Below are 233,336 nucleotides of genomic sequence, written 5' to 3' on the forward strand. Positions count from 1 at the left end.
GAATCATAAAACTATATTCTTCAAAAGGGCCCTTAGATGCTATCCCTTCCAATCTCTTTGACTTCATGTTGAGAAATTGATACCGAAAGAGGATAAATGGCATGTCCAAAGCACAGAATTAGACAGGGAACAAGGAACAGCACCCTGGTCTCATTTCTCCTTGCCACCCTCTCTTAGATATTTATAATGCCTTCTCAACTGGTCTCACCATGCCCACTTTCACCTTTTACCAGTCTGTGTTGCCTAAAGCTACTGAAGATTTGACGATGTCAATCTCTGTTCAAAAGCCTTCTATTTTTTTTCTCAGTGCCTGCAAAATAAAACACCAAACTTTTGCATCCAAAGCCAAACTGCAAAATAATCTTGTCAAACAGAATAACTTATTGCCAGTCCCTCATCTTTATTTAGCAAAACTTCATTCACCTCCAAAATCTGTTCTAAATAGCAACTACCCCATGAAGAACTTCCTTATCCCCCTAAATTATGTTCCTCTTTGAGATTACTTTCCCATCAAAGAAATAGGGGTAATAATACCAAACACATAGACTTGTGCTAAGAATTAAATTACAAATGTAGAACTCCTGGCAGAGTTTTGGTCATGTAGCAGACTCTTAATATCTCTTGCACTCTCTTTTTCTTTTTAGACATATTCTTTGAACCCTCATAATTGTGTAACGGTTTCTTACTCACACCTTGTATTTTGCATTTTATGAAGTTTAATGTGTGTTTGACTTAATCCTCTGGCTACATAGTAGAAATTTCAAGGATCATAAAGTACTTAGGGCTGGGGCAGGCCTCATTCTTTTTCATATCGCCAGGCCCTAACTCTCTGACAGGCACTAACTCGGTATTTAATAAATACTTGAAGAATTAACTTGAACTGATTAAATCCACAGCCTAGGCTGCTTTCTCAGCATCTAGTCCCGAACCACTGAGCATTGCTGGAGAAAACGTTATACAGTGGAGGAGTTCAGGAGCACCAAACAGCCAGTCCCTAACACAGCCCTGATAGCTTTCTGTCTGCCCTCAGGCAATACTCCTTCTCTTTCATTATAATAGATCTTTAATCCCTCTCAGCTCTCCTCAAACTTCCTGCTTCTCTATCTTCTCTCTCACTTTATCCATCACCTGTGAAAGATGGCCTGCCCTCCTATTTCACAACAAAAATAGAAACTCAGTTTCCTGCAACCTCCTTCACTGATTTATTCATATTCCCCTACCAACACTTCCTCAATCCTCATTCTTATTCCACTTTTGCTCTCCCAATGAACTAGTTCTTCTATGTAAGTCTAATTCCTCAACTCGATCTCTACACTTGCCCACTTACTCCATTATACATTTCCTGCTAATGATCTCTCTTCCTCTTCTCCACTGACTCCTGACTAACAACACTTGAGCATACTTTTAGCTGTCTCCAACCTTACAAAAATCATCCCTTGATGTTAATAATTTCTATGATACCAAAACATTGTGCTGTTTTCTTTCTTGAGTCACCTACATTTATTACTCCTTTTCTCTCATGTACCCCACAGCCTATCTTTGGAGTCTACTTTTTGCCACTACCACTCAAATGAAAATGTACTGGCAGGGAGTACCAATGGTTTCTTCATTGCTAGATCTGACAGATTCTCTCTCCTCCATGGCACACTCATAACCCCCCATCACTCTACCACCATCTTCATGGCCTCCTCTTTCTCAGCCTATTTCTTAAGTGTCAGTGTTCCTCAGATTGCCAGCTCTCTTTCCCTTCTTTTTAAGTGATCCCATCATCTCCCATTACTCCGAGGATTTTCTATATAATAATGACTCTAATAGCTGTAATTCTGTATCTGATCTCTCTTCCCACCTCCAGACCTGCATCTTGACCCAGCCACAGCATCTCAAACTCACAGCATGCCTACCAATGAAGTCTATATTCTCCACTTTCCTCCTTACAGCTCATCTTCGTTCCTTTCTCAGGGATAAACACTACCATCAACCCAGTGGTCCAATGCAAACTCCTTTCCATCACCCTTTTTCTTAGCACACTAAATGACTCACCACATTGTATTAATTGTATCTTACTACTAAATCTCAAACCTCGTGCAATCCTTTTCATTCCCATAGCTACAGCTTTATTTCAAAATTTCATTCTATTTTTGTTTATATTACTATTTGTACCAGTTTGCTAGGGATGCCATAAAAAATACCAGACAGGATGGCTTAAATGATGGATATTTATTTTCTCACAGTTCTGGAGGCTAGAAATTCAAGATCAAGGTGTCAGTAGGGTTGGTTTCACCTGAGGCTTCTTTTCTTGGCACACAGATGGCAACCTTCTTGCTGTGTCCTTTCCTGGTCTTTCCTCTGTGTGCATACATGCCCCTGGTATCTCTTTATATGTCTAAATTTTTTCTCTTCTTATAAGGACATCAATCAAGATGAATTAGGGTCCCCCATAACAGCCTTATTTTAACTTGATCAACTCTTTAAAGATACCATTTCCAAATACAGTCACATTCTGAGGTACTAGGGGGTTAGAACTTCAATGTATAAATTAGGGTGGCACAAAATGCAGCACATAACACTGTGATGACTTTGTATTACTGTCCTAGGGTTGCTATTAAGCAATATAAACTGGGTAGCTTAGAATAACAGAAGTTCATTGTCTCACAGTTCTGGAGACTAGAAGTTTGATAACAAGGCATCTTATAGTTGGAATCATACAATATATAGCCTTTTCAGATTGGCTTCTTTCACTTAGTAATAGGCATTTAAGGTTCCTCAATGGCTTTCATGGCTTGATAGAGTGTTTCTTTTTAGCCTGAATAATATTCCTTTGTCTGGCCATACCACACTTTATTTATCCATTCACCCACTGAAAGATATCTTGTTTGCTTTCAAGCTTTAGCAATTAAGAATAAAGTTAAATTAAGAAGAAATCTGCATATATATACATATACATAAATGTGTGTGTGTGTGTGTGTGCGCGCGCACGCAGATTTTTGTGTGAATATAAGTTTGCAACTCCTTCGGGTAAATACCAAAGAGTGAGATTGCTGCATCATATGGTAAGAGTGTGTTTAGTTTTGTAAGAATCCACCAAACTATCTTTCAAAGTGGCTATACCATTTTGCATTCCCATAAGCAACATTTGAGAGTTCCTGTTGCTCCACATTCTCACCAGCATTTGGTATTATTGTCAGTGCTACAGATTTTGGCTGTTCTAATAGGTATGTAGTGGTGTCCTGTTTTTCCAATTGCTTTTCTTTGATGACATATGATGATCAGCATCTTTTCACATGTTTATTGGCCATCTGTATATCTTCTTTGGTAAAGTCTTTGACCCATTTTTTAATCAGTTTTTTTATTTTCTTATTGTTGAGTTTTAAGAGTTCTTTTTACATTTTGGATAACAGTTGTTTATCACGTGTGGCTTTTGCAACTATTTTCACCCAGTCTGTAGCTTATTTTCTTCTTCTCTTGACACTCTCTTTTTCTGAGCAAAAGTTTTTAATTTTATTGAAGCCTAGCTTATCAATTATGTCTTTCATAAAGTGTCTTTGGTGTTGCATCTAATAAATCATGAGTGATTATATTTTCAGAGTCATCAAAAATATTTCAAGAAAATATTTCCAAAAATAATTTCAGATTGAAAGACTGAGAAAAAGATGTGTGTTGGTAAATTTCAAAACAAAACTTTGCCTGCGCATTTCAGAAACTTAGTCCTTGCATCTCTTTCACTTATTCTTCCTGTCTTAATAAGTTCCTATGCAAGTTTTATAATCATGGAAAATATTAATATTTCACATCTTGGATATTTGTAGAGTAAGGAGAGGCAGGGAAATTATATGTAATGGCGCTAGGCTCTCATTTTCTTTCTGCAGAACACATTTATCTTTAGGAAATATAATTATTCTCCTTTATATTAGTTCTTTCCTTAACAAAAATTAATAACCCTATAATCCAAAATCTCTTTCTTTGCCTTAGATAAGAAAGCATGAGGAGTCAAATAGTCTTCTGATTTTTAGTCAGTTGTATAAAAAGGTGAAAGGATGTCATTTTAATAGGTCAAATCACATTAAAACAAGCTCTCAGCTACTGCACATATTCTTTGTATAGAAATACATTGTTCTTGATACATTAGTCTAATGAATGGATAGTTTCCAAAACTCTTATGAATTCTAATTGTTCAATGTAGGATCTCTTGACATACTTATAAACATTCATTAAAAAATAGTGACTAATGACAAGTTTTTTCTTCCCAAATTTTAATATTTTTAAAAAAATTATTGCCACACTTTTGAGGATAGTGATAGTGGACAAACTTGTTTTATATGGGAATGTAAAAAAAAAAAAGCTTCTAACATTTATTATTAAAAATAGTATTTGCTGAAAAATGTATTGAAGATGCCCTTTATCAGATTAAGGAAATTAAATTCTATTACTAATTTGCTAACAGTCTTTATTATAAATGGGCACTCAATTTTATCAAAGGCTTTTTCTTCATCTGTTGAATATGACCATATGTTTTATCCTTTAATCAGTTAATGTTGTAGGTTATATATTTTATTAAATTCTGTGTCTGGGGTTATTTCCCTGTGGTTAACATTTACCTCAACTCTTCTGGTTTCTCTTTGCCTAATATATATTGCATTTTAGCTTTTTCATGCCCTAAATTTTTAGATGTGTTCCTTGTAGATAGAATATTCAACAGTAATGTATTAAATGACCCCTGGAAGCCAAATTCTTGCTTAAGCATTGGGGATACAATAGAGAATAAGAGATAATAAATTCCCTGACCTTGTGGAATATACATTGACATGGGAGAAATAAAATAAATATGTACACAAGTAATAAATAGCTACATAATTACATATTGTGGTCAATACTATGATGTATAGAAACAGAGTGCTAGGATAGAGTATAATGGATGCATACTACTTTAAATAGTATGGGTAGGGAAGACAGCTAAGAGAAGGCTTAAGCTAAAAACTGAAGGATGAGAAGGAGCCAACCATGTGAGGAGGAAGGAAATCAAACATACTGGAAAGGAAAATGCACACGTACATCCCGTGCCAGTATGAACTTAGCATGCTCTAGGAATCTGTTGAACAGTACTCTACTTTGAACAGTGTGAGCAAGGGATTGGAGGGTCCTAGGAGGCTATTAGAAAGAGAAAAAAAGGAGAGAAGATATAGAGCATTTAATAAAGATTTCATGTTAAAGTACAATAGGGAAATAGTGAAAGTTTTTACAGAAGGGTACACCATTTTTAACTGGTGTTCCTAAAAGTTCACATGATTTTCATGTAGAAAATAGATCTACTACTGGTGGAGAGATAGGGAAAGGAAATGCAGGTACCAGATAGGTTGCTATTGCAGTGAGTAATGCTGGTCGCTTGGATTTAGTTTGGGACAGTAGAAAAATTTGTAACACATTTTGGATGTAAAACTAATAGAACCTGCAGGTGTTATGAATACATGTGGTGAAAGACCAGAAAGAGCGGGACATGTTTTTCATGGTCAGGTCTCATAGTGGCATTTTTAACTGATATGAGAGAGATATGTGGTTGTGGAGAGAGTAGAATGTTTGTTTTGGGGTGTATCCATGTGTGACCTCTGGGGAATGGTTGTGGAAATAAAGAGATCAATTTTAGACACATTATCATTGAGATGCTTTTGAGACATCCAAGTGAAAATGTCAAGTTAACAGTTATATATACATGTCTTCAACTTATAGGAAATTTATAGAGTTATAAATTTGAGAATTGCCATCATATAGAATCATGGTTAAAGTGTGGTTTTTAATATATCTGCCTGAGTTTATCTGGTTTCACAATTTACTAGCTATGCAACCATGGAAAGTTGTTTAACTTTTCTGTATTTCAGATTTTTCATCTATAAAATGACAGTGATGACATTAGCATCTACCTTGGGTAAATAAGTTAATACATGTAAAGAATTCAGAAAAATATTCTGCTTGCATTGAGCCTAAGTAAATGTTAGCTGCTATAATCATCATCATCATCATCATCGACATCATCATCATCATCACCATTATTATCATTATCTCTATGGGTTATTTTTCTGGGATAAATTTTTCTTTTTAGTTAATGACTTTCTAAAAATAAAATTTAAAGGGAAGGCAAACATTATAGGATAAACTATTATAGAAGAACTACTTTTGGAAGCAGGATATTTTATAACCTTCAATCAGAATGCCAAATCAATAACTTATACCACCCTCCATATAAGAGCCATCCTTGAACCTAGCCCACCCAGTGCCAAGTGGTGCTAAGATGTTTGCAGACTGACTAACACTAAAATATATTAATAACGGTCTAGATTTTTAAATTTTATATTCCCTAGAGTGTTCTAGAAATTTACAGAACACCTCTGGCTCACTGACATGTTAAAATGCTTTCTTGCCAAATTTCCAAGATTGTGTGTATTTCAAGTTGTTCTATTATACTTGCCAAAAAGACTTTTTCTCCATTTCCAGTACAAACTTACAATTTAAAATACACACACAAAAAAGAGCAATTCATTACATTTTTTGACTGCTGAATTAGTCATAATCCTTGTTTGATTCAAACTACTGAGGTGTTTTTTTCTCTATCAGCTAGCTGTCCTGGACTATGCATAATATCTCAGATGTATAAATGTTTATGCGATTGACAGAATTATCAAATTGAAAGAAAAGATGAGACCCTATAGTTGAACCACAGTCACTGAACTCTTCATGCTGGTAATAAATATTTTGGTGCTCTCTAGTGGTGGAAGGAGATAGGCTGGAAGACTTGAAGGTGCACTTGGATTAGCAGTAGTGACAGTAATTTTTTAAAATGTGCAACTAATTGTGGATTTCAAAACATGACCAAGGGAACATTTCATGTAAAAGATGAAATTCATCATATGTGAACCTTGCCCCTTCTACCCAGAAAATACTTGGAGGAGAAACACTATATTTCTTTAATAGTAGAATGCCTCGATTTATTTATTTATTATTTTAATTTTATTTTTTTAGTTTCAAGTATACAGTACATTGGTTAGAAATTTATATAGTTTATGAAATGATCCCCTTAATTGCTCTTTCTCTCCCTCAGCCCTCCACTTAGCCATTACATTAATGCTAACTGCCTTCCCTATGCCCTGCTCCCCATCCCTGTGACCATCTACCAACTACTAATTTGCACTTCTTTAACTCTTCTCTCCATTTTCCCAGCTCCCCAACTCCCCTCTCCTCAGGCCATCCCTGGATTGTCCTCTATATTCAGAACACCTCAATTTAAATAGAAATGCAATGTGTGTTGTTGAGGTTTCTTATCTTTTGACCATTTTATTTTTAACAGGAGTGGAATTCTTTGTTTTCTTCCCCTAATGACAGTAAGAAGTATATTTCAATAACAGCTGCCAGGGACTAGGGTATGCTCATGCGAATAAAAGAAAAGTGGTCCTAAATGCAAATTATGTATTCACACATATTTATAAATTTTCATTTGAGATGTTTTTGTAATTGCTTCCTATCTTCTCATCATACCTCTGGCTTTTGCTCCCTGTAATCAATTCTAACTCTCAGATCTCTGATTAAGTCCTTGACTCACAAAAGCTTCCTCTTTTTTTTTTTTATTTCCTCGTCATTATTTACCTTTTTTTATGGTAATTTGTATCTCCATAGATTGTAAATTCTGGAAGACCCAACTGTGCCTGATCATCCCTGCCACTTTCATAACACCCAGCACAGTGCCTGGCATGTAGTGGGCATTTGGAAATACTTGAGAAAATTCATGAACATCCTGACCTGCTGTTTTAGAGTCTCATAATAATGATAGATTATATTCATAAGTCTTCATCCAATGCATTCCCCAGCTCAGTCCTAAAAGCTAGTTAGGAGGGAGTTTGGACCTCTTGAGAGCTATTGTCTCCTTGAGAACCAGGTGCCATACAAAAATGAACTGATTTCACACTATTTCCTTCCTTTGAAGGGACCAGCATGATCTTATAGTCATCGTATTCCTCCTTGGGATACCCTAAGGGGAAAGAGAAAAATCACTCAGCTAAGTTTCCAAATCACTTTACCAAGTTAAAAGTGTGTGTGTGTGTGTGTGTGTGTGTGTGTGTGTGTGTGTGTGTGTGTAATCAAAGGCAAGAAGGAGAAAAACTCACCTATGTGTGGTTCACTAGAAGGACACCAGGTTCTGGAATCTAGAGAACTGAGGTAGATTCTATATAACCAACTTACCACATGGCCTAAAGCAAAGTAATGGCCCATTCATTCATAGGTCCCATATCTTATTTATCAAATAGAAGAACCATCAAACAAAGAATCAAATGAGACAACAGATGTGAAGTGACTGCAGACCTTGCTAAGGGCTGAAGGGCTTTTTTTTTTTTCAAGCATCTGGCTTTTAGAAGAATTATGATTTAGCTCTGAGGAGAATATTTGAATTCAGTCACTTATTTAACAAATATTTTGTTGAGCATCTATTACGTGTGAGGCATTCTTCTAGGAAATGAAAATAAATAAAATCATGAACAAATCAAACACAGCTTTGCCTTCATAGAACCTGTATTTTAGTGAACGAGAACATGTAAACTAATAACATGTAATTATACAAACATAACGAGTTTAGTGTTGTGAAGAAAAACAAAGCAGGATAGTAAATGATGGAGGTATAAATTTATTAGGTGGCCAGGTAAATGCTCTCTGCAGAGATGACATTTAAATTAAGACCTGAGTGAAGTGAGAGAGTGGGCTATGTGAATATCTGGGGGAGGAACAACCGAGGAAAAGGCATCGGTAGGTTAAACAAAGGATTCGAGGTAGGAAAATGCTCGGATGGGCTCAAGGAATAGCAAGAACGTCACCGTAACTGAAATGAGTTAGTAAAAGAGAGTGAACAAGGAAATAAGATATAGAGAAATAGCCAAAAGTCATATCACGTAATGACTAATGTATGAGCCATTAAGCGATGTTTTTAAATAACTTTTTTACAATAGCTTTAGAGTTATAAAAATGATGCAAAAATAGATGAATAGTTTCCCTGTACATCTTACATGTAAATTAGTGTGGTGCATTTGTCACAACTAATGTCCTGATATTAATGAGTTATTTCTAACTAAAGTCCATACTTTATTCATATTTCCTTAGTTTTATAGCAATACCATGTTACATTTAGTCTTTGTGTGTCCTTAAGCTCCTCTTGGGCCCGAAGATTTTCTTAGAATTTTCCTGTTTTTGATGATTTTAAGAGTTTTGAGAAGTACTGGTCAGATATTTTATAGAAAGTTCCTCAGTTTGGGTTTCTTATGGTTAGACTGGGGTTATGGAGTCTTGAGAGCAAGAACACAGAGTTAAAGTGCCTCTCTCATTACATCATAACAGGAGTATGTGTTATTAACATGTCTTACAGCTAGTTCTGCTAACCTTAGTCACTTGACTAAGGTGTGTGTGTTACATGCCATTGAGTTGGCTCTGACTCTTGTCCGCCCTATGAAAGAGCGTTGTTCACAATCTCCTGTTCTCAACACCTCTGCTCAGCTCCCACAGATTCATGCCTATGGCTTTTATGGAGTCAATCCATCTCATATTTGGTCTTTCTCTTTTCCTGGCTAAGATAATGTTTGCCAAATTTCTGTAAAATTATTTTTCTCCCATTTATATACTTTATCCTTTAAAAGGGCACTGATATCAGCAACTCACACTTAAGGGGTGGCGAGTTATGCTCTAGCTCCTTGAGGAAAAAATAGCTACAGAGCTTATTTGAAGCTCCTCTGAAACAAACAAACAAACAAAAAACACTTCTGCACAGATGTCTATTTTTATTTATTTATTTATTTATTTATTCAATCATGTATTTATATCAGTGTGGACTCATGGATACTGGTTTTATATCTTTGGATTATAATCCAATACTACATTATTTATTTGTTGCTCTGCTTGTTCCAAGTGTAGCCATTGGGACCTGTTTCAGTAGTTTCTGTGTCTCTTTGACATTGCCCAACATTTTGTTTATTTGAGCCATTGACAAACTTTGATACCTATTCTAACCATAGTGAAAGCCATTAGAGAGTTTTGGGAAGGAGACAAGACTCCATTTTTCATTTTATAAGTACTCTTGTGGCTACAATGTAGAAAATAAACTATACTTTGGGAGCTTATAAAATGGCTTTTACTCTAGTGTGGGCGAAAGATGATGGTGACTTGGAAAAAGGGTACAACATTGGAAATGAAAATGGGAAAATTTGGTATCTAATTTGTAGGTTGAACTTACGGTATTTCCTGATGGATTGGATTTGAAAGGGATTCCAAGGTGTCTCCAAGGTCTTTATTCTGAATAATTGAGTAACTTGTAATGTTGTTTACTCTTACTGTGAATACTGGAGAAAGAGCAGTTTGGAAACTCTTAATAATGCATGAAACATATATAACACAACCATGCTAAATAAAACTCTACTTAAAAGAGCAGTTGCCTAGAAAACCTTGTTTTGACTGGTTTTCATGAGGGAAATCAGCAGCATGATTCAAACACAGGCTCCTGGGCCAAGAGAGGCAGATGGTAGCTGTTTCTCAGACTAGGACTAGACGGGAAGAGTTTCCATTTTTCTTCTGAATGTAGTTTCTAGTATCTTAGTTTATAAATATTTCTCTCAGTTTGTGAATCTGGGGTTGTTTTGTCTGCCTACATTCAATTCTCATAGCCCTGGATGAAGTTATTTTTTTTTTTTGGTGGAGAGGGAATCGGAGCGCTCACCCTGAAATGCAAATCAAAGCAGACCTTTAAAAGATAAAATCACTCCTTCCAAAGAGTGAGAATATTCAAAATGAGATTTAATTTTGAGAGACTTGGGTTTTGGATTAATATATTATATAAATTTCTAAAAGAGTTTATGATCAATTCTTTCAACCAACAGATTTTGCTGTGGATCTGTTATGTGCTAACTATGCTGTGTATAAACGAAAGAGTTGAGGCTTTCCAATCGCTCAGGGGATTAGAGATACTGTGCACAAGGAATCAAGCCTAGGGTCAATGGAACATATTATTATACTACGTATCATGTACTTCTACCCCTTCGGCTGGTTGCTGCTTTCTCCATCTAGAAGATACTTCCCTCCCTTCTCTCCATTATACAACCCAGCTTGTTCAAGATGCTCCTCCAACGCCATCCCCTCCAAGGAACCCTCCCTTTTCTCCTCAATCCTCATTCCTAAGCACTTGATCGGTTTATATTCCAACCAGCAATATTTTCCAAACTTCATTACTTATATCATTATCAACTATATAATTTCATTATATTAACATACTATGTATTTACTTAATTCAATTTTATCTTATGCAATAATACTTGTAAAATCAAATCAAGACTTCATGGTGCTCATTGTCTTATTTAATATATGAAAATAAATACATATTGTTAATATAAAAGCAGCACAATCAAAAATTATTTCTCATACCACCAGTGGAATATATACTGTGCTTTGGGAACCGTGGGATTTATTATGATAAATTGTTAATAGATTGCTTTAAATAGTCCCAAATTCTCTACCCTCCCTCTAGCCATACTCTTTACTATACACCTTTGTCATGCTCTCCTACCATAGAAGGGTGCAAATCCCTGTTCTTGGTCTTAGCCATGTGACTCGCTTTGGCTAATGGAATGTTAGACAGAGTAAATGATCACAAGCCAGGACTTAGGTGCTTTATGTGAGGTATCAAGGATGCAAAATTTAGGGGAGCACTGTCACTCTCAGGATTGTGTCTCAGACTCTGAAGTTTTAAAAAAGCTGTTAGACTTCTCTCTTGCATTTTTTCCTCCCAAGGCAATGAAAAGAACATAACAACTGGTCCCAGGAGAAATATGAAAGACATGTGAAGCAGAGCTGCCCTGCCTAGAGGCCTGAGTCAAGCCCAGCTTAAGACAGAGCCCCAAGCCAACTAACAGAAGCATAAGCAAACCACTCAAGATCAGCCAAACCCTCATCCAACTCCCAGCAGATCCACTGACCCATGTACTATAATAGTAAATAATTTCCGTCTTTGTAATACATAAGCATTCAATCAATGCGCACTTCAGTAATTATTACTAGTTGTGTTACCTAAGTTTCCTAGCCTCTCTCAGTCTGACACAGAAAGGGATACAATAATAACTACCAACTACCTCTCAGGGTTGAACAAGATTGTGTATGCGGTGTCTCTTTCCATCTTGGGTCACTGCCAGAACATTTGATATTACCGTACTTAAGACAGCATCTAACCACAGTATTCAAAGTAAAGGAGATGCTTCTTTAATGATTCATGAGTGTTGTTGTTCAACTTCTTTTACATATTGTTTGCTACTAGAACTGCCATGAATAATATGATAATAGTTTTCATTTTTGGAGACATTAAACATTAAACATTGTACATGCATTATGTCATTTAACATTGAAAACTTTATGAAGTAGACATAACCTCACTTTACAAAAGGAAAAACTGAGACTCATAGCTGCAATAAAATTTCATAAGGTAACACATCTAGCAAATATCAGCCCAATTTAAGGGTTTTTCCTTCTTTGGTAGTAATCTGCCTACTAAATACCACTTGTAATTTCTCTACCTCAATATACAATCATTTTTCTATTTCTGTGCTCTTTTGTCATATACATATTTTTCTTATACTTGGCATAATGTAATTTAGTATTCCACTATTCATCTATTATTATTAATATTCTTAATAAAAATTGTTATTAATTATTATTCTTTGATGAAAAATGGAAACCTTTGAATGGCTTTTCCCTGTTTTCAGATATTATTAATGTCTCCAATTTCTTTGTACTCATGGGTAATACTAAAATAAGCATATTTATGCTTATAGTATTTTACTTCCTTTGAAATATTTTCTTTGGGAAACATTATCAGACACAAGATTAGTCACCCTAATTATGTAAAATGTTTTATTGTTTTAATAGTTATTGACAAATTTTTATTGGATTTATCAATTTTCTCTGTGATCAATGGTGCATACACACATTTTCCCACAATTTTGTGGCATTAAATATCACTATTTTTAGCTGTTACATTAATAGATGTAAAAAACACTGCTCTGTTCTTAATTTGCATTTCTTTGATAATGAATCAAGTTGAAATACACTGATATCTACCCATTTTATGTAAATATTGCTTCAAAAATATAATTTTTATATACACGGATATTTTTTAAAAGCTATTTGTTGATTGAATAAACAGTACTAGATTATATATTTCATGGTTGCATATTATTTTCCTAGAACAAGAATACTAATCTGTGAGTTGTTTATTCACATAATTTTAAAAACCTGTGATTTTTTATTTTACTTCAAGCTGGACCTATCTCCCATGAAGCTCTTTATGGATACTGTATGACAGCTTCAAAGGTGTTATGAAAGCAATTAACTACCTTATAACTTATAATAATAGCAATCCTTTCCTAAAACCTTGGATTTAAATGTTAATTAAGCAATTAGAGGCACAGGGGACAATCGCCAGATGATGCCTCCTCCTAGGGTTTAGTCAGCAGACAAAAGTGATGAATTCTATTAAGATTGTGTTCAAATTAAAAAAATGAAAAATCTTGAGCAGCCTAAAATGAAAACCAAAACAACAAAAGCAATCTGAGAAATAAGATATTGTTTTGTTATGGGAGACTCTTTTTCATTTTTATGGGAATGTTGTCAAGTGCTATTAATAAAACATAAAGGAGAACCCCTCGTGAAAGCTTTTTCTTTGTGAATCATTTTTGAACTGCTGATTTGAGCAAATTCTTCAAAATGGAGCACCGTATTAAAACCAAATCCATGAGATACATATGGAAAGACCAGCTCTTAGCATATGCTTGGATTTTATGGATGAATGGTTCATTTGAATGTGCCCCATCTATTCATGAATTTTCCCATCTTCGTAAAATCCAAACTAGATCGCCCAGTTCAAAATCCTCTTTTGCTGCAATTGATCATCTTCCCCTTCATCTAGTCACCCTATTAACACCCTCCCTCTAAGCCTAACCTGAGATAGGGCCCTGATACAATGATGTTATTATGCAGATACCTCATTACCAGGTTTAATAATAAAATCTTTGGTTGGAGAGGTGAAGGCTGTAATAAAACTTCCTATATAAAACTTTAATACAAACTTGTAAAAGGTACGATCTTTTGCAATTAACTAATATTTAAATTCATGTTTTTAGTAAGGTAATTCATCCACCCCAACCCCCCACCGCCCCCCCCAAATTTTTTTTGATATTATCTCTAAGAGATTGAGAATTATTAAATAGAGGTCACTGAGGTTCTTCCATTTTCTCTATGAGTTTTACCCTTTTTTCTTCTTCCTTCCCCTCTCCTAACACCAACACACCGCTCTTTAGGGATGTAGGTTGGCGGGAGTGAGGGATGGCGTGGTCTTTTCTTTCTTTCTTCGTTAGTTTTCTGTTTCGTCTTTGACACTGCAGGCCGTCATGCCGTTCCTTCTTCCTTCCTTCCTTCCTTCCTTCCTTCCTTCCTTTCTTTCTTCTTTCTTTTCTAGATCAAATAAGCTAGACTGCCTCTACTAAACTGGACTGTTGCTAAGGCTATGAATCTCTCTTGTAACCTAGCTTCTGTTGGACTCCTTGTACTGCAGCTCACCAAAAAGTTAATGTCTTTCTGCACCAAAAATTTGAACATGATGAAGTTTTGCATTTCCAAAGGTGAGGAGCATGATATTCACTATGTGCAAATGAGTATGATAGTGATGGGGTAGGGTGCCTAAAGCTGCCCATTGTAGTTATAAAATCAACTCCACTAGACTAGAACAGGATATAACAGAAATAAATAGGATAAAATGTCACAGTGTATCCCATGTAGTTAGAGTAGGTGTTGTACTGTTATTTTTTTTATTTATATATCTTAAGTAAAAAAAAAGTTTATTTATATATCCCAAGTTGTGTATTTTTCAATACTGCAATTTTCATGTACAATATCAATGAACATTTGTTAAATATCATATAAGAGACACTGTGTTAGACACTAGGCACACGAAGAGAATAAGAAATGGGTTTGCTTGTTGAATGGGTTAGTCAATGGTAGGACTCACCAAATTCTATGAGAAGTATATGGGCTCTGGATGCACTTGAAGTGAGAAAAGGGGGGAAAGAAAAGGATTTTTTAATAGTAATGAATGATGATAATGATAGACAATACTTACAGCGCTTGTTGTGAGCTAGACCCTATCCTAAGGACTTCACATGTATTAACCCCTGTAGTCCCCCCAAATATCCTATGAGGTTGAATTATTCTGCTTTATAGGTAATAAAAGTGAGATGTGAAGAGATGAAATGATATGCTCAAGCTAATAAGAAACAGAGCAGAGATTGAAGCCTAGCAGTCTAGCTTGAATTTACTCTTAATCACTATCTCATCCCACCTCTCACCACAAAGGACAAAGGAGAGAGGGTAGGGAGGTAGTTTTCCAAATGTTCTCTCTCCTCTTCTATCACCACCCCCCCCCCAACTGAGGCAGAAATCATTCCACATTCCTCTAGAGGGGTAGACCAGAGAATTTAGCTTCTTTGGTCATTAACCTTACACAGAACCTTAATATCTGCTTCAACTTATGAATAATGAGGGAGAAAGAGTGAGAAGCAAGTTCTAAAAGCTTCACTTATTCTCTGACTTCCCCTAGGAAGATGGTAACTACTCCATTTCTCACTGCTCTTTTCGTTGCTGATTTCATCGGATATCTGCATCTCTATCATGTCACTGTGTTTTTAAATTGGTTTTCTAGCTGAAAACTTTCAAAGACAAAAAAAAAAAAATCAGCCATCATCCATTTTGTATTTTCTTTCCCTTCCCTGGAAACTTGCCTTCAAAATGCTAATGTTTGGAAAAAGTATTCAGAGAAAATGAGGAACAATGAAAATCCTACATACATGCACCGAGAAAATGAAGTGTGATTTTGAGAGAATTGAGTGTTATGACCTGGGATCATTTCACTGGGATAGGGGCCCAGGCTTCTAAATCTATGGACCAATCATTGCCTTCTTCTATTCTCCATTTCCTATACAGGTTTTCCTGAAAATTTGGCTCATAAATCAAACAGCTGAAACATTAATTATTTTAGACCTCTAGTGTTAGTTGTTAAATATACCTGACCCTAAGGATTACCACAACACTAACCCTCTCTGGTTAGTACCGGGCATGTGAGTAGGCGAGTCACAATTTCTTGTGTTCTGTGACTTGATGGAAATTGAAAATTCAGCTCTCTAGCCCACACACACCTAGGCTATAAAAATCTCTAACTTGGCAGACCTAGTTTTCTCTGTCTCTATCAACACTCTGCTGTGTCTGCTGACACCTCCTCTACTCCCCCCTTCCAGGAGCAATCTCTCAATTTCTGAGTCAGTACTGGGTTGAGTAAGAGGAAAGTGGGGAAAGTGACTAATAATGATTAAATTTGAACATCTACACTGTGTCAAGTGGTGTGTTAGGCATGATCAATAAGGTAAATATTACTAGCTTTATTTTTATGGATAAAAAAAGTAAAGCAAGAAATAGTTAATAAGTATCAGAGGCTGATAGCACTGAGAATTAAGCCATCCCTAAGTGCTCATATACACCGATTTACCCAAAGACAGTCCAAGGCTACACTTATTATCTCAAAATTATTCTTAATAATCCCTTTCTTCACCCTCAAATGTTATATGATCACCCCAGTCATCATTGTTTTAACTGGGATTCTGTGGCCTCAGCAATTCTTCTGGATAGTCATGTTCATGTACTCCATTTTACCTCACATCTGTAGCCTCATTTGCTTCCAGTCAGGTAGGAAATCTGGTACAAAAATGATATTGGGCCTAGATGCTCCTGTAGACACTAAATTGTGGTTTTCCTTAATACTGGATTAGGCCAGATTTCAAACCTAAATTTTGAATAGGTTGTCCCTCCACAGCTTTTGCCATTAGCTTGTCTAGTATTCAAACCTTCTTTGACTTAGAGACCTGCCTTTAACTAGTGAGGGTTCTGGTAGTACTAATTAAGATTCTGAACTAAGCCTAGAGAGAGGGACAAAAATTAGCTCCTGAATATTTTGGAGAACATTTCCCATAGGCACAAGACAAGATCCATGATATTTTTGGCTGCAGTCTGCTTGGCATCAGTGTCTACGTTTGGATTTCTTAAAATGGGGGTAGGGGCAAAGATGGAGATATAACAGCACCACTGGAGGAAAAAGACTCCTTGAGGATCAATAGAGTGATGCAGGGGTTTATGGCTCCCACAACACTAATGAGATCATGGGTACCCTTAAAATAATAGCAATATCTAAGCAAGGTGCAATAGACTCACACTATGCTCTGCTGGCCAAATAATCCCAGGAAACTCTTTTCTCAAAGAGAAGAAGATCTCCCTGGTTGTTAAGATGATCAAGCACATGACATATGAGGAATTCTTTCATTGAAGCAACAATTATGTATTGCTATGTTCTAGGCACTGGACCAGTACTGGGAATTCCGAGGTCTCTGCCCTGTAGAGCATAGAGTCTACTGAGAGACACAGACACTTATTTAGTAGTTGCAGAGATATAAAATTACTGACCATAAGAAAACAATGAAGGAGATGTACAGTGTGTTTTTAATAGAGTGTAATCGGGGGTTCTATGAATCATGCCTGAGACTAATTCTCTAAGGAAGTGACCGTTGGGCTAATCTCTGAAGGGTGAATTAACAGTTAACTGGGTAAAGGATGAGGGAAAACTCCAGGTTGGGAAAAGGGCATGTACTCAGGTCTTGAATAAGGAAGGAGAAGCCCATTAGGGAACTGAAAGAAAAGCGGAGCCCAAAAAAGTTGTATGTTTAGTCTAAAGAGCAGATTACAATGGTGGTATGAGAGCAGGTAAAGGTGGGCAGGGTGAGAGCTTTCCAGATAACCTGTCCTACCTATAGAAAGATGGACGCTACAGGAAGATATTTTAATTTCAAAGAGGAAAGGACTTCCTAAGTTAATGTTTTGAAAGCGGTGAGTTTTTGTTTAATCGTAGGTGAGATCACAAAGAACTTGGATAGAATTTTGTAGAGATGATAAAAGGATGTTGGTCCTACTGAATATTTAAGTACATCTTATTAAGAAAGTTTTGTGAATCACTCACTTTCAATTAAAAAACAACAACAACAAAGAAAACTAGTCAGCAGAGTACAAACATGTAATGAAAGGATGCCATTAATGATTCCCCAAAGACAAACTAAAGTCTAGGAGACTTCTTTCTGATGAGATAATTGTGAGAGTTTCAGAAATTTCAGTCCTGGCTAGAGTTGAAAATTCCTAGGAATGCAGCATTTACCTTTTAAGAAGGCTGTTTTCATCTTTGCTTACACCACCCTCTCCGCCATCCCCCTCAAAAAAAGATGTCAAAATGTGGGAAATTCTGGCTCATTATTGCTGATTGTGTGTGATTTTTTAGTGTCAATAACCTGCATGCAGCTGAAGTGTGATGAGAAAGTAAGAATATGAGCAGATAGAGCTGATTGTTCCCCACAAGATTGTAAACTTTGATTCAACTATTGAGTAAAGCTACATTAAAAAATGTAGCTTGTCAAAGGGAGTTTAAAAGATAGCTGTTTTATAAACCCATCCTTTCTTTCTAATCCTTTTGATTATGTGTTTTTGAATGATCTGGAATTTCTAGAATTTTCTTTGTATATGGTACAATGTACAGAGTCATCCTTAATAGACTGCCTGCTTAGCCATTTCTGTATAAGAGAGTGCATTCTCTTGCAAGAACAATAATAATAGCAAAGAACATTCTTTATAATAAAACACAGCAGTGGGATTTTTTTTATCATAAACTGGAATTGATATAAAATAACCAGTGGTTATCAACCATTATAAAGAATCTTCTCTTCTAATGTATGTGTGCTTTAGTTAACCTCATGCAAAAGCCCTATGTGCCTTTTATAGAATCCCATAAACATTTCTTCAAGCCAGACATTGAGTTTTATAGAAATATAATACTTTCTAATTGCCTCCTAGCCACACACATCTGAAATACACAGACACAGAGACATATAAACATACACACACAGAATAGCCTGAGGACATACCCTGTTTGTAATATACTTATTCATCGATAACCCAACCACCTCAAAATTATTATGAGATAATTTTTCCTTGACTCTCATGTCATAGAAAACATAAGTTTAAATTTCGTTGAGAGACAAAGAAAATGCTGCTGTCCCTTTCCATGACAATGTTTTTCCTCTACATATTTTTTTCTATATTCTTTTTATTGGGAGAACTCCTTTAAAAGTCTCAGATACCTTGGAATTCTCTAGCCTTTCTTCGTAAACATGCCATAACATCAAAAATTCCCTCCAGTGACTCGGCTATTTCCTATGAGTCAGCATTTGCTTCAAGCTCCACATAGAAGACAAACTCTCATTTAATCAGAAAATCTTTGTAAAAACTGTCTTGTATTTCCGGCTCTGAAGTAGGTACTGAAGATACTATGCTGAATAAAAATTTTGCTCTTTTCAGATAGTTTACAGTAAGGAGAGCCTGAGACAACTAATAATTAAATGATACACAGTGGCCAATGTTAATAGAAGTACCAGGGATTCTTAATCCTTTTCAGGTATGAACCCTTTGAGAACATGATGGTCTCTATTATGGTCTCTATCTGTCACTATATAACAAATATTTGCCTGAATGCTTAGCAGTTTAAAACAACATTTATTATTTCATACAATTACTAAAGATCAAGAATCTGAAAGTAGCTTAGCTAGATGGTTTTCAATCAGGGTCTTTCATGAAGTTGCAGCCAAGTTGCTGCTGTCAGCTGAAAGCTTTGGTGGGACTGGAGGATTTGCTTCCAATAAGGCTTACTTTACATGGCTGTTGGAAAGATGCCTCAGAGAGTTCCCTATAGGCTGTATCAGAAAAACTCAACTCAGCCATTTTGGCCTCTTCGTAGAACTAATCACAACATGGCAGTTGGCTTTCCTCAGAGCCATGTGATCTTTGAAAGAGACAGAGAAGAAAGCCATGATGCTTTTTGATGTAGCATCAGAAGTGACATACCATCACTTATGCCTTATTTCAGTCGTATAGACCGACCTTGATAAAATGTGGAAGAAGACTACACAAGGGCATAAATACCAAGAGGCAGGGATATTTGGGGGCCATCTTTAGGGTTGACTACCACATTTTTCATTGACCTCTTTCCAGAAAAATGTACCACAGATCCTGGGATAACAAATGCTGTACTAATAGAGGGCCAAATATATTACTGTGCTGGAGAAGCCAGAAAGATTTTACAAAAGAGATGAGTTTAATCACAGCCTTCCAGAGAGTAAAAATTTGATCAATGGGTATGGTAGACAGGCGGATATTCCAGGCAGGTTAAACAAGAAAAGCACACCTACATGAAAAAAGTCACCCTGTATCTAGAGGCCTAATACGACTAAAGAGTAGGAAGAATGATATAAGCCTAGTCAGATCACAGAAGACTTTAAAAGCCGTGCCAACTAAAGTGACTTTCAATGTTCACTGTAGAGAATGTGTGAAGTCATGCAAGGACCCGATTTAGAAAACCCAAGTCGTATTTTAGAGAGATTTTTCTGGCCATAATGTGGAGATAGAAGGCAGAGAGATCAGTCGAGAGGCTATTACATTGGTATGAAAACAAGACATGATAATGATACGAGCTGTGACATGAACAACGGGAATGGAAAGGAGAAATCATTTCATAGGGTTTTTTGGGAAGTAAAATGTATAGGAATTGGCAACCAGTTGATGTGGGGAATGAAAGAAAATAAGACATAAATAAAACTTCATGAACTTTTACTTCGGACAACAGAGAAAAGAGAAGTGCTAGCTGGGTAGGCGATAAAGCATAAATACGAGTTTGAGATATCTGATGAGTATTTTCTAGTGCACGTTCCCTGGAAAACAACTCCTGTGAAAAATTCAAAAACTAAGTTACCATGGAAAAGTAGGTATAGAAAATACAGTGGATCTATGCCTTTGGAGATTTAAAATACACACCAATGATATTAAAGATCAAAGACTTTTTGTTTTCTTTTTTAACAAAGAGACCCATATATTTTTCAAGGCAATGTTTCCCAAACATATTTAACAATAGAGTCTTCCTTTAGTTCAAACTCTATTGACATACTGCAAATCTAGCATTCTGGGTAATAATTTACACTTTATAACAACTTACAGTCTGTACAACTCATCACTAAATATTCAACAATAACAAAAAAATGTCAAAATGACACTGCAATGGTAGTTAAGAATTTTTTTTTTTGCTTCAAATTAATCATAATAAAATCTTCAGGTACCAATTTTTATTTGAATTTACAAAGAAAATTAAATTGATTTTTATTATTTTAGCTATTTTGGTATTTGCAGTTCTCTGGATCAGAACTGATATACAATAATATTTTTTAAACCATGGGGAAAAAATATGTCTTAGCTAAAAAAATTTTCAAGTTTTTAGACTGATAGAATAGTTATCCATGGCCATATAACAAATGTTTGTCCCTAAAACACTGCCCCATGTGAAGGTTCCAAAATTTAAAAAAGCATTATGGCCCCTGGCCCCTGTGATAAGTAGGGTTTCAGCCAATGTTTTTCAAGTGAATGCTGCTTGCGAGAACCTGACAACAGGCTGACATCACAGGTCTTCACTGGATTATGAATCTCCTTCTGTAAACTGAGAATTTCTAGCAAAGCTGATTGCAAAGCTGGAAATCCGCAATGGTTCCTGAAGCTAAACAGAAGATTTTTTTTACTCATAAATAAATGCAGACACTGAAAGTTACCAAAGGGAAAATGATTTGCTTCTAACATGTAGTGGTTTTTAAGTTTCAAGGTTCAGATTATTACTCCAAAGAGCCCAACATGTTACCTGGAGAACGGATAGTATAGAACAGATCTGGAGGAAGGTTCAAACTGGGTGAATCCTAATTCTGCTCTTTATTTCTATGGAACTGGACAAGCTGTGTAAACTTGTTTTGCTTGTTTTCTTGTCTGTAAAATGGAGGGAATAATGCCCAGCTCTAGAGTGTTGTGAAAATTAGAGGGACAACTCATATAAATCTTCAATTAATATGAGCTATTGTTATTATCAGCAAAAAAGGCAGCTTTCACATATAACCTGCAACGCCCTAATCAACAATTATAGATTTCAGAGTAGTAATAAAATAATGACAATACCTTAGATATGAATAGTGTTTTAGAGGATGTGAGTGCATCCGTGCCTCTAAACCCATTTAATAATAAAGCATATTTCTCAACAAAATTGTGTTACTGAAGCTATGTCCAGCCACTGGTGGGAAATGGATAAGCATAGTGAGCCAGGCAAACTCAGGACCGACAGCCATTAGTGAGAAATAACAGATGGTGTCTCATTTTTTGCTATAGGCAAAGAGCCAAATGACATGACTAAATAGAAAGACAGCCCCATAGGACTGCATTTGGACTCCTACTGAGCATGGAGCCTGAAAGGCAGGGACATTTTTAATAACCTTTCTTTGACAAGCTTAAAGCCATTTAATGTCTAAACCTGTCATACATATCCAGCCAGGAGAATAGATCTCCAGAGAAAACTCTACAGCACACGGTCTCACCTCCCTCTGAAAAAATAAAAATTGCACACACACATAAAAAAATTATACAGCAAGGTCACCAAATATGAACTTTCCATTTAAATAAAAACAGGCATTGCCCCTCAATGGCAACCTTCTAGACCTGCTCCCCATTCTTCTTTGGATAAAAAGTTGAGTTTCTGTCCAGACATTATTTTAATAAAATAGAGGACTCATGCCTGCTTTAGGTGAAATTTTAGTTTAGTCTAATTAGAAGGAAATGCATTATAAATTATTATGTGTTGAAAGCCTGCACTGAAAAAAAAAAAGAGAGAGAGAAAAGAAAATGAACTCATAATTCTTTATATATTAGGTTTCACTTTTTCATCAATCCAAGTGAAACAGCAAGTGATTGCTTCTTTTTTAACAGCTTTGGAAGTAAATGGAAAAAAAAAAACTAGCAATCAACATGATTAAAAATCTTTATTATTTTGTCTATTGTTATAGTATTCAGCAGCAGTGCACCAGTGATTCTGCAAAATAACATCCACTGCAGCAAATTTATCTAATAAATTGTATTTGTTTTCCAACGAGTCAGCTAGTAAGAACATTAGTGTGGACATGATTTGATTTTCCCTGGAGTCCACGGCTTCATCTTGCCCCAGCTGTTTCATTTTCTTCTCATCACCAAATCATTTTATTACAACTCTCCATGCCTTACTTTCCTATAGCCTTATATGACTACGAGCACATCAAGTATACCTTTATGCTGAGTAGTAGGTTTAAGGTTTACATTTAAATTCTACATTAAATGTACATTTTTCAAGAGGAGGGAGGCTGATAGAAAAAATAATTTGAAAAATATCATTTACCATTATTTAACCATATTATGTGAAACTAATTTACTTGGGCTGTGATGGGAAAAAATCGCTTTAGTAAAAACAGTCATAATAATAGCTGTTTAGTCCTACAGATCAATGGAATTAATCTAAAATATAGTTGTACTCATTGCTGTTTCTAGAAAGACCCAATGTGACTTACATATTTTTTCTTTTAAATCTCATGCCAAGAACATTCTTTCAAACTTGAAATAAATGCTTATTTGTAAATTCAATAACTCTGTAAACTCCATGAAAGAGGCATTTTTTCCTGTTTACTATTTTTCCTGTACCCATGTATGGTAGGTGTTCAATGACTATTTGCTGAATATTCAATGTAATTAGCAGCAAAAGTTAACAGTAAAAGGAGTGTAAAAGCACAGCGAAACAATTGAAGCAAGATGAAATACATGTTATCTTGGCCGTGCATACCAGAATGAGTTTGCAGTTGAAAAATGTGGGTCCCAATGATGAACCAGATATTCATTCTCCTGATATCACTCCTTTCTGCTGTAACATGCTTGATGCTTGTGTGCACATTGCTGCTTCCAGTGCAGGGAGCATAATATATTTTCAGAAAAATGAGTACTGAGCAAATGTGTGTATTGCTTTTGTAGTCAGAAATATAGCCTTTTTTTTTTTTTAAGTTCATTCACCTTGTGACTCTTGAAAAAACATTTGTTTAAGAGTTTGCAACCAAACTGGGATACATACACCTGACTAATTTGTCTGTACATGAAAACAAATATCACAACATTAACTTAAAACAAGCTGTTCTAGTAAGATCCAACACATCCTATTTCAAAGATTTGAAGACATTCATGGCCCCTGAATGCTAAAAGCCTGGAAGGTTGTCCTCTCCATATCAACTTTCTGAGTTAACTACTCAGCATGCAGTATTACTTTATTTAAAATAACATACCAAACAATAAGCCTACAAATAAAGCTCCTTTTTTGTCTTTTTTCTGAGGTTCAAAATCCTAATTATTCGCTAAGTTTCCTTCAATCCTTTATGTCAAAATATACTTCTCCTTATGGACCCCATAGTCTTTAAATATATTGCTTATCATGGTTTAACCTAAATTACAGTAATGATTTTTCTTCCACATTTTAAGTTCCTTGGAGGCAGGCAAGGCCTATATGTATTCATCTCTGTTTTCTTGGGTTAGCACAATGCCTAGTCACAGTGCGTTAATAAAAATTGGCTTATGGAGTGTCAAACAAGAACCAGTCCATGTTTTTTCTAGTTTATGGAGGGACTCAAAGACTAGGATATGTACAGCATGCTCCTCCAGCATCTGCTTAAAATATGTCAGGCTTATAGGTCAATTTTCCTCACAATTTCCTCTCTGACCATAATATTGCTATACTGATAATTATATACATATATCAAATCATCACAATGTACACTTTAAATATCTTATTATTTTATTTGTCAATTATTTCTCGGTAGAGCTAGAAAAAAAAGTAAAAGCATGCTATTTTTAAAAGGAAAAACGCAGGCTTTATTCATAAAATATATTGTATGATAGTATTTATCTTCTGACTTTTGCCTGATGATGTTCTTCTGATGAAGGAACATCATCTTATAAACCTGGATTAAAGCTAAAGTGATACATGAACAATAATGTAAAAATATAGTTACAATAAGATGTCAAGTATATGCATGTTATTTTACAATTACAGATATGCCATCTCTATTATTCAGCATAACCCTTTAAACTTCTTTCACTTAATTAAGTAAATATCTGAAGCCTCACTCTGCCAGATACTATACTAAGTGGTGGAGATACAAGAATGAAGCAGAAAGAAAAATGTTTGACCTCACAGAGTTTATGACTCAGTTGGGGAAACAGAGGAGATATAGATTAATTAATAAAAACTCATAAAACAGCAAATTGTTAGAATTTTAGAATGCTAAAGCAGTACATTTAAGTGTTTGATGACAGAACTAAAGATATTTATACTTATTTTTTAATGAAAGAACCCTTATGGAGAATAGTTCTTTTCTGTTACCATTTAGATTACCTAAGCTCAGTTTTAAATTGTTCTGGCATAATAGGTCCCTCCCCTTATGTCTTTCATGAGTTTATGTTATAAAGTAGAGAATCCAAGCTTGTATTAGTGATAACATAATGTGCGTAAAGCACTTAGCATAGTTCCTGGAATACAGTAAATGTTGTCCTTGGTGGTCTTCTACGTGCCAACCATTCTTCTAGGTACATTAATAATGTAATTTTCTTTAATCCTTACAACCACCCAATAAGGTGGATGTTATCATTATCCTTTCCATTTTAAAGATTAGGACACTGATTCAAAAAGTTCAAGTAACTTGTCTAAGATCACCAAGAGTCTAGTAGTGCAGCCAAGATCTAAATCTTGGTCAGCCTAAATCCAAAGGACATGCCTGCTTTTCTTATTGCACTCTGCTACCCCCATGATCTACTTAGCACTTAATACAGCCAAGATCTTCCTAGATATTCGCTTTCTTTCTGTCTGGATGTTTCAAGGGGCGATGGACCCTATCATCATATTTACCATGCTTTCCTTTTCTGCATATCTCCCTTCTTGATACCCTCCAAACTTGCTGTTCTCTCTCTAGCTCTACTGCATTTCTTCCAATCCTCCTAGTACACACCTCCATTTCCATTTTTATTGCTTATAGCTGGTAACTATCCCCCTTTTGATGTTAACTATGAAACCACTTTGTTACAACTAATGTTAGGACACAGAGTTTGGTGATCAGAGTACTATAGGAACCTAGAAGAATAACATAGAGGTTAATAGGATAATTTTTTATTTCAGATCAATGTAAATTCAAATTTCAGCCCTAGTACCTTGTGCATTTACCTAAAATTCTCCTGCTTTAGTCTCTTTACCTGAAAAAAGATGATAATATAGTTATCATGAGAATTAAATTAGGGAAAGCCTCTAAGTGCTTGCTACATGACTGGTACATAGCTAAAAGCCCAATAAGTGGTATTCCTGGTAAATATCATTATTCAGATATTTTTAATGAAATATCATGATAATCTTCTTAATAGTAAAACATATGAAATGAAAATAACAATACACTCACAATGTGTATAAAAATTACAAGTTTGCTGAATATTTAAATGTATAATTACAGATTTCTTATACTAAATTATTATAACTCTGAACTTGGCTTAGACTCCCTCTACCCCCTCAACTTTTCTCAAATTGATAGTCAGTAATAGTTCACAAGACTTTTTTCAAGGCTATAGGGAGGAGATTGGAGAATAGTGTAGCTAGCCTTCTATGGCCTCCAATGATCTTCAATTCCTCATACTCACACCTTTATATAGTTCTCTTCCACACAGAATCAGGGCTGGTGTGTGTGTGATCAACATCATATAACAGGTGTCAGGGCAAGTGACTTTCAAGGCTAGTTTGTAGTATATTCCTTAGTTTCTTAGAATTCTCATTCTGCAACCATGCTGTGAGGATATTTAAGCAGTCTTGTGGAGATTCTTGCAAGGATAGAAAGCAAAATCAGGACTAACTTGCCAAGCATTGAATAATCCAGCTTGGAAGTGTACCCTCCAACTATCAAACCTTCAGATTCTGCAGCCCTGGCCGATACATGACCATAATCTCATGACAGACCCTTAGCCAGAAATGATCAACTAAACTGCTTCTGAATACACTACACACAGAAATTGCAAGTTAAATAAATGTCTATTATTACTTTAAGGCATTTACCTTAAAGTGAAGTGTTATTCCATCATAGATAACCAACACAGACAAGGGGAATTATGCCAGCCATAGACTCTTACTTTGGTCTTTGTGTACTTTAATGCTTTCTACTGGTAGAACCTCCATTTCCTGGAGTCTCTTTGACCTCTTTCTTAGTCAAGGATATTCAGGTATCTTAGTCTCTCTCTCTGAAAATAGAATATTTCTAATTAATATCATCACCAGGTTCTGTTGGATCTTGCCTTTCATACTTCTATGTCACATTGATTCTTAGCACTTTTCTTTGTTTTTATACTGATTTAAGAGGATTAAACTTTTAATATCATATTATTTTCACTATCAAGCCTTTCTTGGGCCATTTTTTGCATGGAACATATATCCCACCAGCCATCATTTTTGTTGGTGAGAGTGGCTCTTACAAACACATTGAACTAGATGAAGAAGGGGAATATGTTTTATTACTCCAGAGCTTTCATGCATTTGATTTGTGGTTATTTTTCCACTCCTTAGGGTCCTGAGTTCTCTAGCATATGTCAGGCAGGCTCTGTTCTTATTTATTGGTGTTAATTATTTTCTGTTTATTTGTTTTGGATCATATCAATAATCTTTTTAAATTGGATTGTATAGCAATTTTTCACAGACTTCTTGCATGGATAAGGTGTTCAAAGGCTGAAAGTTCCTGGAAAGGCCAATTAAGATGCCCTAGGAGTTCTTAAATCCCTAAATTTTATCTGATTAATGATAAGTAGTCAGAAAAAAAAAGACAGGAGACAAATTATGAGTCCTATGTAACTCTAAGTAGTTGTTAAACCTCTCTCAGCTTCAATTCCTCATGAATAAAATAATACCTACCATGCAAGTTCGTAATGAGGACAAAATTTAAAGTTAGCTGTGGATGTTTCACAAATAGCAGCAATTATTAAAGGGGCTCTTCCAGTGACTCAAAATGCACATTTCCCTCATAATTATCCCTCCACATATGGTTTACCTTTTATTCATTTTTGAGTGATTAACATCTTTTAAAAATTATGAAGGTGACTGTTTCAATTAAATGGTTAGGAATCCCAGGTAATGCACCTGTGGTGGTTCTAATTTGAGGTCTGTATGAATTACTAAAGGTTATTTACAGGTTATCACACATCTCAAAGGGTCTATAAAACAATGTAACATATCCTTCAGCTGAATGCTCTACATTTGTTAAAATCAGTTGAGCTTGTGTTATGTAGTTTGACTTTCTAGTTTTAAGTCCCATTTTGGCCACTTACAAACTTTAAGATAAATTGCTTAACCTCACTGAACCACATTTATGTGTGTGTGTGTGTGTGTGTGTGTGAGAGAGAGAGAGAGAGAGAGAGAGAGAAATGAAGATAATAGTATCTGCTTCATAGGGTTTTAATGAGATTTGATATGGTAATACATATTGAATACTCAGCACATTTTAGCACAAAGAAAATCTCAATAAATCTTAACCACTAAAGTCCAGAGATGCATTGCTGTGCAGACAGTGGGATCTTATGTCACGTTAACAATTATCTGGCTCAATTTTTCATAAGTAAAAAGCCTAAGTTCCCCTTTTTCTTTTCTCATTATATGAATACCACCCAAATATATTCCTGTACAGCATAGGGGTTTGAAATATATTTAAAGTACAACTTACGAAATGATATTGAGTCTATTCTATTTATAGCCCATATTGAAGTATATCTCAAACTAAAGGAAATCTATTACTCTGTCAGACTATCCTCTTGAAAGAAGCTAAAGCCAGATAGTTAATTAGATATAATTCAAGTTTTTTCAATGTTTTTTCTCTATTAAAAATGTTCTCTTGTCAAATAGCTTAAGATAATGCATGTCTTCACTTTTGATGACATTGTGCTCTGGAAGTTTGTTCCAGATGGTCTCTGGAATTGATTTATTACAATATATATTTCAAAGCATTTCTGTTGATAGCTCCTGTGTTGAGTGAGAGCTCCTGTGTTGAGTAAGAAAAAAACCTATCCTAAGGTTTTTTTCTTAAGAGTCATCTGCTATCATTGAGCCAGGTTCCATCAGAGAAATCCTGGTGTGATCAATCGGTACAGCACAAAGTTTCCAAGGATATGTTATGTATCTTGTCTAGAATGCTGTTTGTAACATTCACCAATCCTCTCTTGTATAAAACTGTAACTAAACTGATATCTTCCAATCCATGGCAAATTAACTATTTGCTATGGCTTTCATGAGTGAACATATGATTATATAATTATCATTGCTTATCTTCAATTTCATAAGCAGAACTTTGTAAAACCAATGGAAGAGTGAAAAGACCATGAAGTAAATGTTTTTATACTTTCATTTCATAATTTATGACTAGACTTTATATTTGGGACCAGAAAAAGGGGATAGGAAAAGATATTATCTTAGAAAAATTCAAATAAAACAAAACAAAAAATATAAGCCTACTACCCACAAAACCTGCATAACCCCTGTTGGCTTTTTTAAAAATAAAAATAATACATGCACATAACAGAATTTCTGAATATATATATATATATATATATGCACTCTTATGTGTATATGTGTGCATATGCATGTATATATACACATTATGTATGCATGTATGTATGTATTTTATATATTTTAGAAGCATAAACTATTATGCTCTTAAGTACATGTATTTTATTTTATATACCTTGGATCAAAACTCAGATGCCTACAGAAGACTGGTAGTTACTCAAGAGAGATATAAAATAAAACAAATTTGTAGGGAGCTGTAGTTTACAGGGCACTAGTTTATACCAATTGGTAAAACTAAACTGCTAATATTAGTCCAGGTTCAAATATTTTGTCCCTCACCCAAAGATTTTATAATTCTTCAAAAAGATTTTGATTATTGAATTTTTACAAGGGAGGATAGTTTAGGAGCTACTTTCCCTGGGTACAAGGAATTATAAAACTGATAACAATAATAGCTAATATAAGAGATTATTAACTCTATTTCAGTTACTGCGCTAATAGTTTCTTGCTTAATCTTTATAGCTACCTTATGAAACAGATATTATAGTTTTCTCATTTTAAAAATTAGGAAACTCAGAGCTAAACCACTTACCCAAAATCTGACGATCAAGACTGGAGTTTAAAGCCAGGTTCATCCAACTACAAAATACAAGCTCTTAAAAAAATTGCTGTAAGAGCTGAACTCTCAAGACTCAGCAGATACCTCTCTCACTTTCCTACTCTGAGCCTGCACAGGCAATATGTAATATTTATATAGAGTACTTAAATAGATATTTTATGATTCTCATAAGTCTCACAATATGAGGGGAATGATGGTCTGATTCAGAAATGAATTTGAAAGATATTTATATATTTTATCAAATGTTTTAACAAGAATTAATAAAAGTTAAGAATATTTTTCTCTTCAAAATTGAATCCATATCTTTAAGATAATTTGGTTTTATAAAAAATATCAATAGTTTAGACAACAGAGTAACAACATTTTGGTTGATCAGATTTTCTTTCTACTCTGTTTTTCTAAGAAGTTAGCTATTCAATCTGTCAGTTGCCCTCTTTCGGAGATATGATTTAAAAAAAAAATACGTTCATAAAGTGTACAAGTCATTTCCTTCTGTATCTAAGGCACTTTAACTGGGAGTCAATGTTCAGATTGATAACTTTCAGCCCTATAAAATTTCCATCATCAAAGATTCAATGATACCCCCACACTTACTAAGGCAACACTCAATAAAAAAGAAAATCCACCTAATAAAAACACTTCATAACCTGAAACGTGTAACTATTCTATTGGAAATTTAATAAAGGATGAGTAATAATAAGGACAATCTCTGGAGATGAATAGGCAAAGAAAGCCGTGGATATGGAACCCAAATCAAACTCAACAGTGGAGAATCAATACTGGGTAAGATGGAATGTTCATTGCCTTGACCAGAAACATTGTGCAGGAAAAATCATCACTGTTATGAGAGAAGTATAACCCTGGGAGAAAATTTTCCAAGGTCTTATGCCAAGGTCTATATTGTTACTATTGTTTTTATATAAATATATATTCTGTAAAATAGACCTAGTATGATTTGATATGAAGACCTGATTCATTAGCAATATTCAATAAATAACAGCTGTGACAGAAACCTTCCCAGAGCATCTGATCATGAGGCATATTTTACTTGCAGCATTGGCTCTAAACAGAAGTGTCAAGTTATTAGTTTTGAGATTTTATAGACTGGTTTTAGTAGATTCAATATAGCCAAGGAATATAAGTTGATATTAGAACACCTTAATGGAATTTTCCACTGAAGCTTAACTGAGGATAATCCCGGAAACTACATTTAATATAATTCATATGTACGAGGGTGTATGTATAAAGTTGTCACAGAAAAAGCAAGAACACCTGGCTAAAAATTTGTTTATTTATTCATTCAAAGGATGGATATTGAGTGACAACTATGTGCCAGATTGAGACAAATGGGAAACAAGACAGACAGGTATCTTTGCTCGTAGTGATAATTTTCTATTGGAAGGAGTTAAGTGATCTACAACTAAAGAAACAAATGAATAAGACAATTTTTGACCATGGTTAAGTTATATGAAAAAATTAAATATAATAATTCCCCAGCTTCCTTACTGTGGAAGAAACAGTAATTCCCATAGTAAGCCAGTCTTTCATTTTCTTCTGGAAGTCTTTCCTAGGGAACCAAAGTTAGGACTTGCTTCCATAGGCCTTCTAGTGCTTTGATAAGCACTTGATTTTCAGTTTGTGCTAAGATAGAAGAAGAAGGCTCTAGTTAAATCTGTTAGTTCAAATTAAACTCAATATTTCTGAATTTTTAAAGGAAAAGAGCATAGATTAAATCTTAAAACTGGTAAATGTTTATAACTTTAATGGTAGAAGATATAAATTTTGTTTTTGTTAAATACTTTTTTTAATTGTGAGAGGAATCACTTTATAAAACTCATGGTTAAGTTTCTCCTCAATCTACCTAATTTTGGTGGAATTGATCAACTGATAGTAGTTCAGACTAAGATGTCAAAAATTCTATTTGAAAAAGGCTGTTGTAGTCCTTGTATGAGGTAAGAACTCTCAGTTGTCCTCACATGCCAGGAAAAATTCATTGCTCTTTCCAAAGGGGGGAAAAATGTATATATATATTGAATGTTTGGATTACAGATAGAGATTGGGCCTTATTTACTACTTATTAGCAGCTACGGTCAGAGTTCAATGGACCCATGTGCATCTATGCTGCTGGATAGGCAAACTGAGTGTTTGTTCCCCATTTCTCCCCTGCATGCTACAGTACTGTCATTTATTCTAACTCAGAAACTAGCCAGAGTTATGTTTTCAACTGGACTAAGACAAAAGACAGACTCCTTGTAGATCTCAAATCTAAGATTATTTTCCAACTGAGCTTTATCAGAATGCTACATTAAGTGACATCAAGCACTGGGCAAATTAATTAAAAACTTTCCTATGGGACTTCTTGGGTCATGAGCAAGACAATAGCCAGTTATTCTTGACTTCTTGGTGATCATATTGTCAAAAATTTCATTTTAAGTCCTAGACTGAGAAGTAAAGAGTAGAGTTTTTTTTTTTTATTTTCCATCTGTTAATCCAGTAGTTTTATAAACATCTGTCAACCCAAGCCTTAAAATTATAAAATGGACAGAAATAGAGTAGCAGTGTTCAAGATAAATATTCACTCTTAACAAGATATTTGCATGAATTCTTGACCAAGTTGGGCAAAGATAGTTAGTTATAGAACTGTCAGGTAGTCTACTTAAACACAAGGAAACTCATAAAAAGCCAGTACAGAAATAGCTAGGATTTCATCACTTCTTGATAAAAGCAATGTTCTATTGAATTCTCATTATTTTTCATTCTATTCTCCCTTTAAAAGAGATATTGAGTTTCCATTTTTTAAGTGGGTATATCAAGGTAGAAACAGTACCTGTTTACCAATGGTATATACATGATCAACCAAGTATATTTTATCAACTGCAAACAAATGCTAAAGTCCTTTAAAACATGAGTAATTTTGGTCTAAGAATCAAAGTTAGATATACCATTTGTTAACTGTTTTAAAATATTTGATGGATAAATAGATGATAGATAGGTAGGTAGGTAAATGACAGATGATAGATGATAGATTAGATAGATAGATGATAGATAGATAGATAGATAGATAGATAGATAGATAGATAGATAGACAGATAGAGTCTAAGTGAGGCTACACTCAAGCCTTATCTTGCCAAGTTAAATTCCTTCAACCCCATGCAGAAATTGATGTGTTGGAGGCCAAGGATAGTGACGTAGATCTGAGTAAGAAAGGGAGACTAACGAAAATCAGGTTTAAACTTATCTAGACAGTAGACTTCGCCACTCACTGTGTGACTGATTCCATAGTTTACAATGGTTTGTACACTGCGATCTGGCTGAGAATCATGATCTATTTCATTGGTTGACCCATTTGAATCCCAACTCAACTATAAACACCTTAAAAGCAAGGATCAATTTTACTACTTCTACCAAATACAAAGCTTGCCAAGGGTAAAATTTCAATGAAAGTATGTGGAATAAATTAATTATTTGTCAGTTTGATTTCCATCTAGGTTGATGGCATCAAGAGCCCTAACCAAGCACTTCTCAAACAAATGTGCATATATTTACCTGAGGAATTCGTTTAAATTCAGATTTCTTTTTTTGAGAAGATCTAGGGTGAGGCTTGAGATTCTATTCTTCTAATAAACCCCCAAGTGATTTCAATGCTGCTGTTCTTTAGGCCACACTTTCGAAAACCAGAGTCTAACTCACTCCCGACAGTCTTAATTCTTATTTCTGTGAGAAAGTGTTGCATACTATTTAAAACCGTGAATTGGAGCCAGACACATAAGCTCAAATTCTATTACTAATTGAGTAAATAGAGAAAAATTATTTATCTTTCTGTGCCTTACTTTCTTTATATATAAAATTTGCTAATAGTGTCAATATTTTATATGGGTATCATGATATATAAATGAAATAATGTATAAAAATATTTAGCAAAGTACCTGGCATATGGCAAGCATTCATTCAGTAAATGATAGTTATGCATTCTCATGATTTTCCCCTCATCTATGCCTATGATTTTATATTTAAAAAAATTCTTTGTAGGCTAAGTGAGATTAAACATCAAGCCTGATTTTGCTGAGTTTGAATTCCCCAACTCCCTGCAGAAATTGATAGCAAAAAAAGGAAGCCCAGGGTTGTGAGGTAGATCTGAGTGAGAAGGCAAGAGTGAATAAAAAAGAGATAGAGACCATAGACAGATAGTAATGTCGTATTGTCAAGTTAATTACTAAAAAGGCAGAGTTTTTATAGAAAGAAAGAAAGAAAGAAAGAGAGAGAGAGAGAGAGAGAGAGAGAGAGAGAGAGAGAGAGAAAGAAAGAAGAAAGAAAGAAAGAAAGAAAGAAAGAAAGAAAGAAAGAAAGAAAGAAAGAAAGAAAGAAAGAAAGAAAGAAAGAACAGAGAGAAAGAGAGAAAGAGAGAAAGAGAGAAAGAGAGAAAGAGAAAGAAAGAAAGAAGGAAAAACTAAAGAAGAACATATAGAGAACCAATCTGTTTTATGGGAAAATGGAATGGGCACAAAATATTAAAACGGTATTCAAAGTGCTTCTATATGCCATATTTTAGGTTAGGTTGCCCATAAGAAATACCTTGAGATTCATGATTAGTGGTTTAGTACAGAAGTGTTCTAAGGAAAACCAGTGTGAGCGTAAGAAGCTAAGGAAAGAGAGAAAGCCAAAAGGGAGCTGGCTCTCAAGCAGTCTCACAGAAGGAAAATTCAGCTGGACCTTCTGGGAATTCCTGGAGTGTAAATTCACCTCAAAGTTGTGCTGGTTTGAGGGGAGAGAGCTAGAGCTTTATTCATTGCTTTCAGGCTACCCCAGAGAAATGGAAGAGACATAAATTTAAATCCCCACACACTTCTATTCCCCGAAGTGCTGGTAGAGCAAGGCCCCAGTGCCTAAAAGCAATCTTCCAATAAAGAACCACAGGACTTAAAGGTTCGAAGCCAAATCATACAGAAAAAAAAAAATGATAGATGCCAGATTACTAGATATTAAATATAAGGAAAACTTTATTGTTTACACCTTCCTAGGACAACTGCTAACAATAGTGTAGTTATTTATCTCTGTGATTTTTTCAATGCCAGTGACTTCTTATTTTAAGACATTAAACAGACATGGAAATGTTTCCTGCAAGTCAGGATGATTTTTCAACATGAGTTCTTGTTTTGTCTTATTTTTTAAAAAATCATTTCAGTAGCAGAACCACAGAAAGTAAGCAAGATGAGGGATGTGTTAGTAAGCACTCACATATGCATATAAAAATTGGGATAAAAAATAGTATATATCACATACAGAAATCGGGATAAAGATTATTATAGCCAAGTTGCTTAAAACATAGTATCGTAGACCAGAGAGGAGACTGTACAGAGATGATATGCTTCAGCGAAACAAAGTATTGCACCAAAAATACAGTTGACCTATATGACTTTAAAAATTATTTGCCTCTTTTGTTTGCATTCCCACTTTCTGAAATGAATAAACTGTCTTGAAAAATATACAGCTGAATCAGTGACATAAAGAATGATGTCCAAAATAGCTGTGCAAATTTAAATTTCATAACTTGACAGGCTGAAACTTAAAGGTTGACCACAAAAAGAAGTGTCTTAGGGTAAAAATAAACTGAAATGTTCTGTTATTTCAAACTCTCAAATCTAGTCCCATATTTCACATTGCACGCAAACTGAATCTGAGGTGAAAAACTAAAAATATGAATATATATATTTGTACTTGTTACCAAAAATACTGATATTGGAAGAAATGGAGGAATTGCCTTTTTCCAAAGACAAGAAATATAAAATATTTTTCCATGAAATTTCGACAGCAACTTTAGATTAACTCTTAAGTAACTGAAGCTTAAGAGACCAACGAACACAAGTATGTGTATATATGTGTATGCATGTATGTGTGTATGTGTATGTGTATATATATATACATATTTGGTGTATATATATATTTTAAAAATCATATTTCTCAAGTAAAAGATTTCATATATAGTAAGATGAAAATAATCGTTATAATAAAAATCTGGCAAAAATAATTGCTACTTATTTAGGGTCCTTTCAAATACTTTAGAAGCAAAAAGTATTTCAAAAGAACCACAAAAACTATAAAATATTGAGAAGAAACTTAAATGAAAATGTCTAATACCTGTGAAAAATAAATAACATAAATGAAAAAAGTAAATAGATAACATAAATGACATAAAAATTCCTGAGTAAAATGAGGAAGATACAGTTTTTCCAGATGAGAAGACTAAAAAATATATATATAGATATCAGTCCCAAATTAATTAAATGTAAATTCAACAAACTCCAATGAGAAAGCCATTTTAGATTAAATTTTATATAATTCTAGAGTTCACCTGAAGTAGAAAATGTGATAGAATAATTAAGAAATTCTTGGTAAAAATAATACAAAGACTACAAAAAAATTATTTCAAATTAGTGAGGAAAATATACACTACTTAATAAGTAGTGTTGAGATAGATAGTAGGATTTCCATTTGTACCCACTAAAGGCAAAAATAAATTTCAGATGAAATAAAGATCAACTTTAAATGAATTAAATATAAACAAAAATATGTATATGAAACATGAGAACAAAAAACTATAAAATTTTAAAAGAAAACAAAGGAATATAGTTTTACAATTAAGGTAGAGGCAGCTTTCCTAAGTAGCAAATTAGAGACTGTATAGAAAAAGCAGAATTGGTTTTTAAACACTTAAAACATCATTATGATGAAGATGGTATAAAAATGGTTAATTAAGGATCAATTTAGAAAGTATTTTAAATATTTTCAATATGTAAAATGCTAACATCTCAAATATATAAGGAGGCTAAAAGTCTGTAAGATAAATATAGGTATAAAACAAACAGATATGTAAGAAAGAAATACCAATGGTCAATTACCATATAATAAATACTCAACGATACTCATAAGCAGGGAAATACATTTTTAAATGATAAGTTACCATGTAAGATAAGAACATGTTTATATGTAATTTGGTAGGGAAAATCAAAGGCTTTTTAGTTTAATATCTAAATAGATAATATATTCACATGGGTCAAAAAGCACAAGCACAAAATACTATATAATAAATTCTTCCCACCCAGTTCCCTGCCAGTGGCTTACCTCTTACAGGCAATTAATTTCATTCATCTTCTGTGTAGTTTTACAAAAATGTTTAATACATTTACAAGCAAATACACAATGCTTTGCACTTTAATTTTTACACAATCACAAAAATTTCTATGTCATTCTTTTTTATGGCTTTATAGCAGCAGTCCCCAAACTTTTTGGCACCATGGACCGGTTCTCCTAAGAGAATCTAATGCCTGATGATCTGAGGTGGAGCTGAGGTAGTGACGCTAGCACTGGGGAGAGGCTGCAAACTCAGATAAAGCGTTGCTCACCCCCTGCTGTGCAGCCCCTGGTTCCTAACAGGCCACAGACTGGTACTGGTCCGCGGTCCGGGGGTTGGAGACCCCTGTTTTATAGTATTTCATTGTGTAGATGTGACATAATGAATATATAGGTTGATTACATTTCTACAATTAAAAAAAAAATACACTATACATAAGTTTTACCACGTAAGTGTGAATATATCTGCAGGATAAATTCCTAGGAGTAGAATGCTGGTTAAATTATATTTGTGCATTTGTAAATGAGTATATCTTTTGAGGAGGAAATTTAGAGAGAGCTTTAAATGTCTTGGGACCAACGACCAAGAATCAGTCCTGCAGAAGTATTTTTAGCATTAAAATGATGCCTCTAAAAAGATGCATGTTGCAGTATTTTAATGGCAATAAGCTGGAACTCTAAATGTTCTTTCTATGGGAATGATTATATATATAATGGTCTACTCATATGACTAAATAAAGTGCAGCTATTAGAATGACTTAGGTTTATATGAACAAAAATGAAAAAATATTCAAGATACATGTAATTAAGTGAAAAAAGCGAGTGACCAAACAGTATGTATAAGATGATTTATGTTAAAAACAAAGAAACAAACTATTGCTTCTGTCTGAAAGAATACACATCAAATCATTAAAAGTGATCATCTGAAAAATGAAGAGAAACTGGATATAGGCGATAGGGGTGATGTGAAAGGGAATTTCACTGTTTTTACTGTATATCTAAATTTATAATATTTTACAAATTAAAAAAATGAGAATATGAAGGTCACCACCTGAGTTGTGAAAGGCAGGGACATAGGTGCACTCACTATGAAAAAGTCAGCCTCTAAAATCTCTTGCCTACCTCACTCTGAGATCCTAAGGCGGAGACTGCAGATTGCAACACATAAAAAGGTGTGTCAACAGGGATGACCGTCAAGTATAGCACAAGCAGAAACGTAGAGTGCTTTTGCTGGTACACACAGTATTCCCATTATAAAAGTGCCTTTTTTAGTTAAAAGTAATAAATCTCATTTTAAAATAAAAAACAAAGCATAGCCACAATCTTTTCAATTTTTAAGTGATAAAAAGTGATAACTTCGGCAAAATATATAAAACGTATTTTATACAAAAAGGAAAATGTGGAACTAATAGAAATAAATCATGTTTTATAAGTTATTTGCAACTGATTGCTTTATATGGATCTACCATATGAGCCTATACTTACACCTTATAAACATGAAAAATAACTAAACCAGCAGGAGGGATTTTTTTCCCTCAATAAAAGAACCATATGTCAGGTAAAAGGAAAATAATCATATCCACAAACGTTGTTTCTGAACCTCTGTTCCTGCTTAATAACAGTTCATGGCTGAACCATATCATCAATTTTACATGATGACTTAGAGTACTCTTTATTTATGATGTGAATCAGTAGGACAGCTAAGTAGAGAGACTTTCTGTTACTGACTCAATCATCTACATATAGAAATATTCCTAGTGAAAAGTTAGGTACAGCCCATGATAAATACCAGGTGTCTATGCCCTTACTCCATCATTCCTGTAAAGTTGGCAAAAGTTAATCAGCAAAGACTGATCCCCAAGGCAGTCAGAATCCTTAACTCATTACCTTGGTCAGCAGTCCTTATCAATCAAATAGAATAATCACCAATCCAGCTTAAAGTCAGGCAATTCAGTTTTCCAGTTGAATCTTTCTTTGTTAAAATGCTTGTTGTAGGCAAGGATATTTGCTTTTGCTGTTAATTTTGATAGTTTAATATTCTTGATAATTGTGGTAGTTTATGAGGATAATGAATCAAATTCAATTGAAAATTACTTTCATTGTAATTCACGTGATTTTTGTCTTTACACCTAATGTACTAAGAGTTAAATGAAATATTAAGAATTTAATGAGTCTCTCAGTACATTTTTTAGTACTCTACATTGAAAACACACATATTAAGTTAATTTTTTTCGTTTAAAAATATTTCTGATTTATACTTTCAAAGCCAGAAAGATCAGTTTCTTTCTCACTATATTAAAACTAGTTATTAGTCAGATTATCTGCTTTCCAAGGCTCTTGAAGGTAAAACGTCATTTGCAAACACTTCAGTACAAAAAGCAGAGTTTAATAGGAGGTTTCAGCTTCTTCTGGCTTTCATAATTTCAGACCCGGGCTGTATGTCCCTTTTTTTTCCTCCTTTTTTCTTTGTTCTTCTCATAGAATTTGTGCTTGCTTTTCCTTTTATTTTCAGTAGTTCTAGATAGTAAGAAAATTTTTTGATAAAGATTTTAAGGCATTCTATTTATATAATAAGTATATTAATAAGTAGAATTTTAAGAAAAGGAATAAATTTAAAAAGTAAAATCTTATTTAACATAAAACTAGACACTTAGTAATACTATATAACTTAGAGTCCTGGTTATATTTCCACAGTGAAAACTAATTATTTATTAAATTCTGTTAGCCCTTTTAGTTTTAAGCTTCATAGTTATGAATAGATAAAATTACTTTTTACAACCTTCTGTAACAAGCAACTCTAAATTTTATAATTTTGCATTTCAGTGTTGGAATTTAGAGCAATTTAAGTCTCAAATTATACAATGAAAGTGTTTATCTTATGCATTTGCTCATTTCTTAGCATAATCAGAGCCTTACATAGTAGAAATTATGATAAGGTGCTGACCGACTAAATGAAGAACTAAATGAATGAATGACAAAATGAATAAGGAAGACTTGGTTCTTTTGATAAATAAGAACTATGTATCAAAGCAGACATTGACCATCATTTAATATAAAGGATGATTAAGTACAGCATATTATGCACTGATTTGTCAAATATATTGTGCATACTTACTGCACATGTTTATAATGAAGTCATACCTTTCATTCTGTGTTGCCATCACAGATACTCAGCAGTTTAGAGAATCCTAACTGTTTTATTAGTGAAGTAAATACTAATAAAGTTAATTATAAATAAATCTTAAGAAGAGGTTACTGCATTTCCTTGATTTAGAGTCACACATTTGGCATGTTTAATGTGGTGGTGAACCTTTCAATAAATGGCTTCATGTAGTTCAGGAAATAGAATAGTTGTAGAACCTGTCTCTCATAATACTTGACATACTCTTCTTTAGCCACCTCTTTATTCTAGAAACGTGAAGATGTAGCCAGAAGTATGTGTAAGTAACACTCACACTCAACACCAAATCATAGTGATAAATGGTCTGCATGGCTTCACCAAAGAGCTGTTTGAGTAGTTGAAATATGAAAAGAATTGACAGATGGCATATATCACTAGAAATTTGGGACTAAAAAGTTTTCTCAAATTTTACACTCCGTATTACTCATATGTACTCAGTAGAAATATATCATCTCTCACATAATCATTGCTCTTTCCTAGGAAAATAGACATATTGACAAAAAGATGACTCAAAAGCAGAATATGTATAGAATGGACAAAAAAATCTTGTTAATATCTTTAAAAATTAAGATGTATAGGCAAAAAAATCTATTACGTTGGATATATTTTAATAAGCACTCGTTTCACTTTAAGTATTATTATCTACCTTGCTAAAATGGCTTGGTAATTTTTTTCAGATTGATAGGTACATTAGGAGCACAGTTAAAGCAATGCTATAGAAATTCTCTGCTATTAATTTAGAAAAATTTTTTAAAAGGTAAAACTTAAAAGATGATATATCAATCTACAAAAATGTGTTTCAGATGGAATATTTACCATATTAAAATAAACAACATAGCAGTTTTATTTTAATTAATAAATGCATATACTCACTAAGGAACTGGAAAATCAATCATTACTTCTGCAGAAGGCCTAGGGATATATGAATTGGTCAATTATTATTGAGTAGCATATTTATTATTATAATTATCAAAGTCATTATAGAACTCGTCATCATAAAAGTTCTATTGCTAAGCTCTGGTCTAGAGAGTTGAGACAAAATCAGTTTTGAGAACTGGAAAGTATTTTTTCTGGTCATAGTCTTATCTATAAATAATTTAAGATTTTCCTTTTAATCTCCTCCATATTTCAATGCCAGAGGCAGTCAATAAGTAATGTCTCCTATACGTTTCTGACAGATGTGACATGCGATTATTTTCCTGTTTCTTTAGGGCACGTCATGCTTTCTGCTCACCATGGTACCATGCCACTAACTCTCCAGATTTCATCACCCTTTTACAAACATTTTACTATGACTAAAAATCTAATTTTTCAACTTCGTTGATGTAAAGTAATTACCTTTCATCATTACGTGCTGCCAAAGAACAGGAACCTGAATTAGATAAGGCTTATTGATATTGGATGCCTCTACCATGAGAACAAAAATATATATATATATATTAGCATATTTAGTGCTTTTTTCCTCAATAAGTCAATATGAAGTTTTTCTGCCAAGGCTTGAAAAATCTTTCTGGTTTTATGAATTCTCTCTTTCCAAATGCCTCTTCGTTCTCGTTATTTCATGCCTTTTTTCTTCTTAACTCCTATTTCCTTTCTTCCATCCTCACTTCTATCCTCACAGTGAATCACTGCAATATTTTTTCTTTACTGAGATCAAGGCTGTGTACCTGCGTTTTCACATGTAAGTTCTCCAATACCTTTTACTTCCACGCGTTCTTGTCTATGACTATTCTCTCGCCTCCCTGATGATGAAATCTTAGATGAAAGATTTATGCTCCAAAGTGACTTTTCCATTCATTGTCTTTGAATTCTGTCCACTCTTGTTCTTTCCCTAATGTCTTAAATATCTAATTCCTTCCTGGTTCCTCTTTATATCAGATAGGATTATATGGTCACAAACAACAGAGATTGTCCCTGGCCAACCCGTGAATTTCTCGCAGACTTACAGAATAGTTGGGGGAGGGGGAAGACGAAAGGGCCAGAAACCAGGGAAACTCTAAGGATCCAGCCAATAAGCACAATCTGTCAGAACAGCATGATTAAGGTGAATTGATTCCAATCACATTTTTTCATATTTTGGTCTAAGAAAGAGCGTAGCACCTTAATGAGAGGCCCCACTGAGCTATATACAAAGAAGAAGTGCAATTTTCCTAAAGCAAAAGCAGGTTGCTGTTACTTGAAGAGGCAGAGGTACTGCATGCCAGAAACAGAAACTACAAATCTCCTTTATACTCCCCCATCAAATATGCACAAAATCATTTTAAATCCACACACCCCCTAAAATACTATCACTTGCCTCTTACAGTTATTGTTCTGTAATAATACATATCATTCATTGAGCATTTATTATACACAAACACTATTCTAAATATTTTACTTGCACTATGTTATGTATCCTTACAAGGACTGTTAGTGGGTACTATTATAATTCTCATCTTATTCAGATGAAGGAACTAAGTTTTTTGCTTGATAGCCAGCCTGCATCTGCCTGGTTCTAAATACTGGGTCCTGAGCAGATACATTGTAATATTGCTATTTACAATGAGTTTTTCAAGCCAGTCAATAGTGTGTAATCTGTTTTCTATGGTTTTGTTGCATTAATACATTCTCTTTAATTTTGTGAAAACTATTTCCTGTTCCTCACAAGCCCTGAGAAACAACTAGGTCTCCAGGTGTCAAAGACTTTCTTACAGTCAAATCTGAGGCAGTTTCTGTTCCTCTCAATGTTCTGTGTCCAGATGACACTGTCTTCTTAAAATATTTTTTTCAGTTTTCATAACATCATGCCCCTTTTGTCATCCAAGCATCTTTCTGTACATAAACTCATAAAATCTTTCTTCCTCTTTTGCATCTTAACACTAAGTGACCCTCTTGGCATATGAGATATAAGTGTGGAAGACAAAAAGTCCAAGGCCAAGTACAGCGCTTTTATGCCAACTTTCTTAAGAGGGCTAGTCAAGTTTTACGGCCATCATTTCTTAGTGTTCTTTTTATTAAATGCTTGATATTTATTTCTAACTCTTTAAATTCGAATTTCATTTTGTAACTGTCTGCAGAACATTAGCCTTTCAAACATATATAAAATGTATCTTAATTGGCTGTTTTTTGGAATACCTGTTTTTTTTTTATTAGCACCATTAGGCTGCTATATCCTGTCAACTATTTAACTTATTTCAGAATTTTGCCTAGATCATTAAAATTACCTTTTAAATGATAAAATAATGATTATTTATTTAGTCCTATATTTTCCCCAGTCACTCTGATTTCCAGGACCAAATAAGTCTAAACAGCATACTCTATTCTGCTAACTTCGCTAGTGAATCCTTACCATGAAGTAGAGGTTAAAAGAGATCGTAGCAGTCATAAACCCAGTATCTGGTATCCCTTTCTGAGTCATGAACATCCACCCCTGGACCAATAAAAACTTATCATCTTGTATCTCTGCTAAGGAATGGGGTGCCATGTAGTTGTCATAAATGTATAAACTTGTCCAAATTATTTAACTTTCTATTCCTCAGTTTCTTTATCTGAAAAATGAGGAGGAGGATGGCACTTCATAGCACTATGAAGAAAGAAAGAAAGAATCAAATAAATGAACAAGTAATATGAAACAGTGATAAGTGCTATGATGAGAAAATAAGACAGACTTATGTAATAGAGAAAATAGAGTGTGTAAAGGGTAGGTGGTAAGGGCTAGCTCATATTCCTCCAAGTGGCACAGAAAAATGCCATGAAATATTTTGTCAAGTATCTTGCCCAAATCACAAGTTTGTCTATGGCATTTCTAAGAATGTTAGCCTAGTAAACGTCACATAAATGAAATAATTTTTGTTTTTATGACTTGTTCTCAGTGAATCTTTGCTGGCTGCTGCTGATTACTTTGTGTTTTGCAAGTGCTCGCCAAATTATCTGTTGAGTGATTGGTTATGAATTTCAAAGTAGAAAGCATAGTACTCATTTCTATGTTCTACCTATGCTCAGATTATATAGAAATCTCTGGAAAGCTACTTCTTTAAGTTTGATTTATTTTTCCATTGTGACTCTGTTATAGAAATAAAAATATTCTGATACTTGTTTAAATGGTAAGGAATATTTTATTCAAGACTATCGTAATAGGGGTATTGCAATAGAGGAGATTAGGCTAAACTCCGAATACAGCAAAGACAGCTAGGGATTTATTGTCAATTAGCAGAGTGAGTGGACAGTGGATAGAAAATTACTAAGAGAAGACATCGAGTAAAAGGGGATTCTTGCTAAACAAGCCTTATGAGATTCTTGCTAAAGGCAGGCCAATGACTTAGACTCAAATGTGAGGGATGAAGAATTTGATCAGTTATCAAGGGTCATCAAATATCAAGGGTGGCAAGATGACTTAGCAGGATTATTTGGTAAAACTGGGCTGAGCAGGCCAAAGACAGTACTGGACAGGGGCCAAAACTGAGGTTTGGTTGAAAAGAGAATCAGAAACGTCTAAATGAAATTTAGTCAAGGGGACAGTCTTTGTCAACCTGAAGTCATCCATTTTTGTCATGAAATTCTCTCTAACATGGTATGGGTTTGAAATTAAAAACAAAAAGGAACCAAAAATAGTGATGACTTGCTATGAACTGAATGAATGGCAATATTTTCAGTGATTTTTTTTTAAACCCTTAGCGATTTCTGATCTTGGGTTAAAGCTTAGCAATATCCCTCTTTTGGAATAGACTGAAGAAATGATTATGAGGATGAGCACTCAAATAATATCCAGTCTTCACAATGTTTTGAGTGCCCATTTTTGGAAGTTATTCAATAACTGTTATTGCTTAAATTATTTACTATGCATAATTATATCTCTAAGAAGGCATTGTAAAGCAAATATTTTTACCCACATCAAAATTTCAGAATAGAATATTTAAAGCGCAAACATTTCTATTTATTCATTTTAATGCAAAATAGGACATTTGAGTGATTTTATACTCTTTTATTTACTTTTTCTAATCTTAACAATGTATATCTTTATGTATTTATTCAGAGTTAGGACATCAAAAAACGTATATATCTATTTGATAACTAATGGACAATGTTAACCAATATATTATCTGTTAAGGCATGCCAGAAGTTTGCAAATTCTAGTTACAGAAAGGTCACAATCATTTCTGTCTTTCTATCAATCTTTTCTGACCCAAAAGAATGTATGAAAAGAATGTGATTTGGCACCTCCATCTCAAAGTTACAGACAAATCATTTTTAATTAATAGATTTAATTATAAACAAAGTATGTAATCCCTTCTAACATTTTAAAAAGAAAAACAACTTCTAGCAAATACATAAATAATAAATAAATAATCAAAATTTTGTCAATTACATATAATTGTTTATAGTAACATACATACACTTGTTTTATCAGTTAGCCAATTGTCCTTTCTCTGGTTTCTCTTGTCTTTGTGGCTTCTCCTGTTATGATATATATTAGTAGTCCAGAGAAAAAAACGTATCTGATTGATGCTCAGTTGTTCTCAAAGAAGACATAAATCAGTCCTATAGAGTCTGCAGATCCACATTTAAAATTCATCATTCAATGTCCTGTTGATAAGTATAAAATTAATGTGTCTAGTCACCTTGGCAGTGGTTACCAAATTAATTATATAGTGGCTATATTAAAGTATTTCTCAGCTGAATTTATAAAGATTATTTATATATTTTAAATGTCTGGCATATTGTATACAAAAAAATTGTATATGCTTACCTGTTTAATTCAACAAAAGTGCGAATAAGAAAGTGAAAATCAGAGCTTATGTTACTGTTTAGAAATAATAATCATTAAATTCAGCTGAACTGCCAGATACTTTTCTATGCATACATCTGTGCATATCTATATCTGTTGATACATATATCTATATCCACATCTATATAGATATATAGAGTTAGATAAATAGAAAGTAAGCAAGTAGATAAATAGACAAAAATAATGTACAAAAATTGAATTTAACAGAAAAAAAGTGGTTTATATGAGTGCAGGAGATTGACCTTCTTGGAGAGAAGTGAGACTATGGAGGCTGTTCTTTGGGAAGTGGAATTACATAATTATTGTCAGAGAGGGTACTCAATGCAAAGAGAAAAAGACGCTATTGGCTTCTCGTAATCCATCATTCTCCTGCTAGGGATTCTCATGGGCTAAACCTGTGGGTTAGGAGGCCTAGGAAATACAGTTTATCGAGATTAGCCCTCTGACTTAGAGAGTAAAGCGAGGACAGGGTAAGAAGCAGACCTGGAAGTCAACAGGCAAATTACCAGTGCCACTCTTTTTAAGCATAGACTTGGAAGCCAACAAAGCACCAGATAAAAAAGAAAAAAATTATGAAAAAGAAGAAAGAGTTGGAGATTTTGTTAAACCATATTATAATTTAGGATAGCATTGCTTGGCTTTTTATTGCAAAAGGTGAAGAAATTATCTTTTCTACTTTCTCCCTCCTCCTTTCTCTTCATCTCCCATTTTTTATCAGTGATGTATTTGTTACTTGGCCAAGATTTATAATATGCATTATACTTGACACACACACATACACAAATGTGATAGATTCAATACTTGCCACCAATCTTCCCCCTTATTTGTGCCCTTTAATTTTTTCTCATAATTATTTGAATTTCAGTTTTAAATATTTCTTTATAATCGTTTCATATATGCAACATTTCTAGAGTTTCTGTTTGAGATCTTGCCTCCTTGAGAATGACTGTTGTCATAATATTAAAAAGGAATATGGGTGAATATATAATTCAGGACAGATTTCATGGTCATTGCTCCACTCTCCTCTGGAAGTGGGCGTTGCACTCATTTTTATAAAGGCTCCTCAAGTTATCTTTTGAGTTACAGAATCTCATATGTAAGTAGGTTATTTTTATTTTTTAAGCTAAATTTCCTAAGTTTGCTCATGATTAAGAATTTCTGTGCGCTACCTTTTTTTTTTTTGAGAAAAATACAAAGGGTCGTATAATAGTCATACATCACACTTTTTTCACTCTTTCAGAGCACTATTTATGTTGCTTATTTTCCTTGTGGTATGCAATCTTGCTATGCGAAAATTTGAAGCTAACCCAATCTTTTTCTTATCGTTGATTTAGTTTTTCCACCTGGCCCTCTTAAAATTCCTTCTTTGATTCTCTCAGTGCAGTAACTTAATCAGAACATATTACTTGATTGTTTGCTATTGATTTTTCCTTAAATGTGGTATGCCTTTTCATTCTTTAGGTTTATTTTATATTTTTTTATTTAAGATTTTTTCTGTTATATTTTTGAATATTTTTATTCATCTCACTTTCGAGGAATTGTCTACTCCAAGGATATCAAATGCCTGAATAACCTTGGATGTGTGATTTAACCTGCCAGAACTTCCACTTCTTTATTAATAACATGGGGAAAATGCTATTTATTTTGTAGTGTTATTGTGGTGATTGAGATAATATAAGTAAAAAGCCTAACAAAGTATCTGACAAATTGTAGTTGCTCAATAAATGTTAATCTCTTTCCCTCAGGCCCTCGGACCCCATGCCCATCACTCTAATGCTTTGTTCATTTAACTAGAAACTGCTATTTCTATTAGAAGTATTGCCATTCTTTAAGAAAAAAAAAAGTGATATGTGAATGTATGAGTGAGTCTCAGTAAGTTGTAAAGAATATTCATTTTTAATTTCAGTTCTAAAAATAACCATGCTTTCTTTTCCTATTTTTTCCCTCCCCATTAAAATTAAAGATAAATCTATACTGTCTTTTACACTGTTCCTAAAATATACACTCCAAGTCTCCTTCTTTTTTTTAACCTAACTCTATCTTACTATAACATAATAATATTCCGATAGCCAATATTCCTTGTGACTTCATTTATCTCCTCCATCACCAAGTAAGAAACACTTATTTCCTTGGAAAGAGAGAAGATATAACTTAGAACAATGATATCAAGTAGGATCCTAAAGACATTTTTCAAAACTTTTACTGTGGTGGTTTTACTGTTTTCGGATTCTTAAAACATAGCTCTGTACATTAAGAGTGCATGTCTGGAGGACTCAGACCAAAGGATTATACGATAAACTACAAAATGAGAGAAGGTTATGTGATAACATCTGACAAGTCTTTTCATAGAAAAGAGATTAAAATTATTTTCTGGTATAGCATAGAAATTCGAAGAGGATTTGGAAGATAGAGTAAGAGAGTTCAGATGTGAGTGTTAGCTGGGGAATGGATTGCCTAAACTGCTGTTTGATGAATAAAGGATGTGACTTCTCATGACATCAATACTGCCAGTGGCAGCTGAGGTATGGACATATTCATCAGGAAGTGACCATGAAGTTCATCATCCACTGCTCATGCCAAAAGAACAGATAAGTTATACCAGTAGAAGAGTGCCCACAGGATGCCAGATGACATAAAAAGCCCTCCTGAGCTGAGATTACCTATAGAATACAGAAACGGCAGGGAGAGTATTAACCCAAAGAAGACTGAGATTTCAAACACAAGGCATTTTATTATCTTAAACTGGAAAAATCAAATGTTCTGTTACCAGCAGAAATTACAGTTTGGGAACTAAGTTCAGTAGGAAAAGAAAATTGTAACGCTCAACAGTGATGATGTAATGTGAAATTTTAAACTAGCTACTCTACCAGGACATTGACTCAAGCAATAAAAGCTTCATAATTTCCACCAAAACTCTTATTTGAAAAGTGGTAAAATAATAGTAACCCACCTGACAGAGTTGTTATGAAGACTGGATGCATTAGTATATGCGGAAAAAAAAATCCTTAAAAAGTATTAGCTATTTTATTATAATTACTAATTATGTCCAAGATCATGTTGATTGTGACACAGCAACTTTCTTTGTACATCCAGGTCATTGCAGAGGGCAGCATGCATCAACAACATTTACCCATTTGAGAATCTAATGATCCTTCCAATAAAAATTAATATATGAACACCAAATTTTGCATGTAATTTCAGGAGTTCAAAAATAACTCAGCCCCTAAAGATTGGTAGACACAATGCCGAAAGCCCCTGGTTTTGACATTTGGAATAAGTGTCTTCTACTAGAACACTAAACTTTCAAGGAGCTTGATTTTTTTTCTCATTTCTGATAGAAAAAGTAAATTTGTCCCTTCAAAATATTTTCTTGGAGAATGTAAAGACAATCGACAGACACTAACACCAAATGACACCGCTGTTGGCATTATCTGACAAAGATTTTAAAGGAAATATATTGATGATTTAACAAGCAATTATAAACACATCTGAAACAAAAAAGGAAAGTTTCAGTAAAGAAATAAAAGACAAAGAAAACCCAAGTGGAAACTTTTGAATTGAAGAACATAATAACACATAAAAAAAAAAAAATCAATGGAAAGATTCAAAAGAAGTCTGGAGAAGACAGAGGCAAGAATCGGTGAACTCAATGATAAAACAGTAGACATTACCCAATATGAACAAACAAGAGAAAATAGAGTAAGGACAAAAATATGAACAGAAACTTAGTGACTTGTTGGACTAAAACAAATATTTAACATCATGTCATTGGACTCTAGGAAAGAGGAAAGATTGAGGCTGAAAAATATCCTAATAAATAATGGCTGACTTTTTCCATATTTGGCAAAAGATATAAGCCTATTGATTCAAGAAGCTGATTACATCCTAAATGGGGTAAACCAAAAGAAATTTACACCAAGATATACCATAATCAAACTTGAAAACTCTAACCAAACAAACAAAAATCTTAAAGCAGAAAGAGAGAAATAACATTTTACCTGTAGGGCAAAAACTATTCAAGAACTAGATTTGTCATGGATGCCAGAAGAAAATAAAACATTTTCGAATGCTGAATTAAAAAGATATATCAGCTTTAAATTCTTTATCTGGCTATATTATCATTCAGGAGTGAAGGGAAAATCAAGGCCTTCTAAGATGAAGGAAAATTAAGAGAATGTGACACCAATAGATTACCCGAAAAGATTGACTAAAACAAGTTTTTGAATATTCATGATCTTTATTGTTTTCATTAAAGAAAGACAGTTATTTTTCTTATCCAAATTATATGAGAACATAGAAGCATAGAGCAATGATAGAATTTATCTGAGGTTGTCCAGAGATAAGTGTTATTGATAAAGATCAGTAGTAAAAAGAAAGCCATTTAACAAGATTTTAAATTTATTTCCCCCTCTTTTCTCCTCAGTTACAGTTTAGTTTACCCACAATAAAAAAAATACCAGTTTTTTAAATCTTATTTAACTGTTAAATGGAATTATGTCTTTTAATCATAATATTATAAGTATATACTATTCCATTCACAGAACCAAACTATAAAAATGGGTATAATACCTTTAATGAATTGCAGAAACCATATTCTTCAAATATCTTGCCTAGTCTATAATGACAAATGGTGAAATAATTTTGACTCTACTGGGGCCAATTTGCTGGTGCCGTGCAGAATGTCCGGTGCTTCCAACTGCAATTAGAAAATGGTGCCTGCTCTAGATTGTCTTGGTTACTATAGAAATTCCATATGCAACCCATGCCTGCTGACTAGTGAACTAGATCATGTATCTTCTATAAATTGCTCTTGTTAGTCACTTGTAATTTATTTTATGTTTTCAACAATTTCAAACCAGCAGTGTCAGCAACATATGTTTTTACAATTATTAGAAAAACAGACCAGAGAATGTGTGCTTCCAACCTCATCCCCACTCTTGGCTATTAATGTTTATGTAAACTACTGAATATTTTTGAAAATCATTAGCTTGTGAACATGATTTTTTAGAAACACAAAATAGAAAATATACTCCCTTTCTGCCAAGAATATTTATTACAAAATTATGAGATCTCTTTATCTCTTAGAAGAGACTATAAAATAATTTATAATCTGCATTATTTTTTCTATTCTTCATTTCGATAATTTATTAGTGACATATTATTTGACATTTGATCTTAACATTTATCGTGTATTAAAATTCAGTTAATATTCTTAAGGTACCTAGTGTCTTAGATTAGCAAAGATTTTATCCATTTTGTCCAAGGGTGCATCTATATTCAGTGAAAGCTAACAGTGTGCTCGCTATTTTCTTTTTCATTCCCTTTTGGCATATTGTCAATGCTTGTAAATATATGCATAGCCTCAAACAGAATATCTTACCAAATAAGTATTGATAATATGTCAGACACTTGGTATAACAATGAATATTTCAACAACTATCCCAAAGAGCTTTGAAAAATTATGGAGAGTAAAATTCCAATATTGATGTACACATATAGCTATACCTCATACACTGTTTTCCAAACAAAGCTTAAGAAATGAGAAATTTGGTTCATAACATAAAAAATATAAGCTAAATTGGTTTATAAACATTTTATTGCATTAAATTATAGTCTGACATATAAGTAGTCGGTCAATACTTATTGCAGAAAGAAACAAATAAAAATTTGTAACACAAATGTAAAATTGAATGGTTATATGTAAAGTGAGGATGCTTTGTTATAGCAATAAATAAATTTGCCTTTAGAATAAATTTATTTTCAACATTGATGTGTAAAAGCCCTAATTTTAAATACAAATTTCAAATATATCCCTAACATTAAGACTATAATAGACCTCATTCATAGCATGACACTATTGTATATGTAAATATAAAATACAAACTGATTATTCACATTTTATATCTCTATGCTTATACTTCTGAATTACTGTATATGAAAAATTTTAAGATTTAAACGCTGATCATTCATGAGATAAAACAATAAAACAAAAGATTTTAAAACACCACAAAGCTCTTTCAAACTCAAACCTTTACCCCAATATTAAGAGTAATGAAGCTTCAAGAGACAGTTGTATACACATTCATTGTTGTAATTGTTCAAGCTACTTTCCCTTAGGGCCACTATATTTCTAAGCCAAAAGGGCACTCTTACCCCACAATGACAATTAGTATCTGATAAATGATGCTACTGCCACACTTCTAATATAGTGATTGATCATTTCCAATTAATTCCTGAGCAAAATCAATGGTTCCTTCCCGGAGCATTTACATTAACTAATTTATATAAACATGAATACCCTATACTTATAATTTGCTAGGGAAAATGGGCCAATCTATTTATAACTGATTACTAATTTAGAGCTTTGTTACTGTTTCAGAGCTCAAAAAAATATATAATAGAGCTATAAAGATCAAGCAGAATTGGAAAATTTAACCACAGTAACAAAATCTTGACATTAGTAAATATGGATCCAACTCAAATGCAACAAAGAAACATTGGAAAATTTTTCAGATTGTTTGGTTGTAGCTTAGACATGTTACTTTATATTGGAGACCCCACTTTTTGTTTAAATTTATACTCCTTATAAGTACTACTAAAATGATTTGTTTCTTAAAGATATGACCACATGGTCATGCTCTACTCAAATGTTTGCTCTATTTCTATTCCTTTGTTTACTCCACTCCTATGCATTCCCAAATAATTATCAACTACTCAACATAGTAAGAGGGTCTTGAATATTCAAGCAAAACAGAGGTAGTCATGTCCTCATGAGCTTATACTCTAATGGAAAAGACGAACACACATGAACAACTATAATAGGAAAATGGGTTGTCTGAAGGAAAATAACAAGGCGAGATATATTTGAATTGAAACATTATGGCCAGAGAATGAAATTAAGCTGAGAAGTGAAAGACTTGAGTGAAGAAATAATGAAAGTAAATGTTCTAAGAGAGGAAAAAGCTCAGCCTATTCCAAGAACTAAAAGAAGTACTATAGTTTTGGATTCTAAGAATTGCCTTAATGTAGACTAGCTTATCACTGAAAATAAACAGAAGGTGGAGTATGTGGGTATAGATGCTAGTGTAGATGCAGTGGTAAAGTCTTTGTTAAGTTCTCTTTCGATTACTTCAAATTTTTCAGTGAATATGACTGAGAATCCATTACTTGAGCTGTAGGTAAAGTAAGGGTTGTAGAGGTGTAATAAAGTGGAAAAACCAGGCAATTGCAGTGATCTGGCAGAGGTGTGATGGACAGGTGATCACATAAATTATAAGCCAAACCAAGAAACTTGAGAGAATATAAGGGGACACTTGAATTATGCCAGGACAACAAGCATAACTTAAATCTGTTCTGAGCAAACAAGAATTTATGGTCCATCCCAGCCTGTATTAGGTGGATGAATGAAATGGAGATAAGGGGAAATATGTTAATGGAATGGATGCCGGGGTTAGGGGAGAGAAAGAATTCAAGGATAATTCTCGGGTTTCTGGCTATTTACTGAGAAATACATGGGAATAGACAGGCTTATGTGGGAATATTAAGAATTGTTTTGACTGTTTGGCTTGAGAGGCTTGTGAGACATTTAAATGGGAATATTGGTCCTGAAGCTCTGATGAGAGCTCTGGGCTAGAGATATAAACGGTACAATAGCACTTAGGTCATGGAAAGCCATGGAAATGGATGAGATCACATGGGGTGAAAGTGTACAGAAAAGAGGGAACAGACTATTAAAACTCTAAGAAATGCCAGGAAGTTAATTAGGGGAGTTATCCAGAACATCAGACTGAAAAAAAAAAGTAAGTAGCTAGTAAAAGGAAACCAGGATTAAGTGGTGTCACATGTTGTGAGAAAAGGATTTCAAACCTAGTTTCAAAAAGAAGGGAGTGGTCAAAATGTCTAATGTTGCTGACAGGTCAAGTATCTTGATACTGGATGTCTTTTGAATTTGGCATCATGGAGATGACTGGTGACTTTGACAAGATTTATTTCAGAGGAGCATTAAGGACAGAAATTTTGATTGCTGTGAGTTAACGGGAAAATGAAGATGTCGACTTCTGGCAAAGCCTTGACTGTATGTTCAGTAAGGCCCAACTGCTGCAAATAGATTCTCAATAAAATATGCTTCTAATACTTTTGTTGAAATTTCAGGAAATTCCCACCTCCCTCTCCCAAACATATATATCTCCAAAAACAGAGATATGTGAGCAGCACTCAAGTGGAATTTGGAAACTGCTTTGAGCAATCCACAAGGCAAGGAAACTGATGCCAAAACTCTTGCATTAAGCCAGGAACCTTGCCAAAGTAGCCCTAGGTTAGAGGTGTTCACTACTCTGACAGAAGTAATTGAAAATGCCCTCAGGGGAAAGAGTACCCTATTTAGACTCCTAGGTTTCCATAGATTATAATCAATGTATGTGTCTCCTGACAAAAGGAATTGCCTTCTTGCATTAATAACAAATGCACTCTAAAGGATGGTCTACATAGATTAGAGCTAGAAAAAGGAATCAGACCACAGGAAACAAGAACTTCCTAGTATTAACTGATGATCATCTAGAAAAGTGGTGTACTTGCTAGTGGAACAGTTTACTCCAGGTTCTACTATAGAATAAAACATTCTACGAGATTATACAACCCCTTTTGCTCTAATTCCATTTCTGGAATTGAAAATTAGCTCTTGGAATATCAATGTTTTTCAAAGAATCTTGCTACTAACTTAGCTATAAACAAAAATATCAATGAATGAAAAATTATATCTAACAAAAATAAATTGCTCTTAAGTTTGGTGATTGGGAATCACTCTGCCACATTCTGGGTAAACTCACAAAATTAGGTTCCTACACACACGAAACAAATATTCTAAACCATCCCCATAGGACAGCCACTATGAGAAAGAAAAGGGAATTTAACTATTTTAGTCTAAATACTTAACAGAGGAGGCGACTGTAACACCAGTGTTGTGATTTATTACTAGTCATTGGCAGAAGCAGCACTAAAATTTGGGCCTAATTCAGGAGGCTGCTTTGACTTCTGTATGCTAAATCAATATCAAATACTAAATTAATATCCAAAGGCACATATTCGTACTTACTATGCTTTAAACAATTTTTCTTGTCCTTAAGCCAATGCTTTAAATTATTGTTTTGTCTTTCAGAGAGTAATAATTTGTAGGAAAGAGAAACAAATTTTCTGAATAACACAATTTTAATACATACTGAGGATGGTTAAATGGTTAGTACATTAGGTTACGAAGGCCAAAGTCAGAGTTTAAACTCCAAATGGGCCAGTTAATTTTTCAATCCATTTCTGACAATACATGTTGTTGGTTAAGGAAAACTCTCCACTGGGTGAGGGAGTGGGGAATTGGAGAGTGTTAAAAACAAAACAAAACAAACAAACAAACCTACACAAGTAAACCATACTGACAGAAAAAGTGTCTTGTCACTTTAAAGCTGCTTTTTCTTTAAGGACCTCTTTTCGGCATTCTTAGAAATGGACTTTCTAAAAAGCAACCTATAGAGAATTCTGTGGCTTTAAGTAGTATACTTTCCAAGTCACCTTCTCTAGCCAGAAAATCCATGGAACAAGCCAGTTACTTCATATATTTATGATTGTAAATTGTAATTACACCTATTACAAATCAGCACCTAAAATAATACTTTGGACAATGCAAGTATAGGCGGTTTGATGGGAACACTGTAATTTTATTTTTGTGAACCATACATACAAGTAATCAGTAACAGAACATTGCCCATCGAGAACTGGGGCCTGGGCTGTGACCTAAAACTTGTCTTTTCCCAAATGCAAGATCATGCACCACTCCCAAGAGCTAACAACAGGTCTGTCCAGATGCTAAGACCACGGACTTCGAAATCTCCATCTTGTGCCTTACAGGACTCCAGGGCAGTTAGAACTTCACCTTTCAGGGGTGAAGGGGCCTGGCAGAGGCTTTGAAACCTGCCGTACAACTCCTCCCAGGGCACATCTTGGGACTCAGCTCCAACCCAAACGCCTTTCTGAAGATCGTAGTGCAGACGTCGACCCCAGTCTGTTAGCAGGCCCAGATAGATCTGGAAAAGCTCTGGATAGTGGCTTGCCACCGAAGTTAAAAGCCCGGCTGGAAGACTGCGGCAAAAAGTAGCCACAATATCCGACTTCCCCAGAAGCCAGTGAATCAGCTCTTGACCCCCCTCTCCCGGTGTTCTGGAGCTGCCCAGTTCCAACTCATCTTTGGGGGGCCTGGGAGATGACGGCAGCAACAGCGCGGCTGCTATCACCTTCAGGAAGTTGCTCTGGGGCAAGCGCTCCCACAGGCTGCTGAGCAACCTGCTGGGGCCCTCCGCTTCGGCCCGGCCCACCTCGTGCAGACGCTCCAGCAGCAGCTCCGCTTGCGTCTTTATCAGTGTGTCCTCCTGACAGACCAAGTTCTCTCCATAGCCGTTGAAGAGCAGCAAGTGGACAGCGGACCGGCGGCGGGCGAGGAGGGCGAGGCTGCCTTGGAGCGTCTCCTTTTCCGCGTCCGGGACTCCAGGGCCGGGAAAGAGTTCCTGCACCAGGCTGTGAAAGGCGGCATCGCCCAGGGCCGGGTTCTCAAGCAATCGCTGAGACAGCAGAAGGTCGCAGCACCCCAAAGCCCGGAAGTTCGTCAACCCCGGGACTGAAGCGGGCCCAGAGTCGCCCTCCAGTTTCCATTGGTTTTGCAACCGTCGCTCCAGAACCGTGCGAATGTGGACATTGTGGCTAAAGCGCCTGTGAACGTGGCGCAGGTAGCGAGCCCACTGGAAGGCCCTGCGCACGGTCGCGGGGTCCCAGCTGCTGACGTGGGTCGTGCGGGAGACAGCCAGAACCTCAGAGAAGCGCTCCAGGTGCTGCAAGAGCGGGTCCATGGGGGCGCGCGAAAGCCGTACTTCCGCTTTCGCCCTGGAGACCGCGACTCTCTGCGTGCCGATTGGCGTGTCCGTGAAGTGACACGCCTTTCTACAATGCTATTGGAGAAAATCCCTGTCAATCTGACAACAAGGCCTTCATTTTTGTACTTCGACTCTGGGAAATTTAAACTAGAGAAACGGCCAGGCGTTTTTACTCTCGCCACCAATATAGTGTCTCTTAAGGGAGGGGAAATAAGTGTAGGGCATCCTAGCGAGAAATCCGAGAGCCACTTGCGAGATACCATTAGTCACAAAAGTATCCGTTCTTCCTTTCACTTTGGAAATAATCTCTAGTAGAGATTTCCTGAGTTTTGCTTGGGACATTCAATCTGTGTCAAGGTTTATAACTGGGCAACGCCAGAGATATGCTACTACTTATAAGAAAATGTTTAAACGAAAATTTTAGTTCAATTCGGCTTAGTGAAATTATACTGACTCGAGTTAATACCAACCACTATTCTAAAGTCTGGGCCTTGACATTGTTCTTTCATCATAGGAACTAAAGTCCAGGTTAATAAAAAGGTAAACTTAAAGATTAATACTTTATTAAAATTTTAACGAAACTTGAAATTTTATTTCAAGATTGCACTATTATTTTTTCATAATTTGTAAGGCAAAATAGCTTAGCTGACAATTCTCACAAATAACTGAGAGAAATGGCATTTAAAAGCATGACACAAAAACCAAATGCTTGGCTAAAGATTATGGGAAGAAAGGGTAGAAAAAAGGGACCAATTTTGGACTGTCATCTGGGTTAGTCACTCATTTATGTATTCAACAAATATTTATTTGCCAACTCTTGTTTTATTGTCCAAAAGCCAACAACAATTTCTAATTTACTGAAGTTCATGACACAATAACTCATTTGAGCTGAATTTCTTTTCAGTTCTGAAGACAACAACAAAAACTGTTTTAATCAGTAGTCTGAATTACTGTTTTGTTTTGTTTTTGCTTTAACAAAAAAGAGAAGAGAAATTTCAGAGGGGGAGAGTCATTTTCCATTTATGAAAATGAACATTCCCATACCTTTTAAAAAATAAATCAAGCAATGGTACTTATGCTGTTTATTCAGTTTTATTATTGGACATTTTCAGTTAGTCAAAACTTATTTGATCATGAAGTAGTTACTTGATTTTATCTTAAATACACCATGTATCCTAAAATTCTTTGTCTTAGCTAATAGAAACTTTGAGCCAAATGTGCAGTCTACCTTTAGCAAATGTACAGGTTTCACTAATGCATTTATTTATTCTTATATTGAGCAGTTATTATGTCACACAGTGTATGATGCTAGGAATTTAGTGGTAAATAAATAAATGTAGCCCTTGTCCTAGTGAAGGAGTTTATTTCCTAGCACTGAAGAGAGAAAAACAAATAACCTCAAATATATTAGGATATAATGTAGGCGGGGCTCTAAGACCAGTGATAGGAAAGGCATCTGCAAGACACTGACTTTTCACCTAAAAGCTCCAAGATGAGTGTTGAGAAAAGTTTTCAAGGCCAAAGAAATAGTTAATTTACAGGTATTCGAGTTGAGAGAGCCTAATCCTTTCAAAGAGGTGAACGAAGTCCAATAAACCTACTTTTGGTTAGGGATAGAGGTGAGACACTATGGCAAGAATTGTGCAGATTAACTTTAGCATCATATCTTTTTACTTTAAAGAAATTATTATTTTATTATAAATTTTCACGAGCATTTTAATGTGTAAGTTTATACACATTTCACCTTAGCCTATTTTCATTAAATAAACAATGTCTATGAAGTTTCCCCCTTTAGAAGAAAGAAAAGCCTAGGGTTTGGAGCTTCTCAGCAACATTTCATTTAATTCAACAGAATTCACCGATCATTTACTAAGCTTCTATTATATGTAAAGTATTAGGAATTGAAAGGCCTTCACTTCAAGAAACCTACATTATTGAGTTATGAGTAGAGAGGAGCACAAAAACACTAACCTATAATATGAATGAGATTTTAAGTGTTTTTGAAATTGTAAAGATGCTATGAAAGACCAGATATAAACTGACAGGAGACTTCTAAGAAAGCTTTACGAATGACCGATCCTTTGTTATCACCCCTACCCTCCTTGCACAATATTGATGCAATTTGAGGTACTGACTCCAGCTCAGCTAGAGGAGGTGGAGCCTGATAATGTTGATCCAATCATTTCAATTTACTCCTTTCTTAACTCAGTAATTAATTTAGGAACCCAATCTTAAACTTATCTTTGTATAGCATTTTTTTTTCATGACAGTAATTTGTTCAGAAATGACTAGGTGAATCAGTTCTAATTAATTAGGCCTGGATGATTCCAAGAATATTTATCTTACTCTTCAAAGTCTGTAGACCATGAGCACTGACCACTATGAAGAAATAAGTCATAAATAGACTGTGTGGTTGTATATAAGCTAAATATTAGGTATGCTTAAGAAATAGTTTCTTCCTCTTGATGTTGTTTTGTGTTTATATGAACCCCAAAGCTGCCACAGCCGTCTTCTTCCCAGAAGTAATAGAATCTCAAAATCACAAAGAACGCACTAGATTAAGATAAGTCTCAAACTAACGCTATTTCTTTAAGAGTCTAACCTTATATATTCCCAATTGTTGTTGTTGTTGTTGTTGTTGTTGTTGTTGTTATTGTTTTGTTATTTTTGGCCAGTTTCAGTTTTTTATTTTCCGTTGCTTTCAGCTAAATGCGCCCAACTAATACAAGCTGTTTAGAGCCCTATGTGGTACATATAAACTCAGTAACCTTTGGCTATTGTTGTTGTCAATGTTACATGAGCATCGAAAGTACACATTTTCTCATGTCTTCTCCAAATTCCACTCCTCCCAAATATAAAGGAGCAACTACCAACATAGTGATGGACAGTGGTGGGAAAAACTTTGTCATAGAAAGATTCAGCTTGCTGTCCTATAGTACTCTTGGTCCTGAGAATTTTCTAATACAATCAATGGACTACTAAGACTTGAAATGCTGAGTTGATTCCAAGCTCTAGGTTAAGCCTTAATGGTTATTTTAAGATATGTAGTAAACTAGAAATTATAAGAAACTGCAATTGAGAGACCAATAAAAACAAAGTGTCTGATCTTCCTTTACTCTGGACAATGCAAACTATATTTCTGAGAAAGCGGAGTATAGATCTTAGTGAGATTTATTTCAGTTAAATCAAAATTATTTCATTTCACTTGTTTTCCTTACAAAAGGGGAAAATCATCAGATTAATTATAATGAATAGAGGACTTTTGGCATGTATAAGGGAATCTGACAAGTTTCCAGGAACAAATGGTTTTGTATTGCATCCTACGTTATTACAACTATTAAATTTATTTACCAGATAGGAAAAACATACAACATTTACCTTGCCCACATTTAGAATTGTTTTCAGAAAGTTAAATGACTGTAAGCAAATATTTCTCTGGATCCAGAGCTTCCCAATCACTGTGAAGTAGAAAAGGTTACAATTTTATGTCTGAGATATTGATCTCCTTTGGCCTTGGGGCATATGAGTGAGGCCCTAGAGGCAGGACTCATTATAGAGATAAAAAGAGGTCTGACAATCTACCCTTCAGTCTTTCTTTGGATATGCTCTACTGCCTGGACATCTGTTTAGTGTCTAGAGTGAGTACACACTGCAATTTATCATGGACGAGGGGCCCCAGAAGTTAATGGAAGAGTTCCAGATATTCAAGACAGATGGGGAACAGCCCTAGTGAGTTCAGAGGAAGGTGTTGGAGGACGGATTCAAATATGAGATCTCTCTGTGTGCACTGGTCTAGATGATGGCTCCAGATTCCTGTTTTCACAAACTTGAGATACTCTTTTCCACTTGTCATGGATGTGACTTTAAGTGGCCTCAAAGCTAGCAGCCGAAAGACTGCTCTAACAATGCATATATATTCTGAAAATTGAAACTTCACGAAAACTTTGAAATACTTAATATGAAAAATTTTCTGTGGATACAAAATTCGTTTGGATCATCATAGTAATGTTTAACATATTGGATTTATAAAGAAAGAAAAGAAGAGCTTTTCTTTACATATAATTAAAAATGGTTTTTTACTCATTTCATCAACATTTGCAGTCAATGGTGACTCTCAAGAATATGATGAGAATGTTAAAATCTTGATCAGAAATTGTGATTGAGCATTTCTAACACAGGAAACAATATTTAGATAATTTGTGGCCCTTACCCGCCTAGCATAGCCTTGGCTCATGCTCCCAAGAAGTATCTGAAGCATGTAGCATCTCCGAAGCATTAGATGCTGGATAAACTGACCAGTTTGTTTCTTCTGGTCCATCCACCAGTCCCCAGAGCTGAGAGAATGGCTCCCTCTCATCATTTTTCTAAGGACCAGACTGAAATGTATCCTAACAGGTCTAAATGCAGAGTTTTATTAAGATTGATGGCAAGGTCTTTACCAATGTAACCTACCCTACTGGTTTTATGGATGCCATCAGCATTGACTGGAGAGAATTTTTGTCTGATCTATGACATCAAGAGTTGCTTTGCTATTCATTGTATTACACTTGAAAAGCCAAGTAAAAGTTAGTGCAAAGTGAGAAAGATCTTTGTGGGCACAAAGGAATTCCTTATCTTAGTGATCCTCAACTTTTTTGGCACCAGGGACTGGTGCTCCTGTGAGAATCTAATGCCTGATTATCTCAGGTGGAGCTGAGGCAGTGATGCTAGTGCTGGGGAGCAGCTGCAAATACAGATGAAGCTTCATGCCCTTGCCCACCACTCACTTCCCACTGTGTGGCCTGGTTCCTAACAAGAGATGGACCACCAATACCAGTCCACGATTTGGGGATTGGGGACCCCTGACTTATCCAGTGACACATGATGCTCACACCATCGGCTGCCCTGATTCCTTCATCAAAGTGAACAACACCATTCAGAGTTGCTAATCTGAGAAGAATCGGTTTGATCACAAATAGAGAAACACTCTGATTTTTGTTTATTTGGTTGGTTTTGTTTGTTTTATTTATTTATTTTATGTAGTTCATGCGAAAGATGCCAATGGGAATAGCTTTTCTATTGGCTCTCAAACATTTTTGTTGTTGGCAAAGGCAGCAAACCATGGATTTCTCTTCCCCGTGGAATAGGCGTCTGCCTCACCATTACTGAAGAGATAGACTGGCCGCTCGACAGAGTAGTGGGTAAAACGATCTCTAGGTGACATGATTGGAAGAGTCTTTGCACTTAATTAAAGATAATACAGCATGAAAAAAAATTCATGGAACCAAGGTTAATTTTTCTCTTTAAAAAATTTCAGTTTTAAATGTTGGGAAGTTTCGTTTAAATTTAATATGTAGAGAAATCTCTATTCATTATCATACAAAGATAGTATTAAAAAAATGTTTTCCTATAAGTCTTTTACAAATGCTTTTCAAATCCTCTTTGGTTGACTGCTATGTGCCATAATATGAAAAAGGTTGGAAAGCACTATTCTAATGTAGGCATTCTCACACAATTAATAGAGTAAAGTATGCAAAAGAAGGGGCAGTGTGATTCAAATTAGCTTGCCTTAAGTTTCTGTAACTAGGACAGAGAGAAAGTTAGTTGGCTAGTTATTCTCCATTTGTTCTTCCCATATCACCCCATTTATTTTCTTTCTTCTTCCCCCACCCCGCCCCCCCCTCCCCCGCTCCGTGCAGACGAAAGGCCTGATCCTATTGACTGCATCAGCCTTTTCCTTTGCCCTCTGGCTTTCTGCTGCATTGACCAATAAGAGGCATTGGCAAGTAATCAGAAAGAGAGGAAAGATGTAGGGTTTTTCTTTCTCTGCTGTCTGCTAAGGCCTCAGAATTCTTATTTCTTCAGTTCTAAGAGGCCTCCCTGAGCTTCTGATAGTACCTATTACTCCCTGCAGCCCTAGAGAATTCCTGCTGTTGCTAATCCCTGGATGCCCTGACATATTTTATAGATTCCCTTAACTCTGGCCATACTTCTAAATATAGCTCTGTTAAATTATCTTATAAATCCCTGCTGACTGTGCCTATTTCCTGCCAAGACCTTGACTTAAACAGTTGTCTCAGTTTTCAGCCATTCTTACAATTAATATAAGTCTATAAGTTATAATATTATCAGTATGTGTGTAGGGAATAGTTAGTAGTTTAGCGCAATGATTACTAAATGTCTGTCATTGTCATACACTTCTGCCAATCTATGACAAAGTCATCATTGTTACTGATACATAAAAAATATACGACAGAACAATGTAAGGTATTTTCATAAATGTAATTAATTTAAATAAAGGGAAAAAGCATTTCTTTCTAAAGTAATGGTGATATCAGATGGTCATTTTGTATATTCATAACTTGGAAAAATTTTAAAGTTTGCAATTATTATTTTAGATACCTACTTTAGAATATATATGTGTATAGAAATATATATGTATACACCTATACATAGATAAGTCAGTAAAATCCATAATTCTGAAAACTCCCGTTTAGTGTAGGAAATGGTAGAAGTGTTTGCAGATGGACCCAGATTGTGAAGACTTTGGAACACTGCACTAAGGAATATATGTGTTCAATTGGCACTAGATGCTATTGACAGTTTTAGGACACAAGAATGACATGATTATATCTGTTATAATGCAATGTAGAAAATTGGTTGTAGCCAGCTGGAACAAATGGCTAGAGATAGAGGCCCACTAAAAAATATATATATTGTAGTACTTCAGGTACACAAAATAAGTATCACTAAGGAAATGGCAGAGGAAATATTAAAGAGTGATGAGAGACAATGGTACTCAAATTTAAAAATTCTTCTGACATAGAATCTATAGATCTTAATGGAGAGGAGAATCAAAGTAACTGCAAATTCTCATTTAAGTGATTAGATGAAGTCTCTTTACCTTAGGAATGGAATGGGAGATTGGTACTGGTTTCGACTGATGCCAGTAACCGGGAAGAGAACAGAAACTCATAGCAAAACATGGCTCAACAGAAATTCTTATAAACTTTTTTAAAAATTCCAGACTACTGTCATTCCTCTCTTTAGCACCCCCTGGATTGGTATATTAGATAATAAACAAATAATTAGTGACTACTATGGTAATCCAGAAGATATCTTGATTGTATGAGAGTTGAGTTATTAAAAACATGATCGAATTATGCAAAAGAAACAATTTATACAGGAATTTCTCCTCTTCCTAAAATAATATCCAATTTGGTTCCCAAAATCTGAACATTTAATCTGTTATCTCTTAGGTTGCTAATATTCGGAAACAGCTTAAATACTTGAATCGATTCCACTGGAAAAAGTTCCTCCTTTATCATTTCTATATTTTTCCACTATTGGACATTTATTTTGTAAAAAAAAAAAAAATCTAAGAAACAATGATAAAATTCATACTGACATAATTGAATATATAATGTATAGTTTTGAGACTGTATGTCAATATACAGATTATATACCCTCCTCTATGTATTAGAAGTTAATGGAAAACTATTTCTTAAAAAAATATACTTGAACTAAATAATTGAACTAAATTTATATTTAAGAATTCATTTTTCTTTTATAATTAGTATTTTTTTTCCTAATGTCCAAACCAGAAAGAACAAATATGAATCAAAATTTCTCTTTCCCTTTGAATTAGAAGTTTGATTTCATGGAGGAGAACTCTGTAATAATGTCTGGATGCCTTTATTTTTATCCCAGTTATCAGTATACTGCTATATAAGTACCTGCCAACAAGGGCTTTTTTTTCTGGCTTAATAACTTTTTAAGTGTCTGTTGTTCCCATTTTCAAGTCTCCAAACTTTTCTGTGAATTCTTGCAGCACATTTTTTTCATTATTTCCCGATCTTTTTTTTCTAGATGGCTGAAGTTTCCAGACATATAACCAGAAATGTCCTAAGAGAATTTATATATATATATATATATATATATATATATATATATATATATATATAAAACTAAGGAAATGGGAAGCAAAGAAAAATATACATGTAGAATATATATATATATATATATATAGGCATATAAAATCATTTTAAGTTTTCCTTAAAAAGGTAATAGATACATCTAATTTTCCTTATTAATATTCTCTCACTGGGTAGCAAAAAAAGTAGAAAAGTTATCAAGAAACTTTCTTGTTTTTAATAACTTCCAGACTTAATCTTAGTTCTCAGATTGGGCTGGTCTGTTAACATCATTAATGTCAAGGCGCGTTATTCCCAAAGATTCCTAGCATTTCAGAATAAACTGGCTGAAATAAACCAAATAAGTGATTAAAACAAAATTCACAGTATCATGGATGCATTTTATTGGAATGTAAAAATTCTTTCTGGTAATGTTTTATTAGTTAGTTACCAAATTTTAAGAATAAAGGAAGGCTTTAAAGGGAATATTCCATCAGACTTGAGGAAAACCCTCCACTTAAGGGGAAAGAGGTATTTGACATAAGCTAATATTTCTTTTCCCTGCATTCTTTTAAGTGTATTAATGCATTTTATAATTTTTTAATACTTTGCATATCCTTACTTAAACAATTCCAATGGGTAAAAGCCAGAAACAGGCTCCTTTTTTTCCCTAAGTGATTCATTTATTTTTCTTTTAGAAATATGGTGTGTCTTCACCTTTCTATTAATTTACATAATTTTGGTATTCATCTCTTTTATTAATGTACTGCATAGAGAAAGAGATGTATACACGGAGCAACATCTCTGTTGCCAGAATGTTGGTAGTACTTGGATCCATCTGAAGACATTTCAGTATTCCATGGCCAATTCAGCATGTTAGAAAATGTCAAGAGTTCAGGACAAGACAAAATTACTGAGAAAGTTGTGGTGTAGAAGGAGGAAAGTACTGATAAAAAGACAAGATTAAAAAATATATATGAGCAGATTAAATTTGACTGTATAATGAAAAATATTGTGAAAATTTTCAGAGAAATAGTCTCCAAAGTAATAATGTTATTGAAATATTACAAAGTCAGGATTGCAGTCAACAATATAATTTTAAGCACATAAGAATGTCGAATTTCATAGTGAACATTTTTGTTGGTAAAAATTATAATTTTGAAGTATAACATTTTAATTTTTTTCTAATTCAAATGAAGTCTTATGTTCTTGGTGTTCATGGTTATAAAAGACAATATTCATTTGATTTTCTTTATTTAGTGAGGAAAAAACAATTTAGTGTTGTTATCCTCTGCCCAACCATTAGAATATCAGTTAATAATTACAATTCTGTATAATAAGAAATGATTAAAGTGAAAACCATAGTCATCTCTAGCTCTCCAATGTGATGATTTTAATTTATTTACATGTTGTAAAAAAGGAAGAAGATAGCTTGATTTAATTTTAACAGGATGACTGAATATCTCTATAGTGTTTAAGATCAATTTACCTTCTATCGCTAATACTAACTATAAAATTTTTCCTTATTCTTCTCTACTTTTTAGAGCCTAAAATACACAAGATATAGCTCTCAAGCTCTAGGAAGACAAGTATTTTCAACTTTAAACCTATGTGTTCTTGAATTTTGTAGTCTCATCATATATATTCATAAGGAACATAAACTATGAATGTTAATCTGATGCTCTGATGATAGGGAATTAGAAGGACTTCCAACACAGCATTAAAAGAAATGGGCTGGTTGAAACTGCCAGAAGAAATATCTATTTTGAGAAAGGCAGGTTATTTTGGAAACAGAAAGTCATAAGATATTTAACTATGTGAAATTGTTTGTGTATGGCATCTCTTTTAGAAAATAATTCAGAAATCAAACTTACTTCATACACCGTCCATGGTAAGTGGGTTAGTTAGGTAGTATCTGCACACTGCCAAGTTTGCTTTCTAATTCTAAAATTTCCTTCCTTCCTTCCTTCCTTCCTTCCTTCCTTCCTTCCTTCCTTCCTTCCTTCCTTCCTTCTTTCCTTCCTTCCTTCTTTCTTTTTTCCTTCCTTTCTTCTTTCTGTCTTTCTGTTTTTATTTTCTTTCTGTTAACTCATTTGTTTCTATATATGGTCAGAAAAAGACTTGTCAGCTTTGAAAGAATACAACGCACTCAGAAAAAGGGAGCTGATATTATTTGTGTAGTATAGGAGCTAAAAAGTAGTTAAAAATCTATGTAGGCTTTATTTTATATTTCCTTTAAAAAACACACTTTACCTCTAAATTGACTAAACTAGTCTTATTTCTATCCCAGAACACTCTTGTTTCCTTTATCAACTGCTTTGTGCCTAATGTGTCTTATACTTGGAATCAGTCTTCTTTTTTGCTTCACGTGAAACTATTCTTTCTATGCTACAAAATGCAAATCAAATTCTACCTCTTTTACAAGCCTTTCATGATAACTCCAGCAGAAAGTAATCTGTTTTTCTTCGAGATTACTGTAACACTTATGGTTGGATTGTTAATTTGTTGTTTACTATTTAGTACCATTTGCTGCAAGTTAGATTATTTTTATGATCCAAATGTTCAATGACATGAGCCTACTCAACCATTCACCAAGCTAGGCATATTGCTACCTCAAGGCTATACCAGGTTCATTGTATAGGCTCTCTTCTCCACAAAATGGGTAAGGACACACAGGTCAGTTTCAAGTGGCTATGTGCATCTTAGCTCCAACCTAAGTTTTTGGAAAGGGATGATTGTATTTTAATGGTATTTTTAATGTCCATAATACTGTCTACAGTATTTTACAGAATGTAGGAATGTAATATGATGGAATGGAAAGAATATGTCCTTTCTTAGATGTAGAGACTCCTTTTCGTTAGACTTTGAATTCTTAAAGGGAAGGGGCTAAGTCTTTGTTCCTTTGTTTTCTAGCATAATCACTGATACATGATTGGTGTTTAGTGTTTGTTAAGCTCAACAAAATTTTCTAATCAATCTGAGCTGGGATTAATACCAGTGTCCCTTTTAAGTTTACCTCAGGAAAATTATTTGACGTTTCTGAGTCTGTTCCTTCATTAAAAAAGAGGAAATAATATGTGTCATGAAGTTGTTATAAGGATTCAATGAAATCATGTTTGCAAGGCACTTAGCACAGTTACTAGTACATTGTCTATGTACAATTGACAGTAGAGAGTTTTTTTCTCTTTCTCATTAAAGTAAATGGTGTGTGTGTGTGTGAGAGAGAGAGAGAGAGAGAAAGAAAGAGAGAGAGAAAGAGAGAATTGGTAGACAGAGGAATAAAAAAGACATTCTAGCTCTGAGGATTAGAAAGATGAAAATATGAGGTGAGCAAGATGCATTTGGAAAATAGTTTATTCATTTTTTTAACTAATACTTTTTGAACCCATACTATGTGCCCTATTATGTTGTAGGAATATAATAATGAATAGAGTTTGTATAGCAAGACCCAGTATAAGAAAGAAGAAAACTCCAAATAGTCCATAGTCATAGGATTGAGATACTTGGTGTGGCCATTTTTAAAATGGCCTCAGCAATATTTGACACTCCTCCCATTGAAAAGATGAGTTTGTGACCTATTTGTCCAATAATGCATAGCGGAAGGGATGCTGTGTAACTACTGAGGCTAGAAGGGCACGCAAGTTCCACCCGGTTCTCAGGGATGGCTTGATCAAAGAACATTCTTCTAGCAACATTTCCTCTAGGAATCTGGCCACCATGCTGTGAGAAGGCCAATTCACATGGAGACACCTTCAGACATCCAAGACCAGGCACCGGATAAATGTGTGAAAGAGCCTACAGATTACAACAACCTCTCTTTGAGTTCTCCCACCTGAGACCAGGCATTGTAGGACAGAGATAAGCCATTTCGCCAATGCTCTGTTCGATATTTCCCATAGAGTTCATTAGCAAAATTACATGGCAGTTGTTTTACATCACTGAATCTGGGAGGGTTTATTACACTGCAGTAGTAACTGGAGCATTAAATGATACCTGGGTGAAGGTGCTTAATTCAAAACCAAGCTAAAGACTATGAGGTAATTATCATTTAATTGTTCAATAATATTTTTAAACCTCTCTAGATGAAATTATTTAATAATTATTTAATAATTTTCTTTCAAAGAAAGCATGAAATAACTTGTAAGAACTTGTAGGTCTGAGTGATGAGAAATAGTTAATAAATAATATGTAAGTTAACTATTTTTTCTGATAAAAGAGACGTTCCTTCCCAATATCATGTTTCCCTGAATCTATTATGAAACTGAAATACAAACCGTAAAGAGTTGGTTAACATAGAGTTATGTAACTACTCTTCGTGGTTAGAAAATAAACATTTTCATCAGTGGATAAAATATATAGTTGTGTGATGCTTACATTTGAATTAACTGAATCTGTTAGAGAAATAATTGAATTGAATTTTGAGTAATATCATTAAGAGCACAAACTACCATGATATTCAAGGCCATCTAAAATCCCCACTACTACCCTCTATTGCCTGAACTCCCACATTCTCCAGACTACCTCTCATTCCCTGAGAGTTATGTCTGTCACTCCTCCAGCTTGGACTCGTCTCCCCACCAGGCCACTTACACTCATTCCCAGACACGCCCTGGTTTTGCGCCTTTTTGCCCTTCTACAGATCGTGGTTTGTAGCTATAGTCAGTACCTGTTTCATTCTGCATTAGACGAATTCTTTGTATCTGTTTCCTTCACCAATGGAAAATCCTCGGAGGAAAATACTGTCTGATTCATCTTTGTACTCGCACGGCACCCATCTTTTAAAAAGTACTTAATGAAGATTTTCTAAATGTCAAAAAAAAAAAAAAAAAAGGAAACATTCCTACGTAAGTTTGTCACATGACAAGAAGCATTCCAAAAATGTTACCAGAGTCTCCATCTACTCTATAATTCCCATATTGAAAAACAAGAACAAAAACAAAAATTACAGTACTTAGAAATCATAAACTCCAAATTGTGGAAATTGCTCATTTGTTTTGGAAAAAAATAGCATGTCTATTCATGAAGACATCTGTATAATTCTCATACCTAATTTGGTTCCACTTATAAACTCTGCCTTGATGAAAAAAAAGTAACGTGTGCTCTGACAGGCCTCATAAGTGCCTCCTCAGCTCAACAAAGAAATCACACCAAAAGCATAAGATGTAAATCATACATTTTCTTGGTATAGAGCCTAACTTTATTTCCTCACTTTCGATGTATCTAGCACAAATATGTAAGGCTAAATATTGAAATTTAATTAGCAAAATTAGTGCAATAATTAAGGCTGAGCATATGAGATTTCATAAATTATTTAACAGTTCTGAGGAAGAGAGTTAAGTAAACATATGTCTATACTATATTTTTATACTTCCTGTACCTCTTGGATCATACTTTCTTCCTATTCATAGAAATATTCTTATTTGCTAAACAATAAAAATATCCTTATGTGGTGTCATTTTGTTGGACAAAACTATAGACCAAATTTATTCACAAACAAGGAAAGAAAAATATTCTGAAACGAATTGGAAATTTTTTATTTTAATCACATCTATAATTTCTACAAACTGTAAAACAATAGCATATGCCAGTTGTTGATGTTTCTTCTGATTCTTCTCTTAGATTTTTTGGGTCTTAAGCTTGGCCTTGTTTTCTGAGACTTGAAGCTTTTCATAGTCTCTTTATGAGTTGCAGCAACATGTGTCATTAATGAAGAGGTTTGGGTAACATCCCCGTTGTTCTTAGTTCAGCACATGACAGAAACCAGCACCAATTAAGGAGCTCTGCCTAAGGCATAAAATGTTTAAAATAGATGTCTGTCGAAGCAAAAAGGATTGACGTAATAAAAAGAAAATATAAAACAAAATTGTGTGAAGGAGGCATTGAATGAATGCAAAGAGAATATTCACATGTTGGAGGAAAAAAAATTACCATGTATAATCCAGGTAAACGATAAAGAATTACTAGAATAGGGAAAAAAAGCAACTTGTGCTATTGCTAAATCCACAACCCAGTGGTACAGCAATATTAATAAATGAAAATCATCCCCATACTTTATTCATAAGTTATAAGATGTATGAGTTAGAAAAAATTGCTGATGGTGGAAATAGTTAAAGGCAGTTCAAGTTACAGTGGATATCACACAGTGTATTGCTTATTACTCTCCCACTGGTGGTGTCTGTCACGATTGTGTGTGTGTGTGTGTGTGTGTGTGTGTGTGTGTTAGAGCACTGACATGCTTTTAAACTGTATGCTGGACATTTTCATTATTATTCTATTAAAGTTTTATTATTTTTACTGATATCTTTAATTTTTACTTTTACAAAGTATTTTGAGAAATTCATGAGCACATGGAAGTATGATCATGATATTTCTATAGAGAGGAAATAATGGGAAACATAGAACATTTTAAGAGAGAAGGACAATGAAGCAGGAAGAATCTGGTGATCATATAAGAGGAGAGAAATTCCATAAGTGTGCATAAGGTGAAGAAAGGGAAATAATGAGGCTAAAAACAGTTCTCCATCTTTTTCTTCCTATTTTATAAAATTAAAATTTTTTTTTCATGGCAGGATACATCAAAATATACTGACACTTGGACAGATGAAAACCAGAACTCCATTATAGTTCTAAACAGGAGAAGGCTACCAAGGAGAACCACACGAAAGGTTGCACTTTGGATGGGACAGGGTAACAGCAAGTTGGAGCTTCTGGATGACAAGTTGGGTGGGTTTAGTTAGTTTTCTGGAGCTCGTTTCAGACCCCAGGGTATTGGGGCTCTCCCTAGTTGTCTGACACCTGGCCCCAGGGAGATTAGGGCTAATGTCTGTGCATGTTGGCTCAGAGTGTGAGAAGTCAGTAAGGGATAAGGTTAGGGTGTGGACTTAGTTGGCTGCTTAAGAAGGGGAACTGTCCTGACAATACCCAGGGCTTCAAAACTGGGTCAAGATAGCATAAAAACAAACAAACAAACAATTAAACCCCACTATATTATACTATCCTGGACTAGAAAGAAAAAAATATTATATATTTAATATCTACATAAATTATGTGTGTGTGTATGTATGTGTGTGTGTGTGTGTGTGTATAAAGACTATTAAATTCTAAATACAAAGAAGGCAAAGAAGAACAAGAGAAAATAGGAGAGAAGAAATAAAACATAGGTTATCTCCTGAACGGGCGATTCTTTGCAAGGTTATTTTCTTTTCTTAACCTTCATCTCCACTCCTTCTCTCCAGGGCTTTTGTTGGCAAATTGGGCTGCCCAATTATGTGAGCATCATATCTTGGCCCATAAGCTACATTACTACTAATACATTTTATTAGGATTTAAATTCATGTAGTAACGAACTGTATCTCCCTGAGAGTTACATAACAAAGAGAAGCTAAACAATTAGAAATGATAATTAGTATTTCTACTTTTATTCAGCAAATCCCCAGTATTTTAGGTGAGAGATTTTAAACAATCTGGATGTGTTTGTGAGAGGAAGAATGAAGACAACGAAATTCTTATATAAACACATGAGGTTTGCTTTTAAAAGATCCAATAATCTTTGATTCATCCTTTTACTGTCTCCAATGACCATACATAGCTTCCCTTGAATATCAAATAATCATCTCACACTTAATTTATCAAAAAAGAAAAATTGAAATGTATTCCCTTCAAAGCAAGATATGGAAAAACAAAACAACTTCTTCCCAAAGTCTTTCTCATTTCAGTAAATGGAAGCATAGTTTTTTAAATGCTTTACAGAAAAAAAAAAAAAAAATCTTGGGTTTCTCTTTGTCTGTCTCTCGCACTGCATGTCTATTTATCAGTAATAAAATTTAAATCTTTTAAAATAAAAATCAGAGCGATATATATCATGGATGTTGTAGTATTCTAGACTAGGATTTGATGCTCACATTATTCATCTGCCTCATAAAATGAATATACTAAGGAGAAATAGTGTGAAAAAAGAGTGTGAAGAAAAGAGAATAATCTTATTAAAGATATGCAGAATCTACTTACTTACCATAACACCATTGTAATCACATTCATCTAAGTCACTATCACCTCTTGGCTGGATTGTTATAATAACCACCAAATTGTTTTCTTTGAACTCACCTATGCCCTTCTGCAGTCAGTCTGTTCTCCACCCGAGTCAGAGTGACAGCTTTAAATTATAAATCTGATTATGTCACCCCTCTGCTCAAATTCTGAGAGAAAAGCAAAGTCCTTACAAAGACTTACTAGGCCTTCTGGGATTTGAATCTTTCTTCTCAATCCCCAATCTATCTGACATTATCTCCTACTCCCCCTATACTTACCTCTGCCATAAGAGGCTCCTTTATTTCCTGGAGCATTTGATTTGTAGCATTCCCTCAAAGACTTTGCACTAATGATTACTGTGTCTGAAATGGTCTTTAAGAGTCTGTGTAGTGCACTTCCTTTGGATCTCTGCTCAGGTGTTGCTTTATTGGCAAGTCCTTCCACATATACCATATAACATCTGCCATCTCTCAGCACTTTCTATCACCCTTACACTCATTTTGTCTTTCTGTAGAGCGTACTATTACCTGATATAATATACATTAATTTTTAATGACTTAATTGTTTAAATTCTGTCTCACTTCCATTAAATATAAGTTCTATGAAGTTAGGGATTTTGTCTCCCTTGGGAAGAACAAAGCATGCCTCATTTTAATAATTTATTACCAGCAGAATAGATGGTACTTTTAGAAAACAACATAGCAGAAGAAAAGCTATTTAAAGGGAAAGGTGTGTCTAGGGAAAAGATTCCGATTGATTTTCTATTCAAATCTACATAGAGATATAAGAACAGGAAGTTAGTGGCCACATTTGTTATATGAGATTAGTTGATTTATTGTGTATTCACAGGATAAACAGTTTTGGAAGTGCTGTCTGGTACTCAGGGCACATGCCCTAACTTCGGTCAGTATGCTTTATTTCAAATGTAATGCATATGAACCCTTCCTATTTTTGTTTTTTTCTTCTTGTTTTCAAGTCATGCGTGTTTATTTTCATGCTAGCATATTAATTTGTGGGGAAACCAGGAAATTTAGATTGCTGAGAATAATAATGATCACGAGTGCTTAAATCAGTACCTTGTCAACTATTTCTCCTGTGATGGCAAATTTTATCTGTCAATTTGACTGGGCCCAACATTATTCTGGGTGTTTCTGTGAGGATGCTCTTGCTTAAAAATAACATTTAAATTGGTAGATTGGATAAAGCAGATTGATCTCCCTGATGTGGGTGGGCCTCATCCAATCAGCTGAAGGCCTTAATAGGAAATTCCTCGTTCCTGAATTCCTTTCAACTGAAACATCACCGTTTTCCTGACTTCACTCGCATACTGGAACACAGGCTCTTTCTGGGTCTTGAGTCTTCTAGCCTTCAGACTAGAAATATACCATTGGCTTTTCTGGGTCCCAACTTGCCAACTCACCCTCTAAATCTTGGATCTTGTCAATCTTCATAAATGTGAGAGTCAATTCCTTATAATAAATCTCTTCCAGTTTCTAAGTTATTCAGCCTGTTCAGACTATGGGAGCTAATTAAAAAGATGCCTTTTCTGACTCCCTTCTATTCTCTCCTGCAGCTAAAGCTAAAAGAAGAGAGATTATTTTTATGTAAGGTTTGAAACTTCTTGACTCTTCCTGGTCAGAAGTTTTCTCTCATTATCTCCTTTACGTGACTTTTTTCTCGCACTATATTTTACTGAGTTCTAGGTAATACGGAACCCTCAGCACCAGAGGTAATTTTTTTGGATTTGAGTTAGATAACCGTGACAGAAACAGGTTCCTTTTTTCAAAAATGATTCATTTATTTTTTCCTTAGAGTTTTTTATTATCACATGTAAAATATTTGAACATAAATTCATTTTACTTTTATCTCAGAGATAAAAATTACCGATGTACAGACTTTTCTTTCTCAAAAAGAAAGAAAAAAGAAAGCAAAGAGGAAGGAAGGAAGGAAGGAAGGAAGGAAGGAAGGAAGGAAGGAAGGAAGGAAGGAAGGAAGGAAGAAAGAAAGAAAAATGGAGGGAGGAAGGGAAGAAGGGAAGGATGCAGGGAGGGAGGGAAATTAGCACAGACTTTCAAATCAGACAGAATCAGACATGAATCTAAATCCCACCTGTGTTATTTAATAGACCATTTTTTCTGTTAACCTGTGAGCTCCTGGAGAGCTGGGCCTGCAACTTCGCCTTCATATAACAAGTGCACAGAGAAGGTTGGAGAATGAATGAATACATGAACCATGAAGACACTGAATGTATAAAAGGACATAGAATGAGATGCTGTAAATTGGGGAGGAGAGAAAGATTCAGAGAAAGGATGAATAAAATTCTCTGACCTTCTATGTTTTTAATGATGGTAATGTCTTTATCACAGGAGATTGTCATAATAAATCAGTAAGATGATTTAGGTGTTCAATTAATAAAATACCTAACATTCCTTTCACAGCAAACAAAATATTTTACATTATATAATGCTCAAGACAGGCCTATGAGAGAGGGGCTCTTTGTTAATCCTACTTTAAAGATATGGAAACTGATAGTTAGAAAGGTTAACTATTATGCCCATGATTTTTAGCAAGTAAGTGAAGAGGTTACAATTTGACCTTGATTTTGTCAGTTTCCAAATCTGAACTCTTAATTTTTATGCTAGTGATTGCTATTATAATTTAATATGTCTATTTCTTGACAGCTTTGGTGGCAATAACGGCTGGTGAAATCTTTTAGCCAAAGGCTCTAGGGTCCAAGTGGCTACTGTGACTGCAGCGTGATGGCAACACTTCCTTCTGCCAGGAGAAGCTGCACTGACTCTGACCCATTCCTGTGCAGTTCTGTCATGTAGGGCTTGGTGTGCTCATGCTTCCTGATTGACTATTAGGCACTAGAAAAACCCTTCCATGAGATAATTTTAGAAATGATTTCTCAAAATGCTCTGTATAAATCAGCAGTTGGCAAAGATTTCATGTTTGTGAAACAGGTTACATCTTCAATTATGGAAATTTCAGCCATTTTTTCATTCTTCAAAAAAGTAATCCTAAATTTGTCATTATCAATGATCTTAAGAATAAATGAATGATTGGAACAAGGTCTACCTGCAAGAGAGACCCAAGAAATGTGACAGCAAAATTTCACTTACGATGTAAATTTTTCTATCAATAAGGATGCACGATCAACAACTAGTACCATCTTTACAAAGGGATTTACATTTAATTCCCCTTTGATGGGCATAGTCTTTCTTTCATGTATCTGTTCCATCAACCAATGACACCGCTTTTTCTCTTTCATATATTCAGTGGTTATATGGTTCATTTATTCATTTTTTCAATAATTCAACAACCTTAGGTTTGGTACTGTGCTGAGGATTTGATATATAAAGATGGATATCCAACTTCTTGCTCTTTAGAAGCTCAGTTTTAGTAGGGGAGATAGATGTGTAAGACATTATATAAATGAGATATAAAAGAAATGAAGAAAAAAGCCCCAGCACAAAACACGGAGACATAGTAATTATTTCTTCCAGAGAGTCGAAGAGAACCACAGAGAAGATAACTATTATGCTGGTTCTGGAAGAATGAATCTGTTTTACTCAGAGGGAGAGAGCAAAAGGTAAAAGATCATTCTAGTCAGCATGAGCAAAGGCTTGGAGGTGTGAGGGTATACAACGTCTGAGATATTGTGATATTACATCATGTCGGGTCTACTGCCGACAATATACATGCACATCTGTTTTCTACTTTATAACGAATCCATGTGTTCATTGATATCCTACCTCAATTTTGATTGATTTTCTTCTTTGTTTAGTTTTTAAGTCAGATTTTTTCAAATCGTAGATTTGAAATAAATTATTTTTTAGTTCTCCAGTAGCATTTCTATTCAATTGATGGCACACAAAGAGTAGAATAAAGCCAGATAGAAAACTATCAGCGTCCATTAACTTAGGAAGGTAAGTACTATTTTCTGAAACATGTTTTCGTTGTGTGTATCTGAGTGTGTTTCTATGTCTGTTCCACAATGTATTTCTTATTGTGGGTCACAATACAAAAAAAATTTGAAAGCCACTGAAGTAGTAATATTTTCTATTGCTTTTTATTGTATTCATAGTATGTTGGTTATGATTAAACCTTGAGTCCAAATCAACCTTGGTTTTTAATGAAGTGACAAGTGACACAGACTGACCTCATTTATAAGCCTGGCACACAGGCAAGCATCTGTTTTACTGAACTCTAGTAACATTTTACCAGATGAAATGATTCTGGCCTGGGAATTAAACCATCATTTATAATGTTATTTTAACATATTTTCTATTCTGAGTTCCAAACTACTAAATTAAAAACAATATATAAAAATATAACCAATTAGCAGTAATCTTTTCAAGAGACTGGATTCTTCTATAATATTCATTCAACAGTTATTTATTGAGTGAGCGCCTACTATATGACCAACGGTATTCTAAATGCTAGAGATAAACAAGTTCAAAAGACAAGTTATTGCAGTAAAAATAGTTTATATTTAATATTCATTCATGTTAAATTGGACCAATTATAAAATATTTAATGAAAACCCAACTTCAACTCAGGTAAAGAAAATCACACAACAGTATATATTACATAGGATATTTAAAACAAGATGAGATAAATGGCATATTTCATTAAATGCTTTTAATCTATCCCCAGTGTAAAAATTAGAAAACATATGCTTACATATAATACATATTTGCAAAAATATGAGTCTCGTGCAATAGAGAACAGATATCTATACTATGTTGTGTTATATTTATAAAGTTTAAAGTTCTCCTTTGAGAGTAAAAGTAGAATTTTTTAAGTTTCACATCAAAAGCTGAGAGTAAACCTTGAACTTTCACATACAATTTCTCTCATTTAATTTATTCTTTGTAGTTTTATATATTAATGGTGATGAAAAGTAATGACATTTAATTTTATCACTAACAATACTTGTAATCACTATACTAGGCTATATAAAATCCTTTTTGTGTGCCTTATGACATTATAAAAATTATTTCAATATATATCAATAGAAGGCCTATACTATAGTCCAGGATGATGATAAGTAGAAAAAATAAACATATTTTATATCAGTGATAAAGTATTTCAATAAAAAGTAAACAAGTGTTTTCACTTATTACATTGCTTCATGTATTTCTCCAGTACCATTGCATGTTTTTATACTGCTTCCCATATCATTATCCTCACTTGCTTCTAGGGCTATCACTTGCCACCTTTAACAACCCTTTTGAAGTTATTTAGGAATATAAGAATGTGTTGGTCACCTTCAGAAATTTATTTTACTTTAACCTAGTGTCTATTTCCAAGTTATTTAACTTATTTCAAAGTTTCCTTGAATCTTTGTCATCCACTGAAGGTTTGCCACGCTTTTCAAAATAAATGTGTAAGTATACATTATTTCATGAGGAAGGAGAGAAGAGAGAGAAGGAGGGAAGGAAGGGAGAGAGGTAGAGGAGGCTACATTATAGATGAAGAAAAAAAGATTTTATCATTCATTTTAAACCTATTTAAATATATATTTTTTGAGTGAAAAGGTATGGTTCATATTCAAGATAATGTTTAAGGTTCAGAATGCCCAAAACACATAGTAACCTAGAAACTTTCAATATTGAAGTCCTCTAAACTTTAATATTTAAGTGATAAAATGAAAAACTAAATTATGTTTTCTTTAAATCTGGTTTGGCTTTTCTTTTTTATGCTGTCAATGTTCAAGAATGTCTTTAGACATTCTTCACCCCAATAGGTGAGGCATTTGCTTCTATTATCTTCATATCAGGAGAAATAAGTTGGACCATGGTTTCCTAAGATAAACATGTTTAGATGGAGAGAGACCCAGACAAGAACATTCTTGGACAAAAAGATTATCTCACAAAGTATCAGTGACTGATTGGAATACATAAATAGAAATTTGATTTTGAAAAACACAGAAGTCAAATGGGAATTATTACAAATTCTCAAAAAATTCTAAATTAAAAGACTTTTGATGTTTCTTCAGAAATCTTTTGTATTACTTCTCTTTTGTTTCAAAAAGAATATTCAGCACAACTCTCAGATGCTAAGGGAGAAAATGCATATTTCTCCCAGTATTTTTCTTTTCACTCTTGCTAAAAGGACAGAGGATCTGATACAATGCATAATTCAAAACTAAAAAGTCCTGAAAGGAAGGCCATCGGAGCAAGGAATTTGAATGATTACACTTTCCCAGTGTCTCTGTAAGCCTCCTTATTTTCCCAAACTAGGTTTAGCTCTGTTCCTAAATCAATGAAAATATCTCTTTACACTTTGCTTTAATAGTATCAATTTAAAACAATGTGACAAGAACATATGGAGAGGGTCTACATCCATGCTACCCTGAACAAGCCAGATCCTGTCAGATCTCAGAAGCTAAGCAGGATGGGGCCTGGTTAGTACTTGGATGGGAGACCACCTAGGAAGACCAAGTGCTGTGGGTGTAAAAAATAAAAAAATAAGGGATTGTAAACTGACAAGGTTTTTGCAATTTGTGAGGTCATCCAAGGGTTCCCTCATCTAATACACACACACACACACACACACACACACTCACACACATGCACGCACACACACATATATATGGAAAGGAATAGGATATGAGATTTTCAAAATCCAAGGTTCTGGATTTTTTGAACTTTTATTACATACCCTAAGGATACCTAAATTAACATTTATTAGTTAATGTTTGATCATGAGAAATTATCAAGGACGTTGGACTTTTTACTTAAGTTGTACAGGTTCAGAGACTCAAAATACTTTGTTGGGGCTCTGGGAATACTTAGATTCGGTTAAATTTTATTATTCAAAATCATTGTTTATGTAAACGCAAATAGTAATATAAGCCTTTTTTATACTGCTATTTTTCCTTAAAATGATGATCACTCCTTTTTTTTTTTTTTTTTTATTTGTTTCCTTCTGGGAAGCCAAAGAGGATATATATGGAGCTGATAACTGCAAAACCAAGTTCAACTAAAATAAAAGTTTGGAGGTCAGTGCTGCCAAGCTTTCAGTCTGTTTTCTCCCCTTCTATTATTTGTACTCTGCTAGTACAAGCAAATAACTGATGCAGTGTCTAGAGGTTTTAGAGCAAATAACTTCTAGATGCAAGAAATGATGCAAAACGCATTATTTAATTACATCTAAAATTATTCATGTCACTTTGCCATCGTGGATTTACAGGTATTTTCTATTGGGGGGGCAGGGAGGGAGGAAGGGTGGAGAGGTGGGAGATTCCTACTTGACTTTTACAAAGTGGTATCTGAAAGAGGATCAGAATACCAGTGCCACTGCCATCAGTTACTTTGGATGGAGATGCATGTGAAACTGATGAACTTGAAAATAAAACAACAAAAAAGTATGATACTTTCCATCTATACTCCATAGAAAGTGGTAATCTGAGATTAGGACACTCAGCAAGAGGTCACATGAAGCAGACACTTGAACAGCTGTCTACCTCTGTGGCAAGACTTTTTATCTCAGAATACATATACTAATAAATAACAGTTGGAGAAAATTGTCTGTGACATACAACATAATGTTGAGCTGAGCCGAGCTTGAGAGGAGGGTGGAATTGTATTTCCTTTTGAAAAGTGAAAACAGCCATAAGAGCAGCCTCTTCTAAAATCTGATATTTAAAGAGAAGTGTAAGAAATCAAATTGTTCAGTTTGGAACGAAGAGTGGCCTAAGTTACTGGAAAGCTCATGCTTCTGAGTCTGCAAAATCACTGGCCAGGAAAGCAAAACTTTTCCAACACCCCATTTTAATATTGTTCTAAAGCCATTGACTTTGTTAAAACCCTGGAGTTAAATATGATCCCCTCCCCACCCCCAGCCCTTTCTCTCTCAGGTTAGTGTTTGGGGGACAAGGAGGGGGCTGGAGCTTGGCCCCAACTTCGGAACTGCTGCCAAGGACTTGTAATACAATCTCTCCCCGTTTGAAGGGTAAATCAGTGTCAATTGCGTTTGCCGTCCACCAGAAAAAGTAAGCATTTTACTTCCGCTCGGTCTATGTGGACTGATGAAATGTAGGAAATCTGTTTCTGGCAGGGGGGAAAAATCGTTTTCCCAAACAGCACCAAGAGGAGCCATCAGAGAAGTATGAAGAGGGGCAGTGAAGCTGTAGCTGCTGCCTCTGCCTCGGGGCTGGTGGGGTGCGGAGAGCGGCTGCTGCAGGACCTGCGCCGGGAGGGGGCCGGGCCCGAGACACTGCAGGAGCCGAGCCGGGAGCACCCGCGCCTCTGAGAGCCGCCGGCAGCCAGCTCCGGACGCGGGGGTGAGCAAGGCGGGCTGGCGCCGCTTTTCGCCAGCGCCGCCGCAGCGCGCGCTGTGCAGCGTGGGGGTGCGGGAGCCAGTGCTTGCGGCTGCACGGTGGCGCGGGGCGGGGGCGTGGGGGTCTTAAAAATAACCTAGCTGGGAAGGGTGAAGAGCCGTGGACAGCTGGACCGGTTCTGGCGCTGAGTGGGTGGTCACTGCAATGGGTGACTCTCTGATTCCCTGGAAGCAACCATGTGTTCCTCATCCCTATTGTGGAACAGTCCAAGTGACCGTCGCGCGAAAAGCCCTCTGGGGCGCCTCAGCCAACCAGGGGCAGAAGTGAGGATTTCTAATTAGCGCATTGATTATAAAGGCACGTTTAACGCATTCGTGCACAATGGTGTCTGTAATGCATGCTCAGCGTTGTCTATTATTGGGAAGAGGGGAGCGGAGCGGGGCTGTTCTTAATGGAGTGATCCTGAATGTTTTACTTGAGGAGGCCAGGATGGGAGGAACATGTGGGGCACGTGTGATTTAGGGTGATACTGTTTTGGATTGATGAATTTGGCAGAGTTAGTTTTTTTGTTATTTTTATTTTATTTTATTATTATTATTATCATTTTTTACATGAAGGAACAAACGATAGTCTGTGAATCAACACCCTTTGGTACAGTTTTGCATAGTATTGTTCTTTCAGTCCAAAGAGCAGGGTTTTGGAATCTGATATTGTTTGGGGAGCAGAGGAGCCAGCTTTGTTTTGGAATTAATTACTCCGGCAAAAGTAAATTTTATCAGCCCAGGAGGTAAATTGCCATTGACCTAGTCCAGCCAAATGAAGTTTCTTGAATGGAGAGGGAGCAAAAGCAGGGGTTAACAGGTTCAGTTTTCAACACTCCTCCAATACAGTTGGGGGGTTGGGGTGGGATTATTCACTATTTTCCTCCAGTTGACCTTTTTGGAAATCAAAACCTTTGCCCTCTCCAAATATACATGCCTCTTCTTACATTCATCTTCATCCTCCTGTAGTCAAGATTTGCAAAACTTTTCTGTCTCTCTTGTAAACTCCACCCTCTTCCCAAGAACCCTCTCCAACAAAGCCAGATCAATTGTGTATGAGAGATCTTAAGCGAGGAAATAAGATCTGCTTGTGCACAGGAACACCCATTTGGCCTCCTAGTGTTAAAATAAAGGCTCAGACAGGTCGGATGTGCCAGCTAGGCAGAGGAAGTCCTCCTTTCCTCCCCACTTATCCCCTGAGATTCACAGAGGCAAGGCTGAGAAAAAGCCCTTGTGCTCATTGCTTCTTTCCACCAACCTCTTAGTAGTGTGGACACTGATTAACTACAGCTGGGATCTAGTGTGCCCAGCCTGTCTTTGAAATCAATCAATGAGTTCCTTCTCGAGGAATGCTCCCCCCTAACTGTGGAGGAGGAGGTGGTGGCTGTGGTGGTCCTCTCCAACATGGGCGTCCTGGTTCTGACTGCCTAAAAAAAGGTAAGGTACAGATGTCTGAGGCAATGGACAGAAAGCTTTTGCAGTACACTCTGCAGCCTTCACACGTGGCTGCGTGGGCTCTGAAACAGAAAGGTAGCTTGGATTTTAGCCTGTTTGCTACTGAACTTTGAGCTTCTTTCTTTACTTTATGGCTAAACACCATACCTTTGTGATGTGGACTATGCTTTATTGGGAAATAAGTTCACATGGCAAAATTTATTTCTCCTGGTCCAAAAGGTCATGTGATTGCCACTGAGTTTTCTAGTATCTTGATAAAAAATCGTAGTTAAAATTTAAACTTTCAGGGGTGATGAAATGTCAGGGCTCATGTTAACTCTAAATATGTTATGCATAATTTTAGAGTTTGGCTGCAAGTCTGCATTGTAGACTTTTGGAACCCTTCCTTGGAAGGCCAGTTGCATTGGTTGAAACCAGTTAAGGAGGCTTTAACAATTTATTTGAAGATGGAGTTTCTTAAAATTGCAGCTCATGTTAAGTCCATTTTGTTATCTTTGTGGTTTTGATATGGAAGCACAAACTGGATCCCACTGTTTTGACTTCTGAGCAACTATCAAGGTTCTCCACTGAGTGTTTTTTGTCTAGAGAAAGTAACTAGAGTGAAGGTAAAACATATCTCTTGTCAAAATGAGTAAGATGCTTATGTAATTTTTTTTCTCCTAAATGTTTTTCAGGGTTAGTTCAATTGAGTTTTTGCTAATGCTTTCTCCATACACGAGACCGATCTGTCTGTTTGTCTGTCTTTATTTTTTAAATTGAGAGTAAACTCATAGCTCTCAACTACATTATAGTTAAAACAGAAATCTTCATATTACAAACAACACATCAAAAAACAAAATCTTCTCATGGATGTCTATGAAATTTTGATATTTTGATTGATTTATAAATTTCAAGTGGTTTTCTATTCAAATTATGTTTCAAGTTAATCTGATAGGGATCCAAAAACCCATACTAAACTGTTTAGAAGAATGGTCTAGTAGAATTAAATAAAGAAAAAAAAGAAAAAGAATTTACTAATGCCATGAAAATATAAGCAATCAATTCCCACTTAATTTTTTGGTCATGATTTATTTGGTCAAGAAGGAACTATTATTGTAGGTATATCATTACTTGGTTCAAGACAAATCATTGTGGGGCACCAGAAAAAGAATTTACTAATGCCATGAAAATATAAGCAATCAATTCCCACTTAATTTTTTGGTCATGATTTATTTGGTCAAGAAGGAACTATTATTGTAGGTATATCATTACTTGGTTCAAGACAAATCATTGTGGGGCACCAGGATAAGAGAGATTCTTGGAAGAAGGTTAGCATTACTTGAGAATGGGCACCAGGATGGTTGAGTAGCATACTTGTAATGACTTTGGCTACACAGCCTTGTTACTTGGTCAAAGCATTTTAGACCTCCAATCATTTATTAAAGACCAGGAATTTGACTAGGTTAATCTTCAAATGTCCATTTGAATGAAAAGATTTTGTTATATAATTAGGAAAACTAGTAATAATTTTTTTTTTTGTCTTTTTGCTTTTTTATTTGTGGACAAGTTGCTTCCTTTAGCCAGAAGTGGAGGTCCTTTTACAAGAATTAGAACAACCTCTATGGTTAGATTTGTATTTTAATTTTCTGATTAGACCCTTAAGATTTTTGCATTCATGATATTGGTTGACTATGTAGCATTGTAGAGATACAATTGGTTAGCCAAAATGAGTCACATAGGAGTAAAAAACTCAGAATAGTGAAAGAGTCATCCTTGCTTGTCAATTCTTTGAGTCTAGCTTGAAAGATAGCATTTTCTCCTTCTAGATTTTGGAAAGATTTTGGTGTGGTGTATTTTTTGTGAGTTTGTTTTAAATTTTAAAAGATAATGTTACTATCCTGTTAACTTTGTTTCTTCATTGTTTCACACCCATAACACACAAAACTAACTAGTTAGAGGTGGAGTCAATATCATGATGGAAACAAAATTGACTTTAGGGATGCGGACCCTTCACTGTGCGTTCATTAGCACTGTTTTAAATGGCCACAGTTAGGGATTCTTTGTTTATGAGGGTTGGGAGGGGGGAAGGTAGAGAGACATCTTTTCACATTTATTTGAAGAGGTGTGGTATTCTCCTACCTTATTAGCTTATGATTTTAACTAGCGTCAAAAGCGAAGTATAATTTATCAAAATTTGTTTTTAAAAACACATGTCAACTACTCATTTTAGAGCTCAACATTTCATTCATCATCTTGAGGTCTTCATTCCTCTCGATATGAAGAACACTTTGGATTTCCCAATTTTATGATTTTATTTCATTAATACTTTGTTTTCATTTCTCTTCCTTATCCTTTGTTTTCTCTTGGTGATTTAGAGATCTACAAAATATTCCTACTTTGTTACAGGATTGCTTTTCTTTTTAAAATAAGTCAGTGGAGGTTCTATTTTGGCATATAGAACCATTTCTTATGGTGATAATTGAGATTTAGCTAGTATTTATTAAGTATAAAATATATGCCAAACACTGGCACAAATATTTAATCTTCAATATTATATTTGAGGTGTTAGCCTCCATTGTACACACTGAAGAACTCAGGTACAAAGAGAGAGAGCCATACAACTAGATTAGAACACCTATTAAGCAGATAGGTAGAGAACCAGTTTTTGACCCCTGGACTTCTGATTCCAGATCTAATATTCTATCTATTAATCAGGTTTCTTAGTGGAATCTCATAGCGGACAATAGTGATATGTTTATCATTTTATTCTTATTTTTCTTTGTTTCCAGTTTTTTATGTAATATTGCAATGCATTTTTTAAAAATAACATTTCAGCAAAGTCTAGAGATAAACTACAAGCCATCTTGGTCATAAAACACACCTCTAGGTGGTGTGAAAGAATACTTTATCTTTAGAGTTAAAACCGTGAGGACTTCAACTGGGATTCTGGAGAAACAGACTAAACAAAGTCTTTAAACATGTGATATTTTACTTACGGAGTCATTAATTCTTTCTTCTTCCCCTGGGCTAGTTCACGTCTCATCATATTCGTAATGGTTATTCCAGAATCACTTCTATGGAAAGAAAGAAAAAAATATACACACATTCTTTGAAGAATTCTGTATTAAGTTTCTGCATGTTTTTCCCTTTAAGTTTTATTTTTCTGAATTCCAAATCCTGAGGGTTGCATTATCCATTTTTAGATAGACCCATAAAGCTTGGAGAAGCCATAGTTTAGAAGAGTCATAGAAGCATCTGAGTTCTTACTCCTCTTTCCAAAGTGGTTGATTTTGTTTAGTACTTACCAAACTTACTTACCAAGCTTTTAAAATATTTATATTATATGAATTTTAGTGGTAACATCTTTTGGTGTTTAGATACATTGTATAAAATAAGTTTTTCTCTCTCCCAAACTTTAACTTTTTTCAAATCTACTGAATCGTTAATCATTTCATTTCCTATTTTTAAAGCTACGTCTCGACTCAGCATCTTGTGGTTTTTGAAAACTTTTGAATAAATTCAAAACATCAGAAATGATCTTTTTGTTGTAGTTTGTACTTTGTGATTTAATTCAACTCTTCCACAGTAATTAAACATTTGTTGAAAATTATAAAAAGATTACAATCCTGTAGTGACCTTTTTATATTGGTAATATAAATTTATTTGACCTTTGTTGACCCCAATTTGATCATTTCAATGGGAAACTACTTCACCATAGAATACTTTTCCACACTCCAAATTTTGATTCTGCTAGCTGGGTTCATTTCCATGTTTCTTATTGATGTCTCTGCCATATCTAAATCCAAGACCTCCATGTAGTGACTTTCAGCAAAACCACAGATGGTGATTTAAAATATAAAAAATAAATAAAAGATCAGGAGAATTTGGATTGAAATTCTAATATTTTTCAAACAGGACTTAAACAGAGGAGACCCTAATCATGGCAGCAACTTTTAGTGTCAACATACTTGCCATATATTTAGTTGTTTAACTTCCCTTGCATGCTAATTACCTGCTAAGTCTTCCTTCTCCCACTTTGGCTTCCTGGGAAAGTATAACTCTCCCTCATATTTTGTAGACAATTTTGGTTACACACAAAACAGCATAAAAATTGTTTTATTACTCTTATCGTTTTTACTTAATTATCATCTATAAATATTAGAAGGTAGTTTGAATTATATTTCTGGCAAAATACAGGATAGACTACATGAGAAATAAATGTGCCACTGTCAAAGAAAATAAAAACTTCACTGTTTAGAAGTATTGAGGGGAAGGATTATGTCCCTTTGGCTCATTGAAACTGCTACATGCCATTAGGCTTACTGTAAACTATCCCTTGATGAATTCTTTGCTAGACAATGAGCTTAAGAGTCTGAGGTGTCTTCTTGCTTTTAGAGAGCAGAATAGACCTCAGATGCTTAAATAGAAGTTGCAGGGCAGATAATAGGACGTAGGTAAAGTTACTGACCTACCACATCTCACTTTCAGGAAAGTAGTGGGAGAGATTGTGTCTTGAGAAGAGAGGCATTTTAGAGGTAACCCTTTTAAGATTTCAATTAGTTATTTAAATGTATGAATCATGTGCTTAAATGTATTATTGTTACTTAAATGTGTATTTCTGAGGCTAGCCTATAGGAATCCTAACCAGGTACAGGGAGATGTTTTTTATTTTTCTTGGACTGGACCTAATTTTAAAAGAACTGGGACAAAAATGTTTAAGGTTTCTAATATTTAATTGCAACATTTGGAGGAAATTTTAGGACTTTACATGAATAATGTGATGATTAACTGCAAAAGAATAGGCAATGGTAATGTTCTGGTTCCTATAATGATAATTTAGTAACATGACAAGGTGTATTAAAAATGTTTCACATTTGCACTGGTTTACACTATATAATTATATAGAGAGAAATTTATAAAAAAATGTTTTCAAAGAAAATTTGTGGTAATTTTTTTTGCAAAAATTACTCCAAAGCATAATTGGAAATGAAAGTGTCTGTGCTTTTAAATTAAATATTTATGATATCTTTTAGGTGTTTATTCACTTTCCAGCTGTCTTTTCTGATACTATAGCAAAATTTTTGGGAGATGGTCACATTTGATATTTTTTTAACACCAATATCTTATTATTTTTTTCAAAAGCAGTCTTTAAAAGACAAAAAATAAACTATGTTAAGAAACTTAGAGTTTGAGATTAACTAGAAAAGAATACCATGTACAGTTGGAAAGACTAAAACTGATGAGAAAGTATACACTTGTATCAATAACTTAAAAATACCATAAATATTGAAATATGCTGAAAGCCTCAGTATATCATATAAACCCTACTTTTTTCTGGTTGCAGATATTTTCATTTTTATTTTTGTTTTATTATAATGCATTTAATGATTTCATATGCACTATTTGTATACAGAATAGAGTCTTATATGTTGTTAAACTTATAAATTTGTTACCTTAGCTGCCTCAGTATTACTTCCATAGGCATAGGCCCTATAAATTATGCATATAAAAGAGCTACATTCAAGGCCTAATATATGTTCGAACAACTTTTCCACAACCCACAAAGGAGACTCATAAGGTGATCGGATTAATGAAATGATCTTTTATTTTGTAGACATGAGATATTTAATTACTTCTACTCTAAAGGTTGCAACCAAAACCTAGTGTGTAAAACATATACAGTGGGGAAATATAAAGTAAGGCAAAAGAAAAACCTGTGGCAGTATTTGTTAGAATAATGGTGTTATTCTTGGGTCATAATATGGGCTCTTGAATTTACTTTGTAAAATGTGTCATTCTGAAAAGAGTAATGGTCTTAGAGTATGAACACCAGATTCAAGCCTGGCTCTGCCATTATCTACCTGTATGATCTTAGTTTTAAGTCTGAACTTCTCTGTATTTTGTTTTCTTTAATTGTAAAATGAGAGAAGTGTAATAGGAACTCCTTGAAAGCACCTCTGATCTTGTCTCCCAACCAGTTCTTTAAGTTGTGAATCCATGATTGCTTAGCAGTCTGCAAAGAACCAAGTGCTGTACTTAATCCTATAGGTAATAGTTTTAAGAGTAGTGACCATATGTTTACAATAAATTGTGCAAACACTGTCATTGCTGGCACTCGGTCCTAAAGTTCTATAGATATCTATAGTTTTAAAAATTAACCCCCAAAATAGAAGTGTACAAATTGGATACTAAAATTTTAATCAGCTATTTTGTATTGCTTTTGAATAAGTGGAATTTCTTGGCTTAGAAGCCGACTCTTTCTAAATATGATGTTTCAGATGAGCTTAGAGTTTACTGTTTGGTTTTTCTATTTGACCTTTGATTGCTGCTATTTTCTACCAAGTGGCTGGCCAAAAGATAAAGCAAATAGTGTTTCATGGGGTTTAATAATTAATAACCTGACCTGTCATCAAAATTTCCATAGATCTGGTGCCTTACTGTGCTACTGACACCAATATTTTAACCAGAGAAGTCTATATAAAAAGAAATTGCTCTTTTGTTTTCAAAACAGGTATTACAAGTGGATAAATAATGTGCACTGCTCTGAGCCCAAAGGTACGCAGTGGACCTGGCCTCTCTGATATGCATCAGTATAGCCAATGGCTGGCCAGCAGACATGAAGCTAATTTGCTGCCGATGAAAGAAGATCTGGCCTTGTGGTTAACCAATCTGTTAGGTAAGGTTATAAGATCTCATTTTGTGAATAAAGATAATGGGTTTTTCCCCCCTCATGTAGTGTTCTTCACCTAAGCATGTGACAGCATCTTGGAAAGAAAGATTTCATTATTTGGATTTTGCATCTGGGAGACTTGAAGCCTGTGGAAAATTTAAGTGCATTTCCCAATGTCTCTCACTTTAACTGTGCTCAGTAATTCTAATATCATGCACTGAAAAATTGAAATATGAGGTCACATTGCTTATTTCATCTATATGCTGTTCTGATTTATTTGTTACTTTTATGCAGCTGACCAATCTGACCCATTCTTTTTGACACTGTGTACAGGCCACACTCTGTGAAATCCGACTTCTCAAACTAGATTGCTTTGCCCTACTTTCATAGCACACCTTCTAAAACTGCTGAACACCCAAACTCTAGAACAAAAATGTCTATCCTTTGCCAAAGGAGCTGACTAGAGTCTCCCAACCTTGAACTAAAATTTTTTGTTTTATTTTACTTAACGTTTTTAAAGTACTCTTCCAAAAGCATTGTCTCTGAGAAAATGCTACCTCATGCTAAAGCTGCTTCCTTTTTAAAATTCTATTGTGCTGGTGTATTTATAGGATAAAATTTCAACCATGTGCGTTTAAAGGATCATAATATATAGCAACCTTATTTTCACTAATGGTTTTTCACACAGAATAAAATTGATTTATGACCTAAGAAAGGGTACTTATTCATATATAAGATTTAAGATTCAAGTATTGAGTAAACATACAATTTTTATGATACTTTATCATTTGTAGAAGGAAATTCACCAACATTATTTTATTACTTGAATCTTTCAAGGGAAGTGTTTTTATCCTCACTTTCTAGCTGATGAAACTAAAGAGAGAGGCACCCTGTCCATCTGAAATTTTAGCAAGGTTTTAGCAAGGTTTGGAAAGATTTCAGCACATTTTAGCAAGATTTTGCTTTTTGCTCACCATGGCTCTGTGTTTTTCAAGGCTTTTGTATTTTTTCTCCTTTATCTTACAGTTAAGATGTTTTCTTTTTCCTCATTGTGTGCACACTATTGACGATTGTATATAGTCTAACCAGGGCTACTGCAAATGAGTATGTAGGGTATACCCTTCACAAGTGCACCCAGCCAAAGGGTAACGGTAGAAATGCAGAAGAAATTCAAGCAAGACCCTTCACCATGCTATAGAGCTGTATCCACTTGAAGGAAGGGGCTACCCCCTAGTTAGTAATTCATCCATGCAAAAGAGGAGCTTTTATTTCCATCACATAAAGGGAATTGAGTTAACATAAGCAGATGGATTTCCTCTCCTTTTTTTATTCTTTCTGGCTTCAGTAATGGTTGTTACATTAGTACCTTATTATTAATTTTGAGCTGTCTTCAGATATGGGCTATCACGAGTATGGCAGTATAGAATAGAAGTTAAAAAAAAAAAAAGACTCAAAAAGAGACTACCTGCATTTGAACCCCAGAGCTGCCAGTTTTTAGCAATTTGATCTTGGGCAAGTTACTTAACCTCTCTGTGCCTCAGTTTCCTCATCTGTAAAGTAGCAATAATAGTACTGCCTACTTTTTGGGTTGCTGTGGGATTAAATGATTAAAATATGTATATTACTTAGAAAGTGCCTAGCATATTATAACCAGTATATATGTTGTTGTTGTTACTCCGCTCATATAGGTCTGAGATGCAGTTAATTTGGTTTTATGGATAAGTTGGTTCATTCAAATATTTGAGTGTGAAGCTACATAATATAGTAGTTTAAAAAAATAGACTCTGGTCTATGGCCATGCCACCCTGAACACGCCCGATCTCAGAAGCTAAGCAGGGCCTGGTTAGTACTTGGATGGGAGACCACCTAGGAAGACCAGGTGCAGTAGGTGATAAAAAAAAAAAATGGACTCTGGCATCAGAATGCTTTAATTCAAATCTCAGTTCCACTGTTTACTAGCTCTGTGACAGTGGGCAGGTGTCTAAATGCACTCTGCCTCAGTTTTGTCATTTGTAAAATAAATATAATACTAGTGCCAATCTCACAGGATTGTTGGAGATTTGAATGAGATCATAACCTTTAGAACAAGGTCTGGCACGTAGTGATCAACTAGCTATAGTAAGTATCAGCTATTGTGATTATCGTGTTATAAACACAGTCTGTTAAGTACTAGGAGGTAGAGTGGTGATTAGAAATAGACAGAGGGCCTGTTCTTATAGAGCTTGGAGTAGATTGAAAAAAGAAACATATTCAATAAGTAATTGAATAATTCATTAATTGGTTTGTCATAAACACTAAAGATACAAGTTGTAATAAGAGTATAAAAATGAGGAGCTGGGAATGGGGCAAAGTATTGGAGGTCTTGGGGAAATCCTCTTCAAAAGGTCTTATATTAAACTGAGGACTGTGAAATGATTAATAGCTAGCCAGACAAAGCATGGGGGAAGAAAGAGCCTAGTTAGAGGGAATGGCATGTGCTGAGAAAAGAAGTTTGGTACATTGGAAGAACTGAATGAAGGCTAGTGTCAACAGCATAGATGAAGAGGACAGTTTCATTAAACTTGTAGGGACTAGCTCATATACTGCTTTGAACACCATGTTAAGGAGTTTTATAATTTATTGTATGATCAATGAGGAGCCGTTGAGATGTTCTAGACAGGGGGAGATTGTGATTAATTAGAGTATATATAGCCTGATTATACAGGTATGTTCCAAGGTCTCATGACTTATCATCAAAGGCATTTTATTTGGTGAATATGATCATTTACAAAGCAGCTCAATCAGCATGAGCAACCCAAGACAGCCTCAAAGAATAGAGAGTCAGTGTGTGTGTAATGGAAAGATCCTTGGACTAAAAGTCAGGAGACCTGGCTCCTAACAGGGCGTCAGGAGACCTGGCTTCTGATTCTGGCTCTGCCACTGGGTAGGAAAGTTGCCCAAAGTCACTCAGCTATCTTTTCTGGGCTCAGTGTCCTCAGCCATAAAATGAAAGGGTTGGAGTAGATGATCTCTAATGTCCTTTCCAGTTCCAAAAGTCTAAGTTTCCAGGAAATCCATCTCTTGAGACCCAGTTTGAGATCATCAATATGCATAAACAAGGAGGACATAATTTACATAAATGAATAAACTTTATTTTAAAGAATAAGAAAACTTTTTTAATGCTAGTAGTTGGTAACACAAATGTAACTGATGGTTTATGAAATTTTCTCAGAAAAGGACTCAAAAGAATCTCAAGATATAGTAAAGCACCACCTTACATTGACTTAAATTCACAAAAGTAGATTAAAAAAAGACTTCAAGTGAAAATCCTCAGGGTAACATAAAAAGTAGATCACTAATTTGAGATTATTTAAAAGTGGTGAAATGTTTAAGGATAAGAAAATATTTTCTATACTAGAATGGTGATAATGTGGAGGGGACGAAAAAAATGGCTATGTTAGAAGGTATTGTTATTACACATAATAGATACATTTAGAATTCATGTGTTTTAGAAATAAAGTAATTGAAGTAAAATTTAAAATTATTTATTACTGGCCATTTTACCACCTCAAATATTTTAAAATTTATATTACTCAGCTTTCGATTCTTGCTTTTTATTTACTTGAAAGTTAGAGATATCTTGAAAGTGGTTCCAAAATTAATGCTATCTTCATGTAAAGTACCTGATTTCTTTTCTTTTCTTTTTCTTTTTTTTGGTGAGATAGAAATTCATGTAATAAATTAAAGCATTTAATTAGATTTTATAGTAGTGGACCTTAATTTTGGGAAGGGTTTCTACTTCTTTTTGGTCATACTTGATTAAAATGTAATGATTTTTCTTCAAAAGGAGTATTCATGATATAAATTCAGATTTTCTGGTCCTTTATATAAAATATCAATTGAAAGGTGTAGTTTCTTTAAAAACACTCAATGTGGATTTGGATATTTTGTTGGATAAAAATTATTTGATATAGAAGAAAATTATTTCATTGGTCCATAGACCAACATTCACTTTTGTGCCACATATGGTGCTATAATCTTGTAATTTTCAGTTACTATATACTTACTTAATAATACTAATACATAGCACTTTATATTCTTAGACATAGAATTAAAGTAGCAATAGCAAATTTTTAGATGAAAATTTATGTATTAGAATATAAAATGCAATGCCAGCTATCTTCTGATAAGTTAACTAGTTAAGATGAATAAATAGTTATGGTAGTTGAGATTTGTTTATGGGACAGCACACTAATCTGATACATAAGAAGATCATCATGCAATATTTACTGACTACTCACATATCCTTGGAAATATCAGTTGATCATATTGAAAATAGGTTTTATAGTACAAGTATGTTTTCCAGTAGCTGGCATCATGAAGGAGTTTTATGACCAACATTAAGAAAAGACAGCAAAAGAATCCTGAAGATCTCATATTTCTTCCCTATAAAATGCTTCTTTGGCCATTGTCCCCTGCTATACAGTAAATATACACATTTCATCTTTATTTTAGGTCTTCTGTTTTGTTATTTTTGTTTACAAACTAGCTATTTCCCATTTATTATTAATCTGTGTCCTTGGGACATATTTGAGCATCAGATGATTATACAAATAAATCTTGATGGAAAACTCAATTGTTTTAATGTTATTAAATAAACAGTTCTAGATTTTAGCAATCACCCATCATTCAACAAGATGAGGAACATCCTATGAATTTTATGACTGTTGATGGACTATTGAAGATAGTTGTTGGCCATGAGTCTGTTTGTCCTGTTCATTTGTTGCTTTTAGGTTTATATCCCACATATAAGCGATATCATGTGATTTTCAACTTTTTCTGTCTGGTTTATTTTGCTTAGCATTTTTATCTTGAGGTCCATTCATGTCATCATGAATGGCAGTATTTCGTCTCTTCTTATGGCTGAGGAATATTCCATTGTATTTCATTGTATATATGTACCACCGCTTCTTTATCCAGTCATCTGTCATAGAAGAGTGTGGTTGCTTCCATAACCTGGCCACCGTGAATAATGCTGCTTTGAATATCGGTGTGCAAATATCTTTTTGAATATGAGTTTTCAAGACTTTGGGGTAAATACCCAGTAGAGGGATTGCTGGATCATATGGCGGATCAATTCTTAGTTTTCTGAGGAACCTCCATACTGTTTTCCATAGTGGCTGTACCAATTCGTAGTCTCATCAGTAGTGTATGAGGGTTCATATTCTTGATATAGTCAATAAAAATTCCTTTGGAAAGGTAGCATCTCATGCTATTTAGAAAGTTTAAAGAATCAAGTTCATGTTTGCAAGTTGGCAACTTTCTAAGCAGTTACTGCCCAATTTTTTTACCCAACTTTTCTATCATAACCTGCTTTGTTTTGTCTTGATATAAATGCAGGGTAGATACTTGGAATCACTGTAGAGCAGGTGCTGATTTAGCTTTTCTGAATATAATGATCATTTCCTCTCTCATAACCTTCAAATTTTAGTCTTGAAACATTGAATAATTTGAGTTAGGGGAACAGATAAGTTCTTTTGAGTTCTCCAATTAGAGAAGTATACTGACATTGAGAGGTGCAGTGGAATTTTAAGCAGAGTTTGATCCTATCTGGATTGCCTGTAGAGATAAAATGTGCCCATTTTCTTCTATGGTGAATCAGGCCACATATTAGAACATGCCTGAGTGACATTCTTAGCTATTCACCAATTTACAAGGTGAACTGCTACTCATTTTTCAGCACTACTATCACTGTCTTCACAATCTTCAGCCCTAAGCTGTTTTTGTTTTGTTTTGTTTTTTTCTTGTTTTGTTTTTGCCTGAAGGGCCTTCAATGGAGTTTCTACAAAGGAAAAGACAGCTGAATTGGGAAGAATGCATCATTATAGGAAATAGTGTATTGAAATTTGTGTATTCAGCAAATCTTTATTTAAGTAACCAACCATGGTGGCTAAGAACATAGACTCTAAACCTACTTCATGAGTTAAAGAGTCAGATTTATTGTGTGACCTTAGACAAGTTACTTAATCTAAGTACCTCAGTTTCATTAATTGTAAAATGTATATAATAGTAGCACACATATCACAGTATAGTGAGATTAAAAACAAATACACGTAAAGTGTCTAGGAAACGGTAAGAACTCTAATGTTCAACGTCATTATTAGATGTTATGTCTTTAGAGACCTGAATTTAATACTATTAATTTGCTGTGAAGAAAACATTCTCAGTAAAGTAAAAGATCAAAGAGATTCTATTTTTCTAGGTGGTTCCATTCTAAAATACTATAGGTTGATACTTAATCTTTATGGAAATTATAGCAAGCACATATTTATAGTAGGAATACTCTGATATGTACAAGCATGTATGTCGATTTTAGTTATCGCACACAAGATTTCAAGCAGACATTTATTTTGTATCATTGCACCCTAATATTTTAAGAGGAAGTGACTAACCACAGTCTTTAACCAAACTCCCCGATCTTTGTCTCCTGAAAAGCTGTCAATCATGACTAAATTGATGGTGTAAAGATCAAAGTCTACAATTATGAACTCAGGAAGTAAAGATATTACTTCTAGACTAGGTTATTTCAGAGTAGATTTCAAGTCAACAGTCTTTGCAACTCAGTATGAGTTGGTACTCTAAGATTTAAATGATCTGTTCATTGTCCTATCTTTTAAACATATTAACAACATAGACAGAAGGGGCTGGGGAAAAAATGATTCTCTGGTACTAGAATCCTACCACTTCCAATATTTATAACCAAATGTCTCCAACCAGCTACACAATTTAAATTAAAGAATATCTGGTTCTGCGTAACAAAGGTATTTAATTTTGTATAATGTTTACTTGAGAATTTATAATTGGTACTTCACAGCCTCTTCTAATGGATTCATCCTGGTTAAATTCAGCTAACTTTATATATTCTGTTTTTTTATACTTTCAGTAATATTAATGCAATAGAAGTGAGAGAATATATTATGCATTCAAGACTTGTAATTGATTTCTTATAATTATACAGAATATTTAATATGTATTTTTATGATTTTTAATATTTGAATGGAAAATGCATTATATATGAAGGTTTTTTTAAAGAAAACTTCTCTGTCTTGCATTTTTCCTTCATTTTAGGCAGTATATTTCAACTATAAAGTATGTAACAGTGTCTGTTTTAGCCAAAAAAAAAAATCTCACCTTTTGGAGCTATAAAATATACAGAATTGAAAGCTGACACCTAATATACTTTTCATTAGATACAGATGTTCAATGTAAGTTCTTTCTTCAAATATTCATGAAAATCAGGATTACTAAAAATTTTTAGATATCATGCATAAAAGTAAAAATAATATCTTTGGGGAAATTAATAATAACTTTTAATAAAGACATTGTTTCTTTTTATAATTTATAAGTTCTTTTAAATATTATAATAATCTTGTCACAACATTATGAATAGAATTCTTAAATTGCCATGGAGCTTAATGAAATAAGAATGCCTAACGACCTCTTTCAAACACTGAAACTCTTAAAACTAATATATAAAGGAATCATTTAATATTTTAAAGTTTACCTTCTTTACCTTGAAATTTAATTGGTAATTTTGAAAATATGCCTAACATTTATGTTTTATACTTGTTTGCAAAATGTCTTTCTTATCATTAGAAAAATGTACACCAATATGGTGTATGCATGATACAAATTCTGTTGTGCTGGCTTTTTGTATCTTAAGACTATTACTGTCACTTCTAAATTGAGTTGAGCTTCATAGAATTTTGAAATAATAGTAGTTTTGAATAGTCTATGTCTGTGGTGAGCACTTAGAACTACTGATGTTTTGCCACCTGCAGAAATCATTATCTTAACTGGGGGCTAAAATGTGAACTATCCAGTAGGGGAAACAAACATTTTTTTAAAAGTAATTCTCTTTTCTTTTCTACTTTCCTTTCCCCCTAAAAAATTATTTCAAACAGATGTTTTCTGAAATCCAAATATATTAGATATTGTGAGTTTAACTTCAAGCCAGTAGTCTATCTATTATCCCAGCCAGTAGTTTATCTATTATCCCAGTTAGTTATATTTATTTCATGTTCATGGAATTGAGCTGTATGCATTTTTCTTAGGATAAAGGTTAATCCTATGAGAGTTTCATTTTAAAACTTTAAAATATCTCCTTTTATTTTGCTTTAGCTTAACTACTTTTCACAAAAGTAACACATATTATTTTTGCTAAGTTTTACAGTAGTTTATTTCTTCATTTGTTAATTCATGTGCTTACCAAACATACTTACTAGGTACCTAGGAGGTGAATGATATGCTTACCTACACACATACTTTGTGTGTAGGACCACACAAAGATATACCTTAGGAAGTTTATCATATATTGAGGAAGGCAAGGACTTTGTACAAAACATGTTACCAACTATAGAAGAATTTTGTTAGTGCCAATGTGAGTGATACCCATGACCGTATAGAAAAGAGATCAGTTTGCACTAGGAGAATCTCTTTCTGGATTTCTGATTAAAGAACAGGCAGATAGAAAGTAGGAGGACATTGCAGGCAGAGGCCATGCCAGGAACAAAGGCATGACAATAGGAACTGGAAGGTCCACTAATGAAACTGTGAAGGCAGGATGCAGACCAAAGAGCAGGGTATAAGGATGTAAGTTAGAAAAGTGGATTAGTGGCTACGGGGAGACCTTTGGATATTGGGTTAAAGTAGGTGTAGTTCATCTTTTAGGTAGAGAAGATTAGGAACTATGCAATAAAGATGAAGAATGACCCAGTGAGGGTGATATTTAGCAATAATAATTTTATGAGTGTGATGTATACTGGAGAGAGAAGTTGGTACAGGAAATAGCCATTGTTCTTATTTCTGGAGGTTTTGGTATCAAATCGTGAAATTTTTTAAGATTTTGGTGTCAGAAATGGAAGCATGGATCTATAGGACTTGTCACTAATAATCTATAAAAATTAAGGAAGGAAAATAAATATTCTGAAACTTAGAGAATTACTAAACCAGAAAAAAGAGAGCTTTGAGAGAGATGAGTTTTGGGAAACGTATAAATAGAAAATTAGTGGTTTTATAGGGCTGGGGGCATGGAACAATCAAGAGTGACAGTTAAAGGGTTTAGAGTTTCTTCTGGGAGTCATACAAATATTCTAAAGTTGATTATGGTGGTTACATAACTTTGTGAATACAGTATACTAAAAGCCATTGAATTACACATTTTAAATGGGTGGATTGTAGTATGTGAATTATATCGCAAGAGAAAAAGCAGAAAGAAAATACGCTTTGGGAGTATATAAAAAAAAGAAAAATAACCTTTAACCAGCTAAATGTCAGAGATGAACAATTGTGAATCATATTCATAAGAGCAGTAGCTGAAGCTGTGAGTGGTTGTGAAGAGAGAGAAAAAAGTAGAGATCTGAATTTGATAATTCCACAGTTCAAGGACTGCAGCAGGAAGGGGAATGGTTAGAGATAATGTTTTCTTACAGAGAGAGTTTATCAATTGCATTAATTTTACCTTATCTTATCTTAATCAAGAAAACAAATTCAATGAAATTTAGTGAGAGATGTGGCTTAATGCATTGGCCATTAAACTTGCCAGCAGTGGTTGATTTTTGATGTACTATGGCTCTACTTCAAATAAAAGAGAGCTATGATGTTCTTATTATCAAAGACACATGCATAATACAGAATACCAGTTCTTCTTTATGCCCTTGCCTTGCAGGCCAAAGTGATTGAATGGGCCACTGAGAATGAGAATTCAACAAATCTCAGAGGCCGAATTTTACAGTCATTGTTAAAGCTGGTTCTTTGAGTTTCATTGACTGCTTGACTGCCAAATGGTGGGACTCTTTCACCCAGGATATCATTTTGCCACTTTTACTGTGAAATAAAAACTTTTATGCATTTGAAACTATATTATGAATATATAAAACATTAAGATTTTTTCAACCGCAGGAAAATGTAAAATTTCAAAGAAACCATTTTTTTTCAGGTGAGTTCCTATCCTAGACATGTAACTCAGCTAGAATAGAAATTTTGGTGGTAAAAACTGTGTCCAATATGTTGACATGAACATCACATTTGTGTTGTGGCATAATTATGCCTTTCTAATGCTTTTTTGTTTTTGTTTTTGCAGGGAAGGAGATTACGGCAGAAACGTTTATGGAGAAATTGGATAATGGTGCCTTGCTCTGTCAGCTTGCAGAAACTGTTCAGGAGAAATTCAAAGAGAGCATGGATGCTACTAAGCCCACAAAGGTAAAAGATCCCAAGGCAAAGAAAAATGTAAGGAGGTGAATTACATTTGTAGTTACTTATGAATTGAGTTTAATTTGAAGATTTTTTTGAAAATGGAGGCATTCATGTTTCTATTTACAAAACATAAAGAGTGCTTTTTAATTAGATAACATGTTGTTTGTCCTCTGATTACATAAATTACATAATCCTTTTGGTAAACCTAATTAAATAAAAGCATATGGAAATCAATGGTATTAATACAAAACAAGTACTGGCTGAATCTGCTGTACTGATTAAAAATTTCGTAGAGAAATAATTTATGTCATCAGGCAATGAACATGATCTAGCCAAGAAAGATTTACTGAATAAGCCTTTGTTTCCAAATAGATCATTATGGCAGAATGTTGGAGAAAATAATCGGAAGTGTGTAATCTTTTGTTTGTTTTAAGTAAGTAGAAGCATTGAATTAAGTAATTTTGGACAATTTATTTTCTTTCTGACAAATTTCTTTTCTGCGTGTTCTAATATTCTTTTCTGATTATTATAAACACATAATAAAAGTGTGACATTTGATATATTTTGAAAGGAAGAAGACGGATGATACTATGATACTTTTCTTAATTTTTAATAAAGAAGGAAAATAGGAAAAAATAAGGTTAAATAATATTGAAGTCAGCTTAAAATAAAAAACAACTTTTAAACTTTCTGCAACTCTGGCTAAAAAGAGTAAAACTGATTATTTATGTACAATTTCTTTATGACTACTGAACTAAAACCCAAACGAAAGATCAAACTCCCTAAAACACTGTACTGTTTTTTACAGCATGGTACTTAGTTTGAGGATAATATTTTATATCACTCTGTGAAGAACTATGTAATACACAAATCCCTTCTACTTTTTTCCTCTTAAAAGTAGCTCTGTGAAAGTATTAATTAATTTAATGGCTCCCAGATTTTGCTTCACACTGGAATCAGGTGAGTATCCTTTAGGAAATACTGAGACCTTGCTCCCATGCCTGAACATTCTGACTTAGTCCCTGTGGGGTGCCACCTGGGAACTGGGACATCTAAAAAACTCCTCGGGCGATTCTAAAGTTCAACAATTTTGGAATCCACTGCATTCATTTTTCCCCTCCATTGGTTAGATGCAGACTAAGTGATTTGTGCAAGATCACCCTGCTGGTAAGTGACTGAACAAGAATTTGACAGACATCCTCTTTCCAAGTCTAGTGCTGTCATCTCAGTTCACCGTGGGTAACATAGATATGAGGAGATTGTTTATGAAAAGGTTTTGGTCTAATTTAATGTTAGGAATGTGAGAAAACCAATTATTCTTCTGCTCTGATTTACATTGTGATATAACTGGCCTTTACTGTAGCTTTCAGATGAGGAAACATATGCCTGTTAGGAAGATTGTTTGTATAGAAAGTTCACTATAAAATAATAAACAGAGGAGGGGGAAAGTGTCGTGCCCAGACACTTGAGCATATTATGTTAATATTTCATAAATCCTGAAACTTCTATTTGTATTGCTTATTCTTGAGGAAAGAGAGCCCATTGCCTCAATGTTAAAATATCTTGAATCCTTCATAACAGCAAAGAATAAACAAATCTCATAACAATAGTGTACGGTTTTCTGCTTTTGTTTGTTTTGTAAGCTTTTACTTTTTAAAACAGAAGCTAAGATCCCCAAATAGAATTGTAATTATAACAAGGCTTTGAGGTTCACCATATTTTGCTTGGGTTCTAGTTCTTTATTTACTAATTGGACATGTCTGACCTCAGTATATCTATAAAATAGGGTTAATAATTATATAATGTATAATATAAATTACATATTACATATATATTATATAGCTTCCAGAAAGCATTGCACAAAAAGATTCTAAATAAATGTTATCTCCCTTCTCCATGTGAAGGAGTTAAGAGATCCTGATGAGAATTGCAGATTAACTAGAAGGAAAAAAAAGTGCTTTGTAAATGTTCATGGCATAATGGTTACTATATGCAAATATGTGTACATTTCACCTAAATCTACATAGTCCTCTGTAATATTCAGAATAGTTATATATCAGAATTTTGACAGCTGTTTTCTTTTAAAACATTTATTTCAAATTATATCATTTTTATAATAAAACTGTAAAATGTAAAAAGAAACAAAGTAAATTTTCCTTTCAAAGTGCGTAAAACTGCAGGAAGATTTTATTAAACTGGAAATACTTCCTTGACCCTAAGCCATTTGTTTAATTGAACACAATGCTTAACTTTATTCTGATTATGATAAATGTATTTTAGTATGAAAATTCAACTGTGGTAATTGAACAAGTATAGGTTTAAAAATACCCATTATGATCTCAGTTTTTGTACTCAAAAAGATCATATTATATCTGAGTTAAAAGTTGATACCACACTACTCTTGACTGATTGCCTTCTGTGTCCTTGGCAGAATTTATATATTTTACAATTTACTTCAAATGATATTCAGCTTAAATCAAAATAGCATGTGCCTTACTATGTGAAAAATGCAAAGAAGGGTAATTTTTCTTTTTTGCATTTTACGAGAAGTTTTACAAAAAATGAAAAGCTAAATGATTGATATTTTTATAGCTATTATTGTTTGTAAATGCAATTTTATCAAAATTCATGGTTTTAAATCCATCTTTTGTGTAATGGAAGATGTTATGTGAGATTTGATAGCATTTTGTTATTATTAAATCTAAATTTAAACAAGAAGAGATGCACTAAAACTCAGGTATTTATGTTTACATTGAAATTTTCCCATATACAAAAAGGAGGCTTTCAAATTGGGTAGAAAAATCCTGGAGGTTACAGTATTAAGTCCGAATGTGTGGGCAGGTGTGTGTAATTATTTTCCACATTGGATTTTGAAATTTAGGGACAGTAGTGCTGAAGATAGAGGAGTTGGTCAATACTTTCTCTGAATTAGTGAAACTATTTTATATTTAGGGAGATGTTTAAACAATTTTTTAAAAATCAGTGACAAAGTTGATCCCATCTGTATTCATGTCACAGGAAGCCCTTTGTAATTTTCTTCTAGCAGCTAAAATCTCATGTTCTCATTCTCACAGCAATATTTTTACTTTTCCTGATTGATAGTTAATTTGGGGATTTTACAGCTGTATAAACACATTTGAGCGAGTAAGTTATGCTTGGTATGTGTAAAGTATGTCTGTGTTAAGAATGATTTAAGCACTTAATATTTGAAAGAAAATTTAATATGTGAAAGAGTTTACATATTTAATATTTTAGTTATAAATTCATGACTCATATCTATTCTGGCTTGATAAAATACCCCGAATGAAAATAAATTATATCCTATGATTTTTTTCTTGCCTCTCTCTGCTTCTTACTTACAAACAGTTAACCTTAGCCTTTGCATTTTCTCATTTTGCATAGAAGCAAAACAGAGATTTCACAGAAATAGGTAGTAGCTTGTTAGAAGCATTTAAGATTAATGTGCAGCAATTTAATTTTAATTAATTTTATTTTAATTAATATACATACCATGATATGATTAATTCAGTATTACTTTAAATTCACCATTCCTGGAGCTAAGGACCTTTAAAGGCAAAAATCTAAATAAAACTAATCTTTCTAATATTGTACTGAGATGAGAAAACCAAAGCAAGTGATAAGTCCAAGGTTGAGTTTTATGCCTTTTAACTCTTAATTAACTAACTCAAAGTTAGCATCTCCCATCAAATGTAACAATGATTATATGGTGTATGAACTTTCCTTTCCAGATCCAGATAGAGTTTAATTGTACGAATGCCTTCTTATTGTACATTTGCTCTATTCTTTTTCCAGCAGCCATAACTTGTTGATTCGTGTGCAAGATTCTCTCAGTCACTGAGGCATCAACATGGTACAAGATATTCAAAGTATTCAATCTCAACCTCTCTTTTTTTCTCCCAAATTCCTTTCTGTTTGTCTCATTTATCTTGAGAGTCTCTGCCCTAGACATCAGAGGTTTCCTGGGTTCAGAGCTTCCTTTGACTTCAAAGAGCCCTGGGTAGTTAGATTGGGTTTGAAGCACATGAAGGGAAAAGACAGAAAAAAAAAAAAAAAAGAAGAAGAAGAAGAAGAAGTTCTGTTACCTAGTAGAATGCTGCATTATGCTCCAAGGAAGGAACTAAACATTCACTATCAGAGTGTAGAATCCAGTCCTTGTTTGGCAGAAAGAACATCCTAGTCAGATAGAATGCCTGTAGTACATTTGCCCATCAAGAATACCTAGTTCTCTGAGCTGTAAGATAACAATACCTCAGGATGTTGTACCAGCCAGAAATTAAATTAAAGACATAAGGATTAGAGTTTTTCCCTTCAAAAATCAATAGTACGTTTTGTTTAGAGAACATCTTGTCAAGATTGAATTCAGAGAAATCCAGAACTTTGTGTTTATTACTGATATCTTTGACAAAACAAGAAAGTATGGTAGAAGTGTTAAATGTTTTTCCTTGAAAAGATCTCAGCTGCAATTAATTTAAAATAATCCATACCAGGTAATACAATTAAAATAATTATATATCCCTTGAAATTAATGGTTTTGATATGCAAATATAATGCAAAGACTAAACCAGTGGAATGAATTATGATGAGATGGAGAGAATATAGGTGTAATATGTGGAAATAAAAGATTGTTCAACAGGTTATTTGCTGTCTAGACCTGAGGGGAATGGGAAAAAATAGCAATAGAGTCTAATTCTTCAGGATTTAAAATAAATAAATATAAATATCTTCAAGTTTCAAATATACAAAAGTAAATTATTTCCCAGTATAAAATTAAATTGCCTCATCACCATTTGTCTAAATCCTTGACCCCCTGGAAAATTTTTCATCTCTAGATCAGCGATGATGAAATGTCTTGCCAAATGTTTTTTCTCATTGGGAATGTTTCTATTCTATATCATCTTATAGATATGGGATATGTCTAAATAGGGCTTCAGTGACATAGCAATAAATGTTAGTATATCATATAGAGTGACATGAAAAGAAACTTGATTTTTTTTTTCTACCCATAGTCAACTAGTGATAAGGGACTTGATATGAGCTAGATGTACAGGCTGAGGGGAAAAAGCAGTAGCGTGAAAAAGTAGGCATAATAGGGAGTGATATGCTTATTGAATTTAGCTGGATCTTCAGCCCTATTTGAACTAATCCTACATGTAACACTTGTATTCAGTGACATTGTATTGCTGGGCACAACTAAAAATATAGGCAAATTGATGAACTAGCACTAAGTTCATGATAAATAGTTCAAGTTTCATGGTCACTGGTATCTCAAGATGGAGATTCAACCTCCATCAGACAACAGTAGCAAGCTAGGAAAATTTCTGTGGTGTCCTTTACAAAGAAGGCAACATTCCTATATGGTCATTATTATTGGGCCTCGAAAATTTTATTTAGTTGGCAAAACTCCCATCCTGGATTCTCATGGGATTTATCTTTTACTCTCTAGAAAGTATTTTATGAAGCCATCTGGTTTGTCTACATTCCTACTCTTCTATATCAAATCAGCAAAATATTCTGGTATAGGAATTTGATGTCTTATGTGATGTTGAAATGTCCATGATCCCTATAGGTTACATCACAGAGCAGGAGCCGATGTGCAAGATAGTAAAAGAATTCTGTTATTTTTGTCAAGTGTATACAAACTGCTTCTTGAGTTTTCTATCAATCAGAATTGAGAAAATTGCCTTTCCAGACCATTAGATGTGTGCCAAGTACAGGATATTTACTAATATACTTCAGTGAAAATACCACATCTGGAACAGTAACTCTGACTGAAGCTGTCACTTCATTATAATTTTCTTGCTGTTCTCCACATCCCATCCATCATTTATATTGGCTTAAATTGAGTGGAGATGTGATAGAAATCACTTTGCCTGTAATGTTCTGATCATTGATAATAGCATGAATCTACATTCAGGAAAAAATATAAAAATAACCTCTGGTATGTTCAAAGGCACAATAGTTATAGTGTGAGATGGACTCGGGTCAAAAGTCCATCTATTGCCTGAGCCCTACAAGGCATTTCTCTTTCTCTAATGCACAGTAAACAATTCAGATCCCTTCGAAGATTAGTAGGAAGCTGTACAGTAAAGACTTGAGATCATTACTCCTTTCATTTAGTGGGTCTAAGTCTATAAATTGGCTCTAATCTGGGAATTGGGTCATCAGAAAGATTCTCTCATTTTGTTGTTGTTGCTGTTTTTGTCAAGAACTTAGGGAGTTGCCTTTCAGTTCACACCTAAAGACCCCATAATTAATAAACCACAGTCAGATCACTAGGAGTTTTGATTTAGCATACCTTATGTTCTGCCAACCACATCCACCTTGCCTATGGATGTTAAGTGCCAGCATGTGTCCTTAACATCCTGAGAATTTTCATTCTCACTAAAATGAGAGAACGCCTGTCACCAGCATTCTCATTCTGGAGAGAAAAGTCACATTAAAATAATCTGGAATTTTCCTCACCAACCTGTTCTTTACATTTTAGTGAAAAACAGAGCCTCTTTGGGCCACACCAAGTGACATAGTCAAAAATATGCTTGCATGAGCTGTACATTATAAGTTGCATGAAGCATTTATTCTCCTAGTTTTGAATTTCTTTTTCTATATTGTATCAAATTATTTCTGGCTGTTTAGTGTCATTTAGTGTGCACTAGCATTGCATGCATGTTTGTGTTAGCAACCATAGCAGACTTTGACAGGGTGCTCTGTGGCTGTCCATGCTTGCACACTGAATTCTAGTTAATGCAGCTAAATTAATTATGTCAAATCTAAAGTTATATTCTGTTTTCCTCAGACTAACACCTTGAAAATCTTACATAAATAGAGGGAAAACATTGCCATAATACACTTAGTGGCACTCAAGTATTTAAATGTATACTGAGACTCTGCAAGTACTTGGCCAGGAATTTCTGTGTTGGCCAGAAAGCTTACTGTGAGGTGATCTAAATCCTGGTCCAGGCAGCAATATTTTGATACCTGGTGGACGTTGTCAGCTCTGAATATGGCTAGCTGAGATTTTAAAGACAGAGCAATGCTTCTAAGAATGTCCACATTAATCGATACCCTTTTCTTATCCTGTTCCAGGAGAATACCAGGGGTGGAGAATCCACCATGTTCTTGAGAGAGAGTGCTTGCCGTTTCATCTCCCAGCAAGCACTCTCCTCCTCTTTATGTCTCTTCTTCTTTATGTCTCTGCCCCTCCTCCAAGATAAGAACTTAGGCTTTTTCCTATTTGAAAACAGGAACTAGTCAGGGGACAGGAATTAAGCAAATTATATTATTTGAATTCCTTAAATTACAGCTATTCTATGGAAAATTCTTCCATATCAAAAAGCTCATCTATGAAACATATTTATTATCCTAAATAAATATTTAATTTCACATTTACATTCATAATTCTGTATTCTTTTTCATAAAAGGACCCCAAAATAGTATAAGCTGAAAATCCCACAAAAACAGTTTATTCTCCAACTCTAGGAGCTGCTAGTTTTCCATTCCATAGTTTCGTTCCAATATGAGCCTCAGCACCAATCCCAAATATCTCATATCTTCTAAGAGTCGATGCCTGAACTTTACTTATGGTACTACAATAAAAAACAAAGGCCTTGGAGGGTCTAGGGTTTATAAATTCTTAAGGTTATAAAGCATAGATACATGGGCAATCACTTCGGAGTACCATTCTTAGATTCAATCACTTAGAACATTTTTTAGAGAGCGAAACTCAACAGAAGTGGTTAATAGTGCAGACTCAGCAGACAGACTTCTGGGTTTAGATCATGATTTCACCATTTAATATCTTGGGAAAATTACTTAACTTCTTTGCGCCTTAATTTCTTCATTTGTAACATTTAGATAATAGTACCTACCTTATCAAATTGTTAAGAAAACTAAATAAATTTAAAAAACATAAGCACTGAGTAGAACCTAGTACATGTGGACGCTCATTAACATTGAGCTATTAAATTTGCTTTACTATTCCTCTCAAGATTCAAATTTTAGCAAGAGATAATCTGATTAATATGATCAACAGCCCACTCTCTGATGAGGTCATGGTCTCACCTTGATAAACATTTGCTCAGACTGAATAAAATGAAAGAGGGTTATTTCCCAAAGGAAGAGAAAAAGGGATCCTATAAGAGTAGAGATGTCTTTTTATGATCACCTCCATGTTTATAGTTTCCCCACATGCCAGAGCATCTGTACCATGTTTTTATACTGAGTTGATTGCTTCTCTTTATCCCTTTGGTAGATTATAAGATACTTAAGGTCATGGTTTATGTTTTATTCATATACAGGTCTATCATAATATCTGATATATAGGTGCTCAGTAGATATGTTTGGATGAACAAATGAATAAATGGCCCAATGTAGATGTTTGCTTGTAGATCCAAAATATTGTTATCAATGAGTTTTAGCAATCTTTGATATTTTTAAATTAATTTTTTATGGTGACATTGGTTAATGAAATCCAATAAGTTTCATCTGTACAGCTCAACAGTGAGGCATATATATATTTAAACTGTGTGTTCACCTCTCATAGTCAGACATCCCTCTTTCACCACATATTTGACCCCCTTTAACCCATCAACTTCCCCCCTCCCCTCACTCCCTACCCTCTGGTACCCACTAGTCTATAGTCTATGTTCATGAGTCTCTGTTTGTCCTGTTCATTTGTTGCTTTTAGGTTTATATCCCACACATAAGTGATATCATGTGATTTTCAACTTTTTCTGTCTGACTTATTTCACTTAGCATGATTATTTTGAGGTCCATCCATATTGTCACAAATTTCAGTATTTCATCTCTTCTTATGGCTGAGTAATATTTCGTTGTATATATGTACCATAGCTTCTTTAGCCAATCATCTATCGTAGGACACTGGATGCTTCCATATCCTGACCACCGTGAATAATGCTGCTATGAACATCGGTGTGAAAATATCTTTTTGGATTTGGGTTTTCAAATCTTTGGGGTAAATACCCAGTAGATGGATTGCTGGATCATATGGTAGATAAATTCTTAGTTTTTTGAGAAAACTCCATACTGTTTTTCATAGTGGCTGTACCAATTTGCAGTCTCATTAGCAGTGTGTGAGGGTTCCTTTTTCTCCACATCCTCTCCAGCATTTGTTATTATTTGTCCTGTTGATGATAACTATTTTAACAGGTGTGAGATGATATCTCATTGCAGTTTTGGCATCCTTGATTTTTAACCCTGAAGACTTTTATTCTCATCCAGTTTAAAATTCCTCCTTCTGCTGGTTTTGCTTAGCTCAAAAGTCATTGATGTTCAAAATCATAAAGGAACAAAGTTGACTTTTAAGTAATGGAGAAGACAGAGGACTGAAAAATTTTATGGTGGTTCAGGGAAAGAAAAAGGGTCTGAGGACATCAGAAGTGCTTATGAGAGATTGGTTGATATAATAGACTTTAGAGGTCTAAACTAGTTAGTAAGAGAATTCTGGAAGAAGTTGATCATTTAGATAATTATAGATATTTTTATACAGTCATATGTTGTGCTGTTATTTCAGTTCAGAGCATTATCTAAAGGTAAAAACAATGACAAAGTGAATATATTTTCCCTATGAGAATCAATATCCAAATGTTTTATTCAACTTGAGAATGATTTTCAATGTCTATTTATAGTGTTTGCTATGGTCCCAATAAAATAAGTATCAGAAGTCATGACTGTGCTTTTATGAATTTGCTCACCATTCAGAATTAGGACAGGTATATATAGGTCCTAGGCAAATGGAAAATAATCATGTACAAAGCTTGGAATTGACCTTTGTGGCAAGCTCTTATGTTTGAGACAGCTCTCTTTTTATGTACTTGAAATAAATAAAAAGAATCAGAATTATTTCAGAATTACATTCAAATTACAGGAGAGTAAAATGTAATTTACTGTTACTGTGTTTGGCTCCACTTTCATTTGTTGTGAACAAGTAGTTGCTAACCTTTTTATTTGGACAAGAGGAAGTCATTATTTTCCCAAATTCTAATGTTGTCATGTTGGAGTTTGCTTCAGATGAACTCTTTGAGCTGAGATATGAGAGGGTATTTCTAGCCCTATGCAAGGCTAATAATCCCCACATTCCAGAGCAAGGAGGAGAGAAAGAAAATGGCAGCTTTTACCTAGAAATATGCCAAGTTTTAGAGGCTATAAGTTTATATGAATCTGCAGGTAAAAGACCCTCCGAAACTGTTCAGAATGGTTTCCTTTCAAAAGTTCATACTGTAAGCTATTGTTTGGTAGAGTAAATAATCATTGCATTAAAGGTGTAAGAAGCATAAGGCTAAAAATAAGACATATTGAATTGAAATTCATGAAAGCATGACAAAAAAACTAAAATAAATTCTAGAATAGGATAAGGAGGTACACACACACAGACATACATACAGGCACATTTTCATCTACATCATTTCACAGCACCAGGAGAACACTGCCCCTTGAAGCATTAAAGTTAACCTGATCGAATTTTTCCATAACGACATCATCTCTTCACTTACAGACTCACATCCTGAATTTAACTGCATGCAGGCACATGAGCAAGACAAGATTGTAAAAGAAGTGCAACTGGGGAATTGTTTCATGATATTTGATAGCACTAATTGTGGTCACTGCTGTTTCAAAAACTGTGGATATAGAATACTATGTCATGAAAAGTGACTCCCTCCATATGGAAAATAGAAAATTATTTTTAAATGAACTGTTACTAAATACATAAAAGAAATTCAGATCACTTAAACAAATCAGGGAATATTCATGAGCTTTTTTAAAGGAGAACATTCACAGATTTTATAACAAGAGCCTTTTTAAGGGACTGAAAATTAAGGGAAAAGTGTTCCTTTTTAATTTAAACATGTCTGAGGATTGCTAGGTGATTTAAAATGTAAGTACTCACCATATTTATGTGTGTGTGGTCCAAGGTATGTGGTATTGGTACATTACAAAGTAATGGCAAAATGTTTTTTAGATGAGGTAATTGACTTTATAGCATATAGAATTCTTCAACTGTATCTTAAGTTTTTAAAGGCTGACTACATGAATACCTTCTATTGTTTCACTTAGAAGTTTGAAAATGCATAGCATTTCATGCATGAAGCCATCTAGTATGTATTTTGTGTTTATACTATTTCGCTGGTCATGTCTAATTTCACACCAGCTTAGGCTGTTTGACTCATGGATGCCTGCTGGCATCACTATTCCATATAAGAAATAATGTTGCAATTTATATATCTTGAAGTTAATGTTAAAAAGAAAAACTTAGCTCAATCAAAACTTGTTAAAAATAGTTAAAACTTTGAAGGAAAAAGGAAAAAGGAATCTTTAAATGGGAGTGAACCAACTAAATTCTGAATAAATTCAGGAAATCTCTTGAGTCTATATTGTGGTAGATGTTATGAAGGATGTGAATACAAATAAGTGATAGGCTCTTTTTTCTAGATCAAGAATAGTTGTTTTTGTATCATGCCTTCTTTAGCAGTTTGGTGAAGTCCACGAATTTCTTCTTGTAATGATGCTTTTAAATACATTAAATAAAACATACAAAGTTACAAATACAAAATAAAGGGAATTAATTTTATTAAAGTAATTATTAAAGTGTTAAGAATAAATATTAAAGCACAAATTAGAAATAAGCAATATATCTGCTTTTCAAAGATTAATCTGGCATTTGTTCTAAAAAATACTGTCATTTTAATGAATAAGAAAAAGTAAACCCAACAGTTCTAGATATCTGCAACATTTATAATGTAAAATAAAAACATCTACAATTTCTTTTGGTGAGAGAGCTATTGTGTTCTGATTACATTCATAAAAAAGGAATAATAAAATTCAGTGAGAAGAGAGTAAAAATAAAGAGAACCTTTGCTCATCTCAGGATCATGGTCCTCCCAGAGCAAGAACTCCTGTTCTGGATGATCACAGCTTAGTAAGGAATATTGTCACAAACACACAAAACTCAGAATATACAGATTTTAAACAAGCATGATGGAAGGAATAAGGCAAGAGAGGTTAATCTTTATATTTTTACTTATATAAAAATAGATGTATCAATTATTTATATTATAAACTCTAAATGAGGAACCAAATTATATTTTGTGCCATGTTGTTATATTTGCTATATTTAGTGTGGTACTTTATTTTGCAAGTGGAAAGGCAGGGTAAGAGTAGGATTGGGGAAAGATCAAGGGTTCCTATGTACATATGCAATGTACCCCCATGGGTGCCCAAGGGTTATGAGCCCTGTGGGTGCCTTGTCCCACCACACCTTTTATTTTAGTCAAAGACAAAATATAGGCAAATGAATGAGGGGACAGTTTAGAGATACCCTTGAATATTCCTTAATCAGCATTTTCTATAAAAGATATTTAATTTTAAACCGTTAGATTAATATACGTTTTAGTTACAAACATCTGTAAGCTTAACTCTTAGCCGATTGAAACACATCACTGTATACTGACATCTGCTGTGTAGACAATAGGATCTATAGAGGTTCCAGAAACAAGTCAGTTTGTTAGAGTGTTCAGGGAAGTTTGCATGGAAGCAATGGAATTTGAATCACCTAGACCTGGTGCAAAGAAATGGACAGAGAGAAAAAGCAAATGCAATATAAATTCATAGTTATTGAATCCAATACTGAAGTTAGAAAAATACAAGCATATTCTAGGGATAGTGACGACCAATATGGTTGATGTGGAAAGCATATGTGGAGAAATTTGGGCACATGGACTTATGAAGTTGATAGTCCTCATAGCTGTGAAGCTTAAGCATTTGGGTCTTGTTTTGTAGAAAGTGAGTTATAGACTGAGAGCATTAAATTTTGAAAGATTAATATGATGATGATGATGATGATGATGACGACAATGATGGCAATGACTACAATGGTGTTATGGTATACAGATTGGGTTGGAGTGGTCTGAGGTTAAAGATAGGAGAAATATTTTGCGAAGTTTCTGGATTTGTTCTGACATAAGATATTAAAGGATTAGGAGTAAGGATATCAATGGAAGGGGCAGGATAATTGAAAATATATTTACTAGTAAATAACAATGAGCTAAACTTATTGGTCACAGTAGGAAGGGGTGAGGGAAGAATCAAAGCTATACTATGATTTTAAAGTTTGAAAAACTATAATAATGGGAAGACAGAACTAAAAGGAGGAAATTCTGTTTGGGGGAGAAAATATAATGGCATGATTAATATCCTAGATGGCAATATATGTAAGTGGAAATGAGGGATATTTTTGAGACTGTGCCTATGTGTGTCAGTGATCATTAAAATCCTCAAGAGTTTTATTGAAGCGCCAGGCTGAATTTTATATCATTTTTTTTAAAACTTCCTTTTGCTTTAGCTTTCTAACAAACACATATTTAAATTCTACTATGTGCCAGGCATTATTTCAAGAACTTTCCACATAAATTCATACCTCCCTCACAGTAACCCTACGGTATAGATACTATTATTATACCATTTCACATATGAAGTTAAATTATTGCCTTAAGGTATGAAACTAATAAGTGAAAATCCAGGATCAAACCAGGAAGTCTAGCTCCAAAATTTGTCCTTGTAACCACTCTACTCTGTTGCCCATCACTGGAGGTAATAAATGCCTTAGCTACAGTCTGATTTGTACTTATTCAATAAATATTCCATAAATACTGCATGCTGGGATAAAATGGTGAACAAAACCAGACACTGTTCCCCTCCTCATGGAACTAAACAGTCTGGAGGGAAAGAGCTTCTAATCAATTAATTACTTGCAGCAGGAGCACTGGAACAACATGGATTTTAACCAATCATAAAAGTGTGTGTATGGGGGGGGGGGTGTTTTGGGGTAAGTGATCCCTCATTTGGATTGGAAGTTAATCAGGCAAAGAGGCATGAGAAGGGTAGAGAAAACAGTAAGGACCGTGTGGTGGTAGAGAGCATGAGGAACATGTAGGAGTGGGAACAGAAGTAGTGGGGCTGTGGGAGACAGTGAGGGCCATGGTGCTAGGTCAGCAGGTAGCAGCCAGACTGATTCACACCATGGAAGCCATATCTTAAGGAGCTTTATCTTTATCCTAAAAGTACTGGGGAACTAAATTTACCTTTCGAAGAGTCCACTCTGATTAGCTTGTAGAACAGACTTAAATGCACAGCATGGTGAAAAAAATTAGAAGATGGACGAAAACAAATTGTAATTAAGTCACCATACAAATGTAAATCATCTGCTTTACATTGGTTTTCCTATATAAATGTGGGTGGGCTTTTTTACAGTAATTGCAGATGTGGTATATAACTATTTTTCAACTCTAATCGGGCATTCTTTGTAAATAGAACTGAAAGTACACATGTATTTGAAAAAATTATTTGAAAAGAATCTATAGTCTAGAATTGGTATTAAGCACTTTCCAAACATTTTATTTAATTCTCAAAACATGCTGAAAATGATGGACATGAAGTTCCAAAGGGTTAAATAGTTAAATTATTCTTGGTCACTAAGTCTTACTGCTACTGGTATGCAGTTTCAAGACTTAAGCCTTTCCTCTTTGAATTACTTTTAGTTTAACATTCCCATGTTTCAAAGTTGTTAAGAGTCTAGGGATACTCAGTCAATTGATAGGCACCAGCAGTGACAATGTGCCCAAGTCTGTAGTGCAATGCAGTTACCCGAAAAGAAAAAAAAGAAAAAAAGTTTTTGCTTAAAAAGTGTTAGTCACTGAAATAAAATAACTTGATTTTTCTGGAATCCATCTATAAAACATACTTTAGACTTCCGAAAATGTATTTTTTTCTTTGTTGGATTTTTTTTACAGATGAGTACCAAAAGTAGTTTCAAATAAAATATTAGAATGCATGACTCTGTGAATTCAAAATTTGCTGCCAATAATTATAAATATTTACATCTTGGAATATACAAAATTTTTGTTGGAAAAGGAAAATTCAAGATACATTTTAAAAGAATTTTCCTGACTATTTCCTTGAGGTAAATCCTTGATTGTAGAAGGGACACAGAAAACTGATGTACATTCTCAAAAACATTTTTAAAACTATCATCAATTTGTTTTGGTTTCCATAGTTCATTAATAATTAGCAGTTACTATTAATTTCATTGAGAATTTAAGAGACTCTCACTTCTGGTATCCAACACTTCTTCTTCTGAGATATCTTTCATATTCACAAAGGAAGTTTCTCTTCCTCCCATTCAAACATCACTCTTCCAGTCTTGCTGCTCTAGCTGTCATTTAGAGGTGTTACGAGATGGAAGTTGCAGAAGAAAAAGATATTACTGTTTTTTTACTTTTGTAGAATTATCTGAAATTTTCTTCTTTATTCCCTTAATCTATCTTTGACAACAAATGACTGAGTTATGTTTCCAAAAAACATACACAATTTGATTACTTCTTATTTTAAAATGTTAAAATCTTTTTATTGCCCCTCATTATGAGCACTGAAATTGTAAGCTGTCAACCACATCCATCTGACTACAGATCCAGTTGTTCAAAATCGGGGAATTTTCACATTAAAATACCTTTTGAAATATTGGAAGCTCTAACAGCATTGGCTCTGCATTACTTTATGGAAGCGATGAGTTCGAACTAAATAAATATGGCTGCTCCTCCTGGACATGGCATGAATCTTCAGCTTTCCAGTCACCACCATTCCATTTAGTCCCATGGCATTAGCCATTTCATTCTGTTATTTAATCTTCCTGGCCTATTCTGCGCCTTTGAGTTTGTAACTCTGGTTGAAATTGTAATATTAGTCATTCTCATTAAGCAAAAAATACCCTTTGTGACCCTGGCACAGTCGACTTTTCTGGTCTCACCTTCTCCACATGTATTCTGTACTCATCCATAACACCCGTGCTTGTTCAAGCCTCTGCCAGATGTGTCACTTTGTAGAATGCACTACCCCCACCCCCCCTTTTTTTTTTATTTTGCCTGGCCAGCACTTGAGACTCTTCCATTTTGTAAATTGCTTCTCCTTTTTAAGGCTTTCCTATGTTGATGCCTAGTCAACCCCTTTCCAAAGTTAAATGCACACCCTTCAATTTCCCAAAGAACTAAATTGAAACTTCTATTTAAATAATTAAACTGCCATTGTAATTCTTACCATATGATATCATAATTTTTAATTCTATTCTCAAAAACACTGATGGTCTCCAGAAATAAACGTTGGCTTTATCTTTCTTGTATTTCAGTCTCTCGTTCCCAGTGTACAACTGGTATAGAGTTATGATTTAATAACAATTGGTTGAATTGAATCAGATTAAATTCCTACTAAAATTTTTAGATAGCCCCACAAATTAACTGAATTTTAAAGTGTAAGACAAGACTTTTGGAATTTTTAAGAAGCTAACTTTCTAGTCATATGTAAACAATTAGATGGAGAACAGAAGCTTTTCATAGCAGCAGAGCATTTAGATAATGATTCTCATGTGGATATATATATATAAAATTAGGCACAATGCCTATAAAAATGGAAAGAATACAATGTTCAAACTAACTATATTTTCTCTTTTGTTAAGCATTTGGTGCTTTTTAAACAACTATTGATGATATAATTACTTTTCCTATAGACTTTATTTTTTTTATTTTTCAATTACAGTTGACAATATTGTTTTATGTAACTTTCAGGTGTATAACATAGTGGTTACACATTTATGTAATTTATAAAGTGATCCCCCTCCACCCCGATAAGTCTAGTCCCCAGCTGGTACCACATACAGTTATTACAATATTATTGACTATATTCTTTATGCTGTACTTTCCATCCCTGTGACTAGTTTGTAACTACCAATTTGTACTTAATCCCTTTACCTTTTTCGCCACCCCCATTTCCCTACCATCTAACAACCAATGTTTGTTCTTCATACCTATGAGTCTGTTTCTGTTTCATTTCTTTGTTTACTATGTTCTTTAGATAAGACAAATACCATGTGATTTCATTGATAGACTTAAATTTTTAGAGCATTTTAGGTTCATAGCAAAATTGAGAAGAAAAGTACCAGTGTGGGTACATTTGTTACAATTAATGAACCTACACTGATACATCATTATCACTTAAACTCTAAAGTTACATGAGGAGTTGCTTTTGTGTATTCTGTGGGTTTTTCCAAATGCATAATGACTTGTATCCATCATTATAGAGTATCATCAGAATAATTTCAGTGCCCTAAAAAATCCCACTGGATGAGTCTCATGATGAATTGCCTATTTATCCCCCCTCCTCCTAAACCTCTAATCATTTTATTGTTTTATAGTTTTACCTTTTACAGAATGTCAAATAATTAGAATACTACAATATTTAGTCTTTTACTTAGTAATGTACATCTAAGGTTTCATCATGTCTTTTGTGGCTCAACAGCTCATTTCTTTTTAGTGCTGAATAATATTCCATTGTCTGGATGTACCACAGTTTATTTACTTACCTACTGAAGAATATCTTGATTACTTCCAACTTTGGGCGGTTATGTATAAAGCTTTTATAAATATCCATATGCAGGTTTATATGTGGATGTAAGTTTTCAACTCATTTACATCCTAACTTTATATTGTTCATCTCATCTTTTAAGCCTGAAGTTTGAGTACCAGACTTGTCTGTCATTTCCAACATCATTTTATATTATGCCAGAGATAATTTCAGATAATTCAAAATACTTCAGATATTTTCTAGCTTTATTATTTACATGATTTCTTCATAATTTTACAGGGCATACCAGAATTCTCCTATGAGAAACCCATTTTTTTCATTTATTTTTTATGTATGTGAATATTCTTACAGTTATGACATGAAAAATGTACCAAATTTTACCAAAATATATTATGAGGGAGGAAATATAATTTTTCTTTTACCTTTATAAGTTCTGGCTGGTCTAATATTCAAATTGACATGAGGCAGATTAACAGGAGAAAAGAAAGGGTTCTATAAGAATATCGGACGAGCAGATGAGCCTTATATACTGTTTTGAACTAAGGAGAAATTGGGGTATGTGGTTTGGGACTTCAAAGGGCAGGAAGGCAATTCATATGGAAATGTAAAAGCAAATTTTGGGTAAAAAATTGTTTGTTGAGCCATCTTTAACAATGAGTGGGACACAAAGAAGACTTTGATCAAATGGGCTTTGCTAGATTCCTCCCTGTCAGTCACATACCAGTTTATATTAAACCATAGTTATCTATGATGATAGCTTCCTTCCTGGAGCAGGTCCCTATCTAAACTCATTTAGACAATAAAGGGGAAAGGCAAAGATTTTTCCTGAGTCTTCTGTTTCTTTACAATAACCAGCTTAAAGTAGTCACTATTTTGGATTGGTAAATTCTGTTTCCCCTCAATATCTTGGAGAGTGAAAGGAGAGGAAAAGTCCATTTTGAATTCAGTCCTAGTGAGCTCAGTTGCTACTGTATTAAATCATAGCTCACTTTGAGGCATGAAGTCTAACTGCAAAGTCCCCAGGAAAGGTTGATGGTACTATAAAGAACTTTTTACCCGTACTTCTAATTTTAATAATTTTGACCTTGAAGAATATTTTTTCATTCTTTCTAAAGCCGCTTTGTAGTTATATTTAGATACCTTGATGCTGTGAATGTTCAGTGAAATAATTTCATTGCAGTGTTTTTTAATAAAATATATAGCACAACTAAAAGTAGCAAGAGGGCACAAGTGGAAATATTGATTCCATCATGGAAAGACTGACTTTATTGACTGCATATTGGAACAGTACATTCTATATACCCTTTGGAAAAGGAAACGTATTCATTCTTGGCAATTTTCATATTTCTTCTGTATATCTCTTATATTTCATATCTGAAATATCTACAATCAAGAAGAGTAGTTTGCTTCAAACGTTTGTGAAGGATTATTTAAACTACTACTATTAAATTTTCAGTTTACTGTCTATAGAGAAGTAAAGGTGCCATTTTCTCAATTTCTTTTCTAGTTTGAATAGATGAAAGAGAATACATAGTTTTTTATTTTCATGTTACCTGGCTAAAAAAAATGAGAAATAAATACTAAAATATATTAAATTCCAGGCATTGGTAAGCCATCATAAAAAAATTAGAAGTGTATACCAAATGATTTGCTTTGTGCAAGTTCATTTTTTTCATCTTGGAAAATAATTAAAGATGTTATATAATTTAAATATTATAGGAGTCCTTTGAAGAGTAGAGCAGTAAAGAGAAAACTAATATGGAAAATATATCAGACCAACTATGTATGGAGGTTCTCTATTGAATCTGTAGTTCTTTAGATTTTAAGTATTCCTCTCCATATCTGGGATCAATTTTTCAGATATTCAAGTCCATACTTCCATGATTATTCAAGGCAGTTCTCTATTATAAATCTCTTCTTCAGATTTTCTTGACTGGATAAAAGCCAATTTTATTTAATATTTCAGTTTGTTTTTTGTTTTATTTACTGATATTAAAGAAGGGAGTCGGAGCTGGCTTTTTTTCAGGATTTTCACATGAACCTAGAAATTCATACTTTTTAAAAAAATTGTAGAACTGGAAGATATATAATTACTGAAGTTTTCAGAACTTTATAAATATTTTTGTGTAAAGTGTGTCGAAATTTTTTAAGTTGTGATGGTATCGAGTGCTGGTATCATTGAATAATTTGATCATGAATTCAAGTGAAATCAGACTTCTGCCCTGACTCTTAATTATAAATGGCGCGTCAACCCTGGGAAGACCCTTGATGCTTTGCTTTTTGATTGGTTTATAATCAGAAAGAATTTTACATACCATAAGCTATGTGCTACTGTTCTCAGCCAATGAACAGAGATCCTTACTCCTGGTTATATGTGATTACTTTCATAGGTACTGTGTTGTAAGTGTTCATTAGTCATTTGGACTAATGAGGATGACTTTTAAAATATTATCAAATAAAAAATTTCATATAGATGAAGATTGGAAGCTTCCATTCACATAGTTCACAGTTTCCATCTTCAACTGGCATAGAAGCACGAAATCTAACAGCTCCAGAATAGAAACAAATACTCCATAAATCACTTAAATGCCAAGTCATTAGATCGATGTCACTGCTGAGTTCCTCTGCATTGAAAATTCCCAAGTTATGAAGTATCAGTAGCTAGTTTTCATTTTATTTGTCCCAAAGTAACGTTCATGTCTTTCAATATAAATGAATTTTAAATAAATACTTAGATTCTGGTATATGATATGTAGATGATTTTTTAAGGACTACAGGATTATAGGGAGGAAAAAAGATGCTATTTTCATTTATGTGTTCAGTACTTGTTCCTGTAAGTTCTTAAAGAGTAGTCTGAATACTTTTTGAGGGCATGTCACTTGTGGGTATTCTCTCAAAATGTATTCTTGGTAGACTGTGTCAAATTGGTCTCTAGTTTTTCTAGGGCAATATGGATATTATATTCTTTTTTGTCATACAAACCATATACCTCACATCCTTTATCATGCCCTTAGCTATATCAAATATTTTATAGGTCCTAGGTTATAGTTCCTGTATGCAAATTCATTTATCTGATTTAAGTGATTTCACAAATTATTTTTTCCTCACTCAGTGATACAGGTAGTAGATATTAAAATGGCTCAGCGTTTGACACTATATATATTCTTAAAGATGATCTTGCTTTACGCACATCATAAAAAGCTTTACAGTCATCTCAGGGAGATTTTTTTCAGCAAGTCATCTTTTTTTATGTTTTAGCTGGCATAATTTATCTAATTTGATTATTTAATTTGAAAATATTAAAAAGTCATGCAAAATCCTAGTAGTAATTTTGGAATTATGTAAAATAAGTAAATGATCCTCTATGCATCAATCACCTTCCTCAAAGATAATTACTATAATTTCAATGTGTGTCTTTTTGAGTTTTTCCTAAATTAACATTATACAAATAAATGTATTATTCGTATTTATAATACAAATGATTTAACTTTATGGCCATCTATATTGTGTGTATTTATGCACATACACATCATAAAATGAAATTGTGGTGTATATATATCTGCAAACTATTTATTTTTACTTGACTATATAATGAACATTTTTATGATTCAATACATATACATTGATCTTTTTAAATGATTGCATAGAGTTCCATTGTATTTGTACACTATATATCATTCCTCCAGCCCTCTCTTGACATATTCTTGTTTCTATTTTTTCCTTGTCCAATCACTGTTGCAACAAATATACATCTATATTTAAGCACTAATGATATTATATTTATAGAGTATATTTGTATTCTTAGAAGTGAATTGCTTAAGAATATATTTTTTTATTTTAATAAATATTTACTAATTGATGTTTGTGAACTTTTTATTAAGAAGATATTATACTGTACTATTTCTGATTGTTTTTATAATTCATATAGGAAAGTACTTCTGAAAACTATTACTTAACCAAATTAGATAAGGCAGTATTGCTATATAGGTAATTCCATATGATTTATGTATCTAGAGTGTCTAAAGTATATATCTCTATAAATATTTGTGTATTTATGCAAAAAACTTGATATCTACCCTAAAATTTAATCAGCAACAAAGAGGTGGATCTTTGAGGTTGGACAGACATGGCCTTGAAGTGATATACCTGAATGTGTGAGTTATATAGCCATAAAATCCTTGGACAGGAAAAAATCTCATAGTAGTTTGATGTTAGCAGGACTTTACTAATCCATCCTTGTAAACCATCTGAGCTCAACAATTGACAACATTTTGCTTATACTTGCCAGTTAACAGTAAATAGAGAAAACCTCTTATCTATAAATTAAAATCACAAAGTGCTTTTCCTTGATCTTTCTTTACTCTTTGAGGCAAAGCTCTGTGTATCCCAGATCATCTAAATCCATGGTTCAGTCTTTCACACAGAGTCATAGTCTATGAATTCATGAAATGCCATGAAAACTGGTTATATCCTATTGTTTTTATTAAATTTATTGGGGTGACATTAGATATTAAAATCATATAGGTTTCAAGTATACAATTCAATGATACATCATATGTATATTGCATTGTGTGTTTACCACCCAAAGTTAAATTTCCTTCCATCACTATATATTGACCTCCTTCATTCTTATCTACCTCCCCCCATTCCCCCTTTCCTCTGGTAACCACTAAACTGTCATCTGTGTCCATGACTCTGTTTGTTTGTCTTGTTTGTTTGATGCTTTTAATTTTATATACTAAATATAAGTGAAATCATATGGTTCTCATCTTTTTCTGACTTATTCCACTTAGCATGACAATCTCAAAATCTATCCATGTTGTCACAAATGGCAGTATTTCATCTTTTCTTATGGCTGAGTAATATTCCATTGTATATATGTAACATATCTTCTTTATCCATTCATCTGCTAGAAGGCATTTCAGTTGTTTCCATGAAAACATTTATTTTTAAAGATATATGCACCTCGATGTTCATAGCAGCATTATTCATAGTAGCCAGGACATAGCTATATCCTATTAAAGAAAAACAAAACAAAACACGCACAACTCTTTATAACACTTGGTATGGTGGCAAGGGAGGTTTCTTGGCTAAAACAATGCAAGACTGTTAATAGAAAATCCTGTCAAGGTTTACACCCTTTCTTGTCTTAACCATTTTCTTATCCCAGAAATAATGAATGTAAGTAATATGTTTCAAGGTCAGATTGTAGAAATCCAACCAGAAATATTTTTGTATTACATAATGTAGCATTAGCCTATGACTTAAAAGAAAATAGTCTAGAAGAAAGATGGTAGAATGTTACTGTTAAAAGATTTTTCATATTTTCCTTTCTTGATATTGGTTATAGAGACTCATTAGATAATTCTGCTGCTCTCCTTTTGATTTTATAGTTCTTGTGTAATTTTTATAGTGTGTTTATATATGTGCATAAGAATGCAGGTGTTTGTGTTATGATTACATATATTTATAAACTATGTGTTTCATTATTTCATGAATAAGAAATACATTTGTAAATACTTTGTGAGAAATACTGATAGAATATTTAGATGAAAGAGAAGGCCAAAAAAAATAATAATAATAATAGAAGAAAAAGAAAAGAGGCAATTTGAACCAGGAAAGGGATTTATGTGTATTTACCACTGAAAAGATACTGAAAAGGTAAAGATATATTTACAGGTACAGATTTTCATAGTTTCTTATTGACAGTTAAGTTTCATTTCTATTTCACTTTCTTTTTTATAGACCTTCATTAACCTATTGACAAGAGCTTTGTCTTAAAGGATTTTGTTGAAAACATAAGAGTATATTTAATGTGTTGCTGTGATGACTTTGTCAGAATTCCACCAGAGTAAGATTTCTTTGTTTTTCAGAATCTGCCTTTGAAGAAGATCCCATGCAAAGCCAGTGCACCCTCAGGCTCCTTTTTTGCCCGAGACAATACAGCAAATTTCTTATCCTGGTGCCGAGATTTAGGGGTAGATGAAACATGTCTATTTGAATCGGAAGGTTTGGGTATGTATTTCCTTCAGAATTTTAGCTGCTAAAATTTTTAAATTATTGTCTCTGTCAGTATAACTGTCAAAACTAACTTTTTTGTGCCACTTCACAGGTTCTTAATTTTAAGAAAATTTGTAGTAGCTTATAAACTTACTGGTCTGTTGTAAATGAGTTTTTGAAGATGGAAAATGCTTGCCCTCTTACAATTAGTTACCTTGTGTGTAAAAAAAAATAGGAGCATAAATAGCATAATCCTTTCCAACCTGTAATGAAATACATACAATGGAAAATGAAGGATATTTGGAAGATGTAGGATTAAATTTTACCACCAGGCTCTAACCTGGAATGGAAAAGTAGTAGCTATATGTGTTCCAGCTATGAGAGCATTTTTACAAAAGTATGAAAACATCATTTCCCATAAGTTGTTTCTTCGTTGAAACTGAACTTTGTTAATTTATTCGTTTATATATTTTGTAGTGAGTTAAAAATCAGGCAAGCAAGGAAAAGATTGGGATAATTAAAGATGAGGAAATAAAAAACAGATATTTCGTGTCTTTTTGGTCTTGTTTTGTTTTATGATTGAATTTTGGAAAATCCACTTCCAGACCATAGATTGAGCTTTTGCATTTCCTTGGGAGAAAACATACATTGTTTAGTGTTTCAACAGTACTTGATACCCTACCATTAAATGTGCAAGCCTCCTATATAGAAGCTCTACCCCAGTATAGCTCTACCAGGGAGAATATTGGACTTTAAGTCTCATTCTAATGAAATATAACTGCACAAAGAAAAGATACATCTAAGGGGAAAAAAAGCTTTTGTTTTCTTCCTGAGGCTTTAAAAAAATCAATTTACAAAATCACATAATACCAAATATTAATGTCAAAGTAAGCTGGGCATCCTTCAGAGAGAACGAGTATACAAATTGCCTTCCAAACAGAATACTTATGCTCTTAGGCCCCACAAAACAATATTCCCCTGCTGAACCTAGGAAACTGGTGGTAACAGCTAAAATTTTACTCATTTTTTTTTTTGTGCTTAAGGAAATTTGTATTTGTACTGAGGAATTGATGTGATATGGAAAAGATTATCATCAAGTTCCCGAGAATTAGCTCAGCAAAGAAATACATGAATTTAGACTAGGAGAACATTTTACACCTAAAAGAAAAAACAAACCAGAATAACTACACAATAGCATCCTATGTTAAATAGTGTGCTCCTTGAATATTCTTCATACAAAGGGGCTTTGAGTGTTCTTATCATTTCCTCGCATTAATGTAAAACGAATTTGGTGGAATGTGTGCATATGTATACACCTCTTTTTTAGACCAGGTTAATTTTACAGAGAAATTTAACTTTCAAGTTAATCAAAAACTCAGTGAGTGGAGGATTATAAGAAGGGAGCATAGAGGAGTTATTTATGAAAAAAGACTCTTGAAAGATCTAGTAAATATATATATAGCTATGTAATCAAATCTTAGTAATAAGGCATCCACTCTTCAAGTATAGACAAATAACATCATGATTTTAAATTCTAGAGTTTCCCTCCATTATTAAAGAACTGCCACATGGGGAAATTACTTTATTGTTTATTATTTTGTTCGTGGTACAGATTTTCACTAAAGAAGCATTTTTCAGCGACTACAATCAGCCAAGTGGATTACTATGAATGTAAATATGATCTTGTCTCAGTTTTCTCACTGTCCATGAGTCCTTTTGTTTCTTGAATTAATAAAACTTCCAGTTGGAATACGAGAGGAGTCACTATAATAATAAATTTTCTCTGGAGTAAATAACACTATAGCCCAAGGTCCTAATGAGAATTAAATGAATATTGTTTACCTTAATGGCATTTTGAAACCCCCATTCAGAGAATAATTAATGCATTTTATCTTAAAACAATAAAGCCCAAAGTAAGTTATATAATACTTGTGCTGGTATATAAATACATACTCTGTATTGTATTGCATATAAAATTATGTCAGGAAGAATTTCAAGATGGCCTAGTTCTTCGTCTTGTTTAAAAAAAGCTGACTTTATAAAAAAAAAAGTCCATAATAATTTATATATAATAACTATCAAGTATTTTCATGTACTTTTTATTTTGGTTATTTTCTACATTATAATTTAGCTTATACCTTGCAATTAAAATTCATTTACATATCCATGAAAGTTTAATAAGACTATATTTTCAAGGCTGTAAAAAGTTTTAAATAATTTTTAACCTTCTAGGTACTGAACTAAAGCAAATAGTTAGGCTTTCTACTTTGCTACTTAATGAAAAGATAAATTTGAAATTTCTACTCCTCGGAATAGGACATGAGGCGATGTATAATAGGCCCTGTGGAGATGGAAGAAGGGAGCCAATATTATAGCATTGACTTTAGGATTATTCAGAGAAGGGAACAGCTGTGCCCATAGATGTTAATGATAATCAAGGGGAAGGACAATGAGAAATTCCATTTCCCTGAAGTGGAACGCTTTCTCCTTGGATTTTTCTTATTATTCGCTGTGGGTGAGGAAGTGATTGAGCCGCTGCTGATGGCCTTGGACTCTGTTCTTGCAGAATTGACTTTCTTGCAACAATAACACTGTGTACTCTGCTTGATGTCTTTTCACACTTCACTTTGAAAGGGAATTTAGGGCAAGGTTTTTTTCTTTTTTTCCTACCTCAAGATTTCATTTCAGTAGCACACAAGATGAAGAGCATCCTTTGTGTTCTAGTGTTTTGAATAGCAAATAAAATGAAAAGATGCCCTGATAAAGGGGGAAAATCTGTTTGAATGAATGATAAAGTAGATCACTGTATTGAGTGTGTATCAAGAGGCTTCTGTCTTTAGCAGTTCAAAGGTCTTTGCCTGTATAAAGTATTCTTATCTTTGTAGCAACTGATATGCTACCCTCTGTTGCAGTGGTTTTTGTACAATTATTTGTGAGAGGATCTTGATTCACAACTCAATCTGTTCTCTTTCCACAACAGCTAATGACCAGAAATCTCAGCGGGTGGGAAAGGTATGCCAGAGATAAACTGGGAAGTATGGACAGCAACTTATTCCTATGCTTCTCTCATGTTCTTGGCAGATAACTTTCTATGCCACGTGATACAATCACATGCAGAGTATAATCTGCAGTTTACCTTCTATGACATTCTTGATAACTTTTTCTCTTGCAAATGTCAGTTCTTAGATCATAGGTTTACTAATATCCTGAATATTATTTTCAAAATGAGCCAGTAGGAAAATAGACAAAAGTCATGAACAGCTTGTTTATAAAAGATTTATAAAAATCCAATACAGATATAAAAGTCAGACACATTAATAATAAGGTAAATACAATTAAAACTATGAAAAATTAACAAAGATCAAGAAAATTGTGTTTAATGTTGAATATATAGTAAAACAGGATCTATACATTGCTGAAGAAAATTTGACATTGGTATGCTTCCTTTGGAGGGCAATTTGATATAATGTTTCAGAACCCTCAGAAGTGTTTATATCCTTTGATCAAATTATTCAATCTTTAAAAGTTTATTTAAAGGAAATAAGTAGAGCTAGGTACCAGGATGTCCACTGAAACTTTTTTATAATAGTAAAAGCAATATGGAAAGGAACTGAATCTATTACATTTGGTGATACCTTAAATAAACTATAGTCATCCATAGCTACCAACCAAAAAGAAGGATATGAAAAACTTACACTATGAAACATGAATTCATACATTTATGTCTAGTAAAAAAATAAACAGTTGAGTTGTCAATGATATTTTCTTCTTCAATTATCTATTAACAAAATTTAGACAGTAAACAAGTATGGCATGTAATCTGAAACATGAAAAGTTAATTTTATGTTAAGATACCATTTGAATCAATTTGCATAGAGACGTATTTAATGGACATAAAAATTTATACATCAGTGTATTGTAACGTCTGTTTTGCATTTTTGAGGTTAAACTGACATTTCAAGTTATTGTAAAATTTTATGCTGCTGTAGGAACAGATGACATAGATCTGTGTGTGCTTTATGCAGCCTACCTTCAGAGTCTACATGTAACATTTACCTACAATCTCCATTGTTCAAATCCTGCTGATATATGTCAGTGACTAGAGGAGATTCCGCTTTCATGTTTCTGATTTATTAATAATTGGTTTCATTGAATTTCTTAACAATATTTAGGACTGTACTTTAAGTTAAAAAAAAAAGGTGAACATGAATGTTTCCTTGAATTTAAAAGTATGTAGTTTATCAGGCTAAAAATAAAATATTTGCCTAATTATTATTTTAAAAGAAATGAACTTTACTTTTAACTGTGGAGTTAAGAAAAAATGTTTAGAAGATTCTAAGTGCGAAAGCATTTTCTGTTTTCAGTTTGACAGAGAGGTAAACATTATTGGACTGTATAATTGATATTTTTCCTAATAGTAAACATAATAATTTTTCAAAGGTTAAACACTTACCCTTTCTGAAATAATGCTGAATATTTTGATATGGCTAATTTTTATTATTTAAATTAAGGACAGAAATATATGATTTATTCTCAATCTTAAAAAGTCCTAAAATTGATGCTCTTATGTGAATTTTTTCTAAGACATTTTAGGTAAGAAACTACTTAAATCAGTGATACTTAAATTAGTCTCTGTGTAGGGGATTTATTTTTTTGTGATTTAACACACTAATTAGAAATCGTCAAGTTAGTTTAATTTTCCCCTCAGACACTTGTTTATTTTGCTTTATTTGTTTGCATTCTGGTGATCTGGGAGTTGGAAAAAGGTGGGGGAAATTCTTTAAAAATGCACAAGTTTTTGCTTACTGTAATTGTGTCAATATTATTATGTTATTGGATGATTATAGGATTTGGAGGCCAGTGACTATTCTTCATCTGTTTCTCTGGGAAAGAATCTGCTCAGCAAGAAAAGGGTTTGCTCTCTGCTGTGCTAGCATGCAAATGTGTGTGATTTGCTTTTTATTTTTAGTTTCTGTGTTTGTGTGTTGTGTGGCACTGTCTTCTTTTGATGCATGACTCTGATCTGCAGTTTTACAAAGTCCTTTGTTCTGTTGAATACTGGTCAAGCACTGATCTAGCTTCAGTGTTGGTGTGATGTTGATGCACAAAAGTAAAAAGGATTGTGCATGGATTTTAAACGTTATTTTACATTTTATACTTTTAAGTCACCTGTTGTATCTGAAAAAGAGCCTGCATTCCACTGTTTGATAAATCATCTTTTGTTGTTGTTGTTGTTATCTATATTGAGGACTATAAGGGTATTGCTATAGAAAAAGCTTTGTTACTTTTATTAGTACTAATGCAGTATAACAGTTTCAGGACACCCATTCAGAGATGGGTTATATATATTCACATTATTTCCTTCCCAGGAACAATGTATTTTAGACTTTTGGATTTTTACACCTATTTTATAAAGTACCTGATTTATAAGCACCTCAATTTACATTTTACTTTTAAATTCAGAAACTCTTCCTAAATATAACCATTTACCATATACCTGAAAAAACATGAAAGAACAGTATAAAATCTGATCGAGGCAACTAAATGTCCCTTGAAATGATAGGTTTATCAGGACTTGATGGAGTCAGGGTCCAATTAGAAAAGTGGAGCACTCTTTAACTTTTCGAGGCTAAAATTTTCTCTGAATAATATTCAATAGCTATATGCTCAATAATGATAACTAAACAGTGTGCATGTGCTTTCACTTCTGGTTTCCCCAAACCATCATTTTGTAAATGAGAATGCTGGGAGCTAGAGAATGAAATAAAATGCCTAATGTTACACAGCTTCCTAATGACCCAGCTAGGATTCAGCTCCATTTATCTCCAAAGATCATGCCCATGTGTTACAGAAAGTTATGCTTTGAGTAATTTTAGAAGTTCATATGATTATTTCAAGTAAAAGAAAAAATAAAAAATAAAACAACTTAGAAAAGACTCTGGCCTCTTATTGCTGTTCTGAATGAAAGTGACTTAATCCATTAATTTAACATAATATCTGGTTCTGGAGGGGGAAAAAAGGTCACTACTTCTTCCAGGACATTCTCACCTTAATGATAAAGGCAATGAGCTACATTTTATTCTGTACATCTTCTATTGTCAATGAGATTATGAATAAACTCTATGTTTATGGATGTCATAGGCTATTTTAAATGTGAATAGTGATTCTGAAAGATTGGGCTACACTCAGCAATAATGAGATTGCATGATTCTTGTTTGCCTTTTCTCTTTAGTCTCTCTCGGGTCAGTTTTCAGGCATCTAAATTGCTATACTATGCCTATTTGCCTCCTACCTTTAAACTCAATGATTTCAGCATCATCTAATTGGGAGTCACATGCTAGAGAGAAGAGTCACTTTCTTTTTTGTACCTTATGGATCCTGGCAGGAAAGAAATGCCCACGATACCCCTTAAAATCTAATTCAATTCATGAATTATTTTCTCTCCTTTCATCATCATCACCACTGTTATCCTAAACATTACAGAGCATATTTCATATATCAAAGCATATTTGAATACTTTTCACAAAATAGATGTAGGAATTATAGCTGATGTTTTTGCGATAATAATAGCATTGATTAATACAGTGCTTCTTCAATTTTAATGTGCATACTCATCACCTGGAGAGCTTGTTTAACTGTAGACTCTGCTCAATAAGTCTGGGGTGGGACCCAATAATTTGCATTTCTATCAAGCTCCCAGCTGATGTCAAAGCTGCTGGTCTGTGGACCACACTTAAGTAGCAAGGGAGTAACATTTATTGAGTATCTACCATATGCCAAGTGCTCTTAACTAAAAAATTACCTTGTAAGGAAGAGCAAGCAAAAGGCAAGACACCTATTTGAGAGATGAGAAAATTATGCAGCCTGGACTAGAACCCAATCCTTATGACTTCTAGTTTACTGTATCTCCTACTACTCTTCCTGAGTATTAGAACCTCTTCTCTACTCAGGGAAAGTGAGCAACCTTTAATTTATGAAAGTTTCACAATTAAACAATATTCAGCCCAAAATATATTTTTCCACGTTTTCTTCCTAAATATAAATCTAAAAACCAGTTTTCTTCAAAACCAACATGAATGTTTTAGCTTCTAATGTATAAAAACTAAAGGAACAGGACAATTTTTTATGCTTTCATTTGTTTGCTTATCTGTTAAAACAATATATTTAACTCAGCTATACATTCATGGTCTAATGCATTTTATCCTTGCAGATACTGTGACATTGAAACTCTATGCCTTGCTTTAGTAGAAGACCTCATTTTCTATTCCTGGAGCTAGCAGCATTCTATTTGACATTTGATGCCCATGAGATTTTTATAGAATCTAGGTTATAAGATTGAGATTCTTGCCACATATTTTTGAATAGGGATCTGTGTTACTTTTCCCAGAGGTGTTCTGCATTATACTTTTCTTTGAAATGGTTTTGATTATTTCAAAAGAAACCTCCAGTGACAAAACCTTTTACAAAATAATCACCATTGACTAGAGAGCTTTTTATTTGTTTTAAAGAGAATTTGTTCAGAGGAAATAAAGCAGTGGTTATCCCCTCTTCTACCCCTAACTCAAAGCAAAAGACCATATTAATATTACATTGCTAAAATGGAAAAAAGTTTCCTGCTGTAAACCAGTAAAAGTAGAAGTTTTTATATATTCTTGAAAAAGAATTAGTAAATGCGTTTGGAATGAGTATTAGATATGACTCAATACAAAGGCTTTAGTTCAAACACAATACATTAAACGTTGCCTTTCTAATCATTCTGACAAAGACATGCATTCAGTTATTTGATCTTCTAAAATATATAATACATAATCAACTTAGATAAGTTATTGAAAATGAACTCAGCTAAATTACTTTATTCTCAGAGACAAAGGAAAATTAAAACTAAGATATTTGGTGTTTCACAAAATGACACGTCCTAAGGTAATTGTTACTTAAACTTCATTCTTAGCACAAAATCATAATAGCTGTAAGACATTTGTTTTTATATCTGTCTATATAGGCTGGCCAATCTGACTTGTTTAATCTGAAATTTGATGAAATTTAGAATTGACTGTCTGATATAATATAAATGATAAAATATTCAAAATACACTCATTACAATCGTACCACTCTAAATATACAAATCTACCAACAGTAATTTTTTTTTATTGTAAAGTTTCTTCTATTGCTTAGTATAGTGACTTACCTGTGTTAGGTACACCAAAAAAAATGCTTATAAGAAAAAAAAGTGAATTAATTTTGACTAAGCCAAATAAAGATCATCTTCAAGAAAATAATATATAACAACGAAAGTGAAAATAATAAAGAAAACTAACCCTGGGGAAGTCTTTCCTATGTGCCAAGCACTGTGCCTAGGATAACAATAGGTATTATTTTGTTTAATATGCACAAAAATATTGTGTGGTACACACTATTCTCTTCCCTTAGAAAATTTAGATTATATAGGCTAACCTCCCCAGATTAATTACACAACTAGGAAATGTTAGAGCTCACACTCACATTGAGCCAGGTCATGAATCCCACAGCCACTATACACTTCCCATCCATTAACGTTAATTTAGAACTTGCCTTGGTGCAAAACCAAAGTCACCTCTTAGATATAATGTACATACTACTTAAAAACTCTTAAATTCAATTTTATAGCAATATGGTAAGATTGTTTTTACAATTAAATAAACATTTACATAATTTAAATTCTTACCTTTCCTAAAAATGCTAGGTAAGATTTTAGTGTTTATTCAATTTTTCCATTGTCACCATCACTATCATCACATAATTTTCATCATCCTCAATATTATGAGATATAATGCTTATATAATTAGACAATATCATAGGGATGTTTTGAAGAGATTTTATTGCTTTATAAAAGATACTTCAAAAAAAAACTGACAAGTAAAATATTATCTTTCCATTAGCATTTTCCTTAGAAATGATGCTGAGGAAGAGGTTTATTTGACTTAAATTTAAAGTTGATACTGTTATAAAGTGGAGAATCATGCAATTACTTTTCAGTTAGTCAAACTCAATTTCTAATGCATCTATGATAAATTTGATTTTTGAGTTCGGGCATACAAAAGCTATTTTAAACTGGTACCTCAATTGAGGAAGCAAAGAAATACACAATTGTGATGCATCCTGTATAGCTCATTGTCTTCCATATATTACTACATTATTGCCTTTTTTCAGAATGACTTTTACTTTCCATAAAATTGATGTGTTTATTCCCAATGCTTATATAGTCCTCAGAATATGTACAATAAATTGGCTAAGGAATCATTATATTCAGGTCAGGTATTACTTTTTGTAGTTGGTTATTAACTGCACATTGACACAGTTTGGTCAGTTCACCAAAAATTTTTATATTTTGACACTTTTCATAAAAAATGCATGGGCTTGTATCTAAAGCTTCTGATGCTTTGGCCACTTGCTTCACACAGCTTTCTTTACTGAAGATGAGGGTATTAACAGGGCTTAAAATTCTTCATCTCTTCATGTTTTATGTATTCTTTTTTCCACTCAAAACTACTGTTTGTTATTTGGTACTCTGGACAAGGTTAGAAAAGAAAATCCGAATCAAAAGAAATTGATTATCTAGACAAGAATATTGATTTTCATTTGTTTGCTTGTGTTTTGTGGTGTTTGTTATTGTTCTCTGTTTGAAATTAACGCCTGTGATATTACAGTCCATACGTTACAATGTGGTTAAATTGATTTAACATATCAAAAGTTTTGAAGTTTCTATCATTCTATCCAGAGCCAAGTAGTGGAGCATTTTGATATTGGAGATATTAAATATTTTTATCTTAAGCCCCTTTAATTAAAAGTAATTTTAGGCCTCCTCAATTAGAGTTTTGTGACAATTCACTAAATGTCAGCTGAAACTAAAGTATTAATTGCAGAGATTGCAAATATTCTATAATTCCCATAATCAGTCCTGTTTTACTGAGCATTGCTGATGGGATTAGAATGTATTTTAAAAGCTTTAAAGGTGATATTTTATAACAAGATATAACAATCCAAGTAAGTATTTTTCAAACCACCACATACTCCCAACAAATTCCACTCCAGTGTCCATGGACCAAATATTACCATTACTAAAATCTGTGTAGAGAAGGAATTACATTTTAAATTAAAGGGGTGGAATAATGTTGGAATACTAAATTATAAAATTCTTTGTTTAAGAAAGCAATATTGCTATTTTTCTTGAAGTTTATCAATAAACTATTATTTTCTTTTGTCAGGATATTAATTGTGTCTATGTAAAAATCATTCTTGATGCAATATTTTTCCAATACTTGTCTTTATTAAGTGTCGTATAAAATAACATTTTAAAAATTCTCTAATTTTGGGTTAAAAAGAGTAGTGTGAGCAGTACATACTCCTCTGGTAGGTTTAACAAGTGAAATTACAATCTGGCAACATTACTGAGTGTGTCCAAAGCAATTGGTAAAGCAGATTTATTAAGTAATCAGGTTATATTAGAAGAAATATCAGTGCAAATAAATAACATCTTTGAATTTTCTCATTTTATGAGTAAAGCTGGCTGATGGTATATATTGGGAGAGATTTACAAAATCCAGTCAGTTAAAAGTGTTCCTTTCTAGATTATCATTTAATCAGATTTGATTAGGAGAGGACATTAAGTTTCAGGGACTAACTCGACATCATTGTATAGAGGATAACAAAGGACTGTGATGTGTAATTTCTATTCTTATTCATTGCATATTTTTTGTTAGCATCACTAGTAAAGGTAGAACCAGGATTTAAAAAAAGACAGTCTTTACAGTCTTCTGTGTGCTCTATGTTTGTAAATATCTATCAACTATGTCATAATTATAGCCACATACGTTTCCAATATTGACTTATAACATTAATTAATTGGATAAAATAATATGACAGAGAGATTTATGCAGGTTGAGATTTCCTGAGACTCATGGCTTAGGGGGAGAGGATGGGCAAAGAATTTTAAAAGCTACTTTAAGACTTTAAGAGAGCAATATCTACTGTGGGGCAGGATAGTTTTTGTGAATTTCAGAATGAAAGCTCGCTCATTTACTAGGAGCAGGAGGGATGAGGAATCAATAACAAGCCTGTTCACCATTAAGTTGCTTTATAATCCTTTCTATTGTAAAAGTGTCTGTCTCTGCCTTGTCTTTCAGTTCTCCACAAGCAACCTAGAGAAGTGTGTCTCTGTTTGTTAGAGCTTGGCCGGATTGCAGCCAGGTAGGTCAAACTACTGCCACCATGACAAGACATGGACCATCTCAGCATCCAAGAATCTGAGAAGCTTGCTAACTTTTTATTGCTGATGTTTAACCTGGATGCTGTGAACATATTCCTTCAAATATGATCAATACCAAGATCTCAGGAAAGCATTCAAACAGAAAGCATGACATCAATATTCTTTAACTCTGTGACCTCGTCAAAGTCACCATGTCTAAAGGCCTTCTAAACTCTTTCTTGGGAGTATTTTGTACATTAAGTTTTTTTTGTAACAATTACTGCTTCCTTATTGGAAAGTCTATTCTCACTACTTTCTTTCTTATTTCTTTACTCTATCTCTTCCTTTTACTCTGGAATAATGTTCAGCCTCCTCTTTTGTTCTTATTTTCTCATTTTCCCCTTTCAACATCTCATCTCTCAGCTTCTTTGTTTCTAATTCTGAGTGGGAGTGTAGTTTTAAAATTATTCTCCATGTTTTGATTAGAGAAAGACATAAAATATTATTTTTTTATGTAGAGACATATTCGGAATCTTTGTCCTCTGGGAAAAAAATAAAGTAATTATAGAAATCATAATTAAAGTTAAGTAGAAGAAGGAGCTTTATTAGCTAAGCTGACTTTATTTCATGTCTTCTTTATTATCTTGCAAACTATTAAACAGGATTTCTGACAATTCTGTGAAGCCCAAACAATTAGAAATGCAGATATAAATTTTTGAAGAAATCTTGATGCAAAATTGAAATATTGAATTAATTAGATGTTTTCTCATACAGATCTGGGTATACATTTAAAGGCAAGATTAGATTAGATAAATCAATAAAATAAAGTGAGAACTATCTCTGGGTATAAATTCTCAAAGATAAATTTATAAAGATCAAGCAAGAGAGAATACAGAGCGTGCACATCAGCAAATTATAGCAATGCATAGAAAACTTTCTGCCAATAAATAGACCTTTATTTGATCCAATGAAAGATTAACCTATAGTCAGAAATAACTCCAAGTTCTTTAAAACACTATAGTCAATATAATCTGAACAAATTGCACATCAGGTATATGTTTTACTTTACTACAATAATTGGGTGTGAGAAAGATTTTTAATTTAAAAAATTCTTCAAATTAAATGACTGAGGCTCCACTCAACAAGGAGTGAAAAAGCAATTAAGGGGATGGTTTTATAAACTTTATAAATGTCTAACCAATGTACTGTATGCTTACGGGGGTGGAGGAGGGGGGAGGGGTGACGAAGAACACAACTAAACTCAATAAATGAGCTACTGCCACTGAAGTGCTGGAGGAAAAGAAACACGGGTGGTATAGAGTCCCTCCTTAACAGATTAGGCAGAAAACTTTTTGTTTAGTTGTTTGTCAGAATATTCTAAAGTGTCAGATTACATATCGTTGCTTTAATCTAAAAACTATAAATCAAATAACCATCATGATTCTGAAAGCTTGATATAGAGGTAAAGAGGAGTTGCATTATCTATGGAATTAGCTGGGAATTATCATTTTCCTCTTGTTTAGTTTATATTATTTGCCTGCTTTCTGGATTTATTTTATTATTATTATTTTTTGTAATTATACTTCTTGTTATCTGAACTCTTATTAGAATCCTTCTGAACTAAACATTTTAACTATGAATGAGTCATCAAAAAAATAAACATGCTACCCAATGACAGAATCCATTTAGAAATCACCTTTCCTCCAGTTCTGTGTCTGGCATAAAATACCCCTTTCCATAATAATAAACCAAATTAAAATATTAGTTAATGAAAGGGAATCATAATGGCCTGATCAATTTCAAGGTAAAGCATCATATGAAGAGTTTTACATTTTGGGTTTTTCCCCAAACATTTTAGAAATTGAGATTCTGCATTGCTCCATTTTTAAACCATTTTATTGAGGTACAATTATGATTGGCTGACAAAAAGCTGTACATATTCAATGTATACAACTTGATATTTTGAACATTAAGTATACACCTGTGAAACCATCACCACAGTCTACGCCATAAACATATTCATCACCACCAAAAGTTTTCTCTTGCCATTTATTTTAATTACTACTACTACTGCTATGATCATTATTTGTCATAAGAATGGATCGCTCCATTTCTGACCACACATATGACTTTGCAAGCTGACAGAGGTGATTATTCATGTTATAAAAAAATTTACTAATTTCATAAAGCAGTTGTAAGGATTAAGATAACCCTTACATAACAATGCTCAAGTTGCGAATTTTGCTTTTTATTTTCTTCACGTACTTGAGTGGTGTGAAATATTGTACATTTACACTGAAAAAGAGAAAATATGCTAAGAGATTACTCAGGATGTTTTGTTGTTGTGTACAGCATAAGATTAAACATTTGAATACCAATTGGATAAATTGAACATTTAAGTATCAATATGTATTAAGTTTTCTCTCTGTACATATTTAAAAATTTCTTATTTTAATGAAAGTTCAATGTGCTTTACAAATATCAACCCAATAAACTCAAATCTCATTACCTTAGCCCAATGTTGAAGCATATTAGTTAGAGGAAAAGAAGTGAAATTCATCCCTTGATCTTATCTTACTCCTAGAGTTTATATATATATAACCTATATCTAGATCCTTATTTTATGCTTCTTCCTCCCCCCCCCCCCAACTCCTCCACAGAGGATTAGATAAAATATTGAGTTAAGGCAACTTAAGCCAAACTAAAAGTGATTTCGGGAACACTCTCAAGAATCACAACATTAATTGGTACATACAATATGTGAATTTCGACTATAACAGAGTTCCTAATACAATCTTTTGAGGTTTCTATCCTAGTCACTCATAGATGATGTTTTTTATGTTTCGTTCTAAACATTTCCTTCTCAAGTTACAAAAATGTCACCTTGAAAGCATCAACATCACTTCTGATGTGATTCACCAAATGTTTCTGATTCTCTGCCATCTTCTCCTGCCTGGCACACCCAGTGAAGCTCCTTTGAGAGCTGTGAGCTTTTCATGAGTTCTGAGATGGGAAGATGAAACTACTTATTTTTGTTCTTATAAGTAAAACTTCCTCTTTTTCCAATTAAATAGAATCGTCATCACTGGAGAGTTAAATCCCTCCATTAATATTTCAGAAACCATGTCAGTTTCTGAATATAAAATAAGTACATTTGCCTTGAGAAAAGTAAAACACTCAGTAAAAAGAGGTCAGTAAAACCTCAAAGATCTTTTTTTAATGGCAGTGTTTTGACATTTGTTGCTTTTAAAAAGGTACTATGAATTCAACCTTTTTACAGACTACAAAATTGAGATTAGCTTTATGATGAAAGTAAAAAACTTGATAATATAATTTAGAGCTATAATTAATAATTAGAATCATAGTGGAGCTTTTTATTATTTTTATTTTTGAGTATTTCCTTGATTTTGAACAATATATATAACCATTCAAAGGAAATGTATTTTGTGAATATTTTTGTCAGTCTCCCATTTCAATCCATGGCCCAGTGAAATGTTACTTAAAAGGAAAATATTTTCATACAAGGCTTATTAATTAATTCATCTTATTTAAATCCCCTGACTCTGACTACTAAGAATATCACATTTTCACATGAGTGAAATTTTCTTCCAAATCTAAATTTATTTTAAATTACTTTAAAACAATAAAAATGGAGCAGAACCTATCTTGCAATAATCTATAAACCATCTGTTACATGCCTTAATATGTCTTTTTAACTTCAGTAAAATAGGCCCAGATGTCTTTTGTTTGAAAACTATGGTCTACTGATAGTTTAAGTAAATTTTCTTATTCAGGGCTCAGTTTGGAGCTCAATTATTTCATCTAGACCAACCTCAAAAGTTGTGTTACATGCCAGAAAAATGAAAAGTCCATTTCTAGAATCTCATGATAAAGTCATTGACTATAAGACTCTTCTGTGGCACTTTGCAGTTTTTAATTATATATATGATATCTGATATACATAATTGCCCTTTCAGTATTCACCCTGTTTTCCTATCAATCATTAGGATATATACAGATGAGAGAATTTGGTTTTAGTGGATTCAACCTTCTTGCTACCTTTATTTAGATAGGCCCTATTCAATTTGAGAGTTACAGCTGTCCCCTTTCCCCCAAAACTCTAAAATCTTGTAGTTGGAAAGTAGTGGAAACAGTATAAATTCGTGAAAACCTTATAGACAAAATAGAAATGTGAAGTGGTATAGAGTTAATCACGGAAACCAGAATGAAGCAACCTTTTGGAGAGCAGAAAAAAAAGACCTATTTGGTGACTAAGTGGGCTTGCAGGTGTGGGCCCCCAACCCAATGGGAATTTTATGATTTATAGCCTGTTGACATCTCCAGACAGACAGGAAGCCAATTAATCGTATTTAAGTTTGCATTTCAGGACTGGCTGACTGTACCTTAGGCAGCTTGAAGTATTCAAAAGCCAACATAAGCAAAGATTTGGGGCTTAGTGTTGGTGGTGTTCTGTGTTCAGGGGCATAGCTAATTTTCAGCATTCCCATATAAAGATCTGCAGAGCAAGGTTTTCCATTTGTGACTTTGTTACCAGTTTCATTCTAACTTAGTCTCCTTTGTGTCAGACATTGAGTGAAACCTGAGAGAGAGAAAAGAAAAAATATATACAATTTGTTCCTGAAAGGTGGCATGAATTCACCTACAATTACAAATAAAATCATATTGTCCAATTCACCTACTTTATACTTTGAGTATGATTTTTTCACTTATGATTGACTTTTAATTGGCTGTGACTTCTTGTGTGTTAAATTCCTCTAGCTTCACCACTCAGTTTATGTTATTCTTTTAAGACCATTAAACATAATAAAATGTTATACCTTGATGGCATTAAGAATTCAAAGAAGTCTAGAGTGATTTAGAAAGGGTTGCCTGCTCCAGTTCATCTAGTAAGTTATAGCAGCCAAGCTAAATTTATAACTTGCTCTGCTTTACCCTAGCACTGAAATATTTCTGATTTTCCATAATTCTAGGAAAATCAATTTAAAGAAAGCCTATAATAAGTCCTTTTGTAAGGAATACAAACTATAGTAATAATATAAACGATAATAATAATATTTTTCATCTTAATTATGAAGCTGTTTCATTTGGTGGTAGAATATATTTTTTTAAATAAAAAAAATTGGCAAAAGTACCTTAGTGCTGCAGTTCCCTGGTTGTGCAGGTTTTGATACATCGATTATCAACATCAGTCTTGGAAGCTGTGCCGTGTGTCAGATACTCTACTAGATATGTAATGGATACTGTTTGAATCCCTTCGAACAATATTAAAACACAGGAATTAGAATTTTTATTTTACATTTAAATGAAATGGAGGCTCAGAAATAATGTCTGTCAAGAGCACCAAAGTTCCAGATGTGTTGAAAGTATTTAATAGCAGTTACTTTTCTAACTTTCTTCCCCCTTCTCCACTCCACTGCTACATCAAGCCCCTAGGGAAGGTCATTTCCCTCTTTACTTTCCTGATGGTAAACAGACTCCTAGAGGTTAAGTGATTTGCTAAATTTAAAGAGTAGGTTAATGACACAGCCCAAGTCTACCTCAGGGAAGAACCATGTGCAAATCCCCCTGTGAGTATTGTTGGTATTTGTCAAGGGTAATGAGATGCCGGGTTGAGTTCAGTGTAATAACGGGATGCTAGAAAGTAAAAAAGAAAAAAAAAATGAGTTTTAGGTTTCGCTAGAGTTTAAACTTTTCTAGAAGAACTTATTTTGGTAAAGCATTTATGAACATTTGATATTGGCATGTTTTATTAAAGTGATATGCATTTAAAATCCCAAACAATGAAACCAAACATATTTGGAACCCAAAATCATTGTCATATGAGAATATAGGATTTTTTTTTTCCATTCAAACACTAACTATTTAGTACCTACTCTGTTCCAGGATCTATGGCAGCTGCTGGGGATGCTGGGAATCAGATCATAGTCTCCACTGTTAAAGAATTTGTGGCCTAGCATATGTTTCAACTAATATCCCTAATACATATGAAAGGTTGGAAATATGGTAAATGGTGCCTAGGTCTTTTAGCCAGTGATTTATGTAACTAAAAATTATCCTATTCAGTAGAGTCAGTTCTCAAAACAGCAGTTGTTCAGTTGAGTTGTACCAGCTTAAACTATTTTGTATTGAATTCTGTTTTCCAGCTCTCATGGGTTACCTGCCATATAACACCCATACTTGCCATCTAAAATCTGAAAAAATAAAAATAGAAATAAAAGAGTGGAAGATGGAGCATCAAATATCAGCTTTGTTACTGATACGGTCCAAGTTGACAGACATGCTTATTATCTTTGACAGAACTCCAGGCCAACTAACTACCTAATTATAAGCAAAGTTCAATCAGGGTGGGGTTTCCCATAGAGATCACCCTGCATTCTTTCCTAGAAGAAGAAGTATAAACTGAGTCAAACATGCTCAGTTTATTCTTAGATTTAGTGATTTGGTAAATTCCATTATCTTGTTAGAGAGTTGTAAGTAATGAAGAAGTGAAATTAGGAATTAAATTGATTGAGCACCCTCTACAAGAACAAAATATCAAGACTGGAGAAATTGCTTCCCCCTAGAAGAGTAGACTGAACATATGTAATGATGTCAGTTAATACAACCAGCCATTAGAAAAGGACAGTAATCTAAACTTTTACATTTAATACTGTTTAGTGTACTATTCACTCTAAGATACTAAACTTACTTTCAACATATTTATTTTCTATCTATAAATTTACTTCATAGATTATCCATAATCTATTTTTTAATCTCCAAGTGACTTTTTCCTCTTCTAACATGTGATTGACCATTTGAAAAGTGGCCTCAGTCCTGAAGTCAGTGGTCAGTGAAAAGTGTCCTCAGTCCTGAAGTCAGAAAACGTGGATTTGCATCTTTTCCCAGCTCCTAGCTCATTCTATGCCTTCTCTAGACCTGTATTCTTAATTGTACAAATGAACATATATAACTCAGTGATCCCGAAGGTCCTTTCCGCTCTTAAATTCTGAAATTATCTTTGGCCCCCTCCACATGGGTACAGTTGCTGTGCATCTAAGAAATCAAGCCAATTTTAAGTTTAGCCTTAAAAAAATAGATTATGGGAGATCAGAATGCTAATAACCATTACATGTCTCTCTTTCTTTGAATTTCTATGGCATTTATCATTTATAACATAATTTTTAACATATTGTTATTCTAAATTGTTTCTCTTTCTTCTCTATTTATATTCTTTTCCAGTAACACTTTACATGCTTTCATTATATAGTTCTTAAGAGAATAATCTGTATAATCCATAGTTCAGGGGTCCCCAAAGCCCCAGGCTACAGACCTGTACTGGTCTGTGGCCTGTTAGGAACCAGGCCCCACAGCAGGAGGTGAGCAGCGGTCCAACAAGCAAAGCTTCATCTGTATTTGCAGCTGCTCCCCAGCACTAGAAACCCCGCCTCAGCTCCCCCTCAGATCATCAGGCATTAGATTCTCACAGGAGCATCGGTCCCTGGTGCCAAAAAGGTTGGAGACCATTGCCATTGTTCATAGGAGGTATACAACTAACAGTGAATTTCTTCTGTGTTAAATCATTTAAGAATGTGTATTTGGGGGCATTGCTGTTTTTAACCTTGATTCTTACTGATTTTATTTCCATCTTTAAAGAGCTTGTTTTTAAAATAGGAGTTCAATTACAGCAGTAATATTATTAGCTAGTAAATAAGAAACAGGATTATGTATATTACTGATTCATTAATGTATTACAGGTAGTATTTTTATTTAATCTAAATGTTATATGTTCTGTATCTCTTTGTAGATGTGTACACATACACACACACAAACACACACACACACCAGGAATGTTTTTCCCAGCTTAGAAGGATGCCACTTAAGAACTTTTTATTTCATGCCAGAAAAAGTTAATGTTTTATATAGTTATCACTTTGTCATATGGTGTTCGTAATCAAATGTAACATATGGTAAGTTTATTATTATAAGCTATGCATGTATATTGATCCAGTGTCTTTTAAAAGGTATGGTGTGGAGCCTCCTGGTTTGATAAAACTGGAAAAAGAGATTGAACAAGAGGAAACACTTTCTGCACCTTCTCCTTCACCTTCTCCTTCATCCAAGTCTTCTGGAAAAAAGAGTACAGGAAACTTACTGGATGATGCAGTAAGTAAAATTGATCAGATTTCTTACCAACACTTAGTTTTTTTTTTTAAATTACAAAACTCATTCTCTACAATCGCCTATCAGTCTAATCTCTACCTATTTTAATTTCACTGAAATTCGTTTAAAAATCCTATGAAAAAGTTTGTAGTTCTGCATTCACTTTGAGATTCAAAACTGAGCCAGTCACTTATAATTAAGTGTAAAAGATATCAAATAAATGGTTTCGGAAGATTTGACTTTGGGTAGTGAACACACAATGCACATACAGGTAATGTATTGTTGAATTGTTCACTTGAAACCTATTTAATTTTATTAACCGATGTCACTCCAATAAGTTTAATATAAAATGAAATAAAATTAAGGGTCACTTAATTCTGCTGAGTAGTATCTGAAATTTTAGAATAATAAATCAACTCCAGAAAGTTGACTTTAAAGACATTTAAGCTTTATTGTCATTGGTTTATGGTTCCCCTTTTCATAGATAAGAAGCCTGAGGTATGAGATCTTGAGGACCGTTAAAGAGAGAAAGCAAACATACCACAGAGAAAAATAGCTTCCCTTTACCAACTGCCCACTATGGGCCAGGGCCTAGCATTGTTTTCAAGTGCTCTCGGTATCTGTAAGGCAGATTTCTTACAGAGGAAATTGAAACTTAGAAGTTGAACCTCTTACCAAGGGGAACAGAACGAATTAGATTCCAACCCAATTTTGTGTAACTCTTAAGTCCCCATCCCTCCTCTTAACAGAGTCCTTGAGTCATAATCTTTGGTAGAATAGGAAATACTTTCATTATACCCTCATAATCACACACACAAAAACCCAGATTCTAGGTGTAATAGCAAACAAGATGAATTAAAACTCTCTGGCTTCTGGCTACCTCTGTTGTCTATTAAGTAGTTCTTGGTTATAAGTAGTGTGTTTGATTATGATGTATATGCCTTTACCTCTCAGGGCATATAGTTTGAATGCAAATGTGAAAAAAATCTTACTCATTTTATAGGAAACAGTAACATCATCAGTCTAACATTAGAGGCGTTAGAGTGAAGTATGTCTCACACATACAGCGAAATCCTTAGAAACAAGCATCAACCATAATGCCCATTATGTGCAATAGACAGGACTGAAAAAAACTCCTGGTCCACAAACTGAGAGTTTCCTTCTCCATGGTCTGAGCTGAAAAGAGCTGGGACAATAGTCGACAGTATAGGCAGAAAGAGAGATTTCCTCATCTGTGTTTTTTTCCACATGGCACTCTATCTTACACTGCAGATTTAGATGAGAAGAAATATAACAGATTGAGAATTTTCATTTCTACTAAGGGCAGCAAACTTAAATTGAGCCTGTCAAGGTATTTTAACCAGTGCCCATTTTATTTAGTTTTCTTTTGTTCAGTCCACTCAGGAATTAAAGAATAGGTAAGGGCATTTTAATACCACCTAAAACAACTTTAAAATCACAGGACTGTTTTTAAGGACCAGTCACATGCCTTGCTTATCATAGTATTTCATTTTTATTTTGTAAGGAAACTGTATTAATAGATAATGATGCACTACTTATGTTCATGAGAACAATGTTTCTTGTCTCTCAATTATACTTTTTTTGATGAGACTTACTTTAGAGTAAAATGTTCCTTTAGTCTTTCTCTTATAAATGTGTTTCTTGGGCAACTACATTTAAATTTAGTCTTTTTCTTCTCAGTTGTCACCTCCATTAATTTTCTTAAATGCATTACAGTCAGAGCTCTGGATAGTGTCACCCTTAACCTGCTCATGAATGAATTACTGAGTCAAACACATTTTTTTAAGTCCTCAAATTATGAGGCTACTTTCTGGTATTTAACACTGTCGACCAAGGCATTCTTGAAATTCTTCTCCATGGACATTATTTTTACCATAACGATCACCTAAATGCAACTCAGATTTGATGAAAATTATATAGGGGCTCCCTTTAACACCCGGGGTAAAGCCAAAACTTATTTATATGTTGCATAAGCCCTCTATGTTCTGGCCCATTTTGTCTTTCCCAGCCTTATTTCTCTCTAGATTCATCCTTGCATGTATCCATTGCACACATGCCTGCTAATCCCAAATTTCTAAGGACACTTTATACCCTGTATTTTTCCTCACTTGCTTTCCTTACCATAATTCTGCCTACTCATCTTTTAAATCTACTTTTAAATACCGTTTTACCTTTTAAATTTTAAGTTATGCGCTCTCCGATATTAAGCTTTTCTCGGCATCTCCCAACCCAGGCAAAATTGACAAATTAGTCCTCAGTGCCCATATTTTTATATATTTAATGAGGCGATTGCCTTATTGGGCACAAATACCCATTATTCTCTAGGTGCTGTCCTTGTTCTCAAAAACAAAGACCATATTTTATTAAACTATGTCTATTAGTGCCATGCTTGTTGAATAAATTTTCTATGTGAGTAATTAAGATTTTAAAAAGTCTCTTCCTTGTCCTATTTATCTGGAATGGCCACATGTTCTGAAAATGCATGCACTTCTCAACTCTACTTATAGCTTTGCAGAGGGAGGAGATGTGGTCACTTGAAGCCATTTACATGAACCTGGCAGAAGTAGCTAGAATGGTTCCCTTTCTTCACCAGCTTGTCTCATATATGGCCATCCCTCATCCTTGCGAAGGTGAGGAAAAGAACAGGAAGGAGAAGGTGGTGAAACAACTATGAAACGGGTTTTGGAAAAGATTTACCAGTGCTCCAATTCAGAAGTGGAATGAGAGAAATAACTCCCTTTAAAATGGCAAAAACCGCCACTCTGCGCCGTTCTCCCCTACTCCAAGTTCTACTCTTTCAACCAGAAACAATGAAGGGAGGGGCGTGGTAGATCTCACAAGAGCTTTAAACACCCTTTAAAGTTTACTGGAGTTTGGAAGCATAACCATCTGTTTAGTTAAGGGGTTTTAATTGAATATAGGAAATATGCAATATGGATATTTCTGTACTATTACTAGCTAGAATCTATATCTAAAAGGCTTTAAACCAGCATTTCTCAAAGAATATATAATCAAACACTAACCCCACCAGATGTTCCATGGGGAAAAGAATTCCATGGTTAGGTTAGTTTGAGAAATACGGCTTACTGTAGTCCCTACCGAGAATTTGGCATTGCACCTTTGTATGTCAAAAACACTAGTGAGTTCCATAATAAAATCTTGTTTAACCTGGAATTTTCAAGATTATTTGGCCACAGAAGTCTCTTACTATCTCCTTCATACCATGAAGGGGAATGCATTGAAATATTTGCATTCCGTTTCAGTGGTAGTTTTTCACTGAAGTGTTTTATTTCAAGGACAGTGGAAAATAGAGAAAAATAATCTGAGCCTCACTAATGATTTAAATCAGAGCTTCATATGTCAAATATAAAAAGTAGTTCCTATGGCAACTGTTTCACTGAATGTGAGGCACATATAGCCATTGAGGAGTTGAAATTCATGTACCCTAGCTTGTGCTTTAGAATAAGGATATAAAATAGAGATTTCTTGTAAAATTCCTTTGTTTAATTAATGATATTAGCTATTTATACTCTAGCAAAGCTACTGTTTTCATCAAAAAAGAAGAGAAAACAAAAAGGAGGATAAAGAAAGGGAATAAAAGAAAGAAACGGAAAAAAGAGTACAGAAAAAAGAAAAAAAAGCAGACCCGTGTGTGTTAAGATATCATATTCCAGTGAACAGTTTCAACAATAACTGTCAGTTTTGAAACTTTCAATATTTCCTCATATTTCCTTTTCTGCTACTTAGGGGAATTGTGGAAAATTGGAAAAAAAATAGGTGACCCTTTATGTGGATAATATATCCCACCTTCTTTAATCAAGATATCATAAAAGAAGTACAGTGGAGTCCATTCAGATTAATTTATTCTCCAGATGTCCCGATGGAGTGATTCAGTGATAAAATGGAGAGGTTGGGTTTAGTTCTCCTCTTTGCATTCCCCAGTGTGAAACTAGTTCCCACACAATGAGTTGAATACAGCTCTAAGAAACCATTCTTATTTTCTTCCTCTTCTCCATCAACTTCCTCAGTCTGGGGATGAGAGATAGTGTAATTCTGAGTAATCAGGCTCCTCTTGAAATCCCATTTCAGCAGAAAACTGGCTGGGTTCCTGGCCAAAAGCAGAACACCTGCCAGACTGACTTATCCCGAGGTAACGTGAGAAGCGCAGATGTCATCGGTCACTGTTTACTTAACAATATGTTTCCACTACCCACAGTTTGGCTTTGTCTCTTCCATTTCTGTTTCAATCTCTTACACAACTACAAAAAAGCCCTTGATTTAAAAAAAAAAAAAAAAAAGTCCATTTTCAAAGCTAGGAAGGCATTAGAGAAGGGCAGGCCACTTGAGAAGATGTTTTTTGTATTTTACTTCATTCGATAGCAGTAGTTTCTGTGTTTTGTCTTAGAACACTTCAAGATGGAAATACCTTTCACATGGGCTTGTGATTGTCATTTCTTAGCAGAGGAACCACTTGAACACCAATTTATCATTTGCTCAATGACTATGTGGCAATAAAGCTGTGCCAAGCATGGCTCTCTTAAAGTTTGGTCCATGTGCTTTTATGATGCGACTGTCTGATGTTCTTCGGATGGCCAACATCCTTCTCCCTCCTTCTATTTCTCCTTTCCTCCTTTTATTCTTTTTCTTAGTCCTTCTTTTTTCATGGAACACCTTGGTATAAATTAAACATTCTATATATTTTAGAAAAACATTTTTACCAATACATATAGAAAGATGCACCTAGAGAAACGCCGAAAACAGCACACATTCCCACCTCCCCCGCCACTCCCCAGAATGTGGTTCTGCGTCATGGAAGGGATTGATACTACCACTACCCTACTCTTACACTTATTGTTCATTATCACTATCATGTTCAACAATAATTCTTCAAAAAACCCTAGGGACAGAATGCTGTTAATATTAGGGGAGTGGGTAGAGGTATCTATGGGCCAAGTATCATGTGGTAGGAAAAATTCAAAACTCATACATGGGCCTAATCATTTACTTAATGCTGTTAGACAGTTTTCTCATATTTTCAGTGAAAGCCATCTGTAAGATTCTTTGAATCCAGTCTTAATCTGTTGCAATAATTTTCCCGTGTCCTTTATAGGTTTATGTTCTTATTTATCCATTCATTTATTTATGTGCATTTATTAAAAACAGAGTAGGCATTGTGTTTTATCTCAGGGATTTAAAATATAATGAAATACTATCTTAATACTTAAGTAATTCACAATCTAGCAAAGAGAAATTAATGTTAAACAATAACTGAGATCCAATTTGCTATAAGAATAAGTATTAGAAATTATAGATTTATATGTTGGCAGAATTAGGGAGTTCAAGAAGGGGCTGGTAAAAATACATGTCAGAAATTGGTTCTTTCTTCCAGCAATAGGATTGTTTTTTTCTTTAAAAGTCTTCACTGAGGCATAATTGTTTACTTCTTAAGAAAAGTTTTGTTTCAAGATTCTTCCACCCTTTTTAGCTTTCCCTCTGGTGTTCTATGCTTCCATACTTTCTGGAACCTTTCCTATACTAGGGAAACCAGTCTGTTTAAGTCCGTTAAACCATGGTACCCAATCCCAAGGGTGCGGACTGGTACCAGTTCATGGCCTGTTAGGAGCTGGGCCACACAATAGGAGGTGAGTTGCGGGCAAGGGAATGAAGCTTCATCTGTATTTGCAGCCTCTCCCCAGTGCTAGCATCACCCCCTCAGCTCCATCTCAGATTATCAGGCACCAGATTCTTATAGGAGCACCTGTCCTTGGTGCCAAAACGGTTGGGGACCACTGCTTTATACCAGCATGCGCGTAAGTTCATGTATTACTCTTCCCACAGTTTTTGTTTAGTGGAAGACTGGTTGGAGTCAAACATCGCATCATTTGAGAGACTGATTGAATGTCTTTGATGAAAAAATCTAGGACCTATATCTTTGTAAGAGAAAGAATTTGGGTGAGGAGAGTCCAACCTAATTCCTTAAAAACTAAATTTCTTCCATGTAGCTTTTCAAACACAGGCTGCTCATTGTCTAGTTTAGAAACCTTGACTCAAAACACAGGAAATTATTTTTTTTTTGGGGGGGGGGGTGTTGGTTGATTGCTTAGCTCAATAGAGGACAGTTATAAGACATAGCATGGCAGGTTCTCAGTCAAGAGAAACATAAATATCAACCCTGTTCCTGCAGTCATGAGCTATACAATGTCTTTTAATAGTAATAGCTATTTATTAGCATTGTGCACATATCATTGAGATTATTTATTTTTAAAGACTAAGAAGATAGATAAAAAAAATAGAAAAATCTGATATTCAGACATAGATTCTATAAAATGCGTGTAAATTGTAAAATACTGCCACAGAAGTAGAGTTTGATAGGGGAGACTTACTGAGATGAAGTGAATTTCTGGGTGAGCCTGGGTGAATTAGAAATGACTTCTTAAAGAAAATCTTGGAGTTCAAAATAAGATGAAACAATAGTCTCATTTAAAAAAAATTGTTTAATTATCATTTATTTTGAATTTGGGTAAAATTAATACCATTAAAATTATAATGAGAAAACACATACACTATGTTAACATATATTCTATTCAAGTTTTCGGTATATTTATCTTGGCAACATTATCTTTTTAATTCTTCAAAAATGAGAACCTGACTTATCTCTATGCTGCCAATAGATTTGCTTGTCATTATCCACTAGCATCCTTATCATTGTCATCATCCAGCTTATGCCTTAGTGCAGTTATTGGCCTTCAGAATATGCCTTCAGAGTCTGACCTTTACATAATTAGGATTTAGTGTGATATTTCTATGCTCACATCATGCCCATAGTCTGATATAGCACACATTTAAAAGCATTAATGATCTAGGGACCTTTGACCCATGGAACAAATTAATCTAAATGAGACTTGATTAAGGAGAGTGAACTTGCCTGCTCTTCTGTTTCAGGTGAAAAGGATTTCCGAAGATCCGCCTTGCAAATGCCCGAATAAATTCTGTGTGGAGAGGCTCTCTCAAGGAAGATACCGAGTGGGAGAAAAGATCCTCTTCATTAGGGTAAAGTTTTACTTTTCTCTTGATATCTTGTCCTTTATGAGTCATTTCAGGACTTGAGTTGGGGGTTACAGGGGAATATGACTGATAACTATACAGGAACTTCCCTGTGGTGGGATTCAAAAATGCAAGGTATGAACATTTTTAAATATCTCATACATAATTACTGTGAGGGCTAAATAAATAAAACTCTGTCTCTCTCTCTCTCTCTCTTTATGTACTCACAAAAATGTGCACCAAACAGATCATAGAGATCACATAAAATGAGGAAAAGAAAAAAAAATTCCTTTTTTGTTTATACAGTTAGTGTCAAAGGAAGAGATATGCTCTTCCATATCTCAATTTCATTTAGATCATCTTGTTGGTCCTGGTAGCTTTCAAATTATTTGAACATGATTTTTCAAGTAGTTTGGGTTATGAACCAGAGTGAGGAGAATGAAAGCTTATATAATCACATAGTTAAGTGGTGACTTGCATTTCTCGCTTAGTCTTCTGGGATTGCATAAAGAAAGGTGGACCTGTGCCAGTGGATGATTTGGTGGTATCTGTCTATTTTATACTTGTTCTAATTAGAAATCTGACTAGATATTATGAACAGTTTTATTTCAACTTTGAACTGAAAGTTGTATGACAATTTTTTAAAGATTCTACAGCATGTTATTTAAAGAAAAGTTTGATCATAATTAGCCTTCAAAAATAATGCCGATTATTTTGTATTTTAATTTAATTTAGGTCAATGTTTATTGATTTAAAAACTTTTTCGGGAAGTAACTGTTATTTTGCTTTGGAATGGCAACAAACAGGATATGATGATATGTTACTATTAGAGGTTTAAGTACAAATCTGGGAGAATGACCTCATTAGGATAAACAGTTGCCCCAATCAATGCTAATTGTTCTTCTCTTCCTTATTATAAGGTTAACGTAAAGGTTTATTTTAACCAAGCTATCTGCTTTCTTTTAGTGTGTTAAAAAATAGTTCTTTGGTGTTTCCATGGATATGTTTAAATTTTACTAGGTCGACCTTTCTCAGTTGAGAATCAGGCTCCTTGAGAATATTCGGCCCTAAGGCCTAGAGAAAACATAAGAGTTTTACTTATTTAAATAATTATTCCTTTTTAAAATAGAAGTACTGACAAAACACATAATTAATAAATTTGATACTTTCCCCTCTAATATAACCCAATATCTTTAGGCAAAAATATATATTACATATGTTTATTTGTGTAAGGTCTTCCAGATCTGGTCAAAGAATTTGATATCTATATTTATGAATAACAAATTCACATCATATTTAACATTCAAGATTTGTTTTTGGTGTTTTATTTTTCTTTTGGTAAAATCTATGCATGTATTGTTTACAGGAACTGAGATTTGGTTTACTGGGAAAAAAATTGCATTGACTTCCTTAGTGATGGCAAAAAATTTTGAAAGCTACTTTAATTCTTCAGTAGAGCAAAGTCTACTGTGGGGTGGGATGGTTTTTGTGAATATCAGAATGAAAGCTTGCTCGCTCGTTTACTGGGAGCAGCAGGGATGAGGAGTCAATGACAAGCCTGTTCACCATTGAGCTGATTGTAAAGAAGGGGATCTAATGTGCTTGCCTAACTGGATTATGATAGTAGCAAAGTTTATTAGGTGTTTACTGGTACTACAGACACTGTTTAAAATGCTTTATCATGCCTATCTTGTTTAATAGGCAAAACCAATTAGACCTCTATATATCATAAGACATATTATTATCTGTCCTGATTTCTTTTTAATAGAAGTTAGAGGATAAATCTTCTATATGGCCAGTATAATCTTGCTGAGTCTTCTTGCTAATTGTAGGTGTTTAAATGCGTTAATATTATTTCAAGATATTTTAATAGCAGACTTTCATGGTTAGGTAAAACCATATTAGGATCCATGCTAGCACCCTAATGGTTCAGAGGGCTTTTTCTTTCACATTTTTAAGAAATGTGACTAAAGAGCCTGAAGAAAAGACGATGAATAATTTAATTGGAAGTTAGCAAAGGGATTTGAAATGTTATGGAGTCAGCTTCTTTAACACACATTGCTATTGTTTCATTGTAATTTTTTCTTTACCATAAAAATTCTTCAGGGTTATACCTGAGTGGTAAAAATCAACACATTGTAACAAACCAAGCAAAAGAGACACCAGAGCTCTGTTGCTATAGCAACCTAACCTGACAGTGTCTTCTGGGAGTCACTGGAAGGGAAGGTCCAATGATAGCAAGTGATATTACTTTCTTTTCTGCTCTTTTGACACATATTGATTTACTGTGAGTAAAAAGTAGCATCGTTCAAATTGCATACCTTTCCTGGTAATGAAAAATGGGCCGTTGTATAAAAATGCAAAGGAGTTTTAAACAAGTAGCAAACAGTAAAACCTTCATTTATCTTAGTGGAAACATTGCACAAACAGCCATTACTCAGCAGCCGAATGTCGGAAATTCATTTTTAAAAAAACATTAGTATAAACCTTTCCTCTAATTTAGAAATTAATGTAAGCAGCGATTATGCTTTCAAACTATTGATGGTTTATATTCGTTTGTAGGAAAAAATATGGCCATGTTTGCCTCTGATATATGTAAAATTTCAGACAACACTCATAGTGCTCTAATTCGTGGTGATAGAAACATGGCTGTTGTTAGCATATGAATATTTCCCCACTGGGTCCCTTTCTTTGCCTAGCTACCTCAAAAGAACACTAATTCGGGAAAAGCAAGCAATAGCATTTAAAATGTATTTAAATACTATACTTTCAGATTTTAAATCACTTTTTAATAATATTTTTATTCCATTAAAGATACTCTCATTTGTATGTAATTCGCTCATGTTCAATGAGGCTGGGCTAATAACATGGATATAATTTACACCTTGGTAACACCTCTCTCAAGGGACTTTGTAAATGTTAATAAGTCCTCTTAACCAATTCTTTCTGAGAAAGGTGTATATTTTGCATAAATACAAATAATGACTAATGATTGCTGTAAAAAAATCAACTGTTAGGGTATTATTTTTCTGAGATTTATCCCTGGTGGTTGAAACCCTTTAAACATAGAAAAATTTAAACTAAACTTTGTCAAAGACACCACTTCTAAAAGTAAGGGAAAAATATGCAACTCGATATCTCTTGCAAGAATGGAAACATTAGCTAATATTTATGAGCAGTTCTCTGTATTCTTATTTTAGAGAATTCACTTCTTGATTGAATTGTTGAGGTTTTGTTCAGTGTGAAGAACAATAAGTAAATGAGAGCTTAAAACCAAGTACTTTTCCCCTGAGAATGTGTTACTGTTGGTACTGTTGGCCACTTAGCAACGAGTAGACTTAAAAATAGTGTCTACTTTTCACCTGACCTGATAAACATTCTTATTCATCTCCACCTGGATTAGCAAGGTTTACCATACCTTTAACTTGTGCAATAAATTTGTGACTCTCTTTCATCTTGTATCTAGAATAAACGGACAATTTTTTTCACTAGCCCCAAATCAAAATTAAATTTACAGAAGCATTGGAAAATTAAATGGCTTTATTGAGGAAGTAGATAAATCTTATAATCTGTATTCCCAATTTCTACATTGCTATAGCCTTCCTGCCATTAAGATAAATTTGTTCCATGTATCTATCTATCTATCTATCTATCTATCTATCTATCTATCTATCTATCTATCTATCTATCATCTATCTATCTATCTATCTATCTATCTATCTATCTATCTATCTATTATCTATCTATCTATCATCTATCTATCTATCTATCTATCTATCTATCTATCTATCTATCTATCTGCATCTGTCTATCCATCCATCCATCATCTATCGATATATACACACACACATACTTATATACGTACATATATGTGTATGTATATTATAGTGTGCTGTGTGCTTGTGTGTGTGTGTGTGGTGAAAAGACACAATATAAGAAAGTTGAATTAGTGATTTGGCATTTTGATTTTAAAAGAGATCTCAAGTTGATTTTTTTTGTGTGCCTGAGATTTAAAACCCTAGACAAGAATTTTGTAAGAAAAATAAACCTTTTATTTTGTCTACATTTTATTACGTATACTATTTAACACTCACTGAATGTTTCTGTGTGTCCGGTGTTTTTCTGAGTATTCCCCTTGAATTCTTTTATTTAGCCCTCACAACTCTTCGAGATTAGGCACTATTGTTAGCCTCAATTTAAATAGTAAGGAAACCAAGCCTTAGGAAATGGATTGCTTGCCAAAGGCTGCACAGCTATGAGTCAAAACCTTTCTTTGAATTCAGCATATCTGATTTCAGAGCCCGTGGCTTTAACTATAGTCTACGCTTTTCATTCTGTTTCAGATATCTAGTCTTTTAGTATGTCATGTTGTAAGTATTGCTTCTCAACCTTTCAACATTTGTTAATTTACCCGTACTTAATGTACAGCTCCTAATTTGCTTATTCCTTTGCTGATGTGCTTTGAAAACATTAAATTTAATGGCCCAGCCCTATTGGGGAGTCAGAAGAAAGTATCCAGAAAAGAAAGATTCTTACAAAACAGTAGCACCGCCCTCCAAAAAAGTTTTTTCACAAAACCAACCAGAATCACTTTTACATCATTCAACATATTCATTGTTTTTTTTAAAAAATAATTTCACCAAACTTGAAAAGAAGAAAAAAATTATTCTGGAAATGGAAAAACTAAGGCATTCTCTCAATTTACTATAATTATATATATTTTCAATTTGCTTTTATGCAGCTAAGATTAAATCTTTAAATTTGATTATGTATGAAAGGATTTCTGAACATGCTGTGGTGGGGTATGGAGGTGAAATTGTCTTGTGTACCTTTTTACACTTTTATGAAAGAGTCTAAATTAAGCTTATGACAAAGTGTTAACTGAAAACTTTTGGTATAGCAATTAATGCTTTTGAAAGCAAGTTCTCTAAAAAGGAATTTCAGATAGTTTTTAAATAATATTTTTCTTAACTGTTTTTATCCTGTTGAGGGTGGTAGAAAATATTTTACTTTTATATAGTTTGTAAAGTATATTCACTTATATATCATTTCATTTAATTTCATTACTACTCTTAAAGAAAAATCAGTGTGATTGTTAATTTACAATTGTAAATTATCAATTAATTGATAATTTACATATCGTATTAATGAGGAAACTGCAGATAATAGAGATATAACAATTTCCCCAAGATAATCCAGCTAGTAAGTGTTGATCCAGGGTTCTATCATATTATACATTTTTACATATTAAATTTATATATTTTAAATTTCACACAGTAAAATTTTCCTTCAAAGTTTGTTTTTATCTTAATGAAAATGAAAACAGTCGTTCACTGTGGTTTTGATTTAAGGATCATTTGCATTGCATTACAAAGTAAACATCATATAGTAATGTAAAGTTTATAAGATTGTTCTCTTCCTTCCTTTTGTGGTCTTTCCAACACGAATATTTTTTGGTTTATATGTTCAATGCCAATATAAATATGAATGTGTTTAATGATCAAAGTGTGAATAATTTTTTTGCAAAAGGGAAAGAAATGAAATAATTATATATGTGTTGTGATCTTGAATTATTGATGAGCCTTCTAGCAGCCAAAGAATAAACCTGTGTAATATCTTTCATTATAAATTATATATGATTCTCCCGGAATAATAGGATGCAGCCAGATTCATTAAGAAACATACTTTGCATATTTAGCCATCTTGCATTTGTATTGAATATACTCAAGCATGATGGAAATTTTGCCATTAAAACAGGGACTTAATAAAATAGCACTTATTTATTTAGTAGTATACTTTTCATAAAATTAATGAGTTAAGTTTCTGCATGACTCGGTCATCTTGCACTGCATTTCCTCTCTAATACTTGAGATTTTTAATTTCAATTCCTCAATAAAATCATGGAATCTCGATCTTAGACTTAGCAGTTGCCTCCTTTCTTTACCTAACTCCCAAGCCCTCCCAAGCAGGAGCCTTACTGATTTACAGCAAATTTTTGATTACTGGAATGGTGTGTTTCAATTATATAAGTATTAACATATTTAGTGGAAGCTTGGTTGTGTGTTGTTTTAGGATATTTTCTGCCATTTCCTGCCATCTTGTTAGAAGCATATTAAGATCTTGAGGAAATCTGTGCAGATTTTGGGAGGAATAAGGTATAATGATTCAGGTTTAATATTGGCCTTAAAATATATTCTCAATTTGTTTTGTAATGAAAATCCTGATTTACTAAAAAAAAAAAATGACCTCAGCAAGTTATTTAGAGATAGTTGCCCTATTTTCCTAAAGGAACACCAGCAAAAAATCACTACATTACAACATTACTTTTCTCCTAGTTGCAGCTTTCTCTTACACTGCCATTTCTTTTACATACTAGCATCTCTTGCCAACTTCTAATCTTCCTGCACCACACTCACACCTTATCCTTCTAATACTCTTGGCTATCATGGAGAAATGCTTTCTCTCTACCCAAAGTTCTTATACTCTATTTTGTGTTATAGATAAAATTTAGGGGACTATAAACTCCATGGAAAAAATTATAATTATTTGAGAAATCACCATGTAAAGAGCTCTATCATCCTTTTTTTTTTTTTTAACCTACCATCCATTTTTTTATTTATTCACTTTTCCAGAAACTGACACCTTGGAAAACAGTCTCTAACTTTCGTTCTGAACACAGTCATTTATCATATTCTTCTTGAAATCCAGTCTTGAAGAATATGTGGAACAGAAATAATTGGACTGTCTCACTGAGGCCTCACTTGAAGGCTGGTAAAGGGCTGACCTTATTTAAAACTGGACTAACTTTGATATCAGGCATGTTTCTAAGAATCCCATTTCTGAAACTGTAGCACCCAGATGGTAACATGTTAATTTGTCATCATCCACCAATATGTTAGTCATGATAATTGTATCCAGTCTAGAACTTTTTTTGGTCATTTGAAGTCATACGTTAATAGAAAAACTGTGGAAATTCATATGGCCCACTGAACCTTAGGATTTTTAAAAATGTTTTGTTACCTACCCACCTGATAGGACTAAGGCTAAAGTGGGCTTCATCCTTACACAAAGAAACACTTGAGACCACAATGTACAAATCACAAATTTTCTCTCTCATGGTAATGTTAGCCAAACACCTTTCTACCTCCTCCCATTTCCCTAAAAACCTACAGTCAACATGACAAGGAACTAAACATGCTCTCAGAAGCAGAGGATTGTCTCTCATATTTAACTTGGAGATCTCGTCTCCCTTCTGTATTTACTCAACATCTTATAACAGAAGAAATCCCACAATGTGCACTGAATTTCACAAACATCTGAATTTTGTTGACATCTTGGCACCAAAGATTGAATAGGATTTTCTCTCATATATACTACCCATAGATTTGATGGATAACACATTTATATATGTCAACTAGAGGAAATATGAAGATGAAATATTCTAAGGATAAATGTGGAGATATCCTTGACTGGCAGATAAAGAAATTACAGCCATAATAGTATCTAATCATGATAAGATAGAAAAAAATATTTCCCAAGACTGACTTTACTTTGGAACCCTAATGCTCAGATGGAGAATCTGGGTGATGTCCTTTAATTCTGACTGAAAGACTTTCAACAAATCACCTTTCAGATGAAGTAAGTGTCTCATTATGAGTATGTAACCATTGTGAGCTTAGAACACTGCATAAATACATTTTTTATTACAACAAAAGGAAGTGGTAGAGTGTTTCATGTATCACACAGTTCTCTGAAAGGTAAATATAATTTTAGGGCCTTGAATAAAAACAAGTGGGCAACATCAGCGTGCGGAATGGGTACCAGGGAAGCCAGAACAAGATGGCAGGATATCCCCCAAAGGAGGAAGTTTCACACTGAAAATAACCACTTTGTTTACTTAACAATTTTCTTGAGGAATTCATCAGACATTCTCTAGAGTCTATTAGGTTATTCTTATGGAAATAAAACATGAATTTAGTTTTGTTTCCCAGGCAAAATTATTTCCTTACATGTATCTATTATTTTTATAGTAAGAACTCTCAACAAGGAATAACACACCAAAGATCCCAGCGAATAAATAATTCTAACATTTGTGTTTTAAAATGCCAATGGCCAACACAGTCTATAATTCTCAGACTATATATGCTTCAGTTATCATTTAGCGTGGATTATTAGGCAATAAAACTTCCCTTCACTGTGGGATACGAAAAAATATAATAGTCATTCTCATGGTAACTTGAAAAAAAAAAAAAGGTTTTCTTTAATCTTGTTACAAAAGATCACAGTTTGCATTTTCAGGTAATGTTCGTGTGCATTTCTGCAACAGAGATGGAGAGCATTTTATGGACTTCGTATCTTCTTGTTTCAGTAGGGTCTTCATGGTTGTGACTATGTCTCCACAGCCAAAGCAAAGCAGACGTTTAAGGTAATTACTTAGATCATTAAGGGAAAAGCCTCTTCACTTTGCTTTCACTGTGGAGCCTTGGCTTCCAAACACATGAGGGTAGCAGGGCACCAAAAAGTGAATAATTTACCTTTTTTTTCAGTGAGGTATTAAAATGGTGGTTCTCCTTTGGTTTTCCCATAACATTTTATAAAAACATCTATCTGCCAATAACTAGTATTTTTGTCTTTTCTGAATGCTATTCCTATGCTCCAGAGCATTCCTTCATTAAACATATTATTAAAATTGTTCAAAAGTGTAAACTTGGGTTTAGCCTCTGTATGCAATATCATCTTAGTCTTCGCTTTAAACTATTTAAGATAATATGCTTGTGGAATGAAAATAAAACAACTTATAATTTCAGAATATTTCCTTTCTGTTCCCATTGTACAAATGGCCCTTTGTGGTTTAACACGTTTGGAACCTCATGGCCCCAAATTTCTGCTCCCGATACCATATATAACCTCTGACATATCAGCAGTGCCTTGCTAATTGCATGTGATTTATTACTTTGGTACGATATAGATTAAAGAGGATAGGAATGGAATAGAACTTGGATTTATAGCCCCAAGGTTGCATAGGAGGGTTGGTTCAATTTTAGTTTTTAAATATTAATAAATTATGATCTAGAAAGAATAGCTTAATTGAATAAGTCTTATCTGTTTCACATAAATACAAAATAATCATTAGAAAAGCCACATTTTATAAATTATTTAAATAGAATGGTATATTTTGAAACTACATTAGGATAATTAGTTCAAATTTCTAAAACAGTATTGTTAAATGCCTTTCTTTATCTGTAATTTATTCCCTCATTCATTCACAAAATACAAGAGTGTGTGCCATGTGCAATGAACTATTAGAAATCTTGAGAATACGATTTCTGTGCAAAGCTGTTTTTTTGTAAAGATCATGCTTACCAATGTAAATAATTGATCACACACTAATAGTTCGGACAATGAAATATATTTTAACTGGTTATTGACATTAATAACTGACAAACAGGAGAAAGAGGTTTGTTCCTGAAAAGTAACTTTTAAAACCTTCTTAATGAACCTGAACATATGTTATAAAATACCAGAGTACTTGACCAAGTCAGGGTACAGAAACACCAGATATAACTTTCCTTGGACCTGTTGAAAGATATTGCAAAAAGACTTATGAAGCAAGTTACTATTAAATGAATGTGAAACCTAAGTCTGTTGTGCTAATCTGGCTATGACAGCCTTGACCCCCATTTATCACCAAGTTTGACGGAACAACTCTTGCTGGCTGGGTGCAAAGTTTGCTTTTTCACTATTCAGATGTCACTTGGTTAAAAGGGATGATGTTGCCTGACAGTTTTCGTTGTTCAAGGACTATGAGTGTGTGTATTCTTTTCACTAAATTGTCATACCTCTCATTGCTTCTCTTAAAAGTAATTTGTTTCTTTTGCGTAGGTGTATTTTATGAAGGCACAAACTGAATTAGTCAGAAATGCAGTTATCTGATAACCCTAGTCACAGTTCTTTGATTTTAGGGTGAGTCTTTAAATAAAAACTATTGGGGAAGTACTGACTTTAAGAATTTAGATCATGTTGGAGGAAACGCTAAAGCTTCATTTAAGCTCCATCTTTCATTAATCTTTCATGTGATACATTTCTTGGAGTTGAATTCTTAATAGTGTTACTTATCACAGGATTTTTTCTATTCATTCAGACTTCTGGAATCGAGCAAGGCTATCAGGAGAAAGAAGTCTGAGATGAGACTCAAGGATGTGAGCCAAACAAAAAGAAGGGACAGTGTTTTGGTCAGAATCAGAAAGGAAACAGCATACACTAAGCCTCAGAGGCACCCAAGAAAAGGGAAAGGTAGAAAGAGATAGAAAAGAATGAAAGGGAGCAGAGATAAAAAGAAAAAGTAACAAAATTCTTAGGAACGCAGCCCGCAGAGCAAAGGGCAAGAGTAGGAGAGGGAATGCAAGGCTCCTGGAAAGGGGAGGCAAGAGGTAGGCAGGCGCTCAGAGTCAACTCACGATGGGCCACCTGCTTTGGCTTTCTCCTGAAGGCAATATGGAGATTCCGAAGGATTTTTTGAAGTGGAGAGATGTGAGTAAATTACATTTTCAAACCACTCAGGCCAAAGTATAGAGAATGAATTGCAAAGGTGTAAAATTGGGGGAATACCATCCAAACTATATTGCCTTGGGAAGTGGGTGGGTTATGACAATGGCGGCTCAGCCTGGAGAGGTATCTGATAAAAATTCCAAATATGATACATATTATGACCTGCTGGATGAGGCTTTCTAGCTTGGTACATAGATTATTTTAAACTGAAACATTTAAGTTTATCTTTTGCCCTTAAACAGAGTATTTGAAAAGCAAAGTGTTCATTTTGGCTTGTTCTAACACATCTGCCTGGCATAAAGGAATTGGCTGGGTTTCAATAGGTCAGAATTTCCACTTGTTAATAAAGAGTCATTTTGGTGAGAACTTTACCATTGGATAAAATTGTAAGCTACTCATACCAACTAAGAGAGAATGATGGGAAATGGTGTTTTTGTATTTTACAAATGTAGTAGATTTTAAAAAAACTCAGTAATATCAGTTGATGAGTCAAATAAATTAAGAAAAAAAAACACAGGCTGGTTCTCCTATCAACAAGTTTTCAGAAAGTTGTTACTCTAAGCTCTTATTCTCCAGATGTTATCCAGATTCTCAGTTCCAAGTCTGCCTGGTGATTTAGGACATGTTTCTTTTAGAATAGCTGGGCTGTAAAAGAAAAAAAAATTAAAATAAAAAAATACAGTGCTCTGCCCCCAATAAGCCTGGCAGTACGGCCAAGGCATTTTCTATGAAAACTGTTCCTTGGTTCAAGACTGCTCCTCCAGAGTATTGTTTGGCCACTTTCAAATTTCTTTACATGAGTTCATTACATATATTATGGAGAAGGCAGTGATTCCAGACATGTAGTGAGTTCAGAACTTTGGGTACATGTTAACACAATATCCCTTCTCCTATCAAGTCTGTGAGTAGCAACAGATATTAAGCACCTACTATGTGCCAAGCACTAGTGTTATGGTTAGAACAGTAAACAAAACAGTCTCATTTCATATTCTGGAAGTAAGGAGGCAGACAATAAACACATAGATCAAAGATTAGATAGTACAAGACCACATAGAAACATTTTAGGCTTCGTGCACCATTTGGTTTCTGTCACAACTACTAAATTTAATGGTTTAGGACTAAATCAGCCACAGGAATAGTTGTGTTCTACTAAAACTATTTACAGAAATCAGATAGGGCAGGATTTGTCCTATTGGCATGTTTTGCTGACTCTTGACATTAAACTTTTCTCATTTACTAATAAGGAGGACAGGATAAAGTGGAAGGGAGATACTGGATAGGACTGCTTTGGCTACAGTGGTTGGGGGAGGCCTCTTTGTGAGTGGATGAAATCAATGCCCAAGCAATTAAAGAACAAGTTGTCAGTTTCATCCATTTGTCTTTCTTTCAAAAATATATGTAAAGCTATTAGTTAAGTTATAGATTATAAATTTATAGAAGGTCAGAACTGTATAGAACAGTCCAATGTGCACAAAGGGGCCAGTGATTTTTGCACTGTTGTTAAAGACAGTTTCAGGTATCTTCCCATAATGCCTCAGCCATCATTACTAAGTACTTCCTCTAAATTTTCATGCCATTTATTAAATGATGATACATAGCATTGAGAAAATGTAACACTGGTCACTATTCCTTTTGTATATGTTACCCTGAAGTGTATGGATGTATTTTGTACTGATTTCTATCCTGGGTGCCCTTATATTGTTGGCACATCACAGCTATTGGCTTATCCTTTCATGAGGATCAGAAAAGTTAAAAAAGAATGCAGCTAGGGTTCCAACAAGAAGTGGCTTAGATTATAATAATTTGTTTTCACAATGAATCTATGATGGTAAAAACATTAACTGAAGAAAAAGGAAGGACATACTTTTGAATCTTAAGTGTTCTCTCTGATAAGATCTGTAAGGTTAGTTGATTTAAGCATAGTTGTTAAAACCTGAGCCATATAACAAATTAGGGAAGACAAGCTTATCAATAATACTATATGGTATTTGACTCACTTGGTTAAAGCATGTGGAATAATCTGTTAAATAATAGGTATTACCTTCTGTGTATAAGGTGCTAGTAAGTGTCATGGCCCCAGACCTCAAAGATCCAGTTGGGAAAGAACCCAAGAGTAATACCTCAAATAAAATAAAAGGTGCCATAAGACAAAATATGGTTTCAATGATAGTTCCAGTAATTCATTTGTCAAGAATTGCTGAGCACCTACAATGAGCTAGGCACTGTTCTAGGCACTGATGAACTTAGATACAGTTGAATCTGTGTGTATTGGATTCATCTGGTAAGTTTTCAGAGAGACTGGAAATTTACTAGTGTCTTGAGAAATGATTAGGATTTGAATGTGGGAGAGAGTTTTTGGAGGATTTCATGGGGAGCATATTAGAAGAATAGGAAGAACTTGAGATGTTTGAACAGTGAGTGAGCCAGTTTCCCTGGAGATAATGTAGAGAGCTCAAATAAGAAGTAATGTGAGAAAAGCAGATGAGGGAAAATTATGGAGGGCTTTGAATATAGAGGCGAAAAATGACAATTTAACCCAAAGGCATTAGACACCAGTTGGAGGTGATAAAATTAAAGTTTAAGGAAATTAATCTGGCAGAGGTTTGTGTATAAAATTATAGGTTGGAGCAGGAAGAAACTAAAGCTCTTAATTAGGAGGCCATTTCAGTTGTTCATAGGATATGAGCATTAATTAAAATGATGGCAGAAAGAATAGAAAGAATGGACAATATGAGTAGTACTTTGAGGGTAGACTTATTTGGACATTAATATAATAGAAGAAGCAAAGATGAAACTAGAGTTTTGAAAATGATGATTTTGTTCAAAGAAATTACTTTTTTCCCTAAAAAAAATTAAGTTAAGAAGAAGCTTTTATAGCTTAAAAGAGTTTCTGAGGTCAATTAATTCTGCCATCGACTTGCTGCATAACCTTAATCAAGTTATTTGAAATCTTGGTGAGTCATCTGTAATATGAATAATAATAAAAATATTCATTTTAAAGCACCGACCATTTATTCATTCAGCAGATACTCCACAAATTCTTTTCTAGTTCCTTGTGAATAGAGAGGTGAATAAGACAAGGTCACTGCTTTTAAAGAGTATACTTTCTAACAGAGATAGACTTTGCAAATAGGCAAATATACAAGGTAACTTTGGGTTCTGGTAAATGTTAAAAGGAAACTTTTGATGCAAGACAGAGTAATGAGATTCCGGAGGAGGAGTTACGTTACGTAAAGCTCAAAGAGGTGGCCTGTCCAAGGAAATGATGTTTGAAGTGACACCTAAATGAGAAGAAGCCAAGCTTGAGAAGAGCAGGGAAAGCAGTTTAGAGGTGACAGAAAGAGCAAGCACAAAGCCTGGCTTATTTGAGGAGCAGCGTAGCAGGTTTATTTCTCCCTTATATGTGAACAGCGCTGGAAAATCGGACCAGTTTAGGCATGCATACCTGCAGTGGTAGTGCTAGGATGTCTGGTTGGAAATTAGAGCCGATTTTAAAAGGATTCCTGCCCTCTAGTGTCCTCTGTGAATGATTTAATCCTTTAAACAGCCTTTTCCTAACTCTTTTCAGAACCATGGAGGATGTTAAAAGTGGGCATGCACATTTTTTCAGTGGAATTCATTAATATTCCCTTATGTAGGAAACAACAACAACAAAAATTCTGAGAAGCCAGCTTCTGTCAAAGAGGAGAGTTACATTTATTTATTTATTTTTGTGAATGAAAAGAATTGGAAACAGAGGGGAACAAGAAGTGTTCTGTTGAGAGGGATGACTTGCATGTTTTAGATTGGTCTGTTCATTCTTACATAAACTAGGGCAAAACAATGATCCCATTAAGTGTTATCTTTTCTCACTTCAGTGCTTTTCCTTTTTGGGGAATAAATAAAACCCTAGAATCAGGAAACGCTTTGATTCTATGGTGTGGGTTTAAATTCTATCTCCTCGCCCACAAGAAAATTCTGAAAAATGGGCCCTAGAATTTTCTTCTTCGTGAGCTCTCATGGTCTTTCTCGTCCGTCCGCATAGTTTAGGGAGGTGATGGTGAGACGATAGAAAACAGGGCGAGAAGTTTCGGACCTCGCCCGCATCTCCCTTGCATCGGGTGTCTCCGTGTTCTGCTTTAGCCGTTTCGAACTCATCTTCTTTCAACACACTATGCTGTTTCCTGCTCAAAAGTCTTTAGAAATACCGTTTCTCTTTATAGAATGCATCTCCTTTCTCTGCTCATTGCCTAACAGCTCATGTTTTAGTCGTTACTCTTGATGTCCTTCCTCCAACAAAACTTTCTTCCTCCCCACATTTCTCTATTAATAGGAGGCTGATCCTCAACACCCCACATTTCTCCTTCTTCCCTATTAAAGAACTTAGGGGTATGGCTTGTGTTGGAGTTGCTTACTAGCTTCTCTCTGTACAACATACTCTCTAGTACTTACTTGGGTTCACATATGAGAGTCGCATAATAAATATTTGCCAAATGTATTGCACTACAATAAGCAGGTATCATTGAGACATAGTGCAGGCTTTTTGAAAGTTGAGGGACTCTGAAAACACAGATGTGGAAAACTGGTTTCGTTAGTTGGCGGTGAGTAACAGAAACAAACAAAACATTATTTCTCCATCACGAAAGTTCAGAGCTGGCTCGATGACTCTGCTCCTCAAAGTCCTCAGGGACTCGAGGTTTCTCCAGCTCAACACTCTGCCCTCACTAGTGGCTGGTCTCAGACACGTGGTCCTGCTGTGCCCCAGGCAGAAATGTGAAGGAAAGGGTGAAGAAGGGGTGAAGTGCCTGTGCCACTTAAGGAAAGGTCTTGACTCACTTGACTCTGTCCACCTGTAGGGAAGACTAGGAAAGTGGCCTTTATCCCAGGCAGCTCTGCGCCCAATGAAAGTCACTTCTGCTCTGGAGGGAGATAAGAGGAACTGGGGATCCACTAAGTCTTTCCCAGGAAGTCAGAAACAACACCACAAAGACTGGGCTTCAGCTGAATGACCACTTGGCAGATCATCAAGCACTAATTGTGACCTTGGCTTAAAGGGTTTGATTCTATAATTTGAAATACAAATTAAAGGCACAAGAGTTACTAATACTAAAATGATATATTCTTTTGAACAGGAGGTATGTATGTATGTATGTATGTATGTATGTATGTATTTATTTATTTAGCTATTTTGGTGGAATTCATACAGGAGACAAATGTATCAAGGATCGTTTTAATAAGGAATAGCATGCTTTTCTCATAAAGTGTATTACTTACAAGAAGTTTAATTCTAACTAGATTCAAATTAAATTCAATCAGCCATATAAGACTTTAACTTTCAAAATGTATGATGAAAGAGAGTATTGTGGTTTATAAATAAAGAAAAAATAGTCATAGCATCTTATGTTTATTTAATGTTTGACTATTTACATAGCACTTTGAATTAAGGACATTTGGCCCTATAACAGCCCTAAAGTTATATAGACTTACAGATGAGAACCTGAGGAATGAACAGACCAAACAAGAGTCAGACAACCTATAAGTGATGAAGTCAGGATTGGACCATGTTTATGTCTTAAGTTTTAAGTTCTTCCTCCAGTCTCCAAATGCATGTCAAAACCTGACGCAGAAACACGTGGGAATTTGGGCAAGAAAAGATGAATCTCCTAAATGCCTTTCTCGTAAAGCAGGCAATAGGAGGAATTATGATATTTATGTGTATAGCTTGTATTCTTTAATCATAGTTATATGATTACATACATGGAATCTTCCATCGTCAAGGCTTTAATTATTTAATGACTGCAGCAAAGGCAGCAGTGCAGGACGGCAGGGCACACTCTCCTTTGACAAATGGGATAGCGCACGCACGAAAGACGTGCTGTGGTCTACACTCTGGTGTCACTAAGCAACCGAGAGCAGATTGCATTGTATTCTGATTTATTCACTGAGCTAGAGGGGTCTCCTAGAAGGCCCTTCAGAGCTAGGCTTTATGGAGAGCTAGATTAAATGAAACTCAAGGATATTGTGGCTGCTCTCACAGGGTATCCATTTCCTGATGCATGTCCCCGCCTCTGCTGTTTCAGCAGGTCACATATGAGTGCCAGCCTGATTCAGAATTTTTCACTCACAGGTTTAATTAAAATTTCTAGCAAGCACCATCTATCATTTGTCTTTTGTAATTTTTCTCTCTCTCAGAGAAAAGCACAGTGCTCATTACCTCTTGCATGTTTATAGTGCCTTTGTTTCTATAGGAAAAGATTAGTAACCCCTTTAACAGCTCATAATTTTCATTGGGAACCTTAATAGAAAGCAAATCACAATTGTTGATCAGTGCTTTTAGCTAAAAATATGTGAGTAAACTCCCTGAGGTTTATTATTTAACTCAGTATAATATAAAGTTCAGACACATAAAATCAGCAGGAATTATTTTTTATAATAATGTAACAAAGTAGTTTCCACCTTGAGCTATCTAGACTCCTAGGTCTCACGCTTATAGAAATGGGGAGGGGTGAGGGGTTCATCATCTAATTTCAGTATCCCAAAGCAAAATGGAATTTGTATCTTCCCCCAAAACATCAGACTTTAGGTCAAATTAATATAATAATTTTTCTTTTCTTTTTTTTTTTTTAGGCGAGGCAACCCTTGGTTGACCTCACAGATTGCAAGGACCTTGTCAGCTTACAATCCCTTGTTTTTTTTTATTTTTTAGACCTATAGCACCTGGTCTTCCTAGGTGGTCTCCCATCCAAGTACTAACCAGGCTCGACCCTGCTTAGCTTCTGAGATTAATAATTTTTTATATTAATCAATTGATGTTTTACATAGCATTTATATGCCTTTGATTAATTCAAGTGGGTATTAAGTTATTGCTTAATGAATAAGATTTGCAGACAAATTCTCTCAATATGATATATAAAAAGAATGCAGATTTTAGAATAAAATATACGACGGAGCTCTGGTACTGTTTCAGCACTTTGAGTAAGTCATGCAGAGACCGTGAGAATGAAATCGTAAGGGGATTAATAACATCTATGACAGATTTGTTGTGAGAACTAGAGAGGATACCTAGCCTAGTAATGAGCACATAGTAGCCTCTTAATAAGGAATGGCTGTCATCATTATCATCTTTATCCCATCAGAACACGAGGGTTAAAAGAAAAATAAAGTAAAAGGGTTTCTTAGTTGTGAAGTGATGGAGGAAGCACTGTTTGAAGACTCAACAAAGCTAAGTCTCTGATGATCTGGGCAAAGCCAGCTTGAGCAAGTCATATCATGTAAGGGCACCTTGTCATCATCTGTGAAAAATAAATCATTGGATTGCTGATCTCTAGGATACTTTCTAGGTAGTTTATATTTCTCACCACCAACCAAGACTTTCCCTCCCCAGCTGTGCCATAATTAATAGTGTTGTCTGATGAGTCACTGCTCTTCTGTGAGCCTGTTTCCTTATCTGTAAAATAGAGATAGAAATATCCGCATTCCAGATTGCTATATATTAAGAGCCTGGCCTATAGTAGAAATTTCTTAAACTGTAAATGACAGCTGATTAAGGAGTTCACTCAGTCCTTTCCACATAGAAGTTTGTTTGTGGGATGCTTCACCATCCTGGCCATGGTCTGGGCACACTCTGAGTTGCCTGTATCTTTCCTCCATGGGCCTGGGAATCAAACCAGGTCCTGCACATGTGTTCTCAGAAGTGGTCTAGGTCCTCTGCATATCTTCTGTCTCTAACTCTCATGGAAGAGCATTTAGCCTTCATTTCTAAGACCTCCCTCTTGATATTCTTTCTACCTAGTTTTTTCATCTAGGTATTCCCTCCAACTGTAAGGTCTGAGGTCATGGGTTAGATTCATCTGCAGACCACTTTGCACTTTCTGGTATGGGCATTGAAGGCTCCAGTAAATCTGATATAAGCAAAAGCCTGGGGTTAAATTGCAAGGACTTCCTCATTTTTACAGAACAAAAAAGGACCGGGAAAGAATAAAGATAATGTCCAAGTTCTTCTTTTAAACTCTAAATGCTCCATCTTCAGGGAATCTAAATATCAAGGATGAGTTGTGTGACCTGTGTAAGTTGTGGCTATTTTGTCAACTAAGCCCGGCCTACTCAATGTGTCACAGACCTACACTTCACAATTTCTGGGGAAAAATAGAAGAAACAACCTACAGACTCAAAGTACCTCCTTATAGGCTGCATGGACAAGCAAGATCAATGAGACAAAGCTTTTGGTGCCCTGTGTACCCATTCTGTTCATCCCGAGTGGGTGGTATTCGGCCCTCCCTCATACTCTCATCTCGCTTCTCTGATTCATTCTGATGCATTATCCTCATTGGAAACAATTTTTTTCTTACTCCTGACACATTCTTACTGTATTAGAGCTGTGCTTGACCAGGAAGTGCCAGATGGCACTGAATCATCAGCTGCTTAATATTCAAGAACAATATTATATACGGAACAGAATAATGTATGTTCTGATTAAAGGACTTTGCTGATATCTTGGGAATCTAGGAATACCCCAGTCTCCTCCACAGCTGTGCCTTGATAATTTGTATGGATTAAGGACTCTGTTGCCACCTTTACTTTTGCTACTATATCTGTAGCACTTGAATATTTTAAATCTGAGCTCTCTGTGATTTAAAGTACTAGATAATACACCACCATTGCTGGAAGCGTTGTCAAAAAGCCTCCTTGATGCCCTTCTGTATGATGATGGGTCTACAGGAATATAAATGACAAAAAAAAAAAAAAAGAAAAAAAAGAAAAAAAAAGAAAGAAAGAAAAAAAAACTATTAACATAGATGTTTTTACTTTTATGGGAGAATTAGCATTATTATATGGAAGATGTCAACCTGTTAGCATATCCAGGAAGTGCTTTAATGCTGATAGTTACTGTGAGTTGTATGCTGTGATCTAAATTGTTTCTGAACATAAAGGAGTACAGTACATACAAGCCAGACTTCTTGGATTAGTCTGGCAAAAGAACTTAGTTTTCCATGGGGAGCTTCTGTTATAAACCAGAGCAAAGCAAAAAAAAAAAAAAAAAAAAAAAAAAAAAAAAAGAGAGAGAGAAAGAAAGAAAAAGAAACCACAAAACACTGTATTACTATTGTATATTTCCAAAGGCAATCCACACTTCAGAATAGCTTTAAATGTTCCCAATTATATCTGATAGGTATGTTAAAACAATCACAAAGCTTACGAAACTTTCATTTTTTGAAAACAGATCTGCATTTACATCATTGAGTTAAACAAAATTTATGAAAAGGAGAACTTTATCTGAGCTGTCACCATCACTCTTTATTATTTTTTGAAAACAATTGGCTAGATAGAAATACTGGTAGAGATTACTAAGAATGCCTTGAAGTGGATTTTTTAAGATTTACCAATAATCTCAGCCATGAATCTCATCACTTAACAAGTTAGTCTACATTGTCCATTTATTCACTTACTCATACAGTGAAAAGATTATCACTTGTCCATTATATGCAAGAATCTGTGTTCAATAATAGTAACTTGGAGTTAATATTCATAATAAATCAAATCTGAAGATATATCTTAAACATTTTGTTGAGATCCTAAAAGATAATCAGTAATGTAAGACAGAAATTATTCTAATTATATCTACCACTAACCTTTGTGAATGTTGACCTTTCATGAAATTGCCATTTATTTAAATAGACAGAAATAAATTCCTGCCTCTGTCACCGAAATCACAAAATTAATCACAAAATGAATAGATCAAAATAAATAGTTCTATCTTTGAGGACTTATCAAAACAAAAGTGAGAAAAGGCTTCTAAAACTACTAAAAACTTACTCTCATAGTCACTACCCTATAGATTCTCAGAAATAGCTATTACCTGGAGAACTTTAAGAAAACTGCTCTCTATAAGAAATTCTGATTAAATTAGTCTGAAAAGGGGCCTTGTAACCCACATTTTAACATGCATGCCAGTGATTGCCATTATTTTCCCACATAATTATTTTTCCTTGACACCATGAAATGGGCACAAGCTGTTCTTACAGCTGACATAACACTTGTTGAGCACTTGTCTGTGTTTCATAAGGGAGAATAGAAATTAAGACAAGATCCCTAATCTCAAAAATCTCATGGACTGAGCTCTCTGAAATGTATAACGGAAATCCTAATCCTGTAGTTCATTACACTGTGTGACTCTGGAAAAGCTGTTTAAACTCTCTGATCCTTGGCAATTAAGCTGCAAAGGGAGAAAGTGAATACCTTCCACATAAGGTTGTTAAAAGTATTGAGATAAATTGTTCAATAAAAAGTCACTATTATTAATATATCATGTTCAACTTCATTATTATTATATATTGCATGTAATAATTTATACAATTACATAAAATAAATGTACCATATAAATATAATATACATAATTATATGTATAAAATTTATATATGTACATATACGCATGTGCATACTAAATATTACTCTCACACAGATATTCTAGAGTGAAATGTAGATTTATTCAGCAAACAAAAGCTGCTTAGTAATTTTAAGCCTAGTAAAAGAAATACAATGCAACAGTGAGAAATGTTGGGGAAAAACGTACTTTTTTGTTCCAATAGAATTTTAACAGTGCAGCACTAAATTGTTATTCTAGGGTAAACCCACTCACTTGTGTGCTGCTGCCACCTAGTGCCTAGATTTAATAATTGCAATTTTGCTGCACATTTTTTTTCATTGACAGATATTCAAGGTTGGAAAACAGCATGGTACCTTGTTAGTTACTTTGAAACAGATGTTAAATAACGTTGAGATGTGTCTGTGGGAATTTATTTCTTCCCTTTCCCTTTTCAAGAATGTAATAGTGAATAGCTTGGCTGGCCCAAGCCAAATGGTTTACTGGCACCTTGCTGATCCTATGGCTTGTCTGTCTTAGGTATCACAGTGCCTTTGCAATGTGAAACAGTATACATTTCCTTACCTGGTCTGAATTTCAGCAAAGTTCTGCTATCCTACAAGAAAAGGAATGTAGCCATCACAGCTCCTCTATTTTCACCGCTATTATTCCTAGAGTAAAATATTAATTTGTGAGTCTTGCATGTTAATTAATCTCATGGGAATAAAAACAGCACTAAAAAGAGAGCTCAAGTGTCAGGAAAAATTAAGAATTTAGTGTTGAGATTAGGAAAATGATTAACATGTGTTTTCTTTTTACAGGAATGATTTCACTTTAATTTGACTTTGTATGAACAAAGTCAAATGACAAAGAACGGGGTTCCTCATATCCGTCACTATTGACATATTGCACCAGATAATTCCTTGTTGTGTGGGATTGGCATGTGGATGCTTGTAGCCTCTGTGTCCTCTACACATGCCCCCTCCCATTTGTGGGAACCAAAAATGTATTTAGAAATTGCCATATATCCCCTGGGTTGAGAACCACTAATGTAAAAGCACACTATGGTGATTATGTATAAGCAAGTGATTTGTATATTTTTTAAAGATGGTACAATGCCCAGTGAATTGTAAGCAAATTTAATCAATCTGGTTATTCATTTATTCACTTATTCATATATTCAAGAGAGGTAGCATTATGTAATAATTATTCTGAGTTCGTCACTAAATTTTTTGATTAAATTAATTAACATCTTTAAGTTCCATTTTCTTCAGCTGTAACCCAGAGATAGTAATTATATCTACTTCATAAGGTTAATGTAAAAATTAAATTAGATATTGCATTTGCAGTCTTTAGCACAGGGTCTACTAATTAGTAATTACTCAATAATTTTTGGTTATTGTTTAATAGATATGCTTAATTACTGTGTGCTAGGGATTGTGACAGTTCCTAGAGAGAAAATGCTAGTAAACCCAAGCTTTTTCCAAAATAGATTAGAATTGTGTTGGAGAAAAGTTAGATAAAGGTATACATAATCATTTTAATTATTGTGATAGATGGAGAAGTATAGGGTGTTACTAGGTCTTACTTTTATTTTATCAACCCTAGAATGACAGAGATGCTTTTAGAGAATCAACTCCTACTCAATAATTAATCAGCTGACTTAAAGAAAAATCCAGCTTCCTGGAACAGTAGGATGGTCCCTGGATTTAAAAAATCATGTCACTTTATATACTCCAAAATTAATTAGCAGAAAAGAAATATGTTTTACCTCTGAAATATATTTTACCTATGCTTATAACTAAGTTTTAAGCTGGGTTATAAAAGAAGAGGTTTTTTAGAGAGAAGGTTGATTATAACATATCAATTATAACAATTATAACGAAATGTTTTTCTACCTTAACATGATATACAAGGATTAATCTCAGAGCTTGTTCTGGAAGTTGCTTTAAAGTGATGAAATGTTTGGTGAGCCAGTTCGTCTTGTGTCAAATGGGGAATATATATGCTCCCCACTCATGCGCTATCAGAGAAGAAGACATGATTCCCACCTGTTAATTCGTGGTGCATTTTGGGGAAAGAGGATTACATCAATCCTGGGGTAGGAGAAATAAAATGATGTGAGGTGATCAAGACATAATTATTTCGATTATTATCGTTATAGATGGAGGAGAAGTATAAGACAAGAGATTAGGCAAAAAACAAGTAATTATAATAAAGATATTTTAAATATAAAAACTATTTTACCAGGCACATCCCACCTGGCCCAGTCAACCATATTTAGCCTGGACCACTGCACTAGCGTCCACACTGGCCTACTGCAGTATCTATTCTTTTTTTCCTTTCTAGTTACTCTAGATGCACGTTGTGCATCTAGAACAAACTTTTAAAAATGCAGGCATGTGATTTCGCTCCTCAAGGTTCTCGAAAGGCTTTAAATCGAATTTAGAAACCAGAATTCTATGGCTCTATAGGCCTCGTGCCTGATTCTTCAGGGTGGTATAATGACATGACCTTATTGTTTTCTTCACCATCATCACCACATACACATTTCTGTAGCATCTTCAGTGAGCAGAGAGTACTCTACATCAGTGACTAACTTGATTCCCATAGCTGAGATGTTCTTCCCTGCCTGCTGCTGCCCCAACTTCCTTTGACAGATAAACTCATACACATCCTTCAAGGATCAACTTCCAGGAATCCTTCTTGAACTTCCCAACACTGTTAGTTTTCCTTTGGATCCATTTCAATTGCGTTTTGTTATGTGCAACAGAAAACTGTGTTGGTAGTGGCTTAAATTTGACATACAGTGAAGTTCAGAGATTGGTTTCTACTGCTGTGGGTCCATCAACACAGGCTTGTTCCTATTAAGGACACAGGCTTTTTGCATCTTCTACTCTGCTGCCCTTGGTGTGTTGGCTTTCATGTTCACATTTCTCCCTTCGATGTCATAAGATGGCTGCTGCAAGCTGGAGACATTGTGTCTGTGTTTGAAAGAGGAAGAGGGTGGGAGGAGTGGTGCCAGTCATGGCTTCCTTTGGGGGCTCTCCTTACCACTTGTTGGTCAGCAAAGTCATATGGCCACCTCTACTGCAAGGAAAGCTATGAGCATGAATACTCAGATATCTTAGTCTTGAGAATAGACACAGAAAATGAGAAGGCGCTGAGAATGGCTACTGAGAAAGTTAACCTAAACTGACGTTCTAAGCATATTATTTTGATCCCTTAACCCCCTGGAATTGTTCTTTATCACAATATAGAACAGGAGAAGATGAACTAAAAGGAAACAATACAAATAACAAAACTTTATGTTCCTAAGTTAATGTCATTGTCTGATCTAAAGATATTATGGTGGTTTTGCTTGGTGTTGGGATAAATCTGAATACATGTAATATGAAAATAATTTAAAAAGTAACATTCGAGGATAAAATGAAATGGTGTTAGTAAGGATTTTGTAAACCATTAAGTACTATTAAAATGTCAGGAAACTCATTTGAGATTTAGGTAGCCCACTATACTTAAGGTCTGAATACTCTTCCTTTATCTATTACTCCTAAAGTATGTCAAGGTGGAAAAAGATCATCATTAATTTTGTAACGATTTAAGATAAAACTGCATCCTAATAAGTAAAGTATATGAGAGACTGCTAGCTAGGTTGTGAAAGAAGAGTAAGGTTTTTATAGCAATAAAATAATTTTCTGGATGATGAAATACATACAGGTCCTATGCTGATGCTTTAGAATTTCTATTTTTTCCATTTTCTTCTTGTTTTCTTAAGTATAAGAACTGTTTTAAATTTAAATTTGTATAAAGAAATACATGTATCTAGTTAATGAAATGGCGCTATAAATTTATGACCAACATCAGCAAACTAGCACCATCTTTTTTTCTTCCCTTTTCACTCTTGTTTTCTCCTGAGTTCTCCCCAGAGGCAACTAGTTTCACCTCTTATAGCTGTTTCTTCTTTTGTCTTCACGTCACCAAAAATTATGCTATTCTTTCTTAGTTTTTAAATTTTAGGTATTTTCTGTGCTATACTCATAAACCCAATGTAGCCAGAGTAGGAAGATGATGATTTAGAAAGTCTCAAGATTTCCCCTCACCCTGCCAAACATACACTTCTCTCTTCCTCCTATTTGCCACTATGTTGGTCAAATCAGTATTCAGCATTTACTCTAAAACGATCATGCAAATACTGTCGTGTGCCACAGTTACTTTTCCTTTTGTAACACTTTCTATTTTCCTTGAAGTCAATAATGTCTCATTTTGTTGTCTTAAGTATAACCAAAAAACCCTCAGCAAATCCCCTTAGCGAACTGTTAAACCCATCACGATGACATCACAGGAAGATATATATGCTAGTTCATCTGTCGGTGTCATTTTTGTCTGTTCCGCTTCTTCCCTTGCCCCAGGTCATCCTCACAGTGTCACCTGAGGTTTCTTTAACTTGCTCTTATATTGGTTCCCCTATTTCCTAGGTCACGTGTCTTCTGCAGCTTGCTCCATTGTTTTCTTAGAGGTCATCATGAGAAAATGTGTCATCATTCACTCATCCGACATATACGTATTGAACATATATTATGAAAAAAACAGCATTCTAGGAGCTAAGGATATATCAGAGAACAATATAGTACATCCTAAACTCCCTTGTGGACCTTACATTCGTGTGTGTGTGTGTGTGTGTGTGTGCGTGTGTGTGAGTGTATATGTTGTGGTTGACAAATAAAATAAAATCCAGGGGCTCAGTTACATTTAAATTTAAGATAAACAACAAATACTTTTCAGTATGGATACATCCCAAATATTGCAGGGGACATACTTATTCCAAGAGTGCTTTATTATTTATCTGAAATTCGAATTTGACTGGGTTCCTGTATTTTTATATGACAAATCATATACCATAATTTTTGATATGATATATATAAAAGGACAGTTGGGAAGAATTATACTGCATAAGCAATAAACATAATATGGTAATTGTAGAGCTTGCTAGAAAGTGGAAAATGTCATCTGAGGTGGGGAAGGAAGAGTAAGGCAGGGTAAGGCAAATTGGGTATGCCAGGAGCAGAGACTGCAATTTTAAAAGAGCGGTATGGTAAGCTTCACTGAGAAGGTGAGAGGTGAGGAAGACATGAAGGAGGAAATGTCTGGAAGAAATGTCTTCTAGAAAAAAGGTTTGCCAAATCCGGAGCGTGCCTGTGGAGTGGTCTTGGCGTGTTTGAGAAATAGCAAGGAAGCCAATGTGGCTGTAACAGAGCATATTAGAGGCCTCGGTTGTAAGACACGAAGTCAGAGAAGTAACAGGAGTCCAGACCACACAGGAACTGAGAGGGCATTAGGAAGCCTCTGGAGTTTACTCCCAGTGAAATGGGGAGCCATGCAGGGTTTGGAGCAAAGTTGTGTCATGAGGTGTCTTATGCTTTAATAAGATTCTATAGTTTCTCAGTCGAAAATATACTGAGGGGCAAGGACAGAAGCAGGAAGCGCAGTTGAAGGTCATCGAGGTCATCCAGGTGAGATGAAAGAACCCTGGATTAGGGGGATAGCAGTGGAAATGATGAGAACAGATTGGATTTGGGATGAAGTTTTCCTCTACTATTTTATTGTGAAAAAATTTCAAACATACACAGAAGTTAATACCCATAGAATTACCACTTGGGTTCTATACTAGACACTGCTGTATTTCTGTTATTATCTCCATCCTGTGCCTGTATCATGCCCTAGCCTAAAGTATCTCTGATTCAACTTCTGCAAAAGCGAAGCTTCAGTCTCCTTCTGTGATGATGTAGTCATTTGCAATACGGGATAGTCACAGGCATAGCAAATCTGGAGTGGAGTGCACTAAATCTGGAGGACTTACGATCTTTATACTGACTTTTAACCAATTTTTTTTTTTAAGAGTCTCTCCTCTAACAGTGAGAGTACCTGGTGATTCTAGAACCTCGATTTCTTAATTTCAAGGCATAGTTTGACTTGCTTCTTTTCGGCAGCTGTCATTTCGGGCTTTTAGTTTAAGCTCTCTCCACTGTTAGTCGGTGATGATTTGGTGGTGTTTCCCATATTCTAAAAATGTGTTGACCTTTCAGGTCTACTGTTATATCCTCTCAATTTCCCTTTATCCCGGTGGCTTTATAACATTTTAATCTTTGCCTTTCATTTGAATGGGGCTTTGAGAGGAAGGAGACATGTATTTAAATATTTTGTCAATATAAAAGTCCCGAATACACTTAGTAATACTTCTGTTTTCCACTTTAATGGATCTACCGATATGTTAAAAGTATATTATAAACAGCATCAAAGTAACAGTTTTCCTATTATCTGGATTACAGATACTGTTGTTACTTTTCAGGACCCAGGAGACAGACACCAGGTTGGAAATGATTGGTGTGTATTATTCTCACAAAATGTTAACTTTTGGTTCTCCCAGTGCTGATTCCAGTCTGTTGGTTCTTGGTATTAGTGTTTAGAAGAGAGAGAATGGGAGTTCAGACTGAGTCAGACGAATGTTTGATTAGCAGAAAGAATGGGTTTTCATTGCCTCCTGAAGCCCAGCTTCCCTTCTCGAATAGTTATTGTATCTTTGGGGCAGTTGAATTCTGGTTTCAGTAGGGTACATACCAGCTGCAAATCCTTTCTCCGGGCGGCTCTTCTTTCCAGCACCAGCATTTTCTACCCCGTTGCTTTCACTATGCTGAGTGTTCTATAAAATATTTATCATAACTTTGCCTTTCCTGTCTGAAATGGAGCTGCAGACCGGTAATTAGATTGCAGCTAAGGCTTCTTAATCTCATTTGGTGCAGAGCTGGGAAAATGGAGACCTTACATAACAAGTAGATGAGAATTGACAGGCAGTCGGCTTTAAGTGCTCCTATACATATTTCCAAGCAGACATGCAAATGGAACTTTTTACCCATCAATTGTTACATTCGTCTGCCAGCTTTTCTTCTCATGTTTGCTTCTAGAAAGAATCTACTAAGATTCATTTGTCTATAATGAGCCTGGGAAGCAAACTGCCTACACTAACCCCTCCTCCTCCAGACAGAAACAACAAAAGCAGGCCAGAATTTTTTTTTTTTTCTGGCTGGCCTCAATAGCCAGCAGATTTTTGACTAGAGGCCATGTATCTACTGGAGGATTGGCTGTCACCATTTAGGGCACTGCAATAGTTAACCCTTCGAATGAGTTTGAGGATTACATTCTTCATAATGTATGATTTATTACTAAAGAGAACAGATCACAAAACCAGATATCAGAAGACTAAACCTGTGTTCTTGCTGTATGTTCATAAGCCATCCACTAAACTCTTTAAGCCTCTACTTCTCCATTTTTGCAAGAGGAACAGTAATACTGGCCTGTGTGAGCACTGGGCAGGTATGGTAGCAAAATGAAATGATACAAGAGGAAGTACTCTAAATGGTATAGGACCTCTCTCCTATACCATTTTTCTTTTGGATTATGGGACGCTGGGTGAACCTAATTTTCAACATTTTGTACGGGTGCAACAATAAATTCTTCCAAGCTTGTATTAAGCACCTTCTTTGATCTGGGTCTGGGATATGTTCAGAACTGAGCAATATGATCATCAATGGAGTTGTTACTGAAAAACCCAAGTTCAGCTGCTCACCACTCGAAAGCCAATACTTGAGAGACAAGTATTAGGTGGGAAGGAAAGTTTATTTTATTCAGGAAGCTGGCAACCTGGGAAGACTGTGGACCAATGTCCAAAGACTATCTCTGAAGTTCTGAACCAAGCAGAAGATTCGTAAGGGGGAGAAAGGGGGAACTAACAGGAGCTCTGTGCTGGCCAGCACGCAGCCAGTGTGCAGCTAATCATTTTCTTGGCTATACAGAGACTTGCTGCCATCAAGGTTGTTAATCTCTGCTTTGGTCTGGCCAGACCTGGGTCCGTCCTTATCCCCCCAACACATCTGGTTCTGCTATCCCCTGGGGTCTTTCTCTGTAAAGTCTCAACAAAGTTCCGATTAGCATGGTTAATCATCCAGTAAGTCCTTGGGTGAGAGAGAAAACAAGTAAGCCCTAAGGATGCTGTTACTATGAAATTACTTTTGCTATATAATGTAGCCTGGTTTTAGGGACATCGTAAAATGCCAGCATATATTCTTAAAGATAAGAAGTGTTGTCCATAGGAAGAGGTTAGATAAGAACTCAGACAGCTATGACCCTTGGCAAAGACCTTTTTAGAGTATAAAGTTAGGTAGTAATCGGCATTGTCTTGAAGTCAGACTCAGGTTCAAATCTAAACTTGGTGACTGCCTAGCTAGCTGACCTTGGGCAATTTTCTTAACCTTTCTAAGCTACTGTTTTGACATTTTCTCACCTGTAAATGTGGATAATAATACAAAACGCTTAACGTTGCTCCAAGAATTAAATGAAATAAAACCTGTAAAAAGACTATCATTATCATCACATCAATAATATTATTGTTTTAATAATAATAACAATAATGGAGGACTACTATTGTGTATCATGTGCCAGGCATTGTTGCTATGTGCTTACACATATTAATATCTTTGTCCAAACAATTCTTGGAGGAGGGAATTATTATGATAATTTTACAGATGAGAAACTGAGGTAAGAAGATTAAATGAATGTCTCAGGGTTATGTAACTAGTTAATAGTAACCATATCTTGGCAGTCTGGAAAAGACAAAGCAATTGATAGCTTTTGTTCTGGTTATTCTCATTCATCTCTCTGAAACTTTATCTAAGAAAAGAGGGTAATAAATAAAGGATTGTTATGAAAATAAAAATGAGACAAAACATATGAAAGAAGTTTTATAAACAATAAAGTAATAATTCCAAAATCTTTTTTTTTCATGTAGTCTTTAACCATTTATAATTTCAAATAGCTAGAGAGGTTGAGATGAATCCCCAACCTTCATTTGAGAAGTCTTCACATGTCAGCTGTGATTAACAGAACCTCAGTTGCCCTATTAACAAGCAACCTTATCACTTACCTGAAAAATGCAGGTATCAGGCTTTCAAAATGGCAAACTAGTGATTGAACACCTGCCATCTTACTCCTCCATGTGTCAGCATACCTTAGGCAGATAGCTGAATTCCCAGTCACTCAATTTTGAGCATATGCCGTTTCTGTATAATATTAGATGGTGACAGAGTCTGTTGTCCTATAAATTAATTTAACAGTCTTTCTCTGGAGAGCAGATGCCTGCATTCTAAAAACAATATTTTCATTCAAGTTATGATGGCTTGTAAAAACACAGTGAATGGAATTGACGAAGAGTTATTAAGAAGCATATGATATCCCAGGAGGCTGAACTGATCTAAGGTTAGTTGGGTTTTCTCGTCTAGGCAGTCAGTTTCAGAGACTGCTGTCACTTAAGGGGATGGGTCGGATGGAGAGCGGTTAACACACTGGCAGAAATATAAGCCATTGTGGTCAGCTAAGTAGGGAAGGGCTTAATGAGAGCTGGGTTTGTCCTGGGTGATCTCAAACACTTAAGCATTAAAAGACAAAAAGGGGGTGAAAATTTTATCAGTTTGTTACTATAGTGAACAATATATTTTTAAATGCATTCTAAGTATAATGAGGATTTGTGAAGAAAGTCATGAAGAGAATAATATAATTAACTAATTCTGGATTTATTCAAGATATTTTCTCCTCTCGCCCCCCTTCTCCTTTCTCGCCTATTCATTGCACTGTTGACTCTCAATAGAATCTTCTTCTTTTTAAATACAGTTCTTGTTATAGCTTCATTCTTATATCTATAATCTATCTTTCTCTCAAAGGAATTCTCTAAGCAATAGTTGATGTGAACTATCTTTCACATCCTGTATTTTTCAGACCGTCTTCTAAAGACAAATTATTTCATCTTTTCTTTCTTCTTATCTTTCCAAGAATAAGTATGTTTTCTAGTATCATATATTGTAATTGTTGCTAGATATACAAAGGATGTGACCCTTTCGGGGAGTTACAAGGAGTTAGAAAAAGATGGACAGAAAATAAGGCAACAAAGTATTAAAGGTCCTTTGCAGGGAAATCACAAGATCCTAAGAAGAAAAACTAAAGGTTAGAAAGTGCAAAAGTATTCCATAAAGGGAGCGGTGCTGGGTGGAACATTAGTCGGTGTTTGGTTTGTTCATTCATTTATTTAACAAGCATTTATTGAGTGTCTACTGTATACTTGGCAACCGTGCTGGGCACTGATGGTATGAAATTTAACAAGAAATAACTTACCTGGCACTCAACAAATATTTGTTGAATGACCAAAGGAAGAGACTTCATTTTAATTCACCTGGTAAATGTGAAACAATTCACTGCATGTAGAAAAGCATGAAATTTTCAGGGGATTCTAAGTTCAGAATATTTGTGGGATAGGTGATTTGAAAGGTAGCATGGGGACAGACAAGAAGGGCCACAGTATAGCTGCGTAGTTGTGCAGTGCGCAATCTGCACAGCAGTATGTGGTCATTCTGTCATAGAAAGAAGGTGAAAAAGGAGTAGCAGCTGAGCCATACAATGCTTCGTGTGTCAGGCTAGTTGTTCTCATGGAGGGGATGGAGAAGGGCGGGGACAGAGGTAGGAGAGGGGATATCAAAATTGCTGGTGAATTGTTTCTCCAACTTATGTGTGCTTTTGCCCACCCTGGAGATGCAGATTCTGCCCACTCCCTACACACAGACACGCGCACACACACACGTGCTATTGCTTTCCCAGAATCTTTGCCACAGACTTATGCTGAGGATGTCAGATGCCTCAGGTGGGCTGGAGCTGAAAATGGCTGAGAAACACTGTAGGTAACCAACCTCTCACAGGTTTTTAAGCAAGGCAGTGGCATGATCAGATTTTCCTTTTAGGAAGATCGCTCTGGCACCGGAGTAGAGGGTAGATTAGTCAGGTGTGAGAGATGACGAGGGCGTCCTGCTGGAATGCTTTCACATCTTCAGGGTCTAATGACATTGGTGTTCAGAGCGCTTGATAGATGCCCCTGCTTCCCTCTGTTTTCAAGGTCACCAACAAGAGATTCGAATCGACATGAAACAGATTTGTCAGTGTTGTCCTGAGAAGGTGGTGACACCTTAAGCATTTCATAGGAATTATGATTTAGGACAGATGTGAGCAGTCAAGCAGATCTATGCTGGGGAGTTGATAAAATAAAACTATCAGATACAAACATGAAGCATTTTATTTTAAGTTCTGCTTGTCTGAAAGACAGTTCCTGTTAGTCATTGTTTATTTTTGTTGGTGGTGTTTTCACTTGTTTTGTTGCGTGTATAATAGAGCTGTATACAGCTTGGTCAGTTTAAAAAACAAATACACTACCAAGAAATCCATAAAAATTTCAGTTCTCCTATGTGACCATTTATCCCCCATTTAGTAAAAGCTATGATTTTCTGTGACCTACATAAATATAGCTGCACCTTGTCAATAAAAAGTAAGTTGATGTATTTCTGTTTCTAAAGACTAATTAATGCACGCAAGAAGAAAAAGACATACTTTTTTCTTACTTTAAGTTCTTAAATGCCTATACATAATATGGTTCTAATCTGTTTCTTCAAACTAAAGAGAGAGGGGGAAAAATCTCCTTTCTGAAATCCTGTTATCACATATCACAGGAGCCAGAGTGCTGGACCTCCTGATGCCTCAGCGACCTCAAGATTTATGGGGAGCAACCGATGAGTCATTTCTAAAAGTTTTGAATTTTCCATTATGTTCTAAGTTGATATGGAAGAATTAACTTATATCCTTTTAACGTGTTTTTTTTTTTTTCCTTTGAACTAAATATCTGGATGAGCTACAGAACTTGTTGCTTATGGGATAGTTTTTTACATTCTAATGCTGGGAAAATAAGATTTAAAGTTGGCACTAGAAAGCAGTCTTTAGGTAAATGCATTGGAGCCTAACAAAATGTACATTGAATCCAAAAAGACAAAGTTAGGACTTACCCGATATGTTTTAAACTACAGCTGGATAAATACGTTAAGTGATTCACCCACCTTTAAATAGTGGATTCATTTTAGAATAATAATTTTTAGATGAGGACAGCTCAGTTGTATGTTCATGTACCCAATTGGGAATAAAGGAGATGTGATTTCTAGCCTGGCTTTGGGGAACCCCTCTGTGACTCTCTTCCTGCTGTTTGTATGTTTGTGAAATGAAAGTATTTCTAATGACCTCAATTTTTTTTTTTTTTTTTGGTCCTCTTTCTTTCAACAAGACATATTTGCAGACTACCTGGCACATGTCTTCTAATACTACGACTCTGTCATCTAAGAAAGAAAGGTTCCATTTTGCTGGCACACAGGAAGAAGTCTCCTATGAAAGCAACACAAAATTAAGCATTATTATAGAACACATAATTAAGCATTATTGTAGAGCAAAGTCATAAAACAAAAATGCCTTTGTTAAGAATGGCAATGCTTCTTCCCATTACTAAAGAAATTACAAAAAAAAATGTAATTTTGAGCTGTACTGATTCTTTTCTCTGGGCAAGGAAACTATATCACTCACAGACGTCAAAAAAGAAAATGTTTGCAATGTTTCTAACAGCCCAGATTTGCCTACAGAACTTGATTAAGGCCATTGGGAGAAATATCGAGATGAGATTTTTGTTATTGTTTTGTTTTTTTCCCTTCCATGTTGAGAGGTGTTGGTGTCTCTAAGGGGCCCTTTTCTTTGTTGCGATCAGGGGCACAGTGAGAATGAGGCCAATGGTGAAAAAAAAACCAAAAAACCAAAAAAACGAAAAAAACCCCAAAAAACAGTAACAGCCAGATTAGCATCCCATGCAAAAACTGCTTTGCTAGATACAGTGGGGAAGATTTGTAGGAACTCTAAGTTATTTTTCTTTACTGGAGAAGAAATGCAACAGACAATAGCATAGAAAATTAGTATTAAATACTCAAATGACTTGTGCAATGATGCTACCGGTCAAGAGGAGTTATCTTTTGGAATAGAGAACACAAAGTCGTTCGACACTGTGAGGCATTGAAAAGAGAAGAGCTGTAAGATGTACAGTGAACAGAGACTCAAAGCCCAGTCCTACTTAGGCCAGCAGATACCTGGCAAAAAAAATATCTTTTATCCTATTACCTGCACTTGACACATGTTTATTTCTGAAATAACTAGGGCCACTAGAGGATAATCTTCTGAATTAAATTCAGTATTTAGTTAGGGTTTATTAGAACATAACGCTATAAATCATTTTACATGGGCATTTAATCTACTCAAGCTACTTATTACTATTTCTGATATTGGTGATCCCCTGCCTGTGCTACATTACCTTTAGTAATTAAGCAGATATGAAAATCCAAATCTAGAAGCTTTACAAAATAAATGGGTGTGGTGTCATGGAATAAAGTAGCCTTTCCCCCTCCCCCTTATATCAGTTCTGTCACCTCTGATTTGTGGTGTGATTTTGCGCTGGTTGTTTAAGAGCATGTTATTCTCCTGAGAGTATTTGTTTTTCTATTTATAAAGGGAGAGTAATAATGATGATGATATAGATTAGGCAAAGGAAGTAGAGTTTGTGGAAGTGTCCACGAAAAGGAGTACTACGTGATTACAGTATTGGTGCTGTTCTGAGCTCCCGTCTGTGAAATCCCCAAAATGAGAAGTACATCGGTTGTTCTCTTCAGAGAACTCACACATTATTAAAAACGTAAATTAGCAATTACAATACAGTAGTAGAAACATTGAAACAATAAAATCATATGTAACTAAACAGTAGTATGGAAAGGAATTAATTACATACTTGATGAGCGGTTTGGTCATGGAGGACTTTTCAGGTGGAGGTGATGTTTGAATTGGGAGGTTTGCGGTCCTGGTAAGTAGGAAGAGCAAGGCAGAGAGGACATTCTACAATTAGGGGCAAATGTGAAAAATGTGAAGTCTGTTTTCCGTGAATATAGAACTAAAAGGACTCATGGGTTTCAGAGCTCAGGGAAGGGCAGTTGAGGCCTGCAGAGATTGTTATGGAGAATATATAGGTAATAAAGGGAACTGAATCTCAGCCTACAGGAAAGAGGGAGCTAGTGAAGGTATTTAGGCAGGAGATAATCACACTTGTGTTTTAAGGAATTCCTTTTGGTAGTAATTTACTAAATGGATCAGAGAGAGCAAGGCTAGAGGCAATCAGACCTTTACAATAGCCCAGGGAAAAGAGGAGGCACTTAATGAAATAGCAACAATGGCAGCAAACACCCTGAGGAATATTTAGGAGGAAAATGAATGTTTTTGATATTTGACTAGTTAACAGATAATGGCTGGTCCATCAACCTTATTAGGAAAGGCTTGTGGGTCCTTCCAGTGGAAGGTCATAGACATATCCTTGCATTTGAAAGCTCAAGGAGGAGGCAAAGGCTAGGGTTAGAATTTTGGAGACAAAAGTAGCCGGTAGTGAAAACCATGAGTGTATGAATAAAGAGTGGTTAGAGTGAGAAAAGCAGTAGGAGAAAAGACAGAATCCTTTAGAACAGCAAAACTTGAACATAGGTAGAAGAAATATAACCTATGATGGAGGCAGAGAAAGAACAACCAGGTAAGTAGCAGGAGATGCAGGGCAGAGCCCTGTCAGAGAGAACGAAGGAACAGGGAGTTTTAAGCAAGGAATGGTCAGTACTACTAGATGGCTTACTTGAGTGATCAAAGATGATAAGGATTAAGGACCGTCCATTGAACTGATAATTTTAGAAGCCATCTAGGTTTTTTTTTTTTTCCCCCCAATGTAATCAGTCAAGAAATGGGGGCAGAAGCAAAGCCTATTGTGGGTTGGACAGTTAACAGGAGGTCAGAAGTGAAGACACTGAGTGTAAACTTAACTCTCAGGAATCTCAGGCGTGAGAATATGTGAAAACAAAGCAGACTTAGATGAAAAGAAAAAAGTTTTGCTTTGTACAAGAGTGGGAGAGGCTTGGGTAGTTTATTTCCTGAAGGTTACGGACCTTTAAGCAATAAATTGGAGAGAAGAGAGATGGGACGTTCGGTGTAGCAAGGTTTCTGCATGAGTAGCAATGAGAATTAGGACACAGGGAGAAGAATTGACCTTGGAGAGAAAGACTTTTTGTGATGAAGACAGTGGGGAAAAGGATAAATATAGGATGAAGGAAAATAGACAGTGGAGGTGCCAAGAGAGAGGAAGTCAGGCCTGATAAATGTGAAGCCATCAGCAGACTAATGAGGATGGAGATAGGTACTGTGTTTGAGAATAATGGAAAGGAACAGGAAATGGAGCTGACTAAAACAGAAAGTAAAGGGATCTATTAATTGCAATTGACCTAATGTCACTAATCCCAGAGATGGGAAAGAGTTCTTCCAGCAGAGCTCAGTAGCTCTGCCCTGGTTTAGAAGGAAAATTATACACTTGATTCAAGATTGGGGTTTTATAGGACAAACACTAAGGAGGGAGGGAAGAAAGTGTGGGAGGAGAGAGTAGAGAGTAATTTGGTTTATGATTTGCTTTTAGGTTAAACAGTAGGGGTTTTGTTTATGGAGGTATAGGTAGATGTTAATTTTTTTGTTTTGTTTTTATCTATTTTGAGACTGAGCACATACTAAGAAAAGTTGTGGAACTTAAATCTCCACAGTCAAGGCTGTAAATTCCAATGTCCCTGATAACTGAATCCCATGCTTGAAACTATTGCTTAGTTTGTCCACTGGCTTTCTTAGCAAATTATAGGTTGCTGATTAGCTATAGGAAAGATATGGAAGAGGAGGTGGGCAGAAATTTAATTCTCGTGTTATGCAAATTCAGTATGACTCTGTTTCATGTTGGATCTACTTTGCGAAGTCCTTTGGATTCATTAAAGAATCTGCAAGCAGAGTTTGTACTTAAACAGTTATGCACCCCAGATGTAAAAACATTTCTGTCACTGTTTTTTAGAGTTAACTAATTGTTTAAAAACTGTTCTGTCTGGTGATTCTTTCTGGTTGAATAGCCTCACAATCAAATGAACTTCATCACTGTGCCAGAGGCATTCATACCAAGAATGTTTAGAGGCGATTCTTAAATGTAATTTGCAGGCCTAAGAGGTGCCAGAACTTCAACAATAGACAAAGCCACTCTCTGGAACAGTTTTGACACTGTCTTTTGTTCCAATAACTCTAAGTTGTGGAAGCAGGAAGTCGAGAGGCACACATGGGAACTCGGGGAAATAGGCCAGTGAAAATAAAAAAGACCTGATCGTTTATTATTACTTTATTTTATTATTATTATTATTATTATTATTATTAGGAGAAGGAACTGTTGTGGGAAAAGCATTAGATTGGGAGTCAGAAAATCTGGGTCTTGTTCTAATCGAATCAAGGTCTGGGCCTCAATGTCTTCATCTGAAAAAACAAAAACATGGTACCACTGACAGGACTAGGGGAAGGCAAGCTAAATCCTGATGGTTTTTATTTATGGATTCTCATTGACATTTTGACTAATGAGTAGATTCTGATGCTAAAATAAATTTAAAGACTTCTAGTTAGAAGGTGTTTTGATGCAGGACAGGGCAAATTTCCCCAAGTAGCAGGGAGACCGAGCCCTACACCAAGAGAAGAAGAGGGTCCCCAGAGAACAATGTCCCCCCTCAGGATGTGATGGTGAAGGGGGACGAGAAAATACCTAATTATTGAGATTTCCAGCTAGGCACTCTTATCATTGGGCCATCTATTAAGTCTGGATCTCGAAGGCTTCCAGGGATTTAGACTTAATACATACAGACCAGGCACATTCTACAACTGCCTCAGAGGTCTGGGTCTTGGTGAAGAAGTCTAAAAGCCTGTACATACAGGACTTTGTCCTGCTTTTCCTGTTTCTTACAAAGAGATCTAATTGTAGGATAGTGTTGTAGTTTAGCCAGCCTTTTACAGGCTGGACTTCTTGGTCCCCTCCCATAGTTTGGAAGGAGGAGTGGCCCCTAGGGGTTCTCCTGGCCTGGTTGTAGAGCTGATCAGCATACTTCAGTCTCTGAATGTAGCTTGATGAACATTTTAATTCTCTTGCCTCCTCCCTACATTAGTTATTTTATTCTAAAATTCTAATGCTCTAAATGAGAATGACCAATACTTACAGATAATTTAATTTTAATAGTTTAGAGACTAACAGTTTTAATTATTGATATTTGGCACATTTGTATTACTTTGTACAATCTTTAGTTTTGAAAGTTTCTTCATGTCAACCACGTGAGTCAGTATTTCTTAGCTTGAGTCCATAGACGGATTTCTGAGAGTCTGTGAAACCCCTGAACACACATGCAAGACTTTGTGGATACGAGCTTATAGAGATTCCGAACTTTAATCAGATTCTCAACAAGTGAAGGCAGTAATAGCACAAGTCATCCTCCACTCGATGGGAGTCAAAAACGTCTGGATCTCAAGCTGACACAGAATGAGAGGAATTAAAACCGATCTTATAGACTCTATAATGAAAATAACTTCCTCACACAACTACATCCCCTTCCAAAGATTGCATTGCCAGGACGACTTCATAATATTGTGGGCAGGTGAGAGGGTGAGCAGGGTCTTTGATGACAAGACAACATTCTCTTTTAATCTCACATTTTCCAATACTTGAAATAAGCCAAGATCAAATTCTTTGTTTCTCCATGCCAAACCTCTACAACTCTGACATGTTTTTACTAGATAGAAAGAACCATATCTTCACTTTTTCTGTCTATAGCCTTGTTAACCTGCAGCTCTAACTGGCAAATGGGCTTGAAAGTTTTTTTTAATAGATGTATTCCAAAGTAATTAGGAAGAATAAGAGTAAAGGAAAACAAAAATGTTTGGCCCTTCGGTAACATCTTGCCTTGAAGACTTCAGTTTTTGTGAGTGCACTTTCAACTCTATTTTGTGTCAAATATTTGTGTACTCATTATAGCCAACAGCAGACATTTCTGTGGTCTTGTAAGTCCCGTTTCAGAGGGGAATAACTTGGTGGGGAGAATGTGAGGTAGTAAGCAGGATATAGGAGTAGAGATGAGTCTGTAACAATGTCAAGTGTCAGAGAGAAGCCTCCAGACACATTGAACCAAGCAAGGGATTGTCCACGGACCCTGATTCACGCAGCAGGGTAAAGCTAGGTTCTAGGATGTATACCCATGATCCAATTGCATGGAAAAAAAACAAAGCTGCTTGTATAAACGATATGCTCACTCAGACACTGTGCACCAAGTAGGAAAATACCAGGGCATGAAAACGAGACAAAAAAATAATAGCAATACTATAACAGAAAGTCGATTCAAGATACTGTAAGAGTTCTCAGAATTTAACACTTTTGCTTTCCTTTCATTTCAGATGCTGCACAACAAACATGTCATGGTCCGTGTGGGAGGAGGATGGGAAACATTCGCAGGGTATTTGTTGAAACACGACCCCTGCCGGATGCTGCAGATCTCTCGTGTGGATGGCAAAACATCCCCCATCCAGAGCAAATCTCCAACCCTTAAGGACATGAATCCAGATAACTACCTGGTGGTCTCTGCCAATTATAAGGCTAAGAAGGAGATTAAATGAAACTAGTTGGTCACTGCAAGGGGACTCTCATAATGGCCTGTATCCACTTCTTCAGTGTAGTCAGTTTAGTTCACATGCTCTGAAAATTACTTTGGAAAAAGGTGTAACAGACAGAAAAATGTCATGTTGAAAATGTTCAAAGAGTAGCACTATTTATTTTACTGCTTCTGTAGAAAATGACCTATTAAAAGAAATTCTAACCTCAGATTTAAATTAGACAAAGTGTAGGCAAATCATCACTTCTCAATATGTGAACATGGTATTTAGAACACAATAGTAGAAATACAATTCTAGCTTACGATAAAAGTTGTTATTAGAAGAAAATATTTAGGATTTTCAGATAAGAAAACAGAAAGTGCCTGCTTTATGGCTACAGCATAAAAGCACCCCAGACAATTTTTAACTGCAGGATTTTTAAGCTAATTTTTAAAAAGTGACAATTAGTGTGGTGATGTGCTACTAAAAATATCCAACAGCACTATAAATAAGTACAGAGTATTTACAACAATGATACTTTACTGGAAAGGCCACTTCAGAAAGTTTACATTCACTTGGAAGATTGCCTTAAAGTTTATCCCTTACCTATGACCAAATATCTGGGGTACTTTGGGAAGTTTTCACTACACCTTTTAGAGACTCACTTATGAATTGTTGCACACATTCCTGAGAACATGGCTTGTTGAGACTGAGTGTAATCCACACACATAAGCTAACTTACATTTATATTTTGACATTAAATTGTACAGTCAAAAGTACATTGACTTCACGTTATTTTAAAGCATTTTCTTTTAAAAATATATCTTTAGTTAACCCTACTTTGCTATGCTGTCTAGTGAAGTGAATTCGCTGTAGCTAATAATGTTACAGACTTATGTATACCTTTGTACACCTGGGACAGAGCTGTTTCGTACCCATAAACAGCAGAATATTGTCCTCATTGATTCAAGAATTAAAAAAACATTAAAAAAAGTTTATGTCTCTATATCAGTGCTTCATTCTGAAATACAGATAATCTTCAAATGGCATCTTTTCCTGAGAGTTATAGGAAGAATCAAATTATAGTTACCTAGTAAAGTTGCGGGTTGCTTCACTTTGGGCAGCTGAGTGGTGGTACTGTGTGTGGTCTAGGTTTTATCACAGGTAGTCAGTCCCCTTAAGTGCTCCCTTGTGTTTACAAAGTGTAGGGGGAGTTAATTTGTCATTTCCTCATTCTTTAAAAACAACATTCATCTTTCTTGCTCCAAAATGTCAGGAGGAAAGTATTTTGGTTTGTCACATGACTAATTTAGCCAAAGCATATACAATCGGTTAATTGGGGAGTTTTTAAACAACAGATGTAGTGTAATTTGGTGGTACCGGAAGGGGTGATAATATTTCTAGAAAAAAAAAATTAAATTTTGTAGGAAATAAAATCACCTTGAAACAGCAAATAATTATCCTTGAAACAGCAAATAATTATATCTTAAAATACAGATATTGAGTGATTTGATGTTTATGTTACTAAACTAAATATTAATTAATACCGAATTTCTCTGAATAGTGTCAGTAATATTTCCATCAAAACTTTCTCCTGTACTTAAATTTTCCCCATAAACATATTTGTATCTTTAAAATATATATTTAAATTTTTTTTCAATTACTAACGACATTCAATATAATTTTAGTTTCAGGTATATAACATAGTGGTTAAACATTTATATAACTTACAAAGTGATCCCCCTGATATCCACTTAACAAAATACAGTTATCATAATATTATTGGCTATATTCTCTATGCTGTACTTCACATCCCTGTGGCTGTTTTGTAACTGCCAATTTGTACTTCTTAATCCCTTCACCTTTTTCACCCAGCCCCCCAAACCCCTCCCAACTGGCAACTATCTGTTTGTTCTCTGTATCTATGAGTTTGTTTCTGTTTTTCTTTCTTCGTCTTTTAGATTCCATGTATAAGTGAAAACATAGTATTTGTCTTTCTCTGTCTGACTAATTTCTGTTAGCATAATACCCTCTAGGTCCATCCATGTTGTTGCAAATGGTAAAATGACATTCTGTTTTATGGTGGTAATATTCCATTGTATATATATGTACCACTTCTTTTTTATTCAGTCGTCTGTTGATGGACTCAGGTTGCTTCCATATCTTGGTTATTATAAATAATGCTATAATGAATATAAGGATGAATACATCTTTTTGAATTAGTTTTTTTTTGGATTTCTTCAGATGAATACCTAGAAGTGGGATTGCTGGGTCATATGGTAGTTCTATTTTTAATTTTTTGAGGAAGCTCCAAACTGTTTTCCATAGCAGCTGCACTAATTTGCAATCCCACCAACAGTGTATTCACCATATCCTCACCGACACTTGTTGTTTATTGATTTATTGATGACAGCCATTCTGACAAGTATAAGGTGATACCTTATGATGGTTTTGATTTGCGTTTCCCTGATAGGTAGTGAACTTGAGCATCTTTTTTCAAGTCTATTGTTCATTTGTATGTCTTCTTGGGAAAAGTGTCTGTTCAGGTCTTCTGCCCATTTTTTAATTGGATCGTTTTGTCTTTTCGGTGTTAAGTTCTAACTTCCTCATATATTTTGGATATGAGCCCCTTATCAATGCATCATTGGCAATACCTTCTCCCATTTAGTAGGTTGTCTTTTCATTTTGCTGCTGGTTTCCTTTGCTCTGCAAAACTCTTTTAGTTTGATGCAGCACATTAAAAAAATTTTTTTTAATTCCCTTGCCTGAGGAGTCATACCCCCCCCAAAAATATTACTAAGAGCACTATCAGAGATTTTACTATGTTTTATTCTAGGAGTTTTATGGTTTCGAGTGTTATATTTAAGTCTTTAATCCATTTTGAGTTTATTCTTATACATGGTGTAACAAAATGGTCTAATTTTATTTTTTCCATGTATCTGTCTAGTTTTCTCAGGACCATTTATTGAAGAGACTGTCTTTACCCCGTTATATATTCTTTCCTCCTTTGCCATAGATTGACCTTATAGGCGTGGATTTATTTTGAGGTCCTCTGTTCTGTTCCATTGATCTATGTGTCTGTTTTTATGCCGGTACCATGCTGTTTTGATTACTATAGCCTTGTAGTATAGTTCGATATCAGGTAGTGTGATATTTCCAAATTCGTTGTTCTTTCTCAAGATTGCTCTGGCTATTCAGAACTTTTGTGTTTTCATATAAATATTAGGAATATTTGTTCTAGTTCTGTAAAAAAAAATGCTTTTGGTATTTCGATAGGGATTGCGTTGACTCTATAGATTGGTTAGTAAGGACACTTTAATGATGTTAATTCTTTCTATCCATGAGCACGATATATGCTCCCATTTATTTGTATCTTCTTCAACGTCTTATAATTTTCTGAGTAAAGGTCTTTTCCTCACTTGATTAAATCTATTCCTAGGGTTTTTTTTTTTTTTGATGCAATTGTAAATGGGATTGTTCTCCTAACTTCTCCCTCTGATATAGCTCATTATTGATGTATAAAAATGCAACCAATTTCTGAATATTAATTTTATATCCTGCGACTTCACTGAATTCATTTCTCAGTTCTAATAGCTTTTTTTGGTACACAATTTAGAATTCTCTATGGTATCATGCCATCTGCTATTTATGTCTTTAGTAATTAAAATTAGTTTCATTAATTTAGTTTTCTATTCTGATGTAATAACTTACCAGAAATTTAGTGGCTTAAGAAACACAAATTTATTATGTTATAGTATGGTAGGTCAGAATTGAGATGGTCTCTTTGGGCTAACAGCAACATGTTAGCAGGGCTATGTTCCTTTCTCAAGAGTCTAGGAGAGAATCCATTTCTTTGCCTTTTCCACCTGCTAGAGATTGCCCAATTTCCTTGGCCTGTGTCCCCTTCCTCTGTCTTCAGAGACAGCACTAGAGAATCTCAATGATAATGCTGCTTTCTTTATATCTCTTTGACCACTAGTTAGAAAGGTTCTCTACTTTTAAGGATCCATATGGTTAGATCGAGTCCACCTAAATAATCCAGTATAACTTTCCCATTTTAAAGTCATTAACTGAATCATATTTGTGAAATACCTTTTGCCATGTAATGTAACATATTCCTATGTTCCAGGAATTAGTATGTGAACAGTTTGTATTATTTCTGCCTATGATGGTTATTTAAGTGTCACTACGAACATGGTAACAATTGACATTGGGGTCTAGTTGCTAGCTGAATGGCAATGAACCAGGATTATGGAAAAATGAGACTATATTCAAAAGGAAATGATGAAATTGTAAATGGTTCTCACTCATTGACTCTTTAGCGAAAATTAGTTTTTTAAAAATTGTTTTATTATAAATCTTGCATTTTCACATACATTTTAGGATCATCTTGTCAATTTCTCTGAAAAAGCTTGTTGGGCTGTTGCATTGAATTTATTGATCAGAGAACTGCCATCTTGACAATGTTAAGTATCCCAGTTCATGAATATGCAATATTTCACTATTTATCTTAAAATTTTTTTTCAATGTTTTGTAGCCTTTAGTTTAGATCTTTTACTTCTTTTGTTTTTCCCTACGTCTTTTATTCTATTTGATACTATGATTAGAATCATCTTCTGGTTCATTAATAGAGTTGACTTCCGTATATTGATTTGGTATTCTGCAAACTTGCTAAACACACTTAACAAATTTTCATGTATTTAAGAATTTTCTGTATACCAGATATTTGGTATTTTTTTTTAAAGCTACTGTAAGTAGGTCTGATTTCTGACTAAGAAATGTAGAACGAGAAAAGTGCACTTTAGGCATTAGGTAGGGTGAGTTTATGATAATTCTTGGACTTATGACTTATGTGACACAATAGATTTCAGAGAAATAGCCTAGAGAGAGCCAGTACCAATATAAAACTAATTAGTTCTGTTTGAGATAAGTTTGAAGTACTTGCAAAAGATGGTTCAAACATGTTTTTTGACTGGAGGACATTAACTCGAAACTCCAAGTCAAGTATAGTGCTATACAAGACAAATTCTGGGCATAATAAAAGTATATCTAGGTCAAGTGATTTATCAATATTCAATTCTTAGACCACAATGATCATATTTAAAGGCAATATTTGCAAGATGAGGCATACTTAGAATAGGGAAAACAAGGTAAAAAAAAAAGCCATGTCATATAGAAACTTAGCGTCTGAGTTATTTGGACACAAACTTCTGTGTCAAAGCATAATATTTTTCAAAGTCTGCTATATACACAAATGTCTCCTGTCAATGGCTTTTGAGATAATCAAAAAAAAAAAAAAACAAAAAAAAACATCCACAGTACCACATTTAAATCAACTTAAAGTACATATAGTAGTCATGGGAACTTGAGATGCTTGCTTGGAGATGTTAAAGGAAGACACATCTAAAATTTCAAGGTATGCATATCTATTGACCTCTGACTGATCTCTTTATGCATGTTATTATACAAATCTAAAACTGATGAGTCACTTTTTCTTCTAAGGGTAGAGTGTAATTCTTATCACAAAATAAACAAGCTGAACCTTCAGAGGAGAAAAGGGAAATTCAAGGTTTGTGTAAATTCTGAGGGTACCAAGATGATAGGTAGAACCTTTATATAGTATTTTTTCTCTAAGAAAACAGGAAACTAATAACACTATTTCTCCTTTATAGAATTGAAAAAGAAACATGCCTATCTATAAATTCAGAGATTGTATGAACACACCAAATAGCCTTTAGCTGTGTTTTCATTAATCCCAGAGATGAAAGCATCACTAACCACTAACCACTAACCCAAGTTCTAAGTACTTGAGATGTAGTTTAGATAAAACTTTGTTAAACAGAGACATCCAAAGCCAATTTTTATATAAAAAAATTGTATATTTATACCCCTATAAGGCAATACAGAATTTATAACAAAACCATATGTGGGAAAACTATTAATTACGTTCCAAACACAATTAGTGGAACAACAGTATCACATATAGGTGCTTAAAAAAACATGCAGTATGTCAACAGTGGTTGTGTAAAATCTAATTTTTGTCACCTGTCACATTAATAGATTAGAATTAAAAAGTGATGACTTAAGCATTTTATACCTTACCATGAGTTACATATATATTTTACTGTTTCATTTATATTTTAGTAACTTGGGATGTTTGGGTGACATAAGCATTGTTGTCCTACTTAAATTATGAATTATGGCAAATTGGCTCTAAGTTAAGGTTTTCATCAAGAACTGATTCATTTATGAGATGTCTGGATGTATCTGTATGCATGTGTAGAACTTTTATTAGCAGTTATTTACTGGCTTCTTATCAGGCTTCTATTCTCCTTTTCCCTTCCCCTTCCTAACATTATTCCTAACATTTGAGTATCACCCCTTAGCACATGCAACTCTTGTAGTTTGGGGAAAAGCTGATCACACCCATGGCTGGCTGGAACAGCACATCCCAGTGTTCCCAGAAAGCATATGCCAGCATATCTTTCATAGTTCAGCAATTAATAAGAATAGTATTTGGATATAAACTATTAGAAATAGGGCATTACCCCCTAGATGTAAACCTTTTGTTTACACTAACCCAAGCTGTAATTCTTTAAGGTGTAGTACAGATAAAACTGTTCTTTCTGTATTAAAACAGAAGGAAAGATTTGTGCAGGGAAGGACATGTTTGGTTCCATATCCATTTAGCTATTAACAATCCTTTTTCCTTTCTGCCTTGGAAAAATTATGTTCAGAAAGTCAAAATTTCATTTCTAAAATGTAATTCAATAATTTTACTATCCTTTATGAACAAAAATATCACTAATCCTCTAAGGCAGTGGTCCCTAGCCCCCGCGCCATGGACTAGTACCAGACCACGGCCTGTTAGGAACTGGGGAGCACAGCAAGAGGTGAGAGGCAGGCAAGGGAGTGAAGCCTCATTTGTATTTGCAGCTGCTCCCCAATGCTAGCAACACCGTCTCAGCTCCACCTCAGAGCATCAGGCATTCGATTCTCATAGGAGTACCTGTGTCTGTGCCAAAAAGGTTGGGGACCGCTGCTATAAGAGATGAAAAAAATTGAGTTTAACTATATGCCTTGCATGGAAATTATAGACGATTTCATGCCATAACAGGAAAGGTAATTTTTCCAATGAGAAGTCAATCTATACCATAGTTCAAACTCTTTAAAATTAACATATATACTACAATATACACAAGTCTTGTGGGAAGGATGAGTAAGATAGTGGCTCAGTTTCCTTTCTGTCAATCAAATGAGCTGGGTATTTAATTTAGTCCCTACTGGAACTTAGTATCTACAAATTCTAATTTAGGGCTCAGATCGTAGCCTTGCCATCCACGAGTTTGCAAACATAATAGCTAATTTAAAAATATAGCAAATATTCTACCTTGGCTTATTATATATTAAAAAGAAAAATTCAAGAAACAAAATGCTGTAAAACTCATGTTACTAATAAAAATCTACAAAGTTTATGACTATGCATCATATAGAATTGCCTAATAGTTTTATGTTTAGAGTAGTGCTTTTTAAATACAGTACCTGCATGTTTCTTTCATACATTCATACTTGCCTTGCCAATTTCACATCTGTATAAATTTTATGACTATTTTTTAATAAATACAAAAGAATAAAAACATCTATAAATTTGGACAAATATATTACCACTCAGTATAACTCATCCAAAGTCTTAGTCTAACTCATTCAATTACTACAAAGATCTTCATAGAGCTGAATCTGATACTGTCTAATAGTACATCACTGCCCTCTCTTGGTACCACTAATATATAATTTTAAATTCAGCAAGGAAAAAAAAAATTATTGTAATGTAAAACACAGTATGTTAAGTTTATAAGCTACATAAATAGAAAATAAATTAGGAGAAATTCAATATTTTCTACAAACATTACTTGGTAAGTTACAAAAATTTACAGCGTTCCTTCATATAAGCCCTTCAAATGATTTTTCAAGATTTTCCCTGATAATCAGTTTAAAGGCACTAAGTCCCCAAGTTAAAGCAAAAGTCTTCATATATAATGAAATAAAAGGAGATAAAAGGCTAAGCAGCACAATGATAAACAGCTAGATCATTTTATGAAGGAGGGAAAACGATATTGCAAATTTTAATATTTGAGATGTATGTAGACTCTTTACATGTTATGTACATACACTCACTATTTAGGTCCATGTTTTAACTACTAAAAATGGCAAATTATCCACTACCTGCAGAAGAACAAATGTAGGAAAATAAGTATTTAATGAACTATCTGGCCATTTTTTTAGTCTGAAAATCAAAACCATTTCCAATATTTCAATACTGACAAAGCACTGCATTTATGGCACTAAAATTACAAAGTCTGAATCTTCATTTATTCAAAGAGAAGTAATTAAATTGAAGATGTCCACTTGATTGCAGATATTAGTTGTTGGCAGTAGACTCTCACTCATAGTATCCCTTATGAAACTGTCCACTAAAAAATAAAAATATACAGAGAAAAGTAAATTTTATTTAGGTTATGTAACAATATTCCAAGTGAACACACAGGTAAAGACAGGAATATGAGATATGCAAAAAAACCCTGATTTTTGTGAATAGCAGTGATTAGTAAAATTTTACACTACAGTCAAAAGTCTGAAATAAGATATATGATGGTTTAAAAACACAAAGAAGTAAAAATATATACATATATGTATATCAAGCCAGGTTAAGGGTAGCTAAATCCCAAATATCCAATAAGCACTAATGGAAAACAAAACAAACCACCACCACATGAAAACAATGATGAAACTACAAAATGAAAATAAAAGAATTCTTGTTGAGGTAGGAAGCCAAGAAATGGTAGAAATCATTAAATAATGGTTTGGTAGTCTTTTCATTGCTTGAGATGAAAAACTATTCTATTTGTTGTTCTGTTTAATCAAATCTATTAAACCTGCAATAAGAAGTTTTGAAAGAGCCATTGGGATAGGACCAGGAGTATTTTCAGTCTATTAAGTAGTGTTTTCCAAGTACATTCAAGAAATATCATTTGGTGATATATATATAATCTGTTGTATATTGGTGATTTCATATATATATAAAATCTGTAAATACATTTTAAAAACAAGGTTTAATTCAAGTAAACTTGCTTTTCTTTATTGTAGGACTTCTTAGAGACTTGAATCTCCAAGAAAGGGATATAGTATATAATATAGTATTCAAGATCTTAAAACATTATTTTTTTACAATGGTACTCCACTTTCCACAATCTATCTCTTAGAACTAGTGTTAAAAATACTAGAGTAGTGATCCTCAGTCTGGTTTGACATTAGATTACTCTGGGGAGCTTTAAAAAGTACTGATGGCTATGTCCCACTCTCAGAGATTCTGATTGTATGAGCTGTGGACCAAGGTTTAGCCTTTTCTGAAAGCTCCTCATGTGACTAATGTGCAGCCAGGGCTCAGAGCCCTGCACTAGAGGTCTGCTGTCACTCCTGTACTGGTTGATCCTGTACTGATGCTAGTTTGTATCCCAATGCCATCATCCCCTTGACTTCTTAAGGTAAGGCTGCCTTTCCAGAAGACAATGAGTAGCAATACTAATGTCAACCATCCTAGGAAGAGGCAGAGCTAGTCTGGCGACGTGTAGAAGGCATGAAGACAGGGCAAGGGCATTTCCCTCATACTGTGGAGTCTGGTCAGATCAGGAAGAATGCGGCTACACTAAAGGACATGCCGGGCCAGCCTGTAGGATGGGCCTGATAGCAACCATTAAGGAACCCTAGCTAGGCCCAGGGGGTTGAGAATTAAAGTTATCCTTTGCCTTTTACTCTTCCGTTATCCCTGAGCCCCCAACATTTTATTTTGAACTTAATTATACACTCTTGATGAGCTCTGCAGGTGGTCAAGGGGAATGTCCCTTAAAGCCAGTGAATGTGTTGGTAGTAGAAGTGACTGGGGATATTCCAAGGGCAAATGACACAGTGGCAAAAGCAGTGGTTTACAAGAATGAGTTACTCTTACTGGGAAAATTCTCCAACCACTGTCCAGTTTAATGGCCTTGAGGACCATTTTTATTAAAGAAGCCAGAGAAATTTCCTACCGGAATAAAATACAAAGAAACAAAGGTACTAAATTTAACACGGAGATATTTTTATTTTGAACACTTCTGAGGGAACCAGGCACAGTATAAGGCCTAATTTATTTTTAATCTGTAGGCTTTGGGGCAGGGAAGCTTTAGGTTTAATTAAGAAAGCCCATTTCTTTCTTAGAGCTTAAAAGTTGACATTAAATTTGTTATGTTAGAAGTTGTAAAATAAGTGCTCTTAATTCTGGTTACATTTAAAGTATCCTTTTCTTAAAATATTATGACTTTAAGTCAGTACCTCCATTTCTTCTACTATGAAACAGTGGATCTCAGCATTATAACCAGTCTTACAATTTAATTTTTGCAAATTATTTGCTTGTTTTTGAAAAACCTCTATGAATTAAACCCTGTGACACATATCTTTATCTCAACAGAATATTGAAAGTAAACATCTATACTTTTGACAAATATTTTACTTTGTATCTCCTAATTTTTATTTACACTAAATTTATTCAATTGTTGGGGGTATATGAAAAAAAAAAATAAGCACAATGGTCATAGCTATTTATTTACCTTAACATTGAAATGAATTATTTTATATATTAAAAGTTAACAATAAGTGTTTTAATTTCATTTATTAAATGAAATTAGATAAAGCTAATCTTATCTCTACGTGATATTCTTGAGCCAGAATCACCTCTGCTCAGGATGCTCCTAAATTGTCTGACCCACAAATTATAAATATACATATATATATATAATGATGTATAGTTTTGAGAGCAGAAAACTGAACTAAGAAGACAGTGAACTGGCTCAACAAGTGCTCATAAATCATTGACAAGTTGAATACAATTGACTAAAATTCAGGACACTATCCTTTTCACAAATATACTTACTTGAGAAATGTAATTACTTTAAAACATGGACCAACAATCTTAATATCTGAACCATTATTTACCTGAGTTTTACCATAAAATAAAACCTTTATAGTCCTGCTAGACTATAAAGATCCCCAAGTTCAAGGATCTTGTTTAACTTGTCCACCACTGTATTTCCAGTGTCAAGGGCTGCAACTGCTGCACTGGAATGTACATGTGTCACACTCACTCCTGTACACCCAAGTTAACTTTTGCTTAACTATGATAATGAGTGACAATGAAAGCTCCAGTATATCAAATCACTGAGTAAAAAAAAAAAAAAATGGATTATAAAAACAAATTTATAGTGTAATCCAATTTAATAAGATTGATGTATAAATGGAGATGAGAAATATCTGTCAAAATGACACTGAATTTGGGTGATTTTTCCTTTCGTTATATTCTTCCATATTGAGTTTTCTACATAGTTTAGTATTAATTATATAAAGTATTAAGATACAGGATTAATATAATCAGAAAAAAAATCTATTTTCATTTTGGGAAAAAGAAAGTAAACCTATTCCAATAAATGTTAGAAAATGTCCAAAGGAGTTGGTACTTCTTTCAATTGATATTTTTCATGCTTTAAAATTACTTCAAAGTTTTCTGATAATCCATTTCGAGATAAAATTAGTGAATGGACTGCTACTTAAGTTTTTAAAAATTCCAGGTAAATTTAAATCTTACATAAATTTTAATACTTACTCTAAGTCCACCTTCTGGTGGGGGCCCAGATGTAGCAATTTGTTTTTCTATTTTTTCCTTTTTCTTTCTCTTTTCTTCCACAGACTGAACATTCAAAATGCCCCGAGATGCAGCCTTTAAGAAATGTGATTACGGATATTAAAAAAACAATAAAATCAGTACATAAAAACTGGGGTGTGTTTTTTTGTTTTCGGTTTTCAGGTTTTTCTTTGAGGGTGAGGACTGGTCTACTTTTGATAACAAAGAATTAGACTACTTCTACAACAGCTTTATATGAAACAGTATCATTTTCTCATTGGGTATTTTGTAACTGTACAAATTTTCTCCTAAACTTACTTCCTGTTTTATAAGGTATGGTCATTTTATCCCTAGGAATAATGTTATTCAACAGGCATCTCACATTATAGAAGACATCTGCATAGTTATTTTCATACATTAAATGATATAAATGCACTAATATAATTTATAAAAACATGGAGGTCATTTTGAAAAAAAAAACTATCCTTAAATATAAATTTACAGGATAACCAGGTATCATTTTTGTTAGAGAATACTACTAGTTATAGATATCAAGAATAAAGTACAAACTTAATTATCTAAGCAAGCACTATTTTACTTTTACTCTCACCTCCTTCTGTCTTCTCTCTGCAGCCTCTGCAAGCTTTCTTCTTTTCTCTTCCTGAAGAAAATATGTTAAAATGTTTTAAAAATGTTTTAAAATAAAACCACACATTATCATGGAAAACTTACACACTTCTATCTTACAGGTAATAAAACAGTTTACAAAAATATTTAGTACTGGCCCAATAAGTCCCACAAAGACTGCCAGTATTAACAACATTTATAAAATAATCAACTTTCTGAATTTCATTTCCTCAAACAATATACTTTCAAATAAATACCTGCTGATAATTATATAGATCTATGTCGTATATTATACATACACAAGTTGACCTATAAAATAATCTATTGTTTTTTTTAAAAAAGGGGGGCTTACAAGCAAAAAGGGAGATAATAAAACAAACGACATGTAATACTACAAGGAGGAAAAAACATGGTTTGGTACTGCCAGTTATAAAGGAGTTTGAAGTAGGCTGGTGTTTTCAGGAGAGGTTCATAAATGAAGTGGGCAAGAGAGGAAGGACTGTAAAAAAGTTAGGAGAGGTGCTGTTCCGTGTTGGGATACAGTGAATATTATTTTTCTACATTATATATTATAAAAAATTTTAAATATGTAGGACAGTAAGTAGCATTCTCATGAGAGCTGTTAATAATTCCCTTGTTTTCCATACCATAATTCATTAATTTATTCTTGCACAAAATACAGTATGTACAGAGCATATACCATGCCTGAGGAACTTTTTTGCTGTTGAGGATACAACAGTGAAAAAATAGATAAATGTTTTCGCCCAAATGTAACTTAAATTCTAATGAGGGCACATGGTCAAATGCAATCAAGTAAATACGTGTCTGTCAGGTGGGTGGTATAGTGGGGGATCTATTTTACTTAGGGTGGTGAAGAAAAACCTCAAAGACAAAGTATAACATTCAAGTAGTGAGCCATGTGGTTATCTGTGGGGTTAGGGGCCTAACAAATGCTGAGTGATTGGGGTTTCGTCAAGGGCCGGAAAAACAAAATTAACATTTAAAAGCAACAGTAGCGGAAAAGACAGGTGAACTTTCTGGTACTAATTTCCAGGTCATTTTTAGTACCTATAACCACATGGCCGAAGAGTTAATGTACTTCCCCTAAACAATTCATTTCTTTCAGCGAATTTTTAGCTAGATAGAAAAGAGGAATTTAGGTTTTCTGTTATCAACTCCCTGTAAGGACTATTAATGTAAAGAGACTGTTAAAAACTGAAAACTACAAAAATCATAAATGTACTATAATAGTTAAATTTGAATTTCAGTTAAACAATGAATAATTTTTAGTGTATGTCCCAATGCTGCATGGGACAAGTCTACTTTTTTAAAAAAGTATGCCTTGTTTATCTGAATATTCAAATTTAACTAGTCCTGTATTTTTATTTGCTAAATATGGCAGCTCACCAATTGTACTCTCTGGACTACAGAGAATATTCTTTTTAAAGAAAAGGAAGAACTTAAAAAAGATAAATACTAAAGGGATACAATATCCAATAAAACTCAGGAACATAAGGGACTTTATTGAGCACCTTCTTTGAACAGCTGGTACAGACACAGGAAAATACACATCTCCTAGAACATCAACACTTCAGTGCACGCAGAAAGAGGAATTTCTTTTCGCACCCTAACTCCATCTACCGCATCGCCAAGAATGGCCCCTACACCGCACCGTCTGCGTACGCCTGCGTCCTACGAACTTCCAATTTTGCCAAAGTCTGCGAAAAGGACGGAGACCCCCCCCCCCCCCCCGAGCCGCCTTTGGACAATTCTGGGTAACCCAAGCGAGGAGACAGACACGGAGGCGGCGACCCAGGTCCGGCTGGCGGCACCTCAACGTCCCCTGGAGCGCGACCACACGTCTCCGCCACCACGGTCGCCCCCGGCGGGCTCTGGGGCCCGCGCCGCCGCGCCCAACCGCCCGCCCAGGTGTCCGCAGCTCGGGGCCTCCCGCAGCCTCTCCCGGGAACAGGTGCGCGCGGCGCGGGCTGCCGGACGCGGAGACGCGGGAGCGCGGCCGTACTCACCACGTCCGGCGAGGGAGGCGCGGACTCCCCGGGACAGGGGAAACACATCCCCATCGGGAGGCCGGTGAGTGCCAACTGCGCGATCGGCCCCGCGTCCCCAGTGGCCGCGCTCGCCGGGTCCCCAGCCGGGCGGGCCGCCCCGCGGCTCGGCTCCGCCCCCTGCTGCAACGCTCCCTTCTCCTCGCGGCCCCGCCCCACCCGTGCAGCCGCCTCCGCCCGCCCGACGCAGCTCCCCACCCCCACCTTCGTGGGCCCCGCCCGGCGAGTGCCAGGCGGCCTTGGGACGAGGCCTCGGTGCCAGGGAACGCCTGCTGTGGGCAGCACGCAGCGGTGAGATGGAAAAACTTGATTCGTGGCTCACCCCGTGCCTGGCCATTGACAAACGGGTGACAGGGCTCTGGATAGTTTATTTTACTTCTGCTGTGAGATGGGACTTGTAACCTCCAAGAAATTAAAATTCAGTTGAATTAAACTTTCCAAAACGGCAAATTGACATCAGCACTATTTTCTGCCTTCTGGTGACTCGTGTTATTTCAGAGAGTAGAGTATGAAGTCCATCGCTATGTTTTAAAGAAGCCAGCCTCATAAATGTGGCATTAGTTGGGATGCCAATTGGTTTATGGTGTTTTGGATTCACTTATCCTTTTAAGGGTAATAATAGAGATTGATTTATTCAGAAATACTTTAATTGAATGCTTCTCAAATTTTAATAGGCATAAAAATTCACCTGAGCATCTAGTTAAAATGTTTATGATTTAATAAGTTTAGGGTGAAACCTGAGATTCATTTCTAGTAAACTCCCTGATAATGCTGAAGTTACTGATCTTTCCACATGATGGCTTTTGTTTGATTTTTTTTCTTGCATTTTATTAGTTTTACTTGTTTGTTAGAATATCTTCAAACATCTCAGAAAGGTAGGATGTAAAGTGACAGTTCCTCAGAAATCGTTGTTATACGGTTTCAGGACTTATGTTTAAATCTTTAATCCATTTTAAGTTAATTTTGTGAGCCGTGTGAGATTGGGGTCTAATGATGTTCTTCTGCAAGTTTTCATCCACTTTTCCCAACACCATTTACTGAGAAGACTAGCCTATCCCTACTGAGTATTCTTGGCTTCCTTATCAAAAAGCAGTGGGCTATATATTCAAGGGTTTATTTCTGAGCTCTTGAGTCTGTTCCATTGGTCTGTGTCGATTTTTATTCCAGTACTATACCTTTTGATTATAATTGGTAGTGTAGGTTAAGATCAGGAAGTGTGATGCCTCCAGCTTTATTCTTTTTTCTCAAGATTGCTTTGGCTATTTGAGGTTTTTCGTGGTTTCATACAAATTTTAGTATTGTTCTATTTCTGTGAAAAATGCGATTGGAATTTTGATAGGAATTGCATTGACTTTGTCGAATTTTTTTGATACGATGGAAATTTTAACAATATTAATGCTTCTGATCCATGAACACAAGATTTCTGTTTTCATTTATTTTTGCCCAAAGAAAGCACTAATTTGCTATTGTGCCTATAGATTGATTGTATTTTCTAAAGTTCCAAATAAGTATATGCTTTGTTTGGTCTGGCTTTTCTTCAACATAAAGTTTTTAAATTCATTAATATTTTTCTTCAATAATATTCCATTTTTTATAGAGGTACTCTATTTTAAAAATGAAGTTATCTATCCATGGACATCTTGGCTGTTTGCATTTTGAAGCTATTATGAACAAAGAAAGCTCTATAAATATTTGTGTACAAGCCTTTGTGTGAACATGTTTATTTCTCTTTAGTGAACATATAAGAGTAGAATAAGTAGGTCATATTTCATATGTCTGAGAAATTGTTAAGAATTTTTTTAAGGTAAATTGCTTATATCATTTCATTCACGTCAGTGATGTAAGAAAGTATCAGTTTTTTCTCATCCCATCCAATGGTTGGTATGTTGTCACTTTAATTTTACCCATTCGAATAGATGTATAATGGTATTAATTTGCATTTTCCGTCTTTTCATGTACTCTCTGGTTTGTATAAGTTTAGAAATGCCAGTTCAGATCTTTTGTCCAAAATATGACTTTCTGTTTTAGTTCTAATTTTTTAAATATTTCGTGGTCAAAGGACATATTCTGTACCACTTTCATCCAACGAATCTACTGAGGTTTATGTTATGCCCAGGAGATGGTCCATTTTCACATTCCAGTGTGCACTTGAAAGAATATGTGTTCTGTTCAGGTTGGGTGGAGTATTTGTAAATATCAGTAAAATTGTTGGGTGGTAGTGCTGTCTCCTTTATCTTTACCGATTTTCTAATCATTACATCAGTTTTCAAGAGGAACATTTATAACTGAGTTATAATTGTGGATTTGCCTATTCTTTGAATTCTTCCAGTTTTGCTTAATGTCTTTTGATGCTTTGTTACTGGATGCATGTGTTTATGATTGTCTTTGTGATGAACTAAAGTTTTTATTGTTATAAAGTATTCTTTATATAAAGTATTCATCTACATAACTGATAATATGACTTACTCTGAAGACCAATTTGTGTTAATAGTCATTGTAGCTTTAAGATTTGTATTTTCGTGGTAGATATTGCTGCATCATTTTATTTTTAAACTTACCAATTTTTATATACAAAGTGTGTTTCTAGTAGACAGTATTTAGTTGGTTTTGCTTTTTAAAAAAAAGAATCCACTTTGACAATCTTTGCCTGTTTGGAGAAAATTTTTAATTGGTTTTGCATGTTTTTGTATGTTTTCTGAACAAAGGTTTTAATTTTTCTCTAGACTGTCTTTTCAAGGATGTATAGTAAGCAAACTTGGAAGATACAGAGTCTCCTTAAGAGCAGATTTGTTTACTGTCCAGTATAGTGGAAATAACGCCACCCTCCAGAGTAAAAATTGAGCAGATTTGCTCAGCATCCCCTTCTGTAAGATTGGGGCTTCCTAAGCTGTACCAGGAACCCATAGTGTGCATAGTATCCCCGGGCACACTTCTGCATCACACTTATGGGGCTTGGAGAGTCACGGGGAACCAGTGCAAGCATGCACTTGATACTGCCTGCTGTGCCAGAAGTAATACAGTTGTCTTCACCCAGTAGCCCCCTCTCTTCTGCCAGCATATGAAACTGTATCTAACTTGTATTCTTGTAAATAGAATAAAATCTCAAATCATTCTTAGCTCTTGATACTGCCTTTTAATTGGAGTATTTAGACCATTTAGATTTAATATAGCTGTCGATTAATTTGGGATTAAATCTACATCTTGCCATTTGTTTTATTTTCAAATCCATTTTTTGTTCCTCTTTTCTATCTTTGGATGGATTTTGTCTCCCCTATTGGCTCTTTGTGTGTGCACATGTGTGCACGTGTGTGTGCGCTTTCTGTAGAATTTACAGTATATCTTTAACATAAGCAAGTCTACCTTCAAATAATATATCTCTTCCCATAAAATATAAGAAACTTTCAATGCTTGTACCTCTATTAACCCTCTTCCAACCTCTGTTATTGTTGTCATACATTTACCCCTATGTTATTAAAACCACAATAATTAATTTTGTGTAAAAAAGTCAATTTTTAAAGAAATAACAAGAATTAAAATGATTTTATATTTACTTGTATGAGTATCATTTCCAGAGCTTTTCTCTGTTTTGTGTAGATCTATCTCATATAATTTTTTTTTCTACCTGAAAACTTTCCCCTGCAAGTCTGCTATTGATAAGTATTTTTTAGCACTTCTGAGAAAAAAGTCTTTATTTTGTCTTCAGATTTGAAGGACATTTTTGTTCCATATAAAATTTTGACAAGTTTTTTTAAAATCAATTCTTTAAAGATTCGTCCTACATAGTTTCTAATGAGGTTCGTGGTTTTCTTATGCTTGTTCCTCAGTATTTAATGTCCCCCACCCACTGCTGTTTTCCTTTCTCTTTTCAGTGTTTTTCAGCAGTTTAGGAGGCAATTTGATAAATTTTTGTCTTTATATTGTTTGGTGTTGATTAAGCTTTTTGGATCCATGGGATTAGTTTTCATCAAATTTGGAAAAGTTTTGGGAATTCTTTTTTATTCCCATCCTCCCCTATTCAGACATTCTGAATTATTCATGTTAGACCATGTGATATTGTGTCATAGGTCAGCGAGGTACTAATCATTTTTTTCAGCTGTTTTCTCGTCACCTAAATTGGGTTATGTCTATTGCTATATCTGCTGTATCTTCAATTTCATAACTTTTTTCCATCAAATATACTGTCAATCTCAGCAAACTTTTACCTTTTAGATATATTTCAGTTCTAAAATTTCTATTTAGTTCTTTTTAATATCTTTTATTCCTCTTTTAGTCATGTTCATGTTTTCCTTTAAATTGCTGAGGATAGTTAACATATAATATTTAAATTAATCTTCTAATTACATTATCTGTTTTAATTTCTGTATCTCTTTTTATTGACGGGATTTCCTCTTATGTGGTACGTTTTCTGCTTCTTGACATGCATAGTAATTTGACTGGATACTACACAGTGGACATTGATAATGGACAAAGAGGAAACAGATTTGACCTTGCTGAGTTTCACCCTGTGCACATGTAACTTAGCATTCAGCAAAGACTCAATACAAACCACATGCAGAGCTACAAAGAACTGAATAGTTCCTTACTCTCTGAAATTCTTCTCCACAATTTTCAGCTACCCCAGACTTCCTGGATTCTTATCTCTGTTTCTCAACTCATCTTCAGCTGAAGAAAGCAACTGTGATCTGCTTATAGTGCTCTTCCCTGCATCAAGCTCTGGAATGCTCCTCCAGAGAGTAAATGAAGTAGTTATAGGGTCTGCCTATTTCTCTTCTAGGGAACAAAGCTCTTTTTAAACTTTTCCCTAATTTATGAAAACCATTGTTTTTAATATTTTGTCCTATTTTCTAGTCATTTACTATAGAAGCATAATTCTGGTACTTACATCGTGCCCAGAAGCAGAATCCTCTGTACTTTTAATGGTATTTTGGATGCTGCAAATCAGTGAATATAATGCTCATGTTAATCTAATAGTTAGAAATTCTTTAATTGAGAAAATAATCCTGGTAATTCCATTTGCATGTTAAGAATTACATATGTAATTAAGCAAGCATTTTACAGATTTAGGATTATCATCCATTTTGTACATAAGAATAAAATTTAATTCAATATTCAAATTTTAATTGCACTACAGCTTATTTGCAATATTAACATATAACATAGGTTTTAGTTATGTTAAAACTTTCTCCTAGGACTATTTAAGTATTTTAATATTTAGTTTAAACACAAATCATTATAAATATACAGTAGAGGAAGTCTGTTTTCCCCTATTATTAAAACATAATTCTAAATTTCTATATGAGTCATAAGTCCAACTGCAAAATTTAAACATGAGTATATTATTTTCAAAAGCCTATACAAATTCATTATTACTTGCTGAAAGCAAGCATTTCTCGAATTTCCAAACAAAAGAAGGTGGTCGTGCGATATAGTATTTAATAAAATTCTTGAGCCCGTGGCTTGGATGTGAAATAGTTGCATCGTGTTTATTTTGCTGAAATGGCAGGTATTGCCTTTATTTTTCAAATGAAGTCAAATCTGGGAATGCCACTTGATGTTATAAATCTGCACATTTTGGTCTGACACATGATTTCTTCCATACAGACTCCAGCTTTATGTCCACTAGAAGAGATTAAAATATACAAATAAAAATAAATTCAATTAAAATTTATATAAGGAAAAGTTTATGCAAACTATAAAGTATCTTGAAAATATATCAAAGGGAGAAGCCTTTCTTACACTAAAAGAATTGTATAGAGAACTAGAAATGCTATTCTCAATTAAAGTAAGGTCATATTCATATGGAATCCATATATAAAAATTACTAATATCAAATACATCATATCTGGAGAAAATGTGATATAAACATTTTTTTTCTGAGTCAGGCAACAAAAAACTACAAGCAGGAAGAATTTGTAGAATGAAAAAAAACAGTTTGGTGAAAGGATCAGAGTCATTTCTACACGTAATGGATGTGACAGAAATGTTAAAATAAGGATTTTCTTTTCTGTCTTATGATCTGTGATTGAGAAGGCATATTATATACATCTATTGAGAGTGTTTTTTAAATAAATTCATTAGGGTGACATTAGTTAATAAAATGTCTCAAATGTGCAATTTAATAGTATGTCATAAGTATATTGCATTGTGTTTACCACCCAAAGTTAAATTTCCTTCTATCATCATATATTAGACCTCCTTTACCCTTATCTACCTCCATCCCCCTTTTCCCTCTGGTAACCACTAAATCATTGTCTGTGTCTTTGAATTTTTGTTTGTCTTATTCATTTGTTGCTTTCAGTTTTATATCCCACGTGAGTGAAATCAGACCAAATAAAGCTTCTGCACAGCAAAGTGAAGCATCAACAAAACAGGCAACCAACTGAATGGGAGAAGATATTTGCAAACAACATCTCAGATAAAGGGCTAATATCAAAAATATATAAAGAGCTCCTACAACTCATCATCAACAACAACAACAACAACAACAACAGCAACCACCACCACCACCACCACCACCAATCCAATTAAAAAATGGCAGAGGACCTGAACAGACACTTTTCCCGAGAAGAGATACAAACAGCCAATAGACATATGAAAAGATGCTCAACTTTACTACCTATTAGGGAAATGCAAATCAAAACCACAACAGGATACCACCTCACACGTATTAGAATGGCTATCATCAACAAGACACGTAATAAGTGTTGGAGAGGTTGTGAGGGAAAAGGAACCCTTGTATACTGCTGGTGGAGATGTAAATTGGTGTAGCTACCATGGAAAACAGTATTAAGGTTCCTCAAAAAAATTAATAATAGAAATACCATATGACCCAGCAATCTATCTTCTGGGTATCTAACCCAAAAATTTGAAAACTTTTATCCGTAAAGATATATATGTACCCCGATATCTATTACTTTCAGTTTTATATCCCACATGAGTGAAATCAGGCTAAATTATTCCTGGTGGCCAACACATAGAAACAACCAAAGTGCCCAATTAGATAAAGAAGAGGTGGTACATATATATAACGGAAATGGAATATTACTCAGCCATAAGAAAAAATGAAATGCTGCCATTTGCAACCACATGGGTGGATCTTGAGACAGTTATGCTAAGCAAAATAAGTCAGAAACTAAGTTGAGAATCATGTGATTTCACTTATATGTCTGATATAAAACAAAGCAACAAATGTTGAGACTGTTATAAGTCTTGAAATAACAGGGAGCGACAGGGACAAATAAGTGAAAATGGTAAGATTATATGTTTCATTATTGATAGGAATTTACTTTAAAATAACATTTCAGGATAATTTAAATATACACGAGTATATAAAATTAATGAAATAATTAAAAAATAACTTTTGTTATAGAGTTTTTAAATAGACAAAAATCAAAACAAAAATACTTTTCAAACTTAACAACTGATGGCTTTAGCCTCATCCTGCATCCTCTGCTCTACTGGGCACAACCCATATGTCAATAAGGTACTTATATGGATAGACTGAGGTCATCCCAAACCATTTAAATTGTACAGACGCTGTTGTTATTTTTCCTGAAGCCAAAGATCAACTTAACAAGAAGGTAGAAGAGGGTATTAGTAGAGATGGTGCATACGACACAACAATTTGCAAAAGACATGAGAAGAAAACGTGAGAATTAGTACAGTTTAAAGCAGTGTTACTTTGTGTAGTTTTGGTTATAGTCTTAATATTTATTCTTTGCAACAAGATTAGCAGAAAATTAAATGTAAACAATTATGTTTGTTTATAACAATTTGATATTGCTATGACATTTTGCTTTTGTGTTACAAAATAATCAGTCCTCAGTGGTTTGGAAATTAAACCAAACCAAACAAAAGCAGCAAAAAAAAAAAAAAAAAATTGGTCTTCGATCACATTTGAGAAGCACTGAGAGCTCGAGCTTAAATAGGAGATCCTACACATTTTGGTCAATATATAGAAGAATATAAGTGGGATTTTCCGGTCTGACATGTAAAAAGTTTGATATCATCACTACCATCTTCACGAGAAAAAAACCGAACACATTGTAGCATTATTTACAATAGCCAGGAAGCAACCTAAGTGCCCATTGATGGATGAATGGATAAAGAAAATGTGGTATATACAATGAGATATTTATTCATAAAAGAGAAGAAAATCTTGCCATTTTTGACAACATATGGATGGACCTTGAAGACATTATGCTAAGTGAAATGTCAGAGAAAGACAAATATCATATGATCTCATTTATGTATAGAATCTAAAAACAAAACAAAAAACCCCAAAACTGAGCTCATAGATTCAGGGAACAGATTGGTGATCACTGGAGGGGAGTTTTGGGGGTAGTGGGATGGGTGAAGATAGTCAAAAGGCACAAACTTCTAGTTATAAAATAAGTAAGTCCTGGGGATGTAATGTACGGCATGGTGACTATAATTAATAATACTGTATTGTATATTTGAAAGTTGCTAATAGAGTAGGTACTAAGTTCTCATCACAGGGAAAGAAATTGTAATTATGTGGAGTGATAGATGCTAACTAGACTTATTGTAGTGATTATTTCACAATACATTCAAATATCAAATCATTATGTTGTACACCTGAAACTTGCATAATGTTATATGTCAGTTATATCTCATAATAAAAAAAGAAAGAAAAAAACTGAACAGACTGAACATCAACAATTCTTAGATCCATCAGACTATCAAGGTCACAGGGCAAACTGCTGTGCTGGAAACTGGAGAGACAGATGATTCTGCTGCTGGAGCTAAAACTGGTAGGAACACTTAAACTTTAATGGACAAATTGCTAGAGGCTCAGTATGGATTAGCATGAAAGTTGAAAACTCTGATGAAGGGACAGTCTTATGGAGTTCCTAATACTTCTTTGAACTCTGGAGAAGGCACTATTAGATGAATGAAAAGATGAGTAACAAGAGTGAGAGAAAACATTTGCAAAACACATCTTGTAAAGAACTGGTATTCAGTGTACACCAATGACACTTAAAACTCAGCAATAAGAAAATAGCTAAAAATGGGCAAAGGATGTGAACAGACACCTCACCAAAGAAGTTATGAAGATGGAAGATAAGCATATGAAAAGATCGTAAATATTATATGTCATCAGGGAGTGCAAACTAAAACAAGATACCACTACACACCTGTAAAAATGGCTAAAATTCAAATCACTGATAACATCCAATATGTTAGAATGGGGAGCAACAGGAGCCCTCATTCACTGCTCATGGTAATGCAAAATGGTGTGGCTGTTTTGTCAGTTTCTTACCATATGATCCAGCAATTGCATTCCTAGATATTAATCCAACAGAGTTGAAAACGTGTCCACTCAAAAATCTGAGACACCAATGTTTATAGCAGCTTTATTCATGATTGCCAAAAATTGGAAGCAGCCATGATGTCTTTTAATAGGTGAATGAATAAATTGGTATATCCATACAATGGAAGATTATTCAAAGATAAAAGAAAATGGCTTATCAAGCCATGAAAAGGCATAGAAGAACCTTACATACATATTGCTAAGTAAAAGAAGCCAATCCAAAAGAAAGGCTGCATACTGTATAATTCCAACTATATGGCATTTTGGAAAAGGAAAAACTATAGAGAAAGTAAAAAGATAAGTGATTGCCAGGGGCTTGAGGGGGTTGAAGGGGTGAATAGGTAGAGCACAGGGGATTTGGGGTGCAGTGAAACTATTCTTTATGATACTGTAATACCCAGAATTGTACAACACAAAGAGTGAATCCTAATGTAAAGCATGGACTTTAGTTAATAATATATCGATATTGGTTCATCAGTTGTAACAAATGTATTACACCAATTAAGATGTCAATATTAGGAGAAACTGTTGGGGGAGAATGAGAGGGAGTGGGAGCTCTGGACTTACTGTTCAATTTTTCCATAAACCTAAACTGCTCTAAAAATAAATTATATCAATTTAAGTAAAAAGAGGACACAATTTTGAGGGTGATGGATATATTGATTATCTCAGTTGTGGTGATGGTTTCATAGATGTACATGTGTCCAAATGTTAAAACTATACATTTAAAATATGTGCAATTTACTGTATGCAAATTGCACTTCAGTAAAGCTGATAAAAACACACTACACACACACACACACTCACTCACAGAGACATGTACTTCATTTGGAGGCTATTTTCCTGATGAAAAGGGAACTGACTTAGCTGGTATATGCCTTTGGCCCTTTGTGCTGCACCTTCTCCTCCTGGAACGTGGACACAGTATTTTTTGAGGTAAAAGCCTTTTTGAGACCATGAGAATAAAGGTCGTGAGAAAAGTTTGAAGAATCAAAAAGGCAGAAGGAACCTGGGACTTTGGTAATTTCTAGAACCACCATATCAGCCTTATAGTGCCTAGGTCAGGAATTCTTGTTTGGAGAAAACATATACTCCTATTTCATTAAGCCACTGCAGTTAGTTTCTCTTATAAGGAACTAAAGTTAACAGTTCTAACTGACATAGCTATTCATTAATTGTGTTTACAAATTATTTCGAAAAGAAAATAGAAAGAAATCTTAATTACTGGAAATATAACTTTTTCCAAATCTTTCTATAATAAAATATAATTCTGTTCCTAGAGATTGCCTTGATAAGGCCATGGACCACTACTAAGTTGAAAAAGGAATAGATGAAGAAAATGGGGATTTTTACCCTGAAGAAAAGCCTGGACGTTAAGGAAGGTGATAGATATCCTCAACTAGCTGAAGAACTTTCAAATGGAATGGCCACTGGACTTATGTCTGGCTATAAGAAATATAATACCACATGCGAAAGGCTCCTGGGGGCAATATAATGTTATGTGGCAGAACTTTTAAATCCATGTCAAAAATATGTAAAGATGAAGTAAGCTATGATTGGTGTAGAGTTTGTGATGTGTTTCAGCCTAGGCTGAATAAATATTTGGCAGGAGATTTTGTCATTTATTTTCCAAATAATATAATCCAAAATACTCAAGTGAATAATTTTGTCAGATAATTTTTTCAGCAAATCTGGAATCCAGAACATGGTTTCAAAGATTGTACTTTTTTTCATTAAATCACATCATCTCCAGGAGATGACTACAAAGAAGATTTAAATAATAGATGAGAACTTAATTAGAGGAGCTTTAAGGTAGCTTCGCAGAGTGCAGTTACGCATTTCTTAGAGGAAAGATGAAAGAAATTAGAGTATTACATAAATTTAAAATAAGCCTGTATGTTACATTTAAGGATCTGTTAATAACAGTGAAGTCTTTATACTTACTAGTAGTCCTGGTTCTGGAAGAGGAGAAGGCCTTGAAAACCGTTTATTAAGTTTCCTCTTCTGTTTCTTTAGGTTTCGCATATTCTGAATACGTTTATCTATGGCCTTTTGGAAAATTAAAAGAAAAGAAATCGTACTTTTTATAACAAAAGGTAATATGCTGATTATATTTTTGGTTTATGTCACTAAAAAAGGATAAAAGCAATTAGTGCATAAGGTTTACATAGCTACATAGAAGTAGGAAAAAATCATTTCAAATGTGTGGTTTGTAGATGAAGAAAACACATTAGACCATCAGTAGAGTTTTCAAATGTGACTGCTTACTCTCAATTCACACTTTACGGACTGTGTAAGATAGATCCAAGATTCATGGATATAGGTATTTATTTTTAGTTTAAAGGTAATGTTCATTAAAAACCTCCAAGGGATTTTTTTTTTTTTTTGGTAATAAGGAAACAATCCACATACATTATTTCTCTTAAATGCTTCATATCATACAAAGCTTTTTTTTTTTTTTATGTCCCCATTATATGGGATATTAAGTAGCAGAGACTTAGGGGATCAAACTGGAATGCTTTGAGGATAGTGAAATAGAGTATTAGGGTGAAGAGGATATGAGTAATAGGAACTTTTACCCACTGCCAATAGAAATGCATTGGTACAATTAAAAGAAAAAAAACCCAACGATGTGGCATTACTTAATAACAATGAAAAATTAGCTTTCCCTATGATCCAGCCATTTACTTGTGGTTAAATCAAGTGAAACTCTTGTTCATGGGCAAAAACAAAAAAACAAAAATATGTACTAGAATGTTCACAGTAGCATTGTTCATTACAGGAAAATGTGCAAAATACCCACTGTTCATCAACAGGGGAAAGAATTGATGAACTGAGATGTGTTCTACAAGGAAATAAGAAACAGCAGTGAAAATGAAGGAATTATAATTCTACCCAACAATGTGGATGAATCTTAGGAAACCGTTTTGAGAAGAAAATAAATTATACACCAAATTTTGTGTGATCATATGTTTATAAAGTTCAAAAGTAAGCAAATCAAACAATATACTTTGAGGCACATATGTGACAAACTATTTCTTAAAAATGAGATTGATAAAAATAAAATCCAAGATAGTGGTTACCTCTGGGAGAGATGTAGGGAGGTAGAATAGAGAAGCAGCCCCTGGATGAGTTCAAGGACACCGAGAATGTTTTCTCGAGTCGAAGGTATATTTTATTATTCTGTTTTACAAAGTAAATATTCTGCATATATGTTGGTATATGTATGAAACATTACATTAAAAAATGAGAATATAAGCTATTTAGGTTATCCTAGTTAAGACTAACTCAGAGTCCCAAGAAAGATAACACAGAAGTAGCTAGCTATTAAAAATCTTGTCATGTTAGGGACTACCACATATAAAGTTACAAGATCAAGTCCCAATTTTGAAATACCCATAATTATTTACTTAAACATTACCTGCCTTTCAGTGACTTCTGAAGGATGATGCCGTCTTGGTCCTTCCTACAAAATATGTAAAATAATTTTAAAGAAAACACATAAAAATCATGAGCAAACAGAAAGATGAGTTATAACAGAAAGCCTATGCTACTGTTCTTTATTTATGTAACATACATATTATCTCAATTGCAAGAGACAGGATCAGAGGAATATTAAGGTAAAAATCAAGGTGGAGATTGGCAATGGTACTATGGTGTCACACTGATCCTCGCTTAAAGAACCACATTATAGGTGTGAAAATTAACAAAGGGGAAGCTCATTTAAAATGGAGTCGGGAGGCCGGAAGAGGACGCTCTCATGCACTACCACCTGTTAATTACAGACCCTTATCAGGAAGAACTCATTTATGGACCTCAGCAGGAAGAGACCTGCCTTGCAAGCTGGTACTACTTTACCGCTCCAGCAGGAGAAGGAAGGTTTCCTTTTTTGCCCAGCACCTCAGCAGATGAGAAACCAGCACCACTCTGAATTCTCACTCTTCTCCAATGGATTTTCCTTCAAAACAATCCCTCACAACTTACTCCTTTTTCTCTATAAAGTTCTTCGCCTTTGTGTGTTAGATTTGCCTATAGTTTTTGCTATAGCATGCTTGTCCAGAATTGCAATTCTCTGCTATTGCCAAATTCATTTTGCTGGTAAGATAATTGGCAATTTTATTTTTTTCAGGACAATACAGAAAACGTAAGGTATAGAGGTTATAGGAAAAGTGTATAGAGCAAATCCAGAGAGTCGTGTTTCTTTTGTTGGTACGTGACTTCAGTGGTGTCACACTGATCCTCGCTTAATGAACTGGTCGTTAGTCCGGCTTCTAAAACCTGGGAAAGCTGCGGTGAGAAACCCCATGAGGTGGTATTGTTTTCTGAGGCACAGGCAGGTTGGCTTTTAGTTCATGGGTTCCCACTCCTCCCCCTGACTTCTAAATTGTACCACATACTTCCCCCTCCTATCATTTTGATCCAGTTGTTTAACCCAAAGGCTCCTCCCTATCTGAATATTGAGAAGTTTATCCTCCCCACTACACCTCTCTAACCCCACCCCACCTTCTAGGGCGGCTCAATGAATTAGTCAACAGACAATTGAAAGTGTATAACCCCCTAGTAGGCGCGAGGCCTTCCCCTGTCCTTGGTGTGCCCTGTAGCCCAGCATCTGGTCAGTTTACTTCACCAGGATTTCCCAACACCCAGCACCGCACTGCAGGTGCAGTGGCTGAAAGCTCGAGTAGCTGCCATGGCCTCCAGGCTCAAGGTGTGGGGAGGGGTGGTCAAGGTGGGGTTAAAGGCAAAGGACTCACGGGGTTGACTTGGGTACTATCGTCCCCTAAACAGTGCAGGCACATGCTTGAGCCGCAGAGCGCCCCTGGCGCCCACCGCCTGATCCCCACCAAGTAATTGCAGGGCCTGCTACCCACTGCATGCGAGCCCCGCCCCGTCCCATCACAATTCTCTTTATCCTTGCCCCATGGGCCCCACCCTTTCCCTGAACTATTTTCTAATCCCAATGCAGGGATGGTGAAATCCTTAGTTGTTCAGAAAGCGTCTGAGGAATTAGGGTTGCCAGGTTGCCACAATTCCCTGCTCAAGGTATAACTACATAATATCAGTTTTCTATCTTATTAACCTATCTAGCTTGGGTTCCATGGTTCCTCACTTCAGGATTCTTAATTCCAACATCTCATTGTTCTTTCATCACAGCTTCCAGTTGGATTCACCCAACCACAGCTGAAGGGAGAAAAACCTGAAGATTGCTGCAGTACATGTTCATGATCTCCAGCTTAAACTGTGTCCTCTCCAGAGTTTACCACTTCTTTTAGGTTACACTAGATCTTTCTGTTTTTGTGCTTTACAGAATTCCTTTCAAACTGTCTTCCTGCTATTAAAATCTCTGAACCCACCAGCTCTCAGGCACTTTCACCAAAAGCAGGAGACTCTTGCTCTACACACTGATAATGGCTGACACATGGAGAGCTTATGCTCAGCATTGTTAGACGAATTTACATATGTTAGCTCATCAATTCCTTAGGACAACCGAGCAGGTGAAGTGTGTGATTATTATGGAAACAAGTCACTAGTATGTTAAATAACTTGTTCAAGGTTATACAACTAGAGGGTGAGCTGGGATTTAAATCCACAGAGTCAGCCTTCAAAGCCAGTGATCTTAATCACTGTGTTATGCCACCAATTGTTTTTGAAAGCCCAGACTAGAGGAAAGAAAGCCTGTTCAATAAATGGTGCTGGGAAAATTCAAAAGCCACATGCAAAAGAATGAAAGTAGACAGCTCTCTGTTATGATACACCGAAATGAACTCAGAATGGATCAAAGACCTAAATAAAAGACCTGAAACAATAAATTCCATGGAAGAAAACCTAGGTACTAAACTCATGGACCTTGGATTTAGAAAGGATTTTATGAATTTGACCTCAAAGGCAGAGAAGTAAAAGCAAAAATAAATGAATGGGACTATATGAAACTAAAAAGCTTCTGCACAGCAAAAGAACCCATCAACAAAACAAAGAGGCAACAACTGAATGAGAGAAGATATTTGCAAACAACACCTCAGATAAGGGGCTAATATCAAAAATATATAAAGGACTCATACAACTCAACAATAAAAATAAAACAAAAAAACAATCCAATTAAATGGGCAAAGGGCCTGAACAGACACTTCTCCCAGGAAGACATATAAATGACCAACAGACATATGAAAAGATGCTCAACTTCACTACTTATTAGGAAAATGCAAAACAAAATCAGTGAGATACTATCCAATATTTGTTAGAATGTCTTTCATCAATAGGACAAGTAATAACAAGTGTTGGAGAGATTGGGGGGAAAAGGAGCCCTCATACACTGCTGGTGGGAATGTAAATTGGTACAGCCACCATGGAAAACAGTATGGAGGTTCCTCAATAAAGTTAAGAATAGAAATACCATATGACTCAGCCATCCCTCTTCTAGATATCTACCAAAAGTTTGAAAACATCTATAAAGACATATCGGATACCCCGATATCCATTGCAGCATTATTCATGGTGGCCAATGGGAATAACCAAAGTGCCCTTTGTTAGATGATTGGATAAAAAAAGCTGTGGTACATATATACAGTGGACTATTGCTCAGCCATAAGAAAAGATGAAATACTGCCATTTGCAACAACATGGGTGGATCTCGAGATTATCACGCTAAATGAATTGTCACAGAAAAAGTTGAGAACCATATGATTTCGCTTTTATGTGGGATATAAAACTGAAAGCAATAAAAGGAAGACAAACTCGTAGACACAGCAGTTTAGTGGTTACCAGAGAGGGAAAGAGGGGAGACTGGAGGTAGATAAGGGTAAAGGGGGTCAAGGAAGGAAAGAAAGAAATTTAACTTTGATTGGTGAACACACAATGCAATATACACATAACATATTATTGTACACTTGGAACTTATTTGATTTTATTAACTAGTATCACCCCAATAAATTTATTGTAATAAAATAATAAAAGCCCAGACTGTTGCTACACCAATTCCTTACCACCTATAAGCCTATCACCTTGTTTGTATCCACATGATTCTTTTCCCTGTTTGAAGTAAATCTCTCTGCTTTTGTTCTCAGGCCATTTCCCTCCGAGAGATCTCACTGCACAGACTGCTCGCTCTTCTTGTTACCCTCTCTATATTGCCTCTTTCCTTTAAACATTTAAATACTATATGCTCAAATCTTCCTCTCTTCAGGCTAAAAACCCAAAACCCTTTAAACAACAAATAATTATAACTATTGCCCATCCCCTTTATCTACAGTAATATTCGTAAGAGTTATCCGCAATTCCCATCTCCTCCTCTTTACATCCAGTGTAATATATGGCTCACTGCGACCTGCTTCAGTCCTTACTACTCTATTGATATCTGTTTCAGAATGGTCGCTAATGATCTTCCTGCTGAATTCAGTGAACAGTTTGTGCCACGTGACTTTTGCATAGTGTTAGAAACTGCAGAGAGATCTCTTAGAAGAGTTAGGCTTAGAGAAATTACTGTTGCCCACTGAAGTGCTCGAAACCACAGACCACTCCCACATCCAGTTATTTGTCTCATTTCCTGTCTGAGCAAAATTTAATGACTTTGTTTTATATCTTAAAGTGGCTGTTTCATAGTGCAAGTAAGATTAGCTTGTGAGGGTGTTTCTATACTCCTGCTGGTGTTTTTTTATTAACTTTCTCTGTGATGAAATACACAGTGATGAAATCAGGTGAAATAGCATTGCATTTGTAAACGCTATATCTATATCCTGTATTTGCTCTTCTCTTGCTGTTTTAAAATTCTTAATTTTTAAGCACTGGCTCTTCATTTTCATTTGGCACTAGGAACTACAAATTGTGCAGGTGGTCTTGAACCTACCCTACAAAGTATGTGAGAAATTTATCTATTTTTCTTCTATCTATCTATCTATCTATCTATCTATCTATCTATCATCTATCTATCATCTACCATCTACCTACCTGTCATCTATCTTTCTAATGAACACCTGACATACAATAACATTTAATGTCATTTTTATTATTATTTCCATGTACTAAGTTTACTGCACTTTTTTCTGTACCTGTGCAGTTAACTTGTGAAATTATTGTAGCCACCGGCCCTTGAAAGACACATGGACCACCAGAACTCAGTGAATTATAGGAAACACTCTTTATTCAGTCAGCCGGGTCTGCCAGGGGTACGCAGACCCCAAATTAAGCAACCCCGAAATGTAGAGGTACAGGGTTTTTAAGCCTAAAATCTCATTATTCATTCTTTCTAAACACAAAGGGCTATTTTTCTTTTACTTACTACCTGTCAACCCACAGGTCGGTTGTGCAAGCAAAAGTACAGAAACAGAAAACTTACTGTTAGAATGTTATGTTCCTATGGGCGATAGCCTATGTTCCCATGATGATAGCCATGTTCCCATGGGCAATAGCCAAGCAGTAATTTTCTGCAAGTAATAAATTTCTAGCAGTCATTTTTAAACCACCACAAAATCTAGGTTGTAAACTTTTTTAAATTTCTCTGTTAAGTTACATCCTTTTAGATTCAACTTGTTATTTCATCTGGTTCTTCTCTGTAGGACAGCACCCCCATGTCTTCTGATTAAATCAGCATGTTATGTCATCATCCAAATTTGTGATGAAAACATTGCACACAACAGAGCTGAAAAGAATGCTTTGCAGCAAAACACATAAGGCTGCACTGCAGGTTCATCAATAATTACTTACCAGTACCTGTTAGTAGAATTGTTTATTCCATTACAAATTCACTCTAATATCAACTAGTTCTGATTATATCCATCTCATCCACAGCAATATCATGACTTTTTCATTGATATTGCTGGAATCTAGATATGCTTTATGTTACTACTTCATATTGAAAATTGTTCAGTTAATTTCTCCCTTACTTGAATATTAACTTAGACAAAATTCTAGAGTTAATATTGCACAAAGAAATCAATGAAGGAGTTAAACTCTCGGGAAAAAACATCCAGTATTTTTTTTTGGACTGTTTTATATTTTATGGGTTAGTATGTTAGTTTTCTATTGTTGCTATTACAAATGATTGAAACATAATGGCTTAGAACAACAGAAGTTTATTCTTTCACAGTTCTGGAGACCAGAAATCTGCAGTCAAGGTGTCAGCAAGGCCTTGCTTTCCCTGAGAGCTCTGGGTAGAACCATTTCCTTGACTTGTCCATCTTCCCTTGGCTGCCTGCATTTATTGGCTTGAAGCCACATCATTCCAATCTCTGTTTCCATCTTCACTTGTCTTTCTCCTTTGTGTGTATCTGCTCTCTCTTTTTGCCTCTTGTGATGGTATTTAGGGCCCACCCAGATAATCCAGCATAATCTTATTTCAAAATCCTTAACTTAATCATATGTGCAACAACCCTTTTTCCAAATAAGGCACCATTAATAGGTTTCACATATTAGGATGTGGACATATCTTTGAGAAGAGTTATTAACATATCACAGATAATTTTGCCTTTTAATTTTGAATTACTTGTAGGAAGGACAATATACATTTTCATCTTTTGGGTTGCTACAAAGCTTAACCTGGCTCTGGATAGGGGTTAATTTCACCTTCTCCTCCTTTGCCCCACAAGGACCTGCTGCTTTTTTCCACCACCTGGAGCTATAACTCTTCACCTCTGTGGTGCAGAGCTAGCTAGCATCACACTTAATGTCTCTAGGTCAGTCCGTTGTCCCCATCCTTTTTGGCACCAGGGACCAGTGCTCCTATGAGAATCCAATGCCCGATGATCTGAGGTGGAGCAGAGTCCAGGATGCTAGTGCTGGGGAGAGGCTAATAATACAGATGAAACTTCGCTAACTTGCTCACCATTCACCTCCTGCTATGAGGCCCGTTTCCTAATAGGCCACAGATCTGTACTGGTCCAATGCCTGAGGGTTGGGGACCCCTGCTTTTGGTCATTGGACCATCGCAAGGGAAGCAGTTAACCAGCCATTGCAGTTAGAATGCTGGAAGTAGCAAGTGACAGCTTTTGCTATTTAGTTCCTATGAGAAATTGTCTTTGACAGTATCTTTATGGCACTTTTAATCACATATCCTGTTTTATATGACATAAATCATATGTCACTGTATCTGGTTTCTGAATTCCTTCTGGTCTAGCAGATAAGTCAGGGCTCTGATTGAGGCTGCATACAGGAATGAGCCCACAGAGGTCGTGAGCTATCAGCCCCAGAAAGGGCAAGGTAGAACAAACACAAGAAAAGAGATAAAGGGCCCAGGCTAGAGAAGCACAGAATATCAGAGGTTGGCATGGATCTTCTCCTAGATTACCTATATACTAACGTGTGAGTTATGAGTGAACCAGAGGAGAGGCAGGAGGGAAATCAGACAGTTCACAAGACATGATTCTATAGGCAGGGAGGGACCATTTAAAGGGTCACTCACATCTGGAGTAGTGAGAAAGCTGTGGGTGGAATCCGTTAATTAAAAAAGGTGAGGTTAAATGCAGAGGGTTAGAATTGGTGGCTGAGGTAAAAAAGGGCAAAGTAAATCAATTGGAAGACGCACAAACCAGTGGTGATGGCTGCTGTTCTCACCGTTTTTCTCTCTTCTTTCCTCTATTTTCTCAGCCCTCCAACCTCAACATCTAGGGCTTTAGGGAAATAATATGCCATGAACCCGCTTCCACCGAGTTAAACTTTCTTCTAAGTAGTTTTGCACTTGATCTGCATTTCATCCTCATTACCTTTGCTGGTTCTCTGCACCTGTCATGCCTGTCTCAATATAAAGTCGGGTCTTTCCTCAGAATTATTCCACAGAAAAGAGTGAGTGTCTTTATATCAGAACCCCTATGAAATCTATTTCAGAGCTCTTTCCCAATTACTGTATTTTGAAAAACAGAGTTTTTCAGGAAAATGCGTAGTTTTACAAATACCAGTTTTGGATGCTTACAGAGGTCACCTAGGCAAATCAGTAAAAATACAAAGTAAAGAAAGTAATAATCTCTTGGGGTACAACTTTATATTTGTCTTGTAAACAGCCTTTTAAAAGTGCTTTAAAAACGAATAGGACAAATAAATGGCTATATTTTGGAGATCTTTGATATACCCCTAAAGGACAAATGAAGAGAACAATTGTTTTAATGTTATGTGAAAAAGAACTTAGGGCTTTGGATAGATTTCCAGTAACATGTAATAGCATCAAACTAGAATGTGAAAAGTGCTATATTTTAAGGTACTGAGATGGGAGTGAAAATGAATGTCTTTTAAAACTGGTCAAAAAGTGGCCCTGGTGACAATTAAGACAGTGATGTTGAAAATGCTTGTGAAAAGGGTGAATAAAACTGTTTAAGAAAATGTGGGTATGGAGATAAGCAACATTTCTAAACTAATATTTATATAATATGGTTTTAAGAATGAATGTGTAAAAAAAACTAATTAAATATTATAAGTAGGCATTTAGCTATTATAGTTACATTTTTAAATGTTCAAATTGTCAAGCTAACAATAAAAATTTCTAGGGATATTTGCCCCGTCTTTCTCTCTTAGTTGGAATGTTTTAACTTTTTATCAATCCCATATTACAATTCAAAATATTTGAAAAGGACTACAAATATAATTTTTTAAAGTGAAAACCTAATCTTACTATTGGATCACGGGACACACACACACACACACACACACACACCACAAACACAACACACACACTCTGAAATATGGTGCTGTTAAAAGATGAACTGAAGCATATTAAAATTTTTAAGAGTATATTTGAGCAAAATTCAATTGGAATTGAGCAGTGCCAAACCAGAGGAAGTGTTAGGAGCCCTTCTTCCTCTGACAGGAACCTGGGGAAAAGCAGAAAAAGTGCAGAAACAAAGAAAGGAATTATTTGATTGACTATAGCTTAAAGACTAATTGGCTGCTTGTGACTGGCCATTATTGGTGTCATGAATTCATAACATTGAGGGATTTGCAGGGTTAGATTTTGGGTTGCTTAACCTAGGCCACCAAGGCATTAGAGCCATATCAGTCTAATGGCCTTCTTGTTTAATTAATTTAACCTTGCAAAACTTTTTCTCGTCCCTTAAGTCTCAGCCTTTCATTACATATAGTCAGCCTACAGGAATGTGTAGGAGCCTGCTCTTCTCATTTCTCATTTATGCTCTGATTTATAGGAACTCTGGGTTATAGGATCCTTGGTTCTTGCTTTATCTTGAAAGGCAGATCTTCACACATAGTAGGCTGAACCTTCAGAGTTATCTGAATAGAGTCAACAACACAAAAAAAGGCTGGTCATGGTAATGGTGCTCAACTTTCATAGCAAAACTGAATGATCCCCTTCTCATCAGGTGTGACCTTAGAGAATGATAGAAAACCCTGTTGCCTACTATCTGGAGAAATCTTTCAAAAGTGATGATACTTTCATGTTTTCTCTTGGAAATGATATGACTCTAATGATAAACTACTAGTGGATTACTTGGCTGGAATGACAACTTCCCATTGAGAAAAACGATCCTGAATTTCAGAATCTAACATTAATTTTTAGGCACTTGTCAAAACAAAGGTGAAATGAATGACTTATAGTTACACTTTACAACTGTTGAGTACTTAACTTTTAATCTGGATAGGGCACACTTTAAATGGCTCAACATTGGATGCATTTTTATTAGATAGTGTGTTTCTAGGAATTGCTTAGTAAATCTAACTTGCTGTTTGGGTCAATAGTGTTCAAGACTTATGGTCTCTTAGATTAAGTCATAGCTCCTGTTACTGTCCATTTTTCTATATGTTCATACTGTTTTATGTGAATTTATAAGGACAAAAACAAGGTTCATTTGAAGACTCATTTTTTTTTTTTAGTCTTCAGTTTATTTAGATTATGCTTTTTGGGGAAAAAAAAGCGCAACGCAGTTTAATTTTAGAAGAAAATTAACTTCCGGTTGAGTTTAACTGATAGAGAGAAGCTCCTCTTTAGTACTTCAAAGTCTTAAAGTTTCAAATCATGAAGAAGGTGGGATGGGAAAGGTGACTATGCTAAAACTGTCATCCTGTGTAGAGTAAATAAGTATATTCAAATTCACGAGGATTACAAATCTTCCTTCGTGTATTTTCTAGTTTTGGCTGTTATACAATTTTCTACACTATGTTGCTATTTTGAGGACACAAATGAAAATATAAAATATAGAATCAGAAATTGGAGATTTATCTAAATAGCACACAGACCTACTTGTTAAGCAAGAAAAATGTAACCTTATTAAGATATGCTCATCTTTACTGAAGATGTAATTCTTTTGAGACATCTGATTCCAACTTATCTTAGGTCTTTATTTTAATTAGTCTATCAAAACTGCTTTAGGCATTTACATCACAGGAATAAATATGAAATGTTCTTGTGATTATACAATCATGGGACCATTAAGAATTGGATCAGTATTTCACAGAAGGCATTCTCCAAATATCAGGAACTGAAAATGAGTGTAAGAAATGATCTCAATACTGATAGATAAAATGACTTCACTTTTTTACAAAAGAGAAAAAATGTAAATGCAATGTTATTTCATATAAAGCATTATCTTTCAAGCCCCTATTATAGGACAAATACAGATGTCAGTGATCATTATATTGATATTTCAACCTAATCAACTAACTTTGTCCAAACTTTGAGTTGTAGTACTGATTAAATAATAAAACCCGTGGAAAACTACCCATTTTTATCTTTATAAGTTAGAATTGACACACTGAAGCAGATTTAATTTTACTGAACATATGCCATTTTTGAGAAGCACTGTGCTAGGGACATGGATTGGTTTGTTTAGCAATTGGTTTGTTCGTATACCATAATATTGACATTTATATATTACATTTATAACATTTCATTTGAACTCCATAAACCTTGGAAGGAAAGTAAAGTGTATATGAGTCCATTTATTTTATAATTGAATTTTAAAAAGTGAAGCTCAGAAAGCTTAGGAGAATTAATAACCAAGATCGTTCCTTTCAATATTTATTAAGCCAATAAATATTTTCGGATACGGGGTTAGTATTTCTTTAGTTATAAGAACAGAAACACAAGAAAGTAACAAACTACAAGGGATTATTATTTTGGCTTGTATGAATGGGAAATAAATACAAGAGGAAATTTGGTTTAGTCAAATAATAATTTTTCATCTCTATTATCTTGTTTCCCTCTGAGGGTCGACCTTCCTTTGTCCTGCTACAGATGAGTTTTTCTGTAGATAATAATGACCTCTAGCACCCACCTCCATCCTGCCAAGCTATCATCCTTCTTTACAATTTGACCAACTACATAAGAGAGTCCTCACTCCCAGCTTTCGGGGAGCATTCTGACTGGCATATATTACCAGTTATGAGGACATTTGAAATGCATAATTTAAAAGCTCGGGTTAAATCACATTAAATATGATTAATATTAGTAAATTAATGGAACATTTATTTTCTAACTCAGAAATTTTAGCACTCTTATTTTTAGGTTGAATCTAATCAATGCTTTAGAAAAAGTGACAAATCATTATTTCTTTCTTTGGACTTTTCTCTTCAAATATCAGTAAGGGAGACTTAAATGTTATGGCTGATTTTAGAGATGCCCACACAGAATGAAATTTAGGGTGACAAATAGAAAGTGTGGCATTCAGCCTATGGAAAAATTAATAGAGGAAATAAAGTCATTTTCACGTAGGGCTGTAAAGTTCTGATAGGGAAACATGTTACTAGAGGTTAGAAAATCTTTTAATAAGCCTTTAAAATCATATTTATATACAACCCACATTTACCCATAACCCAGTAAATAGTAATGAAAAAATGGCAGAAAAAGCAGGGATTTCAGTGTAAAAAATACCTTGGTTCTAAATTTTCTATGTTCCATTTTGGCAGAAGCTATTTTAGATGCAGCTAAACCACATCTTTGTTTACCATTCAGTAAAATGGGGCTAGTCATGCCTATTTCATAGAGTTGTAAGACCTAAAGGAATAGTGTATTCAATTGTGTTCAAGTATTATTTTATTTTACTCTCTCAAACAGTGGGGATCATATCTTCTATAGCTAGAGTTATTATGGGGACAGCAAAAGAGGAAATAGAGAATGAGTTACCAAAGGGATAGATATAGTCTCTTTCTCATAAGAATAAATAGAACACATAATGATTCTTTAGGTTATTAGCATATGATGTATGAACAATTCGGAATAATTCTTAGAATCAGGAGGTTTAGCTACTTAGCAGTTATTAGAGTGATTAGAAGTTATACTCCTGCAGTGTAATCGTCTAATTTCCCAGCAAGAGCTCTTCAGGATAACATGTTCGTTTTTAGGAAAAAAAAATGTCCAGCAGGTGGCGCCATAATAATAATATTTACACAGTAACAATTTGTAGTGAGGGAGGAAACAAAAGTTATTATACAGCCAGAAGATGGTGCTAAGAGACCGATCTTTAAAAAACAATGTCTCCATTTGAAATAGGCAACTTCAATTTTGCTGAATTCCAGGATTTATAATCAGAGTATTATTAATGTCACTTTTGAAATTCTTCATTATCTTCAAATTAAACTTCATATTTATTACTTTCATGGTAAAAGAACAGATCATAAAGGCAGGAAATACTTTCCTATACTACTACTTATCATTTGCAATCCTTGCAAAGAAAAAATACTCTGTTAAATTTTTTTTTTATTTTTTTTGTTTATTTTCGTATGTTTCAGGATTATACTTTTGAGGAACCATAAACACTTATCATCCAACTCTAAATTCCTTGCTCTTTTCCTTCTGTTCTCTCACCAAACTTCTCTTGGGAAGACGAAGCAATGAATTAGATCTCGAAACCAACAGAACTTTCTGACATATCCAAATTAGAAAAAAAAAAATCAGTTGAAACATTTCTTCTGTTGCACTTTGTGGACTTTTCTAAAATACTGTTTGATTTTAATCCTTGGTTTATTAATGTTGTCAATATTCAAGTCTTCAATCACTTCAAAATAACAGGAAATAAATTGCTTCATAACTTTGTTTTAAACTTTCACATAAACACAAACTATATTATAAAAACTGGTGCTGATTCATTTGGAATTTTAAACACTTTCCTGTTAAATATCTCTTAAATGCGTCCATTTCTTATGGGCCACCCCATCTTCTACAGCCTCTAGGCTCAGCTGCTGGACCATTCTAGCAGCCTCCTAATAATAGACTTACATCCCTCCTGTCCCCTCCTGTTTTCTCTCATGAGCTCAAAGTGATATGTTATCAATGTAAATTGAATCATTTCACTCCCTTTCTTAAAACCTTTCAATAACTTTTCATTACTTGTAAACATCCAAATCTAAAGCATGCCCCGAAAGGTACTTTTTCAGGTCTGTCTCGTACCATTTTTCCTAATTATTTTCTATGCCCTCGCTATGTGACCTTTTTCCGACTGCTTCCTCCTCCTACAGGTCTTATACATGTGTTTTTTTCAGTTTGCAAAACAATTCTTCACATCTCCACCTAGATATCTCATACATATTCTTTGGATCAGAGCTCAAACATCACCTTCTCTGGGAAGTGTGCCTGTTACTGAGGTCTATCTAGGTCAGAGCTCTGTTATGTGGTCCCACAGCACTGGGTAAGTCTCCTTTATGGCACGCCCCTCCGTAGTTGGATGTGGTATATGGAGATACATTTATCAATGTCTTTTTTGCTTTAACATAAACTTCATGAGGACAGAGGCATGTTCACTTCTCTAACTTGTTTTCCTAGACAGGGAGAGTGTCATACTTGACATATGGGAAGCTCACAGTAATTATTAGTAGACTGATGGAATGAATGATCAATGAGAAAATCGGAGGCCTCTGGGAAGTGTAATTGAATTGATGGGTTCAGAATATTTTTTGTTGGCAAGATGTTTACTCTTAAGAGAAACCTCAGGACGCAGATATTAACTAACTGTCTTCAGGTATTCGTGAGGCTGTTTTGTGAAAAAAGGGTGAAGCTCCTTTTCTGTGGCTCCAAAGGATTGATCTAAGACCAAAAGCTTACAAGAAGAATTAAATCTAAGATTTTAAAAACTGAGTACCTAAAAATAGAACAAATTTCTACAATAGGTGGGGAACTTCCTATAACAAGGGATTTTCAAGCATAAGCTAGTAGTCAGTTGGTGGAGAGCAGAAAAGGGAATTCAAGGACTAGCAGGGCAATTAGGTGGCCTTTGAAGTCCCTTTGAACTTTGAGATTATATGGAGGTATGACTTGTTAGAAAGGTTATCTCTGTGTTTGCCATGCTGATTGCATTCTGAGGCCAATGCTTAATGGGATGGGGTTTCCTCAGCCTGTTCTGGGATTGTTTCATTGTATTTAGGACTTCAAAGAATGTGTCATCTGTACCACTAATTTTCCCTTAAATTCATATTGTCAGCCTTTTCTTGGAATATACTTGAAACAAAGTACAACTAGAGCTTATTTCAGATGTATTATTTTGTCTAATAACTGAAATGATCTATTTCTAATTACATTTTTAATCTTAACTTTTTCTGAATCATCAGTAACATTAACTGATGAATTTTTGAGAATACGTTTAGATTTTGAATAAATAAAACTTGTTTAATTTGCTTTTGAGGGATGGACTAAATTCTATATTTAAGATCTTCTCAATTTCATCCATAAACATAAGTGGTTAAAGATTTCTTTGTTTCATGAATCTATTTTCAATTTACCGCAGGAAAAAGAGTCAAGTTCTTTACACTTACTATACTAGCTCCTAACTTTTATGCCTCAACCCAGATTTTATATCAAACCACAAACAAAAATATTAATTTATCCTCAGGCCTCATAATATATAAATTAAATGGTTCTTAACATTTTTTTTGGTAGATGGAAAATGAAACCTTCTTTGGAAAAGTTTTTTTTTTTTCCCAAATAAAATTAACTCTAAGTACGCTAAGGTATACATTGCTTATTGTTTTCATGAACCAAAGTGAGGAAACAATCTCAAAATAATGTGGACCAAAATGCAGCCTTTAAAAGAATGAGATGGCCCAGTGTGTACTGACATGGGAATAGGTCCATGATATATGAAGAGAAAATACCAAGTAGCTAAAAGTACTTAGTGTTTTCCCTTTTTTTTTTTTTTTTTAAGAAATGTATGTAAATATATCGAAGAATGTGAGAAAGAGTTTAACCAAACTGGTAGCAGTGGGTACCTCTGGGCAGCGGGATTGCATTCTGGGCGCGCTGCAAGGATACAGTTTGGGAATTCCCTTTTTACACATTTAATACACTGCATTGTGAGCCAGATTTTTCCTTTAAAAAATAAACCTAATGAAGACACAGATTAATACAATCCAGTATTAACTTTCTTTTATAAGAATAAAGTGGAAGAAATTAATCATAGCCAGAGACATATCATTTTCATTTCCAGCGTGCACTGCTGAAATTCAGAGTGTTTTGGGGGAGAAGAATAATAAACCATATGTAGAGATCAGAATATATAAATATACACTTCCAGATCATCCTTGTTTTTGTACTTACCTGCTCAAGGAGAAACTCTAGGAGAAACAGGGAAAGTCTCTTACCACCTGAAATTTTCTTTGGGACTAGAGGATTTCCTCCATCTCCAGTTCACTGTGTTTTTGCCCTGCTGTGCTGGATACCAGTTTCCCTACATGGACTGCTGTTGCTTTACTGGGCGTAGTGGAAGAGGCAGGAATATTAGAACTCTTTACTCTTGCACAATGTGCCATGGTTTTTCTCAGTCAGGCTTGGGTAGACAGAAGGGAGACATACATAATGCAAATGCATACTTATAAGAATGAACAAAGAGCATTTCTGGGAATAGCAAAGAGACAGCTTAATTTAAACAAGAATTTGTGTAGGAGAGGAATGGCATGAGATTCCAAAGAAGTACTTTTGTTGTATAAGATCTATATATGTACCGTCACGATGTAATGAAATATAGATGAATCAATAGGGTTGAATGCAGAAAACAGAAATTACTCTAAGTATTTTAAGCAGAAAGAAATTTGATATACGGTATTACGCCTTTACATAGTTGTGGGAAAACCTGAAAGAACAGGTTCTGAGCCAGACATTCTGGGCTAGCTCCCAGAGTGATGCAGCACTGATCCACAGGCGGAGCTCCTTTTTTGGAGGCAGCCACTACTGCTTGCCGTGACAGCTGCCTCCCATGCTGAAGAGCAGTGGACTATGCGAACCAGGTATTAGGAAGTTAGACTAAGAAGTCACAGTGTTTTCATACCCACGAAAAGAGAGCACGAGCACTGAAGCGCAGCTACAGGGAAGACTCACATTTCTAAATCGCCAGCAGCAAGAGCGAAGAGTGGTAGGGAAATGGCCCTTTCTTCATGCTGCCTTCCAGATCTCTTGAAAATGCTCGCAGCGCATAACTTGCATCCAGAGTGCTAGTTGTAAGAATATCGGAGAAGTTTAGATTAAAGCTTTCCATAGCCTTCAAATTGAAGAAGAGTGGCCCGAAGGCTGAGAATTAAAGTATTCGCTTCATATAGGGAAGCTCCAAGTAGAAAAAAAGTCACTATAGTATGTTCATCCAGATACAATAACTACTAACATTCTGTCACATATCTATTAGTTTTCTCGGTGTGTGTAAGTCTGCCTGTCTGTCTGTCTATATATCTATCTCTCTTCTATTCAGTTGGAAGTAGTTATTATTTTTCTGCCTTATTTGGCAGACCTTTCTCCCTTTTGTCAGGTAAAAACAGTACCTTTTTTTTTTTTTTTTAGAAAACTCTGCCTCAATCCATATCCATGTTTTCCCAGTTAACCTTGTCTGCTCCAAACCCAGCACAGCAAAATCCTATTTGTAGATTATATAAACTCAGAAGTTCCTTTTTTTCCCAAATCATTATTGAGTTCAGTTTTTGTCAGTGGTATCTGAAGAGTCCTAATGTGTGTGAATGTAGATAGATAGATAGATAGATAGATAGATGTAAATATAGATAGATATATCTGTATAGAGATATGTAGTTATCTATATATTATATAGCTATTTCCTAGACTAGGAAATACTTTGTAGCCTGTGATTTTTCATGGATAGAGAGAGGAGAGGGTTTATTATGAGGAATTGGCTCACATGGTGATGAAAACAGAAGATCTACGATCTGTGGTCTGCAGGCTCTAGACCCAGAAAAGTCACTGGTTTAATTCAGTCTAAGTCTGAAAGTCTAAGAACTAGGAGAGTGATGATTTAAGTCCCAGTCCGAGGGCCAGATGAGATGAGACGAGATGAGATGTCCGTTTCTGTGCCCCTCATAGGACAAGGTTCAACTCATCTTTTTTTGTGATTCTTTCTCTTCTTCCTCATGTCTGGTATTTTTAGATGGCCTAGAGTAGAAGCGGTTTTATGGGGAATCCTAGTACATATGAAATAGTGTATTAAGAGGTATCAAATATAAGGGTTTTAGAGTCAGGCAAACTTGGGTTTGAAGACCAGCTTCATCTCTTATCAGTTATGGAAAAAATCACAGCAAGGCTCAGTTTAGTTACTTGTAAGATAAGATTTTTTGTAACCATTGTAACCACTAGAGATAATGCATAAAAGTTTAATGCAAGAGGTTAACATTCAAAG

The 233,336-nt window shown here is 34.6% G+C and overlaps 4 protein-coding genes and 2 pseudogenes across 16 annotated transcripts; 3 read left to right on the top strand and 3 right to left on the bottom strand.

Moving 5' to 3' along the window:
* Positions 1 to 56,017: 56,017 nt before the first annotated feature.
* On the bottom strand, positions 56,018 to 57,237 carry FANCF (FA complementation group F). Its single transcript, XM_016138484.2, has one exon. The coding sequence runs from the start codon at positions 57,223 to 57,225 to the stop codon at positions 56,149 to 56,151; it is 1,077 nt and encodes a 358-aa protein (XP_015993970.2). The 5' UTR covers positions 57,226 to 57,237; the 3' UTR covers positions 56,018 to 56,148.
* On the top strand, positions 57,224 to 62,433 carry LOC118602975 (annotated as a pseudogene).
* A 17,081-nt stretch (positions 62,434 to 79,514) lies between these two features.
* On the top strand, positions 79,515 to 79,633 carry LOC118603047 (annotated as a pseudogene).
* A 1,443-nt stretch (positions 79,634 to 81,076) lies between these two features.
* GAS2 (growth arrest specific 2) lies at positions 81,077 to 190,067 on the top strand. 13 transcript variants are annotated; one of them, XM_016138487.2, is made up of 10 exons: positions 81,181 to 81,465; positions 87,426 to 87,472; positions 89,449 to 89,613; positions 99,728 to 99,876; positions 123,159 to 123,300; positions 134,445 to 134,508; positions 142,528 to 142,669; positions 149,630 to 149,737; positions 158,103 to 158,156; positions 188,880 to 190,067. In XM_016138487.2, exons 3-10 carry the CDS (start codon positions 89,469 to 89,471, stop codon positions 189,096 to 189,098), a joined length of 1,023 nt encoding a protein of 340 aa, XP_015993973.1. In that variant the 5' UTR covers positions 81,181 to 81,465; positions 87,426 to 87,472; positions 89,449 to 89,468; the 3' UTR covers positions 189,099 to 190,067. The 13 variants fall into 13 exon arrangements, with proteins under 13 accessions (XP_015993974.1, XP_015993973.1, XP_015993971.1 ...); XM_036221235.1 differs by lacking the exon at positions 81,181 to 81,465 and adding an exon at positions 82,631 to 82,940; XM_016138488.2 differs by lacking the exons at positions 81,181 to 81,465; positions 87,426 to 87,472 and adding an exon at positions 81,077 to 81,174.
* A 7,082-nt stretch (positions 190,068 to 197,149) lies between these two features.
* On the bottom strand, positions 197,150 to 203,569 carry LOC107507400 (small VCP interacting protein). The gene is made up of 4 exons (XM_016138496.2): positions 203,436 to 203,569; positions 201,392 to 201,442; positions 200,764 to 200,877; positions 197,150 to 197,545 (listed from the first exon to the last, which is right to left on the bottom strand). The coding sequence occupies exons 1-4, from the start codon at positions 203,487 to 203,489 to the stop codon at positions 197,531 to 197,533; spliced, it is 234 nt and encodes a 77-aa protein (XP_015993982.1). The 5' UTR covers positions 203,490 to 203,569; the 3' UTR covers positions 197,150 to 197,530.
* Positions 203,570 to 213,671: 10,102 nt separating this feature from the next.
* CCDC179 (coiled-coil domain containing 179) lies at positions 213,672 to 217,607 on the bottom strand. The gene is made up of 4 exons (XM_016138469.1): positions 217,563 to 217,607; positions 216,230 to 216,274; positions 214,753 to 214,857; positions 213,672 to 213,752 (listed from the first exon to the last, which is right to left on the bottom strand). The coding sequence occupies exons 1-4, from the start codon at positions 217,605 to 217,607 to the stop codon at positions 213,672 to 213,674; spliced, it is 276 nt and encodes a 91-aa protein (XP_015993955.1).
* Positions 217,608 to 233,336: the final 15,729 nt, after the last annotated feature.

Source organism: Rousettus aegyptiacus, unplaced genomic scaffold, assembly GCF_014176215.1.
Source record: "Rousettus aegyptiacus isolate mRouAeg1 unplaced genomic scaffold, mRouAeg1.p scaffold_m13_p_5, whole genome shotgun sequence".
In the NCBI taxonomy this organism is placed as follows: Eukaryota; Metazoa; Chordata; class Mammalia; order Chiroptera; family Pteropodidae; genus Rousettus; species Rousettus aegyptiacus.

What these genes read in the sequence shown, in the direction of transcription:
- FANCF (XM_016138484.2), bottom strand. Translation starts at nt 57,225, where the DNA reads ATGGACCCGCTCTTGCAGCACCTGGAGCGCTTCTCTGAGGTTCTGGCT.
- GAS2 (XM_016138488.2), top strand. Translation starts at nt 89,469, where the DNA reads ATGTGCACTGCTCTGAGCCCAAAGGTACGCAGTGGACCTGGCCTCTCT. An exon ending in CTTGGCCGGATTGCAGCCAG is followed by an intron (nt 134,509 to 142,527) that starts GTAGGTCAAACT and finishes GTCTTTTAAAAG; the next exon opens with GTATGGTGTGGAGCCTCCTG. An exon ending in AAGCAAAGCAGACGTTTAAG is followed by an intron (nt 158,157 to 188,879) that starts GTAATTACTTAG and finishes CTTTCATTTCAG; the next exon opens with ATGCTGCACAACAAACATGT.
- CCDC179 (XM_016138469.1), bottom strand. Translation starts at nt 217,607, where the DNA reads ATGTGCCTGCACTGTTTAGGGGACGATAGTACCCAAGTCAACCCC. An exon ending in ATAGTACCCAAGTCAACCCC is followed by an intron (nt 216,275 to 217,562) that starts GTGAGTCCTTTG and finishes CATATTTTGTAG; the next exon opens with GAAGGACCAAGACGGCATCA. An exon ending in TTCCAGAACCAGGACTACTA is followed by an intron (nt 213,753 to 214,752) that starts GTAAGTATAAAG and finishes GGTCTCAAAAAG; the next exon opens with GCTTTTACCTCAAAAAATAC.
- LOC107507400 (XM_016138496.2), bottom strand. Translation starts at nt 203,489, where the DNA reads ATGGGGATGTGTTTCCCCTGTCCCGGGGAGTCCGCGCCTCCCTCGCCG. An exon ending in CGCCTCCCTCGCCGGACGTG is followed by an intron (nt 201,443 to 203,435) that starts GTGAGTACGGCC and finishes TATTTTCTTCAG; the next exon opens with GAAGAGAAAAGAAGAAAGCT. An exon ending in CAGAGAGAAGACAGAAGGAG is followed by an intron (nt 200,878 to 201,391) that starts GTGAGAGTAAAA and finishes CATTTCTTAAAG; the next exon opens with GCTGCATCTCGGGGCATTTT.